Source organism: Saccostrea echinata, unplaced genomic scaffold (assembly GCF_033153115.1).
Source record: "Saccostrea echinata isolate AGI-Se365-2 ecotype Australia unplaced genomic scaffold, CSIRO_AGI_Sech_v1 ptg000030l, whole genome shotgun sequence".
Taxonomy (NCBI): Eukaryota; Metazoa; Mollusca; class Bivalvia; order Ostreida; family Ostreidae; genus Saccostrea; species Saccostrea echinata.
In genome coordinates, this window is record NW_026889779.1 from 7228259 (window position 1) to 7516616 (window position 288358).

The 288358-nt window shown below is 33.7% G+C and overlaps 17 protein-coding genes across 18 annotated transcripts in view; 10 read left to right on the forward strand and 7 right to left on the reverse strand.

The window, feature by feature from the left end:
* LOC133197185 (putative carbonic anhydrase-like protein 1) overlaps window positions 1-3298 on the reverse strand; it is a 27075-nt gene extending 23777 nt beyond the window's left edge. Inside the window, exon 1 of the mRNA XM_061333083.1 lies at window positions 2852-3298. Within this exon, the coding sequence (XP_061189067.1) occupies window positions 2852-2903 (52 nt within the window). The 5' untranslated portion in view covers window positions 2904-3298. The remainder of the gene's footprint in view (window positions 1-2851) is intronic.
* A 61627-nt stretch (window positions 3299-64925) lies between these two features.
* On the reverse strand, window positions 64926-70414 carry LOC133196036 (gamma-aminobutyric acid type B receptor subunit 2-like). Its single transcript, XM_061331986.1, has 15 exons — window positions 70202-70414; window positions 69947-70084; window positions 69616-69780; window positions 69124-69234; window positions 68578-68763; window positions 68233-68460; window positions 67755-67815; window positions 67415-67504; window positions 67156-67327; window positions 66875-67007; window positions 66676-66792; window positions 66051-66386; window positions 65597-65752; window positions 65271-65407; window positions 64926-65184 (listed from the first exon to the last, which is right to left on the reverse strand). The coding sequence occupies exons 1-15, from the start codon at window positions 70412-70414 to the stop codon at window positions 64926-64928; spliced, it is 2502 nt and encodes an 833-aa protein (XP_061187970.1).
* A 4732-nt stretch (window positions 70415-75146) lies between these two features.
* On the reverse strand, window positions 75147-76742 carry LOC133196037 (uncharacterized). Its single transcript, XM_061331987.1, has 3 exons — window positions 76685-76742; window positions 76150-76380; window positions 75147-75786 (listed from the first exon to the last, which is right to left on the reverse strand). Exons 1-3 carry the CDS (start codon window positions 76740-76742, stop codon window positions 75158-75160), a joined length of 918 nt encoding a protein of 305 aa, XP_061187971.1. The 3' UTR covers window positions 75147-75157.
* An 11751-nt stretch (window positions 76743-88493) lies between these two features.
* On the forward strand, window positions 88494-98194 carry LOC133196153 (neuronal acetylcholine receptor subunit alpha-7-like). The gene is made up of 8 exons (XM_061332083.1): window positions 88494-88545; window positions 95159-95316; window positions 95593-95637; window positions 95804-95913; window positions 96123-96353; window positions 96707-96926; window positions 97041-97137; window positions 97774-98194. The coding sequence occupies exons 1-8, from the start codon at window positions 88494-88496 to the stop codon at window positions 98187-98189; spliced, it is 1329 nt and encodes a 442-aa protein (XP_061188067.1). The 3' UTR covers window positions 98190-98194.
* Window positions 98195-100685: 2491 nt separating this feature from the next.
* LOC133196154 (uncharacterized) lies at window positions 100686-101653 on the forward strand. The gene is made up of 2 exons (XM_061332084.1): window positions 100686-101082; window positions 101193-101653. The coding sequence occupies exons 1-2, from the start codon at window positions 100686-100688 to the stop codon at window positions 101645-101647; spliced, it is 852 nt and encodes a 283-aa protein (XP_061188068.1). The 3' UTR covers window positions 101648-101653.
* Window positions 101654-110997: 9344 nt separating this feature from the next.
* LOC133196155 (heavy metal-binding protein HIP-like) lies at window positions 110998-111948 on the forward strand. The gene is made up of 2 exons (XM_061332085.1): window positions 110998-111301; window positions 111497-111948. The coding sequence occupies exons 1-2, from the start codon at window positions 110998-111000 to the stop codon at window positions 111946-111948; spliced, it is 756 nt and encodes a 251-aa protein (XP_061188069.1).
* A 7189-nt stretch (window positions 111949-119137) lies between these two features.
* LOC133196274 (complement C1q-like protein 4) lies at window positions 119138-121183 on the forward strand. The gene is made up of 2 exons (XM_061332194.1): window positions 119138-119201; window positions 120567-121183. Exons 1-2 carry the CDS (start codon window positions 119141-119143, stop codon window positions 121016-121018), a joined length of 513 nt encoding a protein of 170 aa, XP_061188178.1. The 5' UTR covers window positions 119138-119140; the 3' UTR covers window positions 121019-121183.
* A 6215-nt stretch (window positions 121184-127398) lies between these two features.
* LOC133196156 (uncharacterized) lies at window positions 127399-129466 on the reverse strand. Its single transcript, XM_061332086.1, has 2 exons — window positions 129407-129466; window positions 127399-129199 (listed from the first exon to the last, which is right to left on the reverse strand). The coding sequence occupies exons 1-2, from the start codon at window positions 129430-129432 to the stop codon at window positions 127399-127401; spliced, it is 1827 nt and encodes a 608-aa protein (XP_061188070.1). The 5' UTR covers window positions 129433-129466.
* A 5158-nt stretch (window positions 129467-134624) lies between these two features.
* LOC133196275 (AP-3 complex subunit mu-1-like) lies at window positions 134625-144875 on the forward strand. The gene is made up of 13 exons (XM_061332195.1): window positions 134625-134714; window positions 136900-136978; window positions 137101-137206; window positions 137939-138051; window positions 138380-138504; window positions 139048-139207; window positions 139599-139712; window positions 139828-139901; window positions 140194-140299; window positions 141805-141963; window positions 142586-142636; window positions 143353-143421; window positions 144393-144875. The coding sequence occupies exons 1-13, from the start codon at window positions 134680-134682 to the stop codon at window positions 144456-144458; spliced, it is 1257 nt and encodes a 418-aa protein (XP_061188179.1). The 5' UTR covers window positions 134625-134679; the 3' UTR covers window positions 144459-144875.
* A 1687-nt stretch (window positions 144876-146562) lies between these two features.
* On the reverse strand, window positions 146563-148976 carry LOC133196277 (CDGSH iron-sulfur domain-containing protein 3, mitochondrial-like). Its single transcript, XM_061332198.1, has 3 exons — window positions 148888-148976; window positions 147265-147355; window positions 146563-147181 (listed from the first exon to the last, which is right to left on the reverse strand). Exons 1-3 carry the CDS (start codon window positions 148942-148944, stop codon window positions 146949-146951), a joined length of 381 nt encoding a protein of 126 aa, XP_061188182.1. The 5' UTR covers window positions 148945-148976; the 3' UTR covers window positions 146563-146948.
* A 7-nt stretch (window positions 148977-148983) lies between these two features.
* Window positions 148984-156536, forward strand: LOC133196276 (ubiquitin carboxyl-terminal hydrolase isozyme L5-like). Its single transcript, XM_061332196.1, has 11 exons — window positions 148984-149099; window positions 150502-150565; window positions 151197-151302; window positions 151677-151802; window positions 151959-152020; window positions 152164-152294; window positions 152564-152630; window positions 153390-153477; window positions 154810-154902; window positions 155013-155111; window positions 155337-156536. Exons 1-11 carry the CDS (start codon window positions 149024-149026, stop codon window positions 155379-155381), a joined length of 957 nt encoding a protein of 318 aa, XP_061188180.1. The 5' UTR covers window positions 148984-149023; the 3' UTR covers window positions 155382-156536.
* Window positions 156537-158782: 2246 nt separating this feature from the next.
* On the reverse strand, window positions 158783-208428 carry LOC133197186 (neurogenic locus notch homolog protein 1-like). 2 transcript variants are annotated; one of them, XM_061333084.1, is made up of 31 exons: window positions 208165-208428; window positions 207684-207759; window positions 195245-195384; window positions 194751-194885; window positions 192537-192741; window positions 189731-189864; window positions 178202-178324; window positions 175510-175746; window positions 174886-175041; window positions 174124-174312; window positions 172075-172188; window positions 170792-170905; window positions 169993-170235; window positions 168596-168709; window positions 168099-168440; window positions 167733-167963; window positions 167245-167629; window positions 166832-167039; window positions 166586-166739; window positions 165878-166429; window positions 165348-165665; window positions 164808-164959; window positions 164131-164696; window positions 163828-163979; window positions 163447-163708; window positions 163265-163361; window positions 162799-163168; window positions 162454-162605; window positions 162202-162349; window positions 162009-162106; window positions 158783-161901 (listed from the first exon to the last, which is right to left on the reverse strand). In XM_061333084.1, exons 1-31 carry the CDS (start codon window positions 208220-208222, stop codon window positions 160735-160737), a joined length of 7392 nt encoding a protein of 2463 aa, XP_061189068.1. In that variant the 5' UTR covers window positions 208223-208428; the 3' UTR covers window positions 158783-160734. The 2 variants fall into 2 exon arrangements, with proteins under 2 accessions (XP_061189068.1, XP_061189070.1); XM_061333086.1 differs by lacking the exons at window positions 189731-189864; window positions 192537-192741; window positions 194751-194885; ... (1 more) ...; window positions 207684-207759; window positions 208165-208428 and adding an exon at window positions 184076-184422.
* Window positions 208429-212987: 4559 nt separating this feature from the next.
* On the forward strand, window positions 212988-231837 carry LOC133197198 (U3 small nucleolar ribonucleoprotein protein IMP3-like). Its single transcript, XM_061333104.1, has 7 exons — window positions 212988-213222; window positions 215321-215428; window positions 229649-229723; window positions 229909-229988; window positions 230400-230451; window positions 231509-231581; window positions 231749-231837. Exons 1-7 carry the CDS (start codon window positions 213086-213088, stop codon window positions 231773-231775), a joined length of 552 nt encoding a protein of 183 aa, XP_061189088.1. The 5' UTR covers window positions 212988-213085; the 3' UTR covers window positions 231776-231837.
* Window positions 231838-235707: 3870 nt separating this feature from the next.
* Window positions 235708-240378, forward strand: LOC133197188 (gamma-aminobutyric acid receptor subunit alpha-1-like). The gene is made up of 9 exons (XM_061333088.1): window positions 235708-235804; window positions 236986-237053; window positions 237156-237379; window positions 237580-237662; window positions 237742-237882; window positions 238013-238077; window positions 239540-239627; window positions 239708-239913; window positions 240118-240378. The coding sequence occupies exons 1-9, from the start codon at window positions 235732-235734 to the stop codon at window positions 240376-240378; spliced, it is 1209 nt and encodes a 402-aa protein (XP_061189072.1). The 5' UTR covers window positions 235708-235731.
* A 4341-nt stretch (window positions 240379-244719) lies between these two features.
* On the forward strand, window positions 244720-257623 carry LOC133197187 (uncharacterized). The gene is made up of 10 exons (XM_061333087.1): window positions 244720-244739; window positions 245895-246087; window positions 246215-246344; window positions 246458-246556; window positions 247101-247274; window positions 247627-247793; window positions 247922-248165; window positions 248269-248365; window positions 256431-256734; window positions 257161-257623. Exons 1-10 carry the CDS (start codon window positions 244720-244722, stop codon window positions 257569-257571), a joined length of 1839 nt encoding a protein of 612 aa, XP_061189071.1. The 3' UTR covers window positions 257572-257623.
* A 2845-nt stretch (window positions 257624-260468) lies between these two features.
* Window positions 260469-271083, forward strand: LOC133196157 (gamma-aminobutyric acid receptor subunit beta-like). The gene is made up of 9 exons (XM_061332087.1): window positions 260469-260639; window positions 261990-262093; window positions 262275-262333; window positions 263987-264210; window positions 264989-265071; window positions 268093-268230; window positions 268428-268580; window positions 269108-269346; window positions 270724-271083. Exons 1-9 carry the CDS (start codon window positions 260557-260559, stop codon window positions 271081-271083), a joined length of 1443 nt encoding a protein of 480 aa, XP_061188071.1. The 5' UTR covers window positions 260469-260556.
* Window positions 271084-271157: 74 nt separating this feature from the next.
* LOC133196158 (uncharacterized) overlaps window positions 271158-288358 on the reverse strand; it is a 77810-nt gene continuing 60609 nt past the window's right edge. The window contains exons 13-17 of the mRNA XM_061332088.1: window positions 285231-285389; window positions 281463-281633; window positions 280610-280780; window positions 275596-275672; window positions 271158-272921 (exon numbers count right to left, since the gene is read on the reverse strand). Of these exons, the coding sequence (XP_061188072.1) occupies window positions 272677-272921; window positions 275596-275672; window positions 280610-280780; window positions 281463-281633; window positions 285231-285389 (823 nt within the window). The 3' untranslated portion in view covers window positions 271158-272676. The remainder of the gene's footprint in view (window positions 272922-275595; window positions 275673-280609; window positions 280781-281462; window positions 281634-285230; window positions 285390-288358) is intronic.

Genomic DNA, 288358 nt, shown 5'->3' on the forward strand with positions numbered 1-288358 from the left:
ATTCTGAGCATTCATTATCAATAACAGAATTAATGTAGCCTTGATTTAAAACCATGAAGTGAGATGAAGTTTATGAATATTAGAGTAATAAGAAAGAAGAGGAAATTCCTTTTTAAACCAGAAAGCTATGTCCTCTGTTTTTTAAAAGCATGCAAGATAGAATATGTAAAACTAAATACATGTAAAAGTAGCGGACAGTCTTTTGTAAATTTAATCGAGTGTATCAATCAATTAAGACAAGATCGATAGTTATGATGTATCTTTGAATTTGGGTTCCATTAAAAATAGAATTTACATTCTCGGTAAGTATTGATTTGATAAGAATATCTTGAAATAGCAAACTAGTTCATTATGTGTTAAATGCAGCACTTAACGAAAAATAAAGATAATAATTACAACCTCTAGCAAATTTACCCAGTGAAATCTTTGCAATGCAGATGAAAGGAAAAACTTAATATTTTCATGTGTATACATCTATTCATGAAATTCATGAACTCCTATTTGCAAGAGCAACTACAATTTCAAAAGTTTAAGTATCATCAAAGGATGGTTTGCAGTAAACTTAATATTTTCCCGTGTATACATCTATTAGTAAGGAAATTCATGAAGTCCTATTTGCAAGGGCAACTACGATTTCAAAAGTTTAAGCATCAGCAAAGAGATGGTTTGCAGTACTTTTAAATTAATATTTTGAGTCTCAGCAACAACTGCTTCATTTATCCAGCGGTGATAAAAAATTAATTTCATCACTCTTGTGAATATTTATTATATTGAATGAATTATTCCACCAATAATATGTCAAGAGATATGGCCCAAATCCCAAGAGCAGAAGCAAACCAGATCAGTTCCATAAAGAAACGTCAGAGTGATAGAAAGTAAATCAAAATGGTATCTGTCTGATAAGAGGCAAGGATAACTGAATAATTTATCAGATTTTGATTTCGTGCTCATAGAGCCCAAAGTTCATCTAGAAATAAAAAGTATTTCATTTTCGTGACAAAGGTTAGTACAGCTTTGGTCTTCGGACGAACTTTCATACTCGGTCAGGCTTAAATCCCGAGGTACTCCGAGGAAGGCTAGCGATACTTACCGCCTTCAACACGTCTGACTGACCTTTCCAAAGTCCTGTACAGTCTGTGGACCATATTTGATGGCATTATCGTCTTGGGTAATGTGACTACAACGCGGCGAATTTCCCGCGAGATTTCATCATATCCTAATCCGTAATGGACTCGTCGTTATGAACACGACCATTACATCGAAATGAGCCCATAGAGGACTATTTATTTAACTAATGATAATGATGCCTATGTAGGTATAATTGGATGGTGTAACAATACAAAGACATAAACAGATCAGATTCTGAGAAACATTGTTTCACATATTATATGTATTACGGAATTGTATATACTACTTTATTGTGAGGAAAAAAATCTGACACAGATCGCTTGACTAAATACATGTTTCAACGAATGAAAACTTGTAATTTCAATTGCATTAAAAACTATAGAAACATGCGTTTGATATATTTTTCTGATAAGTTACTCATCCATAAAAATTATTTACATTTTTAATTTTACTACATCTGCCACTTTAATTGTTGAACTTTTAACTGAAGGAAACTGTAGTTCATTTTAAAATACTTCCACAGCTTAGGTTTGTCTTGAATCGTTGTGTTAGTCTCTTGGTCTCCAAACATGATTATACATGTAGATATCCTTCCAGCTGTCTAACAAAACATTTATTGATACCGAGAAATCATACTTAACAAGGTCCCTGCTGTATCTGATATATATCAACAACTCAATTGGGAACATAAATTTATATTAATTGTCACAACACAATACTATGTTTGACATATACTTGATTTTTATATAGCTGACTTTTGTTTTATATGTCTCCGAACTAGACTCGCAGGTTTTCTTCTATTGAATTAGAAAATGTAGAAGACCAGGATAACATAAGTTTATTGGAAATCAAGACTGGCGATCGATGGCGATACAATGTTCCAATTAGGATGTTATTGACCCGATAAAATACAAACTGTCGTTGATTATCTGAGAAAACAGAAGTCTGTTGAAACAGATGGTTGTCGACAATAGTAAGCGGTCGTCATGAACTTGTGTATGAATAAACGATACAAAATCACTGTCGTGTGAAACTGAGGCGACAAAATTTAATTTTAATCTGATTATAAAAACTTTTAAGAGGGATTGTTACTAAAATTATCGTTCTTTATTGAAGGAGAGTCAGACAATAGTGTGAATTTAGGAAAAGGTCCAATGACAAGAGAAATCCATTATTTAAGGAAATTTTGCATTGGGTTTCATTCGATTTGCATTCTTTGTAAATTTAGAGCAGGACACTTAAGAGCAGAAACATAACATCTCTTTTTACATGCTTTAATGCGACATGGTTAACAAAAAACACTCGAGCTGAAAGCGTTTTAGATTGCGCTATTGAGAGAGCGCCAATGAACGTCTTTAATTATTCTGCATAAAGAGATCAGTACGATTCCCACGTAACTGAATGGATAATCTGTCAATGAGGGGAAGGAAAAGGTGATTCTGGTGTTTACTGTTACATATTATCACAGAACAGGTAACCATAAGCATTGAAGTCTGCTCAACAATAGAAGCAACAGCATTCGATCTACATAAAATTTAACGATGAAAAAGCATTTAAAGTAAAGAGTACAAAACATAAGAATACATGCAAGTATGTATTGAGGCTGGAAGTAAAATAGAAAACGAAAGAAATAGTTTTCAAAGATGTTTTTTTGTTATTTTGCTAACTAATCAGAAAATTTTGAAAAATATTGTGTTTTAATTATGTATATAGGTTAACATACCTGGTAAGTCTTGTAACATGCAGAGTAAGGCACACAGAATATGGCTGAACATGGTGCTTGACAAAGTCTCTATACCTTACAATTTGTATTCCTGGGATGACATAAGAGTAAACGTATTTTGGAAAACTGTTCGTGATTAGAGCAAAGTTAATCCACCTCCAAGACAGAGATTTGACAAACAGTTCTTCCTGTTCTTTCTTGTCTGCCGCTGTTGATAATTATGGAACAGGGAATTCAATCATTAATTTTTAAACAGTGTATATATAATAAATTATTTCTATCTTGTCCTGGGTTGATTAGTATGAACACGTAAATCGCATATCTTTTGTCGATAAACTTCACATTTCATGTGAGGTTTTGATACTATTTACACCCTGTCAGTTCCGTATTGGTAGTTTGTGTCGCGTGCTTTTTGCTGATACTTTAACATCAACACAGCAGTCCACGGAAAAATAATCGACTAAGTTAAGGGCTACATCAAAACTATCCTTTATAGTATTTCTTGATCAACAGGGTCGATGTCAACTTTATAATTACGAAGGAGGCGGGGTCTATTTGTCCCCGAGAATATCTGAGGTTGAAGCATGCATGTTAGATTTTGTAATTGATCATTATGTTTCTTTGATAAAAAAGATGTTTTCAATGTAATGTCTGTCTTAAAGCTATCTTATCGAACTAGCTTTTGAAGGCACGGAGTAGAAGATTAGGGAATAAAAAGCGACTTGTGGAATAAATTACTTAAGTTGTAGTCATAGATGGTTTTATTCGGTAATACATTTCTTTGGTGAGATACTTTGGCTGCTATAGAAAATTGTTTAAAAGTTTCAGAGAGTGATTGACATAGCATGTAGGCATTGTTATTTACACCGACATTTATTGCCAAACTGAAATAAAACAATTTTCGTCTGCACCATTCGCTGTGTAGAAGCCCACAACATATCATCTTTTTATTGAAATAATATCTAGACTTGCTTGCTCCTGACAACAAGCTAATTCAGAGAAATTGTGTCCCCCGTTTAAGGGAAAAAGGGTGGAAGAACTGAAAAAATATGCAGATGGAGAAACAAAAAAGGTCAACCATCATGATTTTTCAGCTTTTGGCCTTAAAGTCAATACTTGCCTTTATCTGTTACAGAAATTCATGACCTTAAGTTTCATTGCAAAAGCTTACAGAGAACTAGTCATCACTTGAAAACATGTATGTAATATATTAATTTCTGACTTTGGTCTTTGACCTTTCAGCCTCAAAATTAATAGCAGTCTTAAGTTATGTTGACTAAAGGTTGACTAAAATTTCATTACAAAACCTCTAAGAACTGGAATTATCACCAGGAAACCATTTTATGCAAGATGTGAATCTCTGACATTGACTCTTTCACCTAAAACTCAAAAGGGTCTTCTTAAGTTATTTCGAGTTACGATGTAAAATTTCAGTTAGAAACGCTCAAAGAAAATTAAAGTTATCATTTGAAAATCAATAATTACAATATATAAATTTCTGACCATGGCCTTTGACCTTTTGATATCCAAAATCAATAGGGACCTTCTTTAGGCCATAGGGATTTGTGATATAAAATTCCACTGCCAATTCTCAATGGCTTTTCCAGATATCGTCCGGAAATGAAAGTGTAACACACACAGACTGTGACTATTAATTTCTGACCTTTGACCTTTTCACTTCAAATTCAATAGCAGGCAGTTAAAGCCATAGTGAATTGTTTCATTAAATTTCATTGAAAAAAGCTTAAAGAACACTAAAGGCATCATCTGGAAACGTGTGAGTTTCTGACCTTGACCTTTGACCACAAAATTAATAGGATTTTTCTTTAGGCAATAAGGAATTGTAATATGAAATACCATTGCAAAAGCTCAGCTCTAGGCTTTTATCGTACGGAAACTAAAGTGTTATATACAGACAGAATGTATGAACTACGACCTTGTCCTTTCACCTTTACACCTCAAAACAATTAGGGACATGAGTTATGACATAAACTTTCATAGCAAAAGCTCAAAGGTTTTTTTGAGATATGGTCTTTATTAGGAATAACTTGTAAAAAGGTTGAATCAAAATGTTTTCTCTCGTTTAATTTTGCATTATAATAAAAAAAAACATGTATCATAAAATTGACAGCGTACTTGTTTTTGTTGGGCGTTTAAATATTTTTGGCCATGGGTTCTTTAAAGAAATGCGATTTATCTCTTTCAACATGTTCACACCCTCTGAGAGAAAAGTGTTTCTCGTTTTCATCTTTAGAAATTGATTGCTGACTTCCTATAATTTGATAGTGAAACCTCCATAACTATTAATCATTATTATCTTCCATTTTCCGAAGGGTAATTTAAAGTCCATTTTCAAAATCACATGTATTGGTAAAATTAACTCTATACTCACCGTGGAGCTTGTCTTTGATGACGTGAACTCGTGATTAAAATCCATTTTTCAAAACATGAAATTTAATTACAACGTCAAATCCGCCTATCCTGGATTCAATCAAAATATTATTTGAATCAAATACAGACAAAACAATTGAGAAAAGGAATGAAAACAAAGAAACGATTTGCAAGGGATTTTGAATCTGAAACCGGTTTCTGTTATGATTTCATTTTGTTAGCAGTAGTCTAATTTCCATATTTTATTTGACAACACAATTCCTCGGTTTATCAAATCACAAAATTTATCTGAAAGATTTTTATAAGTTCTTATGCAAATTTTGATTGATATTTAAACAAGAAAAAGCAAAAGAAATTGTACGATAGCAGTCTTATCATTAATCAGCTATGTTTGTTTCATACTAAATCAAGCTACAAATAATAAATAAATAAAAATAGGAATAAATCGCGTTTTATTGGTTAAATGTAGTGTCCTTTATTAAATAAAATGATTTTTTAAATTAATTTTGCATGAAAGAATATAAAAACTTTTGTTTCTGGAAACACCACAACATATCTAAAGAAAATACTTTAAAAGGTCAAAAATTCATTTACAAACTGCAAATAATTCTAGAAATTGCTAATATCATGGTAAATCTCCAATAAACTACAATTGAATTTAACATGATACTAAACCATTAAGATTGAGACGATGATCCACGTTTGATTTGACTCCATCACAAGTTCTTGTCATTAGTGATAGCTTGACTTCAGGGTCATGATATGTCAGACTCATCTCTGTGTCACAACATCATTTGGTTGACTTCTACTGTCAAGATAATGTAGCGATAGCAGATAAATGGTGAAAGGTATTCCAGAGTTCCCATGCATTACCATTCGCTAATGACACATAATGGTTTTTGAGGTGATGGCGACGGGGAACGGGAAATGCACGGACACGTCAATGTATACTAACGAGAGGAAAAAGTGATAACTTGTAATAGGCTTAATAAGAAAAGTAGAACTAATATAGTTGATACTTAACTAGTCATTCAAGTTAATTCTAAAACATACAGTTTTCAAGGATATTCCGCAAAATTTAGATTCAAAATCCAAAAATCATGGTATACATTTTCATACAGTTCTTTTCTTTGGGCATGTCTAGATCTGCAAGACTTTCTTATTAATTGTAAGATGATCTCTGACAGTCTGTTATTGAATGCAGTAGATCATCCGTGCCACTTTGTTGCTTGATGTGGTTACATACGGGCCTCGTAGCTCTCTGTTACAATTAAAAGGAAGCCGACGGGGGTTTTATTTTGTGAAAACTTTAAAAGAAAAAAAATCTTAAATTTTATATTATATATAACTTACATTGCCTCCATTATGCACGTCAAGTTAAGGGAAAATCTATCATATGGGTATATATTGTCGCCAGCTGAAAAATTATACATATACTTTTGGCGATAAAATATGCAAATTTTTGACCACAATATGCAAGGTACATTTTGTCGCCTATTATGCTGGGAGAGAAAAAAGCTAATTCCGGCACATATTGTCGCCGGTGTCAATATGCACCGATGGGCGACAATATGTGCGGGGAGGGTAGGTGTACATATTGTCGCTGGCGACAATATGTACAGGGCGACAAAACGTTACAGTCATATGGTGTTATGTTGAGGTCTTTCGGTTCATAAAATCTCTGTTTATCGACAATGTCGTATTTCATATAATTTCTAAAACGAGGAAAGCTATTGACAAACAAGTTGATGAAACAAGGATATCAACAGTCTCGTTTGAAGTCATCTTTGTGCAAGTTCTATGGTCGATACAATGACCTTGTCAGCAAATACAATCTATAATTAAGTCGAATGCTGACTGACGTTTTTCATACTAATTGTTAGGCCAATATTTAAAGACTGAATTTTCTACGGATTTTTCCGTTTGCTCAATCATGACAATGAACTTAAGGCGGATTTGACCGGTGGACAGGGGATGCTTACTCTCCATGGCGCCTGATCCCTCCTCTGATGTTCTCTAGAGGTCTGAATTTGCTATGCTTCCGATTTGTATTTTTTCAATGGACTTTTGAGCTTGATTATTGTTCGTTATCTTCATATTGCATAGAATGAAATTAGTAATGTGTTCCTGATTGAACGTTTTTTTTTAATTATTCTGAACTAATTTGTTTTACAAACATCTCATCTTAAAAAATAGACAGCTAGTATATTGTTATTTTGCGTAACTCTTTTTCAGGGAATAGAGAAGTAAATAACAATGGTAATTGTATCATTTTGTTTACAATAGGGTTTTTCCCCCAAATAATAATAAAATGTATACATAGTTTTTTGATATTGTGAATATTCTTCGAAAGGACTCTCCTTTTCTAAATGTTAAAAGTTTATTTATTAATGATAATACCTTCTAAAGTTCTATTTAAATTTAAGATTGAATAATCATAGTATTGCGTTTGAAAGATTAAATAACATTGTAAGTGACATATTAATAAATAATCAGCATTATTTTATGTATGTGTGTTATTTAGCCCCTGAAATATGTGGGAGTTTCTTTTGAAATAGGAAATGAAAAATTGATTTTGCAATCCTATAAGTATGCTAAATAATTAAGTAAATGATATTTACACTGAGCTCAATTGTATTATATTCTTTCAAAGAAAGGTACTTCAATTTAAGTTACGGCTTTAACAAAACAATGCCTGAGCAATGAATTTACTCTGCATTCTTTGCAAAGCTGTACCAGAGAGATACAGTTCAATGGTAAATATGTACTGAGCAGTGCAGGATTGCAATTGTATCTCGCTGCATATTGGTTTTCATTTGAATTCAAGTTAAATATAATGCCTATAAAGAGAACTAATGTCAAAAAAAAAAATAGTGCATGGTTACTTTGAATGGTTAATAATTAGCGATTTCATCATTTCAAAGAACCGTCACGGTAGCTCAGTCGGTAGAGCGCTCGCTCCGTGATCGGAAGGTCGTGTGTTCAAATCACGGCCGCGAATAACCTAAGTCGATAAAAAATAGGTAGCAACTGTTCCTTCGCTAAGCGCTCGGCACATTGAAGTGAAAGTTACGGGTCTTTCGGGTGAGACCTTAAAAACCGAGGCCCCGTGTCACGGTAAGCGTTGACACTATAAAGAACCCTCGCTGCTCAATGGCCCATAGCTTAACAATTTGCATGAAAGACGTCAGTCAACATTCCATCTAATGACAGATTGTATTTGCAAACAAAATCATTGTATCGATCATAGAATTCGCAAAATGTTGACTTTAAAGGAGATGATTGGTGATTCCCTTTTATCATCAACATATTTGTAGGTAACCTGTCTCATTTTAGAAATTGTTTGTACTAGAACAGCCTCTTGCATTTTGATTCAACTGGGAGACATAAACTCATATGCAGGTAATAATGGTATAATGCAACAGAAAAAAGGAAGTAGGCGATAGAAAAGTTAAAGTCATTCACATTTATCATAAAATTTAATTGTTAGTTTGCCATCAATGTTCTTCTCTGGTAAAATATCCAGATGTGAAACAGTTGTGTCAGGCTATATGGTGTCGTTCAATGGAATATAGCGAATCAATGTATGAATGAAAATAAATGGTGATTGTAAATTGATAAACTGTCACCAATATATCTAAATGTCGAATTAAAGACCACAGTTAGAGACTTCTTCATTTAGAACAGAAGTTTTTGAATAAATTCTGTTTCATTAGACTATAAAACACTTCGGCTAACAAAGAAGCACAAACAGTGCCCATTTAAATTCCTATAGATTATCGGAAAACTGGACTAAGAAGACTACATAGATATTGTCAATGTGGAACTCAAGCATCTCTTTAATTATCTACCTTAGAGAACTTGTGTGTACAATCAAATGGTGTTTAGCTCATCTCGACGAAGTCAAGATTAGCTTGTGCTACACCCCCGGCGTAGGCGTTCCAGTTAAAGTTTTATATATAAGAGCAAGTCCATTCCCAAGTAAGTATAAGCCGTACTGTGACGTAACTTGCATATATAATGCATCTAGTGATACACACTACCAGACTTGCTTCGGATGAATATTTTCTGAGTGACCAGGTTCAAGTTTTTGGAGCAGGTCCATTTCCAAGTAATAATAAACCCTATGATGACCAAACTTGCATTGATGATGCGCAGGTTGAATTCTACCAGACCTGCGCTTCAGATGCTTGATCTGATTGAAATTTTCCGGTTGAATGATCAGGTTTAAATTTTTGGAGCAGGTCCATACCCAAGAACTATAAAGTTGAGTATAAACCCTATAGTGACCAAACTTTCAATGATGATGCATCGGGATGCATCCTACCAGAGTTTTTCAGATGCTGGATCTGACATACGTTATCAAGATGATTGATCAGGTTAAAGTTTTTGGGGTAGGTCCATTTCAAAGGAAATATAATCCCCTACGGTGACCAAACTTGCATGAATGATGCTCAATACCTGGCTGGATCTAACCTACATTTCCAGATGCATGAGCAAATTAGGGGTATTTAAGCAGGGCAATTTCAAAAGTAACTATAAAGCATACTTGGACCAAACTTGCATTGATGATAAATCTAAATATTTACCAGACATACTTCAGATGCAGTATCTGACCTGCCTGGATGATCTAATCTATATTTTCTAGGTGATAAAACAAAGATTTTTAGCATGACTGTTCCCAAGAAATTATAAATCCTTCCAAGATAAAAACTTGCATGGATATGCGTCTAGGGATGTACATTACCAAAAATATCATATGGAGTGAGACTCTGCCTTCACTTATACGAATGTAACACTAATTGAGGTTAGACATCGTAATCAGTTTGTAGATGGCCAATGACATGATATGAAAATTTGTTAGTTCCATTTTAATTGAAGTAGCAATTGTCTAAGATTTGAAAAAGTCTGGTCTTAAATTTATCGAGGGAAATGGTTATATAAAGTATTAAGAAGTCATACGTTTTGATGATATTGATTTCAAGTTTTCTGAAAGTTCTACCTGATTATTTCAATTTCCACATTTGATTAACACAACGCCTCTCGAATGTATTGTTTCACAGTACTATTGTTAATAATTTCGTGCAGAGTAAAGAAAGAGGCTTCAATGGTAGAACATGTACTAGATCCTGTTATGTATCTTTGTATGGGGTTTTAGGAAGTTTTGGAAACCAGTACAGTGATGTGAACAATAGTCCTAGACACTCTTTTTGTTTGATCACTGAATTCGCCTTTTTCATATCATCAATTATCAAACCCATCACCTTGTGACCTACATGCACATTTTATTTATTTCTACAGGAATTATTATAGGAAAGATGGTAGTTTAATATTCTCAATAATGACTAATTATGAACAACACAAATATTCACTGCAACATATAAGAAATACTTATCACACAAATCATACAAATAAAACGCACGCATGTGGTATTGTCAACGCTATATTACCAAATATCCACTAATTTGCACTGTCAATCCATGTTTAATTGTTTAGTCTAGATCATCTTGATGTTTGTGCTTACCTCAAAAACACTAACGTCGGGATGATCCAGACTAGTATAATTATGAGTCGATCAGGTAATTAGTCACAAATAAACGGCCGAACAGGGTCTTGATTTTGAGAAAATTTAAAAGGACATTAATATGCCAAATTGAAGAGTTTGCCCACTGTTCAGCCAAATATTAAAGATTTCACAGAAAGAAGGATAGACAGGACACAATTATTACCCCCCCCCCCATTTTCCATCTTTCGGGGCATAACAATTAATTGGTGAATGGAAATTATGTCGATTGCTTAGTTTCCACGGAGTCAATCTTCCATCATTTTACCCATGTTTCAACATTTCACGTTTAAATTGAATATCTATACTTATAAATTAATATATTTTGCAAATAAACTCCGAAACGGGTGGACCAGAGTTCTTACTTATTCCTCTAACAATACACCAGATACAAGATGATGTCCGTAAACTATATTTAGATTTCACTCGCATAGTAAGTATCGTACATTAAATTAAAAGTCTACTTTTATTTTCTATAAACAGCCATGACAAAGCAAAAACGTGAGTACGATGGCGTTTCCGGTTGGCGGATCTAAGTTACTGGCAATTTTTAAGGAAACTGACAACAAGCAATCGTTTATTTATTTCATAAAACGTCATGACTGAATTATTCAATCAAAACTTGATTTAAATGATATAAAAGAAATAAGTTGTGATAACCGATTAAAAAGGGAAATGTGCAAATTATTTTCGTCATTCACCGATCTTAATATTGACGGAAGCTTCTAGAACATCATATAGCATCGAGCCCGATGTTAAAAAAAAACCGAGGCGCTTATAGCTGCACAACATAAAAAAAATCTTTTGTGTGATTGGTCATTGAAATAATGGTAAATCATTGATAAAATTATAAATTGTGAATATATTTCCATATCGGAAGACTATTACAAATATATACATGTATGTAGTAGGTTTTCCTAATAAATTTATCGGTAAAATTTGTATATATTCCTCACTGAGGCATCGTGGCAACGAACCCGAAGTACAATTTGTACCTCGTAATAAACTTGCTTACATGTCAAGAGAAAATTAATGAATAAGGTTTGTTCAAAAACAATTACAGATGTAAAATTTTGTGATTTAATACATTTTATTTTTTTTCTGAAAACAGTCTTTTGTATCAAATACTCGGCCTATTCATAGGGCGTTAAAAGCTAATTTTCCAAAGGTACTTGAGCCTTGGTTTATAAATATGTATGTACCTTATTGATATGTAAAAAAAAAGTAAAGTACATTATTTACATATCAGTAAGGTACAAACATGTTTATAAACCAAGACCCAAGTACCTATGAATTTTAACCCCCCGCCCCAAATCAATTTATCAGTAAAATATGCATATTCACTGCTTTTATCCTTGACGGAAATGAAATAAGAGCATCTGAAGTACAATATCTATAACGTAGTATAACAGGTTTCACAATAAACGTCAATTAACGAAAAATTTTGTTAATTTTCAAGTTTTTACAAAGGGGGTGGGGGTGGATACGCACATCTACTTCATGCGAGATTTTGAACAAAGTATTTCTTTCTGCTATAAGCCTGTAGGCTGGCAGTAGAAACTACAAAATATTTTCTGTCGGTAGTAGTATAGATTCAATTCCCCGCGCTTGTGCGGGATTTTATCTAGTATAATGTATCTATGAAATATTGAGATAAGATAGGGCCAACAGCCACTTTCCTTTGTACAAAAGTATGAAAACACACTATTAAACAATAAATAATATTTAGCTTCTTTTAAAAGTTAATCACTATTGACCACCCTCACTTAGATGACTAAGGCCCCCGATCTCTAGCGACAAGGCTATTTTTTTTAGCACTATATTGCTTTCACTCAATATTACCAATGCTTTAATTACCTTGTCTGAGTTGCAACTTATCTTCTAACGTGCACTCCATTGACAACCATATTACAGTCAATATCTTGCGTTCTTTGGCAGCCATTGTTTTGGAGTCTAATCAATGGCTGCATCGAGTGCTTGGTGTTGTAATCACTGTCAATTTTTAAAACACTTTCTAATCATCACCTCCATATTAATTTTAATATTGGCATATCGCTTCAAATTTCTAAATAAATGAAAAGCTTCGCCCGTTTACCCGTCACGTGTGTGCAGCTTTTCACATTAAAGATAATAGATTACATTTATTTAGTGATTTATTTCAAGGTTTGGGACCAAACAGATGTGAATAGTTTAACATGAGCAGCACAAAACCTTAATCATTCTTAATTAAATTTCACCAAAGTAAACACATCTAGGAGAAAAATTTCAATAAAATGGGATATTACAGGTTGTTTTGCAAGCATTATGGTATTACCAACCAACCAGTCGTAGATTTGTTTACTGGTAAAATGTAAAATTCTTCTTTGTTCTCGAAAATACCTCTCTAACAGCGTCTGTTGTAGTTCGAAGCAAGAGCCATTTCTTAGACTCACTTTGAAAATACCTTTTTTTCCCAAAGTATTTACATAGACGTATTAAATTCTTAATGTTGGAGAGAGAGAAAAAAGGTAACTGCCTAAAGTTAATTACCTCTGATATATGACAAAGAACCCAGTTACTCAGCAACAACTAGAATCCAATTAGACTACACAAAGATTTCTTCTGTAGGGCATAAGACACGAAGACAAACAACTCTTTATATTTGGACATTAACAGAAGACGCACTATTTCTTAAATGCAAGATGTTATGAACCTCCAGCCTTGAAAAGGTAAACCCAGAGGTCAGGGCTCGACATTAACTTTTTTTCCTACTTGTCCATTCGGACAAGTGACCAAGACATTTACTTGTCCGAACTTCAACTTCACTTGTCCGAAAAATTTTCAATAAAGATCTAATACTGTTAACTGAAAAACTAAAAATAAAGTACTAGTACATTACATGTGCATGATGATATTTACAAATACAATGAACACATATAACAAAATTTTATCTAGACTTTCTGTCCTGACAACATAAATGCTGTCAACATAAAACAGAAACCGAACTTCGTCAGTTCCATGCCTTTGCAGTAGTATGCAATTAGTGAACTTCAATCCCGATCAAGTGTACTCAATTACATAGCGATATATATCGGGATCGAAGTTCGGTTTTTATGTACTATTTCCGTCTTAAAGTACTGGTAAACTTTTAACAGTCGTTCTTTTAAATATTCAGAGTCTTCTTTACATAAAAATGCACTTGTCCAATCGGACAAGTGCCCAGCAATATTCACTTGTCCGTATTTTTTTTTCACTGGTGCCGGACAAGCGGACAAGCGTTAATGTCGAGCCCTGGAGGTAAATTAATATTTTAAAAAAAAAAACCATATTATTAATTTTTTTATGCCTTCAATTTGCTCATAATTTATGTGAAACTAATTTAGGTCTATGAAAAATTTATTATAATATTTTTTTCTCAACAACAAAAAATCCACAGCGCACATGAACATATATATCAAAAAGATAATTTTTACATTCATCTTAGAGAAATGAAAATCTATGTAATTTGTTTTTCTGTGTATTTTTCTTTGCAATAGAAAAGATGAATTATTTCTAAGCAGGAAAGACCGTTTGATTGATTAGAAGTGTTTACAATTTGGCAATGCGATTGAATGATATGACAGCGTTATATTTTCTGATCTCTTAAGACCATTCCAAAAACCAAATTCTTCTTCTTGGTTTAATTGTCACTGGAGAAAATCTTGGTTCTTTTAATTATGATTTTACAGTCTTCCTGAATAAATGGCGCTTCCTGACGCCTGAACGGGAGCCGACATTTACTACCTCTGACTTCCATAAATATGGAGGACAGTGAGTCGCCAACACTCTCACATAACAATAATGCTTTGGCTCCGGAAATCACCGAGGGGTTCTAACAACTTTAATTGGTTGAGAAGATCATAAGAAAAACAAAGATACATTACGAGAACCGGAAATGAGAACGTCTCTGCGTCCGAAAGAAATGGAAACCACGTCAGAAATTGACACATTGTATTATTAAAGATTTCTTTTTATTTGCACTGCCTCTGAAATAATATGTACTTTTTCCAAATCAAGTACATTCGCGTTCTTATCAAAATCATCGCATAGCAAGTTTCAGTCGAGCGGCAACGATGTTAAAAATCTAAAACTATATAAAAAGTAATCCAACGACAATTAAAATCAAAATTTGAAGTGAAAAAAAGTCTAACTTGTGAAATACTTATTTTGATACTAATGTGTGGAACTTTTAGTTAAAAAAAAGTAAAAAATTTCCTAAACTTATATACGTCGTTTCGCGTCGATTCTTTTATCTTTCTGGATTAGAAAGGGGCAAAAATTTTTTATATATAAAGTTTGATATTCTTACCAAAATTTCTCTTAAGTTTTAATATTATAGATAGGCGTTTCACTCACATAAGTACGTCTAAAAGCTTTTCTCCAAACATATAATCTATGGTTTACAAAATCGCCTTGGTGACAAAGAATTATCAAAAGTAAGATGATTGCGAATAATGAATGTGTTGACATTTTAAAAAATTGAAAGTAGCTCTTCGTCATAGATGTGACATATACAGGATTCTGCTGATTCTGTTTTATTACAAACATTTCCTGTTCAAATTCTTTAGAAAAAAAATTTAAAAAGCATGAGCTTGTACTGTTTCTTTAACATAAAGGGGAGTCAAAACAAGTTTCATTTATTTTTTATGATCACACCCTTGTTTGAATGACATAGAGTGAAGGTCAAGGTCAAGGAACATCCTTAGATTACAAGGGATCAAATGATATTAAAGTATTGGTGATATGATACGGAATTATTCGCATTTTTAGCACTGTGATTAAGTAAAAAAAAAACATGGTTGAGATCTGGAGGCCGAGTCTAATTATTTCTGCCCTAGAAATTTTGATAAATTTTCTTGAATTAATTTTTATTATTATATTTATTGTTTTAAGATTTTAAAAAAATTGAATGTTTACCGTCCCGATTTCTTACGGGGTCATCTCAAAAGTTGTCAAATTTTACTATTGGACCCTATGGGAATTTGTTGGAAAAGCCCCAAATTATCACTTTTTTTTTTTTTGTATTTCTGCCCTAGATATTTCTTTTTCAGCCAAGTACATGAGAGTTATTGTAAAAAGTCACCAAATTGTGAAATTTCTAAAAACAATTTACCATTTAGGTTGGTAAGGAATTATTACAAAGTTTATTTTTTCAATACCTTTAAAATTGCAATATCGCGGTATATGACGTATAAATCGTTGCAGATGAATTATCGGCGCAGATGAATTATTTTGATAAAAAAAAAATGGCATTGTTTGGATTGCTAGTAAGTTGATGTTCTGTCAACAGTTTTTAGTAAAATATCCATGAAAAGAAGAAAACACTTGCTGTGGCCTACAACTCGACATTTAGATATATCGATGGCGTATTGTCAATTAACAATGGTTATTTTGATTCGTATGTCGATACGATATGTCCCAGTGAGCTTGAAATAAAAGATACCACAGAGTCTGACACATCTGTTTCATATTTTGATATTTTACTACAAAAAGACGTTAATGGTAATCTAACAACCAAGCTTTATGAAAAACGTGATGACTTTAACTTTTCAACTTCCCTTACTTATGCAGCAATATACCATCATAACCTGCATACGGGGTTTATATCTCTCAGTTGATTCGATACGCAAGAGCATGCTCTACGTATGAACAATTTCTAAAACGACATAAGTTATTGACAAACAAGTTGATGAAACAAGAATATCAGCAGTCTCGTTTAAAGTCGTCATTTCGTAAGTTCTTTGGTTGATACAATGACCTTGTCAGCAAATACAATTTATCATTAAGTCAAATGCTGACTGACGTTTTTCATACTAATTGTTAGACCATTATTAAAGACGATGAAGACAAGCATAACTTCTTATAATTATTTATTTTTGAGTTGGCGTTTGTGGCCACGACCTACATAATACAATTAAAGTCTTTGTGGTTCTTTACAAGTATTTATTAACACATATACAAACATATATACAGATCCGTAGGTTCTGGCCCGGGCCGACTCCCCGCTCCTCTGCTGTCCCTGACAAGTCCTGTCAGCTCGGCATCCACGTGTAGAAGAGGTCCGTGCGACTGTCCCGCCGTCTGAAGTAATACAGACAATAAGTCGTACCACGGGACAGTCGCACAGATACTACACAATATATACTTTATTTAATCGTATATAACATTAATCCTTATAAACTTTATAATCCTTATCCTTATAAACCTTATAATCCTTATCCTTATAAACCTTATAATCCTTACTTTCCTGTGTTTCAATATCTATTTGCTTATTTAAAAGTGTATGTAGTTCCACAAACTCCCCTTTCATGATTTTTTGTCTAACTGATTGTGTAACATGCATACCTAGATCGTCATTTACACTGGTTATGCTCTGAGGTAATGTACATGAAGGGGAAATTGTGTCAAAACAAACGACTTGATCTGAATCTGATAGATTTGGTACATTTGTATTTGATGTACTATAAAAGACTTTGCTACCTTCAGTCGACGACGTGTCAAGACGTTGAGAAATAATCGTCTCTATCCTTTTATTGATTTCCGGCAGCATTTTTTCGGCAACTGATGAAACAACTTCCTCTAGATCTGGCATTGACTCCTTGTTTGTTACAGGATCCGTTTTTTGAGATGGTTCTGGGTTCTTTTCCCTCTGAGTCTGACATCTTTTTCTTTTCTTAACGCCCGGTCTTCTAGCCTTCCCTGTGAATTTGCGTTTTCCATTAGATGACCTCCCCCCTTCGTCAGTGGAATGTGACTGTTGTCGAGGTTGCATATTCTCGAAATAAAATATGTAAATATATTTTAATTCTGATGTATAAAAACAAGTTGAATATCATAAAGCCGTTGTTGAGATAAACAACGAAAGATATAGATCTAAAAGTATGTTTATATTTGGTAATAATACATTATACACATGAATTCTGTTGATTTATAAGTAACTATCACTGAGATTATTAAATAAGAAATAAATGAAGGGATAACATTCCAAAATTTAACAGTTACATAAAATTTTTAAGCTACGAGACAAACAACACCCACCTCTCAATCCAACTGTAACAAATATTGTGACGTCAAACATAAACGGCGATAACGTCATCTACAGCAGGGCATTACGCGCACAAATCTAAGGCGCAGATCTCATGCACAACAGTAACCATCGCTGTAATAATTGGATTTATTTCGTAAAGGAAATAAATCTTATTATTTACACACTGAATTGTCCATGGATATAGGAGCACACGGCGTGTGTGACCGGTCGGCAAGGGATGCTCACTAGTCCAGGGCACCTGATCCCACCTCTGATGTTTTGGAGGTTTGTGTTTGCTCTGCTTCAAAATTTGTACTTTTTAATGGACTTTTGAGCTTGAATACTGTTCGTTATCTCCATATATTTAATTAAGTGACAAGCGAGTCATGTGTCATTCTTCAGCGCCATGTATTGCTTACAAAATCGGAAAACAGTGACGTCGTTAGTGCATTTCAGCGGGGGTTTTCCCCTAATTATTGTCGTAAAGGCACATTTTTAGACCCATAGGCGTTACAGATAACGTTGATTTTATATTAGAATCACAATATTTGAAAAAGTGAAATGTCGCACAATTGAAAAGCTGCGTAAAGTGATGCGCACTTGAATTAGACTCGGTCTCGTTATATTATTTTCTCAATAAGTTATCACCACTATTGGCTCGTATATCGACATGGATACATCCCATCCTTGACACTTTTCCTAAGATATATGATACTATTCTGGATTCCTAAACTTCATAAAAATCCTTACAAACAATTCCAGTAAATGTTCTACCAAGCCTCTTTCTTTACTCCTCACTAAAATATTAACAGCAGTGATTGAGAAACTTCAGGAGTACTGTACAACAATATATTCGAGAAATGGTGTAAATCATATGGATACTTAAAAACTCCAAGGAACTTTTTAAAATTTTGAAATCACAAAATTTTACCAAACTCAGTAACATCAAAACGTATGACTTTTCAACACTTTATACAGCCATTCCCCATGATAAATTAAAGTCCAGACTTTTTGACATTATAGACAGCTGCTTTTTCAATAAAAAAGGAACTCGTAAATTTACATACCTTGTCATTGGTCATTTGCAAAATTATTTTGTTAAAAAAACATTCTGATTTTACACACAGGTACTTTGACGTAGATATTAAAAAGATGCTTGAGTTTCTAATTGACAATACCAACTACATAGTATGAAGTTTTTGGAGAGCAATTCTTCCAACAATCTGTCGAAATTTCCATGAGCACTAATTGCGTCCCGTTATTAGGAGACCTCTTTTTATATTCATATGAAGCAGAATTTATTCAAAAACTTATACATGAGAAGAAGAAGAAGACACTTCTTGTGGCTTTTAACTCAACATTTAGATATATCGACGACGTATCATCAATTAACAATAGATACTTCAATTCATATGTCGACTCGATATATCCCAGTGAACTTGAAATAAAAACTACCACAAAGTCTAACACATCTGTTTCATATTTGGATATTTTACTAGAAAAAAGATGTAATTAATGGTTACCTAACAGCAAAACTTTATGATATACGTGATGACTTCAACTTTCCTATCTTCAACTTCCCTTACATATGTTGCAAACTTATGTTTCAATACATAGGGGTCATGGCCGGTGTAACCGGTCGACAGGGGATATCGCCTCCTTGGCACCCTATTCCACCTAGCTGTAGAATTTCGGGGGGGGGGAGGTATTTATTATGTCCTATTCACAGATTCGTATTGTTTGTAGTTTTTTTTTTTTTTTTTTTTTTTTTTTTTTATGAGATCACTATTTGTTATCTTCACCTTTTCATTCATAAGCAAATTTTGTATGCATATTTTGTTTCAAATCCTTCCGAAAAAAAAGTTCCTAAGAAAACTCCTTTAAAAGGCATTTGAGTTTCTCTATTTAAATGACACTATATGTTGGGTTGTATATATGCAATATTTTATGAATATGAAGAAAAATATTAACATATTTTGAAAGATATAAATTTTGTCACTTTGAAATCCAAATTCTTAGAAGCAAACTTCTTAAACAAAATGTTTGAAAATTCTGTAATGTTTATATGTAGGTTGTCTCTGTTTAAAAATTGATCGTACCCATAACATGCTCTTGAGTGATGAATCAACTGGGAGACATAAACACCAAATGCAGGAGATTGTGGAATGTAACTACATCAATAGGGAATTTTTTTCCTTTTCAGCTTTTTTTATAAAGGTTACCATAACTCTTCCTGTGAGGTGTATCAAGTATTTTTCTCTATAGAAATATAAAGAAATAGTTACTGACCCTATGACTTTAAGAGGTAAAAAACCATCGCGTATTATTCTTTCTAGTCTGTTACCTTGAAAGTATTTAATCATACATATATACAATATACTCAAACCTATGTTAGGCAAGAATGACTTTTCTTCTACTAAATTTTGATTTGAACAATTTATGGCAATATTATTAAAGATACATAAACTTAAAGTAAGATGGTTCTAAGTATCTATAAATCTAAATAGAGAAGCTCGAAGAATACTTATCATGCATACTAAGTCGAGACCACCACAAAGTTAGTAAATTTGCAATATATTTTGTACCATTTTTGCAAGTTTGATAATGTAAGAAGGAATAAAGTTAACCCCCCCATTAACCCCCATTATATTTCACACAATATGAGTGGCAAAAACTGTTTTCGTAGTAAAAATGCAATTTAGTATTCTTGTTAATATATATGGAAATTCTTAATACTTTGAAATATGTATAATGTAACTTTCATAAGCAGCTTTTTATTAAGTATATATATATATATATATATATATATATATATATATATATATATATATATATATATATATATATATATATATATATATATATATATTTGGTCTGAGCACATATGCTGTATGTCACGTATATTTTTCTCGATCATTGGCTTTATAGCACGAAATTTTTTTGTCATGTCAAAAATGAGCCTATCTGGCTTTCGTATTATAGATCTTTATTGTTGAATGCCTTCATTGTTGAATATGTTAACATTTACTTCGTCCTCAGCTTAAAAACATAGAGCAGCAGCCTATATAATGTGCATATAATCTATATATCAGGATTCAAGTTAAAAAATTCTAAATAATACGGTTGCATTTTCAAATTTATCCCATCTAAATTTTATTTTAAAGATATCACTTCTTAACAATGCATTATTTTTTTTTTTGTGTTTAAACATGTGTTTGAAAATAAAAGAATTTAAGAAATAAAATTTTGCTCTAGATATTGTAGAACCTGAAGCAAACAAAATCATCCATGCCGTAAAACAGGTTGTCTAGCAGCTTTAAAATCTTTTGATCGTCCATTGATAACCTACACTTAAAAAAAACCCCACATAATGTGAAGACAAAATTAATTGATTAATTAATCTTAAGAGCATTAAACATTATAATTAGTGCTAAATTAAGTCATCTTTCTCTTTTAATGTTAAATGACTAACTCTATCGCTAGAGCAAATGTTAGATGTAGGTGAAAATGCATGTTTACAGACCACAATATAGTCTAAGGAAACCTTTGCTATCGATTCGATCAGTGAAACAAGTCACACGATCAATTCGTTGACTAATGTTGCTCTTGGCTAATGAAATCGCGCTATGATTGATTGCAAGGAGAATCGCCCTCCCAGGGTTAACAAGATAAGCTGACAATGATATCATATATTAATGTAGAGGTTTTATGTGAAGATAAAGAAACTTACTAATATTGCTTTTAATCAATCACATTCAGAAACATTGTGATTACAATCCCGCGAGCGGTCTTCCGTTTGAAATATGTCGTGGACACAAACAAATAAACAAACAACTAAATAAATAACCAAAGATAGAAAGAAACTTGTCAAAATTGCACGTATTACAATTAGGATAACTTTTAATTTTTTTATATTATTACCATTATATGAAACAATACTTCACAATATCAATGATCTTAAAAGTAATTACATCTCCATATCCTTCCAAAAAGATGAAGCATTTCCATCTGTACAATTGGCAAATAGGGCCCCCTTCCCCGATATAAAAAGTATGAACGCCTTCCCACTAAAACACACGCTCGCCATTTTTTTTTCTTGAAGGTCTTTGCAGCGATTGCATGACCCTGATTTGCAAACAGAAACCAAAGCCTCCACTAAGCAGAAGACACTGTTGATTATACGGTTTTTCTAACCAGATTAACGACAACCAACCTTCATAACGTAGTTTCTGATTTAGGAATAATTTGATTTTATTGTTTTCTTTGACGATAATTTGAGTGTTCGTGGCATTTAGTCTGACCCAAGTAGGATTTGGTCGACAGGGACTGTTATTAATGTTACATTCGGCGATAAATTGCCACAGAATGATATCAGTGAGTAGATTTGACAGATACAAAATTAGAATTGATTTTGGTGGACCCATCTTGTGTTATAAGATTTGAATTTCTAGCACTCCAAAGATAACATGAACACTTTAATCCGGTGTACCGAAGAATTTTGACCCGGGTTGCAACGGCAATTGTGTACTGAAAGTTTTCTTGCTTTTTCAAGCAAACAAAGCCATTTTGCTCAGTTTTTCGTTAAAAAAATCGAATTTCAACACGTGATTTTTTTAAATATTAATCCCATTATTCCCAAATGTAATGATAAAATCTGTATAATAACATAAAATTTCACATACCATATCTTCATATCTATAATTGCAAAAGCTGGCAGTAATAAAATAGCTTCAATAGAGTTTGTCTGTTACATTATTAATAAGTTTTTCGCGAAACTGACTGAGTTTCCTGACATTTTGAGTAAAACAAATTCAGTAAACCTGAACATTATATGCATTTGCTCTGAATATTCTATGGAGGACAGACTCTTATCTAAGAATGATCTCTACAAGTTTCACAAAACGCTATTTCAAAATCATAAGAAAATTAAACATTTATAATCCATTCCCTCCGAACTTATACAAAGCGTTTTTCGAAGACCTTTGTAAAGTCATTTCTAGAATCAACTTGAGATTAAATTCCCCGAATGGATGTACAGTTATTGAGGTCCTACACAATACAGTACTTCTACACATGTACATTGTAAACTACTGTACAATAATATAAAAACATCCAAATTATATGTTAGCACCGTCATTTATAATTATTTGATATAGACAAAAGGACCAAAGAAAAATATCACTAAATGATCATGCATTTATATTCAGAAAGCATAAAAATAACCAATTTATTTTTTGTCTTGCTGTCTAACGCCATAAACTTCAGAAATAAAAGAAATCTGCGTCAAAAATCTGATGACAAATCATTACTGACGTGAAATTAAGTTCTGACAAATTAAATGACAGTTTACAATGAAAATCCATTTCTGTAGTCGACCCAGTGAGCGATACATCTATCGAAATCCATTTTTGACTTGAAATTATTAAAGGAGCAGAAATACACATTAAGTGACAGAAAAGGTAAAATGTTTGAAAATCAGCTTTAGATAAATAGTTATATTCACCTTGACCTTCAAAAAGCTTTAATCAGCAATGTTCAAATGTGATATGGTCCGCCAAATTTTGCACATTTTTGACGTGAGACAAGTAAAATATATGATTCGATTCGTCAAAAAAATACTTTCTCCAGAATTTCATCGCAAATTTTGATACGTTTGTTGAAACAGATGTATTACAAAAACATTTTGGTGGCCAAAGATTTTATAAATATATATCATCAAGGCTTTGTAATGTCCATGTCGTATGAAGCTTGTTATTTCTAATCCTGTTCATACCTTAATGTATTTCTGGAAAAGATTCGACCTCATTTGCTTCCCTATACTAGTATGTCTAGAGCTACGGATATGGCGAAAATGCATCTTAATTACTATAATAACTTAGTTTCACTCTTTCGATTGATACCTGAGGTTTTTAAATTTTTAAGTGTCAGGAGTGACATATCACAAAGTATCTATCGTTTCTACGCAAATGAGCTTATTAAACGCATAAGAGTTATATATGTACCTACAGAGAAGGATTAAATTCATTTTCTAAAACCCAATGGCATGTTATAGCAGGAAGTAAACATTATGACAATCATCATATTATGTAGTAAAGGTAATAAAGAACATCAACTAAATAGCTTCCGACGAGGACGGCGCAAGGACATTTCCTATTTAATTACACGGAAACAAGACTCATGTATAATAATAAGAAGCAGAATATTCCAAAGATTGGTGGAATTGCTGCACAAATGTCGACAGTTCAACTATTCAATTGTTAAGTTACTATTCCTATAGCCTGATTCCCTGGCTCATCCACGCCAAGGCATGCGAGCACCTTGTGTCGCAGAGTATACGCGAAGCAGAAAAAAAAATTTGGTCCGAACATCTTATATCAAAATTATCAATTACAATTTAAAAATTTTATAACATATTTGAATTAAACAATGCAAATTGTACAACTTCCAAATTCCAACTAAAAAACCGCTTACAAATTAAGATTTATGAGTGACTATTTCTTGTGATGGAAGGACATTTTAGAAGAAAATACTCAAAATCTACGTATTTCCATACCTATGTCGATACGATATATCCCGGTGAGCTTGACATAAAAGATACTACAGAGTCTGACACATCTGTTTCATATTTGGATATTTTACTTGAAAAAGACGTTAATGGTAATCTAACAACCAAGCTTTATGATAAACGTGATGACTTTAACTTTTCAATCGTCAACTTCCCTAGATTACTTATGCAGGAATATACCTTCATCACCTGCATACGGGGTTTATATCTCTCAGTTGATTCGATACGCAAGAGCATGCTCTGCGTATGTACAATTTATAAAACGAGGTAAATTATTGACAAGTTGATGAAACAAGAATATCAGCAGTCTCGTTTAAAGTCGTCATTTCGTAAGTTCTACGGTCGATACAATGACCTTGTCAGCAAATACAATTTATCATTGAGTCAAATGCTGACTGACATTTTTCATACTAATTGTTAGGCCATTATTTACACACTGAATTGTCGACGGATTTTTCCGTTATTCCTGATCATGACAAGGAGCACACGGCGGGTGTGACCGGTCGGCAGGGGATGCTCACTCCTCCATGGCACCTGATCCCACCTTTGATGTTTTGGAGGTCCGTGATTTCTCTGCACCTATTTTGTAATGTTTAATGGACTTTTGAGCTTGAATACTGTTCGTTTTCTCTACATATTTCATTTTTAACTTTGTCAGTACATATTTTTTCACTTTTGTCAAATTTAGTATTAAAAAAAGGCCTATGAAACACGTCAGCCAAAATATGACCCAATAATAGCTTATATTTGATAACAAGGCCATTATCACGACCATAGAATTTACGAAATGCTGACTTTAAAAGAGGCTGTTGAAATCTCTATAACATCAACTTATCTGTCAGTAGCCTGCCTAGCACTGATAGGAAGATCTTTCCCTCCACATTGAAGAGATATTGTCCTGAACTGCTAAATTGACTTGGAGTTCTTTGGTACGAAACAGCCGTTTGTCTCTTTCCACACTCGGGCACGGATCCTATTTTCCACTGATGACTCTGCACAATACCCATAGTTTCCGCAGTATATTGGGGCACTTCTTGTTAACCTTGTATGTTACCCGTTAGGTCTAACAATAAATTGTCGAGAAGTTTTTCGGGTTTTTAATTAGAATGTTAAATATTTAATTTTAAAAATTCTTGGATATTTCATATTCTCAAGAATGGTAAGATAAGGCTCTTACAAATGCTTCTCATAAATATATATCTTAATTAGATGTACCATCAAGTAATTTTTATTTATCTTAAACTTATTAATTTTGCAATGAATTGTATTGCTTTACCCATATGGGTGTAATTTGCAGTAAAAATTATCATCTTAATGGACGACAGATAATAGATATTTACATGATATATAATATAACATTACCTCCACCCAGTAAACTAAATAAATGCTAGAACAATGTTACATATCAAGAGGAATAACACAGATCATGACTGAACAAGTTCGCAACAGAAAGAAACCCATGCAGAGTTAGCTGACACAAACTACAATCGATAAGGATGGCAAATTATAATGCAATTTCAAAATGAAATTGAATAGAATAGCATTTATTACCATTCAGGGCCCAAATGTACATAAACATATAACATAGTTATTTACAGATAAAGTAACAGACACTAGACAATATACAATGAAGAGTAATTCCTTCAGCTTAAGTACACTGGTGGTATTACTGGATCTTTTTAGAAATTGAAACATAACTCTAACAACAATCAATCTATTTCTGTATGTATTAGATCTCCATCAAATCATTTCTTCTTTTTTGCTTTTTTCGGGTTGCTGCTTTAGTTTTATTTCTTTTCAAAGATCTAGATGCAGCACTAATAATAATAGTTTGGAGTTTGTCTACAGCTGTACTCAATGAGAATATTAGGAATTCTGTTTAAGGCCAAATTTACATATATTCAATTATTTGTACCATCTTCAAGTATTAGTAGCTATCAACTATCTCCAAATGAATTGAATATAGGTTTGATTCAATTTTATCTGTCTTTAATTCATTTGGAGACAGGTACAATTGTTTTGAAGATAGGTATAATTAAATTGAAGATAGGTACAAATACTAGGAATTGGACTTAGGTATAATTGATTTATACCTATCCAAATCCAATTTTTCGTGGAGATGCATTTTTAATCAAATTGTACCTATCTTTAAATCAAATGTACTTACATGTATCTTCAAATGATTACCTTTAATCGAGTTGAACCTTTCTATAATGGAAATGAAGTTAGGCTTAATTCATTTCAACCTAGGTTCAATTAATTAAAAATGGGTTTAATAATTTCGCCTATCTTTTATTCATTTAGATCCGCGAAGCGGATTATAAAACAGCGTAAACTGACCCAGACCAGGTTATACTCGAATAATTTGGCCAAGAATTAGAGTCATTCCTTATAATTTAATTCTAAAATCATTGAACAACTGTGGGTGTAAAATTTCGTTGCTTTTTATTAGTTCAAATTTGCCGCTCAATAATACAACCCTAGTAACGGAAGTGATGGGAAGCGAGGGGAGGTAAAAACTAATACATAGTCCTAGCAGCCATGTTGTTTTGTTTACATGTGGTAAGATCCAAGTTACTGTTTGAAGTTAAAGGTACATTTATTAAATCTGGAATTTTCCATGAATCCCGAGGACTGGAAATGAGAGGATTGCATGGATACAGACGATTCAGCTGGTTGTCAGGGGGGGGTGTCCCCATACCAAACCAGGTTATACAGAAATAATTTGTGTTCCTTTTTGGATATTAACCAATCAGAGGCTAGAATACAAACAAAATTAAATTATTTGGAGATATGTTTTTAAACAATTTGAGAAAGGGACAATTATTTGATTTGTACCATTTCAAATCACTTCAGATGAATTGATGATAGGTTATTTAGGAATGACTTCGCGGATTATAAAGCGTAAACTGACCCAAACCAGGTTATACTCGAATAATTTGGCCAAGAATTAGAGTCATTCCTTATAATTTAATTTTAAAATCATTAAGTAACTATGGGTGTAAAATTTCGTTACTTTTTATTAGTTCAAATTTGCCGCTCAATAATACAACCGTAGTAACGGAAGTGATGGGAATCGAGGGGAGGTAAAAACTGATACATAGGCCTAGCAGCCATGTTGGTTGTTTACATGTGGTAAGATCGAATTATTGTTTGAAATTAAAGGTACATTTATTAAATCTGGAATTTTCCATGAATACCGAGGACTGGAAATGAGAGGGTTGTATGGATACAGGCGATTCAGCTGGTTGTCAGGGGGGTGTGTCCCCATACCAAACCAGGTTATACACAAATAATTTGTGTTCCTTTTTGGATATTAACCAATCAGAGGCTAGAATACAAACAAAATTAAATTATATTCAATTATACGAGGGGTGATCAAAAAGTTTGCGAACTATCTCTATATCTACAAAACCTATTCTATACAAAACATATTCTTTAAATAGCAGATGTAATGTTTTGCTCCATGTTTGTGACGTCACAATGTGAAAATGACGTCAATATTTAGATGACGTGACCAAAAAAAATGGTTGACTCAGTCGTACTTGAGCAACGAACTGCTGTAAAGTTTGCAGTCATTTAATTAATAATTTGTACAAGGTTAATGAAGACAAAAAAACTTGCCAGAAGTTCAATTAATTGGATTGATTGATTCAGTGAAGGAAGGGAGATGGTTAAAACGATGTTCTGTTGCCCAGTGAAAACAAGCTGGGGAAGAGATGTGTCCTTAGTTGAGCAATTTATTAGGGTGAGTTAACCATGCATCGGACACATACCTTGCTTCGGACAACTTTAAGCAATAAACTTTCATTGAACCGGAGTCTTGCCGTGATTTTACTTGTTTCTGTCTGAAAGGTGAAGATTTAAACTTTTTAATGATGCCAATTTTTATTTTCATGTTGTGATAAAAATACCACAAGAATGGCCTTGAAATTACGTCATATTTTGCATCATCAAAGGGGAGTAACCAGTATTTTACAATTTTGCAATTTTTAGAGTTGTTGTTCTTTTAAATAGACTTCAACGGAACGAGACGGACCTAGGTAAAATTTGTCAATCATTGATAATTTTAAAGAAAATTTTCTAAAATTTTACTTCAATGTGTGTATAATATTTTTTAGAGTTGTTTTTTTACTATTATGTTTATTTCACCGTACATCGGACACAAATTAACCATGCATCGGACACTTTCCGATGCATGGGTAATCGCTTCCATTTTCACGTAAAACCCAAATGACAGCTGTTTTATACGGAAATAGAAAATAGAAAGAAACTCTAAATTTTCAGTGAAAATACAAGTTATCGATATATGACGACTAGAAATGGACTCAATTTTATTACTCTATACTAGATGATGATAACTCACGAGACAAAGCCTCGAGTTGCCATATTACTAGCATTGTAAAGCCTTTCTAAGGCGATGTAATGCAACTAAAATCTCTTCACATTTGTGGATCGAAATAGTCATTCAAATTTAACTAGAAGGTTAATTTTTAAATAAAACATAAAAGTGTTTCGATATCACTAATTTTAAAGCACCGAGATCAAGGTATGATATTTTTATGGTTTAAATACGGTATGTCCGATGCATGGTGAATATTGTCCGATCCATGGTGAATTCTGACTTATTTCGAAAAAATCGGTTTTTAGTGATATTTTCTCAATAAATAGCACACGATTCTGTCAAAAATTTATATTTTAAGCACATACTACATGTTAAGTTTCATTTTGATAATATTCGGTCGGTAGCGATATCTCTAGAACTTGTTGAAGTACGAGGGTGTCCGATGCATGGTGAATTCACCCTATATGAAAGATCGCCAAGTTACACTTAGAAAAATAGTTGAATATCTTAAAAATTAATTATTAAATCCCTAAAATATCGTTTACTTTAGACTTTAAACATTTCAGATATGATAAAAAGAAGGCGCCCATACTTTATCCACATTGGATTAACGACGCCCTTAAGACAGAATGAGATGACTCAAGTTGTGATGGTCACCATGATCATTCTGGGAAAGGATATCCTTATTCACCCATCCAATTGCCGAGATTTGGCCATTTTCGGCAAATGGAATATTCCTGTTATAAAAATTAACTTGCATGATAAGAAATATATTATAAGACTCGAAAAAATAGTTTAGCTTCTCTGAACAGAACGCTACGGAGCATGTCACATAACCGACTGGATCACGTGATTCGCGCATGGGCAGAACGGTTTCAGATGTGCATTAAAATTAGAGAGAAATATTTTAAAAAATAATGAACACTGAAACCTAATTTTATTTCTTTTATGAAAGTAATTCAATTAGTTTGCGAAATTTTTGATCACCCCTTGTACTTATATCTTTGGTTCATTTGGAGATAGGTATAATGGATTTGAAGATAGATATAATAGAACTGAAGATTAGGTACAAATTCCAAGAATTAAAAATAGGTATAATTGATTTAAAGATACAAATATTTGTTCAATTATTTTCATCCATGTTAAGGCGGTCCATAGAATACACTATTGAACCTCAAAAGTTGTCAAATCAGACAGGTCTTTCTGTAAGTCTACAGATGTTAAAAGCTTCTTAAAATTTAAATGACGAATCTTCTAACCATATAAAGTGTGGTTCAATAAACTGTATTTTACATGTATTTTGACTGTTGTCTACCTGCATGAGTCGTAAACTTGCAGACATTTCCCACAGTCCAGATAGTGAAATACAAAATCTGATCCAAAATGCTTTCAGATATGATAAATAACATAGTCAACTACGCTTTGTGCCATGATATGTATATCAAGTAGGTTTACCAAAGATTTGTCCAAATGTTCAATCGGTCAGTATTCTTATGTTTTGACTGATGCAAAGTTCAACAAGTTCTTTGCTAGGATTATCTAATTTGTCATCCTGCTTTTTCTACGTCTGATTTCTTCGTCAATATTACACTGGACATGTATAGGGGTATATATGCATTATCATCATAAGGAATGAAATCCAAGAACTTACATGTTCTAGCGTTGAACAGTGTTGAAGTTAGATTGATATCTTACCTAGTTTACTATATCGTGTCAATTCTTTTTCTAGACAGTCAATTATTATATGGTGATTCAGTACAAGGGTATATGATGATTTACTATAGGTGGATCATATACAGCACATGTGAATAAATTTTCGTGGACACAAAAATAACTTTTGTCTAGTTGAAGCCATTGAAAATCATCTGATGTGTTTTTGAAGATTTGTATGTGTGGTTTATTGTGATTTTGAAATTAAATGCCTAAACCACAAAAATGTCTATTGTTATGTTTATGTTTGCTCATATAGGCCTGTGTACAGCATGAAAGTTAAAAGGGCCAATTTTTGTGGCACTTTACTGTACCCGATGTGGGTTTCAAAATAACAATATTAAATATACTTCTTCGAGGTATCACAAGTTCACACATTTAGGATCACAAGTTTTGTTAAATTACTGACATACTAAGCCACCAGCATTCAGAATTGCTATAAATTAAAGATTGACGTTTGCCTGTATACTCTCCATATTTGTTGTTAAGGTACTCTTTATATCAATACAAAACTATATTTGCAATTAATATAGAAGTGTTATATAATTATCCTTAGAATCATGCACTCTTGATTTACGTAACATCAGTGAGACACAATAAAAAAAAATCGGAATCAACATCATCAAAATTCCACAACTTTTTCTACAAAAGAGGTGGGTTTAAGAAAAGATAAAATCCCAACTAAAATCATGATGAAAACTACTTGTCTTTGGATGAATTATCCTTAGGTAATTGTTGCTTGATAATTCAACTAAATATATGCTTGCATGGGTGAAAAGTATCCAATACTTAGTGAACTCTCGAAACTAATAGGTACACGTTCTTCTAGATACAGATTGCTTAGGTTATCAGGCTTCAACGGATAAATCCTTTAGCTCATTTCGTGGTAAGTTTCTCAAAAACAATCAATACCTGAAAATTATTTTTCATTGCTCTATAAACGATCGTTTTGCACTCTTTTTCATGCCCTCTCCCAACTGAATTTGCTTCCTACGGGCCTGCTTTTACAATTTCCAATTTAATTATGTTCTTTATTCACAAGGCCCTCGTAGAGCATTCTTCCATATTTTCTTTAGTCGTAGGATTTTTTTATCTCTGTGTTTCGACTTTAAAAAGTCAACGACTTATTATCTCGCTATTAAAGCTTTTTTTCAATTCATTTTTTTCTTCTAATTTTACCCTTCTATTTAGATGAAAATCACTATATACCCTCCCACTTTTCAAGCGGGGGTGTAAAAAAAAATATATGATATAAATCTTTTCATATGTACATCTTCTGATAAGTGTAAACGGGCTAAGCTTTATTCTTTTTTATCATTAAGGCTTAAGTTACGTGCAAAATTAATGTGCATTAATACGCCCCTAGCACATTTTTTAATATAAGAAAATTAAATAGAGCGCACCGACAGGCTCATTTACGCGTAACCAGTATAACCACGAGCTATCAATGAAAGTAAGAGAGGTGTACCGAATGACATGGATAATTAGCAAAAATGTGCTCAACAACAAATACAGTCGTGCGTGGCATGTCAACGTAAGTATTTTGTAAATTTGATCAACTTATTATTTATGCTGAATGCGAACGCATGCAATAGAAATGGGGTGCAATGTACATGGTGTTGTTTGTGTACTAGACATATGCTAGATGCTCCATGTGCTTCCGAGGGGCACTTAAGGGGCAGCAGTTTAAAAAAAAAACTTGGCTTGCACTTGAGACGTTGAGTAGATAAACGTTTTCTGTATTTTAGAGATGTGTGTCTGAAAATGATTATATAGTATAGACCTATCGAACTGATTTGAATACAAAATGAATCAGGACCCCACTACACAACGTAGGGATACAAGTTCTTTAAATGTATTTAGAGTGATCTGCCCTTACATCTCCCTGCTGCATGCATTGACATTAATGCTTTAATTTACCAGTAGTTTCAGTATTGTTAGATTCAATTTGCCTTATCTTTTTTTTTTTTTACATAATTTTTTTTTATTTTCAAAATTTTGGAAGCTTTGAGGGTAAGGGGGTGGAAGGGTTAACAGTATGCTTCAATCAAACAACTCTTTTATTTGCTATCCATAATCCAAATTTTTGTATTTTCATGCTCATAAATAAAATATAAATACAAATATTTATTGGTACAAACACAATTACAATGGCAAAGGCCCACTGAACATCATTAGACAATGTTTACATGATTTTCTCATGTAGTATTAAGTAATACTCTTGACTTCTATATTCAAAACATTAGTCTCTAATAAATTTCACAGTAATTTTTTAAGACTATGTAGATCTTTGTTTACATACAGGTCTGGTACAATCACTAGATTTAGCTACGTAGCTTGAATTACCTACATAGCTTTATTTACCTACCTGAAGTAGCTTTATTTAGGTACTGAATGAAACTGAATGAAATTCATCTGAAAACAGTTGATGAAAAAACACTCTTGGAGATGTGTTTTAATTTATTTCTGCGCAATTTCAATCAAAGTTCTACAAGTTTTGGGGCTATATATACAACAGTTAATTTGTGACCAAACAGTTACTTCTTGAATGAAATAACAAAGAAACCAGTTCTGGTTAATATGAGCACAATGAGAAGCAATCATACTTACCCATGCCTCATCGCACACAAGATGGTGTACACTGTACAGTTACTCAAACAATGGAAATACATCTTTTCCTTAAAAGTGTTCAAACGCAGCAATGTTAAAACTATCTCAGCTCTGGATTGCTTTTTAAATAATCCCTAGTATAAATATTAGTAGTCATTTATTTGTGATTTTTTGTCTTTTTAAAATAAAAAGCAAAATTCTGAAAAGTTGCCTTGGAATAGCTAAATAAAGCTACCTGAGGTAGGTAAATAAAGCTGCGGTAGGTAATTTTAGCTACGTAGCTAAATGTACTGATTGTACTGGACCTGACATATACTTGTAACATGTATCTTTCATTGTCCAGATTAATGAAATTTTTTTTGTTACATTATAAATATTTCTAAGGTATGCATGTATTTCCAATACCTTAATTAGAAAAAGATTTAACGTTACACTTGAAAAAGAAAATGAATTTCATCCTCAATCACACCAGTATTGCAAGCATTACAACATCTTTCATTTCTTGATGTGGAATGAAATCAACAAAATTATGGACTTCTTTTTCTTATGTATAAATTTTTATAAAATTCAAGTTTTTCAGAACCAAAAATGTTTGATGTTTGCATGCTCCTGAGTGCACTGGTCAATGATTCTTTGTTTTAAATTTATGTTGGGTAAAAGGTGTTGAATTGAACCTTTATATTTTGTAATGTTTGAAAATCCCAGATTATCAAGAATAGAAAATGATTTCTTAGTCCAAGAATTGCAGTTACTTGTGGATTGGTAAAGTTTAAAAGCCAAAGAATCAGAAGTTTTCAGGTGCAGATTCCAATATTTAATACTTGAGAATGAAATTTTAGACCAAAGTGGTAGTCTTTTTAAGTTCTGCTAGACAACCTGCATTGGATGATTTGCAGTGCACTCCAAGGATATCTTTAATAAATTTTAAGTGAATTTTTTTTATATTTGAAATATCTTGGAATGAGAGATCCACTCTTCATATTTCACTACAATAGAGAAGAACTGGAAGTACAATAGCATCAAAAAGTTTTTCTAAAAGCTTACATGGCCCAGGGACATCAAAACCAATAATTCTTTTCATTTTAAAACATGCTTATTTCTAGCTTTTTCAATAAGCACAGCTGTTGCTAAGTTAAACCTCCTACTACATTTCATCATAAAGAATACCTAGATAGCAGTATTTTGGTACAATTCGTATTGTATTACCATTAAAACTACATGTAAATTCATTTCCTGGAGGTTTGAAATTCAAGTTAAATATCATAACTTTAGATTTATCTACATTGACTTGCAGTTTCCAATTTGAACAATAGTTACTGAGAATATCAAGGCTGGTTTGTAAACCACTTTTTTGCTTTCAGAAAAGATTACAATATCATCAGCATATAACAGACAATTTACATGAATATTGTTTACTTGCACAGGATTACATTTTCCATTTTACAAGTCACTTTCAAGTCATCAATAAATACATTATAGAGCATAGTGCTTAAGACATCCCCTTGTTTGACACCACACTCAGAATTGAATACATCACTTAATTAAGGTATTCAATGCATAAAGAGGGGATCTTGAACAATTTCAATTCGTCTAAAACTAGTTAAAAATGCATTGCTTGATAACGATGAAAGTGAAATGAGCCAAATTCACATGACTGATAACAAATAAAAAGCTGATCATTTAGCACCTGATAAGTTTTTGAAGAGTTATCTACCCTTGATGAAAAGAAGAAAATTTTTATTTTGTCAAAATATCTGTGGTAAATGATTCATTTTATTTCATATTTTAATAAAAAGAGAGTTTATGCATATTTTCACCAAGAGATTTGTATGAAATTTACATTACTTTTAACAATATCTTAATAAAACATGCACTGCACATAGATGTCAATAAAATTTAAGGTGCAATTAATTGGACAGTAATTAAAATTTTGTAAATTCCTTTGGTGGGGTATCTTTATTTCATAACACCTTCAAAATGTTACCATGATTAATCATTTCAGACCCTTCACTTATTAGGTACAAAATATGGTCGTTATACATTGAATACCTTAATCCATCAGAAAATTTGATTCTACTCATGTTACTATGCATAGAAAATAAAATATTTATTAATTTTTGGGAACTATTAGATTCAAGGAGTTTATAAAATAAACCTATTCTCCATACAGTGTCAAATGCTTTTCTAAGATCAATAAAAGCAGCATATACTTTTTTGTGTTTGTAATGGTCAATTATTGTTTTTATAGAGAATAAGTGGTCTGATGTTCTACAATTTGATTTTCACTTATGAGTGATGCAGAGTTTACAAATTCAAGTAGCCTAGTATGGATTATTCTATTGAAAAGTTTTCCTAGATTTGAGGTAATTGATATACCTCAGTGGTTGCTAGGATCAAGCCTATTACCAGATTTATACAGTAATACATATATATGTATATATATATATATATGTATATAATTTTTCATTAACAATTAACATATAGATGCGTTTATATGAAAATGCATTTATATATGAAAAATGAATAATTTTTCCAAATCAGCAATATCATGTATTAGCCCCTTCATGGTAACTGCGGTACTACACTTTTGCTGAGCAAAATAATAACGTTTGGCGAAGTTTTTGTTAATGATGTGTATTTAACAATTACTTTTACATCATATTTCACCAAACTACATGTATATCATTTTGCCCTGCAAAAGAGCAGTACCGCAGTTATCGTGAAACAGTCTATTCTTGTGGACTGCTTGCTTTAGAGAGTCATGTGTAATTACAGTGTATTTTTGGTTTTTGCAGAGTAAATATTTTGGTATGCCAGTGCTGCAGTGGAAGTTGAGAACACCATTATGATGTCCAAAAAGGAATTATATAGTCTCTATTCTGCTTTTGTGGGGCATCTGTCTCTCTCTGTGACAAAAGTAAGGAGGAAAAATGTTGCACAAACCATTAAGTCATTTATCGTTGAAAAAATGTAAATGAAATGTTAGTGTTAAGCCTATCCAGTGCTCTAAATAGTTATTTCAAATCTGTACAATCGAAAGACACAGCTAATTTTTGAAATATTTTTAAATCTGAATACAAGTTAAAGATTTATTTCTTGTTATATTGATGATTTAGTTTTAAAAAATGTGTCGCTATACATATACATATAAACTGCATTTTTATACCTTTAAAATTTGTTTTGTATATATATTAATCTATACTTAAAAATTCTACTGTCTATCATTTCCAATGGGTAAATGAAATTTACATCATGGAAGCCAAGATATGTCTAAAAAAAAAAAAAAGGTAAAAGGTATAGCAAAACATTTATTGACTGTGTTCTCGGACAAAATATGTTTTGTTGACTCCTCAAACCAAACTGTTTGCCTTCGATTTAACAACCTCAGGCAAACAGTTTAGTTCTTGTGTCTGACAAAACACATAATGCCCTAGCTCAAACAGACAGTAAATGTATATTGATGGTTGATGATGAAGTGAATTTTGATCCGTTTATCCTTTGCAGGTTAATTTTGAAGGTCAACCTAGCGGGAAAAAATGATTTCATCCTCTTTTTTTTAGCATATGTAGTTAGTGTAAAATATATCAGAGCTCTAATTGGCGATTAATTTAGTCGCCATGGAACTTAAAAAATTTGATTGGCGCCTAAATTTTTTCAAGCCGCCAAATTGGCGACCATTTCAAATTGACTTGGCGATCGTCAAATTCCGGAACTATAAATATGTTTCTTTATTTTTTTCTAAAGAGGAGAAAAGAAGTCTAAAAGTTAGATAAGGGTGTGTTGACTAATTTCAGTTTTTGAATTGGCACCTTATAAAAATTTGCCTGGCGACTAAAAATCTGCATTGGCGACTAAATTGTTTTGATTAGGAGCCAGATGGCGCCTAAATTTTAGAGGTGAGGCCTGTATATTTGCTTAATACTATATGAGGCTTAATAGCACCATATGCCAAGTGTTTGTGAGGAAAGTAGAGGATCAGAAACCCTTGGTTAGTGAAGATGGACTACAATATATAATCTTGGAAGTATTGCAGAACTTAGCTTGGAGAACTAAAATTTAGATTGAATTGAGTTTCAAATAATATACTTGCAGAAAACATGTCTGACTCAGTTTAAATTTTGAGATCTTTGAAAATTCTTTATAAAAGATGTAAATTTTGATGGGACAGAAAATCAGTTCTCTATATCCATATTTGCTATATCAGAGTTTATTATATCCATAAGATTTTAGAAGGAATTCTTAAGAACTTGACCTGGTATTAAAAAAAAAACAACTTTGCTATATCCATAATTCCCTGTTATAATATCCTTTATCCTATTCATACTGAATGGGTTTTACTGTATTTTTTTATTTGAGTTTGAATTGAAATTACATTATTCTGTCTTTGTGAGTGAGAAAATGCATATATTTGGCAATTTATCCCCTCCATTTCTCAAAGTCATATATAGGGTTCGGATTGTTTGTGTGTTTGTTACTATTGTTCACTCATTGTGGCTATCGCTAACTCATTATGGCTATCGTTAAAAAGGCAACTTATTGTGACTATCATTAACTCATTGTTTTTTACAGACAGACCTACTAGAACTATTCTCTGGGTGTGGTGAAGTAGAAGATGTTTTCATCTGTGATAATAATTCATTATCTCAGTTTCTATATGGGTAATATTGAAGGAATTTCTCATGAAAAATTTATTGAAAAATTTGTGCAGATATGAAATTTTTTTTTACAGATATAAAACAAATTTTTACATCTAGAAATTCATAAATGATTATATGCATTTTTCAGCTTTGTACGCTTCAGAGATATTGAATCTGTTTACAAAGCTGTGAAAACTCTGCACAGATGGCCACTTAAGGGAAACAAAATTGTGGTAGATATTGCTAAAGACACAGGAGATCGAATAAAAAAAGGTAACAGTTCAAAGTGCCAGTTGAGAATGTTGTATAACTATGTATCATGAAATAGCTAATTATTGTATACTGTAAACAAGCTATTATTCATGATTAGTGAGTTTGAAATCCATATGCAACAATTAATTTTGGCTACTAAGGAGACATTCAGCAGAAATACACAAGTATAAATAAATGGTTTGCAGAGGGAAATATTTGCAGTGAAAAGAAGGTTGCGAAACTTGCGGCTATTTTTGCACAGGAATAAAAGTTGGTTTACAGTATAGTGAACTTCTGGTGTCTGTAAAGTTTTTGATTCAAAGGAACTTTGATTCCTCCTTGACTCTCCATGTATTATAGTTTTCTACCTTAACATTGAGCCTTGTAGTTTGTTTCTCTTATATACTGATCTTGTAGAAAGGATGACTGCACTTAAGGACATGCGAAAATTGCCACAAAATAAACTTTCAAAACAAGCATTTTTCTTTTCATTGTAATAATAGCCAACATCCAATCTGGAACTTTATGTAATTACGTTTAATAAAAGTGTGTATTTACGAAGTTCGAATCTGTTTTCAAAGGCAGGGGTCATCACAATTTCTTGAATCTCCGTACGATAATGAGGACGCCCACTTTTTTACTGACTTTATACATAGTCAGCGCATGTTTGTCTATTGTTCTCCGTTTCACAGTAGTTGTATATTTGCATAAATAATAATGTGTCAAAAGGAGATTAATAGACAAACATGCGCTCATGGTTAAAAAGAGAAAAAAACTGCTTCTTCTTACGTTCGCTCTCTGTGTTGTAACCAAGGATTGTGACATGTTGAATATTTTAATTAACCGCGTGATGTCCTACCTCAGGTAACTTGGTGACTACTAAATTCCGTCACGTGACTTGTAAGGAAGCATGTTTTGTGCTAACTAGGACATTGTGTTCGAACACGTTAAGTCATCTGGCATGGATATACAATGCTTTAATTACATTGATGTGCTCATATTGTTAGTTTCGTTTTGAAACCTTTGTCAGAAGTCTATTTGTGCCATACGGAATGGAGAGGGAGATTGGAAAGAGTGATCACGTTCTTTTATCAAACATGTCATTGTTATTTATTAAGTCTAATTTTAGACCCATATTTACAATGTTAGCTCCACCTCTCATGCATATCTAATGTTCAATCAAGGGCAGGTAAGTGTAAATTCACTATATTTGGAAAGCACTAAGGACAAAAAACATTGAATCATTTTATTGTATCGCAGTCTAAAATCATTTTGAGATTTAAATTTGGTTCCAAATTGGCAGGATTCTTTCATAAACATAAAAAAGTGAAATAAGGTTTAGATATAAAAGCAACAGAAGCAACCGAAAAAGACCCAAAAACAGCCGTTAAGTGCAGTCATCCTTTCAAAAACAATTAAAATTACTGTAAGTCATATGCAATTATTATTTAAAATATTTCAGGAGGTGATACATTAATAAATATTAACAAACTGCAGTCAATTCCCTCCCCCAGTGCCCCACTTGTTAAGGAACACCCCCCAACAGTGGCGTCATACAACATCATCCAGGACATCATGCATCTGGGTCGTCTCAAAGAAAGTTATGCCTCTTTGTCAATGGAAGCCAAATACAATGTTGGTTCATGTAAGTTCCAGAAATAATGTGGTGACAGTCACACAAACCAAATTCCTTGACAATTTCGTAATCTGTCTGCGAACCCCTCTGAATGGAGTTATAAATCATATTTATACATTGTACATGTATATTTTGAGAGAAAATGTAGGCTTAAAAGAGCTTTCTCTCATATTTTAAATCATTGCCTTAAAGAGCACATCAGTAATCTTGGTTTTTAATTTTACGTCCACATAATGAGGTCATTTCTGCAGCTTGATATCTTTTTTATTTTAATAAAATCATCCAGACTTCTGAACTTTTCATTTTTTGTGATGACATGTACATGTAATTGGCTTTTTAAAGATAGGGAGATATGAGTATTCTGCAATTCTATTATTTCCTAATGTGATCGTTGAAAAACAAAACATAAACAGTCACAAAAATTGTTTTAAGGTTATTACAGTTGAACTTTTGTATCTAGAACTTTGATATCCCAAATACCATGGATATGTTGAAGTGAGTTGGAAGTCCCAACCACTTTTTAGGGCCCCGCAAGGATTTGCGGGTGCCCTATAGTAATCACTCTGTCTGTCTGTCCGTCTGTCATTCTTCCGTCCACAAATTTTCTGTTTTTTTCCAATAACTTTTTTTTGTAGTTGACAAATTAAGTTCAAATTTGGTATGTTGGTTGAAGAGGCAGTAAGACATATTTTGATCCTAAGTTTGGTTCTCTATGTCATCCACTTTGGAGCTGGGGTGGTGGAGTAGATTCCTTAACTTTACATTAGAATGAATGCCAGGGCAAAGAGACAACTGCTGAGAATGTTCCTATTGTAAACTGTGAAAGCTGCAACTAGTCCCATGGGATTAATTAACTTTCCTCTTGAAGAAAATCCAAAGCATTATCTGTTTCTTTCAAATTGAGATTAATTAACACCTCTGTCTGCAAATGAAGTTTGTTTTGGATTTAAGGTCAACTCTGAATGATTTACATTCTCTGAAATGTGGATTTAAATAATGTTCATACTTTATTTTGGTAAAATACACAATGAGTTATGATTTTATTAAATTCTGAAAACAAGATATATGTAAAGATATGTTTTTAAATTTTTTTTTTATTTATTTATTTTATTTATTTATTTATTCTTTTTTTTGTTGTTGCCGTATGTAAATTCAAGAATACTATTAATTACAACAGATAGTCCAATAATAAACTCATTCTATCATTACTGAAAAAGTTCTTATTGTAAACTTGGAAGAAAAGGATGTGAGAGGAGTACAATTAATCCCCTGGGCTTAATTATCTTGTCTGGGGCAGAGAATTTTCCAGGCTTATCTTTATTTGTCACTTTAAGATAAATTAACCTTTGTCTGCAGCTGATGTTTGTTTTGAAGTTAAGGTCAAGCCTGGGTGATATTTGCATTCACTGAAGGCTGGCATTTTATAAAACGCATGCTTTATTCTTGTTTAAATATACATTTAATTGAGTTATTATAGATATGATGTTTTTTACTGCCTTATGTATAAACAGGGATACTCTTTACAGGTTGTTGGATATTTATGAATTAATTATCTTGAAATTTTATAAATACAGTTGTTATTGCATATTCTTCTTCGTATATTTTTTAATTTTTGTAATCAATTAAAATTCTCGTTCTGTAAGCTGCACCCTTATATTTCTACCCCTCGACGGGGCCCTTGCTGACTGGTCGGTTTTCTAGTTCTTCATCTATTTTAACCTCAATATCTTGAAGTTTTTTTCTCTGTCACATCAAGTTAGAGATAAAGATGATGGACTATAATTGAGGAGGATGTCTCACTTCTCTTTCAGTTGCTGATCAAAAAACTGCCAAAGTTACTGACCTTGAAACCTTTATGGAGGATGTTGAACAGGCTGTTGCGGGTAAATCAGCTACTTATGAGGGGAAAATCCAGAAAAATGTGTCACCAGAATCTGTGAACCAGGCTCTTCTGAATAGGTAAAAATATCAAAATTCATATTTAAGTAGCTCTTCATAAGTGAAAGAAAAACAGCTCTCCAACACTCAGATCAAAATTTCAGGGAATAGCATGTCTGTTGTTGATATTCTGGTAGGAAGCAAAAAGAAAGGAAACTGCTTAAGCAATCAGTCTAATTATTCTAGCCACAACTTCCAATGGAGGAACATTATAAGCCTATAGACAAAGGAATTTCTTTAAAAAAGCTGTTTTAAAGTCTGCCTTGGGGCGAAATAAGTTTTAAGAACTTGTGCCTAATCCCATTGTATATCTATTGCAATAAAATATGTTCAACTGAACTTGTCTCATTGCAGTAGTTATAGTTATGTACTGAAAAGTTAAAAAAAAATAAATGTTTGGGTTTTTTTTTAATATCAATTCCCATTTATGAGTTGAATTTTTTTAATGGTTTATTGCAGTGATGATTTAGATCCTGCTTTTGGTATGAATCGAGCCAACCAGTTCCTGTCTTCATTGAAGGTAGTTATGGGAAACATGGCTTCCTTTCTGAAAGATCATGAATTGATGTCCACTGAGACAGCAGAGCTAGTTAACCTCTGTGCTGGGGAGGAGCAAGAAAAATATTCAGATGAGAGTAGCCATACCTCCACAGAAGACAGAGAGGTTTACAGGAAGTTGGTATTGAAAGAGAGGCTGAGAGAACCAGAGACTTCAGACAGTGAAATTTCTCCAGTATGTAAATGTTCATCAGACCAAAAGAGGAACTATGAGGAATCTGATGGAAACACTAGTAGGTGTACTGAACCTGAATTAGTTCATTCAGACCAAGGTAAATTTTTATCAATTGAACCACATGGATTTGCTGATGATGGAATGAGTAAAGGTAATGTGAATGTTTCAGATGGAAGGATTTCTGATGAGAGTGAAGAAGTAGCGGAATCCATAACAAAAGGATGTGTTAATTGTCAAGAGTATCAGCTATTGTCCAAAGATGAACATTCGGAGGAGGATGAGGAAGTCTTTAGCTCAGTGAGTTTTAAATTAGAGACAGGAGATGATGTCTTGAAAGGCAAAGAGTCTGAGACCAATACAGGTAAAATTCTGCCAGTTACACATCAAAATAGGAGTGACAGTGGAGAGTACCGTAAATTGTCTTCAACCAGCACTTTATCATCTCATTCAAACACTTCAGAAAGTGTAAAATTGCCATCTCATTCAAACACTTTAGAAAGTATAAAGTCATCAAAGTCAAATGATTACAGCCCAAAATCGCCAGTGTCACCAGATATAGCAATCATCTCATCAGCTCTTCATTCCAAGAAACCACAAACTATTTTGAAAAATAAGCCAATTTCAGAACAACAAACAAAAGGTGGTACATTTTTCCACTCAAAATCATCACCTAGCCTTGGGACATCGTTCATAAAGACACCACCAACTGTCATTTCATCCAGTCTTAGAAAGGTGCGATCTCCGCCTCAATTGTCATCAGCTCTTCATTCAAATTCACCACCAAGTATTTCAATGTCAAAACCATTTTCTAGTGCACCTGATCACTCTAAGTCATCACCTACTATAGGATCATCATATCCCACTACATCAACCAGTCTCATGTTATCAAGTGTTCAAAAACTCCCATCTCCACCATTTTTATCACATGCTCCTCATTCAAAGTCATCACTAACCAACAGAGATTCTGTGCCTGGCTTGAATTCATCTCCAAAGGAAATGCCAGTAGATCCTGAAGAAACTAAAACAATCCAAACACCTACCACATGTTACAAAATTTGTGAACATGATGCAGAAATGTTAGGTGATGGGGATTCTCATGGAGCAGAAAAAATAGCAGAAGCTCAATCAAAAGAACATGAAGAGTCTGCAGAGAATGAGATAATTTCAGAAAATGAGAATTCTGATGAGATTGAGGAAGACATAAACTCAGTAACTTTGGAACTAGAGATAAAAGATGATGATGGATTTAAAGAAAAAGTGGCAAAAGTCCCTGAAAATGAAAACTCTTTAGAGAGTGGAATTTCCATAACAGACCAAGACAGTAGTGAGGTTGGAGAGGACCTTAAATCATCTTCAGCTAGCAGTTTATCCTCTTATTCATCAATGAATGCTAAGTTGTCAAGGTCAAATTACTACAGACCATTTTCTCCAGTGTCAACTGACGTGTCAATGACTTCATCAGGTCTTCATTCAACATCACTCAGTATGTCTTCAGAACCAATGTTGGAGCTACAAACAGATATGAAAAGATTTAGGCAGTGTGATGCAACTACTAGCCCTGGGTCATCTCAGCCTGATATATCATTAACTGTCATTCCAGACAGTTCTAAAATTATGCCATCTCCCTCAAGTGTATCATCTGCTGATCATACAAACTCAAAGTCATCATCAAACATCAGTGATTCAGTACAGAGCTTGACTACATTGCCAACTGAAATTCCAGTTAAATGTGAAACTGAACCAATTCATACACCCACTCAACATGAAAAATTTCTTGAAAGTATCTCAGACTCTGAAGCAAGGAGTTCTCAAAAATCAAAAGAATTCCAGAGTATGAATTCAGATATTTCTGATAATGAAGATCAAGTGTCCTCTATCAAGTATGTCACAAGTCCAAAATTTGAAGACACTCAGAAACTTGACCTTGGTGAATTATTTGGATTATGTAATGGACAAAAACAGGAAGTGGTGGCAGAGAAAGTGAGTTTAAGTCAGATTTTCAGTATGTGCAATGGACAGAAGCAGAAGTTATCATACAACACAGACTTATGTTTGCAGACCACAGGAGAATCCCAGGAAAAACATGATCCCAAAGGTGTCCAGAGGGAGGAGTTTCAAAAGTACCTAGAGTCTGGTAAGTTCAATGTTTTTAACAGTATGTTGACTAAAAATATTGATATTCATTAATTATCTTTTATCAATTAAAGATTTTCCTGATTTTTTTCCCCCAGTCAAGCTAGGGAGAGGAAGAGGCTCTAGTTCTCTGATGAAGACTACTAGGTAAAAAAAGCCAGGTACAGAGCAAATTTTCTTCAAGACTTGTACAGAAAGATTGGAAAATATTACAATCATTAGATTTCAGAGCATTCAGGAAGTATCCTTTGATTTTGGTTGGATGCAGCCATTTTGCAGTTAGAGAACAAACAAGTTCTGTCTGTGTTATCTGCCCTCCATTGGTTTGATCAAAGCCTATCTGGATATTTTGCATTGCTATTGAAAGTGCAAAGTTTTAAAGTTGTGTTCATAAAGGTCTTATTTTAAACCAGTCCTTCATTTTTCACACAAAAAAAGAATATATATCTTTGATTTACAAATACTTATGCATAATTATCTTGCATATTATACAAAAGCTATGATGCTTCTGTATAGTTTATAATGTGGTCTTAATTATCTTACAGGCACAGGCTTGAATTCTTTAAAAAAAAAAAAGAATTATGACACCTTAAAATAAATTTTTCCCTAAGATGTCAGAGGCAATAGTTCCCTAGTTGTTTTTATGCTTGTATATATTTAAATATATTATATATACACAAAGGAATTGTACAGTCATTGTTTGTGGAGGACCAATGTTTGTGAATTTTATGGATCACCCTTCCCCTCAAACTTTAATTTTGTTAACATATTGGTTAATTGAATCTCTTGTATACTTAAAGTTTTCTTAATTCACCTTACTTGGGTAACAATTGCAATGACTAATTTCAAACTATAGCCATGTACTATACATGCTTATATGATACTATATTATGTGTTTAGATGATTTTATTCAATATGGTTTAATTTTGTGGAAAATGATAATAGTTGACATAGTGAAATTAAAACCACCATGTTAATTTCCTAATCTACAGTGTAAAAACTGTCACCCACAAAATTACGTCCCCATGAACCAGTAAAATTTTGGCTGCCAATAAACATTGACCCTCCACAAATTAAAATAACTCCTTAGTTATTGTATGGAGACAAAAAGATGTAGTTTTTTTTAAGACAAGTATTTGATAAGTATACAATTCATGTTCAATACTTAGTTACTTGCTGTTTATATATATATATATATATATATATATATATATATATATATATATATATATATATATATATATATATATATATTACTTTTAAAGTCTTATTGTTCTGTATGAATGAGTAATGTAGTGTTTTGATATGGTTTTAATATTATGGTCAGTACAAGCTACATGTAAGTCTGACTGACAAAATATTGCCATTTAACTTAGTTTAAGATATCCTTTTTTCTATTTAAATGCTGGAAAATACTTGTTTTTAGCTCACCTGAGCTGAAAGCTCAAGTGAGCTTTTCTGATCACCTGTTGTCCATCGTCCGTCCGTCCGTCTGTAAACTTTTCACATTTTCAACTTCTTCTCAAGAACCACCAAGCCAATTTTAACCAAATTTGGTACAAAGCATCCTTGAGTAAAGGGGAGTTTAAATTGTTAAAAAATAGGGCCAAACCCACTTACAAGGGGAGATAATCAAGAAAAGACAAAAATAGGGTGGGGTCATTCAAAAATCTTCTCAAGAACCACAGAAAAGCTGAAACTTACGTGGAAGCATCCTGAGGTAGTGTAGATTCTAAATTGTTAAAATCATGACCCCCGGGGGAACGCAGCTATGTTAAGGCTGTCCGAAGGCTTAATATGCATTAGATATATACTATTTTATTTTGAGCTATGTTCTGATTTCAGTTTGTAATCTACGTATACATACACAAGTTTTAAAGAGAGTTGAATATTTAAAGGTATTTAAAAAAGCATTTTTGTGATGTCACATGACTGTGTTGATCACGTGACGGACACTTATAAATTTCCTTAAATGTTGCACAAAAATCGCATCGGCACAAGTGAAAAACAAAATTATTGTGAAAGTCTTGTTACATAAATCAATTAAACATATTCTTGGATATATGTAAAGTGCTGGGGGCAAGTCTGAATTTTAATTCTTAAGAAAATATTTCATGAGAAATTCAACTTACCCACATACAAGGGTTCATTTTCCACTCTTCATCGCAATTTATATAAAATGGGATAAATTACATACAATCCCCCAGCAAAATTCAGTTAGAGGACACATTTCTCTAGTAGATTCACACAGACTATCTTCAATTAATCCTTATTATTCACTTGTGCCAGTCGTATATATATAAGATTTATAAATTCTGTCTCTGTCTACGGGCGTGTAAGGGGAAGCGTTTCACATTCTTTTTTGTAATTGTTTGAATACACACATGTTAGACAAGAAAAAGGAATAACGATATTATACTGCAAATATTCACCATCACAACAGACTTGAAACAACAATGCAGACATTTGAATTAAACATCATCGTAAAAAATTCTACATCAGATGTGAAAGGAATGTAAAAGTTATGACACTTTCCCCATCATGTCAGCTCAAGTAGTGCAGTGACTTGACGTCATATGTCATTATGACGTCATATCTAGGTAGTTCAGAGAAGTTATTACGGCTGGTACACTGTGACATTCTTCGGACAGCCTTATCCTACCGCGAAGGACGGGGCTACAATAGGGAATCCAAGTTTTACATTGAAATATATAGAAAAAATCTTTAAAAATCTTCTTCTCAAGAACCACTGGGCCAGAAAAGCTGAAACTTATGTGGAAGCATGCTGGGGTAGTGTAGATTCTAAATTGTTAAAATCATGACCCCCGGGGGAAGGGCGGGGCCACAGTAGGGAATCCAAGTTTTACATTGAAATATATAGAAAAAATCTTTAAAAATCTTCTTCTCAAGAACCACTGGGCCAGAAAAGCTGAAACTTATGTGGAAGCATGCTGTTGTAGTGTAGATTTTAAATTGTTAAAATCATGACCCCCCGGGGGAAGGGTGGGGCCACAATAGGGAATCCAAGTTTTACATTGAAATACATAGAAAAAATCTTTAAAAATCTTTTTCTCAAGAACCGTTGGGCCAGAAAAACTGAAACTTATGTGGAAGCATCCTTGGGTAGTGTAGATTCTAAATTGTTCAAATCATGACCCCCCGGGGGAAGGGCGGGGGCCACAGTAGTAAAACTAAGTTTTACAATGAATTCCTAAGAAAAAATCTTTAAAAATCTTCTTCTCAAGAACCATTGGGCCAGAAAAGCTGAAACTTATATGGAAGCATCCTTGGATAGTGTAGATTCTAAATTGTTAAAATCATGACCCCTGGGGGCAGGGCACGGCCTCAATAGGGAATCCAATTTTTATATTAAAATATATAAAAAAAAATCTTTTTCTCAAGAACCACTTGGTCAGGAAAGCTAAGGCTTTTGTAGAAACATCCTTGGGGAATAGGGAATCCAAGTTTTACATTGAAATATATAGGAAAAATCTTTAAAAAAATTTCTCCTCAAGAACCTCTTGGCCAGTAAAGCTGAAACTTATATGGAAACATCCTGGGGTAGTGTAGATTTTATGACCCCCTTGGGTAGGGCGGGGCCACAATAGGTATTACAAAAAGATCGTCTGGTGAAGAACAGCAGGGCCAAAGTTATTCAGGTGAGTGTTGTGGCCCATGGGCCTCATGTTCATTCAGGGATGGGATAATTAGTTGTAATTGATTACAGTTTGTTCTGTAATCAGTAATCAGTTTGTTCTGTAATCAGTAATCATGCATTTTTCTGATTACAAATTATTGTAATTTAATGGATTACTGAATACTCTGAAAAAAGTGTAGTAAACATGATGAAATTTTGAGGAAGTGGTTCAAATCATGGTCTATCATGATATTCAGTTAATATCTTTCAGTCTACAAATTTGCTTATGATCAAAAATTATTATAAAAGTTGTAAGATATATGTAGCTGTGTCTTCTTGTATTGCCTTTAGGAATTTTTATAATCAGGTCCATTGACCAAGCAGTGAGTGAATCCTCTCATACAAGCTATATTGAGTGATGGTCGTTTTCCAATATGTTTTAGCAGCTTAGCAATATTTTCATAGTGTGGATAGATATTTATAATGGGGGGAAATTACTTTATTTTAAAGTTAAATTTTTTGGTTTCAACATGTATGCTATGCAATACTCTGTTTTCCTTATAAAGTTACATATTTAAAAATGCAATTTTTAAAAATACACTTTTCATGTATGCAGATAGTGTTAATATATATGCTTTCTTAAGGTGGTGACATTGGAGACATGTGAATTAGAAGTTACTGGGTTCTAATTATTGCCCATTTTGAGATGTCTTGGTTGTATACAAAGTTTTTTTTTCTTTTTTATTTTGTTTTTAATTTTTGATATTTTGAACCTTCAAACACTTAAATTTTTATCATTCCTGTCATGTCCAATTAAAATAACTGAAGGTTTTTCATTCCATCAAAATGCTGTTGATTTTTTTTTCTTTGATAAGATTACCATTTATTGACTTTCCACACTGAAAAGTTACTCATTGAGAGTTTTCTTTTCATTAATCACTGCATTAAAGATATATTGTACATTATGAGGGTAGAAACATTACCCAATCCTTTATTAATGTAAAAGAATTTTTAAAGTAGTTTTTGAAATAGAGAAGCAACCACTTAATTGTCTTGTTGGCAAAGCATGAGAAAATGCTGTCTTAAGGGGTTATATCCTGTCTTGAGGAGTCATAGCCTGTCTTTCCTGTCTTATTGGATTGCATTGTACATATATCCTGCCTTTAGGAGTTACCAGTGTATATCCTTCTTAAGGAATTATATCATGTCTTCTCTGGTCATATCCTGATTAATGGGGTTATAAACATTGTATGTACATCCAGTCTTGAAGATTTTATATGGATATCATTTCTTCAAGAGTTGCATATTTATATCCTGTCTTAAGGGGCTTATGTCCTGTCTGACAGGTCTTATCCTGTCTTGAGGAGTTTTATCCTGTCTTGAGGAGTTAAATCCTGTCTCAAGGAGTTAATGTGTATATTCTATCTTTAGGAGTTATATCTTGTCCTGAAGGATATACTTAAGGAATTATATTTACATTGGTATATCCTGTCTTGAGAGATCATATTCTGTCTTAAGGAGTTATATTATCCCGATTGACAAAATATGGTGGTAGGGAAAGTATGAAAATAGGAAATTTAACAGTTTAAAGGTGAATTTTTTTCAAATCGGGATTTTAGGGGAATTTTGCTCTCCCAATCAGGAAAGCGGGATCAAAGGGTAAAATCGGGAGGATCCCGCCTAAATCAGGAAAGTTGGCATGTATGTATTATATGTATATCCTGTCTTAAGGGGTTATATCCATGTCTTTTAGAAAGTCCTCATTGGTCTTTTGGAATTTGTATAATTTTGTTATTTAGATATGTCAAGTATCCTTAGTTTAGTAGCACTAGATCATTATTTTTTATTTGCATGTTTTGTTACTGTAGCATTTTTGTACTTTCAATATATGCTTTTGCAGTAAATTGAAAAATACATAGATGCTAGAATAGAGTTTTTGTTTTATTATAATAGTATGCATCTTGACTCTTTCCCTTAGCAACATTTATTGTTACATGTAGGTTTAAAAATGATATTTTGTTGGCTATGAAAACAAAATGAACAACTATGCAGGTTTTTTGCAAGGATATGAACAATGTAAATGCTTTAAAGTACTTCCTACATGACAAAAGCTTTTAGTAAGACTTTCTTGTTTCATTCAAATGTGTACACTTGGATACATTCCTGTTTTAGCTATTAGACTTATTTTTATATTGTTCACAAATTATTTATTTGTATGTTGGACTGATGGTGTATACTTTGTTAGAAGAGAGTAGGAAACACCCAGCTCTCTTCAGAACACAGTGAGATCAAGTTATATGTCTTTTCTTTTCTTGTCAAATGCCTTATCATCCTGAAAAAAAAATTACAAAATGGCTATACATGTTTTTTTCATAAATGACAAAGAATGTGGCATTATTATAGAAAACATTTAAGTTTCAGGGGCATTATTATAGAAAGCTTTTACATGTAAGTTTCGAATCAGCATTCATGTTACAAAATTTAAGATGATTATTGAAATATGACGTGATTTTTGCAAATGGTTAATTTTTTGCATTTTTCGATGTGAAATGAAAGTTGACTTATTTTTACAAACTTTTATGAATTTTTTTTGGTATGTAAACATTGTGCATTGTTGTCGTTTTTTCCTCATTATTCTGCAATTTTAATGACTAGTCAAAATCATCTGTTATCTTGTTGTACATTGTTTCCTGGATGTTATATGAATTTCTTTTAACTTTTTAGGTGCTAAACTGAAGAATATATAATGTGATAACTTTTAACAACATACTTTAGTTAATCATTTATCTCTGCACACGTTTTAAACTTTTCATTTTGCTTCAGGTCTGAGGGTAAACTTAATTTTTTTTTTTACTTGCACATATTGTAGCATGTCTATTTTGACATTTTCTCGGTAGCTTTCCTCCACCATATCAAGGAAAATGATTTGATATTTCTGTTATTTCATACTTAATTATTTTTATCCATTCCTTATTAATTATAAGGGCATTTTATTCAAGGTCTTTAAAAGAGGCAGATCACTAAGCATGCCTTTGAAAGGCCCCTTTCTAAAAATTGATATGATGCACATGCCATATTAATTTTTTTCATAGATAAACCACTGGAGATTTAGCTCACCTGAGCCTAGCTCAAATGAGCTTTTCTGATCAACATTTGTCCATTCCAAACTTTTTACATTTTCATCTTCTCCAGAACCACTGGACCAATTTCAAACATTCCACAAAGCATCCTATGATGAAGGGGATTCAGATTTGTTCAAATGAAGGTTTGTGCTCCTTTTCAAGGGAAGATATTAAGAATTAATCAAAATTAAATGCCATCTTTTGAAAATCTCAAGAACCACTTGACCAGAACAGTTGAAACTTACATGGAAACTTCAATACATGTGCAAAATGTGCAATGAAATTTTACATAGGAATATACAAGAAAAATCTGAAGAACAGCAAAACCGTGATTAGTCATCTTTATATGGAAGCATCCTCAGGTAGTGTAGATTCAAGTTCAAATCATAATCCCCAGGAGTAGGGTTGGGCCACAATGTTTGATCAAAGACTTACATATGAATATACAGGAAAAAAATCTTTAAAAACCCTAATGATGATGAACATCAAGGCCAAAGTGACTCGGATGAGCATTGTGGCCAATGGACCTTTTGTTTCCATTGTTACTCAATCTGACACACTGCCAGTTTGTAGTTTTTTTGCCCCCTATTTGAAGCTTTGGGGGTATATAGTTTTTGGTTTGTCTGTCTGTTAGCCCACAAAAACTTAAACTTTGCCCATATCTCTTGATTGAATGGAGCTAGGACTCTCACATGTGTATTCCTCGTGACAAGACCTTTCATTGAGAATTTGACCTTGACCTGGAGTTTGACCCACTTTTGTAAAATTTTACCAACCATAATTTTTAACAGATGTTATGTCTCTCATATTTCACATGTATATTTCTTGTGACAAAACTTTCCCTTGGTTACCAACATTTGCAAACTTTTGACCTTGACCTTAGAGTCTATACTACTTTTGAAAAAAGTCTCACCTTAGTTCATAACTTTTGTGTATTCCTTATGACAAGACCTTACTTTGGATACCAACATTTTTAGCTCACCTGAGTCAAAGGGTCATGTGAGCTTTTCTGATCAAAATTTGTTGTCTGTCGTTGTTGTCATTGTTGACATTGTTGTTGTCATAAACTTTTTACAATTCTTTTTCTCCAGGACCACTGGCCCAATTTCAGCCAAACTTAGCACAGAGTATCCTTGTGTAAAGAGGATTCAAGTTTGTTCAAATGAAGGGTAACACCTTCTTCCAAGGGGAAATAATTATGGAAAAGTAAAAATTAGGTGGGTTCATTTAAAAGTCTTCTTCTCAAGAACAACTGGGCCAGAAAAGATGAAACTTGTGGGAAAGGTTCCTGACATAGAGTAGATTCAAGTTTGTTCAAATTATGAACCCTCGGGGGTAGGGTGGGGCCACAATGGGCAGTCAAGTTTATACATAGGAAAACATAGGGAAATCTTTAAAAATCTTCTTCTTAAGAACAGCAAAGCTATGATTGGTGATATTTATATGGAACATTCTCAGGTAGTGTAGATTTAAGTTTGTCCAAATCCTGGCCCTTGGGGCTAGGATGGGGACAAAATGGGCAAACAAAGTTTTATATAGATATATAGGATAAATCTTTTTTCAAAAAATCTACTTCTCAAAAACAGCTACATGAAAGCCATTTTATGTAATTATTTATATGGAAGCATTCTCAGGTAGTGTAGATTCAAGTTTGTTCAAATCATGTTCCCTTGGGGTAGGGCAGGGCCACCGTAAAAGATCAAACATAGAGAAAAAAAATCTAAAGCATCTAAAGCCATGATTAGTCAAAGAAATGTGAAAGTATCCTCAGTTAGTGTAGATTCAAGTATGAACATTATTCATCTTCCCTTCCCCTTGCAATTACTATAATCATTTCCATACCTCTTGTTGATCTCTTGACCTTGAAGTTTGACTTGCATTTGAGGATTTTTAGCCTTGACCATAGCTGTCATTCAGTGTTTCACAACACTGTTGAGCATCAGTGTTTCACAAAGACACAAACACATTTTGTTTCCATTGTTTCTCAGTCTGACTATTGCCAGTTAATAGTTTGTTTCCATTATTACTCGTTGTATTTGTACTAGCTTGCTTAGACCATTTATCTAGGAATATACATGCAGTTTCAGTGATCTTTTTGAGGTTGGTTTGAATTTTAATTTTATGTGTCAGGGACATGGAATGTGAAGTTTGATTTTGTGTGGCCTTCACAGCAGATTGGCATATGTGAATCACTTTGTTCAGCACCTGTCTCTTTGTCATATATCTTTTGATCTGGAAATGGTAGGAATCTAACATTTTACATACATTGGTTGGCATAAGGAAATTTATAAAAAAGTAGAATCTTTTTAAAGGTGTCAAGGCCAGTAATTTGAAGACCTTGAACTTGGCTTAAATACTAGTAATGCTTTTCTTCAAAAACTAGTTTCATCTTCTTTGCTTGTTTAACTTCATAGAGGGTTCAGACTTGGTTACAAGTATCTTGAATTGGTGCTTTGACCTACTCATAAAAGCTTCAATTTTGCATTATATTTAAAAGTTAAAAAGATGCCTGTCTTTGGAATGTAGTATGTTCATAGATGTTTCATAATGGAATGGTTTTCTGAACTTGTCCTTGACACACTTTAGAAATGATTTTGCCCTTGTATGTTTTGAAACCCAAAAGGTTGGGCTTTGATTTAAGCATTTTAATAGACATTTTAAAAGCTCTCTGGCTTTGTGATATTGAATTTGACCAATTAAGATTTAAAACAAATTTAGCCTACAAGTTTTGAAGCACAAATTCAAGCTTGTATATCTACTTTAATATGATAACCATATTAATGGACTTCCTAAAAACACTAGGCTTACTAATCCTGTAAAATTAAACTTGACCTTGTTGTTTGAACATATTTGAGGGAGGGGGGATCTGTATTTATTTCAACAGCAACATATGATGAAGATGCTAAGTTGAAATAACATCTTAAAAATTTATGACCACTTTGTTGACTTTGAAGTCTCTATTTCAATTCTGACTTCAAATTTCTTTTCAATTCTTTACGAAAAATAATACTAGATTTTAAACAACTGTGTCATATACCGTATATACTCGCCTATAAGTCGGTCCGCCTATAAGTAGGTTGTATTTTTTAAACTTCAATTAGAGGGATTGACCCACTAAAATACCAATCATTTTATAACTCGCGTTTAAGTCGGATAAAGAGTTTTGGACCAAAGTTTAACTCCCAAAAAACCGACTTATAGGCGAGTATATACGGTATACATGTTGTATCAGACAAATGTTTTCCTTGAATGATGTTTTTAAATCAGGCTTATACATATACCTATACATAAACTGCAACCTTTTTGCTAAATTTTGGCATGTATTCACATATATCCCATATACATGTATGTATTTAGCCAGATTGCGTTCAATAATCAGACATGCTTATTTTGCACAGATACCCGGTACTTTACTTTGTATTTTACATGTATAAAAGTTATTGTTAATAAAGTTGATTAACACATTTTTGTTTTTGATTGTGTATGTATTTAACCTTGTTAAAGAGGGGGGACAAAGTAAACACTGATAATCTCAATATAGTTCACCTCAACAAAGTTAGATGAGCTTCTCACAGGCACTTGTTTCATATATGGGGCCACCCCCTTCTTTTTCTGTGACCCCATATACCAAACAAGTGTCTGTGGAGCTTCTGCAATACACCTGGTTTTGGAGAAGGTCCATTTTTAGCTCACCTGAGCTGAAGGCTTAGTGAGTTTTCCTGATCGAAATTTGTTCATTTTCATCATCATTAACTTTTCACAAATTCACCTTCTTCTCACGAACCACTGATCCAATTTCAACCAAACTTGGCACAGGGTATCCTTGCATGAAGGGGATTCAAATTTGTTCAAATGAAGGGCCTAGCCCTCTTTCAAGGGGAGATAATTGCAAATTAGTGAAAAATTCATGGCATCTTTAAAAAATCTTCTTCTCAAGAACCACTGGGCCAGAAAAGATGAAACTTATGTGGAAACATCCTCGGGTAGTGTAGATTCAAATTTGTTCATTTCATGACCTTCAGGGATAGGGTGAGCCACAATGGATGATCAAAGTTTTACATAGGAATATATAGGAAAAATCTTTTTCTCAAGAAGAGCAAAGCCATGATTGGTCATATTTGTATGGAAGCATCCTCATGTAGTGCAGATTCCAGTTTCTTAATCATGACCTCCAGAGGGGTAGGGTGGGGCCACATGTTTTACAAAGTTTTACATAGGAATATAGAGGAAAAATCTTTCAAGAACAGCAGAGCCATGATTGGTTGCACACAATGGATGATCAAAGTTTTACATATGAATATATAGGAAAAGTTTAAAAATTTTAATTGTTCTCAAGAACAATAAAGCCATAATTGGACATATTTATATGGTAGCATCTTCAGGTAGTGTAGATTCAAGTTCGTTCAAATTATTACCCCAAGGGGTAGGGTAGGGCCACAATGGACGATTAAAGTTGTACATGGGACTATATAGGAAAAGTCTTTAAAAATCTTGTTCTCAAGAACAACAAAGCCATGGTTGGTATATGGTAGCATCCTCATGTAGTGCAGATTCCATTTTATTAAAATCATGACCCCTAGTAGTAGGGTAGGACCACAATGAAAGTTCAAAACTTATAGAAAAATCAAAGAAATATGTAAGCATCCTTATTGTAGATCCAAGTTTGTTCAATTCATACTCCCTTCTCCCTTGTTAGGGGTAGGTCGGAGCCACTTATGCATTTATACTTTTAATACTGAACTAATCTCTGCTTTCTTGGTAGCCGAAGTGCTCAGGTGAGCAATGTGGCCCATGAGCTTCTTGTTTGAGTTATTTTAAGCCTTTCCTAACTCTCATGCTTTTAGGGATGTACATTTCCAATCATACTTGGATGATGCATATAATCTGTATTTTTAGGTCACCTGACTTACTCAGGTGACCTATTGCTATCTCTTTGTCTGTGGTTGTGCGTCATCCATCTTGTGTTATTACATTTGTTCATTTTAAGTTTCTTCTCAGAATGGGCTGGACCAATTTCAACCAATTTAAGAATATAGCATCTATGGGTGAAGGGGAGTAAAAATTGTGAAATTCATGCTCCCTGCCCCCCTGAGGCCTGAGGGGTGGGGCTAAAACCATCAAAATTAATGCAATCTTTAAAATTCTTCTTCTCTATTCCTGGACATCAAACAGTCAAACTGTTGGCATGGTTGTAATAAGCATTGAACCCTCTACCAAAGTTGTGAAATTCGTGGCCCCAATGTCAGGGGTTGTGGTGCTTGAGTGGGGCTCTGTTGAATATATAGTGAAATGCATTATTTCTTAAATAATCTTCTCCTCTGCTCCTGGGCACTAAGCAAACAAACTAAATGCATAGTTATAATGAGTCAGGGTGCCTCTTTCAAAATTGTAAATTTCATGGCCCCTGGGTTGGGGGTTTTAGTGTTAGGAGAAGACTAATGATAATATAATGAAAATGCATTAATTCTTTGAAAATCTTCTCTGCTCCTAGGTATTAAGCCGATGAACTTAGTACATGGTTTTGATTAGAAAGGATGCCTCTTCCAAAATTATGAATTTTATGGCCTCTAGGTCAGGGGTTCTGATGTTAGGGTGGGGCTCTAATAGTTATAAAGTGAAAATGCATTGATGCTTTGAAAATCTCCTCTACTTCTTGATATTAAGCAAATAAAGTTGATACATTGTTATGATGAGGAAGGATGCCTCATTCAAAATTGTGAATTTCATGGCCCCATGGGTCTTGGGTTCTGGTGTTTGGTTGTGGCTCTATTGATTATATAGCAAAAATGCATTAATGCTTTGAAAATCTTCTCCTCTGCCCCTGAGTATTAAGCAAACCATCTAAATGCAATGATACAAATGTAAATATATAAAAATAATTATAAGTAAATGTGCATTTTCTCTCCTCCTGGATATATAGAGGTACAAAATTGTAATAAGTGAAGCAGTTGAGAATTACTCCCCTTTACTAAATTGTGATAATCAAGAAATCCTTGTATATAATTTAATGAACAGGTTATTTGATTGAATGAAAATACAAGATAATATATATATATATATATATATATATATATATATATATATATATATATATATATATATATATATATATATATATATGGAAACAAAATAAAAATGAATTTGGTTTAAATAAGCAAAGCATGCTCAAATTCGGATTCTTGCCTGAAAAGCAGTATGAAAGACTGACATAAAGATTATTTATGTAGCAAAATGAGTGTTTGTCATGGAGATCAGAGTTTAGTCGACAAAAGACTGCACAAAGTTCTTTTTTACTTTTATAAGGTCAGACGACACGTTCCTCAAAGATATGTTTTGTATACCTTGGTATTATGTCAAAATTATTCATAATTGTCATTCTCTTGTGATTTCTAAATTGTTTTCAACATGTTTTATAAAATAAGTACACCAAAAATTGTGACATTGGCATTTCATAATATTAATCATGAGGATTATATAAGAAATGTCATCCTCTGGTATCTTGCCCAAATGCCTGGTAAGGTACTTCAATTTTTGGTGATGAAACTTGTTTAAGTAACAATACTTTAATTACAAATTCTTTGGAAAAATTATGTATTTTTAGGAACGTGTCGTCTGACCTTAGCTAAGTGGAAAAGAGATCACAAGAGCCAGGGTGGCTAAGGAAATGTTGTAGTTAGTGAAAAGTAGCCACATTGTATAGCCAAGACTCTCTTTGTGTACTTAATCCACTAGGTAAGTGACAAAAACATATCTTTATATATTGAATACCTTAGACACTAGTAAAGTGTCCATTGTATATGTATATTTTGCATTCATTATCATTCCTGTAAGACTTGGGAAAACCAAGTACGATCCCAAGGAGATCACTCGGATCCCGCACATTAAAATAAAGCATTTCAGATTCATAAAAACACAGATTTTTTAAAAGGGGAAATATCAAATCAAATCTCTCTCTCTATCTATCTATCACGGGATTCTGTCTTTTATGATTAATCAAGACAACATACTCCGTTGACTTTATCATTGTATAGTGAATAACTGATCGCAAGGAAACTAAGTGAGGAGAATTTACATTTATGATCATTGCAACATATTGCAGTGCAATAGAAGAAGGAAGTTGCATTTGCAATTTATATCTTTTTTTCAAAGAAGCTCAAGATATCTACTTGTACATTGAAGGCATTTATTTCCCCACAACCATCCTTTATACATATCTGTTTTATACAAATTTTGTCTGTGCATCTATGAATAGGTCGCCATGGGATAGGTGTTTAATGAAAGAGGACGTTTTTATCGTCATATAGTCATCCCTAGACAATCATCCCTAGACAAATATTGTGCATAGGTGTCCAATTAAACGATATAGGGCTATGCTTAAAAATCAATCGTTTCCTTGTTCCCATTTAAATAATGACGAAATTTTCCAATGCAGTTTTGCAACAATGGCTAGAATTCTCAGATGAATTATTGTTGCACATCAGATTCTTTAGCGTCCTTAAACTGGTAACCAGCTATCAGTTAACAATGAATAGCGGACAGGTTCACCCCTACTAATGTTATTGTGATTTAAATTCAAGACACGTGGTGTAGGTTGACCCATTCTAAGGTTATAGGGTAGAGCCGGTTTATAAATAAAATTGGCAGTAAACAGGAAATTGCTATAATCTGTTTCTTTTAAAAACATGTCCTATAAAAATGTGTTTACAGAATTTTCTGAAAGAGTTTTAAGATTTAAAACAGAAATGAGTGGGATTTAAAAAATCACAATCTACTTAATTAATCTTCGCTTTTGTGATAATTTAAGGCGAAAATTGGAGCTTTACGGGTAATGCCGCGTGTAAATGACTTAGTGTGAGCTTATCTCACTAAACAAGTACTGCTAAGCAGTATTGAAAAGCGTCTTTGATTGTTCTACAAAGTCATCGGCGCTTTGTTTGAGTCTCAAAATATTCACTCATCAGTCAAACAGGAAAGTTTTGGGTTTTTTTTTTCACTGTTTTGCCTAATAATAAAAATTGACCAAGTATGTTTTAATTAGACAGTACATCAAGCATTACAATACAATGTATTGTAGGACAGTTATATTTGTATTTAAAAGCAAAATTAATTAGCTTGCAATTAAAGAACTTCACTCGACACTCCAATTTTCCTCGGGATGTTTCGCATATATCCATATCAGTCTTTCAATAAAAAATCAGCAAAAGTAACTGTTCTTTGATGAGAACTTAGCTCTAAGTACTGTTATCAGAATATATTCTGTTTATCCCTCCTGGTACTTATCTGCATCACTCTCAAAATTTACACTCATCAGTCGAACACGAGATTTTTCTCTTTTTCAATCTTTCATATACCCAAACTAGGCGTTGCATAAAATAATAAACAGCAATGAAAAAAATTGTCGAAAAATCCTTCGATATTATTACTGCATTGTTAATTTAGAATAGATTCGTATGAAAGAGAACAATCATACAAGAAAATGTCAATGAAAATATTCCATCCAGTCTGTTTTTCAAAACTTTTTAAAAAATAAAAATATATTAGAAAAGATGTTAATTTACACCTTATTTTCAATACCATAATGTAAAACAAAAATGGACTTCATTTCATTGATTGACATTGCATTGTAGTGCAGTGCAATAAAATGCAGTTAAATTCTTATTTTGGTAAACAGTATAAATTCTCTTGCAAACAAAAAAATCCACTCAGTAGTCAAAAAGGAGTGTTCATTTCTTTTGGATCTTTTCCGCATACTCAAACTTGTCATTCGATAAAAAAAAAAAACCAGCAACACGTAATTTTACGAAAGTCTTTCGACTTAATTACTGATTGTTGATTTTGATTCATATCAAAGAAAACAAATATTTAAGAATAAAGAATAAAAGAAATGCTCTCTGGTCTGTTTTTGAAACCTTTTTTTTTTTCAAATCATAAAATGAAAAAAAAAATGTGTGTGTTTTCAATCAGTTTTTAAATTCAATTAAGAAAAAAAAATTGACTAAGTTCATTTTGATTGGACAATTTTGCAGGCATCACAATGTATCGCATTGTATTGCAGCAGAGTGCAGTATGGTGCAATTCTACTTGTATTTAAACAAGCACAATTATTTTACTTGTCAATGTATTAGAAACATTCCCCACCATCCACCCTCCAAAGACAGCGTTTATATACAATTTGTCCTTGTGATTGAATGTTTATTTGGAAATTTGCATAATGTAAGTTTTGTTTCAAAGTTCGATAACTCAAATTATGTCCCTTTCAACAACGTAGACAAAACGATCATTGATTGCTGCTTTATATTATGTAAATGTTTAAGCAATGCTAACGACTTATAGGCTTGTATACTATATATAAGACGTTAGAGAGACATTCACAAGTGACCATGTGTTAAAGTCAGAGTAAATAACGGTTACGGGTAATGTCGCATGTAAAGGACTTAGTGTGAGCTTATCTCACTAAACAAGTACTGCTAAGCAGTATTGAAAAGCGTCTTTGATTGTTCTACAAAGTCATCGGCGCTTTGTTTGAGTCTCAAAATATTCACTCATCAGTCAAACAGGAAAGTTTTGGGTTTTTTTTTTCACTGTTTTGCCTAATAATAAAAATTGACCAAGTATGTTTTAATTAGACAGTACATCAAGCATTACAATACAATGTATTGTAGGACAGTTATATTTGTATTTAAAAGCAAAATTAATTAGCTTGCAATTAAAGAACTTCACTCGGCACTCCAATTTTCCTCGGGATGTTTCGCATATATCCATATCCGTCTTTCAATAAAAAATCAGCAAAAGTAACTGTAAAAGTAAGCAATGTTAACGAGTAACAGGCTTGTATACTATAAAATATACATATAAGACGTTAGAGAGATATTCACAAACGACCATGTGTTTAAGTAAGGCAGAGTAAATAACGATGGCCTTAGTAGTGTTACTTTTTTCAAAATCGCCCGATGCACCGGTAGAAAAAAATGTATATGAAAAACCTTTATCTTATATGACTTTTGTTATTAATGCGCACAAAGGATCTTACCACCCACAATTGACCAATCATTGCATGAATAGCAACCTTAACTTGACACCTATATGTTTACATTTCTCTTCGAGCACGTGGTTCAACTCAATTTTAAAAGCCAATTTCGGATTTGAAAGTTATTTTAAAAAATTACACCCAAAACAAAGAAAACTATTGATGAAAATGCGTACTTCAAATCATCATCTACCTGTAGAAACAGGGAAATGGTGTGGCACCCCACTAAATGAAAGAATATGTTTACTATGTAACAATGGAAAAAAATAGGTAATGAATACCACTACATTTTAGAATGTACAGCTTTTCAGAAATTAGGAAAGAATTTTTACATAGTAGTTACTGCAGTAGACCAAATTTTGTAAAGTTCTATGAACTCATGGCAAATTCAAATGTTAAATCTTTAAGAAAACTTTGTACATTTATTTCAAAAATCTTCGAGACTGTCTGTTCGCCTTAAATGTCCTCCTGGTGTTTTTCTTTGCATTGAAAACATACATACTGTTAATACTATATGTCTATTCTTTTACATGCATCTGCAAAATATTTATTTATGTATATATATGTGGTATGTACCTCTGAAGATTTAATAGATATGATTTATACTTTATGTCCCTCATGTACCATGTTGTATGGTTTGAGTGAATAAACTGATTGATCGATTGATTAAACTCAATCTACAATGAAGCGCATTGAAGTGGTAAAATTTTTCGTTTGAGTGGAAAGTTTAGGTGTTTCTTATCGCACGTCAATTGCAACACTTACAAAAATACATGATTACGATACACGTACGATGTTTGACTCGAAGTACCAATGCAATTTAAGAACGTGGTTATCTGTAGAACTGTTAAAACATGAATTAATTAATATTAAAAATTTCATTTGTAAATATCGTGAAGTGTGAAAAAATGGCTTGTCTCTTTTCATTCATGTGTCCATCGAGATCTAGAAGATAATTGATTGCGCAAGCCAAACAATGGACTTTAATTAGAGTAAATTAACGGTTAAGCATTAAAAACTGAAAATCGGTACATAATTTGGATGTTCATTTGATATATAATTTTTTTATATTTATCTTAATGAATACAATGATCCTGCTGTGGCGCTAAAATTTTGACTGTGGCGGAACTATGGCGCTGATTTTTTAACTGTGGCGCTAGGGAATTTAACGGTGGCGGAGTCGCCACGTTAGACGGCCCATGGAGAACCCTGCTACAGAATGACACCTCTATTTCTTTAGAAATGAGAAAGAAATATTCGTCGTAATGCTTTAGGTAACCCCACTCTCTGCGACTAGTAACATGAATTACACTGAAAAGGAGATTTTATAAAGTTAGAAGAGTTAGAGACCCCGATTTTGTATATAACGCGTATTGCAACGAACATGTACATAATTATAGCGACAGTACGGCTGCAAAATGTGTGCTTTTTCATTCAAATTTACCCAATATGTCACTAAGAAATAAGGTATAAAGTTGTTGTAAGCAGTTTGAGAAACAGAAATATTCTCTACTCAAACAAAATTAACGTAATTAGAATCTGCCGGAAAATCAAGGGTCGTACGAACTGGAGCAATCTTAGATCTGTTTATTAGTACCACGTGAATTCTAAAATGACACGTGCCTACACTGTATAGTTTACAATTATAATGAATATTAGGTAAAAGCAATTTTCAAAAGCAAATTATCATAACTTTCTGATAAAATAATCTAAAATAATAATTGTAAAGATTTTAGTCTGCTTTCAGGCGAATTTAACAGAATTAAAAGTACAAATGTTGACGTTTTGTGTATTGGGGTCCGAGAAAGGAAAAACCAACTAATCATACGTTATCGCGGCAAATGTCAAACAAAATATTTTTCTGCACAGTTAAAAAAAAATAGCACTTCAAATGGCAACAATATTTATAAGTCAAAGGTGTATTTTTATGTTGAGTTTACACTAATTTTTTTCTTTGAAAGCGATGGAAAAATGAGAAATGATAACAAGTATCAACAAGCCTGTCGAATAGAACCTTCGAGAGCCCTGCACGAGTGTCGCCGAGTTCCCGTTTCTTCCTTATCCAGCGATTATATTAATCTCCAAACTAAATTTTAGTCAGGAAAGTTGCTTTTTCAAGTTCTATTTTCAGTTTCTTTTTCTTTTTGGTCGACTTTGTCAATGTAGCTGGCCTACCGGGCTTCCCTCTCTAACCATGCTGTTTTGTTTATGAAAACTACGCATGCGTGCATAGCATGGAATGTGGAACCCCGAACACGTTGCGATGTATATATTTACGTCCCATAAATAACTATTAATTTTAACGAAATAATCTAAATTATTTAATTGTGACAGTTGTAATTTTCTGAAAGTTTATACATTTATGAGCAGTAAAAAAATACCAAATCTTGTCGGAAAATTTTATCAAGTCAGTTTTTTGATGAAATGCGCCGTACTGTCACTTTAAGAATTTATCCTGTTTATTGGAGTTACCACAACACATGTATCGGTCGAACACGTGTTTACTTGGTGTTTATGTATAGACTGTCAATTTGATTGGCTATTATATTTATCGAATACCTGTTCTACAGGTATTCGAATGAACCATTTGAGCGTTGTTTTTACTTTCTAACGAAATGGGCGTGTCATTATATGACAATCAACGTTCTAAAGAAAGCTCAAAACCTTCCATTCAAACGGAGAATTTTACCACTTCAATGCGCTTTATTGTATGATCGATATCAAATGGATTGGAAAAAAAAAATTGAAAAAAAAATGTTTAGATGAAAAAATACAGAGTAGAAACTATGAAAGATGCCACGGGCGTTTGTAATTTGTTGCTCCGTTGTTAACTAGAAAATGCATATAAAAATGCACTCTGCACCACGTTCAGAACACCAGCGCTTCAAGGTTAGGGAAAACGAGCAGCATCCCTTAGGCATTTAAACAGTTAGTTTTTTTTTTTCATATTACAATACCCGTGATCATCTGTTTTGGTCAGGGAACCCACCTGACAATTGTATTCACCGATAGTACAACAAAGGAATGCAGACGAAAATCGCCTTAGTTACAGTATGACTTTGAGAAACCTAGAATTTCACGTTTATTAAACGTATTACAAATGAATTGTTTGTAATTGTGAGCATGGAAATAACAGAATAAAAATGGACAGCACGGATTTGTCACAATTTGTCACAATTACAACCAGTAGAGCTAACTTTCTTACTTTCTTTAATTTTTTATGCTAACGTAATCGAAGATTTGTGGGCTAAAGTGTTTGGCCAGTCTGTCTGTCTGTCTGTTTTTCTGTTTGTCCGCAAAAAACTTTAACTTTGCTCATAACTTTTGAACAGTTTGTGCTAGGGCTTTCATATTTCATTTGTGTATTTCTTGTGACAAGACCTTTCTTTGGGTACTAACATACTTGACGTTTTGACCTTGTTTGGATATGAATTAAGTTAATATGAAGTTTAATGAACTTTTATATCAATTTTTTCATAAATTTATAAATATTCAATATTCAACGTGTTTCTGTCAATCTGTAAATTATGATTTTTTGCAAAATATTATATAATGAATTATTGTGAAAAAACCATGGCCAATTGATTGTATGTTTTCATAATGATATAAAGAAATAATATTTTTAGAAATATACAAATATTTTCAATAACACAGAATAAATAAATAAATTTTTACGTACTACATTTATGGTATTTATCTTTGGTCTAACAGTTTATTTTTCTTTACAAAACTAACTTCCGTCATATCCAGTTATTTCTACGAAATCCTCTACTTTATCCAGTTTCCTCGAAGCAATTCTCCACATTATTTCTTTTGTGCACAGTTTCTGATCCTGTTGTTCAAATAAATCTACTGAGTTTTGTATTTTTGAGGATAAGAAGGTCACACGAGGAGGATATAAGGTCATATGAATCCTGCCGGTGTCTTCTGTTGATATGGACTTTTCTTCATCGTCGTCAGAATAAACACTGCTTCCAACTGATAGACTGCTATCCGCATAAATTATAGATAAAGTGTGTTATTTGTGTACAATTAATTGCATATGAAATAGATTTTGAAACTTCCGTGCCATTACCTTTTGTTTGAAGGCATCCTCGAAGAAGTGTCCACATGAGTCTCTGATAGAAGAGAAAGGATGTCCTCTGTAATATCTGGATAGGGCTCTGGTTCTCCCTCCAACAATCTCTCTAACCTTTGAACTTCATGTTCTAACTTACATGATGTAAGACATTTCACTTCAACGTCGCAGGGTGATATTGATTATGCCATAATATTTCATAAAGTAGAATAACTAGCATAAAATATTTCAAAATATCGAGTTACCAGAAGTAATCTTTTATCCCTTCTTGATCACAAGATAAATATTAATACAGTATTTTGGAAAACTTGAAAAATAATAACCTCAATCAGTTCTTTTTTTAATGCTCTGTTTTGAACTTCAGCTCTGAATTTTTGTTCCTGTTTGTCATCAACTGGAAAACGCATTGTTTTAGATGCTACCACAAATCCAGGAGCGTACAATGAATCTTGCTGTTTTTTTCTCATGATAATCGACACCTTTAAGATAAATAAGAAATTTTATATTAAAGACGTGATATTATTGCGATTATTTCTGCAAAAGAAACATAATTAAAGTTCTTGTTTGTCAAATAAACATTTAGAAATTATAAAGTTCCATGTATTATGCAAATAGCAATAACTTCGCCTATAGCGTTTTTACGAGAGAGGTATATGGCAAGGTAACTGCAAGTGATATAAATAAATTCATTTATTTATATTGCTACAAATTAATCAAAACTCCGTTACATGCAAACATTTTACTCGGATATATTACTGCATTAGAGCTCTAGTATACCTTAGGAATGAATAGAAGACATAATATGGCAGTTGCTGAGATGAAAATACACACGCTTTCCAGAATCACAGCGAGTACTGGCTCATCCGTCAGTACATTGGATATCACAACCACAAAAATACTCATAATGACGACATTGTAGACACTCATTCCAATGTAGCGGACGTCATTAAGAGCTGGAATGCTCACATTGCGAGTTTCCCAAGTCATGTAGCAACCAAACAGAAGCAGGAGTCCTTTGAAGGCATAGAACCCAGACAACCATTTCTCCATATGTACACAGTTGCAATGCGTTGTCTGATATACATATAGAATGTCTTCGTCTTCCACATAATCCTGTAATGAACTCTTACAGAATAAAGTGGTAAGTGAACATTGAAAATTAGCATTAACAAGGAAAAAATCAAACAAACGAACCACATGTGTAAGATTTTGGACGTGTTTGTACATAGGGTCCACCAGAATCCATAAAACTGCGCCAATAATGTCCAGTAGTGCTAATATGCTTACAGTTATAAGTAAATGCTTGTCTTGTAGCATCTGTACATGCAAAAAAAACAAAACAAAATTAATCTCAAAATCATTTATTCTTAGGGTTAAAATAAATGTATCTATAAGAGCTTGCCTTCCTCTTGACAAATCCGCTGTTCACTTGTGTAAATATTTGATGAACCCTGTACGTCTTTATGAACATGGAACCAAACGCCATTGAAAATCCAACAGCAAAGATAAAGGTTCTTATCTGAAAATAACAGATCTCTAGTTTTTACTGAAAGACTTTCATTTTAAATCAATCATAGTGAATATTTTTAATATCTACTAACATGGCAGAACACTGAAAAGAGGTTGTCTGGGAGCAGTTGTACATCGAAGCTAAGAAGTATGATCCCAGAATATACGCAGACACATCCCAGCACAGTCACATTGTTCAGCTTAGGACTAGAAAGTTTGATGAACCTGCCAACGTAATATTAACATATTGTTTTAAATTCGGTATATAGTTCTTGGAACGAATACAAGCAATTTCAAAATTATAGGATAGCTTATATTAAAGCACAGATAAAAACTTGATTACTTTTGAAAATTCTTTTTCTTGTAAGAGTACCTCTTTTTTCGGTGATAGACATTGAAAATCAGAAAGGAAAAAGACATCACTATTCCCAGTAAACAAATTGAGATGACAATACAGGATACGGTGAAACCGATTTTTAAATGTTTCACCAGAATCAGACTAGAGTCAGCTGGGACCAGGTTCCTGTCTAAAAGATAAGCTACACCTGAATTCAATTACACAACCATGATAGTAAAATTAATGTTTTAATTGTAAATTATTTCAGTTTTAGATTGGTAGTATGAATCCCTACTTCCCCAGCTGATCTCGTAACACTCGGAACAATTAAAATTTAGACGATTTTCCACTACATCATATACAGCAACAAGCCTTCTCATACCATCTGATACAGAAATATGAAACGTATTCTTTAGAACTAGTGACACAATGTGCTTCAATTTTTTAAACAAATGTATTGGAAAACATAACAATTGTCTTTAATAATATCAGATTTCATTTCATTAGCAGGTGCAATTATTGTAATTGTAAATGATTAGCTAATTATATATTAAATCCTGTTGCAACCACGCTTTATTATAACGTTTTTAAACAGTTAAGTCGTTGATGTATCATAATAAGCTTTCGATGTTCACCTTGATTCTGAAATAAAGCTGCTCTTTCGGTTCTATCCGGGCCATCAAAGGTAACAAGTCCCTGAAATTATAGGCAGTTCATCAAGTTAACACCAATGAGGATCAGCAACTCAGTGCTTTGCGCATTTTCCCGTAACATAACTATTATCAAATAACATTATAATTTTGCAACAGCTAGATAGATACACTGAAAAACCGTGACAAACAAATGTGTTATGAAAAACTCTTTATTCTTCGCCATTTCTGAAAAAGCAAATAGCTAGGTCAGATAAACTCGACCTTTTTTTAAGCTTGATGGTCTAAGATTTTTAGTTTATATTTCTTTGGAAAGAAAAACAATTCTTTAATTTTCTTTGTCCACAAACGCAGTTTCACGTATTATATATCATTCATATATTATACCTGTCATGAAATGAATATTAGCACACACAAAAAATCGTCTTTTATAGGGAATTTATGGAGTTTAACCGACACTTACTGAAAGTCCAAGGAAGTGTATTTTGGATATTATATCCATCATGTTATTCGTGAGATTCTCTCTACTTGTATAGGAAGTGTTTATCAAAGATGACAGAAGTCCATTGCTGTGGATGGTCTTAACAGCTAAAGCAATTGTCCAAACTGTATCAAAGGCACTATACGCGTAAGGACTGATAGGAAACGTTCCATTTCGTCCCTCATAGAAAGACAGAAAATCGTCTCTCGTCTGGAAAGAGTGTGAGATTGAGAGCATTAAGAAAAAAAATCATAAAATCTTATAAAAACTCTATTTCATTGTGTATGATTGATATAAAATGTACAAAGCTTATCGAAGATAACATACCAGATTGTGAACTTTGTAAATTTCATCGTTTCTTCCAGAATAACGCCCTGTTATTATGCTTCCATTAGAAGCTTGTCTCATTTGTGACAAAGTACACCCTGTGTCGGTTACCTCCCACCATTCTGCTTCAAAATTCCCAATAAATATCCAGACATGCCGAGAACTACACATGTCCAGTCTGAATGCCTATAGCATGTAGAGATAAAAGATAAAACCATGGACCATGTATTTTACACAGAAATCAGTAACACTAGCAAAAAAGTGGGAATTTTTAAATCATACGATTAAGTAAAGGCCAGCAGAAGACAAATTCTTCCTTGTTCGGTTTTGCTAAGAACTAATTTATCCAAAGAAATGGTGTAATTCGTTAGTAAATCGATGAACAATTTTTTACATGTACTATTACCTTACCTCACATAAAATTTTTCTGCTTGTTCTTTTCGATGAAGCTACTATGAAAATCCTTACATTTTTTACCTGAAAATATAATAGTAAAACATTACTTTGTGGCGTACTTAGATAACATTTGCAAAAGTGTTGGCTTACCTTTAATTCGACCATCTTTTTCTTAAGACTCTCATAACTGTTATCTAATTCCAGAGATTCTGTGATTGTGATGTTGTTTTTGTACAAGAACTCTGTAGAACTCTTCATTGCCTACAATTCATAATATCCACAATTTTTTTGTTATTTGAAATGATAATACTAGTAGCTTTCTTGAAAACATCAGTTGTTGCATTATTTTTAAAGGCCATATAGGCTACTACATTCAGATGAACATCAAGCATTTAATGAATAGAGGATATTCAATGTTTTGTAGTTGGATTTGGAATTCATTTTATGAGTGGGGCAGGATTTTTCGGTATTTTCACGAGTGCACATTTGAAAATGTCAAAAAAAATCTGTCTCGCAAGTATTACTTTTACAATCAGGTTTGTTTGCTGTAGTCTTTCTCTTACATTATATAACAGTGAAGATTATTATATATTCTATTATACCGGATTTAAAAGGCCATGTGTTAGGTACCAGTCTACTTACAAGAGAGAATGAATCCTCCACGACAGTAGCGACTTTCCTCCAACCAAAGTGCGTGATAAATTGGCTCCTAGCTATGTTTTTGGCATGCTCAGTTGGAGCTAGTCTAAAAAATGTTGGATATTTTTTCCTCTTACTGAGGGTCGGAGAGGTGGAAGCGTGTGATATCTAAAATTCAGTTTAATAAGATAGTCTGAAGTATTTTGCAATTATATTTCTGTAAACAGATATCACTTTCTAAGTTTCAAAAATACATTTACAACAATAAAAATGTATTCATTTGCAACAATCATTTAATCATCTAGGACTCTCCTTTTTCAACTGTAACATATACCAGTATAGTGTTCCAGTAAGGGACTATCTCAGCCAGCGCTTTTGTCACGTCCGAACATCCACTACCCAAAACAAAGGCTAAAAGAGGTTTTCGGTGAATAAAATCAAATAAAGCATCAATAGCGATTCCAGGGTTACACTGAAATAACAAAAAAAAAAACGGTTGCATCGTGTGACTTGGTTATAACAAATTATATCACAGTTTCATTTTTCTAAAACACCACAGTGTTTATACTACCAATATAAAAAAAAATACCTGTGAATTGTTAGCAATTAATCTAAGTTTGAAATCTTCCATTACACTGTTGACATGCTCCACAGCTATTATGGCGCTTAGAAGTTCTGAGTATCCATTGTTTTCATATTTCTCTAGATCAAACAATCCTCCAACTGCAACGGTCCGTGCATCAGCTGCCATTGAAGATGTTTTGCGCACAAGAACCGACAAGAGTAGAAGATGGAGCGCCATTTTGTTTTACCGATAGCTCTTCTTTCTCGTTGCTTCATTTCACTATTTGATTGATTAAAATTCTGGGAATGGTCATTATGTTTGTCATATTGTCTCTTCATCTGACACCTCATAAGTGATTATCTCAGAAATGGAGCTGCTTCTTTCAGCATCAATGCATTAAGTTATTTCATTTTATGTCACATATAAAAGACTTAATGTAGAAAAGATATTCTTGCTTCAGCAGCATTTTTGTATCATATGGTGTCTCCCAATGTCATTGAGGAATGAACATTTTATTATCATGTTGTCAATATGTTTATCTATTTCTCTTTCATCTATAGCATCCATGTCATGAAATTGTATTCATTGAATGTTTATTGACTCACATTAATTATAAGAAATGAGCAAGCTTTTGGTTATTATCTAGAGGTGTGTCAAAATCGTGATTCTGACACAATTGAGGGAATTCGATCAATGGTTTGCTTGGATCATAAACTACCTATTTATGAAAATGAATTAAAAAAATGCATATTTTTGCATTCCCTACAAAGTAAAAATGACTCTTTTTAAGATAAATAAAAATACTTTATTTTATTTTGTTCTTCCTATAGTAAGTTTTCGTTGCTACAAATTTAAGTTTTAAGAACCAATTGAATCTATAAAAAACTTTACATAAGACATACAAAGCACATCCCTTTAAGGGGGCACAGGAAATGATGGAGATTTTAAGGAAGCAGGGGATGGGACAGAAGTTTCATTTTTATAGTACTAATATTCTCTCCTAATGGAAAAAAAACAAGATTGATGCAGTTCAGCCAAATTTAACAAACGGGTAACCTTAAGTTGTCTAGTAAAAGTTTATTCAAATATTAGCACCCATTACGCAGATAGCAAGAACCCTACAGATAGAGAACACCTGTAATCAAATTAATATTACTAGTGTAAAAGAGGGTGTTGCAGTTCTTTTGTTATTTTCCCTAAAGTTGTAGCAGTTTAAAAGAAAATTTTTAAGTGACAGAAAACGGTCTTAAATTTTTTCAGATACAACGGTATATACAGCACAATGTAGAGCGATATTTAGAAACTGCATATCGACTACCAATTTGCCATTAAATGAAGTGTAAATTAGTCACATAGCAAAATAAGTCATGTTTTCTGTTTTTCAAATAGGGAATCCCCATTGTTCTGAAAAATTGCCTCCTTGAAACAAAATAAATTTGATATACGCACAAAGAGACAGGATTTTTCTTCAAAACTGCCATTTCCGATTTTTGTTTCAAAGAGGCATATTTTTGAAAATCACAAAAATCGAATAAAAATTATTATCCATCCGAGATGCAAAATGTGCACATAAAATAGCACATGATACTTCAGTGTCGGAGCTGGTCTAGGGTAAAGCGTGTGGACTCTATGCGAAGATTCTTTTTACCTGAGAATGGGTTCGAATCCTGGAATGGCTTATATACATTTTTTCCTTATATAAATGGAAGTACAATGTAACATCGAGAGAGAGAGAGAGTGTCAAAGTTAATGGGTAATATTTTAAATGTATACAGAATTAAATTGTTTTCCTTGATATTGTCATCTAAAACTAATTAGTCATACATTTAATGTTATTATATAGTGGCGTTGTCTTAAGGAAACTCTCAACACTGACAAAAAAAAATGTTTTTTGGACTTTGAGAAAATTTTATAACATACAGGCGTTCATATTGAATTTTTCTAGTTCATTTTCAATATAGGGTACCTGCCATATTTCTCCACAAAAAATAATTCAAGACAATGAAGTATTAATGAACAGGAATCACTGTTGTTTACTTACATTGGGAATGTACATGCAAACAATGTTTTAATTACTTTATTTTGATCTAATATAATGTTACGAATACTTTAATCTATTCTAAATTGTGTCATCAACTGTAGAGTTTCATTTATTCCATTTCACATCAAAGGGCAGATCACTCTAACTGCATAAAACTACCATGGAATTTGAACTCTTTACTGAGCAGTGTTTAGAGCTTCCTTAAAAAAATAAAATACTATCATTTTAGATAATTTATTTTTTTCATACTCATTTCATTATTGTTCTGTTAATTAGTGGCTCAGATTTGACTTGAAATGACTCGATGAAACTTCTTGGATATTGCATCAACAGCGTAATTATTCGACACATTTTTATATATTGAAAAATATTAACGCACGCTGTTTATACAGTACATCTTTCAAAATGATGTGCGAGGTGCACTTGCCATTAGCTGTGCTTTTATCGTTCTAACTTTTCTTGTGCAATATGGCGACAGTGACCATAGATATGAAAAGTTTACTAACAGGTCGCCAGCCTATGTTAGGAAAAACTATGCATTAAACAAACGTAAAATGTGAAATGTTTTGCTATAACAAGCTGGACTGGACATACCCGCCGTATAAATAAAGTCATCTACGTAGCGTTATAGATCTATATTTAGAGATAGGCTAACTCTCCACGCGTCGTGGGTATTTAAGGACATACGCAGCGTAGTTTGAACTGTATTGTCTTTTTCCCTGGAGTTGAAGAGTTCCAATGCTTAAAGGAACTGTGTGCTACATTTTAATGTCTATATATGCTGTTGTACATTTTTTCTAAAACAAATTTGGATAAACAAAACATCTAGAATATATGTTTAGTAATTTTTGTATATTTTTCTTTGAATTATGCAAGAATTTTCATTAATTAATATCTTTTCAAAACCCCTGGTAATGCATGCTGATTTTTTTGTCTACGAACATCTGATGACACTATAATCTTAAATTAAGAATATCTTGAAAAATTATCAGTAGGTAAGGTACGTTGCGTATGTCCTTAAATGTCCTTCTCGATTTAGGGAATAATCGCGAGTTTCTGCAACACCCTCTTTTATTTTTTGATAAAAATGTTCAGGTTATGGTTTTGTATTTTCCAAGGTCCATGCTTATGATCTTGATTATAGATTTATTCGACATTTTGAGCAATATGATTTATATCAGTTGTGGTTCAGAAATAATCTCAAATTTAATCAAAGGTGGTGTACAGAATTGCTTTCGTTCACTTAGACACGGAAAGTGTTAGTGTACTGTATACAGGGTTATTTTCGCCCTTACACATTTGCAATGAAAAAGGTGAAGATAACAATCAGTGATCGATCTCAAAAAAATCTACAAACAATACAAATCTGTGAACATGGAACAAAACACGAACCCCCAGAAATTCCAGAGGTGGGATCAGAAGCCTAGGAGGAGTAAGCATACCAACAGTTTGTTAGAAGTCCTGGTCTCCGAAGATTACATAAATGTTGTCAATGAGGAACTCCAGCATCCTTTCAATATCCACTTTAGAGTACTTTTGTACTTTTGTGATTTAAAAAAAAAAGTGTTGATGACAGATCACAAGACACGAAATTTTCTAACTTCCATTTTTATTGCAGAAGTAGTTGTCTATGATGTCAAAGAGCCTAGTTTTTAATTTATCGTGAAGAATGGTTGTATGAAGTGTGGAAAAGTCGTACGTTTTGATGTTACTGACTTTCGAGAATTTAGATTTTCTTAAAGTTCTTTGGAGTTTTTTAGAAAACAATTTTGCCCCGTGTTAAATTCGCCCAGAAACAGTTTGGTATGGTTTTGTATTTTCCAAGGTCCATGCTTATGATCTTGATTATAGATTTATTCGACATTTTGAGCAATATGATTTATATCAGTTGTGGTTCAGAAATAATCTCAAATTTAATCAAAGGTGGTGTACAGAATTGCTTTCGTTCACTTAGACACGGAAAGTGTTAGTGTACTGTATACAGGGTTATTTTCGCCCTTACACATTTGCAATGAAAAAGGTGAAGATAACAATCAGTGATCGATCTCAAAAAAATCTACAAACAATACAAATCTGTGAACATGGAACAAAACACGAACCCCCAGAAATTCCAGAGGTGGGATCAGAAGCCTAGGAGGAGTAAGCATACCAACAGTTTGTTAGAAGTCCTGGTCTCCGAAGATTACATAAATGTTGTCAATGAGGAACTCCAGCATCCTTTCAATATCCACTTTAGAGTACTTTTGTACTTTTGTGATTTAAAAAAAAAAAAGTGTTGATGACAGATCACAAGACACGAAATTTTCTAACTTCCATTTTTATTGCAGAAGTAGTTGTCTATGATGTCAAAGAGCCTAGTTTTTAATTTATCGTGAAGAATGGTTGTATGAAGTGTGGAAAAGTCGTACGTTTTGATGTTACTGACTTTCGAGAATTTAGATTTTCTTAAAGTTCTTTGGAGTTTTTTAGAAAACAATTTTGCCCCGTGTTAAATTCGCCCAGAAACAGGTATATTAAAAAGACAATGCTGTCTTCCTTGAATTCGCCCCGTTTTAATCCAGCCCAGTTGCGAGGGGTGTGAACAGGGCGAAATTGTTTTCAAATGTGAAAGGGCCAAACTTTTCCTGTTTTCAAATATTCCAGTTGTATATTTTATCCAGACATGTATTATAGGATCTTTATATCAATTCTTAGATCAAATTTATGCTTAAATAATAATTCTTTTACAAGAAAGTGGTCAGTACTTTGTACACTACATGCTTATTTTTACAGGTAAACCTTTCCCTTTAAACTTCCTCTGTCTATATAATCACCTATTGGGTTTTAAAGTTCTTTTATTTAAAAAGTAAAACAAAACATTATATAACATGACCATTAAATAACTTTAAAAAAAAAAAAAAAAGCATGATACATTGTAATTCTGTGCTATCTTTACTTATTCAGATTGTTGCAGCCCTAAGAAAGTTATCAATTAGATATATCGCTAAAAGTGACATCACTAGTATCAATTCACTGCATTTCTTGGCAGGTGCTCTGTTGTAACTTCTGATATAATTGATGAATTTCCTTACATTCTTGTTCAATTCCTGTTTTCTCCCTAAATCAATGTCACTGCTTGAGTTTGTTGAAAGAACCATGGAATCATTTGCTGAAAATGCTAATGTAACATTCGCTATCTGTGTACTTTCTTCGAAATTTCCAGTAGTGTTCAAAATCTGGACATTTTCCATTGAAACGCTTCGAGTAGAATTCACAGTATTTATTTTTTCACGTAATACGTCTGCACTGATTGGTTCTTTTACATTGGTCACAGTTGTGAAATCGGCATATTGCGCAGTATGTTTTTTCGTTTCAACGGGCGCTTCTGTCGTGACGTCATGATGGGTGTCAGAAAAACAGTTGGCGCCTGTATAATTGACTGTAGTCCACGTGTCCGTCAGATGTGCCAGGGTTTTGGAAATATACGAGGATACAGTGTTGTCCTCCATGTGGTTGACACAATTGTTTTCTTGTGAAGCATCAACTAAAGCACAACGTCGCTCAACCGCTACCAAATTTACCTCAGCACCTATAACAACAAGAAATAAATGCAAACATAATGTATGTATTCTTTTTTTCTCTCTTTTATCTCATTCATATCTTCATTTTATTTAATTTCTTGGATTTTCAGGGGAGAGGGAAAATGTTTAAAATTTCAATGTTAGTAAAAATAATTTTTTTTCTCGCTATCTTGCAGTACAAATTAATTAAAATCGCAAAAATAATGAATCTTAAAATATCTTTATCTTATTTTCGTAAGGTTTAGTTGACTGAATGGAATCGCCATTAAATCTAAAAGATATTTCTTTCAAAGTTTTGGGTTTTTTTTTTTTTTTACATGTGCATACATATCCATAATAATATTAACATCATGGACTGTGTTAGATATTACCGGCTTCTACCCTTTGTATCCCTCTGGCCTGTACAATAACGTGGGTCTTTTTACATTTCACCACCAAACCAGCACTATCATTACGTGGACACTTGATGTGAAGCTTCTGGTTGTCATGGAGACAGTCTGGGTTGAAAGTATCTAAGAGAAGAGAATCCAGCAGAGTTCGGGAAATAGTACGAAGTCCTTTCACTGTGTAATCTAAATGTACACAGTCCGAGCACATTTGACCTGTAAAACATTTATTAAGATAAGTCTATGAAAATTATTCATAAGATTTGTCTCTCCGTACTTAAGAAATAATAATATAAATACCTGTGGGGAAATTAATATTAAAGTTACTTACATGTATTAAGTTCGACATTTTTTTTAAAAATGTTATATCAATTGCAAAGTCGCCGAATTTTATACTGTGTGAAAATGTATCTAAAACTGTTAAAGTCATATATCAAACGTTAAAAATTTGGAAAAAGTTTATTCGATATCGCGGTAAAGAAAAATAATGAATGAATTAAAATAAAAACAAAATGCATACCTTTCACATTCCCAATAGTTATTCCTATCAGAACATATAAGAACAGGTACATCTTCATCTTTGTCCAAAAACCGAATGAAAATGCCGTAGACTAAAACAGTTAACGTTGTTACATGTTAATTGTTTTTAAGACACCTTGTACCGTGACATATCGTGCAGATACACATTTTTTCTGGCTGCTGACATGCATCAATAATCCCGTCACGGTTTGTTAATCTGCCACCCTCCCCCCTCTTCTCACGTGCGGTGTAGAATGACATGTACCACTTTGACGGGACCATGTTTTTAGGTCCATCTGAGTAGCCCGTGGTCAAACACAACACAATTATTCAAAAGGCACTCGTGATTTATTTCTATTATCAAACAGAAAAGTAGTCTTAATTATTTATTTAATGCCGAAAAACAAATTGTTTACAATGTTGACATGACCGTGACAAATATTCAGAGTTTGTCACAAGAAAGAATATCTTTCATTCTTTGACTTTTTTTTTTTTTTTTTTTTTTTTTTTTTTTTTTTTTTTTGTTGGTTTTGCACAAATATGGATTGACAAATTAAGATGAACTGGGAGAATACAAAGTTTACTGGTAATACATACCTGTATAATGAATTATTCATTAGTCATATCATATCAGTATTTTTTTCACACCATATGATCTTTTTTTTTAATATTTTTTTTAGCTTGATATCATAGAGGTGAATAAATTTGACAATTATGTAGATAATTTACCAGATGGAAAGGGAATTTATCGACAAACAGTGTGGAAGTTTGTAAGAACGCATTGCTAGGGTAGCTAATAAAATTTCAATAGGTTGCCATCTTGTTAAGCAATGCGAAATCAGCATAAATTCTGGATTTTTGTTCTATACAGAGAGGGGGGGGGGGGGGCGTAAATAAATAAAAACCCAGAACAAAAGAAGTGTTGATAAATCTAGGTTTTACCCAGGCAGCTGGCATTATAAAAAAGAATATAAAATCGGTTAAAGGTTACACCATGGTGGCGTTTGTAGTTCCAACTGTTTCTTTCTATTTCCCCGGAAATCCAGAGCATAATATTTTTTGTCCTGTAGCCAGCTAAATTTTGTGCAAGCTAATTTACATCGATTACTTGTGTTTTAACAACAACAGTTAGCAGAAGAAATATGATGCAAAATATTGATGTGTTTACTCCCTTTATTTATTTTTTTAAATTTTTTAATCGGCTGCACTGATCTTTGCAGCGATTCACTATACGGACATATCCGTGTAACCTTTTTTTTCGGGGGGGGGGGGGGAGGGGGGGAGGTTTCTATACTTAAGGAATCACTGTCTAGTTTGTTGGGTATTCCATGACATCAACGATAATTGGAAACGCATACCCAACAGACAATGATTCCTTAAATTTACATGTATATGTGAAATAAAATTGTAAATATTTTAAAAAATGCTGTCTAATATAGTTAAAATACACGAGGCTTCCCTAGGGGTGCAACGATACACTAACCTCACGATACGATACGTATCACGGTATTTAGTTCACGATACGATATGTATCACGATACATGACAAGGTTAAAAAGTCTTTCAAGTTTGTCATCATATTATTTTAAACTTGACAGGGTTGTTCATATTTTTGATAATAATAAAATATCATTTTGTTAACTTGAACTAGATTGATAGGTAGATCTTTGAGTTGTGACAATATTCTAAACCAGTGATGAACATTTACAGGGAACTACGGGGACCTTTCCTAATAATCTTCCTTTTAAATTGGAATGAAAAAGGAAGACATTCATTCTTTTATTCCTTTTATTTACGTAGAAAACCAGTTGTCATATTTCTCGTGTTAACACGTTTTTATAGTCAACGAGACAGCGAATTTTTATTGAAAAAAAAAGAGATATCGTGTATTACCAAAGAATACGTTTAGATATAAAGGGTTTATCATTTGTCTTAACATCTATAACTTTTAATCACATAAAGTCCTTCTCCGTGTTAATTCTGAGGTCTGTAAGATGCTTTAGATGAGTTTAACTGCCGTTAATGCGTTATGTCGACCTCACGTTTTGCGCAGAAGCCATCTAAACAAGGAAACAAAACGGACGATTCGGAAAATTCTGGACCGATTGAACCGAACCGCGGTATCAGTTTAGTGTATCGTGAATTGAACCGTGGAAAAATATACCGCGATATACCGTCAAACTGATTATCGTTGCATTCTTAGGCTTCCCATATTAATTTCAATAGTCCCTGCCCACTGACGTCAGACACAAAGACAACATCAGAAACAAAGTGATGTTAGGAACTATGGAGAGTAATCGTGTTCAAAAATCCAGACTTGTAAGTTTGTAATCCTAGCATGTCGGAATTATATATTTACATATGTCTAGAATATGAAACACATCACATATGCTTTAAAACGATATAAAATAAAAATGAAACGGATAAGAACTCTTATAAAAGTGATTTTCTTTGTGCTTTCTATATTAATATTTCTTCACTTAGGGCAGTTATTTTAGTCTAAGAGTTGATGTAAAATGTGCTTTATAAATAAAAATTAATTTCATTACAACGTGTATTGGTAACGATCTTCTAATAAAACTAATGTCCAAATAACTGTATCTCACTTCCATTCTCAATGACCGTGTAGTGTAGGGCAGCGCCGCGAGAATTCCATCGGCATCGAAAGTTTTTTGACTTGTCTTGATGGCCGAGCGGTCTAGCACGCTGTTCCTGTACTGCTAGGAGACAGATTCCGTAGGTCGACAGTTCCAACCCGGGCTGGGGCGGAAGTGGGTATCCTTGTAAAAGTTTCTTTGTGCTTTCTAGATTTATTTAATATTTCTTCACTTAGGGCAGTTATGTTAGTTTAAGAGTTGTTGTAAAATGTGCTTTATATATATATATATATATATATATATATATATATATATATATATATATATATATATATATATATATATATATATATATATATATATATATATGTTTTAATTCTGCAACTGAATGGACCGGGGATTGAACCCGTCTGACCGCCACATTTTCTTACATATATATATATATATATATATATATATATATATATATATATATATATATATATATATATATATATATATATATATATATGTAAGAAAATGTGGCGGTCAGACGGGTTCAATCCCCGGTCCATTCAGTTGCAGAATTAAAACAAGATGTGTTTGTGAAACACTGATGCCCCCGTATGGCAACTTATGGCGAAGGTTAAAGTTTCTCAAATGCAAGTCAAAATCCAGGCCAAAAGATAAAAAAGAAATGTTGGTACCCAAAGAAAGGTCTTGTCTCGAGGAATATACCTGTAAAATTTGAAAGCCCTAGCTGCAATTTTTCAAAAGTTATGGCGAAGGTTAAAGTTTTCTAAACGTAAGTAAAACATCAAGGTCAAGGTCAAAGTTGTTGGTATCCAAAGAAAGGTGATGTAACAAGGATTACATATGTGAAGTATGATAGCCCTAGCATCAACCATTCAAAAGTTATGGCCAAGGTTAAAGTTTTACAAAAGAAGGTCAAACTCCTAGGTCAAGGTCAAAAGGTCAAAGTGGTTGGTATCCAAAGGAAGGTCTTGTCACAAGGATTACATATGTGAAGTATGAAAGTCCTAGCTCCAACCGTTCAAAACTTATGGCTAAGGTTAACGTTTCAAAAGTAGGTCAAACTCCTAGGTCAAGGTCAAAGGGTCAAAGAGGTTGATATCCAGAGGAAGGTCTTGTCACAAGGAATACACATGTGAAGATTGAAACCCCAAGCACAGACTGTTCAATAGTTATGGCCAAGGTTAAAGTTTTTCAAAAGTAGGTCAAACTCCAAGGTCAAGGTCAAAAGGTCAAAGTTGTTGGTATCCAAAGGAAGGCCTTGTCACAAAAAATACACATGTGAAGTTTGAAACCCCAAGCACCAACTGTTCAGAAGTTATGGTCAAGGTTATAAAGTTTTATAAAATTTTGCAAAAGTGGGTCAAACTCCAAGGTCAAGGTCAATAGGTCAAATATGATGGTACTCAAAGAAAGGTCTTGTCATAAGGAATACACAAGTGAAATATGAAAGTCATAGCTCCAACCAATCAAAAGTTATGGGCAAGGTTAAAGTTGACAACAGACAGACAGACAAACAAACAGACAGACAGGACAAAAACAATATACCCCCGGGATCTTTCGATCCGGGGGCATAAAGAAGTTGAAGTAAATCACGAGGTGATGGGTTTGGCTTACAGCATTAAATGGCAAATTTCAATTAAAACATCTCTGTCAACAAAAATCCCGTACAGTGATATGCACATAGATAATATGTCCACAACCATTTACCATCTTTCGGACATTTGTGTTTAACAAATACATCTTGTTTGTTAAGTATATAAAATACATATATTAAGTACTTCAAAATACACTGTATTTTTACCTTTTATTAAAAAGATGCTCGAGTTTCTGATTGACAATATCTATGTGGTTTTGGAGACCTGGGGCCCGTTTCATCAAAGGTCGTACGCCCAGTCGTAGCGGTACGCCGGTGTAAATTCGGGACTAGCACAAAGATTTGCGTTTCATTAAACAGCGTATCTTTACACCGGACTAAAGATAGGCCGAAATTTCACGTCTACTCATGGGTAGGCGTAAGTTCCAGCGCAAACATAAAATAAAGCGAATTTACTGATTTGAAAACGTTTTAGTCATTCCTTAAGAAGAATTACGGTTCTAAGAAATCTTTTTAATACAAACGATGAAGTTGTGGAGGGGGGGGGGGGGGTACACCCACTCGGGGAGGTAGATGACATCATCCCCAGGGGCCCGTTTCATCAAAAGTCGTAAATTTAGGCCTTAACTTAGGTGTACTTCCGGGGCTTACGCCAAAATTTAGTCGGGCGTAATTTGCGTTTCACGAATTGGCGTAAGTCTAGTCGTATACGATACGCTTAGTCTCAGGACTAAGTCCTTGACAACGCTGCATTGCACATGCGCAAAAAACGTAAACATACGTATTGTGTACAATGTATGTAAAACAACACACATACATAAACTTAAATGAAAAATTACATGAATTTTAAGGACCTTGTAGAAAACATGCATCTTTTAAATCTAATTGTTATAAAATATTAACTACTTTACAACACACCATCTGATTAAATTCCAAAATTAATGGTCTGAGAAAAGAAATAAATGTTCTTGTAAATAAATGTAAAGAAAAATATTTATTTTGAAATATTTACGTTATCCCCCCTCTCGATTTTAATTCAGAGAGAGAGAGAAAATCCGTTTCAATTTTATGTACTTGTATACAGTAATTGGGCATATGATGGACTTCTAAATTATTAAGAATCGATAAAATGATATACAAAATATTGACTTGGGTTGAGGGCAACACTGATTATATTAGCCTCCAAGGGATGAAATATTGCCCAACGCGTCATCATAAAAAAAAGTAAAGATTCCTCCCCCCCCCCCCCCGTTTCTTCTATGACATGATCTTGTACGCCATTCCGTTTGTTCCTAAAAATTGTATTTATTTTAAAACTGCGGATTCTTTTTATTTTTCCCGACAAAAAAGGTAAGTATCATCGATATTCATTTTGAAATTTTCAGAATTTTTTCAATCATTGTTTAAACATTAATATATTGTCATACAAAGGCATAATAATTGTTAAATAATAGCCATGTCCGAGTCAAGTTTCTCTGACAGATGATTCTCAGAAGCTTTCGAGTGACTTTGTTGCCCCTAGTCCCTAAGGTAAAATCATCTTTAATTTGTATTCAATATCAGGATATATTGACTTTCCAGTATATTTAAGAAATCAACTGGAATCTTTTCCGTCTTTTGAACGTTAACAACTTTTGCTGGATGTGATTTTTAAGGGGGTAAAGGGAGCAGGGTAATCAGTAAACGAAAATTCCATTTGAGAAACTTGTTGACAAGCTAAAAAATCGTAAATTTTCTTTCCCAAACGTGAAAATCTTATTTCGGGGGATGGGGGGGGGGTTCCTTCTCGTCAATTCTTAAACTTCATAAATATGGTTCTTCCTATACCAACTAACTTAATTCTTTAACAGGAGTCCAAGGTCATTTTCATTTTTTACTTACTTTACTCTAGATTTGTACATAAATAACTCATTGTGGCGAAGGGGACTGGACCCCCTCCCTGACCCCCATCTTGATCCACGCATGTGGACATGGAGTAAATAAGAAGTGGAGTTTTCGAGCACGATAAATATTAAAAAGCCTACTTGGTTTTACGATGAGTTAAAAAAAATCAGTTTTTTAAATATAGATATTAACCAATTTTGTGGAAAAATTACTTCTTGTACTTATGGTATAGTCGATTTACAATACCTCATACTCAAAATACAACAATCAAATGTGTATGAATACAGGATTGTCAAAACTAATGAGATGGTATTAAAGTGAATCCCTAGTAAGGCAATCTTTTATGAAGAAATTTATTAAAATAAGTAATGTGAATACTGCATGTCAACTACCTCACCGAGTGGGTGTAAACCCAACCCCCAACCCCCCGTTTCAGCCAGACCTGGGGTCAATTACTTTGAAATGTAATGCATTACATTACAATTACTTTGGAATTTTTACCATTACAATTACCATTACCATTACTCTCATTCAGAAAAGTAATTAATTAAATTACAATTACTTTCTTAAAGTAATGAATTGCATTAACATTACATTTTATAAGAGAAAAACACAAATTTTATGATCGCTCAATTTATCTATAAATTAACTTTCTTGCACTTTTGCTTGGTCAATATGCTTTCCAAGTCTATAAGTCAGAGTGGTATTTTGTATTTTGGATTCATTTATCATTTTCATGTAGTTTACCAATCTACAGTTAACAAAGAAAGTGAAGCGGAACACTTTCAATGTTAAAGTTTAGTTTAGTCTCTGATGTTTGTTCCTCTTTTTTAAAAAAAATAAATTATAAATATTTCATACTATATGTTTTATGTAAAGTGATATTGAATAAACTGATAATGCTGTAATTATAAAATGAGTATGTAGTAATAATTTAATGAATTAGCACTTGTAATTAACTGGACAGGCATAATCAATGATAAAAATTTAACACAATTAAAGGTGATAATTACCGGTACCTAGATATAAGTTCAAGTTCAATTTATTCACTCAAACCAATTAATGGTACATGAGGTTCTATGTACAATATATACAAAAACAATATACAAGATACACGTGAAATGGCGGAAATACATTCAAATTATAAAGTAACCAAAAAAAAAAAAAAAAAAAAAAAATAATAATAATAATAATTATGGAGGACAGACTTGTGCATATACCCTATCTATGTAGCTGCATAGTTTGATTAATACCTTGGAGTCAGCAGTTGACAACAATTCTGAGAATTTGTAGAAATTTGGTCTATTACAATATTTACCAGGTAGATACTTTTTTCTGCATTCTGAGAAAAATTGACATTCTAAAATATAGTGATACTCATCAGCTATTTGTCCATTATTACAGATATTACAGAGTCTATCATTTTTGGGAATTCCAAACCATCTCCCAGTCTCAACTGGGAGATGATGATTTGCTGTTCTTAATTTAATTAAAATTGTTCTAAATTTTTTAGGTAGAAAGTCTAAATATTTTTCAAATCCAAATTCTGTTTTGAAGATACTATACATATGACCTTTAGACGAATCGCGCATATCACTTTGCCATTTCTGTATGTACTGATCTTTAAGACGTTGTTCAACTATAATTTTTAGCCATTTTATATTTAAAAAGGCCTGTTCATTCCATATATTTGAGAAGCCACAAGTATCAAGTATATTCTTAATACATAAAATCCAAGGGTTCTTATGACTTCCTGAACAAAACTGTTCAAATAAATTCTTATATGTAACATAAACAATCTTATTTTCAGGGCTTACCAGTAATTTTGCCCAATGTGATATCATTCTTATATACACCGTTATATACAAAGGGAATCGACCCGTTTCGCCATAAACCATATAACTAGGAGTACTACTTTTCAGATTAAAAATATATTTCAAAAACTTGAGATGGACGCGTTCAATTATTTCAATGTTCTCAAAACCCCATATCTCGCATCCATACAAAAGTACTGGTGTGACAACTTTATCGAACAAATCAAGCTGGCAATCTACTGGTAAATTAAATTGTCTAATTTTTCGTATAACACCATACATGGCTTTTTGAGCTTGCTCACATAAATGTTTTTTAGCCTTACAAAATGAACCGGATCGGGAAAATAGTATACCTAGGTATTTAAATTCATTCACAATTTCAATAACAGAATTATTGTAGTAGAATACATTTTTTACAGATGGACCTTTCGAAAAAATCATAATTTTTGTTTTATCTACATTGACATTCAGTTTCCATTGTAAACAATACGAATGAAACTCATTAAGAGCGTGTTGCAAACCCTCAGCAGACTCAGACATCATAACTGTATCGTCAGCATAGAACAAAATAAATAATTTAAAATACAGCCAAAATTGGTTTTCTACAGTATTTGAACTGCTTGCATTAAAGGATAGCCCATGCACATTTTTACTAATGAGAAATTCTTCTAAATCATTAATATACATAGAAAACAAGAGAGGCGATAAATTTTCTCCTTGGCGTACACCAATGTTACAGTTGTAAAACTCAGATGAAAAACCATTCATAGTCACAAGGGACTTAACTCCATTATACATATTTTTTATAAATGTAAAACATTTACCACTAATGCCATTATTTAACAATTTGTACCAAAGCCCATTTCTCCACACCGTGTCGAATGCCTGTTTAAAGTCAACAAAAGCACAGAAAAGTTTCTTTTTGAAAGACATAACCATATTTGTAAGAAAATGTAAAGTCAGTATATTATCTAAGGATTTGAAGTTAGGGATGACTCTCAATCTACCAAAAATGAATGATGAACAATATCAGTATTTATATTTGGTCTTTAAGTTTCCCTCTAAGACCAAAATTTTATTCTGCTTATGACTTTCTAATTTACATTAAATTGAAAATGGTTTTATTCTTTTTAAAAGGAATGCAGAAAGATACTCGTATGCTAGAAATTTTGACCAAAATCATTATTTCTGCCAAATTTTACAAACAACTAAAGTATTTGGTCTTAGTCGTAAGTTGTTTTGTAAAACAGACCCCAGGTCTTCCAACAATCTGTTGGATTTCCATGGGTACCAATTGCGTTGTTAGCAGACCTATTTATGTATTCATATGAAGAAGAATTTATTCAAAATCTTATACATGGGCAATAGAAATCTCTTCCTGTGGCCTTCAACTCGACATTTAGATATATCGACGACGTATTATCAATTAAAAATAGTTAATTCCATTCATATGTTGACACGATATATCCAAGTGAGCTTGAAATACATGTAAAAGATATTACAGAGTCTGACCCATCTGTTTCATATTTGGATATTTCACTAGAAAAAGACGTTAATGGTAATCTAACAACAAAGCTTTATGATAAACGTGATGACTTTAAATTTTCATTCGTCAACTTCCCTTACTTATACAGCAATACACCCTTATCACCTGCATACGGCGTGTACATCTCTCAGTTGATTCGATACGCAAGAGCATGCTCTACGTATGAACAATTTCTAAAACGAGGTAAGTTATTGACAAACAAGTTGATGAAACAAGAATATCAACAGTCTCGTTTAAAGTCAGCATTTCGTAAGTTCTATGGTCCTATGATACAATGACCTTGTCAGCAAATACAATCTATCATAAAGTCATATGTTGACTGACGTTTTTCATACTAATTGTTAGGCCATTATTTACACATTATTTACCGATCATGACAAGGAGCTTACGGCTAGTGAGACCAGTCGGCAGGGGATGCTCACTCCTCCATGGCACCTGATCCCACCTCTGATGTTTTTGGAGGTCCATGTTTGCTCTGAATTCTGTTTGTTATCTCAATATTTCACTCCGACTAACGAAGAAAAAAATCTTTTAATATCAGCATTTTTTCATATATATCAATCAAGTAAATGCCAATTTAAAACAATGTATGTTTTACCTCCCAGGGAAAAAATTTGGTAGGTAAGTAGGTAGGTGGGAATTTTTTTCCAGAAAATTTCAACACACTTGTTAATGGGATTAGAAAACTCAGGAATAAAAAGGGAAAAAATGCTGTTTTATGGAGGTTAAAAAAGTTTTGAGTCGAGCCATATCTAGCCAGTCGGTTTGGAGAGGGCAACCAAACAATTTTTTTTAAAAATGGCCTAATCCACTCACTGTGATGTGACACAATTGCTCACAATTATAAATTTGCAATTCTTACATCATTTTACAATTTCTATGAAATCTTACCGTATTTTAATTTTTATAAAATGCTCAAACAAGTGTAGCTTTTTCAAAAAGCTTTGCTGTCTTTAGGAACAACCTGAAACAGTAAACTGACATACGCTTATCAGGCCGAATCATTCTTGAGTACTGTAGTTCTTGGCTTTAAAAATCTTCAACAGCTTTTTACAGACATTAGCCCTACTAAATAAACGGAGAAAAAAAGAATGAACACAAATAATAGTTGCTATGAAATGTTAGTCATTTTGATTTATTGCAATTTTGTTCGTTTTGTCTATTTTATTGAAAATCTTGAAACGAATGTTAGATCGCCAGAAAATTATCTCCCTTACTTTGACAGCATTTCAACCAATGAAATAATCGAAAATTTTCAGATCATGAATTTTCTACCAATCACAGAAGAGAGGCAGTGCACAGCCCGAAGATTCAACTCTGTATACCGTCTTCCAAGGAGGATGGTAATAAGAGGCTAAAAATTAAGCTAGAATATGAGTCCTTAGCGATGCCTTTTTTCCCATATTTTATAAAATTTCACTTTAGAAAAACTGGCACAGATCTAGGAATTATTTAAACAGTCTAGATGGATATAAAATAAGGTTAGGTTATATGTTTTTAAATGCCATAAGATTAATGATTTCAAGAGAGAGAAAGAGACGCAGATTTAATGCCGATTTGTAGTCCGGACACAGATTTAATGCCGATTTTTAGTCCGGATGTGCAAGTCACGTCGGAAGGGACGTTGCTCGTGTGCGATAGAAATTGAATCCGACAGGCAAATTGAAATCAATTGTTCATGACATTGTAAAATCAATAAAACACGACGGATTTCTTTCTTTATTTAACTGCAGAGAGAGTGTTATAGAGGCAGAGGGATCAGAGGACATTGAGAAGCAATGACGCTGTCAAACGTCATAAAACTCAGCGGCGACACGAATAGCGCCGGGTGACCAAATTTGAGGATATTAATTCGACTAATTGTCACTCAAACAAAGATTGTCAATACTTTTTAAACTTTTGATGTTAACAATCACTATAAATTTTGACAGCATAGTATATATATAATTGATTTTATCGCACCACTCCAACAACTTTTTGCTAACCCCTCATATTTTTCAACGTGTTCTCTATATAACTTTAAGTTATCTACGACACCATTGACAATGGAAAGAAAGAACTATGAGTCCTCAAACAAGTAATTAGTCATTTATTCACTTTCAAGAATAATTCGATGATCCAATTAGTTATCAAGTATCATTATGACAGTAAAGCCTAATATAATATGCAATAAATAATGTACAAATGTATTGATTATTAGTTATTTGTTCAACCCCTTATATAAAGATATTGATTATCAAGAGCTATTCCATTTGAACTTTTATAAAGGAGTTGTGGCACGCATACTCTCAGAATTTCTCCAAACTCTCTATGTTAAAGTCTTTGATACGTTTAGCTCAAATCATTCAAACATTGGTTGCTATGATTTTTCAGCGTGTTCAGAGTCCTATGTTTAACGTTTACAGCAATGCAGGTAAGTGACAATGACTGTTTCCAAAAGTTGAGGGCTTTCTTAAATGCCTGATAAATAGAAAGAGAAATCAACTATTACATACGTTACTATGGAAACAAAGTATTCAAACCTAATAATTTTATTTATTACATTTTCAACAGTGAAATACTGTGATTTATTTATTGAATAAAAGTGACATTCTCTCACAGTGTGAAAGAATACCAAAAATGATATTCTCTCACAGTGTGAAAGGATATCAAAGTAAGTAAAAAATAATTTCTGGCCTGTCATAAGATAGATATAGTAACTAAGCATCTTGATAGAGCTAAAACTGCAAATTTCTTCCTAAATATATTGCTAAAATCCATGCTATGTAATGTTTTCAATCTGACACACAACTTCTAAGCTATGACGTCTCAACCGCTCAACTATGACGTCAAGCCTATGACACTGTGTTAAGAAAAGACAGAGGCAAAGGGAAAATCAAAGAAAATGTAATAAACAGAAAATTCAATGTTTTGTAGATGAATATGGAATTTATTTCACTCGTGAGACAGGATTTTTTGATATTTTCACTCGTGCTTCGCACTCGTGAAAATATCAAAAAATCCTGCCCCACTCGTGAAATAAATTCCATATTCATCTACAAAACATTGAATATCCTCTATTCATTCATTTTTTTTTTCACAACCAAACATGAAAGTAATTATAGGTGAAATACAGCCAAATAATAGAGAAAAAACCTAGTAACATACATGTATACCAAGAAAGAAATGTGATATTCATAATTGATTGGCAATGGTTGTAAGGTTTTTATACTACAAAGGGATTCCAAATTTACTCTCTGTATGTGTTAATCTGATACCATCTTTATAAAGAGCACATTTTTTATATATATATAACTGGAGATTATTTTTGTGGTCCTAATTTCCACATTTAGAGCGTTGCTATGGAAATTATAGAAAATACGTATAAGAAGCTGAAAAATATTTTGTTTCCTTGGGTACGTATCCTTGTATGTAGATCCCCAAAGTTTAATAATTGTACAACTAACCTGACTTTCAATTTTGACTACGACACAATCTCTAATTTGATGCAAAGAAACTACCACATAGGTTTAATATTGATATAAAGTTTACCAAATTGAACAGTTTTTCTTCTTCGTAACCAAAGCACCAGTGTCATTTTCTTCTTCAAATATCAATAGAATTAGTTCTATCAGATAAGTACCAGTATACAATTCAAGGTGAGTCAATTAATGTGAACCTTATTTAAAAGGTAACTAAATTCCTAAAGCCAAGAAAAAAAATTATCACTTTAAACCACTGATGCATTGTTTCCATGGTTACACTACAATGTAGCAATTAATCCCATTTTTTCGTATGCTACTATCTGTGTTATAAGGTCCTAACAATGTACACTGTATATTTGCCAGTCTTGAATATACAAGTTTTTCCTTAAGATAGCATCATTAATAAATTTTGTGTGTCTATACTGTGTTACCATACTAAGACCATCCTTTTTTTAAAAAAAAAAAATAATAAAAAAAAAAATGTTCGGTTGCCCTCTCCCGACCGACTGGCTAAAAATGGCCCTACTCAAGACTTTTTTTTCAACCTCCAGGAATTAGATTTTTTTTCTTTTCTTTCCCGAATTTTCCCATTTCGTCAACATATATTATGATTTTTTTTTATAGAAAAAATGATTTTCCCACCTACCTACCAACCCATTTTTTTTAACCCTTAGTCCGGAGAGGGCAAGCAAACATTATTTTAAAGATGGCCTAACCATGAAAATTATTTTTAGAATAATATTGCCAAAACTTTATTACTTAAGGTCAACTATTTTCATTATTTGCCTTGTGTTGTTAATCGAGTTTGATCATCTTACACCATCATTAGTGAATATTTAGCGCTTTTCAACATTTTTCAGCATTTTAAATGTATCCCAAATATATCTATGGTTACCACTTACTTAGAGATATATACTAAATAGTTTCTTTGTAGTATAAGTGGCAACAAGGTGTAATGTTTTTGTGAGAGTGGTCTGTATTTTCTTAAACAAAATGTGCTGTAAAAATGATGAAAATTTGCGTAAAAAATGAGAAAATTCCGAAATTGTCACATTTTGTGACTTTCCTGTGACCTTTATGTATCCCATAACCTAGAATCAATACTAATTTTGTAGCAGGGAAGACAACAGGTTTTAATGAAAAAACTGTTGCATCGTTCTTAGAGACATGCTAAACAAGGGACCAAAAGGGGTTCTTACACTATCCTGTCTTTTATTTGATATATGTTTCTAGTGTCAAGTTGTAGTCTCATTAAAATCGGTGACCATGCGTGCCAAAATAGTTTAAGTGGTTGCAGACAATAGCTCTTAATTGTTTACCAACCCTGTTGTTGGCTGTGTGGTTGATTCATTCCATTGATATTTATTTTATAATTAAGTCTCTTTTAATAAGTACATTTTTTAAACTTGTATGTTTCTGACAGGAAACCAATAAAAATACTCAGTCCCTATTTACTGTAATTAAATTTCTGAAATTAATGGTTTGATTTATTCAAAATCAGCATACTTTGATGCTACTATGGTCATTTGATATCCATAGTTTTATAATGCGTACAAAAAATTGAAAGGTGTTTATTACTTTAAATTGCAATTATATTACTATTGATTTTTAAAAAATTCAAGGGTATTGTGTGTCTAACTTGAAGTATCTAGAAGAATAGTAATTGATTCTGGAAATTTGCAACTTGCAATTGTAATAGATAATTGTGGGTCTTAATTCTCAGTTCTATATTGATTTTAAAAACAAAAAGAGAGATTCTTTTACTGGACCTTTGTGGTAATGGTTTGTCAATTTCCCCCCTCAATATTTCAAACTGTTACGTTTGCTTGTTGAGTCTTTTAAATACAGCTCTATCTACCAATCATTGTTTTAGGTCGTTCCGTTTAGTGCATTAGTAAACTTTTTGATAACCATCACAGCTTTACATGATCATGTCACGTTTTTTTAATGAGCCATTAGGTAGATTTAACTGAACGAATCAAAATGGTGACGATATTTTACTGGGCTGTTTTGTATTTCATTTGTACATGTAAGTATTATTATATTTTCATACAGTTTGACGTAATAGTGACATATATTCAACATATTAAGTGTTTTGTGGGTTTGTCCAGGATTAAAGTTATCAAAATTTTCCTTATGTTACTTGGCGTATTTTACTGCTTGAATTTGAAATTAAAAAACAGAACATAATTTATAATAAGTCAATAACACAATTATGTGTACTGATTTGTTATTAAGAATTTCTTCTACAAGATCTTGTTGATTTGCTTTTGAACATATTTTTAAAATTTGATAAATTAAGAGGATTCGAAACAAGTTTTAACAACTTACCGATCCTCTAGGAGAAAATATGATACTCAAAAAATATATGCTATAGATATTTGTAAAACAGTATGGAAGGGTTCTATTATTGCTAAAACACACATCTTTTACGAAATTTACATACGAAGCCCCACAAATCTCTCATTATTTCTGCATTAAAACTCGGTACAAAACCATGTGAAATCCCCCTCAAGCTCAAAATAAGAGCAATACAGTTTATCAAGTACCAAATTAATTAAAATACAAGAAAATATTAGAAAAACTCACTTTCTTCGGATTTTTGGTATCTTATGACCTTAAATACAGCAACATGTCATGTGAAATAATTTATAAAACTGTAAATCTTAAAAGAAATGCAAGTAAAACAACTATGTTTAATTTGAGAACATAGCAATTAAAATTCCCAGGTTTCATCAATAAATTTCTGGAAACAGAATAAAACAGTTATTTTAAAAATCTGTAAGGCAAATTTACATTACTCTACGGAAGCCCATTTAGGACCTACATGTATCAAAAAATATTTTTGAATTCGACATAACGAATTGTCGAATTTGTTAAAACGAATTTAATTCGTTATAAAAAAAAATTTGAATTCATTTTAACCAATTAAATCTGTTATAACAGATATCTTAAGTTCGTTATAACGAATTTTAAAAAAATGTAATATCGAATTAAATTCGTTCAAACGGATTCTAAAATTTGTTATTACAAATTAAATTCATTATAACAATTTTTGAATTCGTTATAACAAATTAAATTTGTTATAACGAATTGGATGAATTCGTGATAACAAATTCACAAATACTTTCTATGGACCCCAATTGTCGAATTTGATTAAAACGACTTTAATTCCTTATTACAAATTTAAGAATTCGTTTAAACGAATTTAATCTGTTACTACAATTTTTCGAATTCGTTATAACGAATTCAATAAATTTGTTTTAACAAATTTAATTCGTTATAACGAATTCAAAAAATTGTTATAACGAATTAAATTCGTTCTAACAAATTCGACAATTCGTTCTATCAAATTCAAAAATATTTTTTGATTGGTCCTATATAGACCTCCGTATTACTTTCATAAAATAGATTTTGCCAATTTAACCAAATCCTTTGAATTTTGTGCTGACGTCACACAGGCTATATATATTTTTTTATTTTGCAGCATCAAAGTGCCTTTACCTACAACAAATCAAGAGATTAATCTAACAATCAATAAATATCTTACCGGTGACTCAAAAAATTACTTAATATAAAGAGCCCGGTCCTGGCCTTGAATATAGCCTTTTTGTATACTATCATCGACTTGAGATTTAGATTCTCAAAACGTTTGGAATACTGTCCAAAACAGGAGATTATATATATATATATATATATATATATATATATATATATATATATATATATATATATATATATATATATATATATATATATATATATACACAGTTGAACTTCGGTATCTCGAATACCATGGATATGTCGAAGTAATTTGGAAGTCCCAACCACTTATTATTCAAGTATTTTACCCCTGATATCTCGAATCCTCGGATATCCCGAAGTTTTTTCTCGGTCCCATCAGCAATTCGTTATACCGGACTCATAAATAATGTTCTATATAGGCCCTGAATGTCAAATTTGATAAAACGAATTTAATCTGTATAACAAATTTAAAAATTCGTTTAAACGAATTTAATTCGTTATGAAAAATTTAAGAATTTAAATTGTTGTAACAATTTTTTGGATTCGTTTTAACGAATTCAACAAATCTGTCATAACAAATTTAATCCGTTATAACGAATTTAAAAAAAAGTTATATCGAATTTAATTCGTTTTAACCAATTCAACGATTTGTTAAATTGAATTCAAATATCTTTTTGATAGGTCCTAAATGGGCTTCTGTCATTGAAATAAAACATGATAAAATTTTATTGTAGACTGATTCCTATAGTTCAATTCTTTTTTCAAAACGTTGGAATAAAGAAGACATTTTAGTATTATTTTGTGCGTTATTAAATTTCAAATATTCCATAATCCTGGGTTGTACGCTGGCGACACCGAGGGAAATAGTCTACTCGCAAAACGAAAGTAGAAAAAAAAAAGCCAGTGCTGAATAAGTCTCTAAAACTTAGAAATCCTGTTGGAAGGCTAAATTTTGTATAAAATATATAATAAATAAGATAAATATTTCTTAATATAATTTCTACGTGATTTTCCCATAATGCATGTTTCGTAAAAATGGCCATGGCATTGTTTCTTCGAAAGGTTGACAAATCGGGAGTTTAATCATTCTCCTGCTTTTTTTCTTCAGGATCTGTAAACTAATTCTAAACATAACATGTATATGCAAAGACAGCTTTTATAATAGTGCTTATTTCTCTTTAAAACTGGTCATTTTACCGTAACTTTGATCACCATGTCTCGAAGAAATATTATACACTTGTCTTATGAATTTTTACCTGGACAATATGACTATCTCATAATTATAAAAAAGGAATTATTATTTTATTAAATTATATGATGCTTCCAATGCAGTTCGGTATTTTCTGTTTCAAAAGTAAAGTCGATATACGTGTAAATTTGGATAATATACTAAATTATAGATTGTATCTCGAAATGAACCCTCCTTCTTAATTACAATGTAAATAGATATGACTGATTTTTCTTTTCATTTATTTAATTATTTGACAGACTGATTATTTATATATAGTTCATTTCTTAATCATAAAGTAAAAATAAAATATCAGCTCTGGCTCCTTTATCCCGATGTTATATATGCGGTAGACATCAAAAGACTGAATGTTAGTTCAATGATCGGTACGATCCCCAGCCAAGGTATACAAGATATACACAAAGGCAAAATGTCAATCAAATTACAGTATCCAATCTCAGGCTCAGTTTCATCTGATTGACAGGGGTTCACAGACCAGGTAAATTTGAGGGCGGTGCTTATCCCCCCTTTAAATGATTATTTATACAGATATAAATATAAACAATAAAATAAATGTCTTTCTTTGGTAGTTAGTACGGGATTTAACGTCGCAGCGATTGCAGAAAAAAATTACAAAACCCGCTTACGCGAGTCATGTATTTTTTCTGCAACAGCTGCGACATTAATTCCCGTACTAACAACCAAAAAAGCATTTTATTGTTTAAATAAACGCTCTAGGTAAATATCTGTGTACAGAAGAAAGCCATTTAAAAAATAAAATATGTAATAATCTGGATGTATTTGAACAGTAAACACGATACCACCGACAGAAGGAGCGTGGAGCACCTCTGATGTCCATACGATACGCGGAAGTATACTATCCACTTCCACGTATCATAAATTGATCCGCCCTTCAGAAAGAACCAATGTTAACGTTTCTCTGAGTCTCCTGACGATTAATAATTTAGTATGTTGATTTTATTTTTAACCAAATTGTGTTATAATGAAATGTCAAAGTTGCAAAATTTCTGCTTTTTATGTTTAACAATTTTACATATAAGCTATACATGTAAGCGAAATAAAAGTATTCTTATATATAAGTGCATTTACCTTTCCTATTGCTTTCTATGATAAACTAATGGTAATCCATATGAAAACTGCCTCTTGCAAAGCAACTTTGTTTTTCCCTAATCCACTAAAAGATTTTAAATTGTTTATTTTTTTAAATTATATATGTTTACAGGAAGTAAAGACACAAACGTTGTCCACTACAGGATGGTTGACCATTGTATGTTATTTTTTCCCTTTGATTCATTCTCAAAATTTAATTATGACAAGATTAATCAAAGTAAAAATAATTGATAACACCATATTAAAAAATCTGTTTTCTTTGAAATAGAGACCTATTTTGGTTCCTAGAGTCGATGTATATGATTTAACTTCTGTTATTATAGGAGTGGATGGATGATCGGTTGACATGGAACGGGGGCACGTACCCGGATGTTACACATGTTTACTCACTAGATTCAGAAGTTTGGAAACCGGAATTGTTCATCGATAACTCGTGAGTACATACAGTTTAAATGAACAGGAAAAACTAGTCTGGTTTCCTTCCCACAATTCTCTACAACGTAGAGAATGTGCAAACGGGATTATGGGAAGGGAACGGACTATAAGGGAAAACTTACTTATGGTCATTTAATCCTCCTAATCGTCATCTAACGTAACTTTTCGCAACCATTTTCGCATCCTTGAACACCATTTCCTTTTCAGTCTTGCTGATGTATCGATATTGGAAGACGAAAATGTCATGTTTAAAATAAGTCGTGATGGTGAGGTTGAGTGGAAGCTACCTCGGATCTTTACGACATTTTGTAACGTTGACGTCACATATTATCCATTTGATACCCAAACGTGTGTCATAGAAATCACTAGCTGGGCGTATACTATCGATGAATTGGTTATGAATGCTTCTAGGAGCTCTGTAAACATTGAGGACATCAAGTAAGATAAAAGTGTGTTTTCTTGACTTGGAATTGGCGTATCATTTGTTGTTGTAAGATACAAATAAATAAGCTAACCAAATATGATGTTTTCCTCTTAACTTAAACTAAATCTGAAAATGATCTTATTTATAAATTAACATATCAATTTTATCTATATATTCATTTACTTATTTATTTATTCATTGCTGTTAAAATTCATTATTTCACACCTTATTACTTGCACGGGTACTTGCAGCTATGTTTTCCTTACAACAAAATTATATAACCCATTTCCTGGTAAATCAAGTATAAGATATTTTTTGGTGTTTGTGTTTGTGAAAAAAAATAAAACATCGTGATTTGTTTATACAGACCACATGGTGAGTGGAGTATCCTATCTTCATCTGTCGAAGAGAAGGAACTACAAGAAACAAAAGTAAATGGTGATGTGGAAAAGTATGCGCAGTTGGATTTCAGCATAAAAATGAAACGAAAGTCGAATTACTACATATCCAGTGTGTTACTTCCGATTTTACTGACCTCCTATTTAAACAATTTTGTCTTTATTCTTCCGGTTGATTCAGGCGAAAAGGTATGAAGTTACTAGTAAATACAACATGTACCTGCTTGAAAGCATTTTTTTCCCAAAATATTTATAACTACAATTTTGATGACTAGATGACTCATACACGTTGGTTTTTACTAGGTTGGTTTTATACTTACTGTACTTTTGGCCCTGGCGGTTCTTCTTACTTTGGTCAGTGACAGTATACCATCTACGTCCATCAACACTAGCGTTTTATGTGAGTAGCATTCATATAAATGCTGCCGGCATATAATCTGTTGATATTATAATACTGTGATTGATTCGTTTGACTAATCAATAATTATAATAGTTTAATAAACACAATCTAGATCAACGTTCTATCTGTTTCAAGCTTACTACAATTAGGAAAAATACAAATTGAAACTGATAAAAATTGATACTATTTTCTAAAGATTTGATTGATTGATTGGTTGTTGTTTTACGTCCCATTTGAGAATTTTTCACTCACACAGAGACGTCACTATATACCGGTGAAGGGCTTCAAATTTTGACCTTTACTCGGCACTTAGGGCCATTGAGCAGTGAGGGAACTTAATCGTGCTTACGCCTGCCGTGACACGGGGCCTCGGTTTTTAAGGTCTCATCCGAATGACCCGCAACATTCACTTTGACGAGCGCATGGCGAAGGAACAGTTGCTACCTATTTTTTGTCGACTTAAGTCAGTCGCGGCCGAGATTCGAACTCACGACCTTCCGATCACGGAGCGAGCCCTCTACCGACTGAGCTACCATGAACGGTCTAAAGATTTGCCAAGTTATTTTAAAATATTTTATAATGCTGAGTAATATAATATATGTTCAAATTTCTCTTATGATAAAATTCTTTTTTCAGCTGTCTATCTTGCCGTTACCCTTTGCCTGGGAGTCTTGTGTTGCTTACTGACCGTCCTAGTTATAAGGATTCACTTTAAGGACCCGGATACACCTGTCTCAACCTGGTGGAAGTCCCTCCATGATAAACTACTTGTGCCCTTTTCATGTTGGAATGGATGTTTTTGTCGGTGTAGGAAAGGCAAAAACAACGTAAAACCGACAGCTGCCAAAAATGATATGGTTGTCGTGAATTATGAGGATGGTAAAGATGATACGACTACCGCCGATGAACCTGGTACTTCCGGTGAATTGAAATGGACGGAATTGTCTGCTATCTTAGATCATTTTTTCCTGGTTTTAATGATAATAATTACAACAATATCTTCTACCATATTTATGATAACTCTAGCAGCTGGAGGCAATATCAACACATAACAGAATTCTTAATTTTAACGTCATGCATTTTTAAAAAAAAAATATTTTTTGTAAAAATGACTTTGAAACTGTATAACTGTCCAATTCTTTAACTGGAAAAAGACTTAACTTGAAGGCTGACCTGCTTTCCTTCTTGGGGTGATTTTCTACATTGTCTTTTTCGCATCTGCGACTCCTACTCCAATATCATTCTTTTCTTCAAACTTATAAGATGTTATAGACTGCATTTTGATTACGTGTAAATGGTCAATTGAGAAGAGTAACTGTAATTGAATCAATTATTGATGACCATTATTGAGAGGAATTGTTATTAAGGTTACAATAATGTGTTGTTTAATGTTTTTGTTGTTTTCTTTGAAGTCACCCCTAATGATATAAAAGTTATGGAAATGAGTGAGTTAGTAAAACATCCCCATTACAGATACACTTCTATCAATTTCGTAAGGCCGTAATTAATATCTAATTATACAAACTGCATACTTTGGTGATGGCGATATCAATCCTTAAAGTGACACTGTGACGGAAAAAGGGGAAAACTGACAAAAGTAGAATTTTTGGATGACACATGCAAATTTTATTCAATTCTTGAAGATATTAGGTTTCAGAAAATTACAGGTTTCAGAACCTAAAAAATCTACTTTTTTGGAAAAAAAATAAAAGTAAAAATAATTTTTGTTTGCTCCAACACAAAAATATTGCTTCACTTCTTCCTCTTCATTGTACGCATGCGCAGAAAAGTTGAAGAATTTACCATGGTGTCAATTCCATAGATATAAATATCGGATGACCGAGGATTTTGATACAATCTTCAATAAAGATGATCAGAACTTGTTTCTCATTTCTGTTTGCTCCAATTCAATGAAATTTACAAGTTTCACGCTAAAAATAAAAGTCGCTCGACCTTGATATTGTTGACATTGACGATAACAACAAAGCGATAGATACAACCTTTGTTCTTCCGGCACTTATATTTTGCAGTTCTTTTCTTGTTTTACAATGCAGTTGAGTTGTCAAAACTTCGTTTTAGTCATATTTCACATAAATCTTTTCTTTTATGATACAATTATCTTAAAAGAAACACATGATTTTGACTCATTATGTAACTTTTATGATATTTCAAAAATTGATAACTATAAAGGAAGTACGTTTTTAATTTACTGTTCAATAATACAGTTGAAACACTAGTTCATGCATGTTCAACTATTCTGAACATTTACATTGATCCTACAGTTTTTGCGTTAATTCTGTTATATTTTTAATTATAATAATTATGTTTTTTAATTTGTCAGGTGGATGTATAAATTCATACATTCAAAGGTTATTACATGTATAATACTTCTGATGAATATGCAACCATTACAGTTGTCTTAACGTACGATTTCTATGTTCTTAATGTTTCAGATGATTCTTGTTTTTAAAAAATTAAAGGGCTTTTACCCAAAATATAAATGTTTTGATTTTTTGCCATGAATCCATTCCTTCTGATGATTTAAATCGGGAAATACAACGATTATAGCATAGGCGTTGGAACCGGGGATGGGTCTAGGGGGACTTAGCCCCCCCCCCCTTTTTTTTGAAAAGATAGAAATAATATAGGCAATGAAAATTGGGGCTTAGTCCCCAAAAGTTTCCCCCCCCACACACACACACACACACTTTCAGTTACCCCCCTCCCCACATACACTTTCAACAATATGCTTCCGACGCCTATGGATAATAAATTAATTGCAATCTAATGCACTTTTTAAGGTCTGAAATTTAAATCTTGTGATATGCATGCATATTTCAAGAAAAATTTGCGTCATGAATGTGACGTCATGCGCAACACCTTGGAAGGAGAAATAAGAAAACTGTGCAAATTAGAAGTGCTTTTATAACTTTTTTTTTTTTAGCTTAATTGCTTTAATGTCACATATGTTTTTGCAATGATAATTATCTAATTGTAAATATCTAGTAATTATAAATTGTAAAGCAAAAAATCTTATGTTCTCTCTGATTTTAAATATAATTGTGTTGTTAACATTTTTGTGATGTGCATCACAATATCGATTCGAAGTCATATTTTATGTGTCAAAAATGCTGTAAAATGCATTGAATTTTTTTTTAAGTTTATTTAACATGTAACATCAACGGCTTGAAAAAGATAAAAACAATGAATATGGATTAAAGGAATTAAAAATTTAATGCTAAGAGTATGACATATTTTTTGTACGGAATAGCTTAACAAGGTGTAAATATAAATTCCCAATATTTATTGCCGATGTATGATCCTTCAGTATATATATAGGGGTGGACCAATATGTCATATATTTCGAGGGAAAAATCGTCATGCTTTTAATGAATTATCAAAAAATACATTTCAAGCTAGTTGTCAATTAGCAACAATGATTATATTCCAAAACTGTATTAAATCACAAATCGCGATAGGTATAATAGATAACGGCCAAAGGTCACTTTCTGATAAGAAATAAGAACGTCAGATTTCCTGCTTTGAAAATGGCGTTCTCTGAAAGTTTCCTCGTGATCCTTTTGTTCTTGTCAACTACATGTATTTTCACATGCAACGCCGAGACAGCTTTCGAAGAGAGTAAAATGAATCTGCTTTTGGAAGAATTGACTTCATTAAGGAAGACTGTTTTTGCGCTAGAGAATAAGGTTCATTACCAAAGTGGCCTTATTGATGACTTCAAAGAACGAAATACTCTCCAAGAAAGACGTATAACAGAGCTAGAGACTGCCCAACATAGGCGAGACAAAGTCTGTGAGGAGATGAAAATCCGACTGGAGAACACAGAATCTAGATTTAACAACCACTTTTCCGTGTCTTCAGACCGTACTAACATCACAACTAAATCAAATGGAGAAGATATCCCTGAAAGAATAATGAGATCAAGTAAGTTATGTTGATTTATATCGCGTATCAAGTATACGAAAATACAGAAATTCTTATCTGCTCTCTCTCTCTCTCTCTCTCTCTCTATTACCTTAAAACTTTCTTGACAGGACGTCGACTGCTGATTAATACCATTAGCAATGGAATGCCTCCGTATGAGGAGGGCGTAATCGCTTTTTATGCCCAGATGTCCTCAGCAGAAGTTAGTCCGGGCGTTCACCATACCCTCATCTTTGATAAAGTACGCACTAATGTTGGCAACGGATATAATGGAGTCACTGGGGTCTTTACAGCACCACAAGAGGGAATTTACGCATTTATCTGGGTTATTAGAATGTCTGATGCTGAACACTCAACTGAATTAATGATTAACAACGATATCTTTGGTGTTACATTTTTGCGCGCCAAAAATGGCGACGACGGATCTGTAAGCGGTACTGCTATTGCGCATGTCGCGAGAGGAGATGTTGTATTTGTCCGCATCCATTCCACGTACGCTGGCGATGGCAACGTTCATAGTAATCTGCATGGCAAGCCAACATTTTCCGGATGGTTACTGCACTAAATTGATATTCTTGTGTTTAATTGTGATCACAATACTTGTTTTTCTGACCATCCTTTTTATTAACTTTATATTTCAAAATGTATTTTTTCGGGGGTGAATGGGGGTGGGTTTAAGGAATTGTCATTTATGTTTTCTCTCGGAAGGAATCACAGTGTGACGTACTAAGCAAAGCATTTCACATTTGCCTACAGGTCCAAGCAATCGTTGATTTTGCAACATCCACTATACTTAACATAAATACGAATTATTTTTTGGTCTCTTTAATTTATGAAAAGAATTCATTGGTCTTTCATTGTTGAAACGTATGTCATTCATTCCAATAAAAGACCATATACATATGTGTCATTTATATCCCTTTTGTGGGTCACATGATATAAATTCTGCCAGATTTCTAGATTCACATTAGTAGTCTGTAGATTGCTAGGAAACTTCCTGTTTTCGTCGGGACATCAGGTAGACAACGTTTAACATGACTAATAATGAATAATATTACACAGATGATTTAATGTTATTTCATGATCACCAATGAAATGAAGTGAGTTAAACATGCATAATATGCATACTTTGTTACACTGTAATCGTTGAAAGCGCAAATCCCTGATTTCTCTGAATAGTCATCTTCGCTATCCAAGGGTTTCTGATCCTCTACCCTCCTCCATTGTGAGGAGAGTAGCGGATCAGAAACCCTTGATTAGTGAAAATGCTGAATAGTATATAACTTCTGAGTCTAAATAATGGTCAATCTGAATATTGTAAAATTTTCATTACTATGCAAGAATTGGAACTGAAGTATTCTTTGTGAAATGTTCTCTTTCTGGCACAATCAATCGCATTAAGCCATGTGGCAGAATTAATGGCAATTGAAGTCATCATATAATAACCCGGTTTTTTTGTTTGTTTGTTTGTTTGTTTTTTGTTTTGTTTTTGTTTTTGTTTTTTGTTTTTTTGTATTTTTTTTTTTTGCAAAAGTCGTAACCTTGAAGTCTTTAAAGAATTTTATTTCTTTCTTCTATATATGTGGGGGTTTTTTTCATTTATGAACCAGTCTGTTTGGAACACGCTATATTAAAGATATATTTAATCAGTTTGATTTTATGCATATTGTGTATAAAGAAAACTTTTGATTCGTATTCAAGAGTGCAAACACAAAACTCTAGCACTTTGCAGTTGTGGACACTACTTATCTCTGGTCGTTTTTTTATTTTCGTACATTTTACGGTCGTTTTTAATTTCAATGTCACTAAATTGTTAATTATTATATATTAGTAATTTATAAAATGATTTAATGAAAACAAAGAAATTTACAATAATTTTTTCCTGTTCTTTCTTTAATCAAGTTATCAGCCTCGGGTTTCCCAGTGATTTTCAATGCTATTTTTATATCCCTCGCTTGATAAGCGGAGGTATATAATGATGGGGTTGTCCGTCCGTCCATTACGTTGGGGTACCCATCTCTTATCTGCGACTCCTCCTATACCACTTTAAAGTATAATGAGACTTTCACGGATGGAATCTATACCGGTATTACATAGTGCCATTGTGCATCATATTGTGCATCACATTTTAACTTTTGTTCGGTTAGAGCTATGACTTTCATATTTCACATATGTATTTCTTGTGACAAGACCTTTCTTTGGGTACCAACAAATTTGGACCTTCTGACCTTGACCTTTGAGTTTGAACCACTTCTGCAAAATTTTACCAAACTTTATTGAGAAGGATTTCATACTTCCCATGTGCATTCCTTGTGGCAATACCTTTCCTTGGGTACCAACAATTTTGACCTTGACCTCGGAGTTTGACCTACTTTTGAAAACTTTAACCTTGACTATAACTTTTGAACAGTTGGTGCTAGAGATTTCACATTTCACTTATATATTTCTTATGACAAGGCCTTTCCATTGGTTTCAACAACATTGACCTTGACCTTGGAGTTTCACCTACTTTTGAAAATACTTTTACCTTGGCCATAACTTTTGAACGGGCGAAGGAAGGGCTTTCATATGTCACATATCTATTCCTCGTGACAAGACTTTTACTTGGGTACAAATATTTTTGACTTTGGCCTTTGAATTTGACATATTTTTCAAAAACTTTGACCGTAATTTTTGAAGAGTTTGTGCTAGGGTTTTCATATGTCTCATGTGTATTCCTTGTGACAAAACCTTCCCTTTTGACCATAACAGTGGAGATTTTGAAAAAAAAAAATTAAACCTTGACCATAATTTCTAAATGGTTGATGCAAGGGCTTTCATATTTCACAGGTTGATTCCTAGTAACAAGACCTTTCTTTGGTACCAACATTTTTTATCTCTTGACCTTGTCCTTGGAGTTTGACTTGCATTTCGCCATGAGCTGCCATACTGGGGAATCGGTGTTTCACAAACACATCTTGTTTATCAAGGAATTGGAAAACAGGGTTAACATTGTATGGCATATATATGTATTTGATATATCAATGCTGCATTGAAATATGAATAGTATTCACGATGGCTAAATGTTCGCGGAAAACTCATTGATGGCGAATATAATGAAATTAGTACCACCGTGATGCATCCCATTTTTACAGCATTGTTTATGCCAATTATGTTCAATGTCTAATTGTCTTGGTCACTCAGCAGGAAAACCAGTATTGTTTGTAGTTCTTACGTAGATGAAGTCATCAAAATCGATTAGAGGAATAGGCTTCAGTGTGTCCAAACGGAATCATTTATCAGTGTAGTGTAGTATATTTGAATAAAGAAGGAAGCATCGTCTAAATACAAAGAGTTTTTGAGGCAGTTGGAAATAATAACCATGGATAGGCTAGCTTATTCGATTGCAAATTACAATATCGTAATTCAATAGGAATGTTCTTTATACTTCATTTAAATTTCTAGTTTAACATTGAGGAAAAAACTGTAAATTGCTTTTCAGATGAGTTTTTTCTAATATATATACGTATATATGTGTGTGTGTTTCGCATTTTTTTTCAAAAATTAAAGTTGAATCATCAGTATTATTATTGCAAAAAATAGATTTTTACGAGAAACAGGTTCTGGTCTTTTCATCATACTCGGAGCATTTTGTTTAAGAGTTGGTCGGCAGATGAAGAAACCACGAATTTAAAATAAAATGAACGTTTTATCCTCATATTTCAATATATAATTGATTGAAGGAGTGAGATTATCATCAACTCTTTATAAAGGTAATCGAAGATTCGGGGGCATATAATTTTTGCCCTGTCCGTCCGTCTGTCTGTCTAGCTGTCTGTTTGTCCCCAAAAACTTTAATCTTGTCCATAACTTTTGATTGGTTGAAGCTATGGCTTTCATATTTCACATGTGTTTTCCTTGTGACAAGATTTTTCTTTGCGTACCATCATATTTGACATTTTGACCTTGACCTTGGAGTTTGACCAGCCTTTGCAAAGTTTTATGAGACTTTAACCTTGGCCATAACTTTTGAACAGTTTGTGCTAGGCCTTTCATACTTCACATGTGTATTTCTTCACTTGGATACCAACGACTTTGACCCTTTGACCTTGACCTTGGAGTTGACCTATTTTAATTTTGAAAAACTTTAGCCTTGGCCATAACTTTTGTACAGTTAGTGCTAGGGCTTTCATACTTCACTTATGCATTTCTTGCGACAAGACCTTCCTTTAGATACCAATACCTTTTACCCTTTGACCTTGTCCTTGGAGTCTGACCTTTTTAAAAAACTTGAACCTTGGCCATAACTTTTAAACAGTTGGTGTTAGGGTTTTCATACTTCACAAATGCATTATATGTGACAAGACCTTTCTTTAGATGCCAACAACTTTGACCTTGACCTTGGAGTTTGATCTACTTTTTGAAAACTTTAACCTTTGCCATACCTTTTGAAACAGTTTGTGCTAGGGCTTTCATATTTAACATGTCTATTCCTTGTGACAAGACCTTCCTTTGGATACCAAGAATTTTGGCATTGACCTTAGCTTTGGAGTTTGACTTACCTTCAAAAGTTTAACCTCGGCCATAACATTTGAAAGTTTGGTTCTAGGGGTTTCACATTTCACAATAATGTGTATCACTTGTGACAAGATCTTCCCTTGGGCACCATTTGACCTTGACCTTGCCGTTTTACTTACTTTGAAAAAACTTTAACCTTTGCCATAATGTTTGAACGGTTGGTACTAGGGCTTTCATATTTCACAGGTGTATTCCTCAAGACAAGACCTTCGTTGGTTACCAACATCTTTGATCTCTTTACCTGGAGTTTGACTTTCACCTTAACATTCGTCATTCGTCTATCTAAAAACACAACCTTTCGGTGACTTTAAAGCTGACACGATTCGTAAAAGGAATTTGTCCGCCATATTCTTTTATTCTTTCGTTATATCTGAGGCCCCTATATTACTTGTTCAGTTAAATAATTTTTCACCTCTGTAGACGGATGTATACTTCACAGCTATTGTAAAACACTCGGTAGCGACAATAATAACTGTGCTTCTTCCACGAAATCAGAGAAAGTTACCAAAGAAACTAACAACAATTGCACAGGTTAATGCAGTATAAAAAAACGCACAGGTATTCGTAAACTGCAATAAAATGTAAACAAAGCTAATGTACGATAACCAGTACCAACACGTTTCGTCCATTCTACGCAGGTACCCGTGACAAAGAAGCAGTCAGGTGTAACGAATGCAAAGGGTATACCCCAGTGCTGATATCGGAGAGTTGAAAAATAATATGGCGTATATCTATTTACGTTGCGTATTCAGCTTTAATAAGAAATCTGTTTCTCATTTCGCGGAGAAATGACCTGCATTTTTTTTTTGTATTCTAACCTTCAAAGATAATAGAAAACACATTTTATATCATTTGAAATACCAAGTTGAATGAAATACTTTGTTTTTATGATGTAGCAAAGTTAGAAATATAAGGCTGAGTCTAATGAATTGTTATAATAATTGCTGAAATATACGTACATGTAAGCCTATTTTCATATGGCATTTTTAGGACCAAATTCAAATAAAAACTCCAGTGGCGTTGTACTGTTGACGTCAATTGTATCATAGTTTTAAGTTATAGTTTACATTATCTGAGAACGTCCTTATAATTTTTTTGTTTCTTCATGTTCTCATATGAAGCAGCTGAAAGGAAGTTGAAACTCTATTGAAAAGAATTCTTCGTCTTTTGTTGGGTTATCATTTTTGCATCTGCACAATAATTCAGACTTTGCTTTCATTGATTCTTTAGACGATAATATTAAATCAACAAATGAGAAACAGATTGATTTAGGGAAAACATGCTTAGTAAAATATGACCTATGTAGTACATTTGATATAGTTCCTAATCAACTTGGATTCCTTTTAGATGGAAGTGAAAGAAAGGAGGTAGGCTTAGCCTAAGGATCATTTTGGCCCATTTTTTGAGTGTCTCTCAGACCTATGCACTATACTCCATAATCGAAACCTAAGTGATCATCCTCTTTTTTTAATCAAGTCGTGAATTCAAGCGATAGCAAAGGTCACAGGAATTCCCTCCATTTCCGTCTTTTTAAATTCATATTTACATTTTGATCAACGTTTGACTTGGAAAACACCGAGTAGAGGTATTGTACATATATTTCTTATTTAATATTAGCTTTAAAAATTAAAGCAATTATTGTTTCTAAAAAATCACGGACCTATTAACATCGTTATTGATTGATTGATTGTATGTTGTGTTGTTTTACGTCCCATTCGAGAACATCGTTATTAATGTACCTCCAAACGAACTTTTGGGTGACATATTGTTCCACCTATAATTCTGTCTTCTGATCTTCTCACTGAAGGCTTGGACAATCACAATGATACTTCACAGAAATGACTATGTCTACTTGTTTATGAAATATATGGAGATAATGAACAGTATTCAAGCTAAAAAGTCCATTAAACAATACAAAATATGAGCAGAGCAAACACGGACCTCCAAAACATCAGAGGTGGGATCAGGTGCCATGGAGGAGTGAGCATCCCCTGCCGACCGGTCTTACCCGCCGTGTTCTCCTTGTCATGATCGGGAAATAACGGAAAAATCCGTCGACAATTCAGTATGTAAATAATGGTCTAATAATAAGTATGAAAAACGTCAGTCAGCATTTGACTCAATGATAAATTATATTTACTGACAGGTCATTGTATCGACCATAAAATTTACGAAATGATGACTTTAAACGAGACTGCTGATATTCTTGTTTCATCAACTTGTTTGTCAATAATTTACCTCGTTTTAGAAATTGTACATACGTAGAGCATGCTCTTGCGTATCGAAACAACTGAGAGATATAAACCCCGTATGCAGGTGATGAAGGTATATTGCTGCATAAGTAAGGGAAGTTGACGATTGAAAAGTAAGTCATAACGTTTATAATAAAGCTTGGTTGTTAGATTACCATTAACGTCTTTTTCAAGTAAAATATCCAAATATGAAACAAATGTGTCAGGTTCTGTGGTATCTTTTATCTCAAGCTCACCAGGATATAACGTATCGACATAAGAATGGAAATAACCATTGTTAATTGACAATGCGTCGTCGATATATCTAAATGTCGAGTTGAAGGCATACAAAAAAAGATCTGCTAATAACGGGGCGCAATTGGTACCCATGGGAATTCCAATAGATTGTTGGAAGGCCTGGTCTCCAAAAACCACATAGATATTGTCAATCAGAACTCAAGCATCTTTTTAATGTCAACTTCAGCGTACTTGTGTGTACAATCAGAATGTTTTTTAACAAAATAATTTTGTAAATGACCAATGACAAGGTAAGTAAATTTACGAGTTCCATTTTTATTGAAAAAGCAGCTGTCAATGATATCAAAAAGCCTGGACTTTAATTTATCGTGGGGATTGGTTGTGTATAAAGTTAAAAATTCGTAAGTTTTTAAGCTGTTGATTTTGGTAAAATCTTGTGATTTCAAATTTTCCAGAAGTTCCTTGGAATTTTTAAGTATCCACATCTGATTTACACCACTTCTCGAATATATTGTTGCACAGTACTCTTGAAGTTTCTCCTTCACTACTGTTAATATCTTAGAGAGGAGTAAAGAAAGAGGCTTGGTTGAACATTTACTGGAACCTGCTATGTGTCTTTTTTTGTAAGGATTTTTATGAAGTTTCGGAATCCAATATAGATATGGTAATTCATATTCATTTTGGTTGTTTGGAATATTAAAAATATTCAAAACTGACATATGATTTTGAAGAATTTTTTCCTTAGAAAGGGAACTACGAGTATAAGTTGGATTACCACTTGTAGAATTAAATCCAAGTTCCTCTAAAATACATTTAATATAATGAGCCTTACAAAGAAAGACAATGTTGTTAGCTGCTTTGTCAGCAGGGACCAGTACGTACTGATCATGTAATCTATCTAATTCTTTTTTCACTTCTGGATTATTGAATACAGAAGGATAGATGGTTCTCATATTGCCCCTCAATCTTTTAATGCGCGATTTTAACATACATCTGATACATTTAATCCATTCTGACATAGTGTCAAGGTCTTCTTTTTCATATCTGGCCCATAGCCTAGCGTAATCCTCTACAGAATCCATAATATTTATGAAATTCCGACGCCATTTGAAGGATCGGGGTTCCCTATATTTAGGACCTTTTAAAATTAGTGATCTAAGGTCCTCATTATTAACTATATTTACGTCACCAGTAATAACGTGTCCAGCAGGACTGTAGTTAGAGGGTGAAGAAGAACACGAACACGATGGAGGATTATGTTTTAAATATTCGATATCCAGGCCCTGTAAAGTTTTCTTGTAATTAAAAAGTTTGAGATTAAGATTTCAAATAGCTACATGTATCATTGCAATGAAAATAGACGAAAGGTGATATCATTTTCTTTGTGGTAACTGCCCAGTCATTTTTTTCACTTAATTTCTACAACAACAAAAAATGAAATCAATTTGTCAAAATTTAAAAAAAAAATCCTTCAAAAATATTTCAAATTGCGTAATATTATTGTGTTAGAGTCTCCACAACTATTTGGGTTTACAATTTTCCAAAATTGCTGCAGTTTTCATGGAAGCAAATTGGCATATTTTAGAAAAATGATTTTTTTCTTTTTAAATTTTAGAGAAGTTACTTACTCAATATTGCAGTGTTACAGTGGCAGTTCGGGATGACATATGCTAATGCTTGCAATTACAATATTTCTTGTTCATTTTCCATCCTTCTCTTCCCTCGGAGAATGGGTCGAAATACAGGCAGTCTTTACATACCAAAATTATTGCAATAATCAAATATACATGTAATTGATATCGAAATTTTCTCTTTAATTGACAAATGTTTCATTGAATTTGCTCCATTTTGGGTTTCGAATATTTCTTATTCCACTTGATTTATCTGCCCAGGTGTCACTTTGTGTTTCAATTGACCTACGCAGTTAACATCCGTTTTGAGTTCAAAACTCTTCATGTTGTGTTTGATTGAACAATTTTTGCATTCATGATTTCACTACTGTATATATACAAGAAGACACAGTGTTTTGTGTGTGTGTGTGTGTGTGTGTGTGTGTGTGTGTGTTTAGTTAGAAGCCTCTGTCATTCATTTTTTATTCATGTTTCACCTCCGGTTCAGGCTTTATGGAAAACTAATTCACTATTCATTTTGAACACGTACTTTTGTTTCTCTTTCTGTCAATGGTATACATTGTTCATTTCTAAGGACTGCAGATATTGATCTTAATCTTAAATGATTTTGTGAAAATAGTTACAAATTTTTCAAAACCTTCTTTTCAAAAGCTTCTTGAACATAGAAATTACAATTTAATTGCAAACATTTTATGCACAGTTTACACGATTTTTTTAAAGTCATGATCCCTGGAAAAGGGAATTCATAGTTTAGTTTATTTAACATGTAACATCAACGGCTTGAAAAAGATAAAAACAATGAATATGGATTAAAGGAATTAAAAATTTAATGCTAAGAGTATGACATATTTTTTGTACGGAATAGCTTAACAAGGTGTAAATATAAATTCCCAATATTTATTGCCGATATATGATCCTTCAGTATATATATAGGGGTGGACCAACATGTCATATATTTCGAGGGAAAAATCGTCATGCTTTTAATAAATTATCAAAAAATACATTTCAAGCTAGTTGTCAATTAGCAACAATGATTATATTCCAAAACTGTATTGAATCACAAATCGCGATAGGTATAATAGATAACGGCCAAAGGTCACTTTCTGATAAGAAATAAGAACGTCAGATTTCCTGCTTTGAAAATGGCGTTCTCTGAAAGTTTCTTCGTGATCCTCTTGTTCTTGTCAACTACATGTATTTTCACATGCAACGCCGAGACAGCTTTTGAAGAGAGTAAAATGAATCTGCTTTTGGAAGAATTGACTTCATTAAGGAAGACTGTTTTTGCGCTAGAGAATAAGGTTCATCACCAAAGTGGCCTTATTGATGACCTCAAAGAACGAAATACTCTCCAAGAAAGACGTATAACAGAGCTAGAGGCTGCCCAACATAGGCGAGATAAAGTCTGTGAGGAGATGAAAATCCGACTGGAGAAAACAGAATCTAGACTTATCAACCACTTTTCTGCGTCTTCAGATCCTGTTAACATCACAACTAAATCAAATGGAGAAGATATCCCTAAGAGAAGATTAGTGAGATCAGGTAAGTTTTGTTTATATCGCTTTACAAATGAAAATGCAGATATTATCTGTAAAACAATCTCTCTCTCTCTCTCTCTCTCTCTCTCTCTCTCTCACACACACACACACACACACACACCCTCACACACACACACACCCTCACACACACACACACACCCACACACACACGTTTAAAAAACTTCTTTTTTTTACACAGGACGTTTGCTGATGAATCCCATGAACAGTAAAATGCCTCCGTATGAAGAAGGTGTCATCGCATTTTATGCCCAAATGTCTTCATCTGAAGTTAGTCCGGGCGCTCACCATACCCTCATCTTCGATAATGTACGCACTAATGTTGGCAACGGATATAGTGGCGTCACCGGAGTCTTTACTGCACCACAAGAGGGAATTTATGCATTTATCTGGGTTATTAGAGTGCATGAGGCTGAACACTCAACAGAGTTAATGATTAACAACGATATCTTGGGTGCTACATTTTTGCGCGCTAAAAATGGCGACGACGGATCAGTGAGCGGTACTGCTATTGCGCATGTCGCGAGAGGTGATGTTGTATTTGTGCGCATCCATTCCACGTACGCTGGCGATGGCAACGTTCTTAGTAATGTGCATGGCATGCCAACATTTTCCGGGTGGTTACTGCACTAGATTGTAATTGTGATCACGATATTTTGCTTTTTATTAACTTTAATATTTCAAAATGTATTTTTCGGGGAAGGGGTGTAAAAATTTAGAGTTCGTGATTTCTCTCGAAAGGAATCACACGTGGAAAGTATTGAGCAAAGTATTTGCGGATAGACCCAGTAAACGTTGATTTTGCATCATACTTTAGCTAACAAAAATGCAAATCATTATTCGGTCTTTCTTTTTCGAAAATAATTCTTTGGTGTTTCCTTGTTGACGTGTACCTTTAATTCATTCCAATAAAAGAATATATGCATATCTGTCTCTTCATATGAGTCACTTATATTCCTTTTGTTGGTCATATAAATTATGCCAGATTTCTGGAGGCGCATCAACAGCCTCTAGATTGTTAAAAAAGCAAGATGTGTTTGTGAAAAACTGATGCCCCCGTATGGCAACTTATAGCAAGGGCTAAACTTTTTCAAATGCAAATCAAATATGTTGGTACCCAAAATAAGGTCTTGTCTCGAGGAATAGACCTGTAAAATATAAAAGCCCTAGCAGCAACCTTTGAAAAGATATGGAAAATAATATTGAAGTTTTTCAAAAGTAAGTCAAACATCAAGGTCAGTGTCAAATGGTCAAAATTAATAGTACCTAAGGAAAGGCTTTCTCACAAAAGTACATATGTGAAATATGAAATCCCTAGCACCAACAGTTCAAAAGTTATGGCTAAGGTTAAAGATTTTCAAAAGTAGGTCTTACTCTAAGGTCCAGGTCAAAGGGTCAAAGCTGTTAGTAACCAAAGTAAAGTCTTGTCACAAGGATTACATATGTGAAGTATGAAAGCCCTAGCACCAACTGTTTAAAGTAATGGCCAAGCTTCAAGTTTTTCTTAAAAATAGGTTAAACTCCAAGGTCAACGTCATTGGGTCAAAGTTGCTTTTATTCAAGCTAGGTTTTGTCACAAGGATTACACCTGTGAAGTATAAAAGCCCAAGCACCAACTGTTCAAAAGTAATGGCCAAGCTTAAAGTTTTTCAAAAGTAGGTCAAACTCCGAGGTCAAGGTCAAAGTGTCAAAGTTGTTGGTATGCAAAGAAAGGTGTTGTCACAAAAATTACACTGTGAAGTATGAAAGCCCTAGTACCAACTGGTCAAAAGATATGGCCAAGGTTAAAGTTGGGTAAAATTTTTGCAAAATAAGGTCAAACTCCAAGGTCAATGTCAGAATGTCAAATATGGTGGTACACGATGAAAGGTCTTGTCACAAGAAATACACATGTGACATATGAAAGCCATATCTCCAACCAATCAAAATTATGGGCAAGGTTAAAAGTTTTTGCGGACAAACAGACAGACAGACGGACGGACGGACAGGGCAAAAACTATATGCCCCCGAATCTTCGATTACCGGGGCATAAAAATTAATTGTTTACGTCGGGACATCACGTAGCCATTTAACATTGCTATAATGAATAATGCTATAAAAATAACTGCATGTTAATTTATGATCACCAAAGAAATAAAATGGGTTAAACATGCATAATAGTCATACATTGTAATCGTTAAAATTCCGAATCCATGATTTCTAGTCATCTTTGCTAGCCCTGGGTTTCTGATCTGCTTCCGCACCCGCTTCCCTCCTCCTTTTGTGAGGAGAGTGGCGGATCAGAAACTTTTTAGTTGCTGAAAAGTATATACCTTTTAGTTGCTGAAAATTATATACCTTTTGAACTAAATTATTGTCAATCTGAATATTGCAAAATTTTAATTTATAAACATGAATTGGAACTTGAAGTATTCTCTGTGTCCCTTCAAAATGTTATTTCTGGAACAATCAATCACATCAAGCCTATGTCGCAGACTGGCAGTTGATGTCATCATATGATAACCGGCATGATTCTTTCGCAATAGTACAAACCTTGAAGTCTTCAAAGAAACATTTCTTTCTTTCATATATGTGTTCATTTTTTAGCTCATCTGAGCCAAAGAACAGCAAAGTCAAGATTAGTCACATTTGTATGGAAGCATCCTCAGGTAGTGTAGATTCAGTTTTGTGCAAATAATAACTCCCTGGGGTAGGATGGGGCCACTATAGGCGATCAAATTTTTACGTAGGAAATATCTTGAAAATTCTTCTTATCACGAGCAGAAAGTCTGGATTAGACATACTAGTATTTGTATTGAAGAATCCCCAGGTAGTATATTCAATTTTGTTCATATCATGAAACCCAGGGGTTTGCTGTGACCAATATGGGCAATTAAAGTTTTAGTTTTACATAGTAATAAAAAGGTAAAATCTTCAAAATTCATCTTCTCAAGAACAGTAAACTCATTATTAGTCATATTTGTATGGAAGCATCCTCAGGTATTGCAGATTCAGTTTTGTTTAAATCTTTGGTGGGGCAACTATGGGCGATAGAAGTTTTAAATAGGAATACATAGGAAAAATCTTAAAAATTCTTCTTCTCAAGAACAGCACAGCCAGGATAAGTTATATTTGTATGGAAGCTTCCTCAGGTATTGTAGATTCGGGTTTCCTCAAATCATGAACTCAGATAGTATTGTGTAGACTCATGACCGTCGCCCGCTGGCACAGCCTTTGCTCTAGAGTCGCGGTGTAAGGAGTTGATCCTTACGTCGCGGATTCGAATCCCATTGCGGGACGTGGAGATTGGTCCTTCGGATAAGACCGTACAAATCAAGGTCCCGTGTCGCAGTAGGTGCTGGCACGAAAAAAAATCCCTCACTGCTCAATGACCCTGAGTGCAGCTCTCCACCGGCAAGTAGTGGCGTCTCCATATGGCCATGATTGGTGATGAATACACAGGAGGAGTCTTTTTTCTAGGGAACAGCAAAGCCATGATTAGTCATTTTTACATGGAAGCAACCTCAGATTCAAATTTGTTAAAATCATGACACCTGGAGATAGAGTGGGGCTGAGGTAGGGTCGGGTCGCAATATCTTATCCTAATTTTACATACATGTAGGAATATATGGGGTCTGCTGATTCAGATCTCGAGATTGATAAAACTATTGCATCGTAGAAATCAAGCTGCAATTTTTGTGCATGGCAGTCTTACACGCTGTAGTTGAATGGCCGGGGTGGGGTGTTCTAACAGCCATGTGTTGCTTTCTAAAGTAAAAAGATATTCATTTAAAATGTTTATCAAATCTCTGATGTTTTTAAATCGAGTTTTACCTTACTGTATTCATTTTTGAAAATCATAAGATAAAAATATTTTGTAGATTACTACTTGTTGCGTTTCTTTTGCGTTTCAGTATACTTAAAAGTGCAAAACACAACCTCAAGCCCGTTGCAGTTGTGGACACACTTAATTCTGGCCAAAATATGATTCTACGCCTATATTCTGTACACGTCTTTTATTTTGTTATATTTCATGGTCGTTTTTAATTTTAAATTTACAAAATGAGTCAAAATCATGTGTTTCTTTTAAGATAATTGTATCATAAAACAAAAGACTTTATGTGAAATATGAATAAAGCGAAGTGTTGTCAACTCAGCTGCACTGTAAAGCAAGAAAAGAAGTGCAAAACGTAAGTGCCGGAAAAACAAAGGTTTTATCTACCCCTTAGTTGTTATCGTGAATATCAACAATGTCAAGGTCACGCACTTTTATTTTTAGCGTGAAACTTGTAAACAACATTGAATTTGGAGCAAGCAGAAGTAGTGAGGAATAAGTTCTGATCATCTTTATTGAAGATTGTATCAAAATCCTCGGTCATCCGATATTTATATCTATGGAATTGACACCATGGTAAATCCTTCAACTTTTCTGCGCATGCGTACAATAAAGAGGAAGAAGTGAAGCAATATTTTTGTGTTGGGGCAAACAAAAATTATATTTACTTTTATTTTTCTCCAAAAAAGTAGATTTTTAGGTTCTGAAACGTATAATTTTCTGAAACCTAATATCTTCAAGAATTGAACAAAATTTGCATGTGTCAACAAAAATTCTACTTTTGTCAGTTTTAAATTTTTTCCGTCACGGTGTATCTAAATTCTTCATATTAAATGTTAGTGATTTATGAAATGATTTGTTGAAAACTATGGTGTCCGGATAGGGCCATTTGCAAAAGCTCAACAGCGCGTTCAGAAAAACACGCCGTCGCGCTGACACACAACACGCTGTCACGCTAACACAAGTTCGCACAACACGCCGTCGCGCTAACACACAACACGCTGTCACGCTATCACACAACACGCCGTCGCGCTAACGCAACTTTACACAACACGCTGTCGCGCTGTCACACAGCTCGCTAACACAACTTTGTGATAGCGCGAATGCGAGTTGTGTGTTAGCGCGACGGCGTGTTGCTTGAAAGCGTGTTAGCACGACGGCGTGTTGTGCGAACTTGTGTTAGCGTGACAGCGTGTTGTGTGTAATCGCGACGGCGTGTTGTGCGAACTTGTGTTAGCGTGACAGTGTGTTGTATGTAATCGCGACGGCGTGTTGTGCGAACTTGTGTTAGCGTGACAGCGCGTTGTGTGTTAGCGCGACAGCGTGTTGTGCGAACTTGTGTTAGCGTGACAGCGTGTTGTGTGTTAGCGCGACGGCGCTTTTTTCTGAACACGCTGTTGAGCTTTTGCAAATGGCCCTATCCGCACACCATAGGTTTGCACTGTCCATCTAATCTCGACAGCAAAAATATCCATATGCTTTATCTTTGTCATCGTTATCAAGCTTGGAAGTTCCAAAACCAGTTCCACTGTGACAAAAATATGTAGGCAGTTATCATCTCGCCGTGTGATTCGGTCACGCTATGACCTCTGACCCCGTAATAACTCCGCTCCCATATGAGTACAATGGCAAAGTCCATGGTATGCTATTAATATTGGAATGCCCAAATATGTGTCCAATTAAAATGTGATGTACAGTGGCACTATGTAATACAGATTCAGTCTCTTTATACTTTATTTAGTGGTATAGGAGGAGTTGCAGTTAAGAGATGGGTACTCCCAGAGTAATGGACGGACGGACATCCCCATTTCGGGGGATATAAATACTGTATAGCAATCCATTGAAAATCATTGGGAAACCCGAGGTTAATAACAATCAACACGATCAAAGTAAGAACATGAAAAGATTAAATATTGTAAATTTCTTTGTTTTCTATGGTGTCCGGATAGGGCCATTTGCGAAAGCTCAACAGCGCGTTCAAAAAAAACACGATGTCGCGCTAACACACAACACGCTGTCACGCTAACAAAAGTTCGCACAACACGCCATCGCGCTAACACACAACGCGCTGTCACGTTAACACAAGTTCGCACAACACGCCGTCGCGATTACACACAACACGATGTCACGCTAACACAAGTTCACACAACACGCCGTCGCGCTAACACGCTTTCAAGCAACACTCCGTCGCGCTAACACACAACTCGCATTCGCGCTATCACAAAGTTGTGTTAGCGAGTTGTGTGACAGCGCGACAGCGTGTTGTGTAAAGTTGCATTAGCGCAACGGCGTGTTGTGTGTTAGCGTGACAGCGTGTTGTGTGTAATCGCGACGGCGTGTTGTGCAAACTTGTGTTAGCGTGACAGCGCGTTGTGTGTTAGCGCGACGGCGTGTTGTGCGAACTTGTGTTAGCGTGACAGCATGTTGTGTGTTAGCGCGACATCGTGTTTTTTTTTGAACGCGCTGTTGAGCTTTTGCAAATGGCCCTATCCGGACACCATAGTAGTAATTGCTATATAAAAAAAAGCGTGTTATTTAGATTTATTAATTATTGCCATTTTCCTCTGTTTGTTTTGTCAATTTTATTTAAAGATTGAAAATCTTAAATATATTCAAGTTTGAAATAGAAGACACTTACTCTGCTTTCAACTTCAATATTGCATTTTTTACGGTGGCACCTCGGGGTGACATATGCTTCTGCCTGTAATTACAATATTTCCTGTTCATTTTCCACCCTGTCTTCCATCGGAGAATGAGTCAAAATACAGGCAGTCTTTACATGTACCGACATTATTGCAATAATCAAATATAATTGATATCGTAAATTTCTCTTTAATTGAGAAATGTTTGACTGGATTTGCTCTAACTTGGCTTTCGAATACTTTTTCCTCCATTTGCTTTATCTGCCCAGGTGTCGCTTTGTGTTTCAATTGACCTGTAAAGTAAAGGTTCGCTTTTGAGTTCAAAATCCTTCAAATTGTATTTCACTGAACAATCCTTCTATTTGAGTTTTTTTTTTCTTTTGCATTCGTGATATTACTATATACAAGAAGACACAGAGTTTTATTGTTTTATTTCTTTTGTGTTTAGCTAGAAACCACCTTCATCATTCACTTTTTACTCATGTTTCTCCTTTGATGCAGCCTGTATGGAAAACTAATTCACTATTCATTTTGAAATTGTACTGTTGTTCCTTTTTCTGTCAACAGTGCATCTTTCCTTTTTAAGGACTGTAGACTTTGATCTTAATCTTAAAATGATTTTGTGAGAATCGTTACAAATTTTTCACAGACATTCTTTTCAAAATCTTCTTGTACGTATGAACATAGAAATTTCGATTTAATTGCGAACATTCTATGCACAGCTTACACGATATACTGAAGTCGTGATCCCTGGAAAAGGGATTTTATAGCAATATAAGGGCATTTCTTTTCATAAATCCAGCAAGCAAATACTGTGTTCATATTCAAGCCTTTTCATTATTTTCACAATAAAAATACTGATTTTTTTTCTCCAAAGCAAAAAAGACTCTACTTTATGTAATATTTATATCATGTATTTTTTTTTCAGATTAACTCTTAGTTCAGCTTTTGGTCAGCTGAGACCCTTTATAAGGGCAACGTGATTATTTCTATATACTTCATCTCCTTAGAATTCTGATACACGATAAGATAAGGTGTCTTTATGTCTAAGTTCAATCGCAGAAAAATGGCGCCGGTAAAGATTCAACATGTACATGAAGTTGTCTTTTGTATTCTGTTATTTGCGTTTTCTTTCTGTTGCGCTTCAAACGCCAAAGAAGACTCAAGCATGCAATCTCAAATAACCCTAATGCAAAAATCTTTGACCATTCTTCACGAAACCGTTGAACGTCAAAACATCCGTATCAGTAAACTTGAGAATGACAATAGAAGACAGGAGGAACATATCAAAGAACTGTTGTCAGTGATTCAAAATTGTGAAAGGAAGAAAAAAGACGACAAGAACTCTGTGAACGATTCTACATCAACGATGATGAAAGGAAACAATCAAAATCGTCAAATGAGTGGGTCAAAAAGGAATTTCATAACCAGTAAATATTACCTTTGCGTTGTTCATACTCTTAGATCGAACAAATACTGTGTTACATGTACCTAATTTTTTTTCAAATCTATCTGCACGGGTTTAAAACAGCTGCCATGTTTTGATTTTTGTATTCATACGTTTTAACTTTTTAGTCGGGTACACTATAAGAAGGGAGAGGGTGTGGGGCTCTAACTCTGTTCTACAGAATATAGATGAATCATTTTAGATATATCTTATAAATCGCATCAGAAAACTAAAATGCAAAATGTGAATTATCTATCCTTCCATTTTCTGTAGATCGGAATTGATAAAAAAAAAAAAAAAAAAAAAAAAAGTAGAAAAATTACCGGTACTTGAAAAATTTGTTTTGATTCCAGCTGACAAATCTTGTAAAAATATACATGTAATCTTTGTTTGTAAGGCTCATTATTATAATTTTCATTTCATATCTGGTATAAAATTCAACCTTTACTCAAAGTCCCCTTTCAATTTAAAAAATGACATTTTTAACATCAGCTTTCAGTTTTAAATACAATGTACTTTTAAATCCCAGTCAATGGAAGTGAGGTTGATTTACCGTACCTATACTGGATTCTAAAACTTAGTAAAATTCCCAACAAAGAAAGACATATTGCAGGGTCTAGTATACAGCTTATGATCAACCAAACCTTTATCCTTACTCTTCACCAAAATATTAACAGCAGCGAAGGAGAAACTTCAAACGTGCTAGTACTGTGCCACAATATACTCAAGACGTCGTGTAAATCAAATGTGGATTCTAAATAAACTTCAAAACTTTTGGAAAATTTAAAATATGATTTTTTTTCAAACGTCAACATCATAGACAAATTATTCCTCAATAAAAATGGAACTCGTAAATTTTCATATCTTGTGATTGGTCATCTACAAAATTAATTTATTATAAAAATATTCTGATTCTACATGAATAGAATTTCAAATAGAATTCACATAAAAGAATAGCCGTTTAGCAAGGTTCGTTTATTTGAGGTCTTGCGATGATTAAAATACCAATGAATTTTTTATCATGTTTGTCTTTCGTTTGATATATCTCGGAGTAGATCTCAAAATTAATGAAATTTTTTTTTATAGAGAATTTTTTATCACATGTGTACATAAACCATGCTTTATTTAAACTTCACATACTGTCATAAAGCAAAATTACAGACAATATTACTTTAAAACTGATATCATCTTAGTCAAAACTGTAAAATTTGGTTATTATAACTGTCTTTCCTTACAGTAGTTCCTAGTTGTATAAATTTAAAGCTACACAGGTAATTTAAATTAGAACTTCAGACAACATGTATAATCTAATGTTATTCTTCAAACATCTATGTCATGTTGCTTTCAGAACGCCTTCTCTCACCGCCCTCAAGCTCACCTCCCCCATCGCAGGATTTTGTTGCTTTTTATGCCAGGATGTCAGTTACGGAAAAAGTCCCAAGTGGACACCATATCCTTGTCTTTGATAATGTGGTCACAAATATTGGACATGGTTACAATGGAGTTGACGGCATTTTTACTGCCCCAAAAGATGGAGTTTATGTTTTTATTTGGGTTATACGATTATATGAAGCTCAGCATTCCACGCAGCTCATGATCAACAATGTTGAGTATGGATCAACTCACCTTCGCGCTATGAATAATGATGATGGATCTGTGAGTGGAAACGTTGTCGCGCATGTCAACAAAGGAGATGTAGTGTTTGTCCGTGTGTACCCTTATAGCGGATACATTGGAAGCGGAAATATCATCAGCAATGAACATGGAAAACCGTCGTTTTCCGGGTGGTTTCTGCAATAGACTCTGATTGGTTTTTGAACACATCTGATAAATACACAATTGTAATATATTCAGTCTCAAATTTTGACTGTGTTTAGGTCACCTTTAATTTTCTCTGTAATTTTGTGATATTTGTTAATTCACCTAAGCTGAAGGTTCAGGTATGCTTTTCTGATCCAAATTTGTCCGTAAGCTGTCGTTGTTGTCAGAAGCTTTTCTCATTTTCGTATGACAAACAAGATGAATTCAACTTTTCCATCGGCAACTTTCCTTATTTATGAAATAATATCCTGCTATCATCTGTATACGGTATTTACATCTCCCAAATTATTCGATACTCAAAAGCATGCTCCTAGTACGATCACCTTTTTAACCGAGGCAGGCTACTGACACATAAGTTGAAGTTACATGTAAAGGGATTTCAACAACCTCCTTTAAAAGTCGGCATTTCGTAAAGTCCTTTATCGTCATAATGACCTTGTTAGCAAATATAGCTCATCATTGGGTCGCATTTTGGCTGACTTGTTTCATATCAATTGTTAGGCCTTTGTTTTATGCCGAAATTGACTACGGAATGTTCCGTCTACCTGATCAATACATAGGGCTCACGGCGGGCGTGACCGGTCAACAGGGGATGCTTGCTCCTCCTAGGCACCTGATTCCACCTATGGAATTTTCAGGGGTCCATGTTTTTATGCTCTCTTCACAGATTTGTATAATTATTGATAGATTTTCTGAGGTCGAAGACTGTTCGTTATCTTCACCTTTTTCCATCTCCAGAACCAGAAGGCCAAACTTCAACCAAACGAAAAAAATGGGGGTCAGCATCCTTTTCCAAGGGGGGATGATTAAGAATTAATTCTAAATCGGGTTGGGTCATTTAAAAAAAAGTTCTCAAGAACCACTGAGTCAGAAAAGATGAAACTTATACGTAAGCTTCCTGGCATAAGTTAAATTCAAGTTTTTCCAATTCATGACCCTCGGAGGTAGAGTGGGGCCACTATGTATGATCAAAGTTTTACATAAGAAATCATAGGAAAAAATCTTTAAGAATCTCCTTCTCAAGAACAGCAAAGCCATGATTAGTCATTTTTATGTGGAAGCATCCTCAGGTAGTGTGGATTCAAATTTGTTCAAATCAAAATCCCCAGGTATAGGAGAGGGCCACAATGGGCTATCAAAGTTTTCACTAGGAATACCGGTATTTAGGAAAAGTTTCTTCTTTAGAACAGCGAAGCCATGGTAATCATATTTATATATATATATAGGCTGCATTTCGTTTCCGGAATTTTTATAAATATTCAACTTTTCATTACCGACATTTTGTAGTTTGCCGACATTTTAAAGTTTCATCTCCTGCATTTATCTTAAAGGCAATGAAAACAGAATTGAAGAATTTCCTTATTTAAAAAAAATTGAAAGAATAAATCATAAAGTCACCGACATATAAATCAGTGGATATAAAATTTGATGAACAAAAATTGCACAGTCATTTAACTCATGAAAAACTTTTTAACTGGACTAAGTACTGCATTTAAAATACAGTGTATACATTTTTTTTAAATACAGTGTATATTTTTCTTCGAAAAATGTGATTTGGAATAAGTGCAATATTTATATTCTGTTAAAATTTTATTTCCGTCTACTTGGTTACCATTAAGGAAATTCCACCCCCCTGTGATGTCATAGGTTTTAGCAAAAACTGTTATTATTTAAATTCATACCCATTAGAAAAATATCTTTCGAAAGAATGTTTTGCAATGGGTGTAATGAAAAATATTGTAAAGTTAAAGAGTTAAAAAATTGAATATTTTCCTTATTCAATCAATTATTTCATTCTTTAAAAATGTTGCTAAGGGCGGTAATTCCTGCTGACGTATCTTCATTCAGGCATTTTCTAAATTGTACTTCTAATATAAATTGGTTTCCCTGATATTCACAATTCAAACATATTTATAAAGTAGCAGTTATTTTTGGAACTTTCAGCATCGGAATTATGTATTTGAACCAGTTTTTACATAATTTTTATAATACTGTTTATTAAAATATACGATTTTTTATGCTGACATACTTCTTGTTTATGAATGTCTTATGTCTTAAAAATATGGCAACCTATACATTTTTGGTGATTATTAATCAATTTAAACTATATTCAGTGAAAATAAATGCAGTTTTTCTATTTTGAACCCATAAATTCATGAGGTTGGAAATACCTTAAATTGTCAAATAGGTAGTCAGGTGCCCTAAAAAAATTCCGGACATGTGAAAAAAAAAATAAATAAATAATAAATGTCGGAAATGAAAATAAAAATTTCGGAAATGCAATGCAAATTCCCGGAAATGAATTGCAGCGTTATTATATAATATGTAGCGTTAAATTCAAATGTTCAAATCATGACCCCAAGGGTGGGATGAGACCAGTATAGGCGATCCAAGTTGTACAAGAACAGCCTTATATATATTAGTCATATTCTCAGGCAGTGTAGATTCGTTTATTCAAATCATGATACCTGGGTGTAATGGCCACAATGTGTGGTCTGAATTTTACATAGGAATACGTAATTTAAGGGAAAATCTGCTGAAAAAGAACAGAAGGGTCATAGTGGCTCAGGCTTATTTGTGACCTAAGGGCCTCTTGCTAAATTTTGTTATGGATAATTACTGGTCCTAAATTCATTTCTATTTTACACTAGAGTATTCTAGTATGTAGCCCCGGCGCCCTTTTACACACGATGTGCAAATTTAACATGTATGCAAATTTTTCTCCTGTGTGTATTTTGGCACATATGAAGGAGGAAAAGCAAGATTTGCACATGAGTAATTTTACTCCATGTGCAAAATTTACATGAAATGAGACTAGTTGCAAATTAATTTTATATATGAGTAATTTCTTCCTGTTTTTTTTCAGTCATATGAACTCTTCAGGGAAACATTCACACATATGCAAATATTGAAATTGTCATAAAACGACGCATCATTTCTCTGAAAAGGTGCATCATATTCTATATTGGAAAGAGCAGTGATACTATAGTGGCATATGTCTGCCCCCTAGATGCAAAAAAAATTATGTCATGCGAGAAAAGTATGATAACAAGCGAGATGATTAGGACTGCATGCATGATTATGATGTTGACATGCCAGTTACTTATCATTTTAGAGAACCTGATTTTAATATGGGTAAAGCTCCTTACTTACTAACGCCAGTATCTGATGTCATATATCAAAGATGCAACATTTTAATGTTAACATGCAATATAATTTTGTAGACAGGCGACTTATTTATGTCCACATGCGAGTTAATTAAGTAGCCAGAAACACCTTTTAACTGGTAATGCACATGTCAAATATGAAAGCACTATCTATTTTCAATCAAAAGTTATAAGCAAAGATAAAAAAAATTCGAAATTTAGGTCAAAATTCAAGGTCACGGGGTCAAGTGGGTTAAAAACCATAGTGTGTTTGGAAAGGTCTTGCCATAGGTAATACACGTCAAATATGAATGCCATATCTCTTCTCAACCAAAAGTTATAAGCAAAGATAAAATTTTTGAAAAGTAGGTCAAACTTCAGGGTAGAGGTCACGGGGTCAAAAATCATAGCATATTTGGAAAGGTCTTGTCACAGGTTATATACATAGAGAATATGAAAGCCCTATCTTTTCTCATTCAAAAGTTATTACCAATTTAAAGTAATATTAATTTTTGAAAAGTAGGACAAACTTCAAGGTCACGGGGTCAAAAATCATAGTATATTTGGAAAGGTCTTGTCACAGATAACGTACATCTGAAATATGAAAGCCCCATCTCTTCTCATTGAAAAGTTATGACCTAGGTTAAAGTTTTTGTGACAAACGGACAGACTGACAGATGTACAGACTGACAGACAGACGAATGAGATTTAATGTCCCCTTGCTTTCGCGAATGCGGGGGGGGGGGGGGCAAAAATGGAATGCTTCAATACCAATACGTATACTCAACATGATCATACTGATCTGAAAAAGATTTTTTTCCCTGTAGATGTACATGTACAGTGGCTGCAACGTTATTGTTGAGAACATACATGAACGATCACGTTACACGAACGATTAACGCACGATTAAACCTGTTACACGAATGATCCTTCACGCACACGATTCTACACATTACAAGATCTTTCACGATTGCTAACGCAAACGCACGATTCCTCACGCAAAATAGTTAAAAATATTTAGGAGTGGATATTTTCAAAACTATACAAGGCTAAATATAGTTATTTTAGATTACAAATTATTATTGATGCAATTCATCGACTTTGAAAAACTGAGAAAAAAAATTTAGAAATGGATATTTTTAAACTAAATAAGACTTAAGTTTTTTTTTTAGATCACTAATAATTATTAATTTATTCTCCAATTTTTTTTTATCTTTTCGAGACGATTGCTGTATGTTCTATCCGATGATATAGGTGGGCCATGAGTTTTGATTCTATAAGATTTTGAGATATGCTGTAAGGGGGGACAAGATTTAAAAAAAAAAAATGGCATAAAAATGAAATAAAACTATGTCCGTCTTTCCAAGGGAGCCATGGTTTGAACAATCTTGATACACCTTGTAATGAAGCTTTCACCTAAGTTTCAACTTGCGTAGTGAGTCCTGAGAAGGTCTAGACTACAAAGATATTTTTATCCTAGGTATTCCTGGGTAAAATTTTGATGTGGCCCCACCCTAGCCACCTGTCATGTATGATTGAACAAAATTTAACCTAAACTACCTGAGGATGCTTAAACCTAAGTTTTAACTTTTCTCGCCCAGAGGTTCTTGAGAACAAAATTTTTAAAAGATGACATAAAGTTTTCACTTCTTCTTAATTATATCCTCCTGGAAAAGAACTTGGTCCTTCGTTTGAACAAACTTGAATTACTTTTTTCCAAGGACGCTTTGCAGCAAATATGGTTGAAATTGGCCTCGTGGTGTTTGAGAAGAAGTCGAAAATGTGAAAAGTTAACAGAAGGACACCAGACAACATGTAATCAGAAAAGATCACTTGAGCCAAAAATTTAAAGTTTGTTCAAATAAAGAGTCTTGCACTCTTTACAGGGTATATAATGAAGAAAGGGAAAATAGGTTGGTGTCTTAAAAACTTTCTCCTAAAGAATCACTAGATCAAAAAAGATAATATATACTTTAAAGAAAGCTTCCTGGCATAGTTGTTCAAATCATCATGACATCTGGGAGTAGAGAGTGTCTGCTGATGGGGCCATCTTTAAAAATTTGTTTGGTTGCCCTCTCCCGACCGACTGGCTCAAAGTGGCCCGACTCCAAACTTTTTTTAACCTCCAGGAAACAATTAATATTTTTTATGCATTTTGGAAAATATATTTTGAAAATTCAGCATTGATTTGAAAACTCTGTAAAAAAAAAAAAAATTCCACCTACCTACCGACCCAAATTTTTCATCCTGAGTCGGGAGAGGGCAATCGAACATTATTTTAAAGTTGGTCTGGCAAAAAAGTTTTTCTCTTATATACCTTTTGAAGACTAAATATATTAAACAAATATTGAGAATGCTTAAGTCAGAATAATTTTTTAACTTTAATTTTAAATGAATGTACAAAATTAAATAAATATATCTCATTTTAATTTGTGGAACATAAACAGAGAACACAGTGGCAGTTCTTGGAGGTAAAATTATGTTGTCCTGTTTATATTTCAAAATATAAAAAATTATAAAATTACACTAATATACATGTATTGCTTTCTTTGTAAATAAAAAGAATAAACATAGAACACACATGGATATATCTGACAGTGTATAAAGAATCGTCCTCTCAAAATTTTAAAGACGTAGATGACTTTGTCGAGGGAGATGGTTTACAGTCATGTCTTTTTCCATTTGCGTAAACTTCAGGAATATTTGTGTTATTCTTCCTACATGTATGGTCAATGTCTTCGGATTTTGCGACACTTTTCACTCAGTCAATACAAAAGGCCAGTGACATTCTAAGCCTTTCTTCAATTTCTAGTAAGGTGTACCGGTCACTAGCCTAGTGGTAGGGCGTTCGCTTCGTGATAGGGAGGCCCGGTTCGATTCTCATTCGCCGCGCCGCGTCAAACCTAAGACGTAAACATAGGTAGTAATTGTTCCTTCGCCAAGCGCCCGGCACTAGTCACGGGTCTTTCGGATGACACCTTAAAAACCGTGGTCCCGTGTCACGGTAGGCGTTGGCACCAAAAAGAACCTTCATTGCTCAATGGCCCTGAGTATAGGTCTAAATTTGAAGCCCTTCACCGATATATGGTGACGTCTGTATATGAGTGAAAAATTCTCGAATAGTACGTGAAACAGCATACAATCAATCAATCAATCTAGTGAGGTGTAGATTTGTTTTTAGAGATGTTTGAAACCTTCAGTGTTTCTTTGATTTTAAGAAATTGTACATGATGATGCTTGTGACCGTTGTAAAACTGCTCTACTTCCTGCGGTTGGTAATTTGTCTTTATGTTTTTTCATTGAAGGATTCTTGAACTCTTCCAATGTCTTGAGAATGTCATCACTTTTCTGTACACAAAGAATTTTAGTCTCGTCATTTACTCTGTCCGCTAACCACAATCTATCGTAGCAATCAATGCACATGGCTGTAGGTCTGTTCAAATATTCTGACTCAATATGACAGATGTATTGTCCATCGTGGTTGATGATATGAATGTTTGCTGTTAACTGAGAAAGGTTTAGTAAAAGTAGCAAGCCTGCACTATCAGCACAAATATTTTGTGGGTTAAACTTGTGGCTCGGAAGATCTCTCTTGTACGTAAACCTAAATTTTCCCGATTTCTGAACAACGATTAAAGATTTCTTTGCTGTGTCCGTTACACACAAGTCTCCATTTTTATTTTCCACAATGAATCTTGGATCATGAAAGAGAGACTGACTTTCATGGAATTCAATGTTTTTCACCTTCTTGAAAGATTTAAAGAGATTTTTAGGTACTTCAAATGTAGACACCTTTGCTCGTCCTTCTTTACTTTTTTCAGGATATAAACGAAGGCAAACGTGTATCTTTTCGCGTGTAATTGCAATTCCTCTGGAAAACCATTTTCCTGTAGACATAATAGTCTTTACTTCATCCCGGGACTCGGAAGTGGACATTTCAATCGTTTTATTTTCGGGGTTACCATATATTACTCCTCCGGCATAATAAGCAGAAAACAGTGGCTCGTCACATTTCGTTCCAAACTCGGTCTGAATCTTGCCATCGTGATCGATTTTTGAAATCTTACTTTTTCCTTTTTCTGTAACGAATAAGGCATCCCCAACTGTACTGCATACCATGTCTTGTATCTTATTCTTGAAATGTTTTGATTCTACCTTCTGTATGTTAGAACTATTTATTTCAAGGGTATTAGTCGTTGACACGGTAATGTTCGCAAAGTTACACAAGAACTCAGTATTAATATCTGCAGTGGACAGACTTATTCTTGGAATTTTTAGGTCTGGTTTTTCAGGGAGACACTCGATGTTCTCGGGTTCAGGTAACAGTTCAGGATTATGTAAGGCTTCAATGTAGGCTTCAATGTCGAGAAGAATTTTTCCTTTCTTTTTTATTTTTCTATCTATTTCATTAAATTTTCGTCTTGCCTTTCGTAGAGAATCTCTTATCAGAATCTTAGACTGTCTTTTTTCTCCATTTAGACGAGACAACATTTCACGTTTCCACTGTTCCACTACATTACATAGCTTATCTACATACTTATAAATTTCATTTTTCACTATCCTGTGATTGCGCTCCAAATTTCCCACACAGTTTTGAAAATAAAGGCATTTTCCCTCTATTTGACGTAGTAAAACAGTAAGATCTTCACGTGATTTGAGAATTTGATTTATTTTTGTCTTCAGAAGTTCTGTTATTTGAAAAATCATGTGGGATTTACATGTTTCTCCTTCACATTCCTTGCACACAGATTTGTTGCAGTTTTCACAATAGGCTGTACTTGGAATGTCTTTGTGAATTTCACATGACCGTCTTTGAATAATGTCTTGGTTCTTGTCCCGGTAATATACAACATTGTGGCCTTTGTCAGTCTTTGCACTTTGAGTAAGATGGGGCAACTTGCATTCCTCACATAAATTATCCTCACAGTAGGTACAGAAATAAGTAACAGACTCCTTCAAACAGCAACTGCACTTTTTTATTCTGCATGATGATTCCAATTCTTTGCATGAAATTCTGGGGGGGGGGGAAGTTAAAATTGCACAGCATGATAATGAATATATTTGATATATTCTTTAATCCTAAATGATCCAACATATGTAGAATGAAAAAAACTGTAGAATTATTCGGTGTGATGCATGTGCATATGATTGTGATGTTCTTTTTCGTCACTTTAAAAAACGGCATTTATCGTCAATATTATAATGCTTTAAATAAAATTACCTTTCATCCAAAGTGTTTTCCTCCATGTCTTTTGAAGGTCAGTGACTTCTTATAATGAAACGTCTAAAATACAATGAAGGCTTTTTGTGAAATGTGGTGAGTTGAAGTCCAGGGTTTTGTAAGTAATATTTAATTTAAATTTTTCAACATTTTACACATTCATTCCCCACGATAAATTAAAGTCTATTTTTTGACATTATACACCGCTGCTTTTTCAACAACAAAAATGGACCTCGTATATATACTTATACCTTGTCATAGGTCATTTGCAAAATCGTTTTGTTAAAAAACATTCTGACTGTACATAGAAGTACTCCGAGTTGATATTAAAAAGATGCTTGAGTTTCTGATTGACAATATCTATGTAGTTTTTGGAGATCGGGTCTTCCAACAATCTGTTGGGATTTCTATGGGTACCAATTGCGCCCCGTTATTGGCAGACCTATTTTTGTATTCGTATGAAACAGAATTTATTCAAAACCTTCTACATGAGAAGAAGAAAACACTTGCTGTGGCCTTCAACTCGACATTTAGATTTATCGACGACGTATTATCAATTACATGTAATAATAGTTCTGTACTTCCATCCATACGTCGACTTAATATATCCCAGTGAATTTGAAATAAAAGATGCCACAGAGTTTGACACATATGTTTCATATCTGTATATTTTAGTAGAAAAAGACGTTAACCTAACAAGAAAGCTTTATGATAAACTACAAGTTTTCAAACTTCAGCTTCTCTAACTTTTGTAGCAATATACCCTTATCACCTGCATACGGGGTTTATGTCTCTTAGTTGTTTCTATACACAAGAGCGTGCTCTGCATATGAACAATTTCTAAAACGAGGTAAGCTGTTGATAAACAAGTTGATGAAACAAGGATTTCAACAGTCTCGTTTGAAGTCATCATTTAGCAAGTTTTATGGTTGATATAATGACCTTGTAATCAAATACAAGCTATCATTATGTCAATGCTGACTGACATTTTTCATACTAATTTTTAGGCCATTATTCACTCCTAATTACATGGAGCTCCCCCTCCCCAGAAATACAGTCATTTATAACTTTAGACAAAATGCACTGGCAAACTGTTTATTACTATTCTCTTTACCATTTTAGTACAAATATCGTACTATTTAGGGACAAGCCTGTTCTGAAGGACTTTTTGACCAAAAGTTCAAGCAAATATCGGTACTTTAGCATTGTCTTAGCCGACTCTTAATGTTAATTTTAAATTTGCAAATAGCAAATGTTAGGTTCAAAATGCAAATCTGAAAAATTTAGACATATAAATTGTAGAAAATAACTAAAGAACATTGATTTTGAATTCTGACTTTTTCTGGGATATTGTTCTTTACTATAGGTCACTTTTTTTTTCTTTCTTTTTTTTTTTTTAAATTCCAATGCATCCTTTTGGGATGTATAATTATAATAAATAAAGTAATTAATTTCAGGTTCAAAATGCAACACTGTAATTTTAGACATATTAATATTGATTTTGAATTTTGATATTTTTCTGGGAAATAGTTCTTTCCTATAGGTCTTTTTTTTTTAATTCCAATACTTCCTTCTGGCAAAGTTTACTCACAAAATAATTGAAACAAATATATGTTAAAAGAAAATATGATTTCGAAAACGAGAGTAGATACATAATCATACTGTAAATGAATTAAGATCTCTGAAGTTAAGTATTTTAATAAAAACATAAACAGTTCTATTCCCTTTAGCTTAATTCATTTTTTTAAAGATCTGAATGATATATATTGTTTCTTCTCTACCTAATTTATAACAAGATATCGTTATACTTACCAGTTTTGGGGGGTTTCCATTCCAGTGAGTATTGACGTCAATGTACACTAATATTGCACACCAGTATGATTTAGTTTTCAATTATTGCACTATCAGTGGCTAATCATTCACAGGAAAATTCATTTTTAAAATAAAAACTTTGACATTGATGATAAATAATTTATATTCCATTTAATGAACCTAACTCGATTATCCAATCAGCATTTAGCTTATAATTTATATATTACATCATTAATTATATATGAATATTTTAGCAAATAAACCCAAAATGCCTGCAAAAGCAGCTAGAGTTCAAGCTAACTTCTCTAAGGGTATACTAGGTGTAAGGTGATATACGTAAAATTTGCATAGTAATTCTCATTTAATTTAATTAAAAGTCTACTTTCGTTTTCGATAAACAGTCGTGAAATACCGAAGTGATTCATTTGATTCAAGCAATATAAAACAAATAAGATATAATGGTTGATTTAAAAGCAACATGTGCATATCGATGTTGTCAGTCCCCGATCTTAGTATTGATGGAAATCTCCTATGCAGAGTTGTCGTTCGTTCCTTACTCATAAAGCCGTTGGTAGAGAGTGGGGAATTTTCAACGTTCATGGCATCGAACCCGATATTAATTTTAAAAAAATAACCCCATGGAAATAAAAAAAATTGTTTTAATGTGAATGGGCATTGAAATAATTATATTATTATTGATACTAAAATAGACTTTTGCGAGAAGCGCTGACTTTTACAGTCGACCGCGTAGACGTTACACGCGATGTTGGTACCATTTTAAAATTTTAGTATCAGACCTATTAAATCTATTGGTGTTTTCGAAACAATGCTCGCAATATGGGTGATTTTAGTATGAATCAATAGGTTTTGAATAGAACTTTCCAAAGCCAGTCAAAAAAAAAAGACATTTGGATGGATTTCATGCAAAACAAAGAATTTTACAGCACAAAGTACTGATATTTTAAGCGTGCAACGCGTTACTTTCTTAAGCAAGGATCGCGCACATAGGCGTCGGAAGCAAATTGAAAGGGGGGGGGGGGGCTAGAAAAAAATCAAACCTGAAAAAAACTTGACAACCAAAAATTAAAAAAGGAAAATTGAAAATTGTCCAAACCCGAAAAAATCCTATTGTGTGTGTGTATTGGGGGGGGGGGGGGTCGAACTTCTTTTAGTACCAATTCTTTGTTAAAAAAAGGGGGGCTAAGCCCCCTAGCCGGGGGGGGGGGGGGTATGGCGCATTTTTCTTGGGTAGAGTCTTACTTTTACACTAAGAAAATAAACGGAAACTCTTTCGCGATATAAATATTTAGCTTAACAGCTGATGAGCTATTTCAGAGCACAATTTGTTGTCTAGGAAGGAGACGACAACCACCCTATCCTCAAACCCTTCCCTTTCCACCATCAACAACTCCTTCCAAATTTTCCTTCGGAAATGGTTTTTCTTCCTTATTTGGTTCCTTCAGAAAATGAGATTGAAAGGAGATAAAGTACCCTTCACGAATAAGGTATTTAAATTACATAAATGTATGTTATTCTGCCTTTCATTATTTCTTGTGTTGGTTGTATACCGGTAAATCTTGTTAGCGCCCCTAACATCATTTCTGTCCCACTATTAAGTTTTTCTTATTTATTTCCGTATCGCGGTACAGAGCGCAGGTTCAAATGTCACAGTAAGCCGTCGTCTGTGAAAGTCAGCGCTTCTCGCAAAAGTCCAGTCGTGAATAAAGCGCAAGGAAAACAAAAGATATCATCTGGAAAATGTTATTTGAAATGTTTGAATTCATGACCTTGACCTTTGGACCTCAAAATCAAAAGTGGTTTTCTTTAGGCCATATGAAGTTGTAATATAAAATTTCATTGCAAAAGCTCAAACCCCGGAAAGAAAGTGTTACACACAACAGAATGAATGAATTAATAACCATAGCTTTTTTAAAATTAAGGACATACGCAATGTAGTTTGAACTTTATTGTCTTTTTCCCTGGAGTTGAAGAGTTCCAATACTTAAAGGAATTGTGTGCTACATTTTTATGTCTATATATGCTTTTGTACACTTCATCTAAAACAAGTTTTGATAAACTAAACAGATAGAATATATGTTTAGTAATTTTTGTATATTTTTCTTTGAATTGTGCAAGAATTTTCATCAATTGATATCTTTTCAAAACCCCTGGTAATGCATGTTGATTTTTTGTCTACGAACATCTGATGGCACTATAATCTTGAACTAAAAATATCTGGAAAAATTATCAGTAGGTAAGGTACGTTGCGTGTGTCCTTAAAATGTTTCTTATAACATTGGCTTTATTATTGGGAAAAAAGATGTAATGGTCTACCGTTGTGACTTTTACCAAAAGAGTAAAGTCAAAGGGGGTGGTACGGGAGGGGGCTTACAAAATTATTTGTTTTCATGCCAGTCAAGGATAGATTATTTATTTTCAACTTTTCAACATGATCAAGGACAGATTATTTATTTTCTACAGTTTGACAGGAAAAAAAGGAGGGGAGGGAATAGTATAATAGAACCAGCCAAGGACAGATTAATTATTTTCTTGCCAGTTGAGGACAGATTATTTATTTTTAACATTTTCGAGAACATATTATTTCCACAATCTCTTAGCTCCCTCCCCCAAACCCCAGAATCAAATGGTCGTCCCCAAAAGTAACTTGTGTAGATGGAAGTTACAGTGTCATAAATTTGTTAAAGCAACAGATCTATAAAATATTTAAAAAATAATCACTATTGAATGGTGCTTAATAAAATCTAGTGAACAATTATAACTTTGTGTAATGAATTTTGGTAAAACTTTTATGTATGTTCAGTAGAAGCCCTATCAAAGCAAGAAAAAATCTAAGAAGTTCTGGATCCGCCACTGTACAGCATATTTTCATTTTAAGTAAGGGGTAAGAAATGGAAGAGAACAGCAAATAATATCTCAAAAAAAAAAAACTTTGACAAGCAAAAAAAAAAAAGGGGGGGGGGTCTTACAAACATGCAAAACCTCTTTTCAAGGGAGGGGGTTGTGAAAAACAACTTTGTCTTTCTATAAAAAATGGATTTGTTATCTCGGGAGGATTTGACATTACTGAGAAAGGATCTTGCAATCAACACTTAATTTCCCAGTTTGAATGCTACATTTTTTCCCATTGGAAGTCAGTTCCTGCATGCTACTTAGGCTGTTAAGTACCACTATGAATTTATATGTATCTATATACAGGTGTATGCTGAATCTGATTCATGGACCAGAGTATCTAATAAGTCATTTATAAATGAATGGTAAATGAAAATATTAGAATGTAAATTGTCTGATATCCGTCATAAACTCGGGCACGATATACTATCATTATAGATCGGACTCGTTCTTTAAAAAATTAAAAGATCTTCGTGTCCACCCCTGAGGCTGAACCTGTGTTAGTGTATATTGTCATATTAAGAGTCCTACACTATTTTCATGACTTTAAAATGATACACAGTTTATTTATTATCAACGGTAGTGGGTGAGTAAAGTAGATAACATTTAATTTTAATTTCTGATCCAACTGATATGATTTATGTGTTTTATAAATGAAAAGTTAGGGTCGAATGTGTACTGTTCGATTGTAATGGCACAAATATTTTTCGTTCTGCTGATCAAATAATCTCAGATCGAATGCATATATGCTTATCAGTTAAGTGTTTAATCCTCGGATGTAACAGCAGAGAAACAAGCAATGTATTGACACTGCAACTGAGAGGGGAAATATCGAATATACATAATTTTTTATCTTTCAGCAAGGAAAAAGGTCTTTACATTGATGTACATACATGTACTTATGCCCTAAAATATAACCAAAATGCAGAGTTTGGCATCTTTGTTTTCAAAAATTTACTGGAGAAAGCCTGGTAGTACCCCCCACTAGCAGGAGAGGGAAACCCACTCTTGTATCTACCCCTATGTGTAGTATGACTCATTCAGCAGCCATAATTCAATAGCAGGGCCAGTAGGAATTCAAAGTCACTAGCCCTACAGGCTATTAAGTCTTAAAAGGTAGTTATGCACCTGCAATACTTGCTTCCAATGCTGGAATTGATACACATTTTCCATTGACTGACAGGGTTAAATGAAACTTGAATGGATGATGAATACACTAATAAACTTGGTTTGGATGCTGATTCTTAGATTTTCTGGATGATTGAATAGAAAAGATTTTGGAACAAGTCATATCCAAGTAACTAAAAAACTTGCCCAGACCAAACTTGAATAAATGTTGCACCTATAGGGTGCTTAAACTACAAGAATGTTTGTGTGAGACTTTGTTTTACTTAAAGATACATTTAACATTTGTTGTGGCCAGCTATGTGCACCCTTAATTCAGGATTGTCCTTAGAACCTGGGGGCTGGGGAATTTCCCCAGCTATAATGATGTAGTCCCCCGGTTATTCTGGTATTCCCCCTCAACCACCTGTTAGGGGAATAACCACAAACCCCCTCCTACTTTTTAGCTCACCTGAGCCGAAGGCTCAAGTGAGCTTTTCTGATCGAAATTTGTTCGTTGTCTGTCATCGTTGTTGTCGTCGTTAACTTTTCACAATTTCATCTTCTTCTCAAGAACCACTGGGCCAATTTCAACCAAACTTGGCACAGAGTATCCTTGGGTGAAGGGGATTCAAATTTGTTCAAATGAAGGGCCAGGCCCTCTTCCAAGTGCCACAATGGACGATCAAATTTTAACATAAGAGTATATAGGAAAAATCTTCTCAAGAACAGCAAAGCTATGATTGGTCATATTTATATGGAAGCATCCTCAGGTGGTGTAGATTCAAGTTTGTTCAAATCATGACCCCAGGGGGTAGGGTATGGCCACAATGGATGATCAAAGTTTTACATAGGATTTTATAAGATAAAATCTTTAAAAATCTTCTTCTCAAGAACAGCAAAGCCATGATTGGTCATATTCATATGAAAGCATCCTCAGGTGGTGTAGATTCAAGTTTGTTCAATTCATGACCCCTGGGGTAGGGTGGGGCCACAATGATCAAAGTTTTACATAGGAATACATAGGAAAAATCTTTAAAAATCTTCTCAAGAACAGCAAAGCCATGATTGGTCATATTTATATGGGAGCATCCTCAGGTAGTGTAGATTCAAGTTTGTTCAAATCATGACTCCCAGGGGTAGGGTGGGGCCACAATGAAAGTTCAAACTTGTAGGGAAAAAAAGCCTCATTTAGTCAAAGAATTATGTAAGCATCCTTAGTTAGTGTAGATTCAGTTTTGTTCAAATCATGACCCCCTCCCCCATTTTAGGGGTGGGTCGGGACCACTTATGCATTTAAGCTTTTCAATAATGCATTGATTTTTGCTGTTTTCCTAGCCAATTTGCTTGGGTGAGCGATGTGGCTCACGGGCCTCTTGTTTAATGTCCCCTTTTATTTTAGTTCTTAGGAACAATCCTGTTTAGTTATGTTTTGCTTCTATGAAAATAGATTTAAATGTTAATTTCATGACTTTTTTTGAAAAGGGTTTATTTGTATTCTATCCTTAAAATTTTTCCAAAATTTGGCATTGTAAGACCTAAACAGAAATGAAAATCATAAACATGAAAAATATATAACAGATAGAAAACCATTGGATAAAGGATACCGTAATTATAATAATATAACCATCTGAAGAGATAATTTTGAAGATCCAAAACTTTTCCAGAGATGTGTTTATGGAGAAGCACTGGAAGAGTGTTGTACATAAGTCAATATGCGACTACTTTTTTGAAGAACAAGGAAAGGTATACAACTCATTTATTAAAATGATCAATTTTTAATTTATTTTTAATCGGCTGAATGAATTGAAAGTAAAGTATACATGTACTGAAAATATTAAATTCCTTTTGAATTACAATATATATAGGCGGGGAATCCAGAAGATGTACCTCCAGTCATTGCTACACCTCATCATTACCTCCTCAACATCTACAGAAACCAGCTGTATTTTGTAGCAGTAGTCACAACAGAAGGTGGGTGGTCCCTAAAGAGTGGATACCTCATTTCAGTGGTCTCTAAAGAATATCATATTTCATAGAAAAAGTCACCGCAGCAAATAGGTACATCAGTGACTACAGAGCTGGGTTATCTCATAATCACCTCAGAAGGTGGTACTTCATAACCAGTGTTCAAGGGAGGTGGTTACATCACATCAATGGTCTGTTGATCCCATGTGGTACCTAATATTGGTTTAATATAAGTAGATAAGATGGCTACCACATATCAGTAGTCAACTTGGATGATGGGTATTTTCATTCTTCTTATCACATGGGTTTTCTCATAGCATAGTCACTGCAGAAGGTAGGAATCTCACAACCATATTCACTTCAGGAAGTAGGCACCTTATAGCAATAGCAACTTTGAAAACAACTCGATTTTTTTTACCCCTCCCAACACTACCCACCAAAACGTAAGCATGCCAGATTCCAAAGGTCACTGCATTCAAGGACATAAACTGTCCAAAAAAAAAATAGTTACATGTATCAGTCAAATTTATGATGGAGTGTGACTGTACCATACTTAGCAATACTTCAAGTTATTGAATGAATTTTAAATAACCTGTTTTGATTATAACTACAGAGCTGTAGTCCTCTGGGAAATGAAATGCAGATAGGCATACCAGAGATATGGTTTGTCTTTGCAAATTTTCTTTCCCAGAGAGCTACATTTCTGCAGCTTCTTTGATTTGTATTGTTTGATTTCAGTACCACCACTGTTTGTCATCGAGTTTCTACACAGGATTTTTGACACATTTGAAGACTACTTTACTGAGTGTTCAGAGACCACACTGAAGGAGCACTTTGTTATTGTGTATGAGGTAAATAACATGTTTCCTTATAAAATGTATGTGGGTTTAACCCCTGGACTGATTAGACTCTCGAATTTTAAGCAGTAGTAGCTACTTGGAATCTGAAGGTAAGAATGTCTTTTTACAAAAAACTGACAGTCTGACACCTTATCCCATCTTATGGAGGGAATGGTAAGAAAATTTCAATGCCTTGGATGAACATATATTTATACGTATATTTTTCACCTCACCTCCATCTTGTGGATACTCTCTTTCTCTTTCTCTCTCTCTCTCTCACAAACACAATACACACACATTAATCTGAAAAGACTTTCCAGTATTTTTTGTGTTTTAACAGTTACTGGATGAGATGTTGGACAATGGCTTCCCACTGGCAGTAGAGTCTAATATCCTGAAGGAGCTGATCCGACCTCCTAACTTCTTACGAACAATTACAGACACAGTCACAGGCAAATCTACAGGGTATGATGGGTGTCCATGCAGATTAATACAATATAAGGACTTCTTAATTAGATAGACTACTGTTGGATTCTTTTCCATTTGAAAATAACTCTTTTTTTTCAAATAGAGTATATCGTAATACATGTCTATTATGAAATGGATTACCTCACCTTAGCCAGAGGCTCAAGTGAGCTTTTCTGATCAATGCTTGTCCAGCACTTCTGTAAATCTGCTTGTTCAAAGCATAGTATCAGGAACTAGTTTATGGTCATTTTTTTTACAAAGATTTGAACAGAAATATATCGATACTTGCAAGAAAAATGTAAAGCCTACATGAGGCCTCAATATGTTGTAAATTAAAGTCCTTGAAAATCATGGACTTAAATATGGAGATGAGTACAACATTTATCTACATTATTGCACATTTTCATTTGTAAGGAAGAGAACACTGACTTGGGTGAAAATTGTGCCCATGCCCCTCTCTCTCTCTTTTTTCCTTATTTGAATAATTATTTCAACAAGCGTTATACTTGTATCATTTTTGCATACATTTGATCTTGACAGGGTCAGTGCTACACTGCCCACAGGTCAGTTGTCCAATGTACCATGGAGAAGAACGGGTGTCAAATACACAAACAATGAAGCATACTTTGATGTGATTGAGGAAATCGATGCCATCATTGATAAACAAGGAAACACAGTCATTGCAGAAGTCCAGGGATATGTAAGTGCTCACCATGACTAATCCGAGATTCCTCTGACTCTAACCCCTGCTTTTATATTGTGACATGTCCCCTGCACATGTCACTATATAAAAGCAGGGGATAGAGTCAGAGGAATCTTGGATTAAGTATGACATGTGCTTTGTATAAACTTTCTACTGTGTATGCATTCATCTAAATATATATACTCATGTGAAGAAAAACACCCAGTCATTCAAAAGTGGGGGGGGGGGGGGGTTTGTGTTATACCTAAATTTTTTACACTTTAATGTCAAAGTCATGAAAATAAAAAAATAGATAAAATTGTCAATATTTATAGCACAGTAAATGCTTCAAGTTAATGAACTAGAGCTGTATGTTACAACATGTTTATTTCCTCTGATCTAATTACAGATAGATTGTTTGATTAAGTTAAGTGGGATGCCAGATTTGACCTTGTCCTTTGTTAACCCCCGACTCCTAGATGATATCAGCTTTCATCCATGTGTTCGGTATAAAAGATGGGAGGTAATAAAAATTTTTGTCATGCTTAATTTTTCTTTTTATGTAAATTTTATTGTAGTTATAACAGTTTTCTTGAACCTATCAATGTTCCAATTTATTGTAAATTTTTCATTTTCAGAGTGAAAAAGTTTTGTCATTTGTTCCCCCAGATGGAAATGTTCGATTAATATCATATCACATAGGATCAAATAAGTAAGTATCTATTAAAATGAAAAATGATAAATTTGATCTTGAAATGATATTTACTAATTTCAACAGTTAACCATAAAAATAACACAAATAATATATTAATATACATTCAAATTTATAAGGCTAAATTGTTTTGTTTTTGTTACTTTTTTTTAAGGGGATGGGGTATTTCTTGCTTGTTTTAATTGAAAATTTTGGTCCTTTTTAATGTACATTGAATGCATGTTGTGTAGGAAGTTAGACTGTTGCACATAAAATATTAAATCTCAGCGCTTTATTCTGACTTTTTTCACAGTATGGTTGCTGTACCCCTGTATATAAGACATAATATTCAGTACAGGGAGGGCAGTGGAGGGAGGTTTGAAGTCACAATTGGACCAAAACAAACCATGGGAAAAGTGGTAAGACAAACTTATCTACTGAACATACAACTGCCAATTAATGCAGATAAATCACACTCATTGTATATGTGATGTACAGGTGTTATTTCAAATCTCTGAAAAAGTCTTTTGAGACATTTATAGAACCCAAGAGTATATCTTACCCGGTAAACACTAAACTTAATTTACTGACATGTATTGGTACAGGTTAGGTTTTGACATTTGGTTGAATAAACTTTTGAGGTTTGAATTATATAACGATAAATTTTATGATTGACATACAATGGGAGATTTTTGTAAAGGATGACTGCACTTAAGGACATGCGAAAATTGTGACAAAATAAACTTTCAAAACAAGCATTTTTCTTTTAATTGCACGAATGGTCAACATCTAATCTACAACTTTATGTAATTACATTAAATAAAAGTGCGTATTTACGAAGTACGAAGCTGTTTTCTAAGGCGGGGGTCATCACAATATCTTGAATCTCCGTTCGATAATGAGGACGCCCACTTTTTCACTGACTTTATACATAGTCAGCGCATGTTTGTCTATTGTTCTCCGTTTAACAGTAGTTGTATATTTGTATTAACAATGTTGTGTCAAAAGGAGATTAATAGACAAACATGCGCTCATGGTTTAAACGAGAAAAAACTGCTTCTTCTTACATTCGCTCTCTCTATTGTAACCAAGGGCTGTATCATGTTGAATATTATAATTCACCACGTGATTTCTTACCTCAGGTAAGTCTGTGAATACTAAATTCCGTCACGTGACTTGTAAAGTAGCATGTTTTGTGCTAACTAGGACAAAGTGCTCGAACACGTTAAATTGTTAGGCATTGATTTAAAAGATTCTTTACTTACATGGACATCGCTCATATTGTTAATTTCGTTTTTGAAACCTCTGAACATAGTGTACTTGTGCCATACAGAATAAAGAGGGAATGGGAAAGAGTGATCTCGTATTTTTTTAATACATGTCATTGTTATTTATCTAGTCTAATTTTAGACCCATTCTTACAATATTAGCTCCACCTCTCATGCATACCTAATGTTTAATCAAGGGCAGGTAAGTGTAAATTCTCTATATTTGGAAAGAGTAAGGACAGAAAACATAGAATCATTTTATTGTATCACAGTCCAAGATCATTTTAATGTTTAAATTCGGCTCGAAATTGACAGGATTCTTTCATAAATATATAGAAATGAAATAAGATAATGATATAAAAGCAACAGAAGCGATCGAAAAAGACCCAAAACCCGGCGTTAAGTGCAGTCATCCTTTATTATTAAGTTCCTGGTGTAAGTAACATGTATTTATAATACATGTATATAATTTTTATCTCAAAATGGTAAATTCCAAAGGCATCATGCTCTTTATTTTGAGGTATGAAGTAGTCAAAAGCCTGTGGATTGCATATCCAAAATTCAGTTGAGTGCTTGTAATATCACTTTTGAAAAAGCTTTATTGATGAAATGCATGAAGGGAAAATACTGTAACAACTATATTTCCTTTGTTGCAGGTAGAAAACATTTCAATGGAGGTGCCCTTCCCAAAGTCAGTCCTGAATCTCACCCTGACACCCTCTCAAGGGAAGTACACCTTTGATCCTGTAGGTAAAATGCTCACCTGGGACGTAGGTAGAATGGATCCAACCAAACTCCCAAGTATCAAAGGCAATGTAAGTAGTCTACAATTTCCAGTCTCTAACCAGAGTTATTGTTCCTTGTCATGCATAAACACATCTGTCAACTTCTTGTATTTTAACATAACAATAATGACCCATGGGAAAAGTATTTTTATAGTGATATTTTTAAAACAATATATTTCATAGTTAAAACACAATTTCATCTGCAAAAAATTCAGATTTTGTTAGAAAACAAATTTCCGTAATTTTTGAAGATCATAAAAAAAAGTATGACATCAGATACATAGCACTGAAAAACTACATGAAGACACTTTTTGAAATGTTGGTTCCAAGCGGGGCATATGTACTCATTAAAGCAGATTTTTTCCACATTGTTTTCTCCGCCTTGGACAATTTCAGTTTTGAAATTTGATCACATGATTATTTATCAATTATATGACATTTAGCTATTCCATAGACATTGACAGAGATATGACAAGGAATGACAACTCTGCATGGATAGATATTGTATCTATTCAAATTCCCATTGAGAAGGGGTACATTTTTAAAAGTGGCACTTTGTTTAGCAAGAAGCATTGTAGGGGAATTTGCATACATCTTTTGTGACACTGAGATGTGAATGTTGAATTCTCTGAGTTTTTATAATTGATTACAGATAAGTCTACAGAGTGGTCATCCCATTCCAGAGTCAAACCCAACAATAAATGTAAGCCATTTTTTTTTCTTTTATACAGTGAAACTTGTCTAATCTGAATGTTGTGTATTCCAAAATCTTGTCTAATATGACTTAAACTTCAAGTCCCTTTCAGTGATTTCAATTGTTTAAAATGTTGCCAAATCTGGAATGTTGTTAATCCAGCCAATTTCTTTGGAACCAGTGGTGGCCGGATTAGACAAGTTTTACTACATATATGTAAATGATGCCATATTTAACCAATAAAATGCTTTCTTTGGTTGTTAGTACGGGAATTAATGTTGCAGCTGTTGCAGAAAAAATACATAACCCGCGTAAGGTTATGTAAATTTTTTCTGCAATATAGCTGTGACATTAATTCCCATACTAACAAACAAAGAAAGACATTTTATTGTATATATTTATATCTGCCTAAAAAAATCAAAGTAAAATGAAACACGTTAAATATTGTATTATAGATGTGTATGTCATGCATTGTATGCATAATTGACATGCATTGTATGCATAATTGATGGAACAGCCTTTGCTCAAGAAATCTATGCAGGTGGCTAGTTTAGTGTTGTTTACTGACTGATGAACTGCAATGGTTTTCATAAGAAATAAAGGAAATGATATTAAGTAGATGTAAATATATGTAAATGATGCCTTTAAAATGAAATATGTACATTATTTTGCATCATATTGAGTGATGTAAGATTCTGTATTTTTGGTTCTCTGAATCCTTGTAGATAAATTTCACAATTAGTCAGATGGCTATATCTGGGATCAAAGTTAACAGACTAGACATGTATGGAGAGGTAGGTCAAGCTAAAATGTGTATTCTATTAATACAGACTTCCTGAAATAATATTTAATTTTACATTTTCTCTTTATCAAATTTGTACATTGCTTTATTACACTCCCTACAAATTTGGGGGTATATTACAGTTAACTTGTCTGTCTTTCTGTGCTGTCTTGTCCAAACTAAAACTGGAAAGCTCATACTTCACAAAAAATTACTACTTCAGGTTTTGTACTAAACACCCTAACCTTTATCCAGGGTCATTTAGGCAAGTTTAGGACACTGGCAGAAAAAGTGCATATTCAGTTTTCTAATAGAGAACCATCGGTAGGTCATATTTCACCAAGGTAATGTGTACCATTACCTTGACCTAAGGTCATTTGTACAAGGTCACGGGCAGAAAAATTCCTGTCCTATCTTGTAAGAGAGAAACATTACTTATGGCCTGAGTGTGTGACATGACTTATACTACTTGTACCCAAGGTCATTTTGGTTAGTTCAATTTGTGTCTGGTCCACAACTTTCTTAAATTACAAGTGGGTTTTCATAGAAACAAAAAGATTGCCTGTTTACTTGAAGATGTGTCTTTAACTTTAATTCACTTGTGTTGTAACTTTGACTTCATTTGAGGAAGTTCAGGGTCAATAGCAAAAAAAAAGTTTAATATTGTGTTTGGTTCAAAACTTTCACAGAGAAAGAGAGCTTGGATGCAAGAATAAAAAAAATATAACAGGCGTATAATTTTGTGACCTTGGTCTTAGTACCGACCTCTAGTTTAAATTGCTGTATATTCAGATTTAAATAGTTTTTTTGTATCTGTTTTATTTAAGAATCACAAATAATTTTACTGAATATAAACAAGTCATGGCTATATAGCAGCAATTTTTTTTATTTCTGTCCCCGTTTTATATTAAGGTTGGGAATGCTTTATACATACAGGTCACTTTGATACATGAAATAACCATATTCTTGTTTCAATTTTTATAGAAATACAAACCATTCAAAGGAGTTAAATACATCACACGAGCTGGAAAGTTTCAGTTCAGGACGTAGCCATTACAAATGTGGGTGGTATGACCTGGAGAACAATTTTTTTTATTGAAGGATGTGACAGAATGAAGTCAATCATACAATTAGTGATATATAATATACTGGTACTCATCTGATGTTGTGCAATTTATGTTCATACCATATTAATAATTTCATCAGGAACAATTCAGCAGTGGATTACAGAATTGAATTCCTGTATACTACGGCCTTTTTAGCTCAACTAAGTGAGCGTTTCTGATCACATTTTTCATTATTATTGTAATTGTTGTTCAAATATACTTAAAAATTAAGATGTACGATATATTGTAGATGGCCAAAGTTACGGTTCAAATAATGGCTGTAACAGAATTATTGTTATTGTATAAAAGAAAAATGGAGTAAGTGCTACATTTCAGATATTAAAATAATTTGTTTGTGTCAGTTTGACTTGATTTATTTTACAATGATTGACTAATAAGGTACTGTACATTTACTTAAAAAAGCAGGCTTCATATTTTAGCGGCTTTGGCGCAGACAATGATGCGCTAATTCATGAATATCGCTAAGAAATCATTTATAAATACAATATAAGGCACGGACATGTATAGCGCTAATTCACGATTTCGCCAACAACTCCATACTCAGTGATTGTGCTAAATTTTGAATATGCCAATTTATGTACACGTACAGATATCATACATGTACATATATATTTATTGGTACATGTATTTAAGGAATGTTTTTAAGTTTTGTGTGAGTTATTGGTGTGTAAATCACACAGACTTGTCACGGAGGCATATTTCATTAAGCGTGCTAGCGCTTTATGAAAAATACATGTATGCCTACGTGGAAGTCTGTGTGATTTACACACCAATAATTCACACTAAACTTAAAAACATTCCTTATATTTACATTTTTCGTGTTCAAAGGCACCAAAAATATACTAATTCTTTGAATTATTCGCTGTCCTACATCGTTACATTTTTATTAACGTCTCTGTTGCTCATTGTGACATTACTTTAGCGCGAGTTTCTCCATGCATATTTCTACACGTGAGTATACACGAAAATGGCTTTCAAATCAATTTCACAGTTGGCTTAGTAGAAAAACATAGCAAATGTAAACATTTCTTATTGTTTCTGATTTTGGTATTGGAGAATTAATATTAGGAAGAAACTTTGATACCCAGAGTAAACCTTTCACAAATATTATTTTTATATGAACAAATTGTTGATTTGATAAAAACTGTGTTTGACACTACCCCCCCCCCCCACCCACCCACCCCCCCACCCCACCCCTACACTGTCTTTTCCTCTCTTTTTTTTAACACTATCAAACATCATACATAGATTGTAATATCATTTCATGACTTCACTGGGTTTTTTTTTAAATTATTGAATAATCTGCTTGAAATTTCAAAACTAAATTTTAACACAATGAGAAAAAAGAGCTTAAGTCCAAATTAGGTACATAAAAAGAAAAGTACATCCTTATTTTACTGATTTTGCCAAAAAAGTTTAAGCCCAAGAAAAGTACATTTTTAGTACAGTGAAAAAAGACTACTGTGGGAAAAAAACTTAATTCCAAATAAAGTACAATAAAGGACATCAGCTTTCAGAGGCTATCTGGCCCAGTACAAAAAAAGGATACTTTTTCTGACCTTTATCTAAAATGCACAAATTGATATGGTACAAAAGTAGCATTAAAGTATACGTTTTTGTAATTTATTTGGTATGGGACTAGAAAATATTGAGTTTTCTGTTTATTACATTTCCTTTGATTTTCTCTTTGCCTTTGTCTTTTCATAATGCACTGTCATATAGCTATAGGCTGTGATGTCATAGTTGAGCTGTTGAAAAGTCATAGCAATTGTGAGATTGAAAATAGATTTCAACAATATATTTGAAGAAACTTTGGCAGTTTTAGTCTCTGTCAGGATGGTTTATTTACTCTATCTTATAACATGCCAGGGAGTACTTTTTTACAACATTCTTCTTGAAGAGAAAGAAAGTTGAGTGTTTTGCTGCACTTCTGATATTCTGTCACACTGTGAAAGAATATTAATTTGATATTCTTTCATAGTGTGACTGAATATCTCTTTTATTCCATAAAAAAAATTTACAGTATATCACTGTTGTAAATGTAATGAATTGAATTTCTCTTTTTGGCACAGATTTTGGCACAATGGAATCATTAAAAATAGAGAAAGCAGTGGTATATTTGGATGGAGTCAGTTTCTATTATACATTTTCACATAAATGTAGAATACTTCACAAACTGAGGATTGACAGGAAAATGATCAATGATCAATCTAATTCACATTTACAATGTAGGTCAAGTGGATTCTTTATACATGCTTACAACAGAGATTTGAGAGGTAATATGGCTCTCAATTAAGTGAGATTCAGAATTCCTCCATCTTTCATCCTTCCAATGAATTCCATTACATTGCACAAAACTTAGTAATATCACAGTACTGTGTTTATTGTGTAAACAGTGTTAGTAAGGCCTTAATCAGAAATCTGGCACCCAACCACACCCTGTGCAGAGTTTATTGTTGCTATGGTGATCGTCCAGTTGCCGTGGACACACTTCCTGTTGGTGTAGGACCTGAGATGGTAGATTTGTGTGGGTGGCATCACAGAAGGGTGGGTCCTTGGTGTACTTACAGGCACAGATCTGAAAAAGTCTCTGTTCTTTTGACACTGTCCACTTCAGTGGCTTAATCCCAGTGCCTTTATGGGATCCTAAGTAAAAATAATTGATTCTATCAATACCATCTTCATTAATTACCATCACACCAGAGCTGATAACCATGTAGAATAATTACCATCACACCAGGGCTGATTTTTACTCAGTCCACATGCACACCAAAGTTTGACATCACCTTTCTTGACACCAGAGACTGTGCAAGGACCATACTGAAAAATAGTTATAATAGATCACAAGACACAAAATATGTTTCTTACTTTTAAACTTTTTACATAATTATTTTCTTTAAGGATAAATCATACTATGACAAAAATTGATTTATATTTTTTAAATGATTTTGAAAAAAAAAAAACATGACATAAATAATAAATTCCCATATAAATATAAAGAAATCATACATTAATTTCTGTATTCAAATATGTCACTTGTGCCATTTTCTACATAACTCTCTATCAGATTTCTGCACGTTATGAGATTATTACAAAATCTTAGATTAAAATTTCCGCACTTACTCTGTCAAACATTATATAAGTTACATGTATCTACATGAACATAATTCTGTTTTATATTGCCATGTAAACTTGGACCTCCTAGCCTAAGGGTGAATTGTATCTCCTTGCTAGAGTGGTTACATTTTCAGCAAATGTGAATTAATTTACATCACACAAAAGGGGCACATTAAATTTTATCATTTGTGGTTTTTAAAAAAGATTTTTAAAAGATCATTTTATTCCCCCCATTTTTAAAATACCATGAATGGAAGAGGGGCATTCAAGAAAGGAATTTAATCTCCTTCACCAAAGGATGTAAAATTTGGTTCATATTTATCTGTAGTTCAAGAGAAGTAAGTGCTTATTGATAATTACCAGTAATCAATACCATTTGGAAAACAATCCTTTAAACAATGGAATAAAAACTAACATTTAGTGAGTGTAAATTGTCCTAGTTTTTGATTTACATTTTTTCAGACTGAATACACTGCAATATGAGATAATTCCTCTCAATAATGCATGGTTATCATTTATATTAGATCAAAGTTTCAATCTGACAACATTCTTTATTATAATATAATTATTTCTTGCATCTACAGTCAAACCTTGTTATCGCGAACCCTGAATGGGACCAAGAAGTTAACTTCAGAGATATCCAATATGATTCAAAATATCAAGGTTAAAATACATAAAAGAAAAGTGGTTGTGACTGTTAAATCACTTCAACATATCCATTGTAGGTGAGATATTGAAGTTCTAGATAACAAAGTTCAACTGTATTTCATATGTACATGTAGGCCCTATAGCAAAATAAACACAAACATTTTATGACAACAGCTATACATAATTTTTACATTCTTGGAATGTATTATGTAGAGAAAATATATTTTATGTATGGAGATCGGGGGATGCCTTATTCTGCTAAAACATCATTTATCGACCTTTTTGCAAAAAAGGAAACCCAGATGAATTTATTTGATCTTTACTTTTTTTAAATAATCAGTATTTTTATTATTTTGTTCAATTACCTTCACATAAAAGATAATAAAACACGTTCACTAAGAGGACCATTATCATATCTGGACCAGATTTCTTCCATGGAGGTCAAAAGGACCCCATGTGAAAGATGAACAGGTGCGAACACTGTTCAGACCGCTTACCGTTTGACAATTTAAACATGACGATGAACAACGTTCACCAACATTCTATATATACACACAATACATGGATCAACATATCAGACAAATTACCATTGCAACCGCAGGCAAATGTTTACTATCAGATTCTGGACCTGCCTTATTTGTCATTTCATATTCTTTGAATCATTGCACTGCAAATCCGGATGTTGTCAAGAAACATGTGCTACTTCCGGTTTGAAAATTGAAGATGGCGACAAGCGCAGGAGACTGGTGTTTGATCGAGAGTGACCCTGGTGTATTTACGGAACTTATCAAGGGATTCGGTATGATATAACGAACGTTCCAACTTTTTCGCTCTTATATTATCTCTAATGAATTATTAAATTCTTTGAGTCACTGATGGGATTTAAACAAAAATCTAGATCAGAGAAAATTCGAATGCAACACAAGATGCATGAGTCTTGAGGTCTAAAATACATAAGCATTTGTTATCTACATCAATATGTTTGATACTTAATAAGGCAATAAGTTGTATTATGTGTTTTATTTGTATCGTACATATCAATGTAGATGACAGCCAATATGCTTGTGAATTGAAAAATAGAATTATCAATTTATCAGCAAAAGAAAAGGACCCCCTATTTTAACTTTAAATTTTTTCTCGAAATGGTTAAAACAGGTACATATCACCTTAAAGCTTTTTTGACGTTTTCCATTTATGTTATCGGGAAAAGAAGTAGGCCAGTCCAAAAACTATTTTCACTGAATTATTTACATGTAATAGCTTTGTTAGAATTTAAAATCATGAAAAGCATGAAAATAAGACCTACTAATGATAGGCCAGTTTAAAAAGAGTTATTAAAGTCATCTGTCTTCATGCAGAATCAAATCTGAATGATATGAAAACAAAGTAAGCATATTGTCAGCACTGTGACATAATTATACAACTAAAAAGACATTGGGACAGTGTTCTTTAGTATATCTTTAAAGTTTGCATTGAAAAATTACTCTTAATGGTTTCTGCTCAACTCGTAAACTGACCAACACATAACTAAGTCAACTCAAAACCCAACACGTCAACTCCAAACTAAAAGGCAAAAGTCAACTTGTAAAAAAGACTTGTTACGAGTTGACTCCATCTTGTAATAATGATAATGTTTAACTAAATGAATTATGATGTAATGATATTTCAATATTATTAAATGCACAATGGTAATCTTTTTTTTTTGACAAGAAAACTGTAAGTACACCATTTGTATACTATAGCTAACAATTACAAAAAAACAAAGAACTATTTTTCCAACATTTGATTTATTTTGAATGAAAATCTATGGTACTGTAATACTTAAAGTTAACTTGTAACCATGCAGACACAAGGCAGGTTACAATTCAAATTTTGCCTTTGCTTAGAGTACCACTTGACTTCTCCCGCCATAAACCAAAAATGAACTTGTAACCAGCTGGGTCTTGGTTATGAGTTGACTTGTTGGGTTCAAGCTGACTTGGTTATGAGTTGGTCGGGTTATGAGTTGACTTAATACCTTCACTAATCTAAACTGGAATAATGATGTTCTTGTGAAATTTTGTTAAAAATTGAAGTGCAAAATTTGTAAAAAGTAGAATTGAAACTGATCGAACACAACTTCTATTATTGATTTTTGAAGAAGTCTTATGCAGTTCAGTGTGTATTTATGATATGAAGTGAAGTATTTTCTTCAATTCTAGGTTGTGAAGGAGTACAGGTGGAGGAGCTGTGGAGTTTGGACTCAACAAGTTTTGAGAATCTTAAGTAAGGCAAACATTTACCCACAATATAATTAACATGAAATTCTCTTGGAAACATTTAGAAGATATCAAGGCAAATTTATGACTTCAAAACAGTTATAGAATTACTATCCTAAGACACAGGAGCTGTTGGAATTTCTGCCCCTGACCCAGATCATTATGAAATAATGAATTAAGGTTCATACACCCTCTGCTCACTCATATAAAATGTTGCTTTAACTTTTATTGTTTTCCGAAAGAGATGTTCTTTATAAGTAAAATACAAACAATTATACCATAGCTTGCGGGGCAAAATTAAACAAAAAGGATATTTCAATTCACAAATCTATAAAGGAATAATAGACATTTATGTCATTAAGAGTTATTTCTCGTAGCCAGAGTATCAATGAACCTTAATACCTTACATTTAATGATTAGAAATAGATATAAGATATTGTCATTATAGCTATTTTAATTTGAGCAGTTACCCACATTATATTATACATTTCTTAATTACCTATACTTTGGAGTATATGGCAATGTAAAATGACAACCACATCTTCATCTTGTATGTATACAAACCTCTAAATCAATAAACATGTATATAGATTAAAAGTTATACAGTAGATATATTGGTTTTATAATGTGTTTTGTAGACCAGTTTATGGACTGATATTCTTGTTTAAATGGCAGCCAGAATCTGAACCAGAAGGCAGCATTGTCCAAGACAATCGCATAGAGAAAATTTTCTTTGCAAAACAGGTACCTACATTTTGTAAATTGTCTATGAGATTAGAAAAAAATATATAAAACATAGTTAATTTGAAAACCTATACATTCAACACTGTTTATTTTTAATAAAGTAGTGAGGGTATGTATTTGCTGGACATATGAGAAAAAAAGTGGACCTAATTCACACAATTAAATGCTTTGTTTGTTTGTTGATATGGGGATTAATGATTGCAACATTGCAGAAAAAATTACATAACCTTCAGAAGCTACCGCTCTAAATACAATAAATGGTGATGCAATGTGTTGTATCAAATTTTATTTCTGCAAAGATCTCTCTCTGGATAAGTACATTGGTATTTAAGTACAGAATTCAGCTTCAACTGAATGATTTATTCTTTTTTTAGGTTATAAATAATGCCTGTGCTACACAAGCAATCATTAGTGTACTTCTCAACTGTCCCGAGAACGAGATCAAACTCGGCCCCACGCTGGGCCAATTTAAAGAGTTCGCTCAGGCCTTTGATCCTGCTGTGAGTGTTCACATCTTCTTTTTTTTTTTTACAGTATTTTTAACTAAAAGATTATTTTTGTTTGGATTTACCTTCTCATAAGTAATAAAAATATTGCCTAATTACTATGAACTGATAATGAAAAATACTGTGTTAATTAGTAGTACCTGATTTCAGTTACGAGGGTTGACACTGAGTAACTCAGATACCATACGAGAGGTTCATAACAGTTTTTCAAGGTAAGCATGTAGAATTAACTTTGAACTTTTCTCTGTACAACCGTAGATGAAGCATTTGAATGTAAGTATTAATGCTAATGCATTACATGCTTACATTATCTGATTCAATGAATTAATATTACATGCAGTATAAAACTTTACAGGCAGCAGATGTTTGAGTTTGATGAGAAATTAGCTAAGAAGGATGATGACGTCTTCCATTTTGTCAGTTACATACCAATAGATGGAAGACTTTACGAGTTAGATGGACTTAAAGAGGGACCAGTAGATCTAGGTAATTATCTGGGTATTGGCTAACTAATCAGTTGGATAGGTTTATTACAAGAATTGATTTGATTGTAATGTAATTTAATGTCATTGTTATTCAATTTTATTAATTTGATCCTGAGGGAGTATGCCAAAAATGACAGATTGAAAAGAAGACTTAAAAAAAACATGAGCTTGTAAAATAGTTTGTATTCTAACAGTGTATAACTTCATTTTTTTTATATGAAACTTTGAAATGATCTGAAGGAGTCACCTGTTTATTGTCCTAATCTATAGGTGCCATCCCTGCTGATACAGACTGGCTGGATGTTGTCAGACCAGTTCTAGAGAAGAGGATGCAAAAGTAAGAAAAACCACATAGTGATGTTCAAGGTCTCACCTGTTTCAGGTCATGTTCTGTTTTATCTGTTATTAGTGAACACATTTCTTTGTGTTCATCTTTATGTAGCTGATAAATGTCCACCTACTGTAGATCACAAAATTTTTGTGACATCTTCTTTTAATGAGATACATGTAGTTATTTGCTATTTATAAGCAAGACAAAATGTTCTCTAGTTTAGTCACTACCAGTATTTAACAAGACCCCAGTTAAATAAATATACATGAGAATAAAATTTTTGTGAGCAAAGGATCTTGCATAATTACATGAAAATAAAGTTATAGCAAATAAAAAGTGATTAATATTATTTGTGGTGAAACTTTTTACAGGGCTTTAAAGCTAGTTAAAAATTATTCAGAGTGCCTATAAATTGTTGAGGTTGAGTGATGAGTTATCTGGAAATTGACCAAGACTTTCTTAGTGTCTCTACATTAAAGAATAAATTAAAATTAAGAAAAAAATTAATGATAGTAAAATATTATGCTGACAGTTTTCATACAATGTGTAATAATGGCTCATTTTTCATGCTCATTTATTTTAATCAGAATATTGATAAAGAGCAGATAAAAAAAACCTTTTTTTTTACACTTACAGTATTGGACAAAGTATGCATAAAACTCTTATTTGCCTTTTCATGCTCTTAATTTTTTAAAGTACAGGTGCATTTTACTTGACCTATTTACATTATCAAAAATCCACTTTGTCTTTCTTGCACTTCTTTAGATATAGTACAGATGAAATTCATTTCAACTTAATGGCAATAGTGTCAGACAGAAAAGCCATGTATCAAAAAAGATTACGAGAACTTCAGGTGAGTAGTATTGGTGTGCAAATGCATAGGACTCCTTACTTTTGTATAAATATTTGAAATGATTTTTATAAACCCACAATGAACTTTGTGGGGTTCATTGAAATCACCATGTCTGTCTGTCTGCAGACTTTTTTGTCCAGAGGTGATCTCTGAAACTAGTTTATATTATTTTGTCAAACTTTGTAGAATTTATATTACATATAATTTGAACTTGTGCACCTGTCAGATCTATTTGTCAAAATTTTTATAAAAAAAAGATGACTTTTTAAAGATTTTATTGTACATACATGTACATTTAATTTCTTTGACAGGAGAAAGAGGAGTGAAATTCTTTTTAATTAAGGCATAACTTTGTAACATAGAAACTCCAGAGGTTCATGCTTAATATAAAAATAGTTTGTGTGCAGAAATGTGCCTTGACCCAGTACCTAGGTCATTTTAGACAAAGTCAAAGTGTACAAAAGTATTAAATTATTTTGAAAGCCATAACTTTAAATTTGAAGTGAAAAATCAAAGAAGCTTTTACATAAAGTAACTGTTGCTTGTGACTCAAAGGTAATTTGGACAAGGTTAAGGTCACAGGATTTAGAAATGAAAAAAAATTCTTGCCATAGCCATAACTGATGTGGATAAAAACATTTGAAGATTATACTAGAAAAAAAATGCTTGTAACCTGAGGGTGTTTAACAAATCTGCACCATGGTCATTTGGACAAGGTCAAGGTCACTGGGTTTGATAGCCTTATAATGAAATAACTTCCAAAGGTCATATTGCCTTAAGAGTTGATTATGATCATAGGATATAACACGACCCAAATCAAAGGTCATTGAGACAAGATCAGACAGGTACCTCAGAAATGTAATATTCTACAAAACAAAGCTTTTTTATTGGAGTATCAGCATAAAAGTGATTGTGACCAAGAGATATGTCATGATTCTTTACCACAAAGGTGTGTGCATAAAGCCACAGTCAGGTGACTGAGAAGTTAAATGTTCTTTGAACCATGACATTTTGATGCTTGGACAGTGGATGAATTATTGTACTCACTGGTTAATCTCAACCAGAGATGTTACATTCTTCGTCCATCTATTACATTTCCAGAGAAAGACACTATGGGAATCTGCAGTACAATTTTTTAACAAGGTGTCAAAGGTGTTTTTTAAACCTATTTAAAGTGAGCCCCTTTTCTGGTTGCCCTGCAGTATTAGGACAGTTCTAGCTCATTTTTCCTTTATATTTGTGATTAGATGAGTTTGAAACTTAATTATGAATATTATTGGTAAGTGTGAAATTGTTGTAAAATTTACATGTCTTGTAAAACTTTTTTTTCAGTCCCGAGGGATGGAGACAGAGGCTGATCAGTTAGAAATTAGTCAGTTAATGGTCAAGATTCAAGAAGAAGATCTCAAAATGAAAAGATACAAGGTAACATTAACACAAGAGGGTAACATGTAACTCAGGTTTATTCCAGTAAGATAATTGTACCTAATTGAAAGGTTGTAGTAAAGCTTAACTCTGTGTGCATTTTGAAACAGGTAGAGAATATCAGGAGAAAACACAATTACCTCCCTTTCATAATGGAACTACTCAAGATACTAGCAGAACAGAAGCAGTTACTTCCCCTCGTAGAAAAGGTGAGAAATCTACACAGAGAAGATTTTTATTGGTCAGATTGCATGAGAATGGATACACCATGACTAAAACTGGGATGTTTTTGACTTTTGATGTAATTTCTAACATGTCTCTCTATGAGCAACGCATACATTTACACTTCTAGTTTTTCAAGATTATTAGAAAATAAGTTGATTTTGATTTTTATGTAAAGGCACATATCATTTTTTGTTTAAATTAAATTTCAGGCTAAAGAAAAAGCAGCAAAGAAGAAGACAGAGGAAGTAAAATGAAGAAGATTAAAAATATAAAAGAAACAAATTGAAAGAGGATATTAAAAAAACAAACAAACAAAGATATTTAATTCAAGGACAAAGTTGATTAGAAGGCATGGGTGGTAATGTTCTAGAATTCTAGAATATTACAAATTCAAATTTCTCAAGGCACAATAATCTGACAAAATAAAGAAAGCATTTTGTGAGTGTATGTGAAATTGTGTACTTAAGTCAAATTATTTATATTTCTAATTATCATGTGCCATATAACTTGGTGTCATTAAACAGCATAGCTGAATTATCTCTGAGAATATGGATACAGATAATAGTACTGAATGATGCAAATTAAAGATTTTCTGTTTCATTTTTGGGGGGTGGGGGTATTATGCTAGTGTTAAATTGATGTTAATTTGGCTTCAAATAAAAAATATTCAATTATACCAGCTGATGTGAATTACCAGAAATTCTTTAAATCAAGTATGATACCTCACACAGGCTCACCCATCTTTGCACCAATACTGACAAGAAATGCACATGTATTGAGAACACATCATCTCCCTTTTTATCATTTGCATAAACCTCTTTTGTTACAGATTTATAATAAGAAGGTTATATTTGTATATGACAATATACATGGAACCTCTTGATGTTGAGATTTATGTCCATGTTTCAATAAATCACAATTTATCTGAAATCTGCTTCTAATCTGTGAATTTGGTTATTGTGTTCCCATCTCAGGTTAGTATTCACAAAATTTATTTTCATGTAATTTAGATTACAGAAATTTAATCTTTTATACAATCAATTTTGTATTGTTTTGTTTTTTGTCTTTTTCATTTGCACTTGGATTTATTTTGTTGTTTTTTTTTTTGTTTGGTTTTTTTTTTTTTGAAGATCTGTTTATTGTGTATTCAACATTTGAAAATCTAAAAACATTACACTTGCACTAGAACTGGTAGATTTGTTCGTGTGTATTGACCAGATCTTTAATATAGAGCTACCACTGGTAGTTTGTTTACTGTACGTGACCAGATAATTTACCAAGAACATTGTACTGCCACTGGTAAATATGACCAGACCCTCACAAGATTTAAAGTTTTGGTGAATGTCTTTTACTTGAATAGAATTTGTTATTGTTGTTGTAATATTAATAAATAAAACAAGTAAAATTTGTATTTAGTTCATGTTGTTAATTAAGAATGCGGAGTTAAAAGTGATTGTGATTTTTAGTTCAGTTGAATCACTCGAGTTACCCATTCCTATCTGTTTTTGTCTGCCGTTGACTATGTTGAGTATGTCATAATGTTTTAAACATTTTCAGCTTCCATGTTTCAATCAGATTTGGTGTATAGCATCTTTTGATGAAGGGAAGCAAAAATTACTCATGTCTTCCAGGGCTCTAATTGGCACCATGGCGCCTAAAATTTTTCCATAAGTCACCAAATTTGCAACCATTTTAAATTGACTTGGTGATTGTCGAATTCCGGAAATTTTCACATTTTTAACAATTTTTCTAAAAAAGCGAAAAGAAATTTAAAAGAAGAGGAAATTATTTTTAGCAATGGACATGTTTTTTCTTAGGCACGTCATGGGTCCCCATACTCTATTTACTTTTAAAGTTGGTGCCTTAGAAAAATTGCCTGGCGACTAAAAATTTGCATTGGTGACTAATTTTTTGTTTGAAAAGGCGCCAGCTGGCGCCTAAATTTCAGAGACCACTTAGAGGCCTGTCTTGTACCCCAGAGGCCTTTGAAGAGGAGCCAGCCAAATGTCTTCCAAGTGTCATCAGGTTATTTGTTGAAAGAAATGACTAGGTGCAGTAACTTTAAAACATCAAGTTAACTCTTACAGTTCAGACATGAGACAAGTACATGTACTTTACAATTAACATTAGACTTTAACAATATAAAGTACATATATTTTGATCGTGTACAGTATTGATTAAGAAGAATAAAATGCATCAACACACCAGTGGACATATGTAAACAGAGAGCTAACAGGAAGCAGGGAAATATTTTTAGTAGAAAAAATTGTTAAATAAAATGTGTTACAATTTTTGGACGACTGAACATCTACAAACATAAATGAGATCTCGGTTGAGATTTGACTTGGCTGGATATTTGGACTGTCAACAGCATCAGTCTAAATATCCAGCCAAGTTGAATCTCAGCTGAGAATTGTAACACATTTTATTTAACAATTTTTTCTACTAAAAAAGTTGAAGGGCCCTGTATACACCGAGGAAAAATGTTTTTGGGACTCAAAGAAAATTATAAAGGAGTTATAAATTATCTTATTATGTAATACAGTGCATATTACAATATATTATACTTTCATGTAAATTAGTTGAATCTGATTCATAGAGAAACATTTGTTCAAAAACACTATTACCCGCTGAATGATGAAGCCCCCCCCCCCCCCCCCAGCGTAGCAACAGTCAACATTGCTTGACGACGGGTGCTTTTCCAAAAAATAGTGACTGCGCAGAATTTATGCACGCACGGTTCACTGTTATATGTATTTGTATAAAACATTCAGTATAATATAATAAGTATTGCATGTAGTTGAGTGTAACATTGAAAATTTTCACCCCTCGAAAACATTGTCAATCTCGGCTGCGCCTCAGTTGACAATGGTTTTCTTGGGGTGAAAATTTTCAATGTTACACTCAACTGCATGCAATATTTACATATTATTCTATTTTATATCAAATGGTGAATCAGACTAATTACACAAAAGTATCCTGAAATTAGTGTGCAGTGTAGAGAGGGTCCTTAATAATGAGAATTTTGCAAAAACCTGATGTGGAAAATACCACAATGATTTCCAGAAAAATACTTGTAATCTCAAATTTTCCCCACATTCCCCACTTTTTAATCACATAAAAGCTGTTCTGTTTATGTAATTCTCTATGGAGTTGTGCAGGTTTTTATCTTCACCATTTTGAATTACAAATACATGTACTGTATGTGTACTTAAAAAAAGCGGGCTTCATATTTTAGCAGCTTTGGCGTGAACAACAATGGGCTAATTTATGACTACTGTTAATAAATCATTAATAAATAAAATACACGGCTCGGACATGTGTAGCACTAATTCATGACAACACCAACCATTCAATACCCAGTGATTGCGCTAAATTTTGAATACATCAATAAATGTACATGTACAATATTTACATGTAAACTTACAAAGAATCTTCACATTCTTCTAATGACGTACATGTATAGGGTTAAAAATCTTCCTTTTTAATCAGATTTGCTGACAACAGTATGGACTTTATTATAGGCCAATTTTTGCTACATAAAACTTCTGCTAGAACTTTTTTACCATAATGAAGAACACAAATTACGAGTATATTCTGAGATTGATTTGTAAATTACAACTCTACAAATCAACTAAATCAACAATAAACACAATTCTTAAATTTTACATATTTTATTTGCATCTTGGATGAAAATGAAATTAAGTGACATAATTAATGAACATGCATATTTGTAGAATTTTGTGTCTGGCCTTCTGTTTGTTGCTTCAGATATTATTTAAAGATGAACTAAATAATAAGTATACCAAAACAAAAAAGGAAACATGTAAACATGACCAACTGAAGAAATCTTTTAAAAAAATGACTACACTTTGTCCTAGTTATTATTTAAACCAAGTTTGATCATGATCAGGGCAATGTTTACACATTCCTGGCAATATAGCACTTAAATAAAAACAAATAAATAGATAAAATAAGGAGCATTAAATAAAAGCAATCCTAACCCTTATGAAACTATATAATATGTTCAAATCCATTCTTTGCAGATGTACACAGTTCTGCAGATAATATATAGGATTGAAGTAAAAAAAAAAGCTCAATGCTATATTTTCTACAAACTCTAAAACAAATATTTGCCCTCCTTGCACATTTCTTACAATTTCATATACAACAGTGGAAAAAAAAATGTTAGTTATCTAAATGCAAACAGACTAGATGTAATTTGTATCCTATCCATTAATGATCATAGAATTTATGTTGATCCTTTGTAGACGGAAGTAAATTCTAACTGGATTTCTTAAAAATTAAAAGAAAACAATTTGGTTGTTACATAAGAAAGTATAAGGAAATGTAATTTGTATCTTCTTGGCTGCAAGTTATTTGTTCACAAAGCCCAAAACTTTTCAAGTTTTGTTTGTTCATTAACAAATATGTACATGTACAAAGTGTTGTAAATTTGTTCAGTTCTGCGGGCTGGGATTTAACTTTTACAAACAGAGGTTACTTTGTAATTCATCTACATAGAAGTTACATGTACTACATTTTGATGTGCAATTTTCAGATAAAAGTAATCTATGAAAGGAAATTTTCCAAGACAAAAAGTATAATTTGTTCTTGTTACAACAACTACATGTGTATTAGTTGGATGAGGTTTAAAAGCTGAGATCATTTTTTGGTCAAATGTAATTTTTTAATATGAAAATTTTATACCATCTTGATGTCTTTCTTTTAAAAACATTTCAAATAATTTTTAGGTATGGAAATGAAGAAGCTTAGCTTCCAGAAATGTTGAGTTTCATACAAAGATGATAAAACAGAGAAATACAAAATTTATAAAAATATCCTATGTACATTTTTATAACAAATGGGATGAAGTGATCTACACAATGACAAGTGGAATGAGTACTGGAAGCTGATTGGTCAGGTCAGGGTTGTCGCGGTGACACGATCTAAGCTTTTTAATAAATCAAATTCTTACACAAATTGGGTTAAAACAATGAAATAAGATGGGTCATACAAAAACTGTAATATCAAGCCAAAACTTAAAATTGTACTAAAATGTAAACAGTATAAAATTCTGTAGCAACTGCAAACATGCACAGAACAAATGTCCTGTAAAGTGAACATATAAAATAATGAACTGGCAGTTTCTCAATTTTTTTCCTTCAAAGTGCCAACTTCAGCACTACATTCAAATAAAATATCTAAATTTAAATGAAATGTTATCAACACCACATAAATTCTTCTGGAGCAAACATTGCAGGCTTAAACAATTTCTAACATAAACGGCATCCTGCCTTCTGGTAATAAAAACAAATAATGGAAATAACAATATAATTTTTATACATGCAACTCAAACTTTGGCCCCTTGCACATACAAAACACATTCTGCAAGATAAAATAATTGGTACACAAAAAAAACTACATAAAACTTAAAATACACTGTGCACCAATCTAACCAAACATATTTACACTTTGTCCACCCAAATGTAAATGCGTAATATAATCACAAACCGTCTGCACCAATAAAATTGCATGTAAAGGTATTTGCAAAGTTCACAGTGTCCATTACTGCCCCATTTTACATGAACTGGCACAAATAGTATCCTAGAGAAACACAGGTTTATTGCTGCGAATGGGTTGGTCAGGGCTTGATATGCCCTCCGACCAATCAGAATGAGCGGAGTGGGGTGACGAACTGGACCACTGTCCCGGAGAATCGGGAGATGGAGTCAAATAATGTTCAGGGAGAGCCACCCCTGATCTCACTTGGGGAGAGTCCATACTACTCTGAGATTGAGGGGTGGGGTATTTTTCAATATACATTTTCTGTGGATAGTCAATAGCTTGTGACTGATGCATATAAGAGTCATTTGTGTACATGTTTGGCATGGTGGTGATAGGGAGATGAGTCTCCGAGCTGCTATATGACACATAATGATCATTCTGTCTATTGTGTGGACTCCCATGAGCTACCACCCGCTGCTCCTGGCGAGCTCGCTGGTGCATTGCCTGAATGTGGGTGGGGGAGGTGGGTAGCGAGTTCTTGGTGGGTTTAACTGGAGACATTTTTCCATGTCCAATGGGACTGTTGATGGGGGGTTGAGATGGTGGGGTGATAGAGGTGGAGTAGGTGGGTGGTGGGTTATGGTGGGGCTGGGTCCACTGTGGTTGCATGTGCTCCATGCCTGGACTATTGTTGTATTCATACTGAAGTATGGCCTGATCATCTGTCATACTATGAGACATTGTCACATTGTCTATATGAAACAAGGGTTGCTGAGGCATGCTATGTGCCTGAGCATACATGTCAAATGAAGTAGGAGTCTGATCATATCTCAGTGGGGACTCAATAGAATTCCCTGGGGACACTGTCTCCATTGAGGAGGCTGATCCTTCACCACTTGGAGAACTTCCATGCTTTGGAGATTTTTTCTTTGTTTTTGTTTTCTTAGGATGCATCCCATTGGTTAGTCCATTTGGAGAAATGGGAGTATTTGAATTGTTCTTCCTCCTTTTTTGCTTTGAATTTTTCTGCATCATGTGTATGTGTCCTGGTGATGCTGGCATGCCATTGGACAAAGTCATACCACTAGGACTCATCCTATATTCATCTAATAGTCTCAAAATATCACGATGCTGCCTCTCCTGAGCAATGTCTCTAGGCAACCGATCCATGTGATCAGTAATGTCACGGTTGGCATAGTGATCCAGTAATATTTTGGCTGTTTCAAAACTGCCTTCTCTGGCTGCCAAGAATAATGGAGTTTCATCCTGTTCCATAAAGAAAGAATTATGGTTACTGTGAGATTTTGTCATTTCAAGGAATATAAAAATTAATATAAACATTGAATTAGATACGTTATGTGTTTAGAACTTGCCTTTGTGTCCTGTGCATCCCTGTTAGCTCCATTCTGTAACAGAGTTTGTGCTGCCCTAGAATTATTCACTGCTGCTGCCCAATGGAGGGCTGTTTTCCCTGTAAATGAAATTGAGAGTAAGTACTCTTGTTTAATCTTCACAGAGGTCGTATCATCAAAATTGACAGACACAACCTGAGGTTGATACTCTTACCATATTCATCAGTCATGTTGATATCAGCATCTGACTTGATCAATTCCTCTACCATTCCTTCTACAGCCATTCTGACAGCTAAGATAATTGGCGTTGTTCCATCCTGTGTTTTGGCATTCAAATTAGTGGACCGATTTCTCAGAAGGATCTGAAAGAAATTCAAAGTCAAGTAAAATTTTCTGAAAAAATTGAGTGCCCAAAGCTTCTACAAATTTTTCCTTTCAAACTGGTCAGAAATTAAACATGTCTCACTTGAAAGACACCAAGAGCATCAGCTGCAATAGCGGCATGTAGTGGGGTGCGTCCAGAGTTGTCCTCAGCATTACAGTCCGCCCCAGCATCTAGTAACACCTTGGCTGCATCAGCTCTGGCATACCTAGCTGCCAGGTGAAGGGAAGTTTCCCCTACAAAAAAAAAAGGAAATCATACTTCACTTCTGATCATTGTAAAATGTAAAATAGAATTAATGAAAATATAAAACCTACATTTTACTTAAAAATAAGAGCAAAATAAATTTGCAAAAAAAAGATAACCACTTCATGAATTTTGTTTTAATTCAATTCAAATTAAAATAAAAATTAAAATAAACAATCTTACCTGTCCTGTCTGTCTGCGCATTGATCTCAGCCCCTTGTACCAGAAGAGCTTGTATAACCTCTACTGATTTATCATCAGAATCTCCACTGTTGCTGCTTTCACCTGAACCAGAGCCACTGGACTCATTGTCACATCCTGTATCCAGACCATTTCCACGAAATGAGGCCAACATAAGGGGAGTAAACCCATCAGGACCTCTCACATCCACATCATTTACATGAGTGTGATCGCTGTCATAAGGAGGCGTCAAGGCCATTTGGTCGTTGGGAATATTTGCAGCATTAAGATGCCGTGATGTCCACTGTCTGTTGTCCATGTCCGACACAGGAGGGGAGAGAACCTGCTCCAGCTGTTTACTCTGTGTCTCCATCTTAAAAATAAAATCAGATACTTAGATGTGGTTTCAAATCGATCTTGACCAAAATACTCAGTAGATACCCTTTTGCTATATTACATAGGTCTGTACCTTGGCTTGCTTTGCCTTTGGCTGACAGGAATCATCATCAGACCATGGTGGAGAGGCCTGGGTATTCATGTCATCACATCCTGACCCCTTTACATTCCTATAAAATACAACAATTATAAATGCAAGAACTACTCAATGTTGTTCATTATCAATTATAATAGTTAAAAACAAATCGCACATACTTCATTTCTTCTCCATCTGGTACCCTTCGTTTGGAGGTGCGCGGTGGCCCAGTGGACTTTGGCCCAGAGTTGCTCATAAAAAATCCCTCTGGGAACCATGTATTTCCGTGAGCTGTTTTTCTGCGAGAAAGCACAAAGATCACCACAACCACCATGATAAGAACAGCAGCTACAGAGACTGCCACATAAATGTACATCATGTTGGTAGGCTGTGTTGGTCCAATTATATCATCTTCACAGTCTGCCCCACTGCATTTCTTCACTGTAAAAAATATATTAATATTATTATGATCAGATTCATGATGTCTTCTCATAATACTATATACTGATGGGATTTAATTTCACTATATACTCATGGTATTGTATGTTTCAAGGACTTACTTTCAATTCTCTCCACTTTCACTCCCGTGTCGTATCCATTTTTCACAGCCACAGCAAACACTTGGGTGGCAGTATCCAGATTTGTGACACAACCCTGCTCAATATTAACAGTGACGCAGCTACTGGCATCCAGCGTCAAGTAGATTTTGGTCCTGTTAATATAAGTCGATTGAAATAATATCTTCAAATATTTTTTTTCTGAACCATTTTTCCCCCTCAAAATTCCAAAGAAAAAGCATTTTATAATAGTGCAACTATATAATCAAGATCAATGACACAAAAATCTCCACAATGTAACCTTACCCATTGGTTTCAGTGGAGGGAACAAATCTCCTTAATCTATGTACCAGTCCCTCAAATGCAGCATCTGCAAATCTTTTGGTTCGTTCCTGAACTGTTGGCTCCCAAGGGTACACCATAAAACTATTGTTAGCATCCCTTTTAATTTCTACCAGGACATTTAGCAATAATCCAAGCTGTCTCAGAAACAAAGCTCTCTTTCTAAGAAACTCAGCTGGTGAGACTCTGACATAGACAACCATGGTACCAGGGACGGGAGATCGGACCGTAGCTTTCTCCTTACAATCAGACCCATCCCAGTTACATTCCTTGACATTACAGGTTTCATCGCAGAGTCCATTGTTGTATAACTGGTCACAGTAGTAACTGCCAAACGGATTGCAGTCTCGATGTTCACGACAGTCGCCTCCATCAAATAAACAGTTCTGGTTGTTACATTGCTGGTCACATTCACTGTTATTATATTTATTGGCACAGTAGTTGGGGTTGAAGCAGTTCTGATAAATATGTGCCACACCCAGGGCACAATCCCCACCATCATACTGACACTGAGGGCTATTGCATTCCTCCTACAGAATAAATTATACATCAGACCAATTTATTACAACAAACTATTGCATATTTACTGCATAACAAGAAAAAAAGTGATGCAAAATAATGAATAAAATCAAGCACTTTACCTCGCAGATTCCGTTCTCAGCCTTGGATGGACATCCATTAAGCTCACAGACATCAATAACTCTTGGGGTGGTACCAGGCTCCACAGAACTCGAGTCAAATCTCTCACAATGTACACCTACATAATTCCTGGGACACTGGCATTCATATTTTCCTGTATTGAAAAAAACTTTTTAATTTTAGAATCTTTGAACATCATAATTTTAACATACAGTAAAACTTGTCTAATCCGGCCACCATTGGTTCCAAGGAAATTGTCCGGATTAGACAACATTCAGGATTAGACAACATTTTAAACAACTGAAATTACTGAAAGGGGCTTCATGTTTACATCATATTAGGCAAGATTTCAGAATACAACATCCAGATTAGACAAGTTTCACTGTACATATATTTCGTTTTCTTCTCTCTTTTTAATTAATCAATTTTATTATCTACTTGCTTCTGCATAATAAGCATATAAATTAGTATGATATTTATCAAAACTGGATTTAAAACAAAATATTTTATATTAAATGAATTTACTACAAAAACACACTCACCCATTCTATCAAGACAGACTCCTCCATTCCTACAAGGGTTATATGTCTTGTTGCATTCATTGAGTATATCCTGGTTACAGGTTTTCCCACCGACACCAGGTGGACAGATACACTGAAACTGATCCGTTCCCATTGGTTGACAGACCCCATCATTCAAACAGGGACCACTGCTACAGGCAGTTATTTCCGTCTCACACAGCTCTCCACTGTATGGTTCAGGACAGGTACAGATCGCTTTGGTCTCCCCACTAGTACATTGGCCCCCATTTTTACATGGCTGGTTTTCGCAAAAATTGATTTTCTCACTGCAGTTTCGGCCTATCAGAACCATAAAATTACAATTTACTACTCTGTTCAATTCAACACATATTTATTAGGGAAATTTTTGCATTTCAATACAAAATTTAATTCTGTCAAATATTGCAAAAGACGTCAAACACATAATGTAACAACACTAATACTAATTTCAAGAGCCAGTCTCAAAAACAAGTATCAATAGATTATGCTCTGTATAGCGTTTTTTCACTCACCTCTGTATCCAGCATTACATTCACACTGGTAGTCATTGACCTTCTGAATACAGCTGTGAGTGCCTACAGCATCACAGGGATTAGACAGACACTCGTTAATATCTCCCTCACACCGAGCACCAACATAGCCTGGTCTACAGTCACATGCGTATCCATTGATCTTCTCTATACAGTAGCCCCCATGGAAACAAGCTCCCTCAAAACAGTCTTTTTCATCCAACTCACAAAGCAGGCCTTTAGTTCCAGGTAAACAGGAACATGTGAAGTTATTGTCCAGGTCATGGCACTTCCCGCCATTTGTACATGGATTATGTGCACAGTCATCAATATTCTGTTCACAGTTCTGTCCCTGAAATCCTGCTTTACACAAACAACTGTAATATCCTACTTTGTCAACACAAGTTGCTCCATTCATGCATGGTGCTGAATGACATTCATCAATTTCCGTCTCGCAGTAGCTTCCTTGATAACCATTACGACACGAACAGTTGTGGGTGTTGCCAACATTATGACATGTGCCACCATTCTTACAGAGTTCTGATACTTGAACACCTAAAATACATGTACAATGTCAAAAAAATCTCTCTTAAAAACAGTTTGAATGTAAAAAAAAAGAAAAAGTCTCCTAAAACATTGCAATTAATGTAACATATTTAACTTCAGCTTTCTTTAAAGATCATCTTGAAACTTCAGAAGCATCTTACATACCCTTTGTCTGGGCAGCCACTTCACAGGTTATGGTCTGAACATCACAGATCTGTCCCGTCCAGCCTGCTGGACAGCTACATCTATAGGTATTGGCTGACTGGGAGCAGGTGCCCCCATTCATACAAGGGCCTTCACTGCACCAATCAAGGAATCCCTATGGAAAAAGAAATAGAAATCATAGCAATATGTCTATAGGCACTTCTGATATTCCAAAAAATACAGTCTTCATATATTTAAAGCTCTTACCTCACATCTGGATCCTGTAAATCCATATGGGCACACACAATGGAATGAGGTCAGGCTCTTGTTATTTACACAGGTGCCCCCTTCTAGACAAGGATTGGAATCACAAGGGGTAATTCTTTTCTCACAATTTGTTCCCTCGAAACCTGGAGCACATTCACAGCGGAATTCATTGACCAGATCATGACAGGTCCCTCCATTCAAACAGGAACTGAACATTCAAAATGAAAATGTAGATTAGATACACATTGTATTTACATGAAAAGATGTCATACTAAAAAAATTTAACTGCTAAATCATTTCAGCATTTTAAAACTGAAAACAGAAACCTGCTTTATCAATAATCATAAATTAATCAGTAAAGACTTGTTCAATATTCTGTTTATTTGGATTGTCTCCCTTTCCTCAATACTAACCTGTCTGTACAATCATTATCATTAATGTGACAATTTGTGCCACTGTATCCAGGTTTACATGTACATGTGTAGGAGTTGACGTAGTCATTACATATAGCACCATGCTCACAAGGACTAGATGCACATTCATTGATATCATTCTGGCAGTGATAACCGCTAAAACCTGGAGGACACAGGCACGTGTAGTTGGCAATTCGATCGAAACATGTGCCTCCATTCTGGCATGGAGAAGAGACACAGTCATCGATATTGGATTCGCAGAAAAGGCCTGTGTATCCCTTAGAACACATGCATTTAAATGATCCATAAGTGTTGACACAGGTTCCACCAGAATAACACATTCGTGTATTCAGGCACTCATCGTAATCTTCATTACAAAAGCGACCTACAAAGAGAGAGCAGAAAATTTATGAATACAGACAGAATAGCCCTATAGATGTACAACTGTATGACTATTTAACATATCCGTTGGTCTTCTAATGTCTTACCTGTGAGTCCCTGTGGGCAGTAGCAGGAGAAATCAGTAAAATCAGCTGAGGCAGAGCACGTGGCCAGATTGTGACAGGGATTGGGTGAACAGGGATCCAGCTTGGTGTCACAATTCTTGCCTGTCCACTGTGTCTCACAGTGACACTTATAATCATTAGCCAGGTCAGTGCAAGAACCATGGACACAAGGATTTGTAGCACAGTTGTCTATATTGATCTGACAATTCACACCTAAAAAAAGCATAGGAAAGGACTTAGGTTTTCATAAATTCTGCTTGAGTACTGTACTCACGGGAATTTTTCCTCATGAAAAACACAACTAACGGTAGGTTGACAAAATCTGACTCTCTGATAAATAGATCTTACCTGTAAATCCTGCAGCACAGTCACACCTGTAGCCCCCATCCAGGTCGTGGCACACCCCCTGATGTTGACAGGGATTGGAAGCACACTCATTGGTCCTAGTTTCACACCTGATTCCCTCGTACCCCAGAGGACAACTGCATGTGAATTTATTAACTCCATCTTTACACAGACCACCATTTAGACATGGATTGCTGGAACATTCATCCACATTGGACGTACAGGTATCATCATGGTAACCATACGGACAGTCACAGTGAAAACCATTCTCCAAATCACGGCAGGTGCCCCCATTATGACAAGGGTTAGGGCTACAATCATCAATGTTAATCTGGCACTGGTCTCCTGCAAAAATCCATGCATCAAATCATCATTCATTTCATACACAACATTCGAAACTTAATTCAATTGCTTAAGAACTACTACATAATTGGAAGTTTCTTCTTTATTAATTAACAATTTACAGGATCACAGAGTATAATTTGTGCATGGTTGTATACCTGTGTAGCCTGGTTTACATTTACACACATAGTTGTTCAAGCCATCTTCACATGTTGCTCCATTGATACAGGGGTTATTTTGACAGTCATCAAAATTCACCTCACAATTCATACCTGAAATATGAATTATACAACAGCTCTTAATGTTTATTTTATCTAATTCTGTGGGTTATACTTAAAATCTACAACAGAGGAAGAAAATTGCCTATCTTAAAATTTAAAATTATTGCTACTTACAAATAAATGTACAAATCTAAAAATATATGGCAGGTAAAAAAAAAATGCATTCCTCAAGTATCATCTTCATTTTTTGCAACTCAATAATTTACTTCTTTTGAAAGAACAGAACATGATTTTTTTTTTCTGAGCAAGATGTCACACAGTGATCGTGAGAAACTTGTACAAATTATTATGCATCCTGTGAAGTTGAACATCTTATGACACACCTTCTACACCAATACTGGTTTACAGACAAAAGACCACCTTCAGACACAGTCTGGGATGTCTATCACTTAGCTTTCTAAACCATCTTATCTTAAACCCGTATACTTTTATATAGGGCACTTGAATTTTTTTTTAACAGAATACAGGGCTTTATAAAGGGAGGGGACAAGTCAGAAAAGACAAGCTGTATACCAATATATGCTGAAGATAGAACAAAAGCATGTATTTGAGACAGAAAGATATTTAAAGAATTTGTCAATCTCCTTTCTGTATCAATCAAAAATGCTGCAAACCTAAATTGTTACATATATTTTCTATTTTCGAACAAAAATGTGATAACCATCAATAATGAGAAACAAATTCTAGTCACATTAAAATTCAATCGTCCCAAAATAGGGGCAGGTGAAAGATGCAGAGGGGACTTGTGATATAAATCTGCCCGTGACAATCAACCTCTATTGTATGTAGACAATGTCTTCAGCAAAACTCCCAGGATCTTGTCTATGACTCAGTATTAATGTGTTTTTACAGCCTCACCTGAGTGCCTTTATTATTACCTGGGCGATCTACCTGAGTGAACTTAATTCAGGGTGTTGGATAGAATTAGCATTACATATGATGCCAAATAAATAGATGTGTTTTCCTTTGATTCACCTCTGATTATGCCAGGTAAATTATTCCTTGAAGCAAGCAAGCCTCAAAGAAAGATGGATAATCTTATTCTAACTTTCGGCATGCTGACCACTACTGCCTTATACAAAGTTCACCAACAAATTCAAATATAAGTGAAAGTACAAAAGTAATGACCTGCTTTTCTTTTTCACAACTCCCAAAAATCAATGTGAATTTCCATTCAGAGTAACCACCCAGTCACCATTCAATAACCAATCAGAATTTATAAAGGTATCTACCATGAACTATCATCAACCACTATCAAGGGAGACGACTCTTACCAGATGTTCCTCTTGGACAACGACATTCATATCCATTTCCATTGGGAAAAGTGTGACAGGTTCCACCATATTTACAGGGTTGGGACTCGCATTCATCAATGTCTGTCTCACAGTGAGTTCCTGTGTACCCCTGGGGGCACTGGCACTCATATCGCCCCAGAAGATCACGACAGGTGCCCCCATTAGAGCAGGTAACTCCTAAACAGTCATTGATATTGGTCTGGCATCGGTCTCCTGTATACCCTACAAAACAGAAACAGAAAAATTTGGTTGACTGATAATTAATAAAACACTGTACTGGCAAAATGTGTTTAGTGTTCTTAAAACAAGGTTATTCAGTTTTGTTTTGGGACTACTAAAATATCTTGGTTATATTGAAGAGCATATGAGCATTAGCCAGCTTTCTCTTCTGCAAAACAACTTTTATGATGGCACCACTTCTCTCAACAGGTATGTTTTAAGCATCAGGAAACATTTACAGAATGTTAATAAACAGTACAATTGCAATTTACCAGGTGCTACAGATACACAGAGAGCATACAGCTGTTTTCAAGAATCAGGTTGATAATGGTGTAACAGACAGTATTAAGATCTTCTTTCCATCATCATATAAAAAACATGCCATATTGTGTGATATTTTATATTCAGGCTTAATGATGTTGTAACAGTGATGAACAGTGTGCATCCTATTATATAGAAGCCATCAATATTCATTGGTGGCCTATTTCTAAGACAGGCAGAGAAGCTAGGGGATGTAGCTTTTTTGTGTTAGCATTGTTATTGTGGATTTTGCTCTTACCATTTGCACAGGAACAAGTGTAACTATTAATATCATCCACACAGGTCGCCCCGTTCTGGCACGGATTGCTAGCACATTCATCGATGTTCATATTACATGTTGGTCCCTCAAACCCTAGAAAATTACAATCCAAAATTATACCCTATGTATTTTATTATGACTCATTAAATTTCCTCAATTTTTGGGATCAATAATTTTTTCAAAAGCAAGTTTTGCCATAAATTACAATTATGAAAGGAAACTGTGCTAGAACTTAATAACTTGCATTTAAAGCATTTTCTTTCTACCATTATGGTTCTGTTTTTCTACTGCAATTTGAACAGTCAATCGTTTAATTGTACAGAAAACATGAGGCAAATTTGTATTGAAAGCTTTAAATTCTCACACTTTTCTCAGTGCAAATGCATGCTTCAGTGGGCAATCATGGCCAACATGTGCTCTCATCTTGAGCAATCTTCACATTCTTTAGAATTTGCGTGATTAAATCAGTTGTCAATGATCACTAAATTATCTCATCGAGTCTTGGTTATACCCCCTAATCAAGATTCTTCATCCATTAATAATGGTAAAAAGTGTCCCATGGCAAAAACAAACATACAGATCTTAATCTCTCTCTCACCTGAGACCAATACTGTTATTTTTATCGTAAAACCCAAGATTCCAAAGGAAAAGGGGGGAAATTTATAATTACTACATTTTGTAGCCTAAATAATCTCTTGAGTAATAATAAAAAATTAAATTACACATAATCTTATTTTATTCTCTTTTTATCCTTATCCAATGAACAGATTCCCCTAGTCATCTGTACTTTTTTGATTCGACAGTGATACATGTACTAATATAGCGATCCACAAGAATTTCACATGAATGAATCCAAGTAAAATTAAAAAATAAAGTAGATTTACCCTTTTTTATAAATAAATAAGATTATTTGCTATTAAGTTCAAATTCCTACATTAAGTTTTATTTTCTTTTTTTCTGATGGCTATCCTTAATTGTTAAATGAACATAACTTCTAGATTCATGAGAATTCCATCATACTAAAAATATATTTCATGCTCCGACTTCAGTTGCACGTACATGAACTTGTTGATGTCATAAGAAAGGACGCCCTCTTGACTGTAGATTCTTACTACAAGTACTAGAAGTACTTAACACTATTAAAAACTATCTCACGGTACAATCTTCTACTCAATGGAGTACAACAGTTAATTGCCTGACTTATTCAACTAGTTCTACCAATGTACTGTAACAATTTTGGGGATGGTAGGGCTGTGGTTTACCTGCAGGACAACTGCACTTGAATTTATTTTTCAGATCTTCACAGACTCCCCCATTTTTGCAAGGGTTACTCTGGCATTCATCTATATCTTCTTCGCATCTAGTTCCTGTGTATCCTGCATAAAACCAAGACAACAATCCTAAATGAATTAATTTATGTGGAGGGTTTGGCTTCATAAAGAAAACAACCTGGTAAATGAACTCTACATGAGAAAAATGTTAGAACAGGGCAGATACTTCTTGAGTAAATTAATTTTCCAGGGTTCTTTTTTTATTTTTGAACATTTAAAATCCCCAATTTACATTTAATAAACAAATTGATACATCAAATTCAATATTCCCTTTTTATCTGATGACTTTCCAGATTTAATGATATTTAATCTATATTTCCCAAAAAAAATTCTCAAAGTGTGTTTCACGTCTCCTTAGTCAAAGGATTTTGACATTTATCACCACGCTGGGAGCATATTCTTCACCTAATGCTTTAATCTTTAATCCTTTTATCTAATATTTCTAATCAAATATAACATTAATAAATCAAACTTTGCAATAGAATGAAACTGAGAGGTACTAAATAATAATACATAGTAATACACTGCCAGGATTGAACACTTTTAGCTTTCTTCACTGCAGGTTAATACTGGAGTATGTAACATAATTACAGATGTTATCTAGACTTGCAACATAGAAAAAACATTTTAATGACCCCAGATCGTGGGAACACTCAAACCCTACACAAACCAAACTGATGGGGATAATTAAGGGATTTCTCTTATTAAAACAGTTGCTCCTGAACCTAAAAAAAATATATTCCAGACACATACATGAAACATATGGTTCTGTCACAAAACATTGTGTCCTTGGTTTCAGACACTGCCACAATTTCTGTTTTTTCACCCAACATAAATATCTTTAATCCCTCCTCTTTTTTTCATTTCAGCATGTACCTCAGGGAGAATTAATGCTATCATTTATGATGTGCCTTTAAGACCCACTTCTCTAGATAAAAGTTTCGCTACACAAACTTTGTATCTTTTTCAAAGTTTATGCTTAATGAGAAAACAATTTAACCTTGAAGTCTTAAGTTTCACCATTTTCTTTTTTACCCCTATTCCAATCTTTAACTTGATGGGCTGAGCTCTGAAATTCTGCACCCCTCACAATGCCACTATGCAGGGTATTCAATAGTTTTTTTTTCTCCTCTTTGTATAAAGGTTGGGTATCAGGGTGATCTTTTTCCTCGGCGGTGAGGGGAGCTTTGGTTAGATTTCCTGATTCCTATCGGGCTTTGTTCTAATTTGTACAGTCTATTACTCTAAAAGTGCTGATTGACTGAGATTAGGAAGGTCTGTATTGTAGGAAAATTGTCCGAGGCCAAAATGCCTGACTTTGCATCAGATCAGACAGGAGTCCACATTTGAAACAATATCTTTTTTCAAAAACTTCTCCCTCTTGAAAAGAATAGATATATTATAGAAATTGTTTCCCTATTGTGTTATCCTTGCTTTCAATACAAAACCTTTGAAGAGAAATCTTACACACTTTTTAATACATTTTCCCACACTTCTGAAACTCATAAAATTTTGTTTAATCTGCTCACTTAAATATCCTGATCTAATTGCTTGGTGTATTTTAATTAAAAGTAAAAATGATATCTGAAATAGTAAGCCAAACATTGAGAAATGTGGACATTTTTTATATCTACACTCCAACAAAAAGAGATGGCTCTTATTACACATGACAGAGGTAAACACAAAACACAAAGAAATACATCAAATAAGGGCAAAACAGTGTCATGAGAAAAAAGGATTTACCCAAAATCTGCATCAAATTTTATGGAAATTCAAGACAGAAAACATCTCTGCTTTCAAGTTAAAAATTGAATTCTGAAAGCACACTTGGGTCACTTGTTAGATGGCCAATCATCACAAAAGCTTTCCTTAAACATGAAGTTCCTGGAGGAAATCATTTAAAATTGAAGTTTTAAATTTTAGAAGTACATGTAGTTTCCATTCTTAACAAATATTTTGGTAATCCATAGTGGTACTTGCCTGGCATACAGATACACTGGTACATTCCATTCAGATCCAGACAGGTGCCCTCATTCTGGCAAGGATTGGACTGACATTCATTGATGTTGCTTTCACATCTTGGTCCTGTAAATCCCGCTCTACAGTCACACCTAAACGTCCCTGGCTCGTTGACACAAGTTCCTTCATGTTCACACGGGGACACAGAGCCTAAAACAAAAATAACAAATATATTAATTTGACTCTGGTCAACTATCAAGAGGTCACATATGAAGGTCACATGTAGGTAATGATAGTATTGTGACACTTCCTATGTTTATTCACCCTACATAATAAATATGTATCCATACTGAATTTTTTTTTTCTCTCATCAGACCTAGTTGAAGTTAAAGAGAACAATGAAAAGTTTGTTGAAAGAGTAATATGGACAAAAACTTCATCAAATTAACATCTGATTCTCTGCTTTTCCTACCTGTTGAACTACACTCATCAATGTCTGACTGACAATCTGTACCATTCCACCCTTTGACACACTGACAATTCATATCACGATTCGGAGCCAATATTGGATCACCAATACCCTCAGGAATTTCATTTTCTGGACAGACGTTTTATAAACACTTTAAATTTTCATAACTTGGTCTGTGAGTTAATGATTAAAAAGACCAAGTTATGAAAAATGAAGCTTAGAGATATATAGGGGAGGTAAATGTTTCTGAAGAGGAACATTAGGTCCATTCCTCGAGTGTATAGAGCGCAAAGAGAAATGGGAAAGTTACTCACTTTCATGGCATTCATTAACATCCACAGAGCAGTCATTTCCAGTCCAGCCTTTTTTACAGGAGCAGATAGGGTCTCCATTAATAGGGGAGGTTTCACAACTAGCCCCTTCATGACACGGGCTACTTGTGCATGCGTCCTCCAAATGGCAACGCAGGCCTGAGTTGAAGAATTCAAGCAAAGGATCAATCTCATGCAATGACATGCAATATGAGCAAAGGAAATATTTTTAGGTCTAGCAATAACATATATATCATAGATGCTTGAAAAACTAGATTTTTCAGAGAAGAAATTTCATGCCATTTTTGAGAATATATAAGAAGAATAAAGATATGAAAATAATCAAAGACAATAAACAATCTTAAAATGAATATACATTTCTATAAAGCAAAGGAACATAGCAGTTTTATATTTTATACAAAAGATATTTCACTGAATATTGAGCTTTATTATGTCTATATTTACTTAATAATTTATTTCACCAGAAATTATTACAAACATATTTTGAATTACAAGAAATGATTAATTAAGAAATTTCCTTCCATTTCATTGTATAAAATAAGAAATAATTAATTAATAATTAATTAATTTACTGATTAATTAATAAATGAGCTAATTTCCTGGTACCTGTTTTTCCATGAGGACATTCGCAGTAATAATACCCGACTTTATCGTGACAAGTACCGCCATTGTAGCAGGGATTATCCTTACAGTCATCTATATTGATACTACAGTCTCGACCAGTCCAACCATTGACACAGATGCACGTGTAATTACCAACAGGGTGGTTCAAACAGGTGGCTCCATTTTTACAAATATTGGGGAATAGGCGACATTCGTCTACATCCTTCTCACAAAATTGTCCTAAGAACAAAATGGTAGAATATAAGAATAAAGAACAAAATGGTAGAATATAAGAAAACTCTTCATATACAGCTACTAGTATATTACAATTTTAAAAACTTCATCATTTTCCTTAATCAAAACAAATAGGTACAAGAAAATATTTGGTAAACTATAAACGACAGTGATTTATCCTTAACTTATTTACAGTTGACCTTTGTTATCTTGAACATCTTGAATACCATGGATATGTCCTAGTGAATTGGAAGTCCTAAATACTTTTTCTTTGTATATTTTTAACCTCAATTTCTTGACTATATGGATATCTAATCTCATAGCTTTTTTCTTAGTCCCATTGAGTTCAAGATAACAAGGTTTGACTGTATTTCCTTTATAAACCTGGCATTGCAATTCTGACCAGGAAAATTTCAATAATTTTTACAAAATGTACATCGTGTACATACTCTAATATATTTTTGTACAGGTTAAATTATGGAACAGCTAGTCTACTAGACAACTAGCACCATAAATATACAGTCAGGCATTGTATCAATTAATGGTTTTACACTTGATGGTCCAGTCTTTAGAGGAAACATAAATTTCTGTTGAGGAAAATTTTAATAAGGACATATATATTTAATAATTACTGCTAACAAAGCAGGTCAGAATGTGGAACTCGTGAATTTCATCTGAAATTTAAATTAGATCAGATCCTTACTCTTCCTTTTTCCCTAATTACCAACAGTTATATATACATCTAGCACAATTCATTCATTTATTTTTTTTTCATACATCTTGATTAAGCAGATTAATTCTAAGAAGCTATTACCAATTCTACGTAAATTTGACTCTGAACAATTGAATCCAAAGGAGAATTTATAATAACAAAAAAAAATAATTAAGAGAAAATAATGATTATTTCACAAAAATATTTCAATTTCTCAAACAACTGACAAGAAAAAGACAACAAAACAAATTTTAAAACAAATCTGTCAACATCATATTTAAAATGGTCATACAATCAAACAGGTAGAGAACTAGGCATATATAGTCATTACTTTGGGTCAATCATAAACATATAAGGTTATGTGTGTCATTATATGATCATAATTGCATGGGACTTTCTGTAATTAATCCAATATTTATGTCATACAAGATGTTTTCATTCCGTCTCCCACACAGAGACAAGAAAAGCAGACCCACAACCATAGTCCATCACGGTCACATGAACAAGCCTCAATTTGGAGGAAATGGCACTCAGAATGTTTGACAAGTCATTGGGCAGATAGGAACCTAAATGACCTCGTCATTGTCAGAGCTGTATTGTGGGCTGTGGGAGAATTCACAAAAATGACCAAACAAAGAACCAACTCTGTACAAATAAGCTGTTTTAGTAATTTGCACAAACGTTTAGGACTTTTTTGATCAGTTGAAAAAATTTCTATGCAGCACATTTGCCTCTTCTACAAGGAACATTGTCTGATTATTTAACATCTACAATAGTTTTTAAAGTCAATATAATTTTCATAAATATCCCATACTCTCTATAATTGAAACCTTGTTGACTACCAATTTTTATCTTTTCTTTACCTGGGGGATCTTTTTTGTTACAATGACCTATTTTGAATCTTCTCACACTAGAACAGTATTTTTCACCTGAAGAGAGCACCTGCCCCTTTGTGGGGAGGTGTTTTCATCTGAAGTCAGACACTTCTGTGTTCATTGATGCTCAGACATAAAAAAAAAGAGTTCTCCTTAACTGCATATTCAGAAAGATACCTCAATCAATATCTTAAAAGCAGCATTATAGGGCTCTCCACTCTCATGTTATTCAAGATGTTCTAAAATCTGAGATTCTAAGTTAGAGAAGACTAATCTACACCCTCTCACTGACCATTGGACCATCAGAGATACAGGATTTTTAAGGCTTAACGGCCACATAATCTATGATCCTTGTCATGTAAGCTTCCACTGTGATCACATTTACAATGGTAAATAATGTATTCTTGAAATGAGGGAAGAGATGGCCAGTCCATGCCTACTTTGTCCGTTTTGTGGACTATGTCAGTTCTCCAATCATAAATGTCAGTAAAACAGATGAAGACAAATTGTTGCTTGGTCTTCAAAGAGTTGAGGCCTCTTTCGTATGCCAAGGTGTCTACCTGTTGTTGTCACAGACACTTCCTCAATTTACATTTAGCTACAGACCAAAGTGTATAAGCTAGATTTTATCTGTCAGTAAATCAAAAATATAACACGATGACCACTAAATTAACTCAAAGATATGAAAGTATAACTCTTCAGAATGGAATCAGAATGGAATTTTTACCTTCCTCTAAGATTTTCCCTGGTTCCCCTACAGCCAAAGCAACACATGAGTAGCAATGATTTTAATTTTTTACCATTATATTAATTAAGGGAGTTTTTTTTTTTTGTCTGTATTTTTCTTTGAAGGGTATATGAGCTATTTTCTTACCTGTCAGTGTTGGGGGACACTTGCACGTGTATGAGTTGATTTGGTCCACGCAAGTTGAACCATTAGCACAACGACTATGCACACAATCATCAACATTGGTCTCACAGTGCATGCCTTGGAATCCTGAAATCACAAAAACAAATACTAAGAAACTCAAAAGGGGGGTCTCTTTTTTTTTTTTTTTTTTTTACACAAAAATGATTAACAAGTTGATGAAAAAGACATTATTTGTGAAAATATGAAACTCAACCAAGGCAGCCTTTTTTTTCTGGTAATATTGTTGCAAGACTTCATAGTCAAGACTCAAACATTTAATAGAAAGGCAAGAGGAAATGATGTAGAACCATTTATTTGTAATGGTATATGATATAAATATCAATTCCAGATACTTCAAGTATGTGGTGTACAGGTGCCCCTTACCACTGTCGTGTAAATTTTACAACAAGGCTGTTTTGTAAACTAAACCCTCTCAATGGAACCAGTGTTTTGTCAAAAAACCTCATTAACTTCCAATACCAGCAATTTGCTGTATTTTTGTAGCTTTAATCAATTTAAAAAATCAAATTAGTGCAACTCATCATCAAAAATGAGATACCGTTTAACCTTTTTTTCTAACTATGGGAATGGAATACTAAACAGGACTGCGCGTGGTCCCCCAAAACAGTTTATCATATTTTCCACCTATACAGCTAGTTGTTTCAAACCTAGGGCTTTACAGAATGGTGCCATTTAGCTTACAAAAACTAGACAGGGCACAATTGAATTCTGAACTGTGGGTTCCCAGGGAAAAGGAGAAACTGTTTGCCAAACACCTCGTTTTCACACATTTCAAATGTTCAAATTGAATTTTATTTCCGTCATTATACATAATGGATCAATTACACTCAGTTTGTCCCAAATTTGAACAAATACAGGGTATTTCTCTTTATTTTATTGGCAAATAAAAACATCAGTGGAATAAAGGTTTTCTGTGTCTAACATGCCACAATGAAAATGAAAGTCCTCCATTGTGAAAGTCATGTTTAAAGCATTTGAGATTTTGTTCTGTAACAATAAAAAATAATTGCTAGTTTGTCAATATAAGAAAAACCACAAATATCTTGACAAGGACATCTTGAATCTCCCTCCTGAGTCAGACATATAACATTTTCTACCTCTAATTCCAAAGTCATCAGCCATATTTGTTTTATCTGAGACCTAAAGATACCAGAGTCATTTCTGAGGAGTGTAAATTCATTAATCAAACCCGTTATCCCCCAATAAATCCTTTCTCTACTTTAACCTAAATTCTTTGGACTTTTGGAAACTTCATCTTGTACTTAACTCAGCTTCAATTCATGTAATATACAAAATCAATAGCAAAATATAAAGCAGACATATGCTTTATAAAAATCCATTCTTCAAAAGAAGCTTTAAATGCCAATTTTGTTACAAACTAGGATTTTTAATTTAAAATTCAAGAATGAATTCTACTTTGTCCTTGAATACTTGGCAACGACAGTAAAATTTCCTAAACAGGAATTAAATTCTATTTTTACTGCAAACCTAAACATATGTTCACAAAATGTCTTGTGGATGCAAGCTGAGAAATCAAAGATTGATCTTTAAACTATGGTATATTTAAGTAGTTCCCTAAGACGATTAAGTTGGCCATATCCCCAGTAGAACTGTTCACGGCTCAGCATTAGGGTATTACTAAACGTTGCCGAAAAACCCTACAATAATGCTACAGATTTAGTCTAGACAATAAGAAATGTACAGGCTTTTCCTTTTCAAGTTATGAATTTCATGTACAATTTTACATGAGCCTTTTTCAGTGACTTAATCGCCCGCACATTTGAATCATTGTTTGTTAATCGTTCTTTGAGCGCCGATCTTTTTCGTGATTTGTTTTAAGTGACGGTGACATTCATCTCCTTTCCAAGATGAGATAATCTGGGCTCTACTGATTTTAATCACTAAGTAAGAACAGAAAGTTTATTATTTCCTCTGAGAAAATTGTACACCAGAGGATTTGCCAGTAACCAACAATCAAAGGAAAATATTAATCATTTAAAAATTATTGTGTAATATTCTCATCAAGTACCTTCTTTTTTTATTTCACCATGAGAAATATTTCTCAATACTCTTACGAAACATCCATAAAAAACCAAAAAAAAAAGTTATTTTCTGGGTCAATGATGCTTAATGGGTTTAATTGAATTTAATGGACAACTTCCCTCATAACTCCAATTGCCAAATTTAAACAAACCCTACTTTTTAAGCAGAAAATAATGTACCTCTTCAAAAAATGGACAATGCTGTTGCTTTTTTAAGCAAAAACCTGTTAAACCCATTCAATGTGAAGTGCACCTTTCCAGATATATATTCTTAAATTCACGTATGCATTTCGGTGCAGATAACCAAGCACTCTTAAACAGGATGGGCATAAAAAAAACACCCAAAAAACTAAATTGTCAAAAATATTGTCAACTCATTTTCAATATTTATATGAATAAGTCACATCATGCATCAAAACTCGTAATCCACTGGCACCTTTAGTAAATTCATAAACACCTGTCACTTCATGTAAACTGAAAAAAAAATTACTTTCAAAAATCAAACAGCTGTACTTTTTCATAAACTTTCACACGACCTTTTATCTAGTTTTTAATTTGATGCTCAGTTTGGGAAGTATTATGTAACCCCCACCAAAAATGCAAGTTGCTTCTCAAATTCTATCCAAAAGGTTCTCTTTAAATTCTTAATGCTAGTAAAAATAATTAAATAAAATTGAAACGAAATTAGCATTTATCTACTGGTGAGTGAAAACTGCTAAGTGCATGCATACATTGACCACTGCATGGACCCAGATGGAACCATTAAGCTCCATAAAGCATGTATATGTCACACTTGCAAGCCATAAATCTGACAGCTTCATGTCTTCTCTGGTAGTAGCAATCTATTTTATATGTCAATTTATTTCTGATATATTGGTATACTGATGTAAAATAACATCTTCTGTATTGGTATACTAAGAGAGTCTTGTTAATTAATCTGCATGACTTATGTCACTGGACTCCAAATCCCAATGGCAACTACATTGTTCAGAAAAGCTTGATCAGCCAGTTGATGAAATCCTTCAACGTTTGCTGGCAACACCCTTTTAGTTTGCTCCCCTGAAGTTTCCAAACCCATCAATACACCCTATTGTTGGACGTAACACTTTTCTCCGATAGTGGAAACTCCGAAAATAAAGGCACCCCATGCCTTATCTAACTGTACCCTAAAGATCAGCCCAGCAGTGTTGACACATAGCACATGACCATTGAGGACGCCCAGCACTTTACAGGCCATCCATTCTCATCTACACGTTCAAGGAGGACTCACTGTAACTAATTATTGAGTCCTTTTCGTTTTCAATGCTTTTTCAAGGGGAAGAAAATTGTTCTTGAAAAATGTTGCCTGACAGTTGTACAATACGTCTTTAGCCATTGTGTAAAGATACTGGATATTATGTGTCTACAGAAATATGTAGAGGTGGGGCATACCTTTGGTGCAAATTTAGCGAGGTAGAGCTTTTGATTACTTTCGTTATCGGTTTTCATGCCAGATCACCACCGCAAGATAACTAGTTCACAGGAGATGACCCTTGTTGATTAAACTTCTTTCAAAAAGACCGCTTTTGTTCTAACCTTTTACCGAAATATTTCTGATAAGGCCAAATAAAACAAAGCACTTAAACAACAACAACGATAAACAAAAACATTCATAAAACACAATTTACAAGTGTCACTGGGGCTATTAAAGTCAATACCTATTGATAAAGCATGGTCATTTTTCCTTTGTTCTTGCTTAACACAAGAGTCATTCACAGTGGTAACTTTCTACTGAGGTACCTTTAGATATGATACATGTCACAGATGAGCCACAGTGAAATAATCTAAAACTTTACTTAATGGTGACCGGAAAAACGATTTCATGAAATGAATTAGAAACAGATTGGGCATGTCTATTACACCATACAACCCATGGGAACAGTAGAGTTTAAAATCTGAACCAGACCCAATTATTTCCCTCATAAACCACCCTAAACAGCCATTTATGTTATTTAATCTTTCAATCCCAATGACTTTCAAAAGGCATTTATCAAATAACAGATCTCCTGAGAATTGGGAGAACTATATATATATATATATATGATTAATGTGATAATTCAAACATTTCCTGTTCTTAAACTAAACACAACACAAATGGGTCCTACTCTCTGATGTCCAGCAGTCTATGTTTATTTGTCCAGACTCAGTTACTGGGGTTTGAACAAGTGCACCATCACAGGCCTAGCTCTTCCCTTCATTTTTTCCCATGACCACCTCCACTTGACTCCCTTAATTACAAGCACATTTTGTGCCTTGATCTTTTTTATCCCCCAAATAACTATGCATACCAATTCATGCAATCCCCCTTCATAACACACACACCCAGCAGGGCTCCTGCTTCAGGCAGGCCTTTTTCTTGGTCTTAATTAGCAGCTTGAATTCTTCTTAAATTTTTTTTTAAACAATACAATATATAATTCTTTTCCTTCTTGGCTCAATGTACTCTGGGAGAAGAAGGTGACACTTTGACCTTAAATTGGTTTTTCACAGGTTTACTGATGGCTGGGGGATTTTCCCAGGCCTCCATGTCTCACAGTAATAATTAGTGAAAAAGCAACACAAGTATTTAATCCAATTTCTCAGCAAGACACTTGAAAAGGTGAATATAATTAGTTCATAAGAATAATTAACAAATCTGTTAAGTGTCAATGCTTTGAGCTATGTTTGCTGTAATCATTATCAAGTACATATTATAGTTTATACAGTAAGTGTGAAAAAAAAATTGATTTGAAAAGTAATTCAGATGGTGTTAGTAAGTTATTTTTTTAAAAAAAAACATAAAGTCAGCATAAGAACATAAATTCAACAGGAACTGGCTATTAAGTTTGTCAAGTAATTACACAGGAAATTCTAATCTATATTTTGAGGAAGTAAACACTAGCTTATAGGGCACATTCTGTGAGCAATTTCAGTCTCATTTCATTTCTGCACTGAAAACTTTTTTTGAAAAAAAAAAAGACACCCTATAGTCTGCTGGTCCTAAAACTGGCTGGTGTTACACTGGCTTTTTTTTTCTATGTCATCTCAAACTTCAAATGTCTGTTTCGGCATAACCCAGAGACACAAAAAAGCAATGTGGAGAAATTTAGCTCCACGTTCCCACAGATATTAGTTTACAGAGCAACATGCTCAGCATCAGGAAATCTGTGTCAAGAAAACAGTTGCCGACAAAAAAGTTTCCAATCACCACATCAAGACCCAAATGTTTGTAGATTTGTAGTAAATAATTATTTGTGGGAATTACTAAGACTGCCGCTATATGGTGCAACATAAAGATAGATTTAAAGATCTGATAATCCTGTAATCATCACCTTCAATCAACAACAGTTTCAGCATCAAAACAACAAATACTGCCAAATATCTTAACTTACCTAATTCTTTTTTTAAAATCTTTTTTTCATCTGAATTTTCCTTTAATTAAACTTTTAAAATGTTTTCTAGGATATGTCAGATTTATTTTTTCTTTCAATCTCATACAAAGATATGATCATTGATAGCAAATTAATAAACTATTTGCAAAAAATCATTTACAACTAATAATTTCTTTCATTTCTATTCATTAAATTATGTTGAAGAAATAATTCTTTAATATAGCAAATCAAATATGATTTTGAATGAAGATAAGGTTGTGTAAAGAAATCTGTAAAACACATTTAAATTCAAAATGGATACAGTCTCAGTTGAAATTAACATTATTTATGATGCAGCAAGACACAAATGAAACTTGAACACTTACCAAAGCAAAACAGCACCAGCAAGACTCCTGAACAACAGGGTAATAAATTCTTATAAGCCGACATTTTTTCTCTTTTTACTTAAGTTCCCATGATGTTCTTTTTTGAACCCACAAGAGTAAAGAAACAGGTGACAATAAAATGTAAGACGATGAGCTACATGGCATGGAGAATTCTACTGGAGTGACACTGCTAGTCCGTGAATCATATCAAACAGTCGACTAATCCCTCGGAATTACAATGTCCAAATCTCTGATACCTCCTGATCTATTGATCAGTACGGTATGACAAAACACAAATCTGCCCTGTGTACACAAAACTTTATGGTACTCCAAGTCGTTCCTCACTCATAAAATGTATACTAGTTTGTCTCACTATAAAATCCTATTTTCAAGACAATTTAAATTTTTCCTTTTTTGCTGTCACACTATATAGTACCAATCAGTCTGATCAAATCCACTTAATAAACCTGTGAGACACACAGCTGATAATCCTCTCTACATTTAATAGGGCAGTAATATCTAATTGGCATTAATCACTCAAAACAAATCACTTCACTAGTCTGGTCTAATTACTCCTCAATATAGTTATCGCTGTCCCAAGAGCAGTTCCACACTGAGACCTGATTCAGGGGTACACAACTGTACCCACCGAAATACAACGCTACACACTCAAGAGTTTTCCACTTGGCTGACAAATAGGTATTAAAGAGATTTGGTCACATGGTAGTAGAATGGATGTAGAGAATGTTTTTCTTCGTTGTGTGCAGTATGATGGGAAATGTTTTCTATGGGAGCCCTGCGTTAGCCAGCCAACCATTCAGGGGGCTCAATGGTTTGTGTGTGACTAACCATAAAATATAATAACAGGGAATTGTAGCGGGGTTCCAGTGGGGGAAATGTTATGTCATATAAGTGTTGTATAATTATTTGTTAATGGACAGGAACTGTCAAACATGACATATAACACAGTTTTAATTGAATGTTACCAGTACATTGTGTATATGCTATGTGTGCATTACATTCATTTTTTTAGCACATTGAATTTAATTTTTTTTAATTAAAAAAAATATATATTCCTAAAAATTCCAACAAAATACAGATTGATTTTTTTTTTATTTGAAGCACAACTCCCCAACCCCCCAACCCCACCATCAAAAACAAAGTTTGTTTTTCTTGCCAAAGAAAATCTGTGGGCATGGAAAAAAGTGATCCATCTAACTTTTAAACTATAAAGTGGCAGTCTCTTTTGTTAACTTGATGCACTATCTCCAGTATGACAATACATTCAGGTGTAATTCTTTTTTTTTACCTGGTCACTAACAAGACTGAAGACAAGAGTCCTGGGGCACCATTGTTTGTGCTGGTCTCGCCTAAATGGACAGATGACCATTAGTGTTACATACAGGACACAGTTCCACACAATTGAACACAATGATTTACCTATCTAACTGTTAGAGGCTTAATGCTAAGATTTATCTTGGAGACAGATTTTTGGAGGTTTACTGGGAAATTTGGGTAATGGATATTGTGTACAATAGATTTCATGTTGTAGGTCTCAAAGAAAGGCCAGCATAATAGCTATTCACCACAAAGAATAGTTCCAACAATTCTTAATATTTAGATAATATTTTTGGTGATTGACTTTAATTCAAACTTTACATCTTTACTGGAGCAAGTTTCTTTTTAAGCAAATGAACTTGCTGTTCTTAGAGCTTCTATTTCTGTTCTTCACACAAGGGTCTATGCAGTAGATCCCGGCTACGATGATGTATTTTACCAACATGATAAGTACCCCTGTGAATCCCATATCAAAACACGTCAAAAGTTTTATCTGCCCATTCTAATCAGTGCATCAGCAATTAAAGCAGACAAATCTCTGCTTAGAGCCATCAATATGCTAGAACTTGGATTAAGGAAGACAAATAGAGTCTTGTAATTGATTTCTACATTTATGCTGGCTGAGGAGAAAGAGTTGATTGTGGTCCATAAGCAAACTCAAGGTAATTTTCTTTAGCATTCCAGGTAAATACAGGTAATCACAGATGAGGGGCCAGAGTTTACCTCCCTGTGTACTTAGTCTATACCGCTGCCTGTTAACAATATGAACTCTCTCTCGCATCACCTGTGATAAAGCCAATAAACCATTGTCTCGTCAAAAGCAACTATTGGAGCTCATAAAAGACGATCATCGATTAAGCACTTCGAATTTCACTCCTAAGTGATGCATTATCATTTTAATTTATCTAGGAAAAATTGTTTTCATTTCAGCTTTGTTGATCTGATTGTAATCAATGTTTTATTTGATTTCAACACATCAAGCTCACAATGTAAGAATAATATTGTTTGATTAATTAACATGAAGACTTGCGACTGTCAGTGTTAAAGGAAGTGCATTTCTTTCAAAGGCACTCAAATAGAACTAGGACTCAAACATGTACCTTGACTACAAAGAATAAATTTACATAAATTTGACCTAAATCAACTACATACTAATTGATAATTATTTGATGGGGTAAAAAGGAAACCCTGTAATGGCTTACATATAGAAAGTCGATCAATATCATACACCAAGATGGAAATTTATCTCTTTTGTCGGAGTATTAAGTAATCATAATTGAAAAACTGATTTTTTTTTATTATTACGACACATTCCAAATAAAATTATTTTTCCAAAGAGAAAGACTTAGACTGCCTAGTTTCCAATATTTGTGAAAAGTTTTTGATGCACACCATTTAAATAAATTTGAATGAAGGGAAAATGGAATGATTAAATCTGTGCTGCGAGCCAAAGTTTGATAAATGTCAAAACACATAATCCCACTTTTTCTGAACAGGAAAGCCTGGAATAAGATCAATAATTTTAATGATTTTATGAAATTATTAACAAACCGCTCTCAAATCAATTCAAACCCCCTGAATTTATTGTGATGTATCTGCGGATTCAGATTTAGCTTTTGCAAATGTGTCGAGTTTATGGCTATGGAGACTCGATCCATATCTAATTTCCATCTTGTTCATATTCTCACCAAAGAAAAAAATCCTAGCCTGAGTGAACAGCAAAGGAAAGCTACCCCTTATTTTATTGTCACTTCTAGCTGGCCAGTCACCTCCATTACCATGACAACTGATCATTTTATTCTAATCCTTTTCAATAAGTCACATTTTCCTTAATAACTATTCTTTAACACTTTTGTCCCATCCTTCTACTACATCTATTTTCCATTTTAAAGAAATTTGACAAGGTTGCAAGGCCTGACTATAAAAGCAAAATAGTTCTCAGTAAAACCATGGACTTTATGTACTACAGCAAAGTTATCATGATTTCAAGTAGCAATTTCATAAGTAGCTTGACCCAAAGATTCCAAATTTTTTTGTCATTTCCGAGATTTTCAGTATCTTAGTCACGATTATGCACATAATACACCCTCAACTACTAATAACTCTTGGTAAAAGTACACAACTGTAAAACAATTTATGATCTTACAAACTTGAGGACACATGCACACTAGATAATATATATGAATCACCATCCACTTGGGTTTTCCTGCATTGTGCAAGATGACAATACCGATAAAATCATGATTTCACTTTGATTCATGACAAAATTTTATTCTAACAGAAAATTCAAATCCTCCACTTGAAAAGCATGACCCTTAATTCTTCAGTCAAACTCTTTTATGTATTATATACATGTAGATAAAATTTTAACCAACATCTTTACATTTAGGCACTTAACAAATTACAGCAGTTTTCTAAAATATTATTACTAAGGATAATATGGTAACAACCTCCATAACTGACTATCACAGAAGTGAACAGGAAGAAAAAGACAACCCAAGGTGCAAACCAAGGAAAAGTGATACAATATATAACAAAGTGTCGCTCGGAAAAAAGAAAGTAGCTTGGAGGATGAATTCTTAAATGTGAACAGACAAATAGAATCCCTATTAGTTATCGTAGTGTGAAGACAAATATTGCATGCTGGGTAATATTTGTCCCCAATTATTTTCATCATATCAGTAAATTAAAACTCAGTTGATGATGAAAGAGGGTCCCCAACATCCTCTTGTAATATGATTTTTGGTGAAATAAAAAATTTGTTTTATGGTGGATTTTGTAAATTTGCAGCACATGCAAACACACATATGCAGTCTCCAATATGATCAAGACACTAGATCGACATTTCTGGAAGTTTTACCAAACGTTTATACATCTATAAAAAATCACAGACAAAGGTCTACTTTAACAAACATCTACCAACTCTGTGAACAATATTCTGTAAGGAACAAAAATAAATTTTGAAAACATTTACCATATTACCACAGCATGGCTACTTAGAACACTTGTGGTTTGTATGGAATGTTTTTGAATGCTAGAATTCTTATGTAAAGCAAACAAGCTGTCATATCAATATAACACTTAGTTTAAATAGTTTCTGCAAGTAGAAATATTTCCTTTGTGTCAGAGTGGCAGACGAATCAGAGGAGGACTACAAAGAAGAGAGACAAATAAGTTTTAAATTTGTATGATTGTGTCTAATCACCGCGAGTAGGTTTGATCCCTACATAAAATATTTGGAGTAGTGACGCTCATCAACCAGCCCCTTTGTTCAGGAACATTCAAACCTCTGTCAACATTCAGGGTGTAAGTAAAAAGGAGATATTCAAATTGCAAATAAGCACCTGATTTTAACACGATTTCCTAATCATATGCTATGTTCAAATTGATATAACAGTAGCCAGCCATACACACAAGTTCTTAAATGGAGGAAAATGAGACAATTAAATCTCATTCAGGACCTAAATTTGCTTGGTGTTCAACAAAAGAATCTATACATAATGGCCAGTATTTGCATTTCAGTCAGACTTTAATGACAACAATTGAAAGGCAAAAATATATAAAGATTTGAGAAAACATAGCATTCAATAAGTGTGCTATTTAAAATTGCTGGTATTGTGATTGTATGGTCTGTATCTGTTAAACACTTAGACAAATGAACAGAATATGACCAATTCCAATTTCCTTTCAAATTTTAATTAAAACTACCCATCTTTTCCAAACTATGAAATTTGAAAATCATCATGAATATTGTCAATATTTAATCAATTCAGGAGCTTTTTAATCTTTTGGTATTGTATTTTCTGTCAAAAATATAACCTAGTTTTTAAATGACAAATTCATGAAAAAAAAGTAAAAAAGAGCTAGCATTCACTTTTTGAATTGTTATGACTTTCATACAAAGATTCATCAGGCATATTCATGTTCCACCTTTTCTTTTTTTGACAATGCATCAAAGATAACCAAATAACCTTATACATTATTAACAACAGTGTTCATTTCCAATTTATCAGTATGCTGTATTTCTTGAAGAAGTACAGTGCCACATTACTCTAGCACTCTTGTCCAGAGCACAGTCCATGACACAATGAAGGTTTCGGTACTACAGTCCTGACAGGTACTTTTGCACAGTCTATAGCACAAGTACAAAGAGCTATAGCCTATGTCACAGTAGCACTTGTCACTGGCACATGTGCACTGTGCTACAGTGCGTCACATATACTGTGTGCTATAGTATATGTCACGATGCCTATGGCACAAGTAAAAGTGCTCTGGTTTAAGAAAATTAGCAATCACAGTTTTAAAAAAAAAATGTACCTGACTGGCATATACACTGGTAGCTTAGGCTCCCAGACTGGGCACAGGTTCCCCCATTTCTACAAGGAGAGGGCTGGCATGGCACATACAGCTCCTCACAGTGTCTTCCTGTGTACTCACGTGGACAGATACACCTACAAAATTACACAATCATGAGCTTCCGAGTTTCAAACATAATCTTACATTAAGTTAATGTTAAGAAAGAATATATTTTGTAGGTATGAAATGTTACATATACAGTTGAACTTTGGTACCTAGAACACTGATATCTCGAATACCATGAATATGTCCAAGAGATTTGGAAGTACCAACCCTCATTCTTTAAGTATTTTACCTGCTATCTTGAATACTCAGATATCTTTCAGTTTTTTTTCTCAGTCCCATTGAGCTCAAGATAACCAGGTTTGACTGTATATGCATAACATGTACACAGATAACAATTCATTTCTTTTTGTTTTCAATTTCAAATTTTTTTTATACATGTTAATACACAGAGAATTTTTTTTTTCAATAAAATTTTTAAAAGTATGTTATGGAATACCATTCAAAATTTTAAACTTAACTTCTCCTAATTTGTCTGCATTTATTTAATTTTAAAGTGTACACCTGACATTCCATCGCTGTAGATATAAAACACAATGTGGAACTTTTGAAAGGCAACACCAGCATTGTGTGATAGACCTATATAACTTGATATCAAGGACTGAATACCTGCTATCAAGATAGAACAGATTAAGTCACCACAATGCTGTCATAAAATAAAGTACAAAAAATTCAGCTACTAAATTTAGAAAAAAAGAAGTTTCTGTGCTGTAGATCTTCCCTGGCCACAATCAACCCTACTATTCTACAATTTGTAAAAATAAAGCTGGAGGAAATAAAATTGGTTTTTGCGTAAATGATAAAGCATGAAGTTTAAGGCCATTTATTAATTGATATATAGGTAATCTGTCAGGAAGCACCTGTCAAACAAGGGGGGTAAGTGCACTGGCTTGTGGCCAGAATGTGTTCATACCTATCATCATTGTCCTACCTGTCAATCAATTCTGGTAATTAATATTAAAACAAAGAAAGAAACATAGGCCTGGCAATTAGCAGTCCATGCCAGATAATATCAAAATCCACTGGTCATATTTGCTAAGGTGTAAGCAACTGGTCACAATATAGTCACATCATGTTCAAATCCATGCATGCATCATTAGATATTTATTTTCAATTTGATAAAGAAAAGTTTACAAATTATTATCAGTTTTCTAGTACTTAATTAAGCATAAAGAAAATTAAATCAGTTACTACACAGTACTTCTTGTGGAAATGTGATCACCTATAATAATCTTAAAGTTCAGTGCACCTTCACCTCAAAATCAAAGCACACAACAAATCTGCTTCAAATTACAAAGCTTTCCTGTAAATTATTCATTTAGTCTCCTCAAATAATTGAACGAATGATGATCAAAAAGGCAAGATTTATCACAGTCATTATGAGGCTGATTGCAAGATCAATACCATTATTTTTCTCTTTGTTTGTGGAATTAGATGTGTCAGATTGCTTCAGATAACAGGTAACAAAGACAGGTAAAAAGCAGCCAGACCAGGACCCGCCACATAGAGTCACATGACAGACATGTGACCAGTTTTAGCTTAAAATGTGGCCAATCAGCCAGCAGGAAAATCAGAATTAAGCCCAGGTATATGACCATGTAGTTATTAAGTTGACACATTCACATTCGTTTTGCATGGTAACAAGATAGGGCAGATTTGATCACGTTTTTTATAGACATGACACTTATCCAACTGCTGACAATGAAAATAGATAGGACAATTTTATTGATCGATCCTGATCGAGGACCAACACCAAAACTAAGGGAATAAAAGAGGATCAGAATCTAAACCACAACTTAAATATTAAGGGGAAAAATAAAGGAAAATTCAAACTCTTTGCACAACCTAAACAAGCATAGATCAACAGTAATGCCTATAAATATGTATTGCAATTTGAAAGCTTGCTATTCAAAAGATGGACATCATTTCATGTAAAATCTATTCTTGAATTCCTCATTCAGAATATGTACACTAAAATATCTAGAATTCACACTTCTGTTATCCAAATTGGACCTCAAACCTACACAATTTCCTTGAACAAATTATTTTCATTAATATTGTGTAGCCATATTATTTGTGCTCAAAATATGAATGAAAAATATTTACGAAAAAAAACTCTGAAACACAATTCCAAATCATTATGTCCCAGAAAGCAACAAGATCCCATCTTCACCTGATATCAGTGAATTTGACCTGGCATGAAGTTTGATCTCATGTGGCTAATAATGAAGTATCTACCATGTTTGTAGCTCAAAATGTATTGGTAAACTTTTGGAGAAGTTAAGAAAAATGGTAACAGTTATAATCCCAGTAACAAGATGCAATTTCTTTAATCAATAATTTTTTCACTGCTGTCCATTTTTACACTGTCCTTGACTACAAAAAAATGAGATCATCCTAATTTCCTAGCACGTACATCATATTTATCCTAGCCTTACCCATTTAGGTAAATCCTAATTTATATGTGAGCAAAATGTCTTAATCAGCTACTTATTACAAACTTCAAATTCCCCTGGTCCATTTTAAGACAATTTCTTTTCCTATCAAAATTACCAGTGACAAAACTAAGGTCCAAAGCACCTTTTACATAAGTAAAGGGTGCTTTGGACCTTGGTTTTGTCATAGCTAAGTCTTAGCTAATGCACAGACAGAATTTACAGAGATTTTAAACCTATCTATACATAATTATATATACAAATCCTACATGTAGGATCCTGGTCTGTTATCACATGTTCCTCCATTCTGGCAAATATCTGGATGATCCTGACACTCGTTGATATCTTCCATACATGTAGGTCCTTTATATCCCATGCGACAGTTACACTGGTATCCATCATCCAGGGCGTGACACTCCCCTTGATTACGGCAAGGCTTGGGTGCACAGTGATCCACCTTTGAACAATTCACTCCTACAATATTTGGGAATAACTCATTCAAATTTCATTCACGAAACATTGAAATAGTAGTTGGTTGACAATGCATAAAGTGAAAACTGGGGAGTCAGTAAGTCTACATTTTGAAAATACAGAATTATTTTTAATGATTATTTTTTTTACTGAAAAACTAAATTTTCTAACCAGTAAGCAATGGCACCTGCAAAGGATAGATGAAACTTACAAAAGACTACAGGTACTATGAGCAAGCTCATAAAATTATACCCTGTAATTTTTTTTAAAATTCCTGATTACATTTTGATAGAAGTGAGCTTGAACTTGCCAAAATGACCTTTAGTCAAGAAAATGACACATCCTCTGGTCATAACCAATCTTTGTTTGAGGCAAGAACTTCCAATGTTTCTTCATTAGAAAATTATGGACTAAACTTGATTGCACAAAACAGATAATGTCTCAAAACCTGTGCTGGGGGGGGGGGGGGGGTTTATAATAATAAGGAAAACTTATCCATGAAAGAGGCCAATACCAAGATGATCAGATGAATCAAAGTAAATTCATGTTTAATTAAATCCTTTTATCCTGCTTTATCTCTCTGTGTAGTTAGATTATTATCATATAACTCTGATTAGGTTATCTCCAACAGAGTTCAAAATGTTTCATCACCAATCTAAAGGTCAAAAGTCAAGGTAGTTCTGTTGGTTAGTATTTGAAAACCTCATCCTGATTTATTTATCTGTGAAGTTAGAACACAATGATCTGAATAGGTTATCCACAACAGAGCTAATCATGTTTCATATACCAAATAAAAGGTCAGAGTTCACATACAAGGTCAACTTTAATGGTGGAATTTGGAACACAATGCTTTACCTAAGTGTTAAGTTCATGTTGAATTTCAACAAAATAAAATATTTTCATTTACTTTTATGTCAAGGTCGAAGGGTGAATGGTTAAAACATCTTGGTGAACATCCTTTCAAGAATTTGAACATTTCATTGACAAATCAGGATAACCAGCATCAGGTCAAAGAATTAATTATCATAATTATAGGAATAACCGGGGTGCTGTTTTACAAAAGAACTTACAACTAAGACCAAAATCATTGTGTATAATTATTTTTGTTATTGCAAAATTAATAATTCTATGCAAAATTACTTGTATGAATAGACAAATTTCACATTTATGAAAGTTATTTCCCTTTGCGGGTCAATCTGGTGTCAACCGGCGTAAGACACTGTTTTCCTTCTATAATATTACCAACTTTTTGGGGCAATATCTTGCAAATTAAATCCGTTTCAATATGTTCATTATGTTTTTCATGTTGCCCCATACATGTACTAAGGCAATTCAGGTATGGGTCAAAATTGTCTGATTCCGTTTGAAGGTTGAAAATATTTACAGGTAAGTTACAAAGGTTAAAGGGACAAAAATGAGTGTTACGCCGACAATGGGAGATAACTCTTAAGAATGTGAAATTCGTCTATATATTTCTTCAAACTCTTTTTTTTTTAAAAATGATAAATACCATTTTCAAATAAATATAAAGATAAAAGTTATTTGCAAAATAACATTTTGGTCTTAGTTGTAAGTTCTTTTGTAAGAAGGGGTCCAGAAATATAAAATGTGAATGTTAGAACCATGCAGTATCACATTAACAAGTGTCAAATTAACAGAATTACCAGATTAAGAAGGATAATTATCAGAATATATTGTGTCATTTCTTCAGATCCATATTACTCAAGAAAAATTTATTCCTAAGGAACATTTAATTGGAATTATCTATAACTTTCATTTACCATTGTAGTTTATAAAGGAATATTTGACACTTCTATTTCTAAATATTTTAAATTAAAATGATCTTTATTTGGTTTTTTTGAGCTTCAATACTTTATGATTTTGATCTGAATTCTTAAAGTTTTAACACCCTTTTATATGAAGTATATTTAAACAAAATTAAAAAACATTAAATTTTTAGTAGGTTAATCTCTTCCAATCATGAGATAGCTACTAAAATGATTTTTACATACCTCTGTAGCCAACTGGACAAGAGCAGGCATAATCTTGAAGACTAACAGTGTTGTAACAGGTCCCCCCATACTGACAAGGATTATTGTAACACACACTGGTGGGGTCTAGAATTTCACATAATGTCCCTGAGTATCCTACAAATTCATAAGGTCATATAAAAAACTTATTAATAATATATCATTTCAAAGTAAAAAGTTATAATTCATGCTGTATCTAAATTTTTCCATACATAACAAAATTTTGATATCTGATCAACATTCATATAACAAGTTTCTTTGTGAACTCTTTTTTCATTTTCTATCTTCATAAAATAATTTTCCATGCTTCTTTTAGATTGTACAGCAAGTTTCAGAGCAAAGAAAGACAACTCTGTCCAAATGAACTTCAAAATTGCACTGCCTATGGAAAGAAAGATAACTCTAAATAGTTACAATGCATAAAATTTTGGTACCTCTAATACCTTTCTTAATTTGTGTACTCTCCAAATTATTACCTAATCTACAATCACAGCGTCCTTTAAATCCAGCAGCAGTCGATATTATTCGACATGTTCCGTTGTTCTCACAAAAATGAGCATCCGGTCTACATGGGTTGTCATCTTGGCAGTACTCTCCTACATAATTTTCACCACATCTGGAATATACAGTAACATACATTATTATATTGTCTATTTTTAGTTCCTTTATTATCTACAAAAACGCAATCGGTTCAAAACACTATATTCACTGGATTTGAGGCCGTATTCACAAGAAGGTTGATCAGTGTGCATGCAGCGGCGATTGTGACATCATAGATGACACTTCTAACAATGTTGTAAACACGGTTGCAATGACTGGAGACAACTGCATATCAGAGCAAGAAAAATGTAAGACAAGCTTATCGTTGTATCATTTTCCAAACATTTTGAAGTCTTACACACAATGAAAGGAAAACAAGGAAGATATAATATTTGTAATCTGGACATTTAAAATCTTACTACGACAGAAGTTTGGTAATAAAAATGGTGTCGTCATACAGCTTTCAATGTTAAATATTTATTCTCCATACTTTATATATAATAAAACAATTAAGGACTCTTTCAGTGGTCAATATGGCTTGTTTTTTACCAGAAAAATATCAATATTGACCTCGCCTTTGCCTTGGTCAATTTGGATATTTTTCTGGTGAAAAACAAACCATATTCACCACCAAAAGAGTCCATAATTGCATAATGCTTGACAGAAAAATAATCACTTTAACATAAAGGCAAGTATTGGAACTGCCACAGAAACTGAATTCACATGATAAATTACACTGAAGCTGACCATATCACATACAACGTGTGAAAAACCATTTGAAAATGCATTTTATGAACAATTTTCTGCAAATACACACTACATGTACATGTATTTTTAATATATAAGATTATATATATAAGTAAATATATTTATGTGTATCTGTATAGAAGCATTTTTTTTTTAAATTTGGCAATAAAAAATATATACATCATTTACAAAGTGGGATATCAAAAATTTTAAATAAAACAAACAGATAACACGTAAACCTGTCTTGTGATCAAAGTTACTTAAATTTCACATTTTTTTTTATAAAAAATAAAGAAAACCAGCATCAATAAGCTATGTTATAAAAGGGTTATGTAAGCATAAATCCAAGATTTTGAAGGACTTTTGAGGTTCTGAGGGTTTCTAAAGCATTGAGCAAACTGATGTTAAGTTACAATGCATATTTCATTCCCCTCTACTTTTTTTTTTTAGGTAAATACTTCATAAAAATAGTTTTCTTATATTCTGCTATATGCTTTAACAGCTCTTGCTTGCATACATATGGCATTCATTTGTTTCTGTGTTGTCACTGTTTGTCCCTAACTATACAGGATGGCAAAGGAAAATCATTTAGGATCCTACTGGCAGACACTCTATATATACATACAATTCCTGTTTATGAATGAAAATGTCCTTGCAATGACAATTTTATATCTAACCTTTGACCTCTCAGTATGACATTGATATGAAACCTTTCAGCTTGACTAAAAATTACTAAGTTTGTACTTAAATTAGTTACAGCCTATTTGAGATCATGGATGGAAGAACTGGAAAAAAAATTTTGCAGACAGAAAAAGAAACAAGAGGCCCATGGGCCACATCCCTCACCTGAGTAACTTTCGCCCTCCTGTTCTTCACCAGATTTTCCCCCTTGTAATACCTATTGTGGCCTTACCCCACTGTCGGCGGTCATGATTTGAACAATTTAGAATCTTTTCTGGCCTAGTGGTTCTTGAGACGAAGATTTTTAAAGATTTTTTTCTATATAAATCAATGTAAAACTTGGATTCTCTATTGTGGCCCCATCCTACCCCCGGGGATCCTGATTTGAACAATTTAGGATTTACACTACCCAAAGATGCTTCGATCCACGTAAGTTTCAGCTTTTCTGAAAAGTTGGTACTAGGGCTTTTATATTTCACGTGTGTATTTATTGTGACAAGGCTTTTCCATGAGTGTAAATATTTTCGATCTTTTGACTTTGACCTTAGAGTTTGACCCTTTTTTGTAAAACTTAAACCTTGGCCATAACTTTTGAACAGTTGGAGCTAGGGCTTTTATATTTTGCATGTGTATTTCTTATGACAAGGGCTTCCCCTGCATACCATTAATTTTAGCTTTTTGACCTTGACCTTGGAGTTTGACCTACTTTTGAAAAAATTTAACCTTCAGCATAACTTTTGAACAATTGGTGCTAGGGCTTTTATATTTTGCATGTGTATTTCTTATGACGAAGTCTTCTGTGTTACATTAATTTTGACCCTTTGAAAACTTCAACCTTGACCATAACTTTTGAATGGTTGGTGCTTGGGCTTTCATATTTACAAGGTATATCCATTGACACAGATCCTTTCTTTAGGTAACAACATTTTTCATCTCTTGACCATGGAGTTTGACTTGCATTTGAGAAACTTTAACCTTCGCCATAAGCTGCCATACGGGGGCATCAGTATTTTACACACACATCTTGTTGAATAGGGAATGGGGCCTTTGAACAACCCAAAATATCAACAAGAGAAGTTTGTGAAACACTTATCCCTCCCCCCAAAATAATTGGAATTTTTCTAAGTCCAAGTGGCATAACTCTGTTAAAAGTTGTTCGATCGTGCCCAAATCAGAACTTGACCTAGATATTTTTGTGATAAATCTGCATAAGGAATCTCATTTCAGTATGTGCTACCTCTGTGAAGAAAATAAACGGAAATTGCAAATAATTGGAATTTTTCTAAGTCCAAGGGGCATAACTCTTTCAAACATTGCTCGATCGTACCCAAAACAGAACTTGACCTAGATATTCTTATGATGAATCTGTATACCAAATTTCATTTCATTATGTGCAACCTCTGCATAGAAAATGAACAGAAACTGCAAATAATTGGAATGTTTCTAAGTCCAAGGGGCATAACTCTGTCAAAAATTGCTCAATCATAAACAAAACAGAACTTGACCTAGATATTCTTACGATAAATCTGCAAACCAAATTTCTTTTCAGTATGTGCAACTTCTGCAAAGAAAATGAACGGAAACTGTTGGTGGACCAACAGACAGACACACAGATGGACCGACCGACCAACAGACAGCAGCAAAGCAATATGCCCTCCCTTCTTCGAAGGGGGGCATAAATATAGATAATCAATAGCCCAGCTATAAGATTATAGTAAAGCAACTGATGTGGGAACCTTGCTCTTTTTTTTTTCGAATCAAAAATAGAATAAAACCCTTATTTCAGAAAAATGGTAAATATATTCATCAAAACACAAAACGTCACAATTTTTTTTTAGTAAAACATGTCCTCAAAACATATTTGAGATACCAGTAAAAATCCACACTTTTAAAAGATCCATAAATGGTATATTTTTTCCAATAATAATCTCCAGCAGCTATGCAATCTGCTACAGCGTGGTATTTATATGAACCCATTATGATCATGCTGAACATAGCTCAGGACTGGTACCCCTAAATTTTCAATTTAAATCCCCATATCATAAGATTTGTCGTTTGTAATGTATATAGACACCCAACATGATAATATTTGCCTGTATTTTATACAAATTTGATCCTCATTCATTGCTAGGTGACTCAAGCTTATCACTTGCTTCGCATTTTGACAGGTCTCAATAAAGTATCGAAATGAAAATAAGAAAAACCCTAAAAGGCGTAAACAGACCACTTCCACACGTGGTACAATATGCACTCCTAGCAGTAATTTTATACTTATCAATGTATGTACTTCTAATAATTATTCCTGCATTAAGATAGATAACTCTTGCAAGACTCGGTTCTGTTTGAAGAGGGAACGACTTCAGGTAAAGGTTTACTGTTGTTTAATGGGGCGATTAGAAAAGCCGAGACAGGTGTGAATGGCTATAGGTAAACACAGCTATTTCTCCCGAGACAGGTGAAACACTTCAATAAAACTAGGCTAAATCTAATTACAACCTGCACCATTTTGCGACACTCCAAATCCAGCTGTCATACTCGACAATTTATTCAGTCAACATAAAAAGATGAACAGATACCTCGGACCATGATGATCAAAAAGATTTCGATGGCATTCCAGTGCATAAGATGGAAATCCTACAGCATTTCCTTGTTCAAAGAGAATGAAATGAAATCCTCTTGTAGACCATGTAGACATGCGAGTCTTTGAAATCTGATTCAGCTTTCATTTTTAATACCTTAACAGCATACAGATACAACCATATACTTAAATTATGTATATATATTACAGATTGGGTATAAAGATATAAATATAAATGATTCTTTTTATACCTCAACTCCATAAATACCACATAAATACTGACTTATTTCACACTGTAAAACTAATATTTTTCTTAAAAAATCTCTTTCAACTTAGACAAAAATGGATTGTATTTATAATGCAATCAATCAATTTCAAAGTTACGTTTATTTTTTGTGAACTTGAGATGTCGATCAAATGTAGACAAAGCTAAATTCTGCATAATAGATCAAGCGATCTATCACCTTCTTTATAACACACCATATGCACCGCTCTGAAGTATGTATCTTATGGTAAGTAGAAACTGGCCAATCAGATGCCCTCTAACGACAGGTGCTCCAAGCCATTACCTGAAGAAAGCACACCTAACGACTCAACCTTTAAACATGACCTAACTGATTTTGATATCATATCTTTGCTAAACAGACTACATTTTATCAGCATTCTGATAACTCAAATAAATAAACAGATCTTGATTTCACTCCTTACATAATCTTGTGAAGTAAGAAAACGATGACAACTTGTTTTAAACACAGATTCTAGAAAAAAAAATCCTCTGTTTTACAAAGTTTTTGTAAAGTAAGGAAAAAACTTCTATTATTCCCAAATTTGCGTAAACTTCCTCAGTCATGTTATGACTACGCAGCAAGGATAACTTTTGTTAGGTTAGATACAAATCTTCAGCAAGACTAAGGCAGTCCCAATTTGTCTTCCCCATTAGTTTACAACCCCTCAATTGTTTATCCCCCTTTCCATCCCTGTGTTGATTGTGAATAAGTAGACTCTGAACACAACCGCATAAACTGTTCCCTAATTGGTGTACACATGTCCATTAACTTCGGGTGTTCACCCTGAGAATTCCTTCCTCACCCGTCACTGATCCTCCTCCATCCTCTCTTAGTAATACTGCCTCCATCTCCCCACCACATGCAACATATTACCAGCATTACAGAAGTCAAAAACTCCATATGCACTAGATAAATAGGGGTCTGTCATCACTAACCAAAAGAATGGAATTTACAATAATTTTATGTATACACATTTATGCCGATGACCAAGAGGAGATTGTCCTAAACTGATTTCAAGTGAAACAAATACATTGTATACATATATACAGTGTAGTATTATATGATATAATTTTGTACTAAAATTTAGTATGCATCTTGCATTGAAATATAACTGAACATTTTATTCTTTTATTTAAAAAACCACAAAATAAAAGGGCAAATAATAATTCTGTGCATAAAAGCAATTCTCCAATGACTTGAATCTTGCTTTTCAAATATTTTTTCCTAAATCAGGGATAAAAATAATGCTTAAATTTTCCTTCGTCAGTTTGGCCATTCAAGTTCAATGTTGCATCAAATACTTCATTATAGTGTGTCAGTTTACTTGACAAGGTCCACTTTATGGATAAAAATCATTGGTTCATCAAATCAGTATGCTTAAAAAGCAATGGTCAATCTTCAAGATTTCAAGATTTACTCTCCCTAAACCAGCAGGCCATTTATCTTTTCTATATATAGCCCTGCAGATTTCTCAAAACATGTACCTGTATTAGGTATCAGCTTGACCACCTCAGACATTCTGTTGTTTAATGAATCTGGCAGGATTTATAAATATCTTCTTCTTGTGTATTTTGATCCTTGGCCATTCTTTTCCATTAACTATATACTTCAACACAGAACACATTAATGACTGCAGATTGGCAATTCTTTGGCATTCACTCAGTGACAAACATCAGTGCCAAGCTTATGACAGAGGCATAACTCATAAATACACATATATAATTGGTTTATTACTGATTAACTGACTCATTATCCACCCCACCCAACAAACACCCTGGTGTGTGTGATATACTCTTTTTATTTCCCTTGTTTGGTTTATCTCACCACCGTTCACACATTCCCTCACTAGTTTTCGTATTACTTCACAGTTACACAAAAGCCTTTAGAATCACTGGTAAATGGGTGGGACAGAACGGGTATCCTCCAACAACGATGACAAAAGACCCTGCTAATCAAGTCAGTGGATATTCACTCCTTGACAGGGTTTATCCCTGAACCTAACTGTTAATAACTACAATGCACCTCTACTAATCTCATATGCTTGTACGACAAGGCAGTCAATATTGCTTCTATGTACCTCTCTCAACAAAGATGCTACACAAACCTTTCTTGCCAAAACATTTATATACAATAATCCCAACTCCATACATTTTCTATTAAAAGCAGGTGAATTTTATCCTATTTCAATCAACCCTTTGTGCTGTAAATTCAACTTTTGGCAGGGACATGAAGCACTGTTAAGTATAAACATACAGCCAATCAAGTAGCAGAGAAGAAAAAGAAACTAAAAACATCTTCAGGAATTTGACGGCTCTGGATAAATTATGGACCTAAGTGTAATTATTGTCAATTTAAAGCAAATAACCATGTTCACCTATCCTTTTATCTACCTAACTTCAGTTAAATGGAAAGTTTGTCTCAGTTTATGCTGTTACATGCAATCATCCAGTCTATATCAAAGACAACATTGCCTGTTCCTTTCTGAATTTCATGAATCCCACCAAATTTCTGTCTTACTTTGTCAATCATGGTTTTTATTTTGGCCAATCACTCCTTTACCTTTTTATATATATCAATACAATACTAGGGTGACATTCATGTTTTCTAGGTCAAGATTTTACACCCTGTCACACCATGTACCTTATTTAACTAGATTGACCAGGGCTCTCAGGTATATTCTTAGCTGACCCATAGAGTTACTAATCTGAGATGCTTCAAATCTATTGGTATCAGTAATTGAACAATAAGTATAGCATTAAGCATATTTATACATACTAGCTGAGATTTTCTAAATGTTTGCATATTCTTTCAACCTGTTATTTACAAGCTTCCAATTTACCAAATTAAGGATTTCATGGGACTTGGAAAGGTATAGAAATTACACAGCAACAAAGGCTACCTAATGCTAAATCAAAGAGTTCAAAGACAGAACCCCTATTATACACTGAATCATTTTGCTGAATATTTATTTTATCTGACTCACAACACAAGTAGCACTTGCTTTCAAAATGGTTTTGCAATACTGTAAACAGAGCATCAAACTGAGTTTTTGTTTCATCTGTGCCTGTGATTTTTTATGATGTGAAAAAGATGATGTGCTAATTTAGAGAGCTCTACCAAGAAGTCTTATCGCATCCTCTACACATGCTGTTGGCTTCCATGTCTCTATGAGGCCCCTGGATACCCAATCTCTGAATACATACAAGTAATGATTATTAAACATTACTTTTTAATGTACTTGGAACATTTAAAATTTGATACGAATGCACAGTTTCCGCAGAGGAGTGTTGTGCAGCAGAGTTGACACTAGTACTCACTACTGTAGCAACAAAAGGTCTTGGATTTTTTTTCAAAACCTAAGCAAGTCAAGCAGCAATTTTTTTCTATCCATTGGGAAAGAATCCGGTACCGGTTAAATTGGGAAAAATAGCATCGAAGTAGAACAAAGGAGAATTTTCTGTCATTTAAACAAATGAAATGCATTTTGCGTTTATTCCAACCTCATTACCTATTACTCCATGTTTTAAAGAATAAACAACAAGTATTTATTGTTTTTCATATCAATGTCCCTTGTTTTCGCATTTTCATGCTTTCAATTTTTCAAAATGTATGACACTACGCTGGCTACACCACAGGTCCCACCACATTACGACTAATCGGTAGAAATTTCTTGAATTTTTATTTTCTATTTAAGTGGAAGTGAAACAATTGATCAACTTGTACAGTTTCATATAAAGAGAAATACGATGTCATCGTAGCCTGTTGCTTGGCAGTTGAATTGGGAATTTTTAGTCTTTTTTTTTTTGGTATTGGGAATGGTATCGTTTATCGGTACCAGTTATATAAGGAAAAAAAACGCTGTCAAGACATTAAGTTCAATCTTAAAGTCCAAAACATGTTATATTTACTAAAAATAAAACTCCCTCAAACACAAGTACAGGTAAACTTCGTTATCTCGACATCGACGGGACCATCGGAAAATGTCGAGATATCCGAGGTGTCGAGATATCAGAGTTGAGACTTGACGTCCAAGATTTCATTGCATAGCAAAACAGACAAGCTTATTATATGTACATGACTTTAATATAGACTGTAGCTCATCATACTTCAGAATTCCCTCTATTTTTATTAAAAATCTAAGAAGTTATTTTAAAAATCTTGTTTATAAAACCTGTTCTTTATCGAAATCTTTCTAAATTCTCAAAGTTTCAGCACAAAGTTACAGCATTGAGCTGCATTCGCGTGTAACTTGCCTTTTCGTCAGAACAGGATACGAAATGCGCTCTATAAACTTCGAACCGTATAAAGTCGACATCCGATATACGGTAAAAAATAATTAAATGCGGATTTTTTTTTCTTATTTCATTCAGGAAGAACGTACATTAAAATCAATTTTCTTTAAAGAGATTTGTGTATCTAAACTAACGTAGTGATGTTACAGATGCACGAATTACGACTGATTCGGTCAAACGTGTCGTTAACATGGTTAATTGGATTGTTTCCTGTTGAATACATTTTAACTACAAAATATCATTAAAACATTTTTTTAATTCCTTAGTTTGAATTTTTCAGTGTGTTTGTTATTCATTGTAATTTAGTTATCTTTTTCAAATTTAAAAGTTATGTTATGTTTCGATATAAATAACATTCTGTACATTTACGCAGAATCGTGTAGATTTAGCAATGATATTACCCAAGCTCAATTAACTTCTCAAAGACGCCGAAGGGGCTTGGGATTCACCTACAAACACAGTCTATAAAATTAATTAAGCAGCGTGCAGTCAAACATGGGTGTGAAAGGTGTGAAACTTTGACGACGTCGAGATACCCGGAGTCGTCCGTGCGTGACGAGCGACCTATCTGACAAACAGTTAGGTTCAGTAGAGCAGAAAATTGCCGATGTCGACATATGCCAGGTAAATTTTGCTCTTGGGACTGTGAATATACGTCGAGATAACCCGGGTTGTCGACAATACCGAGGTCGACATATCAGAGTTTTTGCAAATCATTTATATAGTAAATACTGCCGGGACCGCGGAAGGATGTCGACATATCCCAGGTTGTCGACATATCCGATGTCGAGATACCGAAGTTTACCTGTATAACAAAATACAATGGATTAAAATCAAAAACCACTTTCAAATTAAGATCCCAACTCTCTTTATAAGCTTAAAATGTTTATCTGTGCTTGTAGTGTTTCACCCTCCTACTAATTCATGGGAATTCAGTATCAGGTGGAGGGTGCCCCCTCCCCACTCCCAGGATGTCAGATTTTCTCCATACAAGTATTCCTCTGTTCTCATTTCTCAATTGTGCCATCCAATTCTTGCTCTATCCAAGATCAAATAACATTTTTATTTATCCATAACTACTCCATTATTAGATTTTAACCAAAGACTAGGGGTCTTATATCAACATTTATGAATAGATTACTTCATTAAAATCAGATTTTCCTTAGGTGTATGATTTGTTTGATTTTAAAGAATGAAAAAATTGTTCTTTATTATGTTTAATAAGCATGATAATAGGTACCTATTATTTGAAATAAATGTCGAGTCATTTAAAATTCACACTGCACAAAAAATAAATGACCAGTGTTAACTTTTGAAGTTTAAATCCGGGATTAGTTTCTGCACTTATCATGCAATATACAGGTGTAATGTATTCTCTCATGTTTTCAGCCTGTCTTATCCAGCGAGTGTACATTATTAAAGTACAGCATCAAAGACTCCACTAAACACCAGTAAACACACATATTAATGAAAATCAAACAAAAAATATGTTCCTGTGTGTAGCTTTCAAAATCAAACACCAAAGCCCATGTCAACATATCGTCAGAAATTAGGATGTTTGTCATCCGCACGCACAAAGAGACTTTTATTAATGCCTACATGGTCAAACAAGGTGGAGTGTGGTCCCATTTCCCTCCAAAATCTGGTGACAGATGTTGACCATGGGGCTGGACAAGACCTTGTTTACCTGTAGAAGAATGGACAATGAAATGCAGACATCTCTTTCTTCTACAAAAAAAAAAAGACTTCCATCCTGTCTACTGAAACCGTAACAGTCATTCCTTATGCAGAGAGAAAAAGACTTCTTTTTTAAATGGCGTAACTCCCAAAAACAATACTAAATTTGACATATCCAAGTCAGACCTGTCAGATAAAACATTTCTAATAAAAAACGGAACTTAGCAACATTGATGCACCTGCCGGCCAATATATTCTGTTAATAAACAGTGACAATACGCCTTTTATCTGTTCCCGTTTTTTTATCAGCCTATAAAAATTACGACAATTCATCATATTTCTAAGATTCCTTCACAAGATTCACCTAAATTCAAATGCAACAGATTGTCGACCAACAGATGTTCCTTTAAACGGGACTCTACCTGAGATGGGCCAGGTTTTTGCGGAGTGCACCTGTCACCTTCCTTACACTGACAATCCCCCTATTTCACAGTTGATGGCACAGGCACATGTCGAAGTGCTGTGACTATTTAATCAATTTCAGCCTGGAAATGAATTCCTCAACTTAAGGTGACTATTAAAGGTACAAAGAACACTCAAAAAACACCAAACTTATTTTCTCTTACAGACAAAAGTAATACAAAAGAGGAACCCAATTAAATACTATGATTAAAGCTTTCTCTTGTCTGTTTGCAGTAGTATGAAGCTTTAAGCCAGGAGAAAGTCTCCGCTTTTATGTTTGAAGATATTTATTTATAACAGTACTTTTGTCTGAAACACTAAGATACAAATACTTGTGCAGCTTTAAGACTGTCTGTAGAATCCCTAAATCCCCTAAAGTGTGATGAGAAAATTACCTCAAACATGTGTCTGAGCATTCAACAAAAAACCAATACAAGTTGCATTTAAGTTGTTTACACAATAAATTAAAATATCTGTACCTATCTTAAGTAGAACATAGTATACAAATCTCTTTAGGTTTTGAAAACAGATTTAAGAGTACAAAGCCTTGATTCCCGGAGGTATAGGACGGACGTTAATTCGTTAAAGCCCTTGACAAAGAAGACGTTACAATGTTAAATACCAATATACCCTTGCTGTCAAAGACAACTGGAGATGACCAAAGATAGTTGATTTAAACAAAAATACTTCTCAGGCTGCTAAATCTGATATAAAATGCCAATTATGAAAAAAACAATTCTAAGTGGGACGTGTTACTTTGATTATCAACAGAACAGTATTGGGTTACTGTTATGAATACTAGAGTCTATTTGAAAATTGGGAGTTCCTGATAAAGTATGAGAAAAAAAAATCTGGATATTATATATTGTAATAGATAAGTTTCATTATGTTTGCCCATAAATATATTTGTTAGGACAACAAATCATTAATTTCAATTCTGTTCTGAATAAATAATGATTATCGTTGGCTCTAAACTTCCCGACGCCATATCTTCTAGTTTTTAAGGATTCACATAATAAGAAAGAAGTTCTAATAAAACAAGAAACTGTAAATATGCCAAAAAACCCAACTTCATTACAAAATTCTACAGATAAACTTCTAAATTACAGATGATTAATGAAGAGGGAAAAAAGCCTCCACTGATTGTTGATCTAGCTCATTTCAGCATTTAGTAACATCATAAAGTCAGGTTCATGAATCAGCTGAAAAACATTCATAGGGCATTCAAGATGTTCTTAAAAAGGAACAATATTTAGGTTTCTAAGCAATTTCACCACTTGTGAAACCTTTACAGCACTTAAAAAACCAATTGTTTGCGATAAAAGATTTCAAATGAATTAATTTATTGTTTTAAACAATGATTTTTGTACCATTATGATTTCTCTTTCCAGGTCTCAACTTATTGCTTATTGTAATGCACAAAATACTTTTTTGACAAAACTTCTACATGCCCTTTTAACAATATTATATAATGTGAATACTTTTCATGATGAATCTCACATTTGATTCAAGAATGAATCTTGAGAAATAATTTTAAAAAACAATGATTATCATTTTTCTGACAATTTGACTCTTTACTTTTTCATTGAGGTCAATGTCACATCATTCAGTTGCCATAGCATTGACCTTGGGATGACCTGTAGACACTTACATACAATAACTTTTGCTGCCACTTGTTTGACATAAGCCTCCATTCAAACAGGGATCTGGCAAACAGGAGGGGAACCCTGTATATTATCAAGAAAACAAATAACTGTCAATAAAGGAACAATTAAAAAGCTTTATTTAAAAAAATAGAAATATAAAGTTATCAGGTATTTTTTTTTTAAAAAAAAAGAAGAAAAAGTATAAAAACAAATTTTAAAATTGTTTCTGAGCAAAATTCAGAATTTAGCAGTACTTTACGGTGATATATATCATACAGGCTTATACCAAATCAAAACTTTTAACTTTTCAAAAGTTTTTTGTGTAATTTAAATTAATTTGCGCATAATTACTATTACAGAATTACATTTTCTATTATTTGTTAAACTATGAATAAAGTCTGTTAAATTAAAATAGAGTTCAGTGTTAAACTGAAACCCCCAAGACGTCGTGCAATATGAAAGATGCATGTTGGTTCATTTGCATACCTTGTGTGTCCAAAACGAATGCCAATACACACACAAGACACAGTAGTAAGTGCTCCATAACTCCAAATTACTAATTTCTGCACAAATTGATTCACATTTTCACGGCATCATTGATAAGTATTCCAACAAATGACTACTTTAAGATCCACGCGGTTTTCTTATGTTATTTTCGGTTTAAAATGTAATCCATTGCTCCCGCGACCTGATTTTCTCACAACAAAGTTTTTCGCTCGTGTTCCCTTTGAGAGAACATCGTCCCTTGTATTCCTACGCCAAGTTGCGGCACGCTTCGATAAATTCCATCACCTAGAAAAAAATATTTGAGCAAACAAAATATCCAAAATCAATATTAATTTATAATTTTTCAAATTTTAGATCCACAGATTTTGTTTCCGTTGCTCTGTTTGCTCTTTCTTTGTGCAAGTATTTACAGAACTATTTATTTACCTCTCTCCGTACTGGTACCGTGATTTTTGTTGATAAAATCAAGTCCCGTTTCGCGCGAGGTGGAACATTCTACCTGTGGTTGAAAGCTTTTGGCACACGACTTGCTAAATGAATAATTCATATACCAATTTTTATTAAACGTTCTTTGTGACTTTTACATACAGAATTTAAATATGCTGTCTGCATCTTTGATTTTTCGGGCACCTGTCACCTTGTTCTTTCGCAAAAAAGTAAAAAAAAAATGTAGAAGTTTCATCTGAAGCACTTATAATATGTCTCCACGAAAGATTTTAACACTTTCATTCTGATTGTAAATACGAAAAAAAAAATCTACGCAGACATTCTGGCTATACAGTACATAGGAATATTTGCTGTAGTAAAAAAAAAGGATATTCCCTTCCGTCCGACAAGTTTGGCGGACAAGTTTACATAGGCATTAGAACTGAAATTAATTAAAATCATTTTTTTTAATTGGCATTTTGTCTTTGTATATGATTTCTGTTGCTAGGGTAGATCAACGTTATGAAAATAATTAAATATATATTGGAAGTCAACTTTGAGCTGCTGAGCCTCGGACAGACGGACAGACATTTATTAATAATATCCGCTTTCGCGGAAGAGAGTCAGAGGATTTATTCATCCAAACTTATTTATGTACATAGGTAAAATGTTATTGAATTTTGTCGTCAGTGAAAGAACATAAAAAAAGACATTTCTTGTGTCTTTGTCAGACGAATATTAATAAGTCTTTACCAACAAAACACACCTTCATTGTACAGAAATTAATAATAAAAAATCAAAGTACAATACAATATATATATATATATATATATATATATATATATATATATATATATATATATATATATATATATATATATATATATATATATATATATATATATATATATACAATCTCGAGCTCTACGCAGAAGAGGGAGGTTTTGCTCTAAAGCATATGAATTGCACATTAGGGTCAAATAATGATTTTATCCAAAAAATGTGTTAAAAAATAGTAATTTAATGATAAAACGTTAAAAGAACGGAAAGGGATAAACTAACCTTTTGAAAAAAGGGTAAATCTTGATGTACATTGTTTAGCAAGTTGCCAAATTGAACCTCGAATTGATTTATTGTTGTTTCCTCATTTTAGCAATATTTAGCAATATGGTGGAACTTTTAAGAATTCAGGTTTTCTTGTTCATTCATTCAGAATTTTCACACAAGGGTTCTATATGGTATGTGCTGACTGTGACTCAGATTCATGGATACAGTGCGGGTCTAACGCCTTATAAGCCAAATTTTCGGCAAACAACCCCAAAAAACGATTAATCTTTAACCACTATATGCCAAATGATGAATATCCCTCCCCCATTTCTCCAACAAAAACGATGGATAAGAATTATATTTCAATGTATATAGTCCTTGCTGATTATTTGGTAGAACATTTTTTAGCAAGCAGTTCCTGAGTTATTTGATGCATGCATGAATTTTAAGGTTTATCGACCCTCTGATAAGAGAGATAACTCCCTCTAGATCAGTGACTATCATTCTTTATAAATTATCAAATAAAAAGATCATTTCTGTCAAATTTTCCCCGCAACCTATGCTGATTAGTGAATGTGTATGCATTTTCAAAATATTTTTGAAAATGATAAGCATTACAGCAAATTTCTATAATGATTATAGCAGAACTTTATAGGTCTGCCTCCCATCCACGATTCCCTTTCCAGGTTTCTTTAGGGTTTGAATATGTATGTTACATGTCTTTAGTCCTTGCAGTTCATTTTAATGGGCAATATCGATATCTGTATTTTTTCAAGGCATTTTATTCCCCCCCCCTCTTTTTTTTGTTCAGCAGATTCTTCATTAATTAGTTTCTTCAGTGAAAGTGATGTGATCTGTCCAACGAACTTTAGCATATTTTGACACTGCTAGAGAAGTTTAATAAAATATGGCTGGTAAATGACAAAGCGCAGTCTTCTCAAGAAAATTTATCATTAATTTCGAAACATATATGTTGAGATGCAAAGGGTGCACAAATCGTAAGTGTCATAAAATCTGTATTAAATCTTATTGATATCTGAATTTATTTCTGTAAGCAGCGTTCCGTGTTCATGTTTTACAAACTGATTCCATCCCAGAGATCTAGGATCTCGAGGTCGCCAAACCTATCCTTATTTAACACAATATTATATATATATATGTAGTCTTGCGAAATCTGCCCATTTAAGTATGAGTAAAGACATAAACATACATGTCAGAAATTTGGTCATAATGTCACATTAAAAGTTTATACTTTATCAAGTTAAACTTTTCTATAACAGTCTAGTGTCAATTGACAATTTCACATAGAGTCCTGCTTTGACTTTCCTATTTGATTCACAGACTTACTCAAGGTCACTGTACACACTTTACTCATGGGCACTCTTTAATTGAAGTTTGATTCAGATTTGAAAAAGAGAGAGAAAATATTTCATAACGACGAGGTTGCTCAGATATCTGCTTTGACCTTGACCTTTGACTTACATTTTTTCTCCCAGACACATTTTGGTGACGTATGAACAAGAAATCCTAGAGGAGAGAAAATGTGTTCACGATATGGATTTCCAACAGAAATCTACTGTGTCCTTGCATGACTTCAGACCCGAACTAGAGCACTGTATCAGTATGAAAAGTAAGCCACATAGGGCGAAGAGGAGAGAAACTCAGATCTAGACAAGGATTTTTTTTACCTTGACCTTTGTTTTAAAAAAAAATGGTGCAAGGTCACTGCACTCTATTTCCCACAAGCACTCTATGGTTGAAGTATGAGCCAGGTAGGGCTATAAACAAAAGGTCAAAGCAAAAATAACATAGAGAATTAAAAGCTTAAAGTGGGTCAGAAGAATCAGAAATGTAAAATAAACAAAAATAAAAGGCCCACTAGTTTGAGAGATAGAAAGCGTGAAATTTTAAAACTGTCAAGTTAACTTGGTGGTAAATAAAGTTTAACATTACAGAAGACAAGCATGTTCTAGAATTTAACTACATTCATAATTGCAGTCCATGCCCTTCGGTATAAAAGTAGAAAATCATAGTTTATAAACTATCCCCATTTTTCAGATGACGCGCCGTCTTTACGAAGTCTATATGGTCAGTAATGAGAAAGGCGAAGATAACGAACAGTGATGATTAATCTCATAAATCCCGTAAACAGCAAGAATCGGAAATAGGGAAAAAAGACCTCTGGAAATACCAGGGGTGGGATCAGGTGCCCAGGAGGAATAGGTATCCACCGTCGACCAGCCACACCTGCTGTAGGTATAAAAGTAACCCTTATTCAAAATAAGTATAACAACAATGACCTTACATTAAATTAGTATGAAACATGTCAGTCAAAATACAACTTGCAAACAAAATCTTTATATCGACCATAGAGTTTTGTAAATTAGCTAATGAATTCCATAGTTAGCAGAACATCCTATGAAGCAGATGTACGTGGCAGACTCTATGGTGTCTTATTTTGAGTACACTTGGATACATGTACATCTAGAGTCGACATATGAAAGAAAATAAGTATAATCCTTAATTTATAAAACATTGATATTTTCAAATGTCGAACTGAAGGCCTCACCAGAAATTTCTCTCGTTTAAAATTTGTAAAATAAATTCTTCTTCATTAGAATATAAAACGGATCGACTGTTGACTAATAAAGGAGCACAATTTAGTGCGCATCGGAATTCCAACAGTAAATCAAGTCACAAAAGGGGCGGCGACCCAATAATTTTGCTAACAAAATGAATAGATAAATAAAATAAAATAATAAAAAAAGAATTTAAAAGATTATATAAAAATACAAAAACTGTAAAACGGATCGGCGAAGTGTAGACTATTATTTCCAGTACCCGGAAATCTAATCACCTGATCCTGAAAAAGTATATGTACCTGACTTAAAATAAAATTTCCATTCCAATATAGATTCATAAATATGTTTAGTGTGTGTGTTTTCGGCTAAAACACTGAACAAATTTCTAACACCGCATGTGTTCATTTGATCAGTGTTTATTGTTTGCCATATATCCTTTCGACCGCCTTAATCATTCGTTGTCCGTGTTAACCGAAATTAAACAGAGATTCTCTGTGACCCCCCCCCCCCCCCTGCGCTGGGCCCCAGGCAGGGGAGGATATCACAAGATACATGTATTTGGAAAGGATCGTAAGAGAAAGTTGTATTCTATCAGTTGTTAAAACTACAAATCTTTGCCTTTATTCTGTCTAATAGATCCTCAGATACGCCAAACATAGGGGTTTTACGACACTCAAAAGTTAATTCTATCGGACTCGAGATTCACATTCTGAACAACATCCGATCAAAAGACAGCGTGAGTTTCTCACTTTGACTTTCTAAGTTTCTGTGATATAAATCACAATCACTGCTGATATGAGAATGTGACAGTCGTTTTAAAAAGATATATTGACTCATAAATCATAATGGTGAGAAAACTAAAGTTTCACGAGAAGAAATTACTCAAGAAAGTTGACTTCATTTCATGGGATGTCGACAATAATTTACATGAGGTCAAAATATTGAAGAAGTATTACATCCAGAAGAGAGAAGACTACACAAAGTAAGTAAATAAAATAAATAAATAAATTTAATAAATAAAATAAATAAATAAAGCAAATAAAAGATTTTTTTTAATCGATTCATTTTTACCAAAGGACACAAACGAAACAACAACAACCCCAATTTTTATCAAATAATGCCCTAGAAAACGTAATGAACAGTATGATCCAGGAAAATGCTTAATTTTAGTGTGGAAAATGATGTTCATAAATATTTTTCATGCTGATAGTTCTCAGTGGCTTAGTCTTACAGTGTGTTACAGGTGTAAAAGGAAAAGAGAAAATGTATGGCCACTACATCCCCCCTGGCAGTACTTTCACCTGCAAGACCAGGGGCTAATAAGAACTTGGGTTGTGGCTTCGAGAGCGAAGACAATTTAAGGAGGGAGGAATGTAATGGTTTGGGCCATAGATATCGGCCTGGGTAGCTCAGTGGGTAGAGCACCTGACTAGTGATGCAGGGGTCCCGGGTTCAATTCCTGGTCTAGACATACATTTTCTCCTTTCTTGTTACAGATTTGGTGCCGTTGACCACCCCTGGACTTGCAGGTGAAAGTCCTGCCAGGGTCTAATAAGAACTTGGGTTGTGTCTTCAAGGGCGAAGACAATTTAAGGAGGGAGGAATGTAATGGTTTGGGCCATGGATATCGGCCTGGGTAGCTCAGTCGGTAGAGCACCTGACTAGTGATCAGGGGTCCTGGGTTTGATTCCCGGTCCAGCCATAGATTTTTTCCTTTTCTGTTACAGATTTGGTGCAGTTGACCACCCCTGGACTTGCAGATGAAAGTCCTGCAAGGGGCTAATAAGAATTTGGGTTGTGTCTTCCAGGGCAAAGACAATTTAATTTAGGGAGGGAGGAATGTAATGGTTTGGGCCGTGGATATCGGCCTGGGTAGCTCAGTCGGTAAAGCACCTGACAAGTGATGCAGGGGTCCCGGGTTCGATTCCCGGTCCAGCCATAGATTTTTTCCTTTTCTGTTACAGATTTGGTGCAGTTGACCACCCCTGGACTTGCAGATGAAAGTCCTGCAAGGGGCTAATAAGAATTTGGGTTGTGTCTTCCAGGGCAAAGACAATTTAATTTAGGGAGGGAGGAATGTAATGGTTTGGGCCGTGGATATCGGCCTGGGTAGCTCAGTCGGTAAAGCACCTGACAAGTGATGCAGGGGTCCCGGGTTCGATTCCCGGTCCAGCCATAGATTTTCTCCTTTTCTGTTACAGATTTGGTGCAGTTGACCACCCCAGGACTTGCAGATGAAAGTCCTGCAAGGGGCTAATAAGAATTTGGGTTGTGTCTTCCAGGGCAAAGACAATTTAGGGAGGGAGGAATGTAATGGTTTGGGCCGTGGATATCGGCCTGGGTAGCTCAGTCGGTAAAGCACCTGACAAGTGATGCAGGGGTCCCGGGTTCGATTCCCGGTCCAGCCATACACTTTCTCCTTTCCTGTTACACAGGGTGAATTATAAATTGAAGAAAATTTAAGAAATGAGGAATGTAGTGGTCATACTTGCCAACCTCCAACTTGTAAAAAGAGGGTTGTGACCCTATTTGGAAAGTAAATACATAATAGTAAATACATAATGACATTCATAACATACATATTTACCATGATTATGATATAATATATATATAATATATATATAATATTATGTAGATCCAAGCTTTGGTTGACAAATGGAAATTACCCGTGCAAACTAATATACAAACCAAATCTGGAAATTAGGAGACTTTCTGGATGTTCAGCAAAAATTGTGTGATAAGCATAACCCACTGTGTCATAAAAAAATAATTGGGTTATGGATAAAAAAAAAAAAAATTGTGTATACCTAACAAAATTGGATAGGTTGGCACTATGGTAGTAGATTGGGCTATATAGGGCTACAGTCATATGGAGGGTAATCGTGTTCAAAAATCCAGACTTGTAAGTTTGTAAATCCAAACTTGTAATCGTATCAGTTTCATAGTATACATATGTAAGTAGGTAATTCCGACATCCTAGCATGTAGTTCCGAACATAGAACTGTGTTGACTTTGAGTTTATACTATGAATGTGAGTATTTTTGATGTTTCATATAATTTTATTTTTGGTTTGATTTCAGGTACAATAAACTATCAAGGCATATTAGAGAGTTAGCCAGGAAAGTTAAAGAACTGGATCAGAAGGATCCATTCAGAGCAGAAGCCACCTCACAACTCATAGAAAAACTGTAAGTTTAGCATTTGTTTTTAATCCCTAAGAACCAAAATACAAACTGCTTCCTTTTGTCAATTTATGGCACTACTAAACAGAGTAGGCATCCATACACTAGAGGATGTAAAAGTATGCTGGTTATATTTATTTAATATTTATTATATACATGTACAATAAAAATTGTTTATTTGTAGTCATACAGTGAACCTTTTCTAATCAGGATGTTAAGTATTCCAAAATCTTGCCTAATACAATGTAAATTTTAAGCCCATTTTAGTGAATTCAATGGTTTAGAATGATATATAATCCTGAATGTTTCTTTCCAAATAGTGCTGTCCAGAAAAGACAAGTTTTATTGTACTAGTTAAATGTATATACATGTATTATCATTTATGAAAAAAAATTGCCATCTATTTCAAGCATTTGATTTGTTTTTGGGGGTGGGGGAGTGGTCAACAATTTCTTTTTCCAAGAGAATCAGCATGTACAGAAGTTAATTACTGTCAAAATTATGGTTATAAGTAGCTGCAGAACTGTAGATCTTTGGTTGAGAAAATTTAAATAGACAAACCAGAGAGCTACATATCCAAGCACATTTGATTTATATGCTGCTTCAGGTTTTTTTTTCTTTAGGATTAGGAGTAAAATATTAAATAACTGACACCTTGCTTTGAGCAGAAAGGGGGGGGGGGGGGCACATACAATACAAGAAAAAATATCCAAAGCATGCAACAAAAAGGGGCTTAGTAATTGGAAAGTTTTTACAATGCTTGGATCTGTAGCTCTCTGGTTTAACTGTCCAAATTTTCTCAACCAGAGAGCTACAGTTCAAAATTAGATTTTGAGTTTATGATTGCATAATAAAAGGAAAGTGTTGTTAGCTCACCTGAGCCGAAGGCTCAAGTGAGCTTTTCTGATCACATTTTGTCCGTCGTCCATCTGTCTGTCCGTCTGTAAACTTTTCACATTTTCGACTTCTTCTCCAGAACCACTGGGCCAATTTCAACCAAACTTGCCACAAAGCATCCTTGGGTAAAGGGGATTTAAGTTTGTTCAATGAAGGGTCACACCCTCTTTCAAGGGGAGATAATTAAGAATTAGTGAAAATTTGGTGGTATCTTTTAAAAATCTTCTTCTCAAGAACCACTGGGCTGTAAAAGTTGAAACTTATGTGAGACCTTCATTACATAGTGTAGATTCAAGTTTGTTCAAATCATGACCCCCTGGGGTAGGGTGGGGCCACAATGGGGGATCAAAGTTTTACATAGGAATATATAGAAAAAAATATTTAAAAATCTTCTTCTCTAGAACAACAAAGCCACAATTAGTCATATTGATATGGAATCATCCTCAGGTAGTGCAGATTAAAGTTTGTACAAATCATGACCCCCAGGGGTAGGGTGGGGACACAATGGGGGATCAAAGTTTTAAATAGAAATATATAGAAAAAAATCTTTAAAAATCTTCTTATCAAGAACAACGAAGTCACAATTAGTCATATTGATGTGGATTCATCCTCAGGTAGTGCAGATTCAAGTTTGTATCAAGTCATGACCCCTGGGGGGTAGGGTGGGGCCACAATGGGCAATCGAAGTTTTACATATGTAAATATGTATATTCCTATAGGAATATACAGAAAAAAAACTTGAAAAATCTTCCTCTCAAGAACAGCAAAGCCTTGTTAAGTCATATTGATATGGAAGCATTCTCAGATAGTGTAGATTTAACTTTGTTCGAATCATGACCCCCAGGGTTAGGGTGGGACCACAATGGGGGATAAAAGTTTTACATAGGAATATATAGGGAAAAAACTTTAAAAATCTTCTTCTCAAGAACAGCAAAGTCATGTTTTGTCATATTGATATGGAAGCATCCTCAGATAGTGTAGATTCAAGTTTGTTCAAATCATGACCTCTGGAGGTAGGGTGGGGCCACAATGGGTGATCATAGTTTTACATAGGAATATATGGGGAAAAAACTTGAAAAATCTTCTTCTCAGGAACAGCAAAGCCATGTTTTGTCATATCGATATGGAAGCATCCTCAGGTAGTGTAGATTCAAGTTTGTTCAAATCATGACCCCTGGGGGTAGGGTGGGGCCACAATGAGGGATCATAGTTTTACATAGGAATATATAGGGGAAAAAAATTTGAAAAATCTTCTCAAGAACAGCAAAGCCATGTTTTGTCATATTGATATGGAAGTATCTTCAGCTAGTGTAGATTCAAGCTTGTTCAAATCATAACCCCCAGGGGTAGGGTGGGGCCACAATATGGGATCAAATTTTTACATAGGAATATATAGGAAAAAATCTTTTCGACAACAGAAAAGCCATGTTTAGTCATATTGGTATGGAAGCATCCTCAGGTAGTGTAGATTCAAGTTTTTTCAAATTTGGGGGGGGGGGGGGGTAGGGAGGGAGGGTCCACAATGGGGGATCAAATTTTTAACAAGGGAATATATAGGAAAAAAATCTTTAAAAATCTTCTGCTCAAGAACAGCAAAGCCATTTGTTATATTGATATGGAAGCATCCTCAGGTAGTTCAAAATCCAAGCCCCCCCCCCTTTTTTTTAAACTTTTCAATACTGAAGTGATTTGTGCTTTTTCCTAGCCAATGTGCTCAGGTGAGCAATGTGGCCCATGGGCCTCTTGTTTTTGAGTTTCAGTCAGTAGAACTTTAAGTTTTTTTTAGGGGGGGGGGGGGGGGGGGGGTGATAATACTGTGGTATTTACATTTGAAATTTATTACAAGAAATCTACAAAGTTATCCTGTTTTAGGATTTCTGTTACAATTGATAAAAAAAAATACTGCTGAAGTATCAAATTTTTTAGATATATTTATCTAAAAACATTGCTGTTCTATATTCCATTATGTAATTGCCCAGTTATTGCATTGACTGCCAGTGTTACAAGACTTGTGTGACCTTAATATCCTCCTTTTCCCCATGCCAATATGATATGCATTTCTAGGTCTTCTTGTTGTATACCAAAGATCATACTGAATGGTGGTGTCCAACTGATGTTGTGTAACTGTCTGTTTGTCTCTCTGTAAACAATACATTTGTATTTCAAAATGCTACTACTCCTTCAATTTTGGTATGATTTAATTCAACTCATTATACACTTAGATTCCTACAGTTTCAATAAATAATTCTGTCCAGCAGTGTTGCTATGGTTTCTCCAAATAGAAAATTTCTGTGAAATCCTTTGAAAAAGCTTCATCTGTGTCTGTATGGGTACTAAGATATATATTATTAATGAAAATAAAGCATTTTGTTTAAGTTTTACGTAAATTAAAAAAGTGTTTTCAAGTCCATGCAGGCACAACTTTACTCTTCCACTATTGCAAGTACAAACCAGTAGAGCTACAGTCTCTCCAGAGACTTCTAGTTATCCATTGTAGTTATTTTTTTTCTTGTGCATTTATGATTTTACTACACTTCAGTTATAATTGGATTGTTCTAATATAAATTTCTTTAAAAAAAAATAATAAGCAAACATGAAATACATATCCTTCACAAATACCATACTAGAAATAATGTTTGTGCAAGTTATTAATAAGTTTCTCGCTCAAATAACTGAATTAATATGCTGATCCATTTTTCTATTGCTACAATACCATAAATAGTAATTTTGTAACAGAAATAATATACATGCATACTATTCACTTATGCATCTTTCTAGGTCTTGTTTTAAGTCACAACCCTTGTTGTAAGTAAGGTGGTTTAAAAAATGGTTCAGTATGTTGTCTACTTAAATAACAGTGGTGCCATTGTTTGTCGATGAACACTCAAATTTGAGATTCAGAAGTTTATATTTCATTTGAAGTACTTTTTACGTATGACACAATATTTTATGTAATGATCATTCTAAAGAAGTTCAAGCACCTTTTCTAGTTCTTGAAAGGTAAATGTGTATCTCTAGTACAAACGCTTAGACATAATTGTATTCAGTTCATTTTGCCTTTGTTAGAAGAAAAGGTGGTGTTTAATTATTTACTTATTACAAGTACAAATTTACAGTATATATATTATTATGTGACAAAAGTACACACTTCATATAATCCTTGAAACAGTTGACAACAGAATAACTGTGAGTTGTCCGCCCATAAAAGAGCTCTTTTACAGAATCTTGCAGATCAGCACTTGGTAATTGAGTCGAGAATTTACACTTGAATTTACTTCTTTGTTCCAAAAGTATACAAAGGGTGTCAAAAAAGAAAGTACTCCAGGAATAAAAAAAAACAAAATGCAGAGCTGACTTAAATGTTCCTCTTCATCAGCGCATTGGTAGAATTCTTTTGAAATCCCCCTGAACATGTCTTTGGTTTTGTGTTTTTCTGTTGTTCCCACTTGTGAATGTTTGTTTTGTCTGTTGTTAAATTACCTGACAGCGATCAGCTCATCCAAATGTTTCAGCAATACTCTGATTGACAATCTTTGATGTTTATATGATCTTGAAGAAAAAAGAAAAAAAAATCTTTGTTTCAAAAAAGCAAAAAAAAAAAAAAAAAATTCTTACAGGAATGCAGAAAAAAAAAATCTTTTTTAAGTTTGTGATTTCTAAATAGTAGGGGTCTCGAAATTGCGTGGATCGAGTCTTGTATGTAGTATATTTGAGTGATTTATTTTTCTGTTTTTATGACACTGTTGGAAATGATTTGAAAAGGGTTTTTTTTTCTGTTCCGTTAATTAAATACATGAACAAAAACCCAAATAGCACAACATAAAACAAAATGTATTATGCCAAGTATTCTGGGCTTTTAAGAAAATTGCTTCTTATAACCTATTCACCCCTGACTGATTCCATGTCAAAAAGGAAGAACCCAAAGGCCAATAAAAAAGAACTTGCTAATTAAAACATTTGTATCAGTAGAAGACTGTCCATTGTCAACAATGCCCAATATCATTTAGGTAATTGATTTTTAAAAAATGTCATATATGAAGAAAAATAACATCACCAGCCCAAAATAAAATCGTAATTTTACACTTCAAATAAAAAAAATTGCCATATGGTCAAATTACTAGATGACTGCAAATACTGATTGCAAAAAAAGAAATCAAAATTAAAAAAAACCCTGAATTCAGTACTTTTTCTATTGTTTTTCTAAACTAAGTGCACTAGAATACCAGATGAAATCAAGAATGAAAAATGTGTTGCACTGGGTGTTGAAAAGAACTAGATTATCTGTAATAACAAAATTATCACAGAATTTCCCATGTATGACTTGGCTAAGGTGTTACCCACTGTCGGCTGTCATGAGATTGCTGGAGAAACCTGGATTCGGAACAGTTGGTCTGCAATCTAATTTGACAGATACAAGTGGAACTGGGTGTGTGTCTCACACGATTTGATGATGGGGACACGTTCTGTAATACGATCCACCGGGACTCTTGGTTACATGGAATGTTGCATCTAATCAAGTTACAGAAAGAATTAATCTCCAATAAAAAAAGAAATTTTCCACAACCGGATGAGTGATGAGGGTCTTAAATGAGTTCATTACAGCATTTAAGTACATTAATATTGTGTAAAAGAGGCGTTTTGGTTTTCCAATCAGAATTATTGCACATATAACGAAGACGGCAAAATTAGGCAACACTCTGGATGGGAAAATCACTGAAAATGGGACCTGTGATTTGAAGGGAATGAGAGAGACATAAGATTATTATAACTTAGTAACATGCAAAAATCAAATGCTTTCTGAATTGAAGAAATACAGATGTTTAAAGTACATGAAAATGGCACCCAGATGAGTTATGATGGTTGGTGGAACACAAAATGTAGGAGCAGAGGACAGTGAGGAGGATTGGTTAATGAGTCAAATAGTTAATTGCTCTTATAATTACAACTACTTTTAGAAGGTGGGTAGAAAATGTTTTCCATTGAAAACATCACCAGATTTTCAAATGCTGATGGAAAAGGATAATGACCCTTAAATCTGTCCATATGTTTAACTGATGTAAAATTCAAAATATATGACTAATAAAGTACATTTTTTAATTTGTAATCTCATTTGAAGTTGGTAATAAAATGACAAATTTTGCTGTTTGTTGTCTGTATACATACCTCCCCCCCCCCCTCCCCCCCCCCCTCAAAGTTTTGTATGAATTTGTGAAATAACAACACATTATACCTGTAAAAAGGATTTTTTTGTCTCATAAGAGGGGGGGGGGATATTTTCCATAGATTTCTATAGTGAAAAACACAAGTTTTACCAAAATTATAGAGTTATCTCTGTTTTCCAAAATAAGTTATGTTTTATGAAAATTCACATAAATATCTATGTATATAAATATGAAAAATCATTCAAATAGGTGTTAACTTTTGAAAATTTGACATTAATTAAGGTAGAAAAATGCTATCGTTTGCAGGTATTTCCTGATTCCAACTCAAGAAAAAAGATTATTTATGACCTTATAGTTATACCATGAACATAAGGTCAGTTGAATACGGTCCAAGAAGTAATTAAGATTTTGAGGGAAACTACCCTTTCTGGAGAAATTGGGAAAATCAGCGAGGGGTCTTAGGACCACTCCAGTCCCCCAGTGGGTGCAGGAGGAGCCCTGCTGGGGGGTACAGTTGAATTTTTATGACCATTTAGAGTGCATAAAATAGCAAAGTAAAACCATATTTCACATCTGATGAAACTTTTAACTTTAAATTTCCAGTTTTTATGAAAGAAAAAAAAATTCATTTGATCTTTTTATTATTGTAAGGGGAATTTTTTACTCATCAGAAGGGGAAAATGGGTTATTCAGGGGAAATTTTCTCATTGGGAAAAATACCGCATATTGGTGGTAAATATGCCTTAAATTAATCCCTGCCAGGTCATGGAGTGTTATAGAAAATTTAATGGAAAAAAGGACATTTACTTATTGTCTCTGCTTGTCCATAAAAGAGGGCATGTTTAATTGTACATTTAGTGATTAAACCCAGGTGTGACCAGGCAGTATAGGGTGTGCATTATAGGTGAATACTATTCTATTATCATTTTAAGCCTTAATTTATGAAGATGTAGAAATGATGATATTGTTAAATCTTTCAAATTTTCCTTCTCAAGGAGTTGGAGTGTAACTAACTGTGAACTCAACCCTTGACAAAATGAAATAAGTCTTAATTTTTGAAGATGAGAGAAAAAGTGGATTGAAGGATTTTTATATATATAATTTGAATGTATTTCACATGTATACTTGGTAAATCTTTAAGCTTAATAACTTTCTGCATGTGTAGATAGGTAGATAAGTATTTGTCAGTTGTAATTGAATTTCACAAACTTGAAAAATGCAAAAATTGTAAACATGCATGAACAATCTTCTCTTTTTTCTGAGTTCTTATTCCTCTTTATCAGCAAAAACAGTGCATTTTTATTGTTCATGTTTTTTGTGGAACAGCACAGAAACCTGTCAAAGGAAATTAAAATCCCAGAAGTGCCACATTTCTGTGTATAATGTGTTCATTTAAATTGTGTTAGAATAATGGTGATCCTTGAGCAGAGATGCACTGCAGATACACCTGTTAATACAAGATACTGTTCCAAAAATACTTCATTACTTTGTGGTTCAATTATCCTTACTAAAAAGAGCCGTTATACTTATGTATAATCATTTTAATTATGTTTTCTTCTATTTTGTAAATGTCTTTTTATCTTATACTTATCTTAAGAAAGAACCATGATTATATGACTGTTAATAATGTACACTGGGAGGAATGTTTACCTTCAAAATTACCAATTCATTTAAAAGGGTTTTATTATAATAATTAATTTTTAGGAAAATAACATACTGTATGTTTAATTCAAAAATTTTACATAAATGCATATTTTACGACATTATAGCTCCAGATGTAGTTCGACTTTTTCATAATCTGAGTCTTCAAAGGAAATTTCAATATTTTGACTGAATTATGTGCAGAAAAAAATTAGTTATTCATTGAACCTAATTAAACACCAGGTAATTGCAAAAAATACCACTGAGTGTTTATTTGTATAAAGCTGTACAGTATTTTGTTCGCTTCTGCTGTGAAACTCTGACCTGGACTAAGAAGTAAGGTTGTGACCTTTTGACTTTGTGGATGTCTTTTGTGCCCCTCCTCCTCAGGGTGCCTGACTTATTGGTCTTTGGGGGACTGGACACTCCACTGTCCTATTGTCATGGTGACAGAAGCTTTTGTATGGGAGTGTTGTACAGGTTACAAGGTTTGACAGAGGGTTGGTCAATGCTCAGAGCCTCTTCATGTAATCAAATTTGTTTACAATTAAAGGAGCATCTGAATTCAAAAAAAAAAAAAATGTTAGAATTATCAGACTTTGGGTTAGTGTATATATAGTCATTAATCTTTGTCAGGCCATTGCCAGCCAAGTTATTTCTGAGAATCACCAAATCAAATGAAACATTTGTTCATCATTACAACCTGTTAAACTTTGGCAGCAAATCCAAATCATTAAATAAGACAGCTAGTATAATGATGTTTACCTGCTTTATGAGATAATACATTTTTCTGTTTTTTTTTCTGCATGGTTATCAATGTTATCAAAAAAAAAAAAAAAAATAGAAAGCAAGCAGAACAAATAAAATAATGACAGAAAAAACACTTCATTTTAGAGTTGTTTGCACTCAGTTGTTATTTCAGGAGAGAGAAAAAAAAGACAGCTAAGCAAATTGTCAGTTTACCATAAAATTGCTACTTTCGAACATATTTTATGGAAGGAATTATGTAACATATTGCTGAAACATTACAATTGATTTATTTTTAAAAAAGAGCTGTGTTGGATGTGAACACCTGTTAAATTTCATTATTTTACCTCCAATATTGAAGAGGTACAATAGGAAACTGGATAGTCTTTTCACTACCAATGTAAATGAGATGAAGCAGTACACCATTTAAAAAAGAAATAAAAAATTAAAATCATGTAATTATCAGTATAAAATATATTTGTTGGTTATATAAAAGAAATGAATGGGTTGTAAGAACTTTTTATTTCAAAAATAAATAAATAAAAATTGAATAGAGCAGGGACTTCATTCATTGCCAAAATCTGTACAGATAAAAATTGTGAAATGAATAAATATGTGGGTTTAATATGATGGATTGATGTGTATATAAATGGTGTTGACAAAGTACACAGTGCTATTATTTTGAAAGTTCTGAGTCTTCCCTTGCTTGTGTGTATAGGACCTCAGCACGTGTCTGTAACAAAGAAGCGGACCTGTTGAATTCAACAGGGTAAATAACGCTATCGTCAAATCAGGCCCTGTTAAGGTATTTTGATTCAAGGCGGGGTATTGTTGCCATAGACTGAAGGGTTTTGATGAAGTTCAATAACTACTTTAATTAAGATTTCAGTACTATTTTACTAAAGTTTTTTTTTTTCTAGATTTCATTGAAAATTTTTGATGGGCCAAAATTTAAAGAATATGAACATAAAAGTGTTTTGCTCCAAAAATTTTCTTTATTCTTCTTCACATGAATGAAAATTTTGTGTTATTATATAGCTGTATTATTAACAATGGAGAATTTTCAATGGATTTCTTTTCAAATTTTGGAAAGGTTTAGCAGTGTTTGTAATCCAGAGGTGTATAATATTACAAATCATGTTTAATTTATGTTTATGGTCATCAATCTCCGATTTAAAGGGTGCATATGATACTGATAATAACTAAAAGGTCCTCATGCCAAGAGATACAAAGTAATTTTGCCTGATTACATCAGCTCTATATTACAACAGCGAAAACCTCACAAAAATAAATATAACATGGTGTTAAGATGCTAAGTAAATCCTCAGAATATTCTCGCAGAGAAATCTTATAAATGCAATTTTTAAATGCTCAGAGCCTGCCAATAGCAGAAGATGCGTCATCTTTTGGCATCATATGACCGTCTTCACGTTATGCAGGCAAGAATTATGTAAAATGATATTGTAAATTTTTTGGAAGAGATTGATATGGGTTATATGATTTGATTTCATGAGTATGATGTTGATCTGTGGAATCCTATAGGTTAATGAATACAAGTGAACAAAAAATACCCACAAAACAGAAATGTTCTATTAACAGAGGGTCAATGATGTACATCGTGGTAGGGGTTCAAAATCATCATTTACGTGGATGCATGTTAAAATAGACAATTAAAAGTTTGCATATTATATGAGCAAAAGAGCCTTTATTCAACTTGTATTTATTCTTTTATTTCTGATTAAACCTCTTGAATCATAATTTATAGACCAAATCATGAGATTATTTCTAACATCTTACACCGAGAAGTATTTTGGTACATGTGGTATGTGTTATATTATTTTAAGGTTTCAGTGTTATTCAAAGTTTTATATAGCTCAGTTGAGAAGTCAGTTCAAAGACTTGTCAGTTTCAATTATAAATGTTTCTCTCTTGTTTGAATTATTGTTTTTCCTCTGAAAACATTGGATACTTAGATGTATTTTGATATTTTTGTTTTCTTAAAGATGAAAATGATTGAAATTGGTGAACATACAGCTTTAAACTAGTGCAATAAATCTATTGGCTTAATTTGATGGTGTACATTTCAAACATCTATTATTAAACTGAATTATAATAGCAATGGACTTTATAATTTTGATGATAACTGAAATATTTGTTGGGAACACACTGATAGCTGTACTCTTACAAAGTGTATGCAGAAAAATAATCAGACAAGTTAAGATAATACAAACTTTCTTTCCTTGTACAGTTCAGTAATAGGCTGTTATGTGGTGTTTATGAAAATATAACCCCTTCAGTCTCTGCATGCTTCAGTCAAATGTAATTTGTTTGTGATGTGTCTAGCAGCTGTGTTACAACAGTTGATATCTCAGCATGCAGGGGATCTGCCATGCTTCAGAGGCCAAGGGTTGCTGACACTGGGAGCTCTTCAGTTTAGGAGACTAGATTAGTAGTAGTTGTAGTAACATACAAAGATGCATGTGTTGTTAATTTTATGCCCACTTTAAAAATTCTGGTTTCATCCTTTGATAATATTTTGTACTCTAGCTGTGTTCTATGGATTTTTCGGAAATGTGTTCCATCATTTGCCATGTTTTTTTCTTTGAAGAGCCAATTTTTCTTGGACAAACCTTGAATCAGACATGTTTTTACTTTAAGATATACCATTAGAGAACACCATACAATATTTTTTACTCTTTAATTGACTATTACTGGTTATTATCAGTGGGTATTTTCTGGCATTGAGTTTGGATTGTAAGAACTGCAGATGTGCATTGGTACACAGCAGTAGGCAGGAGACGCGTGATATTGTGGGATTGACTCATCTGCAGGGTTCATTTTTGTTGTGATGTGTAAGTTATGCTGATAATAGCTCAACAATAAACGTCCTACAGAATCACGATTCCTGAAGAATCCCATGTATGCATAAAGATCATTTAACTACAATTGTTTTGGCACCTTGATGAAGAAGCTAGTAAACAAATGTACAACAGAGGAGAATATACTTGTTTTACCTATTTCTCAAATACAGACTGTATTGGTTATGTTTATTGGGGTAATGGATGTAGAGAAACTTTACTGAGTGGCTTAAAGAGTCACAGGTAGCAACACAATTATGCATGAGGCGTTTTTTTGGTTTTTTTTTACTTGTGCATTAAATTCATAACATGGAATAGTTCAATTCTCCAGAAAAGTCCATGTAACAGGTTAAATTAATATGATAAGGAAGCTAGTAGATGTAAAGAAAGATAACTCTGTCATCAGTCTGCGAGCTGTTTGTCATCATAGTCATTCATCATAACGTATTATATATCATCAGCATGAGCCAAACTATATCACTCTCCATCTTGTTAACACAAAAATCCATTTATCAGAATAACATATTGATTCTGGTCTCTTTGTTAAGCCAGAAATATTTCATTTTTGAAGCCAAAAAAAATACGGATATAGGATTCTGTTAAATATTAAGCAAGATTATTTTTCTCAATTTTTTTTTAATGAGCAGGAAAAGCTTATTAAAAGTACATAAGTCAAGATTATTGTTTTAGTTCTGGAAATCTGAACACGGAGACAAAGACAAATGACTAAACTAGAGAGTAATGGTAGCCTTTTTTTTGGCTCCAGCAGGGGCAGATCCCATGGAAGCGTGTAAGATGTCTGTCCTTGAGTGGCCCCTCACTGTTTATGATAGCCTTGAAAGTTGTTAGAAAGTGCTTGACATGTTACTGTTTTTGACGGAGCAGAAAACATAAATCGTACTGCACACATGTTTAAAACATTGCAAATGTTTAAAAAGTCACCGAGTCTGGAAGAAGCCCGCCTATTGGCTGACAGAAGCCAGATGCCATGACGACAGAAGGAATACCTTGGTTTGTGAGAGGGGTCCAGGGTGTTGTGACGTTTTCCCATGGTGATCACTTTCAGCTACTGTTTTTTGTTGATGCTGTTCGGATGCTGATTTTTGCGATAAGTGTTTTTGTATATTGGTGTCACTCCCATTTGGTAGATAGGGAGTGATGAGGAAGGAGCCAACTTTTATCACCTTATCATGTGGTCCTTGTATTGTATGAGGTCAGCACCACCTGACATTGTTTAGAATTCTTTTGTCTTGCACCACCCACTGATCAATGACCACTCTCAGTAAAACAAATATAAGCAGTACGAAGTGGACATCTGGAAAATCTATCTGAGATCTGTGAATGTTTCCTGACTTTCATTGTTCATTATGAACTATTTAATACAAAACAAATGAATTTCACCAAATGCAAGCCATCCATCGTTTCCAATGAAAAAGGTACAATATAGGTTTGATTTTATAAAGACCTGATGATTTATAGATGCATTATGGGTCTGATTGTGTAAATATATAAATTGATTTATAGATGCATTATTTCTAATTGCATGTAAAGGTATAAGGTATGATAGGTGCATTATGGGTCTAATTGGTATAATGTTTAATTTATAGGTGCATTATGGGTGTGATTGTGTAAAGGTATAATGTTTTGTAGGTGCATTATGGGTGTGATTGTGTAAAGGTATAATGTTTTATAGGTGCAGTATGGGTGTGGTTGTGTAAATGTATAATGTTTTTTAAGTGGATTATTAGTGTGACTGTGTTAAGGTGTAATGTTTTTTATAATATGATTGAATAATTCCCATCTCTCTGATTGGCTGAGATCCAACAATGTTTGAAAAATACTGCGTTATATTGACCTGCACATGATCTTCCAGGCCTGCCTCTCTCCCCACCTTTTGAGAATGTTAGTTTTATTTAAATTTTAAGGATAAAAAATTTCAATGAAAGCCCCCCTCCCCTCGAAAAGTTTATGGACCATTACATCCCAACAAATAAAATAAAATTTTGATTTGGGAGAATTCTTTTCCTTTTTTATTGTTTATTGGGGGGGGGGGGGGGGAGGGGGGGAGGGGGGATTTGTTTTCGGGTAAGTTGTCAATTTTTTTTCCTTTTAATGCCCCCTTTTTCAAAATCAAAATCAATCCTATATATGTGCCTGACATTTATTTTTTCTACATTGCACCTAAACTAGAATTAAAAATTTCAAAATAATACAACTGTTTTTTTTTAACCCCATTTCTCTCATTATGTTCGGCTAATACTTCAGTAGATGTGAACAAGTAAGATGGCACAGATTGCTTAATGAGTGTGTGTCATTTAATCATTGAATCATATGATAAAACAATTATTGCTGTTTTTTCAGTCAATACGGTGATTTAGCCACCTTCGAAGTACAATATTCACCCTGCCCTTCAGGCTCGGTGAATATTTTCATCTCTTTTGTTATAATCTTGTAATACTGCTATAAGACGTATGTCTTCTGCAATAAAGAAATTGAATTGACCTCAAAAACCAGCAATAATTGTAGTATATTTGCATTGTGGGTGTGATTGTGTAAAAGTATAATGTTTTATAAGTGCATTATAAATCTATTTGTATAAAGGTAGAAAGGTACATATAGGATATAGATCTGGTTGTATAAAGCATTTACAGTTACACTATGGGTCTGATTAATTAGAAGCAGTTACAGTAACCGAAAAGTCATTTAGTTCGAACACGGATATTGCGAATTCACGGATATAGCGAAGTTTTCTTAAATCCCCAGCTATATAAATTTAACGAATTCCTTATACGGATATAATGAATTACAGATATAGGGAAGTAATTTCATAGGTCCCAATGACTTTGTTATAACCGAGTTTCACTGTATTTGTTCAGCTATCAATAAGGGTCTCATTGTATAAAGGCAATATCTTTTTACAGGTACAATATGGGTCTGATAGAGACAAAGAGAAGTCTAGAACTTGCTGACAAAGTGAATGCTACATCCTTCTGTAGGTAAGATTCAAAGAAGGACAACTCCAAATGAATGCATTGCATATGTTGGAAAAGGCAAAAGGTTTTATTTGCAATTCGTCAGCATTAAACTTTTGCATTTAAACTGAGTTTTCACAATTCAGTGAAGAATTATTGGTAAACAAAATAAATTCTGGACAATGCTGTCTTTTTATTTATTTTATCAGGAGAAGGTTACCAGTGTTAATGGTCAAGACCAACATGGCACAAACTCTGAAGGCAGCTACTACTTTTATTGAACAGGGACGTATCCTTTAGTAATGTATATGTATTGTATACATGCTCCTCCTTTATAGTATAAAAGACAAGTGGATCAAGATTTAACCATTATTTGTTAACATTTTAGAAGAATAAAATCTAGTTTGCTCAATACAACTTTTACAGTTTGAATCTTTATACTGTAACAAACTTTAATTTGCATTTGAAAAAATATCTTTTGAGATCTGTGACCTTTTTTTTTCAATTATTTCTTGCCATTGACCTTACAGTTAATTATACGTTTATGAAATATGTTTTATCTGTAGCAAAAATTGATGCATGGATTTCAAACTGTCAAATCGTGACTAAATGTTGTTGCAAATAATTGCTGGTTTACATTATTACCTTTAATTCATTAATTTATACCTTCAGTTATAATTGATTCCTTAATGACCTGTAGATATAAGAGTAGGCCCTGAAGTTGTGAAGGATCCAGCTTTTTTAGTTACCAGGTAAATATATTGGTTATATCTTACATGTTGCACTAAAATGAAACTGCATTAAATAAACCAAAACAATAAAGAAATATTCAATTCAACATTTGAAAAAAAAAAAAATTAAGGCCACACCAATTTAATTTCTTGCTCTTCGGACCTGTGCTCATATTTAAACAAAAATATACAAATAATATTAATTTAAATTTCCTGCACCCGGGAAATTCTGTGTGAATTTTTGTTCTATTTCCACTCTTATTTTTTGTATTTTAAATCTGCTTACTCTAGAAATCAGAAAAAAGTAGAAAAAATATAATTGTCCACTCATTTTTTTTCATGTTCTGCCTAAAACGTTTGCCTTCAAAAAAAAAATAATAATATTACTATTTAATCGCTTACCCACTCATGTTTTTTTTTCATCAGATGTCCGATGAACAAGAAATTAAATTGTTGTGGCCTAAGAATTTCTTTGGAGAAAAAATATTTATTGGGTACTATTTTCTTTCATCAATAAATGCCCCAACCACTTAGAAACTACATGATTAAAAGGGACATTTATTTGATCTTAAAGGAACACCATTGAAAAATAATGGTGTGTTTTTCGTGTGTGTGTGTTTTTTTTTCCCATTGTGTCTGTGAAACAGATAACTGAATAAAATATTGAAAATATATAATAAACAGAAATAATAATCTTTACATTACATTTATAAGTGACCAAAAAAAAAAAATGGAAAATGTATATACTGTATAAAAAAAAGTTTCATAGTGTTGGGGAGTAATTTCATTTATTTCCTTTGGAACATTTATCAATGAAATAAAATCCTTAATTAAAGAATTTTTATATCATTATATATTTAATATGGTTATCTTTGAAGCAAGAAAATTAAATGCATACAAAATCCTTTTAGATAAAAAATCAACAAAATTTTATCCCCATGAAAACTTTTGCTTTGTATTCCAAATTCATAGTAGATAATGGGTATTTTGGATTTCCGGATCCAAGGTATGGAAATTATAGAAAATGTTAAAATTATACTTAAATACTTGTTACTTGGAAATTGTTATTTATTTTCAGAAATATGGAGGACTTTGTTACTTGGACAGATACTTCAGCCATTAGAAAACATGTACTGGACTACAATGAAATGGTATGTATAATTGTTAATCTTTAGATTTCAACAGCTTATCAAATATTAAACATGATAATCATAGATTAAGATAAGGATATTTTGAAGTTAGTAACCATAGATTTTCAGGAACATTGTTTTACTGAAAGAAATGATTGGTTCTGTAAATAATACATTTTTTGTTTCAGAGAGACGATTTTGATTTGATGAATTAATCATGGGCAGATTCTTTGTAATTTGTACAGTCATTTGTAAATAAATCTCATGTCCATTGATATTTAGAACTGTATTTGAAGTCTTTATAAAACGAGACCAAATTTGTATCTTAGAATGCATACTGGATATGTCAGGGTAGTGAGAAATATCTGACGTTTCCTTTTTTTTTTTTTTTTTTACGATTTTGATATTTTACGTGCCAGGAAAAACGTCAGAACCGGCGCCATTATGAAAAGTGGAATTTTCGCCCCCCCCCCCCCCCCCAACTGAACTTGATTTTCGATATTTGCAAATCGAATTAAATGAAAAATTATTTAATTCGATTCGCATATATCGAAAATTGACCCTGGGAGGCGGCAAATTTCCACTTTTCATAATGGCTCCGGTTCTGACATTTTCCTGCATGACACGTAAAATATCAAAATCGTTAAAAATGCATGGAAAACGTCAGATATTTCTGACTAATATAAGGGATGCACTAAATTGATTCACGTCGTGCCGTGAATTACGATTGGAGCAAGAATAAACGTGTTCATGATATTTTTTGAGTCATTGGACATAACACAATGTATCGTTTATGACGTTGATCCATAGTGAGAAGTTTTCATTGGATATTGCGAGATAAAATTTCTAATTTGTATACAAGGATAAGGCAGAGATTATTAGAAATAATGAAAACCAGTTATTGATACAGAAACTGAAAATCTAAAAAGGAAAAGGGAAAAAATGACTTATGATAAAATGAACAACCCATTAAACTGCAAATAAGACCAATATTCCCACAAATAGCCAATTTGGCAAAAAGCAATCTATTGAAGCGACATCCAGATTATTTCTGTGTCCATTGACTGGTCCCGTATCGCCTCATTGTGCGAGGATGCTTCCGTTTGGAGCTAATAAGGCGATCACTATTAGCGTATTCAGCGACAAGCACTCTAAACCAATAGCCTTTTTCCAGAATTCCTGTTGTCTTAAATTGAAAAAAAGGATGGACGTGGTGAAAATATGGACGCTTTTATGTGTTCGTATTTGGCAAGTATTGCATTGTTTTACATTAGAAGATTAGATAACTTTTTTCAGTACTCACATATTTCAGTATTACTTAATGCATTATGATGGTTAAATGATGATTTTTGCCTCCTTATCTTTGAATATTAATTCAACAGAAGCGATAGGTCTCAACGATGTATTTTATATTGTAAAATTCATGCTTTGTTAATTTGTTAATTGTATGCACACTTAAATTTTCTGAAGTTATTTAAAATGATACATAAACTAAAACTCTTTAGATGTAATTAATAATCAAATTTTGAATGACTTTACTGGGTTCTACCTAACCTACATAATTGAATTTTACGTCATCAGTTTAACACACACACACCCCCCCACACACACTGGGTCTTCTCTTCTTTATTTATGATAAGAAATGAAAAATCATGACAAATCAGAGAAAAGGTTTTTTAATGAATTAATTGTTTTTAGAATTGAGATTGAAAAATGATTTTTAATTTTTTTTTAAACTGCAATTTTAATTTAGCAAACTGGGACAAGATTATTCGAGAATGTTCGGTATTTTTACCAGCAGTCTCTACCACCTAAGTACTAACTTTTTTATGGTCCCTCTTTTAAACTTTAGGTGGTAAGATGACTAATGTTTGGTTAATTAAATCATAAATCGGTATAGATTTTCTGGAAAACAGAGTTTGAGATCACATTCAAAGAATAATCATGTATCTTCTTGGCATAAAAATATATCGTATGTAAGTTTAGCAAATGTTTGAATTATATAAATAATTGGAAATTGATCAACATATAAGGCCTCCCGGTATATTCAGCATGCTAAGCTGTATCACGGTATATTCAGCATGCTAAGCTGTATCACTCATGCATCATGCAAACTAGGAATCGAGTTTTATGATGTATTTGTTTAATTTGTACTACCGCTTGTGCAAATACATGTAGTATCTTTTCTTACATGGCATTGGGGATTTTGTTTCATGTGTGTTGTTGGAAATTTTGGGATTTTATACTTATGAAAACAATTTGTAAAAATGTAATGTTTTGTAATTTTGTTGCACTAGTATTTAAAATAAAACAAAAACTCCTTTGCTAAAAAATGAATTGAAAGAGATTCATGATATGTTCGAGGGATGGATGAAAAAAGGTTAACGGAAAAGGTAACAATTTATGAGTTTTCTCGACAGGCACTTGGGGTATGGACCCCCCCCCTTTTTCCATTTTTTTTTCTTTTTAAATCTGGGGTCGAGTCACCTTTTTCCTATTTTTGTATTCTAATATGCACTGTATGTTATCAATAATGTAACTCTTTTGTCTCTATAAGCTGTTTTTAAATATATCGTTTTCGACTGATACATAGAGAAGGCTTGCAACTCTTTTCTCATCGTCTGCCTCACCTCGCTTAAACTTCGCCTGATTATTTATCGAAAGAATAAGAAAACATGGAATATGCATACATCAATAAATTCGTTATACATTCTTCTTTCTTTTCATATTTTCATTTAATTTTTATGTGGTCCCGATTTGTAAATATTTCGATTAAATCATCCGCATCTAGGGTAAATTTTGTTGATGTGCACCAGCTGGGACGGAAGTGCCCGGTATTTTCGGGTATCATCATTACATGTAATGTCATTCGGAACATTAATGCGAGAAGGAATAAATCCCGAATTTTCTCTTCATATAACATGTAACGGTAAGTTCTGTGAATAACAAGACAACTTTAACTAGCAAATTTTAATGGATGAAGATTATACTTTAAATAGACGACCTAGACAACCAAATTCCACAATATTGTTATTACAAAGCCTGGAATTTTTTTTAATGCAGAACATTTATAAAGTTAGAGTTACCGTTATTGCACTTCCGTCCCAGCTGGTGCACATCAACAAAATTTACCCTAGATGCGGATGATTTAATCGAAATATTTACAAATCGGGGGCACATAAAAATTAAATGGAAATATGAAAAGAAAGAAGAATGTATAACGAATTTATTGATGTATGCATATTCCATGTTTTCTTATTCTTTCGATAAATAATCAGGCGAAGTTAAAGCGAGGTGAGGCAGACGATGAGAAAAGAGTTGCAAGCCTTCTCTCTTTTTATGTATCAGTCGAAAACGATATATTTAAAAACAGCTTATAGAGACAAAAGAGTTACATTATTGATAACATACAGTGCATATTAGAATACAAAAATAGGAAAAAGGTGACTCGACCCCAGATTTAAAAAGAAAAAAAATGGGAAAAGGGGGGAGGGTCCATACCCCAAGTGCCTGTCTTTTTATGTATCAGTCGAAAACGATATATTTAAAAACAGCTTATAGAGACAAAAGAGTTACATTATTGATAACATACAGTGCATATTAGAATACAAAAATAGGAAAAAAGGTGACTCGACCCCAGATTTAAAAAGAAAAAAAATGAGAAAAGGGGGGAGGGTCCATACCCCAAGTGCCTGTCTTTTTATGTATCAGTCGAAAACGATATATTTAAAAACAGCTTATAGAGACAAAAGAGTTACATTATTGATAACATACAGTGCATATTAGAATACAAAAATAGGAAAAAGGTGACTCGACCCCAGATTTAAAAAGAAAAAAAATGGGAAAAGGGGGGAGGGTCCATACCCCAAGTGCCTGTGGTTTTCTCCCCGAATATCATGACAAAGTGTCATATTGTAAATTTTGAATTTACCGGATGCATGGCAGTAACGTTAACTAGTAAGCTTCAAAATTTATACTCTGACAATTGTAAATTTTATATTACTGCCACCTGGTAAATTCAAAATTTACAATATGACAATAGTTCAAATGATAAAAATACTTGAAAATTTTTTTATAGTGTATTTAAAATACATGTGCTGTGTATATTGGTTCCCTAAAAGCGATGTAACAATTGATTACGTTTATCAGCTTTTCAGATGACCACACAATCATGAGAAACGTCACATTGTTACTGGACAAACTACTACAGAAATACGAAAAGTCAGTACGCCCGGGCATCGGAGGTGAAGATTTTACTACAACTGTCAAACAAAGAGAATATCATTACATTTGATTACATCGTAACAAAAAGTGTATTAAAATATACAACGTTGTTCTAAAATTTGGTACACTGAAGTAAATGTGAGGTACCATTTTAAATCTTTTTTTTTTTTTGTCCTTCTCAAAAATAGTCATCTCCCTTCTCCGGCTATATCTTAGCCACCACTAAATGACCTTGACGACATTCCTTGAATTTATCACAAAGTACAGTTGAACTTCAATATCTCGAACACTGATATGTCGAATACCATAGATATGTCAAAGTGAGTCACTTTTCCCCTTATATATTTTTACCTATATATCTCGATTCCTTGGATATACCTCGAATTTTTTTTTCTGTGTCCCTATCAAGTTCGACATAACGAGATTTGACTATGCATGTATATCTAAAGCCAATGGTTAGCAATATGTTTTAATCGACGGTTCAGTTATTGATTCCCCAAAACAAAAAAAAGACAAACAAACAGACAAACAAACAAAAATCACAATTAAAATGTGCAATATGTGAACACACCATTAAATATTCCCAAGGATTTACAACAAAATGTAAAATTTCAACAGAGTTGAGTAGAAGAGTTGACGTGACACATCAGACAGTTCTACGGTCGTCAATATTCTGATGTGTACTAGAGAGCTCAGAAAATCTCCTTTTGTTTGAATCTTATCAACTGTCGACAAGTTCTGTGAAATCCAATCAGGAATTCATCATCTGGCGACTGAATTTGGCGCTGACCTTTCTGATACGACAATCTTTTAATCTGTGAAAATAGCCCTCATGTTCTCGACTTGAGCAAAAGTCTTCATTTGCGGTGAAGCTTCCACCCCCCCCCCCCCCCCCCTCCTAATTTTCAGAAAATTTTAGTATAATTTTTTTTCAAACATTAGCAAGATCTATTTCTATCATTGACTGTGATAGTGACAAATTTCATCCTCAATTCGATTTGTCTAAGAATATTTTTTTTTCATTTTCTTAAAAACCAGTGTTAGTCATCCCATTTGACAAGAATCCTCATTATAAAGTTTGCAAATAATGTTGCATTCCTTCAGTAGAGACTTATTCGTACAAGTATTTCTGTAAATGATGCTGTGATGTGATTTCTTGTAAAATAAAACATGATGCTTCCGTTTTATTGTTCCATTATAGGTCAACCATTGGTAATAAAAACCAACATGCTGATCAGGAGTATTGGCCCAATCACAGAATCGGAGATGGTTTGTTTCTTTAAACTTCGCGATTCGTAAAAACCACATTAAAATTTATGTTCTGTTTTCATATACGGAAGACCGTCATAATTTATAAACAATAATTTTCAGACATATTCCCTTCAGTGCTATCTGCGACAGAGCTGGCATGACGAACGTCTAAAATTTGACCTTCCAAACATCACCGAGGTCACTTTGAGTAACTCCTTCCTCAAGGATATCTGGAAACCCAACACGCATTTCCTTAATGGTCGCTTGTCCGTCCAACCAAACATTACAGTTCCGAATGCATTCGTTCGAATCCGAAAAGATGGCAGTATTTACATGTCCAGACGGTTAGAAATAATCTATATAGTTCATACCTTATCATGTCCAGAGAGTTAGAAATAATCTATATCATCATTATAGATGACATAATTTTGACAGTCAAGTATTGTATTGCTAATTTAAATCAATATCGAAATTTTACAAACTTGCAAACGTTAAATGCAAAATTAATGCTGGACAAGTACAGATAATTGTTTACTTTCGTTAGGTTAACTATTAATGCCAAATGTCCAATGAATCTCCTAGACTACCCAATGGATGCTCCCGTTTGTCCACTTCTATTCGGAGGATGTAAGCAACGCCTCTCCGTTGAATTTCAATTCTAGTTAGAATAATTCTGTTTGATTTCAACGTTTCTTACCCTTTGTAGATGGATATACGACGGATGAAATTATTTACAAATGGCAAGCTCCGAACAAGTCGGGAGTAGAAATATATGATGACGTCACTATGTCACAGTTTGACATTGCTTCTATCTGGACAAAGAATAATACCTACTCCAGTGCTATTGGTATGGAAGTATACATAATTTATACATTCATTTATGATATTTTGTTAATAGCTATTTGCTAATAACTACTAGCATTAACCTTTTCTGAAAACCAGGTTTGAATCTTATTTTTTCCGTTTCGTTTTGATAGGGACGTACTCCTGTCTTGAAGTATATTTCCATCTGAAGAGGCATATTGGATTTTTCATGCTGCAGGTTTGTTGGAGTAACCGCTCTTTGTGCGAAGCTTTTTTATGCCCCGTCATGAATATGGCCGGGGCATATAGTGTTTGTCATGTCCGTCTTCCGTCCTTCTGTCCTTCCGTCTGTCCTTCCGTCACACTTTGCGTTTAGCTCTGTTCAAAGCTCAGTTTCAAAGAAACTATCCAAGATATTTTTATCAAACTTCATATGCTGATAGATATTGATGAGGGCTATTCAACTGCATCAACATTTTTTGACCTTGACCTTTCCTTTGACCTTGACCTCACTTTTCTTAAATTAGTGTTTAGCTCAGTTTTAAAGATACCATTCAAGATAGTGTAATCAAACTTCATATGTTGATACATACTGATGTAAGCTATTCAATTGCATCAACATTTTTTTGACCTTGACCTTTCTTTTGACCTTGACCTCACTTTTCTTAAATTAATGTTTAGCTCTGTTTTAATGAAACCATTCAAGATATTTTTAACAAACTTCATATGCTGATACATACTGATGAGAGCTATTCAACTGCATCAATATTTTTTACCTTGACCTTTCCTTTGACCTTGACCTCACTTTTCTTAAATAAGTTTTTAGCTCAGTTTTAAAGATACCATTCAAGATAGTGTTATCAAACTTCATATGCTGATACATACTGATGAGAGCTATTCAGCTGCATCAACATTTTTTGACCTTGACCTTTCCTTTGACCTTGACCTCACTTTTCTTAAATTAGTGTCAAACTTCATATGCTGATACATACTGATGAGAGCTATTCAACTGCATCAATATTTTTTGACCTTGACCTTTCCTTTGACCTTGACCTCACTTTTCTTAAATTAGTGTTTAGCTCTGTTTTAAAGAAACCATTCATAATATTTTCATCAAACTTCATATGCTAATACATACTGATGTAACCTTTTCAACTGCATCAACATTTTTTGACCTTGACCTTTCCTTTGACCTTGACCTCACTTTTCTTAAATTAGTGTCAAACTTCATATGCTGATACATACCGATGAGAGCTATTCAACTGCATCAATATTTTTTGACCTTGACCTTTCCTTTGACCTTGACCTCACTTTTCTTAAATTAGTGTTTAGCTCAGTTTTAAAGAAACCATTCATAATATTTTCATCAAACTTCATATGCTAATACATACTGATGTAACCTTTTCAACTACATCAACATTTTTTGATCTTGACCTTTCCTTTGATCTTGACCTCACTTTTCTTAAATTAGTTTCTGAATCAAACGTCATATGCTGATACATACTGATGTAAGCTATTCAACTGCAGCAATATTTTTTGACCTTGACCTTTCCTTTGACCTTGACCTCACTTTTCTCAATTTGTGTTAAAATGTTGCATTACTAATATACCCTTGGCGGGGCATTCATGTCCTATGGACATATTTCTAGTTTAAATTTAATTTTTGTGTATCATATTAAAAATCCTCTCCGTCTTTCCAGACTTATCTCCCTTGCACACTGATCGTCTGCTTGTCTTGGGTCTCTTTTTGGATAAATCGAGATGCTGCACCTGCGAGGGTTCTTCTAGGTTAGTAAAGACCAATGTTCACCTATGTCATCTATTTGCATGCAAGATCAACCCTAATTCACTTTTGTTACCAATAATAGGAGTGACGACAATCTTGTCCACTGCAGCAGTGGGTCTGATTCAGAGAGACGGTCTTCCTAGGGTTCCATACGCTACAGCTCTTGATGTTTTCCTGATTGTTTGTATTTGTTACAACCTGGCTGCCATTATACAGTACGCCGCCGTCAATTACTTCACCAAAATTATTCCTAAGGAAGGCAGCACCTCAGACGATGAAGGTGTAAAAGTAGGTGTTCAGTTATGTTCAGCCTTTTTTCGAGAATTCCAACCCATATTCGAAAGGAACTTTGTTTCTCCAATCATTTTACATGCGCTTAGTACAATACCCTGAAAGTCATTTTTGAATGATCATATATTGCTAGTTTTTGAAAACAGACATAAATTTGTTGACCAAACATTACATGTTGTTGGATATTTTCATTATTTTCAGACAGAAGACACAGCAGAAAACCAAAATGGGGTTAATTTGTCGAAAGTACCGAGAAAGACACGGAGCAGATGTCCGTTGTTATTCTGTAAATGTCTCATAGGAAACTTCCGGTTCCGATATGACATGGTGGCATCCGCTGATACCGCATCCGGAAATAGTGTCAGTTATATAGACATCCTATCTAGATACATATTTCCGTTTTCATTCTGTCTGTTTCAGGCCTTTTATTGGGCTTGGTATCTTGGGCTGAAACCATATTGAGACCCTTTGATAAAAGATACGCTGCAATGTGAGGAGACTTTATTTCTTTTCAACACATTGTGACATAAAGCTCTCTTTTTCTTGTAGGATTGATTGATTGTATGTTGTTTTACGTCCCGTTCGAGTTTTTCTAGGAGGAAAGTTTCAATATAAATATTTTTACCAATAAAGTCTTTGAACGGACATCATTTTGTAAATTTGAGACTTAAAGAAAGTTATATTAATTAAACAAAATTGGATAGTGGAAGATGCAAAAAGAACCCCGTTCACTGACATTTAATATTTTAGGTGAATCTTTTTGGTACTTTGTTGACCGACCAGTTACCTTAAAATGAAAATATTTTGAGAAATGTTTATAATTTGTATTAAATTCTATTTATTGTATTTTGTACTGTATTTGTAGTTTGTATAATAATATTTGTTGCGCATGTGCATTATGGAAATACATGAGCAATTTTATACAAACATTTTACCGCTTCTGTACGTTCTTTCTTGCAGAACTGACTGTTTGAGACATTTCCCAAATTTTACATTGTCTCATGGGGAATTGTCTTGATTACGTACACCTCTGGGTTTTTCTCACTCCCTACAGCATTAAGTGGCTTTTTGCATCAATCCTTCAATATATATATTTTATTTATTATTTTTCACAGGTTTCTTTGACTATTTCCTCTGTTCTTGTCGATCCTAGCATCACATAATCTTATATATAATTTTTGCTCGCTTTGTAAAAGTAGGCAAAGGTAATGATTTGCACTTGTCAGTCTGTCGGTATGTCGATAGACCAAGTGTTGTCTGATCAATATCTTGACAATCCTTTCACAGGCACTTGTTTCGGTAATAAATTTTTAACCCATAGTATAATAATAACACAAGGTATCTAACTCCGAATTACACGGAGTACCCCCCTCCCCCAGAATCGCACTCATTTACACTTTCAGAGGAAATGCACTGACAAACTGTTTATACCTATGTTTTCTACGATAATTTATCTACACAAACATATATGGCATGCTTGTCTTTATTTTCTTTAGTCTCCGTAAACAGCGTCAAAACTCTGCCCGTCGAGTGGAAAAGTCGAATTCAACCATGAAATGGTATGTGCTAATCCCGCACAGAGATTTTGACTGGCTAAAAATCTGTTTCTAAAATTACATCGGATAAACATCGTAATGTTTTCAGGGAAAATCAGACGTAAACAAGTTCTATTTACTCATGCAATATTTAAACACTGGAATTGAATTTTTAAACCCACTCATTTTTTAATTTTGTTCTCTGTGCGGGATTAGCACATACCATTTCATGGTTGAATTCGACTTTTCCACACGGCGAGCACAGTTTTGACGCTGTTTACGGAGACTAAAGAAAATAAAGACAAGCATGCCATATATGTTTGTGTAGATAAATTATCGTAGAAAACATAGGTATAAACAGTTTGTCAGTGTATTTCCTCTGAAAGTGTAAATGAGTGCGATTCTGGGGGAGGGGGGTACTCCGTGTAATTCGGAGTTAGATACCTTGTGTTATTATTATACTATGGGTTAAAAATTTATTACCGAAACAAGTGCCTGTGAATCCTTTGCTAGGCAGAAATCAAATACTGGTACCCCCTGAGGAGCAGATGACCCCTTTTGCTTCTGAGGCTATGAGATCAAGATCAATCCTACTCTGGAAATAAGAAGATATTGTCGGCTAAATGTCTTTAGAACCATTTGCTTGACAGTCATCAAACTTGGTACACTGGTACCCCTTAAGAATTAGATAACTCCTATTGATTTTGAAATCAAAAGAGCAAAGGTCAAGAGTCAAACTGGACATAAAAAGTAAGGACCTCGAAATATCTTGAGAACCCGTTGCTTGACAGAAATCAAACTTGGTACACTGATTCCCCCTAAGGCTTAAGACCCCTGTTGATTTTGAGGACTCAAAACCAAACGTCATACTGGAAGATATATTGACCGCTCAGTATCTTGAGAACCTTTAGATTTACAGACATCAAACTTGGGACACTGGTACTCTTTAAGAAGAGTATCACCGATAACGATATTGGTGTCTGATAGAGAACAAACTTCCAAATATAGGTTACCCATTTTTATACCACAAGGAGAATCCCAAATTTAGGACTACGTACGGATTTTAAAATAACAGTGTCTTTGGAATATTTTTTCAAAAATTGCGATACGCAGAAATAAAAACCTTATACGGTATTCCGAGTACCATTTTGTACAGACTCAAACGTGAGTTACATATCAATTTTACTTGTACTTTGTAGATTATTTTGTGTATGTAACAGCTAGAAATACCTTTGAAAATCTGGTTTCGAAGTTTCATTGAGATACTGTACATGTATAGTGTACTAATACTGAATGTATACTAATACTGAAGGACATTTTGCCCTTTTATAAAGTGTGAAGTTAAAGAGGAAGCAAGACAACCCCTGAGGCATCATTATTACAAATAACTTACAGTACTACATATGCACAATTTCACACCGTAAGAGTGGAACTCCTTTGTTCCGCTATTTTCTCATACTGGTTAGTAACATTCTTCACATTTCTTAAATACACGATTTATGCGTATATATATCACTGCTTCTAATGAGTTTAAGATGGACAATTTTTTTATAAATGAGAACGTACGTATTTTCCCCTTTTTCCTTACGTAGGTTTAAACATTCACTACTTATTTGACTTTACTGAAAGGATAAAATAAGTTATTTCCAAACAAATATGATATAATTGCTTCATATATTGTTATACATATTAAATGTATTATAAATGCATTCGCATGAATGGATTTCCGAAGAACATATTTATTCAGTAAATGCATCTTTTCACCTTGTAGAACCCTAAGTCTTTATTACTTTATCATCTTGGGCAGTGACAAAATGTACACGATTGAGGTTATAAGGTCGTATCATTGAATCTTGTACAGTAGAGCCTCATTTATCCGAACGTCAATAATCCGGAAACTTAACCTTCCAGACGGTCGCCCGTGTGGCGCAATGGTTAGAACTTCTGCTCTAGTGTCGCGGAGTAAGGGATTGATCCTTACGTCGCGGGTTCGAATCAAATGCAGGACGTGGAGACCAGTCCTTCGGATGAGACTGCATAAACCGAAGTCCCGTGTCGCAGTAGGTGTTGGCACGAAAAAGATCCCTCACTGCTCAATGGCCTTGAGTACCGAGCATAGGTTAAAATTTGCAGCCCTCCACCGGCAAGTGGTGGACATCTCCATATGAGTGAAAATTTCTCGAGAGGGACGTTAAACAACAAACCTTCCAGTCGAAATTTGCAAAGGAAACATTTATATTGATATATTTACATCAATTGAATATCTTCTCCTTTATTTCTTAAGAAAACCATTACTGTTTATCAGTCAGTAAACAACAATAAGCATATCACCTGTAAAGATTTCTTGAGCAGTGGCCCTTCCATCAATGAAACGTAGAATGACGTACATTTCAATAAAATATTTAATCTACTTAATCCTACTTTAGATGATTTTTTGTAGAGATATAAATACAAAAAAAATGTATTTCTTTGTTTGTTAGTATGGGAATTTGTCGACTGTGTCTTATTATATCTTAATTTGAATCTTTGGAACTCAGATACTGGTATTCACAAAATCTAGTAAATTAAGTCACTTAATGAAACTTACAGGTCGGTACTGAAAGTGTTACATTAAAAGTTTAAATCTGTAGATTATACTTTTAATTTTATAAAAGTCATAGTTTTAGAATTGTTGCTAATTACAGAGCATTGAACAAGATATTATAACCCCCCCTCCTCTTCCCCATTGAATGTTTTAATGGAGCTTTTATTCAAAATAAACGTGTGTCTGCCAGAGATATCAAGAGACATTTCACAATTCTTTTTTTTTTTACTTTATTGTGAAAATCCAAAACAAAACATTATACTTCGCATACTGAAAAGGATAAGCTCCCCCCCCCCAAAAAAAAAAAAACTCATGAAGACAAACAACGACTGTAAATGTACTTTAATGCCTATACATGTAATTATGTTTTAGTTCCTCTCTGAAAATTTGTAAATATCAAGATCTCTTAAAAAGAAATTAATGATAAATAAAGTTCTACATTCTTTTCATTAAAAAATCCTTATTTTACCAAATACATGTATTCATTATGCAAGGTATGTATATCAAATGGTCAACACGAGATACACAAGTAAACGGACATTACACAGAGATACCTTTGATGGCTATTTTCATTGACTAAGGTTTTACAGACTTCCATGTAACCCTGTTAGGTCACAGTTATGGCCAGCCCCTGGGGTACACACGAACAGCTGCTTCTCAGTCACTTCCGTACGACTGTCAAACATGGTTCTCTTTTGCAAAAGGTGGGTAAACTTTTATTGTAAAAATAAGAAGGCTAGTTTTACATGTATATTTCCTTTATTTTCATATTTCTTGTAAATTTTGTCATTTTTTCAACAAAAATATAAACTGATGTCTTGTATACAAAAATACTTTAAATTCAAAGCAATAAATGGCCTTTCTTTCTTTTTTATTTTCATTAGAAGAATTAAAAGTTCAAAATGGCTAAGTTGCCTTTGTATAAGTTGTGTCTTCGAGGGGGGGGGGGGATATATGTGTATCTTTAAAATCACATGTCAGGCCCGTAACAAACGATTTTTAAAGTAAGGGGAGGGGGCAACCTTCAGAAAGAATCTGACAAGAAAAAAAAACAACATAAATTGGCCAATCTCGAATATCATATTTCGTGGGAAAGGGGGGGGGGGAGCTCTAACCTTTAGGTACATTTTTTTTTTTTCAAATGCTGGATTTTGCCAGTGTTTGACCTTACATCTAACAGCAACAAAAAGTATGTGGGGTGGAGGACCAGCATCTAATTGAAAACTCCCTTATTAGCGTAAGACTGTAAGACTATACTCAGAAAGAAAGCCCCCCCCCCCCCAATGTAGTTCTGCATGTAAATTTCTTAAAATAAATTATTGTTTCATAATTCACTCGACATTATTTATTAGATAAAAACAAACAGAATCAGTATATTACTTTATTATTCTCAATGTCAACACACACTGTGTATTACGATTTAATTCAATATCGTAGTTTATCAAGATAGTGTTTTGTCATAAATGTATTGTAAGCCACAAACAAATATTTGCGACATAGTTTTCTTACTTTTCTCTGTTTTTTAAACTTATTTTTAATCGCTGTTTTTCTTTTCCCTTTTTTTATTTGATGTAAAATTTGTTACAAGACTAAGTAAAATGAATCGCTTCACCAAGACCATCGTCGCAAGCCGTTTTGAGTCCAACCCGTGGCTTGCGACGATGTACTAAGGCTAAAAAAATCGTTCAAAGTTAGTCTTGATATAAGAACAAATAATGTTCAGTTTTACCGGACCAAGTGTCTGCAGATTGTTGAAAACATGATAAATCGCAGTTGTTACATCACATTAAACCCAAGTTACATTAATTGTACAAGTGTTTTCCACCTATTACATATGGATATTATGATATTTTTGACAGATGGGTATTCCTACTAGTAGTATACATCGCTCGGGCTGTTGTTTCGTTCCCCCAATTTCAGAGCCAGATTCCAAACGGAGAGAATGTGCCCCATCCTTGTAAAGACAAGGAATGGTCTGCTGTGGGTCATGCTAATCCTAATGGGGGACATGAGAGGAACCCCTTCGGAAACGACTTTGCTGCGCTTGGAATGGTAAACATAAACAAAACCTCTACGATATAAATAAAAAGAAAATTGTTTCCAAAGAGAGGCATAAATATTTTTATGTCGACGAAAATAGGGACATTGATATCAACAAAGTATGCTCTCTGTGTTGCAGACTTGGACTGAAGCACTTTGTCAGGCAGATTCTGATGGGGACGGGAGGAGTAATGGTGAAGAACTAGGGGACCCAAACTGCACTTGGAGCCAGGGTCAGCCATTACCAAGCACCCCAGTTAGTCATCCAGGTAACTGATAATCGATTAACAACCACCCTCTCTTCGTGATTCATAATCGTAATTAATGTGACGTAAACACGTTTGTGGTAATGTTCTTTTATGATTGGTTATGATTTTCGTAGGAGTGTGTGAGCCATTGGATGACGAAAAATGTAAAGGCAAAAATGAATGGCTTATTTGCAAAAAGAATGATTTTGAATGCGATGCTTTAAATGATCCAGGTAAGGATATAAGATACTCAAAATATATCTTACAGGAATTTGTAAAACAGTTTGTACATATATATTCTAATATCCAGAACACATTTATCACGATTTTTTTCCTATCAAGCCTACCTTATTTTTGTATTCTCCCCTAAAATACTCTTTTGCATCTATATTGAAATTCAATTAAAAAATGTGATTAAATTGAAATCCCCCAAATTAATAATAATTTTTCTTTAATTTTACCATGTAACTAATTGATTTGAATCTAAAACAATAAAATACAACGTTATTATAAAAACCACCTTTCTCCGGATTTTGGGTATCCTATGACCTTAACACTTTAATCGTCTTACAATCTGAACTCATGGTCCTGTTGTTCTAAGACAAAGTTCTACATGTTTATACATGTATATATTTTTTGAAAAAGATAAAATACTGTACTTTAATATATTTTGGCTTTTACATGTACTTCATTATACGTAATTTAAGATACTGAAATTGTAATATGTTCAGAACTTTGGTTCGATTTTAAAACTTGCACCTATGACATCTATTTCAGAAACACAGTATTTTGACATAAAGTTTCCTCGGCGGAAAGTTCCTGCTAAGAAGACGACTTACACGTGTATGGTGGTGGAAGTTCCGGAAGTGGGAGACCATCACATGGTCGCTAACACACCCCTCATAGACAATGATCACGTGATGCATCATATGCTACTGTATGGCTGTCAAGGTAAACCTCCATAAAACCTAAAAAATTGTGTACTCATAAACGAAAACCATATTAAAGATAAGCTATGCATACATATTTGAATGTTTTCCTTCAGTCATTTATGATGAATATACGTGGTACAAAGATTTGGAAAACCATGCAACATCTTCAACTGAATCATATTCCAAATCTAATCTATTTTTCTTACCCCAAGGAAAAAATTCTAATATTTTAATAATATTAAATTTTTTGAGGTATCTATTGTTGACAGACAAACAAATATGCATGAGAAACATAATCTCTTTCAAACTATTTTGGCCAAAAACTCGTGGATGACTGTTCATTCAACAGTGAATGACATGAATATTTACAGGTGATGCTGTTCCAAAATTGAACACACCTTATGAATGCGGTATGGAGGCGTCCCTTGAGTGTAGGGAGTTACTTGGATTATGGCAGGTGGGGTTAGAGGGAGAATGCATGCACCGTGACGCAGGTTTCCGGTTTGGCAAGAACGGGTATCGACATATTGCATTGCAGGTAATTTTTTCATAAAATGATAGTTATTTATACCTTTGTGCAATAGACTGACATTGGACTTCTCTAGTACAAATAAATTAAAGAAGTGTTTAATAATAGATTAAAGGAGTGTTCCGATCATATTCTAGATGCACTGGACTAACAAACAGGAGAGATCTGATTACCACGACGGTTCAGGGATGAGGATTTTTTACACCACAACCCTCCGTCAACATGACGCTGGAACCTTATGGGTAGGCCAGATGTTCTTGGAAATTCCTCCACAGATGCCGGAGGTGGCCGTGAGTGGAGTCTGTACCTCAGAGTGTACATCCAAAATTTTCGAAGACAATCTCAATGTTATCGGAGCTTTCAATCACATGCATCTACTTGGTAAGTATGATACAGTTGTGATTTTTTTTCTAAACTTGTAATTGATGGACAGTTTTTTATAAAAGTAATTGAAAGTTAATTCACATGAATTTTTTTCCCACAGGAAAAAAACAGAACGTAGAACATTTTAGAAACGGAAAACGTATAGGTGTCTTAACAAACGACACACAATACTCCTACAATAATCCTGCACAGAATAGGTCAGTATCTACATGTACTAGTATTTAACATACGTATGTACATTTTCCTTCAATTGACAGGAAAAAAAAACGTCGGGGGAACTGAAAGTGGTCGCTACGCGAGTGGCCGTTGATTTCGAGTGGCCGCTAAGACAGTTTTGACTGTACTAGTACTCTTATAATATCCCAGATAGCAAGCTTACGTTGGGCCAACGCAAGCCCAACGGTGAAAATTATGTTGGCCCTCTGTCAGTTTTATGCGTTGGCCCAACATCATCTTGCTCATCGGCCCTACGTTCAACCAACAAGTTGGCTCGACGTTGGGCCAACATTCGATGGTTGGTTATCTGGCATTGGCCCAACAATGGCCCAACGTTTAACTTCCTGTTGGCCCAATGTTGGTTCAATTTTTTTTAAAGCTAAGAATGAATGTTGGACCAACGTTGGCCCTACGTTCTATAAACATGTTGGCAAATGATCGGCGATTGAATTATTTTAGTTCAACAATATGAATTCCTGTAACCTTTTTATTTCCGTAATTACGAGTAAAACACGATTGAATAAATCCTGCATGGAAAATTAGCTTATTCCTCAAACAAATGTTTTATTTTTTTGTCACTCCTATGGAATGAAATCAACAGAGGGAAATAAAAGGTAGTTCAATGTTTTCTCAAGTCTATCCCATATCACTTCAGTCACTGCATAATATTCCTCTAGAATAAGAGTCCCAGTGTTCAAATTTGTGAAACTTTGGAATGTTCTCCTGTCCATATTACTTCTGAACCATTCAATCCTTTTTTCCTGTTCGGGCTGTTCTTGTTTCTTTGTCTGTAAAATCCATGCTCTCACACTGATAATTGAGATAAATCACTCACTGTCCATTAAATTCCAAACATCAATGGTCTTGTAACACAAAGGGTTTTCTCCCCTCCAGATGCTATAAATGATATAAAAAAATGATGTCACTTACTACTTATAAGTTATAACTTAACCAGATTACTAGTAAATATACATGCATATTTTTGAAAATTGCAATTCTTGAATACTTTGTTCAATTGTACAAACTATGCTCAAGTTAAAATTTTCACAGAGATAAAATTCTATCAATCACACCTAAAACGACTATACTTACATTTCAAGGGCTAAAACAATCCATTTTCTCTTTCTTGCAATACAAAACGGACACGCACATGTATATGCTTTGTTCAAGTGTTGCAAGTGATAAGATGTGACCACTCCGAGTTAACGAAACAGAGCTGATTAGGATGCCTGTTTCCTAGGAAACCGGCCAGTCACCTGCTGAGCCAGTGGATTTCACCACTGACCTAATTATTTGGAGCTCTAAAATTCAGCACTTTAAGTTACATGATGCTAAATATAGAATCTACAAAATTATATACTGTGCAGAATAATTAAAACTTCTACATGTATTTGCAATGGTCTCGGACACAAATTACAAACATAAATCAGTATTAAAAATCTTATTTTCACAAATAAGATTCTGGAATAAGTTTTCGTTTTTATTAACACATACACTGTAAATTATTAATAAATGGGCTATTAAGATAATCCCTCGTTCATCATATTTTAACGAAAGATGAGATGTCTCTATTGAAAGAATCTTAAGTGGTTCTAAAAGATACAAATTTAATATGTGTAATAAACAGATCACCAACATGTATGTTAATGAAAGTTGTTTTTATTCCAATATTCACTCCGTTGAACCAACGCTGGGCCAACTTTGAAAGTCATATCAATACCTTATTATAATCAAAATTTACTACGTTGGGCCAACATTGGACCAACATTACATACCCAACACACATTTCATGTGTTTCATGTCAAAATTACTTGGTTGGCCCTATGTTGGGCCAACATTACATCCCAACACACAGTGGCTTTGTTTTAAGCCAACATCTACTTGGTTGGACCTACGTTGGGCCAACATCAAATGCCCAACATATAATGGTCATGTTTCATGCCAACATTTACTACAATGGACCAACATTGGCCCAACATCGCATACCCAACAGCGATGGACCAGCTTTCACGCCAACATATCATCCGTTGGGCCAATGTTGGGCCAACATTTACCGCCCAACGCCAACACTATACCAACCTACCAACCATCAACCAACGTTGGCCCGATGTAGTCTTGCTATCTGGGATAGTCAACATGAATTTAATGGCATTATTTTTAAAACTTCCTAACTTTTAGACGCACAGGTTGGATGCCCCTCCATCACCCGCCACCACCAATCCCACAACCTCCATAATAGTTTAGGTTTAGAATAATATTTGAATGAATACTATTCAGCATTTTTTTTTCACTTTTATCTCTCTTCTTACTCATTTTCAAAAACAAACGGCAATCTTTGGCTGATGTACATTTTCCTTCAATTGACAATGATTTTAACGCAGTGCCACCCTTCACGGCAAAAACATGAATTTTAGTGCTTTAGTATTTTCAACATACTATTCATGTAGAAACAAGAAGATACGATGTTTTTTGAAGATCAGTTTTTCACAAACGATATGAATAAGACACACAAAGGATGAATTTTCAACACTGTTTCTAAAACTCAGGGTCACAGGATCGGAGATAGATCTAGAATGAGGCAACGTGCGTTAACGAGCTAATTTTAAATAATCATCATGGCATGGAATTATACCGTTTGTATTCTGCAAATGTATGTCAGTCGTCAAATAATTTGCTTGATGAGAAAGTTTTTTTTCTGTCCCCTTGGACAATGATAATAGAGTGGATATTACCCACAGCGTTATTTTTCGCCAACAGACAATTTTGTCCTCGCAATGTATAATTAGGAATGGGGAATCAAAGTATTGAGAATATAAATATAAACTGTGTCTGTCTTGAAAGGAACAATTTGGGGTAAAAAATCATATTTTAAAAAAATCCGCTTTAGAAATAGCCCCGTTAATTGCCCAAGTTAGATATTTAATGTCCCAGTTGCTGAGGTTCTTTTTTCTCTGAATAAAGAAATAAACGTCTTCATAGTTCATAATTAATAATTAAAATGATAACAAAAGTCACAAATGATTAATAAATTATTTAATATATGATAATATTTAACAATAACATTGGCAAATTAAGGAAATATTATTACAGATAAGTCTTATGAATGTACTACATGAGTATGTCATTTCATTTAAAACCAAAGAAGTTCTTAATTCTTCTTTGAAGATTTTTCTTTGAACATATAGATACAGTTGCCTGAAATGAAAAAAAAGTAAGAATAATTATTTATAAAATCTTGCTTCTTGAGTAGTTTTATTTTGATGATGATAAAATGCCAATTAAAAAAAGTATATATATAATAAACTTGCCATTGTTTCTTGAGATACACAAGTTTGATGAAGATCATTTGTTGGGTTAGGAGCACTGAGTGTTTTTGTAGATGTTTCAATCACTCTCTCCTCCTCATGCTAGATCAAGAGAAAAAGAAGTCTTTCAGTGTCAAATTCATGATCAAATACTATAATCAAACATCTGAATAAGATTAAAAATGTTTGAAGTTCTTTATCACATTCACATGAAAGGCTTGTCCAGTATATTAACAAACATGTACCTTAAATTTGGTTATCCTGAATAGAAAAAGTCTTCTCGGAATGAAATGGTCCTCATTTTCAACCTCATCATCGATAAGTGCCTGAAAAAGAATTTAATTTTGTGATAGATATGTTTATACATGTAAAAATAAATTAATAACATGCTCATTACTTTCATTTAAGCATAAATCTTTTTTTTTTACTTTCAATATATTGAAGACATTGCACTCCAATTACAGTATTTCAATAGAGTTGTACCTGTAAGCCACTTGGTTGTCTCCCATATTGATACACTTCTGTATTTTTATCTGTCGCCAGTCTCTTATTATTGAGAGGGTCTGGGAGGTTCTGCATGATATATAAAGCTTTGTTCAGAACTCATAAAATTATGCAATGATTCAAGAAAATATAAATAAAGATAGAAAGGAATTAGAGCTATAAAATTTATTAATAATTAATTAATCAGACTGCATTACTACCCGGTACATGCATTGCCTGAATCACCAGAATGTTATTCAAAACTTGAAAGTAAGAGATGTAATACCCAAAATTGCTATCCATCTTTGTCTGTGCCTCATCCCCTTGGAAAATATTCTGTAGCTGTTCTGTCTTTCCCTGTGCCTTGTCCTTTGGGAGAAAATTCTGAAGCTGTTCTGTTGTTTTTTGTGCCTTGTCTCTTGGGAGAAAATTCTGAAACTGTTCTGTGGTTTCTTGTGCCTTGTCCCTTGGGAGAAAATTCTGAAGCTGTTCTGTTGTTTTTTGTGCTTTGTCTCTTGGGAGAAAATTCTGAAGCTGTTCTGTTTTTTCTTGTGCCTTGTCAATTGGGAGATTTTGAGGCAGTTCTTTCTTCTTCAGTATCTTGTGCTCTGGGAGGAGTTTCTGAAGCTGTTCTGTCTTTTGTGCCATGTCCCCTGGGAGAAGTTTCTGAAGCTGTTCTGTCTTTTGTGTCTTGTCCCCTGGGAGAAAATGATTCTGAAGTTGTTCTGTCTTCTGTGCCTCATTCCCTTGGAGAAAATCTGTCCTCTGAGCCTTGTCCTCTGGGAGAAGAGTCTTATGTTGTTCTGTCTTCTCTTGAGCCTTGTCCTCTACGAGAAGATTCTGAATCTGTTCTGTCCTCTTTGCCTGGTCTTCCAAGATTACTTTCTGCAGATTTTCAGTCATCTTCTCTTTTGACCCATTCTTTACATTTGCTTCCTGAATGTTTTTCTCTGTGTTGTCCTCTGACTTTAAAGTTTTTGACAGGGCCTCCTGTAAAATATAAGGTCAAACAGATTTTAGGAATACCCTGAACAAAATTTTATAATAATTTAATGGCTTTAAAAGCATATAAATTTATATATTTGCTGGACCATTCATATGTTTAGCAAAATTTGTAGTGTTCCTCTGCAACTAAAAAAACAAACTTAAACAAAAATTAATAAATGTAATACATGTATTTAAAAAAAAAAGCAAAACAAAACATATTTTTGGCACTGATATATGGTGTATATTTCCTTCGTTTTTTTTTTTTTTTTTACAAACAGCAAACAAACTTAGGTCATATGACAATCTTAATTTAACCCTAGATATCAGAGACATATGAAGAATTAAAATACACATTTTAGTACACACACCTTCACTCTTCTTTCATGTTCTTCAACTTCTGTCGCCCAATTATACGAAAACTTCAGAATATCTAGCTTAGCATCCTGAAAATATAATTTCAAAATGCATTAATTTAAAAGAAAATGGAAATTCAAGATATACAAGTGACCACCCAAATCCTACTTAATGACTGTTTTATCCTTGAACATTCTCAGAATCTTAGAAAATGTCAATATAAAACGTCATTCATAAATTTTCTCTTGTGAACAGTACGATGGCTTCTGTATTTTATCATATTTTTCCACTGGGTATCATTGGGTAATTTCTAAATACAACTTGATATTCCATTACTTAAAGGTCACCAAAACAGTTACTTACTATATCCTTGACAGGCTCTTCTCCAAAATCCAAAATTGTATCTCTGCAAAGAAAATATTAAAAATTGAGAAAAGTATCAAAGTGTATGTCTGTATTTTACTTCAACCTGCTTGCTTCGGCATCTTCGGCATACAAAGTATAAATAATTTTTGCTTCTATCAAAGTCCAAGTCCTACCTGGTCTTAAAGTCCTCGTCTAACACCACATGATTCATTTCTTTGCCTTCCTTTTGTTCGAACATTTGCTCTTTTGCCTCCTGTAAGGTATTATTCAAGATAAATAAACTTTAAATTACATATTTAAAAAAATAAATACGCCTCACACAAATAAAAGTTGCTATTCTTTGTTTGTTTTGTTATATTTTGCTAGGAATTATCTAACGGTAAATACTTATTTCACCAAACAATAGGAATTCAGAATATTTTTAATAACAATGAAAGGTCCAAATTTTTCTAATTGTGTCTTACAAGCATCGTACAGCTGATGTGTCGTATACATTTACCTCAATCATTTTCTCTTCCCTCTCCACTTCATCCACCCAACTATAGGGAAACTTTAAAATGGCTAGTTTTGCATCCTAAAATAAATATAACATATATGCATTGAATTCTCTTCTATGATGGCTTCTATATTTTATCATATTTTTCAATCTGGTAATTTCTAAATACAACTTGAAATTCCTTAGCATAAAGATCGCCAAAACGGTTACTTACTATATCCTTGACAGGCTCTTCTCCAAAATCCAAAATTGTATCTCTGCAAAGAAATTATTAAAGATTGAGGAAAGTATCAAAGTGTATGTCTGTATTTTACTTCAACCTGCTTGCTTTGGCATCTTTGGCGTACAAAGTACAAATAATTTTTGCTGCTATCATAGGGTCCAAAGCCTACCTGGTCTTTAAGTCCTCGTCTAACACCCCGTGATTCATTTCTTTGCCTTCGTTTTGTTTCAACAATTGTTCTTTTGACTCCTAGAAGATACATGTAATATTCAAGATAAATAAACTTTAGAAAATAAATATACGCCTCACACAAATTAAAGTTATTATTCTTTCTTTCTTTGTTAATAGTTTGCTAGGAATTATCTAACGGTAAATACTGTTTTTCATAAAAAAAAAAAATAGGAATTCAGATTTCTAATTGTGTCTTACAAGCATAGTACAGCTGATGTGTCAAACACATTTACCTCAATCATTTTCTCTTCCCTCTCCACTTCATCCGCCCAACTATATGGAAACTTTAAAATGGCTAGTTTTGCATCCTAAAATAAATATAATAACACATATGCAATGTTTACTAGGTAAGGAGATGACTACTTTACAATTCAAATAATATTGTTCAATACAATGTACATTCTATATGAAAGATGGACACCAAATTCCAAATATATCTGCATTTCATTTTTCAGCTAAGAGTTGACAAAATATGGAATACTCAGTATAAATATGTCGATTAGTTGTAAAGTTTATTAAGATAGTTCATACTATTGTAATCAATATGAGTTGAAAATAATTACAAAAAAAAAAAAAAATTAGATGCGAAGGACAATACTCAAATATCGTTACAATATATTTTACCATTTCATTGTTGGAACAAACAGCATAGAACTTACAAATCGCCATAAAATACTCACCACACCCTTTACTTTCTCGACTCTAAAATCTAACATTCCCATGATTTTCTACAAAGTTGTTATAAAATTATAAATATCCTATAGTTTTAACTTTTAACTTACGATGAAGGAAAAAAGCATCTCGAAATATTGTAGTTATGTAAACAACTTTACCTCCGACATCTTTACTCAAGTGTTTCGTCACATTAACTGTTACGTTGAAAATTTTGTGTGATTATGACGTCATACACATCTGAAGTATACACAGAACTTTGTCGTTTGTTCCTCAAACAGTTTCGGGATAGGTCTCTGGATAACACAAACGCTCTATTTAAAGTTGAATACAAAGAAATAAAAACAATCTATTTGTTCTTCTATAATACTGTAAATGTATTATATTTAGCGTGTACGATATTTGGCGGAAATTGATTTTTGAACAAGTTAGCGTAGACAGTGATATAAAATTTAATTTTAGTGAACGGTTAATTAACAGTAAATTGGCTAATCTGATAAACTATATTGTCAACTTACCACCACTTCAGCTGAAGTAAACAGTTGATAGATATTTGACCGCAATAAACTTAAAAGTTGAATATTTCCTTTTATCCAACCCGTTGTGTGTTTTTATCCCCTCGCCAAGGCTCGGGGATAAACACACACAACTCTATGGATAAAAAATCATATCCAACCACAAACCATGGGAAATCCTATATATCTGCCTGCATGGCTAAAATTCAACCAATGAATATACCGGTTTATTAATGGTCAACATACAATCAGCTGAATATTTGGTATTTGACTTGACTTGGAAAAAATCTTACGATCTCTTTCTGGATTATTTGAATTCACATACTATCAATATAAACACAGGCACCTTAACATGCTTATTTCAAATGCACACAGTACGTAGCCAGAATATATAAGTTGATTTTTATTTTTCAGTTTTGATGTCCCTGTCGTCGTAAAACCCGGAGATGAACTAAAAACCACTTGCACATTTAGCTCAGAAGGTGTACGAAAATCCACTTTCTTTGGGAAAGGAACACATGATGAAATGTGCTTTGCATTTTTAAAGTATTATCCCAAGCAGAAAGCAAAGATCCAAAAGTGCTTGTCATTTAAAGCACTGTCTATGTGCCCAATGTTTCCGGAAACGGCGAATCTCTTCGATGACGGAGTAAAAGGATGTAACATTCCGAAGTTCACTTCGCTGACTAATCCTGCAACACTGGCCATGGTATTTCAGGTAAGTCTGTGTAAAACTTTGTAATTGCTAAAGTCTGCAAAGACGCTACCAGTATAAGGCATTCAAAAAATTGTGGAGGTGGTAAGTTCCGATTTATTCTCTCTTTGGGACTCGATGATTTTGCCAATTGCAGAATTGTCTGAAATTGAAAAGAATCGCTTACTTTCTGTCTTTTATCATTATGTTTCCAACTTCTGAATTTGCTTTATTTTCATTACATACCCCCTCTCAATGATCTGCCCTTGCATTATCATGAGACCTTGAACTTCGGGCTTTAGAAGGTAGAACACAAGATCCTTTGCCTTTATAGACATTCCTTCTTCTGGTCATACAAATGATAAAGCCTATTCATAAAACATATTAAAAGGAATAAAATTTGACATAATCATATTTATTTTACTGTACATTTTTTCTTTCTATGAACAGATTCAAGCAAAGTGCAGACCTGACATCTGTACACAAGAATGTAAGAATACGATACGTAAACTGAGACAGCATCCATGTTTAAAGGAAGACATTTGGGAATACCTTAAATTTTTCTTGATGGCGGAAAAACGGGGCGACTCAGGAATAGACGTTGAAAAATTATTAGTGCTTTATTCTGTGTGTGACCTGCAACTTGGGAAAGAAATGGGAAATGACGTAATTGTGGGAACAACACCAATGCGCATGACTCCAGAAGATTCCACAGCATCGATTAGTGGCGGAACCACTAAACCCCCGACATGTCCACAGTGTCCACCAACACATTTGTCTATTTGTAACAAGAGTTCTGCATTAACCAACACATTTTCCTCTCTAGCTGTGTTTTTAAGTGTGATTATTTCTTTGATATAGAATTTGTCATGCCAAAAGGATGAGTTTGTTGTACTGTTTCCTGTGTGATATAACAAAAAGTTGTTCATTTGTAAATGCTACATTTGATTTACACTATCCTTTCCTGTTAAAAACAAATTGAAATGGTGTGTATTACCATAATCTTAACGTGTCCCTTGATCTCTGTGGTTTACACTTAGTATACGGTTTAGTATTGTGCTTAGCTTTACTTCCTCTCTGTATTTGTTTATGTATTTAATAGTATTTTTCTGCACCCCAGACAGAGTGTCAGGTAAATATCATTTATATGTAAAAATTGGACTTCAAAGCGTTATGTTTTAAAAGCTTTGTATGGTAAGGGCTATTCAGAAGTACACTCTTGTGAAATGGCTTTGTACACAGCTCCTTATAATCTAAGACTGTATCAGGATGTGAATTTTTTTCGTGATTCCAGATTTTGATGCTTAGACCTAAAGAAAACATTTCTATTTATTCAGAAAAATTCAATTAAAATTGTGATTTCAGAAGTATGCTGTAATATGCTAATGCCTCAAGGTCCTTACAAATACACCTTTCCTTAGACATGTCAAGACTGAACATACATGTACAATTATCAATTCACAAGATATACTCTAAGTTACATTTAGAGTACGAGTTTCCTACTGTATCGGAGATACAGGGCAGGGCTTAAGGCGAGAGCGATAGCTCGAGCCGGGCCCCGCCCTGTATCTCCGATACAGTAGGAAACGAGTATTCTAAATGACTTGTGACATGACCTTTCTTATGACCTCGCTAATTTACATGTGTTTTTGGGTATATATCTCTCAACCAATCAGATGATTTTGCAGAAAGTTGATTTAGTACCCAATTTTTAGCAATCGCAACTGGTGGACGTGCAGGTATCTATCAATTTAAATAATTATAATTATGAGATGCATTATATAATATTTTTTCCCAAAATTTAATTTATATTTGATTCCTTTCAATTTAGCTCTTGCTGACTTTTTTTTGAATGTAAGCTACGAATTTAGTGCAAAACATTTTGATACATAAGAAACATATATGGGAATGTATTTGAAGCAAAAATGTTTCGGGGAGCACTGTCGGGGAGGTTGTATTCTTGGAGAAATGTCCGACAATGTCATCGACCGGTCCATACATGCTCCAAATTGAAATAAACAAATGTAAGAAAGGGGGCATATAACCTTCATGTTTGAAAAAAGAATGTAGAGGAACCAAACTGAAAGGTAGATCCAGCACTCACTCACGCGCGTCGGTATCCCCCCCCCCCTTTCGAGTTTTTTCTTTTTATTTTTTTTTGGCTTTCGTAAATTATGTTTGCTAAACTTGTATACACTTTTAATTTATCAACACGAAACGATCACGCACATATAGTGTCAGGCCTGATTATGAATCTAACACCCCCACCCCCCCCCCCCCCCCCACGAAACCCCCGATTTTCCAGTGATGACATTTTTTTTTCCCGAAGAAAACCATTTGTGTACTGCCCACACTCTCTCCTTTCTAAAATCTTTGAATCCGCCACTGGTAACTTTACGTTGTAAAATTCTATTCTTAATCTCAAATTTTGAATAAATACTAACAGCGCTATCTTACGATTTGATTGATTCTTATGTCTATATCATTTAAGATACGGATTCAGTTTTCCGTCATCGCTGAAAATAAATCATACTGTATCGTTGATATTTTGCAGATACAGTACAGTTTCTGCTCATTTGCATAAGAAACGCCTACTAAAAGTGTTCTGTATTGCAGTTATTGTACGGCTGACTTCAAAGAAAAACTCGCCGGGTCATGTCACAATAAACTTATAAACCTTGAAATATTGTACAATATCGTGGAACATATTTCATATACACTGTCATCATAGTTAGGTTTGTTGTCTTCATCTATTTATTGTTACAATCTTCCTTTAAAATTCTTTAACATATTATTTTAGGAGTCTAATGTACATGTAATTCAAATTCGAAAGTTTGTGACTGAAATTTCATTTTGTATAAATAAAAGTACATGTACTTGGATTTATATGTTTTTGCAACAGTCAGATATGTCCTAAATTGACATTTTCTCCGAACGTAAAAAGCTCATCGGCATCAAGTAAAGGTTTATCTAAGTGCTCGGTATTAGGGCCCCTTTACACACACGGAGAAGAATGAGAAACGTTGGAGCGATGTACAACTTGTCCGACCCCTTGGCGATCTTCGAAAGTTCCGAAAAGTAAGTCTCTCAAGATCATTGACAAACCAAAAACGACCAATGGGAGATCCTTATATGTGTTATAAACGTTTTCCTTCTTTAAATGACCTCTGAGAGATCATTGGGAAATCCAGGAGATCAATGGACAATCTCTCTGTGATCGTCGTGAGACTGTTTTAGGTTTAGTCAACATTTTGAGGAGACAACACGGAGATCATGACGATATGGCTTTGCGAACATTGAAGATCGTAGAAAGATCTGTCCAATTTTACATAGCTCAGCAATAACGGTTGCCAACTCTATGTAAAAATGTTTGTGTCGTATTTAAAAAAAAAGTCTTTATGAATTAGATATGAGTAACAAAGTAACAATCTATACTTGACATATTTGCATAGTTGTCTGATACAGAAATTCCAGATACATGTGTAAATGTTTCTGCATTCGACATTTTCATCATGCATGCCATGTGGTAACCACTTTTAAAAAATCCACTAATGATATTGAGTGAATTTGTAATCTGTATTTTATGTAACTGTAGTCAACCACCTGGCTAACCATTTATGATTGTCAATTTGTCAACAACCTGGCTAACCATTTATGATTGTCATTTAGTCAACAATCTGGCTAACCACTTATGATTATGTCATTGATTGATATCGATATTAACCACTCGTGCAGTACAAATTCGCCCATCAATGATAAAAGTTGTAGAGATATACCAAATTCATCCACTGTTGCCTTATTACATCATTGGTGATTTTAAGTAATTAGTGGTTGCTACAATGCCACATGTGCAAACAAACGTATATGTATGTATACAGATCTGCTACGTACATTTCATGTATCTACAGCCTTCTTATTTCATTTTACAAGTTGGTAACTGGTAATTATTCACTCGCATGTATGATGACAATTTGGTCACCTTGCTTTCCAACTTTTCCTTTCATTTTCATCTAGATAATTCGCTTACTATTTAGATTATTTTCATAATTTTTACTTTTGTTGTTTTAGTTTTAGTTTAGTTTGTTATTTTTGTCAAATAATATACAGAAATTAATACATATCAATATCTGTCTGTTGTGCAAATCAATTTGAAATGCCCACAAGTTTTGAGTTTAAGAATATCCGCCCCTCAGTCAGGAAGGATAACTCTTAAAAATTGTTTAATTAAAAAAGTCTGAAAAGGAAGTTTGAAATTGAAATCCTTGCAACAATTTTCCCTTCATGCGCATCAATATGATTTAATTAAGGCTCCTTGAAGTCTTAGAAACAGTATTGTAAAAAGTTGACATTTTTAACCCATAAAAGAGCAAATTTAGACTTAGATACGAACGCTTATTGGCATGAGAAGGAATTACAAGTGAACTCTGATGTCTTGCAATGATATAAAAAACTGTTCAATAAAAGTAAATATAAGAACAAAATACCGTATAAGTAAAAAAAACAAACAAACAAACAAACAATTATCTCCAATTGCCTGGATATCTTTACTATTTTATCCTAAAATATATTTGTTGATCAATTTTCGATTAGAAGATGCATAGCTGGTGCATTTATGTTGCATTTCCTGAAATATATATACGAGATTTGACATTTTCCCCTTTATTATATGATTAACTTCAAAGATGAACTTTGAAGAAATATCTTGGGTAAATACATATGTGTATATATCACTTTGTGAATTCAGAGATATTTTTGTGAGCCTTTTCAATTATACTTAACTGCTGATTTTCAGAACCTGAAGATCGGACTACCTTAATTTAAATAAATTTGTATGTTGTGAAATCTCTGAGTTTCCTGTAAAACATAAAAAACATTTATTCTTGGGGAAAATAACAATAAAACATAGAACTCTGGGCAGCTCTGGGAACCCTGTATTAGAATCAATGCCGTGTTTGCATAGAAATTGATTCCTATGTGCCTATTGAAGTCAGTCATGGCGAAAACTGGAGGAAAAGCTTGATAAAGAATATTGTAATGGACTGGCACTCATTTCTATCACTCATGGCACTCTTTTTTGCGAGGTAAGACCTTACAAAATACTTTATTTCTTGAAATATGAAAAAACCCTGATTTTTTATTTAAATAAAAACTATGGAAATGGAATATTTTTTTAAAAAGGCTATCTTGAGCTAACTCAACGACTTTTATCTGTTAATTCCTCAAATCACAATTTTTAAATAGAATTTGTTTATATTTTCGTAAATTGCTTTTGCTTTTAGCGCAAAAAGTTTCTCCCATTCACCTGCTGACGCATCCTCTATAATTGACCGCCTCCTTAGTAACTATGACATCAGACTGAGGCCCAGCTTTGGCGGTAAAAAGTGTCAAGTTTCAATATTATCAATAAGTTAAGAAAGATTTATACTATATTTCATTCACATTCTCTCCAATGTATTTTACTAATTAGTATACAGTGACTAACATAAAATTTATGATCGTTAACACTTTCAAATGATTCCATACCTTCAAAATACATCTAACAAATCCACTTTCAGATAATGCAGTAGATGTTGGAATTGAGCTTGTGGTGGCCAGCTTTGATACCATATCAGAGGTCAATATGGTGAGTAGTTTTAAAGCAGTACGCACATCAAAATATTGTAAAACCGATTACATATTAGTACAAAAGATTTTGTACGAGAGTATAAGCTGTACATCGATTCGTCTAATCTTATGCATACACATTTTCAAGACCTGTATATAATTTTGATTACAAGAGATCCATATGCATATAATTTCACTTTTGTTTAGTCATTACTTAATACAAATATTGATAACAACCAGAATTCCATCCTGTATGCAACGATTGGTGTGGGGGATAACCATTTTTTAATTTACTATGTTTTGCTTCCCCCCCCCCCCTTATTTTCGATTTTTTATCTCTATGTTATATTTGGTTTGTTTTTTTACCTGAAAGAAGAAACTGGGCAAAATGTATGTAAGAAATCGCGGTATTTCTCTCTTTTTGTAGGGTTCGTCCCTTGATGCGATTTCTTGCACCATTTCTCGCACATATCAATCCATAATACGTACTTATTGCATTGTTTTATTTGACGATCAACACCCGTTTCTTCTGTTAGTGCGAATCATGAAAGGAAGTAAGCAAAAATTCCCGATTTCTACTCGAACGCTCATCATATTAATTTCACTCCGTTAGCTTCAAAATTGTCCAGCAACAAAGTATGGGTTCATTGTCACAAAAAACAAGGCTTCTGTCGATTTTTCTCGCTGGTAATTGATTCAATTATCATGGATCACAATACAAGATTTTAGTGTAGCAGATAATTCCATGTGACACCTATGCCAAGATTGATGTATTCCTCCGCGCAAATCCTTCTCTAATCAAATGAGATTTTTAGGCTCCATTTGCTTGTACATTTATATCTGTAGGTTCAGGCCACTCTTTTGTTTGCAAAAACGAAAATGTCTTCTCTGATTTATCGCCACTAGGAATATATCCGATCATATCTGTAATATGATTCAGATCTTGCGCTGATTAACGATATATAACATATAATTGTATCAATTGATGACTCCTGCTGAGATTAGAAATACAAAGATATAGATATAGAGTTTTATACTGTACAATGTAGATTTTTTTTACTCGTACCCTTCATTTTACACGCAATGATTTGGTCTTGAAGGACCTTTGAAGTTGTCAGATTTTTTTTCATTTTTGCACCTGAAATTTCTTAAATAACTGTCACCAACATCCTTAAGTCTGGGAATCTAATTCCCATTATTGCTAGAGATATGATGCATTTATCTCCCACGAATACCATTTTATTTTTTTAACAAGAGAATAATTTTTTCCGAGATCTTTTTTTCCTAAGACAAGTTTTGTTGATAGTAATTTCATAAATCTCAATAATGAGAACTTTACTTTAAATACTGAATTCACAAATTGAATATGATTTATTTAATATCTGAAGCTATAGGCATTCTGCACGCCTTGTTCACCCATGCATCCTCTTTCAGGAATTTATAAAGCACCCTTCTATTAAATCTGATCAAGAGAAATGCCATCTAGTAACTTGTTTTTAGGAACAAAAAGTCTTTTTTTTTTCAAATTGTCGCAACTGGCTGCAAAATTGGGATGAACGACCAAATTCGAAAAACGGAAGCCCCTTCCCATTCCTCCATGCGTGTTTGTCAGTCTGTTAAGTTTTGATAAACAGTATACTGTATAATCGTTGATGTTTGTAACTTCCTTTAGGACTATACGATAACCATTTACTTGAACCAGTACTGGACAGACGAGAGATTGACTCACGATAACCAGTCGTCTGCCTGTATTACTCTAACTGGGGACTTCGCCGACAAAATATGGGTTCCAGATACCTTTTTCGCCAATGACAAGAACTCTTTTCTCCATGATGTGACAGAGAAAAACAAAATGATCCGCCTGTACGGTAATGGATCAGTTATTTATGGGATGAGGTGGGTACATTTCCGACGGTCCGTTTTCGACACGCAAGGTTATATAACATTTTACAGCTTATGTTAAAGGAGGTTAGGTTGTCAACAAATTACACAACAGATCCACCTAAAAAATGAAACATAATTTTTCTAACTATAGTCTATTACTTAGAAAATAATTAAAAAACATGTTCAAGCTATAATATATTAACACAATTCCTTATACAGAACTCTTTTTTTCCGGAGGATTAAATAGTCTAAAATGGCTATGACCACCCAGCCCTTTTAGGTTACTTAGGATTTTGCTAACTTTCTATATGATCTCGAATAAATCAATGTACTTGACCCTGATCATGCAACTATCGCTTTTCATTATATAAAGAGCCCTAAAAGATATTGTAAGAGTTTTAATCAGCTAACAGTGAGAGGATGAGTCGATGGAGAGTGGTCATTCTCAGTGATTGATCTCCTTTATGGTTCAAATAAGGCACTCATATCAAGCTCTAATCCCGACTGGCAAGTGTAAATACAGTGCTGTTAGCTGAAATGTGATTGCATTTGGACGGCGGTGTTTGACAGACAAACGACCTCTCTTGCAATATTGCTCTATTATTTTGTGGCAAGTAGATGAATCTTACAATGAGATTAAACCTGTTGGACCTCACGTTCATCCCCTCTTTAAAATGATAGTTTTATTAATCTGATACTTTCACCATAAAATCATTTACAGGGGGGCAAAACATCAGAACGAATAAAACAAAAAAGTAATCAATGAGAATAATTGTTCGTCTTATCCTAGGTTTACCACAACCCTTGCCTGTATGATGGACTTGCGTAACTATCCACTGGATGAGCAAAATTGCACTGTTGAAATTGAAAGTTGTAAGTAAATACGGATTGTTATAATGCAGCTTGAAAAGCAATGCAAACTGAAAGAAATACGATTATTTTTTTTAAAACTTATCGTATCGGAAATTATCTTGTTTTGTTGGAACGTTAATATCCATAGGTTAAGTAGGTAAGTGAAGTTTCTGGCGATAACAGGAGGAGGGTGTTCGAGTGGTTTTCATTCTGACGGATCCGACCAGCAGAATATAGTTTCTTGTTTAATTTCAGCACTTACTTTCAAGTTAAATATTATGCCATACATAATATCGGGATAGTATCGGCCTCGTCCTCCAGGCTTGGGCCAAAACCAAAGCAAAAGTGGCAAGGTCACATTGATAAAATGAAATCATAATGACAAACTCGAAAATAAGATTTAACTTTAAAAAAGACAAGAGGCCCAAGGGCCTTAACGGTCACCTGAGTACAATACAACAATTTAGAGGATCCATAGAGTATTAAAATGAAATGAAAGGTGAAGCTTTGTTGCCCAAAAGCAAGAAAAATAGGGTGATCAGGATCAACAAAATAATTAGTCTACTATTCATTAACAGTTCATAAATTAGGTTCTAATCTGTTCCCCATTTATCACTATCACCATGCAGTATATTAACAATCTATCAGTGCTTTTGTACTATTTTAATTCCTTGTTGTAATCTCTTACATTGGCCTCTCTTGCTCTTTGATGAACATTTAATAAGACAAGTTATTTTTGTCTCATTTTTATTTATCTATTACTTACAAGTCCACATGATCATTAAAACTATGAAAATACTTTTTGTATTATACAATAAAAATTCTTGCATAATTCTCTTATTCTATTAATTTTTCAAGTACATTATTTACAATGATTAATTATCAAAAGTAAACGGCAAAGGGGAATAACTCCTCTCAGTAGAATGCAAATTAATTGAGCCCTGGCTAGGACCAGAACACTTGACCAAATGGTCCAGATGTTCAAAAATCTGGTAAAAATACCCTTCCTTATTACAACTTTTACACTTTTTGCCTCTGATATGCCCAAGTGCAGAGAAGATTTTTAAAGAAATAATGCATTTTCACTACAGATTCACTATATTATCAATAGAGCCCCCCCCACCCCTTCACCACCGAGAAACACCAGAGCCTCTCACCCTGGGACCAGAAGTTTCAAGTTTGCTCATCATAAGTAATCACTTTGTTTAACTGCTTAACATTAAGGAACAGACAGGATTATTTAATAGAATTAATGCATTTTCACTACATTATCAACAGCCCCACCCTTATACCAGCACATCTGACCCAGGGGTCATGCAATTCACTACTCTGGAAGAAGCACTCTTGCTCATCATAACTATATACTTAGCTTCTTTGCTTTTTAACCAGAAGCAGAAAAGAATATTTTCAAAGAAATTTTGATTTTTCACTATAAAATCAATAGAGCCCCCCCCCCCCCCCACCTTTTGACCATAACCCTTGACCCTGGGGCCATGAAATTATCAATTTTAGAAGAGGCATCCTTGCATATCATAACAATGTACTTAGTTTGTTTAAATAGTACCCGGGGGCAGAGAAGAAGATTTTCAAAGAAATAATTCACCTTCACTGTAGGAGCTATATAGCCCCACCCTAGCACAAGAACCCCTGTCCCTGGGGCCATGAATTTCACAATTTTGGAAGAGGTGTCCTTGCTTATCATAACAATGTACTTAGTTTGTTTAAATAATACCCAGAAGCAGAGAAGAAGATTTTTAAAACATTAATGCATTTTCACTATATATTAAATAGAGCCCTGCCCTAACATCAGAACCCCTGACCCAGGGGCCATGAAATTCATAATTTTGGTAGAGTTACTCTTGCTTATCATAACTATGTATTTAATTTGTTTAAATAATACCCAGGAGTAGAGAAGAAGATTTTCAAAGAAATAATACACTTTCACTATACGATCTATATAGCCCCACCCTAGCACCAGAACCCCTGACCCTGGGGCCATGAATTTCACAATTTTGGTAGAGTCACCCTTGCTTATCATAACTATGTATTCAATTTGTTTCAATAATACCCAGGAGTAGAGAAGAAGATTTTCAAAGAAATAATGCACTTTCACTATATGATCTATATCCCCCCCCGGGCACCAGAACCCCTGACCCTTGGGCCATGAATTTCACAATTTTGGTAGAGTCACCCTTGCTGATCATAACTCTGTATCTAATTTGTTTAAATACCCAGGAGTACAGAAGAAGATTTTCAAAGAAATAATACACTTTCACTATACGATCTATATAGCCCCACCCTAGCACCAGAACCCCTGACCCTGGGGCCATGAATTTCACAATTTTGGTAGAGTCACCCTTGCTTATCATAACTATGTATTCAATTTGTTTCAATAATACCCAGGAGTAGAGAAGAAGATTTTCAAAGAAATAATGCACTTTCACTATATGATCTATATAGCCCCACCCTAGCACCAGAATCCCTGACCCTGGGGCCATGAATTTCACAATTTTGGTAGAAGGCTCAATGCTTATAACAATCATGTCAACAGTTTGACTGCTTGATGTCCAGGAGTAAAGAAGAAGATTTTTAAAGATTGCATTAATTTGATGGTTTTAGCCCCACCCCTCAGGCCCCAGGGGGGCAGGGACCATGAAATTCAAAAATTTTGTTCCCCTTCACACATAGATGCCATATGCAAAAATTGGCTGAAATTGGTTCAGCGGTTTCAGAGAAGAAGCTGAAAATGTTCAAATGTTAACACACGACGCACGACGACGGACGAAAACAGATAGCAATAGGTCACCTGAGTGACTCAGGTGACCTAAAAAGAGAAAATATTTTATTCAAGTGGTTAAAAATGTACATTTTAAGCGATAATCACGGCAAGGCGTCCCACTTCACATGTACTGTATATGTATAGCGCTAACACGCGTAATTGAATTTTAACACGATGAAATGCTAAGTAAAATAAATAAATGTTTACATTTTAAAATCACAGGTGAATAAAAAGATAATTCGTCTAAACCTTGATTTTTACAGACGGTTACGATATGGCTGACCTGTATCTTCACTGGAGAAGCGGACTTCATTCTGTACACGGCATTGAGGAAATTGAACTTCCTCAGTTCTCCATTGTAGACTTCAGAACTGTAGAGAAGATCGAAAGTCTACTGACAGGTGCCAGAAAACTTATTATTCAAAGTACCTACAAAAAATGGGCATATTAATGAGATAAACGGAGTAGAAATGGAGACTATATAAAGTACTAGTACGGGCAATTACTTCAGACTTCAAATATGTGCACCAGGAATGTCGGTCAGACGGAAAATACATGTATTTGGGAATATATAAAGTTTTTACTTTTTTATCTTTAGGAAAGTATCCCCGTCTATCCCTGAGTTTTAAACTTCATCGGAACGTGGGTTACTTCATCTTCCAGACGTATCTCCCCTCAATCCTCATCGTTATGTTGTCTTGGGTCTCGTTCTGGATCAACCATGAAGCCACTTCAGCAAGAGTAGCTCTAGGTACATGTATCTCTGTAGCTCATTGGTCTGGGAAAACTTTGGATGGACGACCATACTAATTTTTCAAAGACCAATTAGCTACAGATTGTCATCGACTTAATTTCAGTTTATCTCTTCAAACTCACTACATGTATTTTACAGGCACGTAGTATGGGGGGGGGGGGGGCTGCGCCTCTCCCCACTTTTATTCCAAACAGTCTTCTGCTATTGAAAATGTTCATTGAATGGCTGGTTCCCCCTTTTGTTGTAGCATAGTTAAGTCATGGTAATCTGTTAATGTATTAATAAATTGTGGTCGTGAAAGGGAATTGGAACTATTACACCTCCCTCCCCGCAGAAATAGAATGTCCATGTTCGGACAATTTCTTTCTTTTTTCAGGTACTTTGTCATTTTGTTTTGTTTTATCCCCCTTTCAAAACCGATACTAAGTGTCTGATACAAACATAGCTACAGATTTGGTCTGAAAAAAAAAATGCAGTGGACGACCAGAGAGAAGGTATAACTATCGCCCTCTTGTCTTTAACAGGAATCACCACAGTTCTTACCATGACAACGATCAGTAATGGTGTGCGGTCGTCTTTGCCAAGGATTTCCTATGTGAAAGCCATTGACATTTACTTAGTGATGTGTTTTGTGTTTGTGTTCGCGGCACTATTGGAATATGCAGCTGTCAACTATACATACTGGGGAAAGAGGGCGAAAAAGAAAAGGCGAATCAAGGAAGAAAGCGCTCGTCGGACAAGATCACGAAAAGACGATGCGAAAGTAAATCCCAAATAAGTGTTGTTATACTTATTCTATACGAGGGGTGATCAAAAAGTTCGCGAACTAATTGAAATACTTCCTTAAAAGAAATAAAATGAGGTTTCAGTGTTTATTATTTTTTAAAGTAGTCCTCTCCGATTTTAATGCACATCTGCCATTGTTCTGCCCATGCGCGAATCACGTGATCCAGGCAGTCACGTGACATGCCCCGTAGCAGTCTGTTCAGAGAAGCTAAAAGATTTTTCCGAGTCTTGTATTTCTTACCATGCAAACTATTTTTTATAACAAGAACGGCCCATCTGTCAGAAATGGCCAAATCTCGGCAATAGGATGGGTGGATAAGGATATCCCTTCCCACAATTAGTATGGTGACCCATCACAACCCGAGTCCTCTGTCTCGGGATCGTCGTTTATCCAATGTGGATAAAGTATTGGCGCCTTCTTTTTATCATATCTCATATGTTTAAATTCTAAAGTTAACGATATGTTAGGAATATAATAATTATATTATTGTTAAGATATTCAACCATTGTTCTAATTGTAACTTGACGATATTTTATAACAAATTGCTCAACTACGGACACATCTTTTCCCCGGCTTGCTTTCGCTAGGCAACAGAATAAACATCATTTTTAACCATCTCCCTGTCTTCACTTAAACAATCAATCCAATTGATGACTGAATTTTTGGTAAGTCTTTTGTCTTCATTAACCTTGTACAAATTATCATATTCTACTGCAAAGGAATTTCCAAGATATACGTTAAACTTTACAGGCGTTCGTTGCTCGAGTACGACTGAGTCAACCATTTTTTGTCACAAGTGACCTACATATTGACGTCATTTTCACATTGTGACGTCACAAACACGGAGCAAAACATTATTTAACATCTGTTATTTATAGAACATGTGTATGACTATATGTGTGCCAAATTTCATTCTGATCTGAATTGTCGTTTTGTAAATATAGAAATAGTTCGCGAACTTTTTGATCACCCCTCGTACTTGTACTTCGGTTATGTTCCCTTACAAGTTTAGACTTTTTCCCGAATCCGGTTAAAATTTTGTATATATTTCAGAAGTCATGTAATAATTTTCAACTTTAAATCAGAAATTACAGAAAGACATTTACTACATCATTTTTTTTGGGGGGGGGGGGGATTCTAAAGTGAACGATGGTTAAAATTGATAGTGTTCTTAAACATGTACTCTTCAGTTTATATGTCCTCTAACAAGTTTAGAATTTTTTTAGTTAAAAATAATGGCATATAATTTTCAAAAGATAATTTTTAACATTTTTTCGTGGGGGGGGGGGGGGGGGTTCAATACTTAAGTGAAAGATGGTTAAAATTGATAATGATCATTGTGTTTCACTACAGGACAATGAAGCGCAAAAGAGGAATGTAGACAATTCCGATATGTCGCCAGTTATTTCTCTCCGAAATATGAAAGAAACAAAGATAGAGCTAGAAGCAGGAGACATCCCCTCCATTCCAAGAGCCTGTATGTCACGTGGTTATATCCCCGAATCCCTTGTTAGACGAAAACGGTCATCAAGTTTGAAAAGAAATCGTCTGCAAACTACACAAACAGCATATGATCCAAGAAAGAACAAATTTAAACTGAATTTTCTTTCCATTGAGGATGTTAATAACATTGATAGATTTTCACGATTGCTGTTTCCAGTGCTTTTTCTTCTTGTAAACATTGTTTATTGGGGATTTTATCTTGTGCTGTAAAAACTGTTAATGCCAACGAAAATAAAACGTAAAAACTTTTTCATCTTTTTAAAAAAAATATTTATTAGTTCTTCAATAAATAACAATGACATGATAATTATTTAAAGCCTCGTGGGCGATAACGCTCACCAAAGTCAAAAAATTTGAATAAACATGGGAAAGCTTTAATTCATATTAATATGGTTAACTTTAACCAATCTGTTTTTGAAAAGTCTTTAAAATTATATTTCTTTGTAAAACTTTTATACTCTATTTTTGTCTTGCTGTAGCCTCTGAGGCCATGTCATGAATTCACCACAAGGGAATGCTGCAATAGATCAATTTGATTTATTGTAGCCCTGCTCCTCTTGAGTGGAGGAGTTTCAATGATTATTTTCCTATATCATCCATAATAATCGCATGTAAATTTTTGATCCCCTTTTATGGCTCCAAACTAACCAAGGTGACAACGAAATAAACAAAATAAATACTACTCATTTTATTATATACCCAACTGTGTATCACTCAATTTTACTGTCCTGGGGTGTGATCCAACTGTGTATCACTCAATTTTACTGTCCTGAGGTGTGATCCAACTGTGTATCACTCAATTTTACTGTCCTGAGGTGTGATCTGACTTTCCATATCATCACCCCCCTCTGAAACTGATGAGTAGAACACATGACGTTTTCTCAAAAAGTTCCTTGAAAAAATGTTTTGTACGAATAATTGATCCCAAAAGTTTTATCATACTAGCTAATAGTAGAGGGGTATATAATAAATTTATCATTATAATAGTTACCTCGCATCTCATTTGATCTGGTATTGATAATCTGCACCTGTCAACTCAATGTGATACAGCTCTTTGGGTCATGTTACCAAAATTCTCTATCTATCTATCTATCTATCTATCTATATGTAGTCCTCCTGTTTATCATCAGATTGTACGTAAGAATTAAGTATAAGACATTTATTTCTACAGGAGCCCAGCAATATTCTTGGTGCTCTGATTTGAAAAATATAAATCTACACTTGATAAGGAAACATTCCTGCAAGTCATTTTAATGGCCCAGCGATTCTAAAATGAGAAGTTTCAATTAGATTACAACAGATTTTTACTATTCTTAATTACCTCCCCTTTAAAAGAAGCATGGCCTTAAATTGAACAAATTTGAACCCCCTATACAAAAGGATGCTTTGGGTCAAGTTCTACTGGAAGATGTATCTTATTCTGGAGAAGTCAAGAATGTGAAAAGTTAACAGACCAACTGTGTGACAGATAACAGACAAGCTTTGATCAGGAAAGCTCATTTGAGCTATTGGCCTAAAATTGTGTTATAAAAATAATGTAAACTGGTAGAAAAAAAAATTATCACAGGTAGTGAGTTTTGGGACAATATTTTGAGATTTCTACACGAAATATGATATATGTATAATTGTATATACACTAGAGCTCCTTAACACATAAATTACATGCTAAAATCTGTACAAAAACAGCTAAACTTCATTGCAGGCCTCTGATTTCTATGTTTATAAAGTGAAAACATTAATGACAAATGTCAGAAGCATTGTTAGAGTACCATCTACAAGACTGTAGTCCTAAGAAAGCACTTGTCAATGATGATAGTCATTCAAGTTAATTCCCACAATTCCATTGTGTCCATCCCTCATGTACAGGTACAGTCCTCCACTCCCTCCCTCAGGGTCTCCTGGGAGGTGGGTGTGGCAGAAGGATCTTGGTCCAGGGCCCAGACAGGGAAGTACTCCCAACAGTTTTCCGTCAAAGTTGTAGTGACAGAGATGTTCGATATAGGCCTCAGACAGGGCATTGTGTTGGGTGAAAGTTACGAGAAATCCAACTGTAAGATAATGGGACGTGATGTGAACATTTTATTAGAGGAACAATGCCTCTCTTAGATTAAAATCTCAATCTGGTTTTAATACATAACTTCCATATCAAATGAAATCCTGATTAAGTTGTTCTGAGAAGCACATGGTTCCATTTTGTGCAGTAGGTTGCTTTGTCAGTCTAAGCTAAGAATTCGATGCTGTGTGTTAAGCACTTGGATAAAACACTTTACAGGGTGTTTCATAATGTATGTTACATTTTTAAATATAATTATTTTTCTTACCTATCATATTTCTATTACAAACTATCTATCATTTTAAACATCAAATCCTGCATTTTTGTTCGATGTGAAAAAGTCAAGGAAATCATGGTATAACAATGATTAATTGTGACATAATTAGAATATTTTTCAAAATAGACTTGACTTATCATCATACTGATGAATTATGAAGCTGTTTTTTCCAATACATGTCACCAACATTCATTCAGAAGTTGAAGGAAATATTCCAAAAGAATGGAAGCTTTTTAAGATGCTTATCAAAAGGCTAGTAACAAGGTTAAAGGACAGGGACGAGCAACATGCGATAAAGACATTGTACTAAAGATTTCAAGAACTGAAGTTTTAATTGGTGAACTTGAGACTCTTAAGATAATTTAGCAAACTCCTGAGAAGAGTGTCAGATGGATGTTTTCAGAAATTGATGCTGGCAATATCAGCATTTCCAGCATATATTGAACTTTGAAATATGATATTAAGTTATCAATGTACAAAATTTTTAATAATGCAATACCCCATGGAAAGAGTTTGACCTCTGCATTTGCCAATCTCAATCTTTGGACCTTTTTCTGTAGGGGATCTTTGGGAACATGGTCTACAATCCTAGACCACAGATACTGAATGAGCTCAAAAAAAACATAAACCTTCAAATGAGGAGTGTCTATAAGCAAAAATAAGTGACAGGGTTCTACAAATTTCAAGAAGCAACTTTCATTTGTAGTTGAAATATTGGAGATAATTTAGAATATGTAATGTGGGCTTTTGACATTGTGAAATTCAAGGTAACAAAAATGAGGTAATTTAGAAATTTCGCTAATTTTCATTAATGTTTGATATTTCGTCTCGTATTTAATATTATTATGCCCCTGGATCAAAAGATCCCGGGGGTATATTGTTTTTGTCCTGTCTGTCTGTTTATCTGTTTGTCTGTCTGTCTGTTGTCAACTTTAACCTTGCCCATAACTTTTGATTGGTTGGAGCTATGACTTTCATATTTCACATGTGTATTCCTTGTGACAAGACCTTTCTTTGGGTACCATCATATTTGACTTTTTGACCTTGACCTTGGAGTTTGACCCACTTTCGCAAAATTTTATGAGACTTTAACCTTGGCCATAACTTCTGAACAGTTGGTGCTTGGGGTTTCGAACTTCACATGTGTATTCTTTGTGACAAGGCCTTCCTTTGGATACCAACAACTTTGACCTTTTGACCTTGACCTTGGAGTTTGACCTACTTTTCAAAAACTTTAACCTTGGCCATAACTCTTGAACAGTTGTTGCTTGGGGTTTCAAACGTCACACGTGTATTCCTTGTGACAAGATCTTCCTCTGGATATCAACCTCTTTGGCCCTTTGACCTTGACCTAGGAGTTTGACCTACTTTTGAAAAACTTTACCCTTGGCCATAACTTTTGAATGGTTAGAGCTAGGGCTTTCATACTTCACATATGTAATCCTTGTGACAAGACCTTCCTTTGGATACCAACCACTTTGACCTTGACCTACTTTCAAAAAACTTTAACCTTGGCCATAACTTTTGAATGGTTGATGCTAGGGCTTTCATACTTCACATATGTAATCCTTGTGACATCACCTTCCTTTGGATACCAACCACTTTGACCCTTTGACCTTGACATAGGAGTTTGACCTACTTTCAAAAAACTTTAACCTTGGCCATAACTGAATGGTTGGTGCTAGGGCTTTCATACTTTACATATGTAATCCTTGTGACAAGACCTTCCTTTGGATACCAACAACTTTGACCTTGACCTTGATGTTTTACTTACTTTTAAAAAACTTTAATCTTCGCCATAACTTTTGAACAGCTGCAGCTAGGGCTTTCAAATTTAACATTTTTTTTCTTTTGGCCTGGATTTTGACTTGCATTTGAGAAACTTTAACCTTCGCCATAAGCCTCCATATGGGGGCATCAGTGTTTCACAAACACATCTTGTTTTAATTGGTAATTGTACATAATGAATCTTATGGATACATGCATCAAATTGATAAAAACACTTGTTTGTATCCTTTTCTTGTATTTGTCAAATTGAAGATTCAAAATGTAACATATATTATGAAACAATTGTATTGTGTTTGTCTAGCAAGATGTAATTAGGTTCATATACTAATTTGGAGGTAAAAATTTAATCTGTTATGGACTGACATTTCATTCAAAAGTATTTTAAGACTCTCATCTGTTTAGCTGTGACTAAAGATATCAGGGATTCCAAAGCTTCGTCACCCTTTGAAGTATGGCTATGCTTAAACTTTTACTTGCTCTTTGACATTAAAAATATATACACTTAAATCAACATTTTATATCAATAGTGTTGTGATAAATATGGTAGTATCAAGATCAGGACTAATGAAAGGATGCAAAGGAAATAGACGGTAACAGTACTGACCTGTCTTACTGATAAAGTAGGCCTCCACTGGATAACCTGCCAGGGTCAAGGTCAGGAAAACAGTGACCTCTGTGCACCTAGCAAAAATGTGAAATTAGGTCAACACAATGCACAAGGTACATTGAAAAAATTTCTTTACAAGTACATGTAATTTTACATGCTGAAGTGGAATATAGAAAACACACTTATAGCAAATTGCCCCGGATGACCAATTTCAACTTATTATAAAAGCAATTATTGTGTGGACCCTGATGTCCATGCAGAAAATATATAAGTGAGGTTAAACCGGAAGCCATGGGCTTACTTCAGGTTGTGCATGCGTGAGAATGCTAGACAGTTCACCCCTAGGACAATTCACCCTATTGGAATTGGAATTCGTGAATCATTGGCAAACCTTGCTTAAAATCTTTACATCATGTTTATTAATTCATTAGTGTATCCAAGATCTGAATCTACTTTTTTATTAAAACACAATATATTCTTATATGTAAACAAAACAAATTTCACTATATATAGTTATGTGTACAGAAAATTAATAAGATTGGGGGGAGGTGTCTATGGTACAAGCATTTAAAAAGGAGAAACAATTTGGATGGCTTTACAGCTTGAATTGAAAACTTAATTCAACGATGAGGCTTTAAAAGATAGAACAGTCTTCACTGGCATCAGTTTTGTGCATCCAGATTCGTAAGGCGCAATTTCAGTTGTGTGTGTGTGTTTGCATAGGGAGGGGATGAGGACCTAACAAATTCTTACAAGGGAAAAAGATCATCTGACGTTTCTTACGGGGGTAGGACCATAAATGAGCTTAGATTTTTAATATATATACTGGCAAAAACAATATTGAATAGCACACCTGTAAATTACCCTCATTTTCTATAGTTAAGTTATATACTGGCAAAATTATTGGGAAGGAGGGGTAACCACCCCCTCCCCAGAAGGGGACATTATTTTAAAAATCTGAGCTCGAGCAAAACATTTGGGGTATATGTGATAAATGGATGACCCCCATTTAAAGGTCAAGGCTACATACAATAAACAATAGATTCCTTGATGAAGTATTGATATCCAGGACATGCTTCTATCATTCATTATTACAGTTTTAGCAATTAGACTAAAACATTAAATTATACAGAAAAATTTACATGTTTCAAAATAAAAGAAATCTTTTTTATAACACATATTTTCATTACAACCCAGAATTTCTTTTAGATTTCTGTTAGAAACAGAGGCCTATGGTCCAAGTATTGTAGTCCTTTTTCAGGGTTGCAAATAACCACTCACAAATGCGAGTAATTTTGCCTGTTGGCGACCAACTCTTCAGGATGTTATCACCCACATGGCTAGTAAGAATTTTATCGGACATTTTCCGGAACCAGATCATTGTTTGGTTCTACTATTAAATGCACCTTCATTTTCACTGTTTTCTTCCTATAAAACATTTTCAAGACCGAGAATCGTGTCGTTGATACGCTTCCTTAAAAGTATGAAAATTCCTTCAACATTTATTTTAATTTTCCTTCTATGTATCAACAGTAGCAGATTTTCGTCCATATTCTAATAAGATGCACATCTGAGTATTATTCACAATTATCAGCTTTATATTCATTAATTTTCTTCCTGCAATAAGAATGTTAAAGATATTTTCTGATTTTTTTGCTGCTTACAGTGGGTTAAAATATTTTATTTTATGAACTTTGAAAGTCTGTAAAGTACGCTTTCTGTAATTTTAAGATAGAAACATATAATTCAAAATACATGCCTTGAAGTGAATGAAAACATGGAATTTCATACAAGTGGTGTCGAAACCCACAGGGAAAATTGAAAAGAAATACTTTGGACAATAAAGTATTTTTCTTTGAGATTATAATAAGAAAAGAATTTTTTACTTAGTGAACAGAAAATTGTTGGCTCCAAAATATCAATGTGGGTAAGTAAAACTTGTGAAGTTGGGGGCCCACATGGTTTAAAAAGGTTTAAAATGTTATTTGCAACCCTGTTTTGGAAGGACAACAACTTTTATTATTACATTATTAATTATATCCATTAAGTTTATATTAAGTTTTAAAACCACAGGAAATGAAAATTACTTTGCTATATGTGTGAATTCATTATAAAGTGTGTTTGCTGTAACTGGATTTTACTGTATTTGACTTTGTTGAATTTTGAAGGGTCTTTCTTATCGATACAGAAGTCAGGTTGGGGGGAAACGTAAATTCCGCTATAATAGTGGTATATCACTATTATAGTGAGATTTCGCTATATTTTCAGCCGTAGTTACCCTCAATTTCATCAAATAACATATTTGCTGATTAAAGCGCAAGTTATGATGGGTATAAAAATGGACAATAATTTGAATCCTTGCATGTTATGAATTTTATTTAATTTTCTGCTGATGCGTTTTATAATATGAACACACTTTTTAAAGCGGAAGTTACATTTTTAACATAGCAACCAGTGATTGCGGTAGTATTGAACAAAGACTGACTCTTAATATCTCTCACACATGTGCACAAATTAGTGCTTGTAATTACTTTGAACCCACTTTGGAATAGGTTTGTCGAATTTACAGAAGAAAAGGTGATTTTTGCCTTCATAGTTACTGGTATGGAGGCCCGTTATGACAAATGAAAAAAAAGCTCAGCACAAGTTCACTTTAATGGAATCGATTTGTGTCGTCTAAATCGTAAGCAATATATGTCACTTTTACATGTAATCTTGGGTACATGTATAATGTTTCCTTTCTTGATGATGAAACCATGAAATAAAATAATTAGTCTTAGCAAAAAAAGGGAAAAAGTTGTAAAAATTACCTGTAGATGTCACGTCTTATAAATTCTGCACAATTTATTGATTGTGTAAATTGCATAAAATTTTATATTTAACTACGCTATGCACTAAAAAAGACACAATGAAATCCTAATTACCAGTAGTAGATTATTCTGGTATAAATGAACGAAATACAAGGAGAAACAGAAATATGAAGATAATGAAAAGGGCCATTTGAACAATAAAATTTTTCGCAGAGCGAAAAGGTAGGATCAGGTGCTATGGAGGAGTAGGCATCCCCTGTCGATCATGGATTTTGCGAAATTCATTTGTTAATGGTTGTCATGAATTAGTGCATCGTTGTCTGCGCCACAGCCGCTAAAATATCAAGCCTGCTTTTTTAAGTACACATAAGCCATTATTTACACATTGAATTGTCTACGTTTTTTTCACGATCATGACAAGGAGCACACGGCGGATTTGACCGGTTGGTAGGGGGTGCTCACTCCTCTATGGCACCTGATCCCACCTCTGATGTTTTTAGGGGTCCGTGTTTGCTCTGTTTAATTTTTCTATTGTTTCAATGGACTTTTGAGATTGATTACTGTTTGTTATCTTCATATTTCATACAGTATTTTAAGCTTAAGCAAATTGAAAAAGAAATTGAATCAATTTACTTAATTTTCTGTCTTAGATTGTACGTATTCAAGGAGTAAAAAATTGAGTGAATTACATCATATTTTTTCTTAAAATCTATTCATTTATTTTCTGTACAAAATTAAGTGAAATAAATCATTGCATTTTCATCGATTTATTAAATGTATTTTCTGTCTTAAAGTGTATTGAATTGTAAAAAAAAACACCTAAGTTGAGATGTAATTAACATAATTGTTATAAACACAAATGAACTATCAACACAAGGCAAGATTATGCGATGTTTACGATACTCATCAAATTGAAGACGAATTTAATTTCATTCTTCAGTGCCATAGATATCTAAATTTAAGGAAAAAATACATAAATGAATATTATTACAAATCTCCAAGTACATTTAAATTACTTCATTTATTCGGTTCACATCAGATACGTACCCTAGTTGGCTTAGGGAAATTTATCCATCATGCTCTTATATTACGTTACGATGATCTGTCAGGTTGACCCAATGTCTATTTGTTCAAGGTTAATTTTCAAATGTTCATATATAATACAACAGCATTGCTACATATATTGTAAAACAATTAAATTGTTTTAAAGTATTCTTTCTTCTGCTTTATATTATAGCATATATTATAGTCTTCTATACAAGTGAATGGAACTGTGGGACTGAGAAACACTTGATCAGGGGTCTCACCCCCCTTTTAGACTCTGTGAGAGTCTTACTTATTGTAAAATATGTGTAGATTATAAGTTATTTTTGTAACTGATGGGCTGTCTGCCCAAAGTTATATTCTGAATAAACTGTATCATTTTTGCTAGCGAAAATATGTGGACTTGTGATTTTTTTTTAAAAAGTGGGAATAGGTGGAAGACACCCTTAAAACCGAGACCCTTTGTAGTTCATATTGTTAATTTTGTTTAACATTCTCAAAAAGAATGTCAAACAATGTGTTTGTAATTACCTGCAGAAATGACATCTTACATCATTGTTCACGATTTATTGAAATTAAACAATACAAATCGGTTTCATCAGAATAAAGTGAACATGGAATGAGCTTTTTTCGTTTGTCACAATGGGCCTCCATACCCATTACCATGCAGGCAAAAATCATCTTTTTTTCTGTAAATTCGACAAACGTATTTCAACGTGGGTTCAAAGTTATTACAAGCACTAATTTGTGCACACGTGTAAGAGATATTAAGAGTCAGTCTTTGTTCAATACTACCGCAATCACTGGTTGCTATGTTAAAAATGTAACTTCCGCTTTAAAAAGTGTGTTCGTATTATTAAACGCATTGGCAGAAAATTAAATAAAATTCATAACATGCAAGGATTCAAATTATTGTCCATTTTTATACCCATCAAAACTTGGGCTTTAATCAGCAAATATGTTATTTGATGAAATTGAGGGTAACTACGGCTGAAAATATAGCGGAATCTCACTATAATAGTGATATACCACTATTATAGCGGAATTTACGTTTCCCCCCAACCTGGTAGTGGTGATTCTTATATTAATCGGAACAGAAACAGAAAGATAGAAATAAATATTTCACTAGATACAAATGTATATCATTAACTGCCTACTTCGATGTATCTATGGGTACTTCCAGACACACTATGGTTCTGTCTAATGCTGCTATACACAACAGATAAGTCCCACTGTCCCTGGTGACTGTCTGTGTAGATAACACCTGTACAGTTTTAAAGCTCTGTTCTATCTCTTGTCTGCTTTCTCCTATCCTCAGCTTTAAATCACTACAACATGATACAAGATATACACACAGTTACAAGAATATATATCTAGAGGTACCGCGAATGAGCTCACAAAATCCCCCCCCCCCCCCCCCCCCCACATATTTTTTTTAATAGTGCTCATTTGCAATTTGTAAAAGTGACCTTTAACTTGCCAAAATGACTTTGTTTATAAAAAAAAATCCTCTGGTCATAAGTAATGTTCGAGTGAAATATTGACATTCAATGTTTCTCAATTAGGAAATTATAGACCTGACATGAATTTAACACTTTTCTGCCAGTGACCTTGAACTTGCCACAATGACTTTAGGTCAATAGTATGACATACTTTTAGCTCACAAATAATTTCTATTTGAAGTTATCAACTTCCAAGAAAAATTTGATATTTTTATTACCAATGACCTTGAAATTGTTAGGATGACCTTGAGTCAAGGTTATGATTCACCTTCAACACATAAGTAATATTTGTGTAAAATATGAGTATTCAAAATCAAGCTTATAACCATGTTATTCTTTTACCTTGAGTAAAAATTGAAAGAAATAACTATCAACATGTCAAATAGGGTGTAATGTGCAAGTTTAATATCTTGAAAATCCATACACTTTAATCTTTCATAGTGTATATGCTAAGATTTACAAAAGGATCAGTACATCAGATATATATAAAAAGCATTCTTATGTTTACCTCTGACAGGATTTTGTGATATTAATGTTGAGAATTCGAAGCTGATGAGCTGCAACAAACTGTGTCTTGTTGTCCATCAAAACGATCAGAATGTCCCCAAAGGCTGCTACTGATGTAGCATTTTCTATGTCTGGACTGTAGAATTCTTCTCCATTTCTGAAGCACAACAGTCTGCAAAGTAAACAAGATGTGTTTGTGAAACACTGATGCCCCTGTATGGCAACTCATATCAAAGGTTAAACTTTCTCAAATGCAAATCAAATACGTTGATACCCAAAGTAAGGTCTTGTCTTGAGGACTATACCTTTGAAATATGAAAACCCTAGCAGCAGCCATTGAATAGATATGGAAAAGGTTAAAGTTTTTCAAAACTAAGTCAAACATCAAGGTCAAGTTCAAATGGACAAAATTAATGGTGCCCAAGGAAAGGCCTTCCAATAAGAAATACACATGTGAAATATGAAAGCCCTGGCACCAATTGTTCAAAAGTTAAGGCCAAAGTGAAAGTCTTTAAGAAGTAGGTCAAACTCCAAGGTGAAAAGGTCAAAGTTGTTGGTATCCAAAGGAAGGTCTTTTCACAAGGATTACACATGTGAAGTATGAAAGCCCTAGCACCAACCATTCAAAAGTTATGGCCAAGGTTAAAGTTTGGTAAAATTTCGCAAAACTGGGTCAAACCCCAAGGTTAAGGTCAAAAGGTCATATATGGTGGTACCCTAGGAAAGGTCTTGTCATAATGAACACACATGTCAAATATTAAAGCCTTACCCTTGACAGTGCAATAGTTATGGGCTAGGTTAAAGTTGACAACAGACAAACAGACAGACAGGACAAAAACAATATACCCCCGGAATCTTTCAATCCAGGGGCATAAAAACTTCCATATGGCACTTTGCTCTTCCTTTTAAGGAGTATTATACAACCCTGTAAAGGATCACTGGGATGACAATTTAACAAGAGGCCCATGGGCCACATCACTCACCTGAATAGCTATGACCCTTCTTGTTCTTCATCAGTAGATTCTTTTTCCTATGTCAAATTTGATCACCCATTGTAGTCCCACCCTATCATTGGGGGTCATGATTTTAACAAACCTGAATCTACACTATCTGAAGATGCTTCCACATAAATATGACTAATCAAGAAATAGGATGATCAGGGATCAACAAAATAGGTGATCTGATTATCAGCAACAACTCATCAGTTGATCTATTTACTTGCCTATATGCCAGTACTTGCTATACCAAACTTAACAACAGTGCTTCAACTTAAAACACTGAATTCACATAGTAAGCCGAGAAGGATCCCCATACCATTGGCCTCTCTTGGTCTTTAAATTAAATTCAATGTACAAATATAGGGTATTCTTGTCTAATGCTTGTTATTTAGAAGTCTAAAATCTGTAAAAGTACTTTTTGTATTATACATTAACTATAGGTAATAAAAGATAACAGAGCTCACCTCAACGAATGTTATCTATAAGTTAGCTGCAGATCTGTAGCTCACTGGTCTGAAAAAATTGGGAGCGACAGTGCCACCCATTGAAAAAAGTGTGTATTTTTTGCGCACAAAAAAGAACGCTGTTTCTCGATTTATTTCCCGGTTTATATGAAAATATTACTAACCGTGTGGAGTAAGTAGTATAAGTAATTAATTATCGTATATGAATAATAAAGGGCAATTACTTCTCTTCTTTCCATACATGATTGTAAAAGAGCCCAGCCCTAACACCGGAACCCCTGACCCTAGAGGCCATGAATTTTACAAGTTTGGATGAGGCTCTCTTGCTAATTATAACCATGCACTTTGTTTGTCTGCTAAATATCCAGGAGCAGAGAAAAAAAATTTCAAAGATTAAATGCATTTTTTACTATATGATCTATAGAGCCTTGCCCGTACACCAGAACCCCTAACCCTGGGGCCATGAATTTCTCAATTCTGGAAGAGAAACTCTTGTTCATCATAACCATGCACTTAACTTGTCTTCAAATTATCCAGAAGAGAAGACAATTTTTCAAGAATTTATGCATTTTAACTAAATTTGATCAATAGAGCCCAGCCCTAACACCAGATCCCTGACCATGGGGCCATAAATTTCTAAATTCTAAAAGAGGCATCTTTGCTCATTATAACCATGAACTTAGTATTTCTGCTAAATACCCAGGAGCAGAGCAGAGGATTTTCAAAGAATTTTAAAATGACTCAGGTAACCTAAAATCAAACTCATTGATCATGTCCTGTTTTAAACATAATTAACATCTGTAGTTTGATGCCCATTAACATAATGACCTTGGCTTAAAAAAATTTACTTTCATCTAGACATAAGTAATCTTTGAGTAAAATTTTGAAATCCAATGTTTCTCCATTAGAAAATGAATTTTACACTTTTTCTGCCAATGATCATTAACTTGCCACAATGAACTTTGGGTCAAGATTCCTATCTCTGTTTGAAGTTTCAACTTACAAAACTTATCTGTTAGAAAGCAATAAAGACACAAGTTTTATACTTTTTCTGTCAGTGACCAAGAACTTGCTAGATTAACCTTGGATCAAGGTCATGCCACACCTTCAGGTCATAAGTAATCTTTGTATGAGGAATGAACTCCATGACTGTTTTTCTATTAGGAAGTTGAAGACCATACACTAATTTTATACTTTTTCTGTTAGTGACCATGAACTTGCCTAAAGACACAGCCTCGATCATAAACAATCTTTGTACCAGGTATGAGCTTTTAATGATTTTCCTTTACAAAGTTATACATGTAGCCCAGACATACCACACAGACAAGACAAGGTGATATTCCTATATACCCCCCACCCTCCCAAATTATGGGGCAAAATACTGCATGTGTTCTTAAACAAGTGGGCTTCATATTTTAGCGGCTTTGGCGCAGACAACAATGCACTAATTTATGAATACTGCTAAGAGATCTCATATATAAATAATACAAGGCACGGACATGTGTAGCACTAATTTATGATTACACCACAACTCCATACACATTGATTGCGCATACATGTGATAAGTCAAAGACCACAAAACTGTACAGGAGCCATAAAAAAACTGGAATTTGGGTGAAAAAACTGTACACTGCCGATCAAAAAACGGTACAAAAAAATGGTATAAAATATCGCTTAAATTCTTCTGAAATTCCAGCGTAATCATTGTAATAAACATCGTATATTTTATACCTACGAAGATCTGGGTCAGATTCACGTATATTAAGACTAAAGTCATGTATATCAACTTTAGAAGTTGGCTTAATTTTTTTCAATCAAGTTATGTATATGAAACATTAACAGTAATTAAGTACCCCTTAAAAAATAAAGCTACCTAAAGGGGTATTTGATACGGATTTATAGCAAGATAATTATCCCAATTGGCAGTTCACACCTTCGCACGCGATGGTTTGTGTACACTACACAATTATCAGAAGGTCAAGTGTCAAACACAGGTGACATTTTCCAGTGTCTCGCGAGCGAGAATGAGAGGAAAATGGCGGCATTTAGCGAGAAATTCAAAATATTGTACAAATTTTCATATTCCGTGAATTTTGGTGTCCCGCCGGTACACGATGAATGGGCTCAAAAAACTGTACATTTTGCGTACAGCCTGTACATATCACATGTATGATTGCGCTAGATTTTGAATACTCCAATTTATGTACACATACAGTATTTGAATACCCTGCTTTTCAAACAGGCCATAGAAAATGCTGACGGAAATGATTACTAGTAGAGGAGTTAATTAAGAATTCTGATTTTTACCTTTTCTCCTGGTTGATAGCTATAAGTTGGTCTTTGATTATCAGTGGGTAAACTTGCTTCTTGTAAATACTCCTTTGTAGCAGAACTCCATGTCCAGCAGTATCAGCTTGAGGTACAGTTTCAACCATTGAACCCTCTTGATCATAAATTTCAATTAACCTACAATTATAATGTAAAATCATCACAGAAAATAAGAATTAAGACACATTTTACTTTTTAAACATATTTCTTTGAAGAAAAAATATAGTCATGACTGCACCTGTACAGATTTGAGCTTTAATATAAACAAATCTAGAAAATGTGTTATTATACCCGCACTTTCTAAAGAAAGTTCGGGTATATTGTTGTTACTCATGTCTGTCCGTCCGTCCGTCCGTCTGTCACACTCTTATTTCTCAAACTCCTCTTACATTTTACACAGTAGCCTAATCATCTTTTGGGAGATGTTTCATGGTGTCATGTAGATGTGCAGTAAAGTTTCGGAATTTTCATTTTCACCCTGGGGGTCAAATGGGGGTCGAAAAATGACGTTTTTTATGCAAAAAGCCCCTGGTTCCCTGAACTCCTCTTACATTTTACACAGTAGCCTAATCTTCTTTTGGGGGATGATTAGTGGTGTCCTGCAGATGTGCAGTAAGGTTTCGGAATTTTCATTTTCACCCTGGGGGTCAAATGGGGGTCGAAAAATGACGTTTTTTATGCAAAAAGCCCCTGGTTCCCTGAACTCCTCTTACATTTTTCACAGTAGCCTAATCATCTTTTGGGAGATGTTTTGTGGTGTCATGTAGATGTGCAGTAAAGTTTCGGAATTTTCATTATCACCCTGGGGGTCAAATGGGGGTCGAAAAATGACGTTTTTTATGCAAAAAGCCCCTGGTTCCTTGAACTCCTCTTACATTTTACACAGTAGCCTAATCATCTTTTGGGAGATGGTTGGTGGTGTCCTGTATATGTGCAGTAAGGTTTCGGAATTTTCATTTTCACCCTGGGGGTCAAATGGGGGTCAAAAAATGACGTTTTTTATGCAAAAAGCCCCTGGTTCCCAGAACTCCTCTTACATTTTACACAGTAGCCTAATCATCTTTTGGGAGATAGTTGGTGGTGTCCTATAGATGTGCAGTAAGGTTTCTGAATTCTCATTTTCACCCTGGGGGTCAAATAGGGGTCGAAAAATGACGTTTTTTATGCAAAAAGCCCCTGGTTCCCAGAACTCCTCTTACATTTTACACAGTAGCCTAATCATCTTTTGGGAGATAGTTGGTGGTGTCCTATAGATGTGCAGTAAGGTTTCGGAATTCTTATTTTCCCCCTGGGGGTCAAATGGGGGTCAAATTTTTTAAAAAAAATATTTAACATGTTTAAACATCCTGGTTCCCAGAACTTCCCTTATATGTTATGCACTAGCCTTAAATCATGATCATTTGGAAGATGATTGATTTTGTCCTGTGGATGTGTAAAATGGTTTTAAAATTTGCATTTCCATGTGGATAGCAAATAGGGGCAGGAAAAAAATGGCCCCTCCCTAACCCATGGGGTCATGATTTGTACAAACTTGAATCTACACTTCTTGGGAATGTTTCCATATTAATCATGCTTTTGTTGTTCTTAAAAAGAAGAATTTTGGAGATTTTTTTCCTTTTAAATCTCTATAAAACTTTGATCCCTTATTGTGGCCTGACCCTATCCTCGTCGGTCATGATTTGAAAACTAGAAATATGTCCATAGGACTTAAATGCCCCGCCGAATGTATATTACTAAAATGCAACATGAAAATTTGTAAGAGTGTATGAAGTTTGATGAGAATATCTTGAACAGTTTCTTTAAAATTGAAACTAAAATCTAAAAAAAAATGGATATAGATGATAAATTCTCACAAAATTATGTATAAGTGCAATGCTTACATAAAAATATCTTAGATTGTTTCTTTAAAACTAAGCAAAATACAAATTAAAGAGAAGGGAGGTCAAGGTCACAGGAAATTGCAAGGTGAAAAGTTTTTGATGCAGTTGAATAGCTCTCACTAATACATATCAGCATATTAGGTTTGATAAAAATATCTTGAATGATTTATTTAAAACTGAGCTTAACACTTATTTTAGAAAAGAGAGGTCAAGGTCAAAGGAAAGGTTGAGGTCAAAATGCTGATGCAGTTGAAAAGCTTATATCAGTATGTATTTACTATTAGCATAGAAGTTCAATAAAAATATCAGAAATGGTTTATTTAAAACATAGATAAACACTAATTTAAAAAAGTGAGGTCAAGGTCAAAGGAAAAGTCAAGGTCAAAAAAGTTGATGCAATTGATATCTCTCAGCAGTATATATCAGCATATGAAGTTCGATAAATACATCTTGAATTGTTTATTCAAAACTGATCTAGACACTAATTTAAGAAAAGTAAGGTCAAGGTCAAAGGAAAAGTCAAGGTCAAAAATTTTGATGCAGTTGAAAAGCTTACATCAGTATGTATCAGCATATGACGTTTTATTGAAGTCGGACATGACAAACACTATATGCCTCGGCCATATTCATGGCAGGGCATAAAAAACTTGAATCTACACTATATGAGGATGTTTCCATATCAAAATGACTAACAAGCAATTTCAAAGAATTGTGGTCCCCTGCTTTCCGTGTCCTAGTGGATGGGATGCCATATTTATGACATATTGTTTCAAATATGCAGGCCTTATCATATGTCATTCAAAAGTAATCACCAAAGTTAAAATTTTTGAAAATTAGGTAAAACATCAAGGTCAAGGGTTAAAAAAATCATAGCATGCTTGAAAACATCTTGTTACAGGTAATGTACATGTCAAATATAAAAGTCCTATCTCTTCTCAATCAAAAGTTATAAGGAAATATAACATTTTTGAAAAGTAGGTTAAACTTCAAGGTCAATGTCACAGAGTCAAAAGTCATGATATATTTAGAAAGGTCTTGTCACAGGTAATATACATGTATAATATGAACGCCCTATCTTTTCTCTTTCAAAATGATCATTTAAAATAATGTTAAATTTTTTGAAAAGTAGGTCAAACTTCAAGGTCAAGGTCATGGGTTCAAAAATCATGGTATGTTTAGAAAGTTCTTGTAGGTAATGTACATGTGAAATATGAAAGCCCTATCTCT

What these genes read in the sequence shown, in the direction of transcription:
- LOC133196036 (XM_061331986.1), bottom strand. Translation starts at nt 70,414, where the DNA reads ATGGCGCTCCATCTTCTACTCTTGTCGGTTCTTGTGCGCAAAACATCT. An exon ending in TGGAGGATTCATTCTCTCTT is followed by an intron (nt 69,235 to 69,615) that starts GTAAGTAGACTG and finishes TATGAATTGTAG; the next exon opens with GCAATGAAGAGTTCTACAGA. An exon ending in GCGGATTTGTCAAGAGGAAG is followed by an intron (nt 66,387 to 66,675) that starts GCAAGCTCTTAT and finishes AGTTCATTACAG; the next exon opens with GATTATGTGGAAGACGAAGA.
- LOC133196037 (XM_061331987.1), bottom strand. Translation starts at nt 76,742, where the DNA reads ATGAAGATGTACCTGTTCTTATATGTTCTGATAGGAATAACTATTGGG. An exon ending in AACTATTGGGAATGTGAAAG is followed by an intron (nt 76,381 to 76,684) that starts GTATGCATTTTG and finishes AATGTTTTACAG; the next exon opens with GTCAAATGTGCTCGGACTGT. An exon ending in GATACAAAGGGTAGAAGCCG is followed by an intron (nt 75,787 to 76,149) that starts GTAATATCTAAC and finishes TTGTTGTTATAG; the next exon opens with GTGCTGAGGTAAATTTGGTA.
- LOC133196153 (XM_061332083.1), top strand. Translation starts at nt 88,494, where the DNA reads ATGATTTTTCAGCGTGTTCAGAGTCCTATGTTTAACGTTTACAGCAAT. An exon ending in GTAAACATTGAGGACATCAA is followed by an intron (nt 96,354 to 96,706) that starts GTAAGATAAAAG and finishes TTGTTTATACAG; the next exon opens with ACCACATGGTGAGTGGAGTA. An exon ending in CGGTTGATTCAGGCGAAAAG is followed by an intron (nt 96,927 to 97,040) that starts GTATGAAGTTAC and finishes GGTTTTTACTAG; the next exon opens with GTTGGTTTTATACTTACTGT.
- LOC133196154 (XM_061332084.1), top strand. Translation starts at nt 100,686, where the DNA reads ATGGCGTTCTCTGAAAGTTTCCTCGTGATCCTTTTGTTCTTGTCAACT. An exon ending in TGAAAGAATAATGAGATCAA is followed by an intron (nt 101,083 to 101,192) that starts GTAAGTTATGTT and finishes CTTTCTTGACAG; the next exon opens with GACGTCGACTGCTGATTAAT.
- LOC133196155 (XM_061332085.1), top strand. Translation starts at nt 110,998, where the DNA reads ATGAATCTGCTTTTGGAAGAATTGACTTCATTAAGGAAGACTGTTTTT. An exon ending in GAGAAGATTAGTGAGATCAG is followed by an intron (nt 111,302 to 111,496) that starts GTAAGTTTTGTT and finishes TTTTTTACACAG; the next exon opens with GACGTTTGCTGATGAATCCC.
- LOC133196274 (XM_061332194.1), top strand. Translation starts at nt 119,141, where the DNA reads ATGATGAAAGGAAACAATCAAAATCGTCAAATGAGTGGGTCAAAAAGG. An exon ending in AAAAAGGAATTTCATAACCA is followed by an intron (nt 119,202 to 120,566) that starts GTAAATATTACC and finishes TGTTGCTTTCAG; the next exon opens with AACGCCTTCTCTCACCGCCC.
- LOC133196156 (XM_061332086.1), bottom strand. Translation starts at nt 129,432, where the DNA reads ATGGAGGAAAACACTTTGGATGAAAG. An exon ending in GAAAACACTTTGGATGAAAG is followed by an intron (nt 129,200 to 129,406) that starts GTAATTTTATTT and finishes CCCCCCCCCCAG; the next exon opens with AATTTCATGCAAAGAATTGG.
- LOC133196275 (XM_061332195.1), top strand. Translation starts at nt 134,680, where the DNA reads ATGATACACAGTTTATTTATTATCAACGGTAGTGG. An exon ending in AGCAGTAGTCACAACAGAAG is followed by an intron (nt 137,207 to 137,938) that starts GTGGGTGGTCCC and finishes GTTTGATTTCAG; the next exon opens with TACCACCACTGTTTGTCATC. An exon ending in GACTAGACATGTATGGAGAG is followed by an intron (nt 143,422 to 144,392) that starts GTAGGTCAAGCT and finishes CAATTTTTATAG; the next exon opens with AAATACAAACCATTCAAAGG.
- LOC133196277 (XM_061332198.1), bottom strand. Translation starts at nt 148,944, where the DNA reads ATGACAAATAAGGCAGGTCCAGAATCTGATAGTAAACATTTGCCTGCG. An exon ending in ATTTGCCTGCGGTTGCAATG is followed by an intron (nt 147,356 to 148,887) that starts GTAATTTGTCTG and finishes ACTATTTTTCAG; the next exon opens with TATGGTCCTTGCACAGTCTC. An exon ending in AAATCAGCCCTGGTGTGATG is followed by an intron (nt 147,182 to 147,264) that starts GTAATTATTCTA and finishes ATTTTTACTTAG; the next exon opens with GATCCCATAAAGGCACTGGG.
- LOC133196276 (XM_061332196.1), top strand. Translation starts at nt 149,024, where the DNA reads ATGGCGACAAGCGCAGGAGACTGGTGTTTGATCGAGAGTGACCCTGGT. An exon ending in GGAACTTATCAAGGGATTCG is followed by an intron (nt 149,100 to 150,501) that starts GTATGATATAAC and finishes CTTCAATTCTAG; the next exon opens with GTTGTGAAGGAGTACAGGTG. An exon ending in TCAAAATGAAAAGATACAAG is followed by an intron (nt 154,903 to 155,012) that starts GTAACATTAACA and finishes ATTTTGAAACAG; the next exon opens with GTAGAGAATATCAGGAGAAA.
- LOC133197186 (XM_061333084.1), bottom strand. Translation starts at nt 208,222, where the DNA reads ATGGAGCACTTACTACTGTGTCTTGTGTGTGTATTGGCATTCGTTTTG. An exon ending in ATGTAATGCTGGATACAGAG is followed by an intron (nt 165,666 to 165,877) that starts GTGAGTGAAAAA and finishes TGGTTCTGATAG; the next exon opens with GCCGAAACTGCAGTGAGAAA. An exon ending in CAACATGACTGATGAATATG is followed by an intron (nt 162,107 to 162,201) that starts GTAAGAGTATCA and finishes TTTCATTTACAG; the next exon opens with GGAAAACAGCCCTCCATTGG.
- LOC133197198 (XM_061333104.1), top strand. Translation starts at nt 213,086, where the DNA reads ATGGTGAGAAAACTAAAGTTTCACGAGAAGAAATTACTCAAGAAAGTT. An exon ending in AATGCTACATCCTTCTGTAG is followed by an intron (nt 229,724 to 229,908) that starts GTAAGATTCAAA and finishes TTATTTTATCAG; the next exon opens with GAGAAGGTTACCAGTGTTAA. An exon ending in TACTGGACTACAATGAAATG is followed by an intron (nt 231,582 to 231,748) that starts GTATGTATAATT and finishes TTTTTGTTTCAG; the next exon opens with AGAGACGATTTTGATTTGAT.
- LOC133197188 (XM_061333088.1), top strand. Translation starts at nt 235,732, where the DNA reads ATGAGAAACGTCACATTGTTACTGGACAAACTACTACAGAAATACGAA. An exon ending in TCCACTTCTATTCGGAGGAT is followed by an intron (nt 237,663 to 237,741) that starts GTAAGCAACGCC and finishes TACCCTTTGTAG; the next exon opens with ATGGATATACGACGGATGAA. An exon ending in TACCTACTCCAGTGCTATTG is followed by an intron (nt 237,883 to 238,012) that starts GTATGGAAGTAT and finishes TCGTTTTGATAG; the next exon opens with GGACGTACTCCTGTCTTGAA.
- LOC133197187 (XM_061333087.1), top strand. Translation starts at nt 244,720, where the DNA reads ATGGTTCTCTTTTGCAAAAG. An exon ending in AATAATCCTGCACAGAATAG is followed by an intron (nt 248,366 to 256,430) that starts GTCAGTATCTAC and finishes TTTATTTTTCAG; the next exon opens with TTTTGATGTCCCTGTCGTCG. An exon ending in CACTGGCCATGGTATTTCAG is followed by an intron (nt 256,735 to 257,160) that starts GTAAGTCTGTGT and finishes TTCTATGAACAG; the next exon opens with ATTCAAGCAAAGTGCAGACC.
- LOC133196157 (XM_061332087.1), top strand. Translation starts at nt 260,557, where the DNA reads ATGTGCAAACAAACGTATATGTATGTATACAGATCTGCTACGTACATT. An exon ending in CAGCTTTGGCGGTAAAAAGT is followed by an intron (nt 262,094 to 262,274) that starts GTCAAGTTTCAA and finishes CAGATAATGCAG; the next exon opens with TAGATGTTGGAATTGAGCTT. An exon ending in CACGAAAAGACGATGCGAAA is followed by an intron (nt 269,347 to 270,723) that starts GTAAATCCCAAA and finishes GTTTCACTACAG; the next exon opens with GACAATGAAGCGCAAAAGAG.